At 41.1% G+C, this 268,410-nt stretch overlaps 4 protein-coding genes across 5 annotated transcripts; 2 read left to right on the forward strand and 2 right to left on the reverse strand.

Moving 5' to 3' along the window:
• Nucleotides 1-52,012: 52,012 nt before the first annotated feature.
• On the reverse strand, nucleotides 52,013-126,738 carry HERC3 (HECT and RLD domain containing E3 ubiquitin protein ligase 3). Its single transcript, XM_075201832.1, has 25 exons — nucleotides 126,641-126,738; nucleotides 108,336-108,592; nucleotides 107,436-107,595; nucleotides 103,548-103,624; nucleotides 100,808-101,029; nucleotides 99,776-99,867; nucleotides 99,541-99,671; nucleotides 97,208-97,368; nucleotides 95,041-95,117; nucleotides 92,768-92,892; nucleotides 91,072-91,131; nucleotides 90,470-90,581; nucleotides 89,868-90,057; nucleotides 88,069-88,232; nucleotides 87,555-87,668; nucleotides 78,616-78,639; nucleotides 77,636-77,725; nucleotides 74,962-75,132; nucleotides 74,490-74,633; nucleotides 72,547-72,713; nucleotides 70,262-70,328; nucleotides 68,580-68,662; nucleotides 66,136-66,319; nucleotides 58,514-58,616; nucleotides 52,013-55,962 (listed from the first exon to the last, which is right to left on the reverse strand). Exons 2-25 carry the CDS (start codon nucleotides 108,559-108,561, stop codon nucleotides 55,754-55,756), a joined length of 3,153 nt encoding a protein of 1,050 aa, XP_075057933.1. The 5' UTR covers nucleotides 108,562-108,592; nucleotides 126,641-126,738; the 3' UTR covers nucleotides 52,013-55,753.
• Nucleotides 126,739-126,909: 171 nt separating this feature from the next.
• Nucleotides 126,910-128,788, forward strand: PYURF (PIGY upstream open reading frame). Its single transcript, XM_075201845.1, has 2 exons — nucleotides 126,910-127,411; nucleotides 128,641-128,788. Exons 1-2 carry the CDS (start codon nucleotides 127,158-127,160, stop codon nucleotides 128,786-128,788), a joined length of 402 nt encoding a protein of 133 aa, XP_075057946.1. The 5' UTR covers nucleotides 126,910-127,157.
• A 34-nt stretch (nucleotides 128,789-128,822) lies between these two features.
• PIGY (phosphatidylinositol glycan anchor biosynthesis class Y) lies at nucleotides 128,823-130,607 on the forward strand. Its single transcript, XM_075201857.1, has one exon. The coding sequence runs from the start codon at nucleotides 128,823-128,825 to the stop codon at nucleotides 129,036-129,038; it is 216 nt and encodes a 71-aa protein (XP_075057958.1). The 3' UTR covers nucleotides 129,039-130,607.
• Nucleotides 130,608-130,650: 43 nt separating this feature from the next.
• On the reverse strand, nucleotides 130,651-195,000 carry LOC142143748 (putative E3 ubiquitin-protein ligase HERC6). 2 transcript variants are annotated; one of them, XM_075201880.1, is made up of 23 exons: nucleotides 194,692-195,000; nucleotides 185,360-185,519; nucleotides 181,860-181,936; nucleotides 179,290-179,517; nucleotides 179,114-179,205; nucleotides 178,584-178,711; nucleotides 177,879-178,030; nucleotides 168,290-168,366; nucleotides 167,931-168,049; nucleotides 166,716-166,775; nucleotides 165,960-166,053; nucleotides 163,756-163,945; nucleotides 154,291-154,427; nucleotides 153,498-153,614; nucleotides 151,645-151,749; nucleotides 149,944-150,114; nucleotides 148,094-148,228; nucleotides 145,758-145,924; nucleotides 142,947-143,007; nucleotides 140,857-140,927; nucleotides 138,100-138,283; nucleotides 135,066-135,168; nucleotides 130,651-131,424 (listed from the first exon to the last, which is right to left on the reverse strand). In XM_075201880.1, the coding sequence occupies exons 1-23, from the start codon at nucleotides 194,915-194,917 to the stop codon at nucleotides 131,213-131,215; spliced, it is 3,066 nt and encodes a 1,021-aa protein (XP_075057981.1). In that variant the 5' UTR covers nucleotides 194,918-195,000; the 3' UTR covers nucleotides 130,651-131,212. The 2 variants fall into 2 exon arrangements, with proteins under 2 accessions (XP_075057981.1, XP_075057972.1); XM_075201871.1 differs by having other exon boundaries at nucleotides 179,114-179,208.
• Between the last annotated feature and the right edge of the window lie 73,410 nt (nucleotides 195,001-268,410).

A 268,410-nucleotide genomic window follows, 5' to 3' on the forward strand; every position in this document is an offset into this window, starting at 1 on the left:
TGGGGATTTCCGCCCCGGCACAAGAATGCTCCAGTTCCCATGAACAGGAAACAGTGATTGACAAACACTGCTGGTGGAGCCCTGATCCAGATTGAACTACCAGGGCAAGGTAAACTCCAATTATTTATTGTATACATTTTTGAAAAAAAAAAAAAATATATATATATATACCGGTGTATATATATATATATATATATATATATATATATATATATATATATATATATATATTACACAGCATCTGGAGTTAACTATTCCAGTGCCGGCCATTTTCTACATGCCTGCAGTACATATTGGGGGACAAGCATTCAGGATGGCTACCTATTCATATCCTCCTCCAGAGGTCTATTAGCATATTGGGTCTTTCTTCAACTGGACACAATCTGTTCATATGGAATGGTGTATACAAATTGTTCATGACCTATAGTGTCGTTGACCAGAACTTACTAACATGATAACTCTGATTTTCCACAGCTATCCATGTTCTAGCTATGGTATCCCTAGCCATAGATTGATTACATATTGGGACCATGATTTGTTTAAGCTGTTGCCTTAAAATATCAAATTGGGAGACCAATATCCCTGTCTCATGGATGCATTCCATTAAATCCTTTCAAAATGTAAGCACCCTTAGGTTTGTCCAGAACCATGCGAATATGAATTACCCATTGAATTGTAGCGCTTAGGTAAGTCATATATGGACATGATTTGGTTCGCTTCTTTAGATACAGAGTATATGGTATATTTCAAATATATGTAACATTTTCTTACCTTAAGAAAGTTTAAAGGATAACTAAGATATAATAAAATACAGTTTTACCTACCTCCAGAGCTGCGATTCTCAGATTCAGCGGCTCCTCTCATAGCCCAGAATTAAGGGAATACAGCACAAAAGTTTTATTGAACTCTGTAATTTATCTTAGTAAACTGCACTGAGAACTACATTTTATGTGAAATCCTTGTTTAAGATATTTAACGTGGCTTTTACATAAACTTTGCCTGTAAGTGCAAACTATTGTTATCAGTTATCGCCATATCAGACTTTAAGAGCTGACCATAGTGGCAGTCAGTACATTTCAGGGTTCTTCTGTGGCATACACCTAGTAGAGGCAGCCATTTGAATGTACTTCTATTCACTAGGACTCAAAGCTTCCATTGGTTCCCAGTAAATTGATGACATGGATTCTCATGAATATTGGTTCAACCTGCAAAATGGAAGCGACGGGTTCATTTCAAATATGTGATGTTTTGAGCACACTGAAAAAAAATTGTTAGAGACGAGCGATATTTTTAAACCTATTCAACAAATTATGTCCCTCATTCTGCATTTGGCTGAGAAATGTTGCCTGTTTCGCCGACAGAATTTGGCCTTAAGTGTTCCACACTGCGCAAAAGAATCAACTGACTGTTAACATCCCAGCTCCATTCACGTACATACTATTTGGTATTCTACCCCTTATCTCTGCATGTCATCCCCCTCGATCACCCCAGCAATTCCTTGAACATTTCTTATTTCCTATCACCACCATCATCTTGTTTCAGTTTCTGATTTCTTAATATCCCTTTCTCCGACCATCACCTTATTACATGTCCGTTTTCCACCATTTTAACATCTTTGCACTGCAACCATGGCTGATATGCAGAAAACTGTTCTATTGGTCTGCAACAACTTTCTACCACTGTTCAAAGTCTCTTCCCTGTTTCTATGTACATATGGCTTGATCTGGCACCACATTTTATTAATGCTCTAGCAACTGTCCTTGATCAAACTTTGGCCACCAACCCATCCATGGCACATAGCACACAAAAAACTCTTCTGCAAAATAGGACATACTTGAAAGTCTCATAATTCTTAGGGATTCCTTAAAATATACTGCTGTTTACCACTACTACTGAAATGGTCTGGACACTATCAAGCAAATATGCTATCAATCTCTCATATACCCTCAGACCACTAAGCCTAAATAATTATAATACATTGAAATCTCTTTTCAATGCTCCCACACCAACCCCTCTGACCACCTTTACTGACCAAGATCTTGCTTAATACTTCAAAGACAAGATTAACAAGATCCGATATGAAATCTGCCATAAGTAACAACCTGCTCAATGCCTTTCTTGGTACCTTCTCTTTATTTGATCCCACAAATTAAGATGAAGTCTCTACCCTCTTCTCCTTCCAATTTACTACCTGTCCATTCAATCCTATCCCCTCACAAATCAGTAGTTTTGTTGTCTCTTGTGTTCATTTCAGCCTTAATTAAAATTTGTAATCTCTCCCTATCCATTGGTATCTACCTGTCATTATTCAGACACGCAATAATTACTCCTATTCTGAAAAAAAAAACAAAAAAAAAAACGGAACTAAATTCTCGGATTGCTGTTCTGTCTCTTAACTCCCATGCCCATCCAAGCTTTGAGAGTCTTGTCTACACTCGCCTAACATTCTTAATTTCCCCGCACAAGCGATTGAACCCTCTTTTGTCAGTTTGTAGCTCAAAACATTCCCACAAAGACTGCACAGACAAAGGTGGTCAGTTATTTGATCATTGCCAAATCTAAAGGACTCTACTTTCTTTAACTCTCATTGACCCTCTGTGCAATATTTGACACTGTTGACAATTCATCATCATCATCACCATTTATTTATATAGCGCCACTAATTCCGCAGCGCTGTACAGAGAACTCACATCAGTCCCTGCCCCTTTGGGGCTTACAGTTTAAATTCCCTAACACACACAAACACACAGAGACAGAGACACACACACAGACTAGGGTCAATTTGTTAGCAGCCAATTTACCTACCAGTATGTTTTTGGAGAGTGGGAGGAAACCGGAGCACCCGGAGGAAACCCACGCAAACACAGGGAGAACATACAAACTCCACACAGATAAGGCCATGGTCGGGATTCGAATTCATGACCCCAGTACTAAGAGGCAGAACTGCTAGATACTAAGCCACTGTGCTGTTACTTTAAAACCAGAAATATCAGAGTCGCGTTTTGAAGTGACGTAAATTTCAACTGTAGCACTTTTCTGTAGTCGCAGTTTATTTAAAGCCTGTTGTGGTGTGTGTGTAATGGTAAGTCTGCATTTCTGCTATGTTGCGTTGTTAGGCTTAGGAATTTTCATGTTGCACTAAACAGTGTCGGACATATTCGTATTGGAAAAGCCTACCCCACCCCCATGTATAACTGATTTTGAGGCTCAGTCTGCTGACGAATTGCCATCTGTCAATGTCTGTCACCAATCTCTATGGGCAAGAACTCTGATGCCTCTGGATCGTTTTGCTAGATTGGCTGCCGCATTCTATTCAGCAGGGACCCCAGTCTGCGGGGGAGACTGCTGATGTCCCTGCAATTAACTTGCAGGAGGTGTTACATGCTAGTAACTCCTCTGAAAAGATGGCGACAAGCAAGAGGTGCAGCAGGCGCTGGCTGACAGACTTTAGCCCGGGGGTCAAGCACACAGCACTGGCCCATAAATAGCAGCCCATCCTTAAAGGGTGGTTTTTGGCACAATATATATAAATCAAGAGGTTATTTTAGTGTTGCTTAACCCAGCGATACTTCATTATTATAAAGGATAAATCTTAAATAATAAAAATAATGCAACAAAAAACAAACCTCACTTTCTATTGCATTTTATTTGATATGTTCCTTCTCCCTACAGCACTTTTTTTTCTGCACATACCTTTCTGATTATATTGGGATGTATCAAAATGCAAAAAGCTCGTTTGCTTTAAAATTTTGATGTTTTTGCCAGCAAAGGGACTATTTTTGCTTCGCCCTATATACTAATAGAGTTATTATTTGTTTTTGGATTAACCTAAAACAAATAATAGGGTGGTACTGGGAAGAATACTAGGTATCAATCTGACACCCTGGCCCAGATCTGGATTAAGGCTCTGGGGGGCCTGGCCACTTTACACAGGGGCCCCAATGATGTAACATGGTTATCATTTTAGACCAATTACATACAATAGACAGGCAATACTGTGTGCAATACTGTGTGCGCTACTGTTAGGTACACACAGTTCTACCTTCAGGAACAGTACAGTGTGAAGCGGGACATACCTCCCAACTGCCCAAATCCTGACTAAGCGAGACAGTCTCCTAAATCCGGGACTGTCCCTCCAGATTCAGGACAGTTGTCAGACTGTCCTGCTCTCTCCTACCTGTTCTTGTCACTTTCACCACTTGTGACATCTGGTGTCTTAAGATCAGTTGCTGCTTGTCTGGATCCTGGAATGTTGAAAGAAAAAAAAATGGGTACATGAGATTTAGAAAACTCCAACCAGCCCCAGTGTTAAATCAGTAGCACACAAGTTTTATAATTAGGCCTCTCTCCACCCCCCAACATTAAAATAATAATATTCACATTTGCTAAATAGATCTATTTCCCTCCAACCAGCCCTGACATTAAATTAAAAGTATTCCCATTTATTAACTAAACATTTTACCCTCCCTCCAAACAGCCCCAGCAATAAATTTAATAGCATTTGCGCTTAATATAACTATTTCCCACAATATCACCAGCATTAAATAATTAATATTCACAATCACAATTAATAAATAGTCCTCCTCCCCAAAAGCAGTCCCATATTCAATTAATAGCCCGAAACCACTTAAGCATTAAATTAAAGGTCCCGTCACCTAACCTTAAATTAATAGACCCCAATATTAAATTAAAAAGCTCCACCAATAAATTAAATTGCCCCACCATCAGCCCACAAATAAAATAGCACCCATTAAATAATTAGCCCCCACCTGCCCTGCACTCCACCATATAGCCTACCTCCCACACTATGTATACTGCCCACCGCACACACACACACACACACACGCACACGCACACGCACACTATAGTTATATACTGTGCGCTCACACTATAGTTATATACTACACACACACACACACACTATAGTTATATACTAGGCGCATACACACTATAGTTATATACTACACACACACACACACACACTATAGTTATGTACTACACACACTAAAGTTATATACTGTGCACACACACACAATAGTTATATACCGCACACACATGCTATAGTTATATACTGTGCGCTCACACTATAGTTATATACTACACACACACACACACACACACTATAGCTATATACTAGGCACATACACATTATAGTTATATACTGCACACACACACACACACACTATAGTTATGTACTACACACACTAAAGTTATATACTGCGCACACACACAATAGTTATATACCACACACATACACACAAATCAACACCCCCACTTACCTTATTCCACCCGCGCATCTGCTTCACCTCACAATTTACAACTGGGATGGCACCTGTCACGTTGTGTTTCCCATGTGACAAGCCACATATAGAGCGGGGAGAACGGACCGTGGCCAATGATGAAAGGTGGCTGGTCCCGGAGAAGGGGCCAGCCACCAAGTAATAGAGACTTGGGCTGGTTCATGCACTGGCTCAAAAGAGTGATTTTTTTTGTCCGGCCCAGCCCGCCCCTGGGTGCAGGTGAACTTGTCCCGACTATACCAGGATATGCAAAACATAAGGAAAAGAGTTGGTGAGGCAAAGACCCCTCTACCCTGGTAGACAGTACAGTCGCTGTGAAGCAACAACTTGCCAACTTGGAGTTGAAAATAGTCTCCTGTAAACAAAAGCTGATGGGTTTTTACGTCGAAACAATGTTAGATTTGTGGGGCTTCCTGAGGGGGTGGCGGAGGATCACTCCTTCTTGGTGGACTGGCTAATACAATTGTTTGGAAGGGATGGTTTCACTACCCAGTTTGCCATTGAAAGAGTTCATCGCATTTCTAATCAGAGACCACTGCCTGGTGCTCCTCCACATACCTTTATTGCAAAAATTCTTAATTTCAAGGACAGGGATACCATTGTCTGGCTTGCTCAGACCAAGAGTCCTCTGCTGTACCAAAACCAGATGGTTTCTTTTTCCTGGATTTCTCTATTGATGTTCAGAAGACTAGGGGCTAGATTTACTAAGCTGCGGGTTTGAAAAAGTGGGGATGTTGCCTATAGCAACCAATCAGATTCTAGCTTTCTTTTATTTAGTACCTTCTACAAAATGACAGCTAGAATCTGATTGGTTGCCATAGCCAACATCCCCACTTTTTCAAACCCGCAGCTTAGTAAATCTAGCCCTAGGGCTCAATTCCTAGTTAAGAAACGATTACGGGATCTTCAATTGCCATAATCCCATGATCTTCCCGGCCTGGTTGTCGGTGGTGTGGGAGGGCCCGCACTGCTTTGCATATTTGACAGGGGGTGACCATGATGTTAGGGCCTACTACATTTCCTTCCTCTCCTTTCTTAGTTTTTAGTCTTTTTTGTTATGTTTTGTAGTTTAGTTGCTTTTTCATTGACTCTGGCACCTTAAGAGTCATTTGGGAAGGTGTTTTTTTTGGAATGTTTGGGATCCAGGTATGCTGTAGTTCTGTTAAAATGTACAAAGTGGGGAGTGGTGATATTTGGTTGTTTGTTTTAAATGTTTGTTTATTACATGTATCTGCATTATTTGTCTGCATCTGTATGGGTGTTCGTGGGTTCCTTTGTTTCTAGGTCACATGGGGGAGTTACTTGTTCTACTTACATCTCATTATATCACTCACAATGTTATCTGTGACCATTTCCCCCCTTATTTTTGCCCTTGTCATTGAACCCTTGGCAGCCATGATCCGAGCATCACCGGATGTGATGGGGGGGGTGCACACGGGGGACCTGGAGAGCAAGATTTCTCTTTTTGCCGACGATGTACTTCTGACCCTTCTGCAGCCAAGAATATCCCTGCCCAACGTATTTTCCATCATGTCCCACTACGGAGACCTCTCTGGCTATAAAATTAATATCACTAAATCTGAGGCACTCTTACTTAACCTCCCTCCCCGTGATTGCCAAGACATCACCTCCCAATTTCACTTTAGGTGGCAAAAGAAAAAATTAAAATACCTGGGGATCTACATCACCACCACCTATGAGTCCCTCTACCAGGAGAATTACCCGTCTCTCTTCCTCAAACTTAAAACTGATATCTTTTCTCTTGGAGGCCCCTAATTATCTCGTGGCTGCGCAGGATTATTGCCGTTAAAATGTCTATTCTCCCTCCACTCCTTTATCTATTCCAGACACTCCCCGTTAGGGTCCCCATCTGAATAAATTGCTATGCAACGACACTTAGTGAAATTTCTCTGGCGGGGTAGGACTCCCAGGGTTCGTCTAGCCCAGCTTAAGAAACCTACAAAATGCGGAGGTAGGGGCTTTCCGGATCTGAAGGTCTATTACTGGGCAGCCCATCTCAGTGCTGTTGTCACCTCCGCCCTCCCACGCATGGGCGGATATAGAAGCAGCTTACCTCTCCCTACCAAATCTATATAGTATTTGGGGCCTACCTAAACAATCTAGGCTTGCACGGATCAAACGATTCCCTACCTTACTATTTGCTGCCCAGAACTGGGAGACCTGCAAAAGCCATCTCTCTGTTCTCTCAACCTCTTTGAACATCATGCCCTTATAGCACAACCCTGCCTCCCCCCCCCCCCCCCCCCCCCCCGGCGGACTCCGGTCCTTCTCTCTAACATGGATCACCGCAGGTATCAGATTTGCTGGTGACCTTCTAGATCAAGGAGGGTTTATAACCTTTGATGCTCTCTGCTCCAAATTCCCCAATCTAAACCCGCCATTTTACCAATTTGTTCTCTCTCTTTTCTGTCGGGTAATTCACCTCCATTGATTTCCTCCTTTGAGTCCCTCTGTCTCTCCTCTCCGCTTCAGAGAGGTATGATCTCCTCAATCTATAATTTACTTCTAGATAAACTGCTGATCTCTGGGAGGAGCCACGAAAGAGAGTGGGAGAGGGATTTGGGTCCCGCCTCGGAGGAGGACTGCTGGGAGACTATCAGATCAAATGTAGTCTCTAGTTCCATCTCCACTTTAATTAAGGAGAATGCATATAAGATTCTCTACAGATGGTATCTTACGCCTGACAGACTAGCCAAAATGTACCCAACTGCCTCCCCGGCCTGCTGGCGGGAATGCGGTCATAGAGGTACCTTGTTTCATATCTGGTGGTCCTGCCCTGTCATTTCCTCCTTCTGGGATAAAGTAGCTGCTCTCCTTTCCTCCCTTCTTCAATTCCCTATCCAGAAGGATCCTTGGTCCTTCCTCCTCTGCTACCCTATACAAGACGCTGAATTGGCTTTGCACGTTTTGGCGGCCGCTAGGCATGGGAGGGCTGGCAGACTTTAGCCCGGGGGGCAAGCACACAGCACTGGCCCATAAGTAGCAGCCCATCCTTAAAGGGTGATTTTTGGTACAATATATATTTATCTATATACAAAGAGGCTATTTGTGTTGCTTAATCCATATATATATCTTTATGCCCAGGCCCAGAGCTGGATTAAGGCTCTAGAGGGCCTGGACACTTTAGACAGGGTAACCCCCCTATGTAGCATGGTTATCATTTTAGAGGAAAAATACACAGGCAATACTGTGTGCACTACTGTTAGGTGCACACAGTTCTGCCTTCACGAGCAGTACACGGTGAAGCGGGACATACCTCCCAACTGTCCTAAGCGAAACAAACAAAAGCAAATTCAGGACTGTCCCACCAGATTCAGGACAGTTGGCAGACTGTCCTGCTCTCTCCTACCTGTTCTTGTTACTGTCACCACTTGTGGCTGCTGGTTACTTTGGCTCTGGATCCTTGGAGGTCCTATTTGGTAAAAAATTTTTTTAAAAAAATGGGTACATGAAATTTAGAAAACGTCAACAATCCCTGGCATTAAATCAATATATCACCCAAGTTTTATAATTAGGCCCCTCCTTCTGCCCACATGCTTTAGCCACACATGTCCCCCTCTTTCCCAGCACCTTTAGTCACACATGTCCCCCTCTGCCCGGCACCTTTAGTGACACATGTCTTCCCCCGGCACCTTTAGTCACACATGTCCCCCTCTGTGCCCAGCACCTTTAGTCACACATGTCCCCCTCTGACCAAGCACCTTTAGTCACACATATCCCCTCTGCCCAGCACCTTTAGTCACACATGTCCCCTCTGTGCCCAGCACCTTTAGTCACACATGTCCCCCTCTGTCCCAGCACCTTTAGTCACACATGTTCCCCTCTGTCCCAGCACCTTTAGTCACACATGTCCCCCTCTGTCCCAGCCCCTTTAGTCACACATGCCCCCCTCTGCCCAGCATCTTTAGTCACACATGTCCCCCTCTGTCCCAGCACCTTTAGTCACACATGTCCCCCTCTGCCCGGCACCTTTAGTGACACATGTCTTCCCCCGGCACCTTTAGTCACACATGTCCCCCTCTGTCCCAGCACCTTTAGTCACACATGTCCCCCTCTGACCAAGCACCTTTAGTCACACATATCCCCTCTGCCCAGCACCTTTAGTCACACATGTCCCCTCTGTGCCCAGCACCTTTAGTCACACATGTCCCCCTCTGTCCCAGCACCTTTAGTCACACATGCCCCCCTCTGTCCCAGCACCTTTAGTCACACATGTCCCCTCTGTGCCCAGCACCTTTAGTCACACATGTCCCCTCTGTGCCCAGCACCTTTAGTCACACATGTCCCCCTCTGCCCAGCATCTTTAGTCACACATGTTCCCTCTGTGCCCAGCACCTTTAGTCACACATGCCCCCCTCTGTCCCAGCACCTTTAGTCACACATGTACCCTCTGCCCAGCTCCTTTAGTCACACATGCCCCCCTCTGTCCCAGCACCTTTAGTCACACATGTCCCCTCTGTGCCCAGCACCTTTAGTCACACATGTCCCCTCTGTGCCCAGCACCTTTAGTCACACATGTCCCCCTCTGTCCCAGCACCTTTAGTCACACATGTTCCCCTCTGTCCCAGCACCTTTAGTCACACATGTCCCCCTCTGTCCCAGCACCTTTAGTCACACATGTCCCCCTCTGTCCCAGCCCCTTTAGTCACACATGCCCCCCTCTGCCCAGCATCTTTAGTCACACATGTCCCCCTCTGTCCCAGCACCTTTAGTCACACATGTCCCCCTCTGCCCGGCACCTTTAGTGACACATGTCTTCCCCCGGCACCTTTAGTCACACATGTCCCCCTCTGTCCCAGCACCTTTAGTCACACATGTCCCCCTCTGACCAAGCACCTTTAGTCACACATGTCCCCTCTGTGCCCAGCACCTTTAGTCACACATGTCCCCCTCTGCCCAGCATCTTTAGTCACACATGTTCCCTCTGTGCCCAGCACCTTTAGTCACACATGCCCCCCTCTGTCCCAGCACCTTTAGTCACACATGTACCCTCTGCCCAGCTCCTTTAGTCACACATGCCCCCCTCTGTCCCAGCACCTTTAGTCACACATGTCCCCTCTGTGCCCAGCACCTTTAGTCACACATGTCCCCCTCTGTCCCAGCACCTTTAGTCACACATGCCCCCCTCTGCCCAGCATCTTTAGTCACACATGTCCCCTCTGTGCCCAGCACCTTTAGTCACACATGTCCCCTCTCTGCTCAGCACCTTTAGTCACACATGCCCCCCTCTGTCCCAGCACCTTTAGTCACACATGTCCCCTCTGTGCCCAGCACCTTTAGTCACACATGTCCCCCTCTGTCCCAGCACCTTTAGTCACACATGTCCCCCTCTGACCAAGCACCTTTAGTCACACATATCCCCTCTGCCCAGCACCTTTAGTCACACATGTCCCCTCTGTGCCCAGCACCTTTAGTCACACATGTCCCCCTCTGTCCCAGCACCTTTAGTCACACATGCCCCCCTCTGTCCCAGCACCTTTAGTCACACATGTCCCCTCTGTGCCCAGCACCTTTAGTCACACATGTCCCCCTCTGTCCCAGCACCTTTAGTCACACATGTACCCTCTGCCCAGCACCATTAGTCACACATGTCCCCCTCTGTCCCAGCACCTTTAGTCACACATGTCCCCCTCTGTCCCAGCACCTTTAGTCACACATGTCCCCTCTACCCAGCACCTTTAGTCACACATGTCCCCCTCTGTCCCAGCACCTTTAGTCACACATGTCCCCCTCTGTCCCAGCACCTTTAGTCACACATGTCCCCCTCTGTCCCAGCACCTTTAGTCACACATGTATCCCTATACCCTGCAGCTTCAATCGCCCCCTTCCTCTTACCTTTTTGTACACGAGTGGCTCCAGGGACAGAGAGAATTGCTGCAGCTCCTGCACACTGACCATAGAGTTCCATCAGCCCCGCCTACACTTCCTACCATGTGACCACTGCGGTCACATGACCCTGTGCTGTAAGCTGCCTGCTACTGAGATGCGATGGAGACAGCCTGTGCGGTCTGTGCAGGGGCTGTCACATCGCAGAGTACTCACTGCGGGAGCATCATCCATTCACAGAATATTGTACTACAAGCTGTAGTACAATATTCTGTGAATGAATGATCCGGCTGCAGTGAGTACTCTGCGATGTGACAGCCCCTGCACAGACCGCACAGGCTGTCTCCATCGCATTATCACTGGACCACCAGGCGGCCCAAAATACTGTTCTTCTGTCCGGCCCGGGTGCCATCTGCCCCCCTGCCTAGCCCGCCCTTTCCGCTAGGTGCCTGATAGCCAAATCTTGGGAAAGCGCAGCACCTCCCCGCGTCTCTTCTCTAAAATCCTATGTTTGGTTCATTGCTAACATGGAGAAAATCACTTTCCACCTACGGGATAAAGACGAAGTTTTACCAAATCTGGGCCCCCTGGTTACACCACTAATGCCCCAATACTGCCCCTCCTATGGGTTGACTCGGTCGCACTAGACACTTCTGTTCATAATAATCCTGCAGATAAAGCTACTCCTTCCGAGGTCTGAGACACCGACATGTTCTATTTCACTAGCACAGACGACCCCCCTCCCTCCCCCCCTTTCCACCCATTACCCTTTCTAATAATAAGGATATTGCCTGAGTCAATTCATTTCTCCAATTTTGTGCCACATGTTGCTATGAACAGCAATTACTAACATGTACTGTGACAGTGATTGCCTGTTTTTTTCTATTATGTTACTGCTATCTCTTTGTATGCTGGCTGTCACCCAAGTTGATTGAATAAAAATTTGAGTTTAAAAAAAAAAAAAAACAACATACACACAGAAGTAACACATGTGATAAGTACAGTCCGGAGGATGTCCCTTCACTTACATCACTAATAAGCTAGAAATTTGGCAGAACCAAACACTATTTTAGCAGAAAAATGGAAGTTTTATTTAAAAACTGCACACCTATTGACACCTTACTAAACTTTCCTTCCCCAAGCCGGAGCCCTGCGGTTGTCCCGTGGATCCGGTAGTCACAGTGACAGCTGAGATCTACTACTGACTGCATGATGGCAGCTCCACAAAGTCAGCTGAGGAATTCTATATTGTACTTTACCACCCTAAACATATTTCACTGCTATTTGATAACAGCTGTAGCCATGGCTGGAAGATTTCTCCTTTAGTCACTCACTTCAATGTGCAATAATACCATTGTCACATCATCAGCTGATTTCCTGTTGTCAGCGGTCAGTCAGCAGTGGTCAGTCAGTGGCAGTTTGGACTTTGACTGGACTGTGTGTTGATATAGATTGCGCGACTGTTGACACAAAGGTGGTGACTGGTGGCACAGCGGAACAATTCTTTTTGGGACAACATACAGCATCCTCAAAATGAACAACGATTTCGCTGGTCATCGCCATGACGGAGGAAGAGGTGATGGTGACACAGATATGAAGATTGCGACGGGGACGGGATTTATTAGCTTGATCCTCACAATCTCATCAATATATCTGTGTGATATAAAGAGGAAAATGCAAAAGATGAAATTGCAGAAACTGCTAAAGGCAGCATGTCTCTCTGGTCTTCTGTACATTGTTTGTACAAAATATTTTTCCTGTTCAGAAAACAGACAATCGATCAAATTCCTCATGGTCGAATTAGAGGAACAAATAAAAGAAAATAGAATCATGGAGAACTATATCGAGATACTGCAGAATCAACTAGTGGAAGCGGAGAAGGAAATTAAAACCAAGAAAAAGAAAATCCAGATCATACAGCATGAACTGAAACAACTGCTGATGAGTGTGACCAGAACACTGCAAGATCTGGATGAGATGGATTTTCAGATGGACTTCCCTGTTCCCGTCTCATGGGAGGAATGATGTATGGCAGGAGCTTGTCTGCATGGGGACAAGAAGAGCGTGGGGACATGAGTAATACTTGGGACATTAATTAAGACATAATACATTAATTTGAAAAGTTGATTGTTTATCCAATTAAAAAAAACATAGCATGTTAAGAAATGTGACCCTGATATTGTATGTTTTCTGAAGACTCATTTTAAGATTCTCCTGCTTAAAAAACCTTGAATCAGGTGGGCTTAGTATGCCATCCATTCTTCCATTTCCAGGGGTGTATCTGTTCTAGTACATAAACATCTCCTTTTCCTGCTGGATGATGCCCAAATTGATTCCCAAGGCAGATTTGTGTTTCTGAGAGCTACAATTAACTCTGCTCTGTTACTGATTTTACCACCCCCATATAGTAATGATGTCCCGAGTTCATGACGCTTTAGCCTGACTCCCCTATTATCTGCCTTGGTGACTTCAATAATTTAATGGGCAAAGACTCGGACACTAAAGGGACTGTCTAACCTCTGTCTCCACTGGTAATTTGGCCTTAAAAAAAACCTGTTCACTGAATTAGGCTTTGTAGATGTGTGGAGGTTAAGGCACCCTAGTTCCATCCAATTTTTCTGCATCTCGCCCCCTCACAATGCGTCCACTTGCATTGATCTAGCACTTATTTCTAGCCCACTGGTGGCTGCTGTGCGCGAGGTAGAATATATTTCTGTTCACTCCCCTCTTCTTTTGCATATATAAATTATAATGTCACAAAGGGTCAAGCCTTCTGGAAATTCAACCCATTTTGGTTGTCACACATGGGGGTGACTTCTGACTTGGTTGTCCAATGGGAGGGCTTCCTTGCTGTGAATACTCTTACTGCGAGAGCTTCTGTTTTCTGGGATTCCTTTAAAAGCCTATCCGAGGCACATGATAAATAGGGTGGCTGTCCTCAAAAGTTTTCTAGAGATAAGAAACAAAAGTTGAAACAAACGTATATGGACATTGAGGCTTTCTATCTTGAATCTCATTCCCCCGCCACTCATCTCAATTGGCTTTCTGCTCACATAATGTGGACTGATTACCTGTTGAATAAACCTAAGTGTAAGTCATTTTATAGCAAGTATGACCAGTATATGGAGGTGGATATGACTAGAAGCTTCCTAGACTACCTGGCTCTCATGGAAGCTGCTACTACTGTTGTGCCTGTAATAGTACATACGAATTAAACACTCCTGATCAGGGAAGGGCTGGCAAATTTTAGCCTGGTGGGCAAGACTTGAGTCAGCAGCCTATTAGGAACATTTTAAAGGGAAAATAATACAGGTGGCCCAGTGACTCAGTTCAAGGTAGCCCACTATAGGACTGGCCAGGGGAACAGATGCCCCCCTGCCCCCCAGCCCAGCCTGCCCCTGCCCCTGCTCCTGATGCCTAAAATAGGTTTCCGAAATTGCTATAGTGATGTATATACATCCAGGGCACACTATAGTGAGAGTCAGCAGCCTATTAGGAACATTTTAAAGGAAAAATAATGCAGGTGGCCCAGTGACTCAGTTCAAGGTAGCCCACTATGGGACTGGCCAGGGGAACAGATGCCCCCCTGCCCCCCAGCCCAGCCTGCCCCTGCTCCTGATGCCTAAAATAGGTTTCCGAAATTGCTATAGTGATGTATATACATCCAGGGCACACTATAGTGAGAGGGACCTATCTCAGTACTGTAAGAGCCGTAACTAGTCAGCTGCAGGCGGTGCCCGTCGCCCAGGGTGCAGCAGTCGCCCACAACATGCCACTGTGACAGCAAGCTGCAGATTGCTGGGGGGCCCTCTCTCTGTTCTACCCTCCCCTCTGCCCTCAAGCTCACCCCATCTGTGCGTGTGACAGACAGACCATACCTACCGATTCACAGACTTCAAAGGGGTGGGGCTTGCCTGAAAGGGGGCAGAGCTTTGCCAAAATGTACTTCCGTCTTTTTAAAAAAGCCCCCTGCTTGTGACAGCTTCGGTCTCCTCCCCTTTACTCTCTTTGTGAGAGCCTCTACCCCCTCCCTCTGTGTGTGTGTGTGTCAGCCTCTGCCTGCTCCCTCTGTGTGTGTGTGTGTGTGTGTGTGTACTTGGACTATTCCCTGACTGTCAGTTGATGGACTTTTGTTTTGGACTATCTGTTAACACTGGAAGAGGTGGATGATGCCATAATTGAACTCTACAAGCAACACAGAGCATTTTATGTTACTAGAAACCATTGCTATTCTTTTTGAATCTGGTATCTTGTCTGTCTCTATGGCTGAAGCGCTGATAGTGGTACTACCGAAACTGGGAAAGAACCCCCTATATCCATAGTCATACAGGACTATCTCTCCTTTCCATTGATGTCAAACTTTTAGCTAAACTTTTGGCCCTTAGACTTAATTAAGTGATCTTGGAGCTGATTCACCTAGATCAAATGGGGTTTATGCTTGGGAAGTCGACCTTTCTAAATTTAAGGAGCTTATTAACTATCATGCAGGTGACCAGTTTAATGTCCAGGAAGTGGTGGTAGTTTCCCATGATGAAGCTAAAGCATTTGATTCTGTGGAATGAACATACTTATCAGAGCTAATGAAAAGGTTTGGGATAGGTCCCGTATTTATTGAGTTCAGCTCTTTTCCAACCCGGTGGCACGGGTGCATGTTAATGGCTTTGTGTCCCATTCTTTAAAGTTAGGCAGAGGTACTTGACAAGAGTGTCCTCTCACACCTACCCTGTTTGCCTTGGCCATAGAGCCTCATGCCTGTATAGTCCATTACACTCCCACAATTAGCAGCCCTAGAACTACTCCTCGGGAGGATATGGTGACCTTTTATGCAGATGATATGTTTATTTTCTTCTCAGACACATGAGGCTGTGTGGACAATCTTCTCATGGTGGTGGAATAATTTGGCTCCTATTCCAGTTTAAAGATCAACTGGGACAAATTTGGTATCTTTACCTTGGGGTGTCAATGCTCCACCATAGTCAGTTACCCTTGAAGTGGACTTCCTGCTTTAAATATCTAGGTATGTGGATCTCTAATGATGTTACTAAAATGTGCCATTGAACATTCAACCCCAGAATTTTTGAAACATGTTGTGACCACAGCTAGTAGATGAGCCTTTAGAACCAAGCTATTAGAGGTCTTCACCTTTAGCAGACACTTTTCCCGCGAACTGATGTTGTTCGGAGGTAATCAGATGCTCCCAGGATTTAGACTCTAGTGTAGTAAAGGTTTATCAGAATAACTGCGCACAGGATGGAGGTAATCTAAATACTGGAGGTTGGTACCAAGGATATGCCAGGGTAGTGGGTCAGAAGCAAGCAAGGAGGGTCGTGAAGAAGGCCAGAGGTCGGTGCAGGCATCAAACAGAGGAATCCAGGAAACAGGCAAAGGTCAAAGGGGCACAAGTGTAGTTGCAGAGTCCTATAAACAATCCAAGGGTCACAACGGGATAACACTCTAAAGACATAGAACATATCCAACAGCAGGTCAGCAATATGTGCAGCACACTAACGCTATAACCTATCTGGCTACTTGGCTCTCCTCCATCGATCCAGCCTCAGTCTCCAGTGTTTCCTGTCCTTGCTGTGCCCACTCCTGAGAACTTCCATCCGGCGGTTCTCCTGGTCCTCCTGCTGCCTGGTCCAACCGTGCTTGAGGCCTACTTCCGGTTGAATCCCCAGCCACCAACTCCTATAATCCTTCCGCCCTACCATGGGTGAGGACGTCCACTCTCCCATTTCATCCCCCCCCCCATTCTACCTGTCCACTGGCTCCTATCCCTTCTCACCTCCTGCGGTCCAATTCCCTTACCACCTGCTCCCACCTCACCACCTCTTTAATCTGTTAGTCACCACTGGCATCTTCCCCTCTTCGTTTAAACATGCTCTTGTGTCACCCATTATAAAGAAACCTAATCTTGATCCCACTTAACTCTCTAACTACCGCCCAATTTCTCTTCTCCCATTTGCCTCCAAACTACTTGAGAGGCTCGTCTGCAACCCTCTTCCACCCTTCCAGTTGAGGTCCCACAGGGCTCTGTTCTTGGAGCCTTTTCACTATACACCTCCTCCCTGGGTGAGCGCATCAGCTCCTTCGGCCTCAAGTACCACCTTTATGCTGACAACACTTAACTCTACCTATCATTTCCTGATCTCTCAAGTCAAGTGATTGCCTTAATAATAGATTTTGAAAAGGTGCTACATAAAATTATAGTGTGCAATAAAACAAAGTAAATGTGCTAACTATATTTTAATTGTAGATGAAATACTTAATTTTCTTTGCAAGGATCCCAGACTTATCAACATCTTGTTGGGACGTCTTCTCCTTCAGTTTCTCTGGCAACTGCTTGTTGTAAAAGAAATTGCTTTCCCAAGACACCCAGTGGTGATGCAGATGAGTTCGCTAAACATTTTGATATTTGCTGTGTTGTAAAAGAATTGCCCAAAAATCGTGACAGCTCTGCCCTAAAATCAACTAGTCATTCCCTTTGGAAGGCCATTATCAGCAATTACATCATACTACACAGACTTCTATGATATTGGGATGAATTAGTATTGTTGGAGGAAGATTATCACTAAACCCTGCCACCTCTCCAGTTTCGCAGTGAGCTATGGTACAATAAAATGTAACTGCAGATTTAGACCAAGACTGTCAGCCCTATTATTTCTATTTCAGCAATTACAATTAGCAATGGAGCAATGGAGCTCTTCTCTTTGGGTGTTACCTATATAACGCAGCACAATTTGCCTGCAAATTCTACAGACAAGCCTGCTTGTCTTCCTCTCCATCAATGACTCTTAGCAATTGAGCACTCGTCTTTGGGTGTATATTACACCCAAACATTATTAGTGACAATTATGAAAAATACAGTTTAATCCCTGATAGGCCCTCCACCATCCTTTGCATGTTAATAGTAGGATTGGTTGGAATTATGGTCAAGGTCACACATTTTTTTTGACAAATCCTTCAAACCAGCCCAGATATCAAACTGTTGTGGTCTGCCACCTGGATCATCCCTGCTTGTGTTTGGAAAGTGCATATTGGTGCCAGAACCTCACATGCCAGAACTGCTCCCACTGGTGCCACACTGCTGCAGGACTTACACAATCAACCGCATCCTCATCGTCGGATACCCAAATCTCCCCCACATTCTCTTCTAAAGACAAAGTGTCATCCTCACTTGGTGTATCACCGGCTACACTCGGGCTGTTCAGGCACACATCAGCAGAACTGCTGAAAGGGCCCTTCTTTAGGGGTACACTAACAGAATGGTCACGATTAGACATCCCACTGTTGAATGGACTCTCCACAGGGATTGGTGTTATTTCTGATTCAGAGCAAACATTATCCTCTAATGCCTTACTGTTATCTTGCAGCTCGGCTTTGACGCGCAACAGTAGTTGTGCACAAATTGTAGGCTGGGTAACTTTTTGGGATCTGCCCCTAATAGCCAAAGGTGAAGGCATCATTCTCTCTTTGCCACTACGTGTGTAGAATGGCATGCTTGCAATTTTTTTTTTATCGTTACTTAACTTTTGCTCAGTTACACTTCTTTTTCGCTTCAATACAGTAAATTTTTTTGGGGTTTTTGTTTTATGCACTAATTTGGAAACACTCTGTTGTTTGACATCGCCTTGGCCAGATGACGTACTGGGAACACTAACATCAGGACTGGTGACAGAACCTGGTTGCTCATTCTGATCATATGTGGACTGCTTTGAATCCATTCTGAGCACAAAGCACTGGGGAGTGCTAAAAATTATTTGGTAGATACTGCTGACAGATATGACTTTTGACAGCCAGAAATATTTATGCACAATTATGGGGGACACCCCAAAAGCACCGAGGAGTGCTAAAAATTAGTTGGTAGATACTGCTGATAGATATGACTTTTGACAGCCAGAAATATTTATGCACAATTAGGGAGGACACCCTAAAAGCACTGAGGAGTGCTAAAAATTATTTAGTAGATACTGCTGACAGATATGACTTTTGACAGCCAGAAATATTAATGCACAATTAGGGAGGACACCCCAAAAGCACTGAGGAGTGCTAAAAATTATTTAGTAGATACTGCTGACAGATATGACTTTTGACAGCCAGAAATATTTATGCACAATTAGGGAGGACACCCCAAAAGCACTGAGGAGTGCTAAAAATTATTTAGTAGATACTGCTGACAGATATGACTTTTGACAGCCAGAAATATTAATGCACAATTAGAGAGGACACCCCAAAAGCACTGAGGAGTGCTAAAAATTATTTAGTAGATACTGCTGACAGATATGACTTTTGACAGCCAGAAATATTAATGCACAATTAGGGAGGACACCCCAAAAGCACTGAGGAGTGCTAAAAATTATTTAGTAGATACTGCTGACAGATATGACTTTTGACAGCCAGAAATATTTATGCACAATTAGGGAGGACACCCTAAAAGCACTGAGGAGTGCTAAAAATTATTTAGTAGATACTGCTGACAGATATGACTTTTGACAGCCAGAAATATTAATACACAATTAGGGAGGACACCCCAAAAGCACTGAGTAGTGCTAAAAATTATTTAGTAGATACTGCTGACAGATATGACTTTTGACAGCCAGAAATATTAATGCACAATTAAGGAGGACACCCCAAAAGCACTGAGGAGTGCTAAAAATTATTTAGTAGATACTGCTGACAGATATGACTTTTGACAGCCAGAAATATTAATGCACAATTAGGAAGGACACCCTAAAAGCACTGAGGAGTGCTAAAAATTATTTGGTAGATACTGCTGACAGATATGACTTTTGACAGCCAGAAATATTTATGCACAATTATGGGGGACACCCCAAAAGTGCTGGGGAGTGCCAAATATTAAGAAAAAATAATAAACCTCTATCCTCCTCTCTGCACTAGCGATTTTGGTTAGAGCAATTGCAAGAACAATATTGTATTCTCTGTCCCTGCTCTAATCAGCCTATGACTACACCCTGCTCTCTCCCTCTGTCAAATGGCGATGGATTGCTGTGAAGGCGTGTATTTATAAAGTTGAAGTATCGCGAGAACCGAGCCCCGAGATCCGACGACGTCACGATGACGTTCGGCCTCGATTTGGATTCGGAACGGGCGGGTGAGTACCGAGCTGCTCAGCTCGGTACTCGGATACCCAAAGTTCGGATGGGTTCGGTTCTCGGAGAACCGGACCCGCCCATCTCTACTATGAACAGCAATTACTAACATGTACTGTGACAGTGATTGCCTGTTTTTTTCTATTATGTTACTGCTATCTCTTTGTATGCTGGCTGTCAACCAAGTTGATTGAATAAAAATTTGAGATAAAAAAAAAAAAGAAACCAAACACACACAGAAGTGACACATGTGATAAGTACAGTCCGGAGGATGTCCCCTCACTTACATCACTAATAAGCTAGAAATTTGGCAGAACCAAACACTATTTTAGCAGAAAAATGGAAGTTTTATTTAAAAACTGCACACCTATTGACACCTTACTAAACTTTCCTTCCCCAAGCCGGAGCCCTGCGGTTGTCCCGTGGATCCGGTAGTCACAGTGACAGCTGAGATCTACTACTGACTGCATGATGGCAGCTCCACAAAGTCAGCTGAGGAATTCTATATTGTACTTTACCACCCTAAACATATTTCACTGCTATTTGATAACAGCTGTAGCCATGGCTGGAAGATTTCTCCTTTAGTCACTCACTTCAATGTGCAATAATACCATTGTCACATCATCAGCTGATTTCCTGTTGTCAGCGGTCAGTCAGCAGTGGTCAGTCAGTGGCAGTTTGGACTTTGACTGGACTGTGTGTTGATATAGATTGCGCGACTGTTGACACAAAGGTGGTGACTGGTGGCACAGCGGAACAATTCTTTTTGGGACAACATACAGCATCCTCAAAATGAACAACGATTTCGCTGGTCATCGCCATGACGGAGGAAGAGGTGATGGTGACACAGATATGAAGATTGCGACGGGGACGGGATTTATTAGCTTGATCCTCACAATCTCATCAATATATCTGTGTGATATAAAGAGGAAAATGCAAAAGATGAAATTGCAGAAACTGCTAAAGGCAGCATGTCTCTCTGGTCTTCTGTACATTGTTTGTACAAAATATTTTTCCTGTTCAGAAAACAGACAATCGATCAAATTCCTCATGGTCGAATTAGAGGAACAAATAAAAGAAAATAGAATCATGGAGAACTATATCGAGATACTGCAGAATCAACTAGTGGAAGCGGAGAAGGAAATTAAAACCAAGAAAAAGAAAATCCAGATCATACAGCATGAACTGAAACAACTGCTGATGAGTGTGACCAGAACACTGCAAGATCTGGATGAGATGGATTTTCAGATGGACTTCCCTGTTCCCGTCTCATGGGAGGAATGATGTATGGCAGGAGCTTGTCTGCATGGGGACAAGAAGAGCGTGGGGACATGAGTAATACTTGGGACATTAATTAAGACATAATACATTAATTTGAAAAGTTGATTGTTTATCCAATTAAAAAAAACATAGCATGTTAAGAAATGTGACCCTGATATTGTATGTTTTCTGAAGACTCATTTTAAGATTCTCCTGCTTAAAAAACCTTGAATCAGGTGGGCTTAGTATGCCATCCATTCTTCCATTTCCAGGGGTGTATCTGTTCTAGTACATAAACATCTCCTTTTCCTGCTGGATGATGCCCAAATTGATTCCCAAGGCAGATTTGTGTTTCTGAGAGCTACAATTAACTCTGCTCTGTTACTGATTTTACCACCCCCATATAGTAATGATGTCCCGAGTTCATGACGCTTTAGCCTGACTCCCCTATTATCTGCCTTGGTGACTTCAATAATTTAATGGGCAAAGACTCGGACACTAAAGGGACTGTCTAACCTCTGTCTCCACTGGTAATTTGGCCTTAAAAAAAACCTGTTCACTGAATTAGGCTTTGTAGATGTGTGGAGGTTAAGGCACCCTAGTTCCATCCAATTTTTCTGCATCTCGCCCCCTCACAATGCGTCCACTTGCATTGATCTAGCACTTATTTCTAGCCCACTGGTGCCTGCTGTGCGCGAGGTAGAATATATTTCTGTTCACTCCCCTCTTCTTTTGCATATATAGATTATAATGTCACAAAGGGTCAAGCCTTCTGGAAATTCAACCCATTTTGGTTGTCACGCATGGGGGTGACTTCTGACTTGGTTGTCCAATGGGAGGGCTTCCTTGCTGTGAATACTCTTACTGCGAGAGCTTCTGTTGTCTGGGATTCCTTTAGAAGCCTATCCAAGGCACATGATAAATAGGGTGGCTGTCCTCAAAAGTTTTCTAGAGATAAGAAACAAAAGTTGAAACAAACGTATATGGACATTGAGGCTTTCTATCTTGAATCTCATTCCTCCGCCACTTATCTCAATTGGCTTTCTGCTCACATAATGTGGACTGATTACCTGTTGAATAAACCTAAGTGTAAGTCATTTTATAGCAAGTATGACCAGTATATGGAGGTGGATATGACTAGAAGCTTCCTAGACTACCTGGCTCTCATGGAAGCTGCTACTACTGTTGTGCCTGTAATAGTACATACGAATTAAACACTCCTGATCAGGGAAGGGCTGGCAAATTTTAGCCTGGTGGGCAAAACTTGAGTCAGCAGCCTATTAGGAACATTTTAAAGGGAAAATAATACAGGTGGCCCAGTGACTCAGTTCAAGGTAGCCCACTATAGGACTGGCCAGGGGAACAGATGCCCCCCTGCCCCCCCGCCCAGCCTGCCCCTGCCCCTGCTCCTGATGCCTAAAATAGGTTTCCGAAATTGCTATAGTGATGTATATACATCCAGGGCACACTATAGTGAGAGGGACCTATCTCAGTACTGTTAGAGCCATAACTAGGCAGGTGCAGGCGGTGCTCGTCGCCCATGGTGCAGCAGTTGCCGCAACTTGCCTCTGTGACAGCAAGCTGCAGATTGCTGAGGGGCCCTTTCGCTCTTCTACCCTCCCCTCTGCCCTCAAGCTCACCCCATCTGTGCGTGTGACAGACAGACCATACCTCCCGATTCACGGACTTCAAAGGGGTGGGGCTTGTCTGAAAGGGGGCAGAGCTTTGCCAAAATGTACTTCCGTCTTTTTAACAAAGCCCCCTGCTTGTGACAGCTTCGGTCTCCTCCCCTTTACTCTCTTTGGGGTCTATTTATGACCCTTCGTTTTTTTGACTTGATACTTTTCAATCCTTATCTCCTTGATAAGGATTGAAAAGTAACGGCTATGTATTAAAAAAATTCTCAGGGACAGCAGTGCCGATAACCTGCTGTCCCTGAGAAGTGACTCGCCTGATCATCGCAGTCTTTTCTCATTTTTCAATGCTTCGATAATCTTCTCTTTTTTTTTTTTGTCTTTTTTTGTCTTTTTTTGTTAGTGCGCATGCACCGACTGAATAGTTGGTGCATGCGTAGTAACATCCTGGCCGGCAATCTGCAGGATGATTGACAGGGAGGGATCACATGATCTCTCCACACATGCGCTGTCTTCAGAGCAGAGCTGGACAGCGCGAAAGTTTTCAGATATGTTAATGTACACCAGCTTCCGATGGCGTACATTAACATGTAAAAAAAGAGAAAAGTTTCTCTAATTAAACTTTCATACATAGCGGTTCTGAGCACTTCCCATACACTGTTATGGGGAGTGCTCAGAAAAACGATAGGAAATGCAAAGCAGCAGATATCTGAGATATCTGCTGCGATGCTTCAATGGTACATAGTGATTTCACGGTAAACCCCCAAAAACTGTTGTTTTCGGGGGTTTACCACAGGAAAAATGCTTGTTAAATAGACCCCTTTGTGACAGCCTCTGCCCCCTCCCTGTGTGTGTGTGTCAGCGTCAGCATCTGCCCCCCCTCCCTCTGAGTGAGTGTGTCAGCCTCTGCCTGCTCCCTCTGTGTGTGTGTGTGTACTTGGACTATTCCCTGAATGTCAGTTGATGGACTTTTATTTGGACTATCTTTTAACACTGGAAGAGGTGGATGATGCCATAATTGAACTCTACAAGCAACACAGAGCATATTATGTCACTAGAAACCATTGCTATTCTTTTTGAATCTGGTATCTTGTCTGTCTCTATGGCTGAAGCGCTGATAGTGGTACTACCGAAACTGGGAAAGAACCCCCTATATCCATAATCATACAGGACTATCTCTCCTTTCCACTGATGTCAAACTTTTAGCTAAACTTTTGGCCCTTAGACTTAATTAAGTGATCTTGGAGCTGATTCACCCAGATCAAATGGGGTTTATGCCTGGGAAGTCGACCTTTCTAAATTTAAGGAGCTTATTAACTATCATGCAGGTGACCAGTTGAATGCCCAGGAAGTGGTGGTAGTTTCCCTTGATGAAGCTAAAGCATTTGATTCTGTGGAATGAACATACTTATCAGAGCTAATGAAAAGGTTTGGGATAGGTCCCGTATTTATTGAGTTCAGCTCTTTTCCAACCCGGTGGCACGGGTGCATGTTAATGGCTTTGTGTCCCATTCTTTCAAGTTAGGCAGAGGTACTTGACAAGAGTGTCCTCTCACACCTCTCCTGTTTGCCTTGGCCATAGAGCCTCATGCCTGTATAGTCCATTACACTCCCACAATTAGAAGCCCTAGAACTACTCCTCGGGAGGATAAGGTGACCTTATATGCAGACGATATGTTTATTTTCTTCTCAGACACATGAGGCTGTGTGGACAATCTTCTCATGGTGGTGGAATAATTTGGCTCCTATTCCAGTTTAAAGATCAACTGGGACAAATTTGGTATCTTTACCTTGGGGTGTCAATGCTCCCCCATAGTCAGTTACCCTTGAAGTGGACTTCCTGCTTTAAATATCTAGGTATGTGGATCTCTAATGATGTTACTAAATTTGCCATTGAACATTCAACCCCAGAATTTTTGAAACATGTTGTGACCACAGCTAGTAGATGAGCCTTTAGAACCAAGCTATTAGAGGTCTTCACCTTTAGCAGACACTTTTCCCGCAGAACTGATGTTGTTCGGAGGTAATCAGATGCTCCCAGGATTTAGACTCTAGTGTAGTAAAGGTTTATCAGAATAACTGCGGTATAGGATGGAGGTAATCGAAATACTGGAGGTTGGTACCAAGGATATGCCAGGGTAGTGGGTCAGAAGCAAGCAAGGAGGGTCGTGAAGAAGGCCAGAGGTCGGTGCAGGCATCAAACAGAGGAATCCAGGAAACAGGCAAAGGTCAAAGGGGCACAAGTGTAGTTGCAGAGTCCTATAAACAATCCAAGGGTCACAACGGGATAACACTCTAAAGACATAGAACATATCCAACAGCAGGTCAGCAATCTGTGCCGCACACTAACGCTATAACCTATCTGGCTACTTGGCTCTCCTCCATCGATCCAGCCTCGGTCTCCAGCGTTTCCTGTCCCTGCTGTGCCCACTCCTGAGAACTTCCATCCGGCAGTTCTCCTGGTCCTCCTGCTGCCTGGTCCAACCGTGTTTGAGGCCTACTTCCGGTTGAATCCCCAGCCACCAACTCCTATAATCCTTCCGCCCTACCATGGGTGAGGAAGTTCACTCTCCCATTTCATCCCCCCCCCATTCTACCTGTCCACTGGCTCCTATCCATTCTCACCTCCTGCAGTCCAATTCCCTTACCACCTGCTCCCACCTCACCACCTCTTTAATCTGTTAGTCACCACTGGCATCTTCCCCTCTTCGTTTAAACATGCTCTCGTGTCACCCATTATAAAGAAATCTAATCTTGATCCCACTTAACTCTCTAACTACCGCCCCATTTCTCTTCTCCCATTTGCCTCCAAACTACTTGAGAGGCTTGTCTGCAACCCTCTTCCACCCTTCCAGTTGTGGTCCCACAGGGCTCTGTTCTTGGACCCTTTTGGACTCTTTTCACTATACACCTCCTCCCTGGGTGAGCGCATCAGCTCCTTCGGCCTCAAGTACCACCTTTATGCTGACAACACTCAACTCTACCTATCATCTCCTGATCTCTCTCCCTCCCTCCTCTCTAGGGTGTCCGCATGCCTCTTTGCCATCTCCTCCTGGATGTCCTCTAGATTTCTTAAACTCAATCTTGCTAAAACCGAACTCATTGTCTTTCCTCCCTCTCGAACCTCCTCCCCCTCCGACCTCTTTATCACTGTCGACAAATCCTTGCTAAAATGGAGAAAATCCCTTTCCACCTACGAGATAAAGACGATAAGTTTTACCAAATCTGGGCCCCCTGGTTACACCACTAATGCCCCCAATACTGCTCCTCCTATGGGTTGACTCGGTCGTACTAGACACTTCTGTTCATAATAAGCCTGCAGATAAAGCTACTCCTTCCGAGGTCTGAGACACCGACATGTTCTATTTCACTAGCATAGATGACCCCCCTCCCTCCCCCCCTTTCCACCCATTACCCTTTCTAATAATAAGGATATTGCCTGAGTCAATTCATTTCTCCAATTTTGTGCCACATGTTGCTATGAACAGCAATTACTAACATGTACTGTGACAGTGATTGCCTGTTTTTTTCTATTATGTTACTGCTATCTCTTTGTATGCTGGCTGTCACCCAAGTTGATTGAATAAAAATTTGAGTTTAAAAAAAAAAAAAACAACATACACACAGAAGTCACACATGTGATAAGTACAGTCCGGAGGATGTCCCCTCACTTACATCACTAATAAGCTAGAAATTTGGCAGAACCAAACACTATTTTAGCAGAAAAATGGAAGTTTTATTTAAAAACTGCACACCTATTGACACCTTACTAAACTTTCCTTCCCCAAGCCGGAGCCCTGCGGTTGTCCCGTGGATCCGGTAGTCACAGTGACAGCTGAGATCTACTACTGACTGCATGATGGCAGCTCCACAAAGTCAGCTGAGGAATTCTATATTGTACTTTACCACCCTAAACATATTTCACTGCTATTTGATAACAGCTGTAGCCATGGCTGGAAGATTTCTCCTTTAGTCACTCACTTCAATGTGCAATAATACCATTGTCACATCATCAGCTGATTTCCTGTTGTCAGCGGTCAGTCAGCAGTGGTCAGTCAGTGGCAGTTTGGACTTTGACTGGACTGTGTGTTGATATAGATTGCGCAACTGTTGACACAAAGGTGGTGACTGGTGGCACAGCGGAACAATTCTTTTTGGGACAACATACAGCATCCTCAAAATGAACAACGATTTCGCTGGTCATCGCCATGACGGAGGAAGAGGTGATGGTGACACAGATATGAAGATTGCGACGGGGACGGGATTTATTAGCTTGATCCTCACAATCTCATCAATATATCTGTGTGATATAAAGAGGAAAATGCAAAAGATGAAATTGCAGAAACTGCTAAAGGCAGCATGTCTCTCTGGTCTTCTGTACATTGTTTGTACAAAATATTTTTCCTGTTCAGAAAACAGACAATCGATCAAATTCCTCATGGTCGAATTAGAGGAACAAATAAAAGAAAATAGAATCATGGAGAACTATATCGAGATACTGCAGAATCAACTAGTGGAAGCGGAGAAGGAAATTAAAACCAAGAAAAAGAAAATCCAGATCATACAGCATGAACTGAAACAACTGCTGATGAGTGTGACCAGAACACTGCAAGATCTGGATGAGATGGATTTTCAGATGGACTTCCCTGTTCCCGTCTCATGGGAGGAATGATGTATGGCAGGAGCTTGTCTGCATGGGGACAAGAAGAGCGTGGGGACATGAGTAATACTTGGGACATTAATTAAGACATAATACATTAATTTGAAAAGTTGATTGTTTATCCAATTAAAAAAAACATAGCATGTTAAGAAATGTGACCCTGATATTGTATGTTTTCTGAAGACTCATTTTAAGATTCTCCTGCTTAAAAAACCTTGAATCAGGTGGGCTTAGTATGCCATCCATTCTTCCATTTCCAGGGGTGTATCTGTTCTAGTACATAAACATCTCCTTTTCCTGCTGGATGATGCCCAAATTGATTCCCAAGGCAGATTTGTGTTTCTGAGAGCTACAATTAACTCTGCTCTGTTACTGATTTTACCACCCCCATATAGTAATGATGTCCCGAGTTCATGACGCTTTAGCCTGACTCCCCTATTATCTGCCTTGGTGACTTCAATAATTTAATGGGCAAAGACTCGGACACTAAAGGGACTGTCTAACCTCTGTCTCCACTGGTAATTTGGCCTTAAAAAAAACCTGTTCACTGAATTAGGCTTTGTAGATGTGTGGAGGTTAAGGCACCCTAGTTCCATCCAATTTTTCTGCATCTCGCCCCCTCACAATGCGTCCACTTGCATTGATCTAGCACTTATTTCTAGCCCACTGGTGGCTGCTGTGCGCGAGGTAGAATAAATTTCTGTTCACTCCCCTCTTCTTTTGCATATAAAGATTATAATGTCACAAAGGGTCAAGCCTTCTGGAAATTCAACCCATTTTTGTTGTCACGCATGGGAGTGACTTCTGACTTGGTTGTCCAATGGGAGGGCTTCTTTGCTGTGAATACTCTTACTGCGAGAGCTTCTGTTGTCTAGGATTCCTTTAAAAGCCTATTCAAGGCACATGATAAATAGGGTGGCTGTCCTCAAAAGTTTTCTAGAGATAAGAAACAAAAGTTGAAACAAACGTATATGGACATTGAGGCTTTCTATCTTGAATCTCATTCCCCCGCCACTCATCTCAATTGGCTTTCTGCTCACATAATGTGGACTGATTACCTGTTGAATAAACCTAAGTGTAAGTCATTTTATAGCAAGTATGACCAGTATATGGAGGTGGATATGACTAGAAGCTTCCTAGACTACCTGGCTCTCATGGAAACTGCTACTACTGTTGTGCCTGTAATAGTACATACGAATTAAACACTCCTGATCAGGGAAGGGCTGGCAAATTTTAGCCTGGTGGGCAAGACTTGAGTCAGCAGCCTATTAGGGACATTTTAAAGGAAAAATAATGCAGGTGGCCCAGTGACTCAGTTCAAGGTAGCCCACTATGGGACTGGCCAGGGGAACAGATGCCCCCCTGCCCCCCAGCCCAGCCTGCCCCTGATGCCTAAAATAGGTTTCTGAAATTGCTATAGTGATGTATATACATCCAGGGCACACTATAGTGAGAGGGACCTATCTCAGTACTGTTAGAGACATAACTAGGCAGGTGCAGGCGGTGCCCGTCGCCCAGGGTGCAGCAGTCGCCGCAACTTGCCTCTGTGACAGCAAGCGGCAGATTGCTGGGGGGCCCTCTCGCTCTTCTACCCTCCCCTCTACCCTCAAGCTCACCCCATCTGTGCGTGTGACAGACAGACCATACCTCCCGATTCACGGACTTCAAAGGGGTGGGGCTTGTCTGAAAGGGGGCACAGCTTTGCCAAAATGTACTTCCGTCTTTTTAACAAATCCCCCTGCTTGTGACAGCTTCGGTCTCCTCCCCTTTACTCTCTTTGGGGTCTATTTATGACCCTTCGTTTTTTTTGACTTGATACTTTTCAACCCTTATCTCCTTGATAAGGATTGAAAAGTAACGGCTATGTATTAAAAAACTTCTCAGGGACAGCAGTGCCGATAACCTGCTGTCCCTGAGAAGTGACTCACCTGATCAACGCAGTCTTTTCTCATTTTTCAAGGCTGCGATGATCTTCTCTTTTTTTTTTTGTCTTTTTTTGTCTTTTTTTGTTAGTGCACATGCACCGACTGAATAGTTAGTGCATGCGCAGTAACATCGTGGCCGGCAAACTGCAGGATGATTGACAGGGAGGGATCACATGATCCCTTCACACATGCGCTGTCTTCAGAGCAGAGCTGGACAGCGCGAAAGTTTTCAGATATGTTAATGTACGCCAGCTTCCGATGGCGTACATTAACATGTAAAAAAAGAGAAAAGTTTCTCTAATTAAACTTTCATACATAGCGGTTCTGAGCACTTCCCATACACTGTTATGGGGAGTGCTCAGAAAAACAATAGGAAATGGAAAGCATCTGAGATATCTGCTGCGATGCTTCAATGGTACATAGTGATTTCACGGTAAACCCCCAAAAACTGTTGTTTTCGGGGGTTTACCACAGGAAAAATGCTTGTTAAATAGACCCCTTTGTGAGAGACTCTGCCCCCTCCCTGTGTGTGTGTGTCAGCATCAGCATCTGCCCCCCCTCCCTCTGAGTGAGTGTGTCAGCCTCTGCCTGCTCCCTCTGTGTGTGTGTGTGTGTGTACTTGGACTATTCCCTGACTGTCAGTTGATGGACTTTTATTTGGACTATCTTTTAACACTGGAAGAGGTGGATGATGCCATAATTGAACTCTACAAGCAACACAGAGCATATTATGTCACTAGAAACCATTGCTATTCTTTTTGAATCTGGTATCTTGTCTGTCTCTATGGCTGAAGTGCTGATAGTGGTACTACCGAAACTGGGAAAGAACCCCCTATATCCATAATCATACAGGACTATCTCTCCTTTCCACTGATGTCAAACTTTTAGCTAAACTTTTGGCCCTTAGACTTAATTAAGTGATCTTGGAGCTGATTCACCCAGATCAAATGGGGTTTATGCCTGGGAAGTCGACCTTTCTAAATTTAAGGAGCTTATTAACTATCATGCAGGTGACCAGTTGAATGCCCAGGAAGTGGTGGTAGTTTCCCTTGATGAAGCTAAAGCATTTGATTCTGTGGAATGAACATACTTATCAGAGCTAATGAAAAGGTTTGGGATAGGTACCGTATTTATTGAGTTCAGCTCTTTTCCAACCCGGTGGCACGGGTCCATGTTAATGGCTTTGTGTCCCATTCTTTCAAGTTAGGCAGAGGTACTTGACAAGAGTGTCCTCTCACACCTCTCCTGTTTGCCTTGGCCATAGAGCCTCATGCCTGTATAGTCCATTACACTCCCACAATTAGCAGCCCTAGAACTACTCCTCGGGAGGATAAGGTAACCTTATATGCAGATGATATGTTTATTTTCTTCTCAGACACATGAGGCTGTGTGGACAATCTTCTCATGGTGGTGGATTAATTTGGCTCCTATTCCAGTTTAAAGATCAACTGGGACAAATTTGGTATCTTTACCTTGGGGTGTCAATGCTCCCCCATAGTCAGTTACCCTTGAAGTGGACTTCCTGCTTTAAATATCTAGGTATGTGGATCTCTAATGATGTTACTAAATGTGCCATTGAACATTCAACCCCAGAATTTTTGAAACATGTTGTGACCACAGCTAGTAGATGAGCCTTTAGAACCAAGCTATTAGAGGTCTTCACCTTTAGCAGACACTTTTCCCGCAGAACTGATGTTGTTCGGAGGTAATCAGATGCTCCCAGGATTTAGACTCTAGGGTAGTAAAGGTTTATCAGAATAACTGCGGTATAGGATGGAGGTAATTGAAATACTGGAGGTTGGTACCAAGGATAGGCCAGGGTAGTGGGTCAGAAGCAAGCAAGGAAGGTCGTGAAGAAGGCCAGAGGTCGGTGCAGGCATCAAACAGAGGAATCCAGGAAACAGGCAAAGGTCAAAGGGGCACAAGTGTAGTTGCAGAGTCCTAGAAACAATCCAAGGGTCACAACGGGATAACACTCTAAAGACATAGAACATATCCAACAGCAGGTCAGCAATCTGTGCCGCACACTAACGCTATAACCTATCTGGCTACTTGGCTCTCCTCCATCGATCCAGCCTCGGTCTCCAGCGTTTCCTGTCCCTGCTGTACCCACTCCTGAGAACTTCCATCCGGCGGTTCTCCTGGTCCTACTGCTGCCTGGTCCGACCGTGCTTGAGGCCTACTTCCGGTTGAATCCCCAGCCACCAACTCCTATAATCCTTCCGCCCTACCATGGGTGAGGAAGTTCACTCTCCCATTTCATCCCCCCCTTCTACCTGTCCACTGGCTCCTATCCATTCTCACCTCCTGCGGTCCAATTCCCTTACCACCTGCTCCCACCTCAACACCTCTTTAATCTGTTAGTCACCACTGGCATCTTCCCCTCTTCGTTTAAACATGCTCTCGTGTCACCCATTATAAAGAAACCTAATCTTGATCCCACTTAACTCTCTAACTACCGCCCCATTTTTCTTCTCCCATTTGCCTCCAAACTACTTGAGAGGCTTGTCTGCAACCCTCTTCCACCCTTCCAGTTGAGGTCCCACAGGGCTCTGTTCTTGGACCCTTTTGGACTCTTTTCACTATACACCTCCTCCCTGGGTGAGCTCATCAGCTCCTTCGGCCTCAAGTACCACCTTTATGCTGACAACACTCAACTCTACCTATCATCTCCTGATCTCTCTCCCTCCCTCTTCTCTAGGGTGTCTGCATGCCTCTTTGCCATCTCCTCCTGGATGTCCTCTAGATTTCTCAATCTTGCTAAAACCGAACTCATTTGTCTTTCCTCCCTTTGACCTCTCTATCACTGTCGACAATTCCTCTATCTCTCCTGTTCCCTAACTTCGCTGCCTGGGTCATCTTCGACTCCTGTCTCTTCTTTGCCCCTCACATTCACTCTCTTGCTAAATCCTGCCGCTTCCAGTTCCGTAACATCCCACGCATTCGGCTCTTACTCTCCCTGGATGCCACCAAATCTCTCATCCACTCTCTGATTATCTCCCTCTTGGACTACTGCAACCTTCTCCTTATTCTCCTCCCGCATTCTCATCTTTCTCCTCTTCGATCTGTACTCAACGCAGCTGTTAAGCTCGTCTTCCTATCTCACATCTTCACTTCTGTCTCCCCCCTTTACCAAGTCCTACACTGGCTCCACTTCCCCTACAGAATCCTTTTCAAGCTCCTCACACTCACATACAAGGTCCTCGCCAACTCCACTGTTTCCTACATCTCTAACCTCATCTCTATTCACACTCTATCCCGCCCACTGCAATCGGCTAATGATCATCACCTCTCTCTTTCAAACCCGCAGCTTGATAAATTTATCCCATAGTGCCTCTGTGTTAGGACAGATATATGCTAACGGGGTTCTCAAATCTTATGATAGAATTTACAGTCCCCAACACCATGTTTTATTGCTATGTTTAATTTAGGTATGCCTTGTTGACCTAATATGAACAGGGAGCCCCTTATCTTATAGAAGCTCCTATGAAGACCCTTCTTTAGCCTTTAGGGTACTTGAAACTATCCTCAATCATGTACTCATTAGGCGAGACCCTCGGATTAAACACAAGAAATTGATGCTGCCAAACTGCACATCAATGGAAAAAGTGAGAGGGGTATAGTCCATTGGAGCTCTCGCTGTTTGACTGTTTCTTTGATATTCTACTGTAGCAAATCCAGATATACCTCCTGCACAGAGTGTTACTTACTCCTTATAGATTAGCTAAATTTGGACAAGACTACCATTTGTCCAAAATGTGGTGATTCCTCTGGTTTATTCTGGCATCTCCTATGGCAATGCTCTAGAATCCAGTGCTTTTGGTCTCGAGTCATTAAGTGTATGAATAGAGGGGGTCTTACGGTTCCATTTAATTCATTGTACACATGCCCTTTTTGGTCTGCACTTGGAAAATATATTGAACAGACCAACGTGCCAATATACAGTGAATGTGTTCATGTTGGCCAAGGTCTGTATAGCTAGATTATAGATGGTTTCTACTAGTCCTAATGTTCATGACCAGATAAATTTGGTCAATGATATGGTGAGTCATGAACTTTTTGTATACAAAAGTAGGAAATGTCCATTGAAGTATGAGAATATTTGGGGGCGATGGATAGACTCCCCTTATTTGTTACCTTCATTGGCGAGACTCTCACTGTTGGATTAAATATGCGAGCACTCTTGTTGATGTTTTCTGTGTATTCTCTATTTATAAATCTTGCAGTATATTCTATAATGTGGCTGCATACTCTGTTATATCATGGCAATAACGCAAATAAAACATCCGTGCGTGTATGCGCAATAAGGTTTTTTTTTTATTTTTCTGTATTGTTTATACATACTATAAATATCAGCAAGGTTATTGATTTTTTGTCCCCTGGGGAAATCCAGTTTAAAGATGAAATACATAAAGTTTAATACAAGAACACCAACATTATCTTCTAGTATTCTACTCATTAGTCAGCAACCTATGAGAGCAAGCTTGTGACTGGCTTGTGGATTTCCGCACTTTTGGACTTTTTGAGGGAATATCAGATAAGCTGTTTATATATTTGAATAGTTTACATGCATTTTATAAGTGATATTAATGATTAAACCAGAGGGGGAAAAAAAGCCTGCGCTCGCTATATCCCATATTATATATGGTAACAGCTACATGGCAATAAGCCTGTGCTCAGTAAATCCCATATTATATATGGTACCAGCTACATGGCAATATAAATGCCCATATATGTATATGAAACAAAATGGCAGTTGTTTTCAGCGCTTATCCTTAACACTACATATCTGTGTGTGTCTAGCAAAATGAAAACATGAGGTATTAGTTCATATTTTGATCAAAATATTTAAGCCTGCATCCCAACGTCAAGGGTACCTCATTATACACTAACCTATATGATTTAAACACCATTAAAATGCAGGTAAAATCAGATGCACTCAACTCCCAGGTATACCTAATACCTCATGTTTTCATTTTGCTAGATACACACAGATATGCACTGTTAATGACAAGCGCTGACAACAACTGTCTTTTTATATTAATGATTAGTTTGAATATACTACACTATAGTTGTATCTTCTCTGTATCTTCAAAAGGATTGTGATTAATACACACGGAGTAGCACAGATGAGTTCAATATCTTATAAAAAAAGATAAGCTTGATTGTTTATTACTTTTGGAAGGAAGAATAATGGCTCTTGAGACCATTATTCCTCCTCTAGATAACTTTCCTTCTGACGCTACTTTCCCTGTAGCTCTCTTCTACAGGGTCTCTCCATCACCCACATTACTTGATACATGGACTTGACAAGTTGGTGGGGTGGACTGCCTACTTTTCCCTGACTACCCCTTCTGAGTCATTCTAAACCCAGCTCACTTACTTCCTCCTTCGGTCTGTACCACTCATTATGATGGAGACTGCCTTAGTCTAATCTTCTCATGCATCTGCTCCATATGTAGCTTTCCCAAGGTGGCTTTCCCAGTCTATGACCCTAACCACCTTTTCCCCCTGCCTCACCTTACCATCTCTCTCCAACTACTGCCTTATTTCTTTCCTCCACTATGCTTCCAAACTGCTTGAGTGACTTGTGTATAGCTGTCTAGCCCACTTCCTTTCCACACATTGTCTCATTGACCCTCTGACCCTTTCCTTGACCCGCTGCAATGGAGGTTCCACTCTCTGCACTCCACCATGGATTCCTACACTAAAGCGATCGATGATTAATTCTTCCCCTGTACACCATTAACTTAATTGGCCTTAGTGGCACTGTTTTCTCATTATTGAATTTTAACCCATTGTTCAATGTCTCTACTTCTGACCCATCCTCTCCTTCACTACTTTTATCTGTTGTTTACACTCAAGGCTGTGTACTTCTTCCATCTACATTTCTCTATGCCTCTTCTGTTTGTGAACTAGTATGCATTATGTGGCACCTAGCGATCCACTTTATCCCATTTCTTTTGTTCCATGTGTCCAACTGCCACTTTGTCATCTCTACTTAAATGTCCAAAAACTACCTAATTCTCAGCATGTCCTAAACTGATCTCATCTTCCCTCCTGCCAGTGTCACTACCCACCAAGTCTCTCGCATAACATCAAGTTCTCCCCAGTTCCCCATGCCCGCTGCATTGGTATCATCCCTGATCCTGCCTTCAGTTTTACTTAGCACAGCCAGTCGCTCATACTGTTATGTCGCCTCTTCCTTCAAACATTGCTAGAATACACACTCCTCTCACTCTGGATGTTACCAAAACCTTAAGAGGAGGACTGGCAAATTTTAGCCCGGGAGGGGCAAAACTCGACTCAGCAGTCTATTGGGAACATATTAAAGGAAATAAATGCTTGTGGCCCAGTGACCTAGCTCAAGATAGCCCTCTATGGGACCGGCCCGAGGGGCAGATGTCCCCCCAGCTCAGCCTTCCCATGAAAACCTTTATCCATTTTCTCACTATCTTCTGCAACCTTCTCCCATCTCATTCCTATTACAATTGACCTAAATGCCATCGTTAGAATAAACTTCTTATCTCGCTGCCCCATATTTGCTGCATATCTCTATACTGGTTCCCCATATCACATTCAAACTACTATCATTTTCAAAGCCCTTACCAAGACCTCATGCTTCATGCCCTCTTTGATCTGCCCTGGCTCCTCTCTGATTACCACCTCAAGGATTTTTTCTGTGCTGCTCCCCACTTATGGAACTCCCTACCTGCTGTGACTAGACTGTCACCAAACCTTCTATTCAATTTATTCAAGAGCTCTCTCAAATTTCCAATTATCTCCTATTGTCTGCCTTCTCTCTCATCCTCTAGATTGTAAGCTTTTGTGAGCAGGGCCTTCTCTACCCTCATATCTGCACCTTATATTTACTTGCTCTGTTTTTATATATGATTTGTTATTCCCACTCCTGTGCTGTAGAGTTTTGTGCTGCCTTACAAAAGATGATGTTCTAGTCTACTGGCCCCAAACCGGTATGTGACTGGATCGTATAGCACTTTTTCACGTTGCAATCTGGCTGGATTAATATGCAATCTGTGGCAATTAACCTCAAGTATCAATCTCCTATTTTCTTATGGATTGCTTGAGATCAAGGATCTCTTACCCTTAATACCCAGTCTTGTTTTATTACTGTGTTTGATAACCAAATGTCGGGATGTGCTAGGTAACTAAATGTTAATAATAATATTTGTAGGAAACAAATTTAATAAATTTAATAAAATGGGAATTTATAAATGCAGGGTAAAATGGCATTCTACAGTAGCAGTAAATGTGAAACTCAAAAATTGTATCGGTTGAATCTTTCAAAAGTGCCTGTTCTGTTGCAAAACTATATTTATGTGTAATTTCACCAATCTCTAGTCCCACCTTTATCTCCATTATGATCTGATAGAAAAGATACTGAAAATCACACACACCAACACACACACACAAACACTTTTCCTTCAATTATTATCCTTTTATTATATAGCGCGGACATATCTTGTAGCGATGTACATTAAGGGGATTGTAAAGCAAATTACATACAATGGCATGAAACAGAAGGAAAAGATCACTCTGCCCATATGAGTTTACAATCTAAGAGGTGGGGAAAACTGTTGATACATAAGGTAGCAGAATAATAACAATTGTAGCTGCTGGAGGGGAAAGCGTGTGGGGCTATGGTAAGGCAGCAGCATTAATCAGTCACCGATAATAAAGTGGCCAATGGTGACTGGCGTTTCTATGTAGATACAGAAGGTGTGGTGACATTGGAATGAGAAGAGATAATGGAAGGTGGATGCATAGAAGATGAACTAGTCAATGTACAAATTTTAAGGCCGTCAGTTTGCTGGTAACCATTACTGTCTTTATCTTATATGAACGCCTTCCTCTTTTGCTTCTAGAGAAGTCTGTTAACTCCATGCTGCACTGGCTTTCTTGTGGTTATCTGCCGGCTCAAAGTAGTTATATGTAGCTAGTTAAATACCTGGTAAGACTACAGGGGGTGTATTTACTAAACTGCAGATTTGAAAAAGTGGACATGTTGCATATAGCAACCAATTCTAGTTAGCATTTATTTAGTACATTCACAAAATGACAGCTAGAATCGGATAGGTTGCTATAGGCAACATCTCCACTTTTTCAAACCCGCAGTTTAGTAAATATACCCCCAGGAGTTTGTAGAGAAAACAGAATAATAACAGTTTCCTTTGGGTAAAGCTACAATCTGACAATGAAGATTTTATTGGTAAAATGTTTGCACTAGGAAGCATATTGTATGGAAGGAATACAGGGCCCCTGCTGTCATACAACTTCTGCAGATCACAAGGATTCCAAGTCATATGAAAGTTGTTTGGGACATTGAGATAAGATGATTACATGTTTAGTTCTAAAGAATGTTCCTGTTTCAGATCCTCTTATTAACCAGTGTAAATCCTTGTAGTTTACTGAGTTAATAAAGCGGAATAATAACATTTGTGAGCATTTGATACAGTGTATTGTTTATGTACTGTACGTTATACTGTGACAAGCCATTGAAGAATTTGTAAACAGTAAGGTTGTAAGACGCAGTCCGTTTCTGGGGATTTTAGCTTCAGTTGGCTTTCCCAGAATTGCTCCACAGCCTTCTGGGAATGAGAAGTGAGGAGGAGATGTTGCAATAGAAAAATACAATACTGTAAAAGGAACAAAATAATTAGGGTCTGTATCTTAATTACAAGATGACCTCATTATTTTATTCTAAGCAATGAACACTGTATTTTATTGGAGTGCTATGCACATGAAAATAACATGACTAATGTGACACAACTGGTGTAGGATTATTTATTTTACCTGAAGGTATATGGCAGTAAAAAATGAGTTACCTTGTACCAAATGTGTGAATGAAAAGGCTTATCTGTTACCAGGGCCCAGTGTCGGACTGGGGCATGAGAGGCCCACCGGGGGACTGCAACGGTAGGGGCCCACCAGAAGGGGTGTGGTCAGTCACCATAGAGGCGAGACCAGACACTAGAGAGGGAGTGGTCAGCCCGTGAAGAACATAGCTAACATAGTGAAGTATATCAAGAAATGTAGTGTTTATAAAGAGTGCATAGTCTAGGCCCCGCTCCTTAGATCAGGTCAAAGTCCCTTCTACTCTCATCCCATGTTGCTTATAATAAGCCCCCCCTACTCTCACCCCATTTTGCTTATAATATGCCCCCCTGCTCTCACCCCATTTCACTTATAATAAGCCCCCCCTTGTTCTCACCTCATTTCACTTATAATAAGCCCCCTTGTTCTCACCCCATTTCACTTATAATAAGCACCCTTGCTCTCACCCCCATTTCACTTATAATAAGCCCCCCTGCTCTCACCCCCATTTCACTGCTAATAAGCCCCCCAGCTCTCAACCCATTTTGTTTATAAGCGACCCCTGCTCACCGCCGTTTCACTCTAACAAGCCCCCCTGTCCTCACCCCCATTACATTGCGACAAGCCCCATTGCCCACACACACATTACCACAACACTAACACACACAGACACACACACGCACACTACTTACTTACCTTGTCGCGCTTCCTGCACTGCACACATGGGACGACACCTGTCACATGGTGCGCGTCCCATGTTACTCCTAAATGGAATAGGCTACGCATGGGGGGGGGGAGGAAGTTGGCCGCTGCTCGTCCACTGGCCCCTCCCTCTTCAAAAAGGCTGTGTGGTCTTAAAGCGTTTTTGTATATAATTCTGTTTGAGGTAATAGGATCATTATCATCATAGCGGAAAATATGAATGGAGGATGACTGCAATCCGCATGTGTTGTGCGATCATGTTCCGAATCCACTAACAGGCCACAAGGAAGCCAGCCATGTTTGTGTCAGATATAGGACTGGATTAACCCGATGTCTAACTGGGCTACAGCCCAGGGGCCTCGGGCATCCAGGGGGCCCTTGTAAGTGCTCAGCAGCACTATTGATCGGTGCGGGGGCACCCCCGGCCCGATCAGTGCTGCTGATCCTGTCACTGTAGTCCTTCCCCGGCGCTCTGTAATCTCAGTAATCTCAGTAATCTCTTTACTGAGGAGATCTCACGAGATCTCCTCAGTAAGGAGCATACAGCACGCTGCGGAAGGACTACAGTGACAGGAGGAGGTAAGTGATTGGGTGGGCCTCACGGGTGGGGGGCATCTCACAGGGGGGGCCTCAACAGGGAATGGGGACCCTGGTCAGATTGTGCAATAATCCTTTCTCTCAGCTATACGGTCAAGGAGCCAGAACAGCCCTGGTGTGGCGACAATGCAGCCCAAGACAATCAGGAATTTTGTCTTGATTCCAGAACAGTTGGGAGATGCAGGGGCAAATGCAGCTCCATTTTGGCGATACTGTACTGTACATCAGCCGCGTCGCTGTCAAAGAAGTGTCCGCGGCAGTGCTGTATTGTAGTACAATACAGCACTGCTGCGAACGCTTCTTTGACAGCGCTGCAGCTGCTGTACAGTACAGTGCTGCTGGTAGGGCCAGTGTTTAGCGCCCGTTCGTTCGCAGAGGGGAGGGGTTTCTCCTGCGTGCGCCCCTGCGATGTATGCTACATATAACAGTGGCAGGTGTGCAAGGCATTGAAGGGGTGCTTTTAGGGAAGGGGAGGGGAAGGGAGTGGCTCAGTGCAGCACATCCTCCCAATTATGAAAATCTAAAATTTGGGAGGTATGCAAACAGTAAATGTATTTGACAATTATGACAAGCAAAATAACAATTCCACCAATAATAATTGTGTACATTGCTGATTGTGTTTACCACATAAACCCTATTGAAAGTGGATGGTGAACACATTTAAATGCATTAAATAACTTTCTGTTTCAATGTATTACAGAAAATTTATTGAAACTCATAGGGTAGATATAGATTGTTAGTAAAGTATGACTTTTGTAAATCAGTTCTGGGATGTTTGACACCTACTGCAAACCGTTAAAAAGAGTAACATGTTTTAGTGTTCAATGTCAAGAATAAAACAAATATTTACTTCTAGACTATTGAAAATGAACAGACGATGTCTACTATATTCGCACGTGGACACTGCAAGGCCCGGGACTTCTTCTTCAGAATGTTCAAGCCTCTTGTGTTGAGAGACAACTTTATGTTTATCTCTCACAGGCATTAGATGGGAAACAAGTTATAAACCTGATGAAGAGTTCAAGAACACCAACCTATCCCAAGTGAAGAATGATTTAGGGTAATGAAGACAAGGCTAGCCATGGGAGAACAACAGAACATTCAGATATTTGTTAGAACATCTATTTTCCCTGTCGTAGGGATCTCCTCAGGGATACCTCTCACTCATAAATTATTCCAACATCCTCGGTTGTCCAAGTCAGAAGATGCAGTGCCTTCAGATCCCTGTGATTGATAAAGGAATGACAGCCTGAGATTACTGTTAAAATAATCCACAACCCTTTGATACTATAGGGAGGTGAACCTCTCTACTATACTAGAGATTTCAGATTGGATAGAGGAGTCTTCCATTCTAATGGCTTCTTGTAATTCCGATTTTAACATCTGAAAATCTTGTTTTGTGGGAAGGGTTTTGCGATCTGGTAGGATCTAACTTAATCCACCTCTCTGGTTGGGTAATTGAGTATCCTGGACATTGTGTATAGCTGTATTCACTGATGAGTATGAGTGGGCATGTTGGGTAGACCCATCGCAATAGAGGAGTTCAAGACTTTCAAATAGTGCTTTGAATACAAATGAAGGTAGGTCTTCTCATTACTTTCCTAAGAACGCAATTTGTCAAATATCTGTCACCAGCCAAGCCCCCCCAAATATGGTCAGGTAAACATATTAGCATTGACTACGCCATAACATTAAATGTGCAGTCTGTAAAGGGGTGTGGCTTGGTGTAACATTGAATAGGGTGCATTTTTCCCCACTCTTCCCGGGAACCTGTGTTGCCATCAGTTGCTCTCCCTTGCCGGCCCTGCTTGTCTGTGCCAGCAATATCACATATGACCTGTGCCTTTCAACTCTCTACCTGTCTCATCTGGAGTAGTTTTTCCATCAGATCTGCAGTCTGTGACCCATTTCCCTACATCTATGTATGGTGTCTGGATTGTAAATCTGAACTTCTGTGCCACATGTGTGAGTGCTTTCCTGTGTTCTAGTGACCCATCTTTATTTCCTGTGACTTTCCAACAGTACTGTATTGTTTGAGGGACACCTGAAATGTGGCAGCTGGGCTACGTTAATTGGCGTCTCCTTCTCCCAGGGACTATAATTATCTCTACTGGGACATATTGTTTCTCCTTTGTTGGCGGTATCTGAAACATAGCAGCTGGCCTTTCTGTCTTATATTTTGTCATTATGGGGCAGATCCAGATTTGAGAGATATGCTCGTCAACCCCCGACTACCACTAAGGAAGGCACTTCTCTTGCTCCCACCTTTAAACCCCTAACTTACCCTGTGCATTCAATTCAGGAGGACTCTCCATCTCTCCAGCAGGTGTTGCTTGCCAATACTAGCTCAGAGAAGTGGGTTACCGATAAGATCAGCAAAGTGCAGGTGGACCTCTCATTGATCTGCCAAGTACTGCAAAAAATGTGTGAAAGGGTAGGGGAAGCTGAGAATGTTATCTCCATCTTTGAGGACGTTACTGCTGCTCTCAAAGAGAGACTGAATAACCTGGCTGTGCAAATTGACCAGTGTAAATAAAAAATGCCAACCTGGAGAGTCGTTTAAGGCGCAATAATCTCCGATTTGTCAGCCTTTTGGAACATGCTGAGGGCACTAATCCTTGAAATGTTTCTGCATTTCTGGCTCCTTAATTTGTTTGGTAAAAAGGCCTTTTCTTCTCACTTTGTGGTGGTGAAGGCACACAGACTTCCACCCCAGGCGCCGCAACCTAGTGCACCACTTTGCTAAACTGTAACACTTTAAAGACCAGGGAGCTGTTCTCCAACTGGCACAACAACCTGGACCTCTAAAATTCGAAACCATAACATCTCTGTTTTCCCGAACTTTGCTGTAGATGTTCAGAAATCAAGATCCCAATTTATCCATGTGAAGCACTAGTTGCATAACCTGCATCTACCCTACTCTATGTTGTTCCCAGCTCAGCTCTGTGTGGCGGAGACCGGGGAATGGGTTCACTTCTTTTATTCACTTTAGAAGGCTAGGGATTGGATGGAGCTGCGCAGACCTGACGGAGGCTGAGATGCCTGATTTGATGGTAAACGGGATTTATTATATATATTCTACATTTTTACCACCAGCACAAGTGCAGTATTACCAAGATTGGGAGCAGAGGTTAGCTGAATCTAGATGAGGACTCCAGCTAGAGATCTACAGCCCCATTACCCTGTATTTACTACTTTTCTGTATTTACAACTGTTTTAGTCATGTAGGGGGAGAAGGGGGGGGGTTTGGCTACAGGTATATCTTGTTCCATCGTGGGGTACTTGGGGTGGGTGTGGTAGGTGGGTATTAAGTTTCATTAGTGCCTAGTTTTCACTAGGCTAGTTAGTGGGTATGGTGGGGATTTAACATTGGATTTCTTAAGTGTAATACTGTAGACTTTAGCACTTTTCCAGGATATTTTGATATTCTCTCTGCTCACCTTCTATTGAAAATGTACAGATATGTGTTTATTTAGGCTACTTTTCTATATTGTGCACAGAACTGGCTGCCGGGCTCCTTCCCTCTGCATTTGGCTCCTCCATTTATCAGATGACTGGTTTTCAAGTGACCGGGTATGGCTGTGAGTAGAGTATATGGGAGGGGAAGGGAGCTTTGCCTGCTCACCTGGAACACTAGGGGTTTTTAATAATAGGATGAAACGCTCTCTTGTATTATCCCAAGTTCGAAAATATAACCCGGTTATTGCCTGCCTCAGTGAAACCCATTTATATGGCAGTAAGGTTTTGCTCTGAAGTAGCCTTGGGTGGGATCGACATACAAGTCAGTTCATTTTCCAGATTCATCATCATCACCATCATCATCATTTATTTATATAGATTCCTGTGGTGTTTCTATTCTAGTCAGGAAATAGTTAAATTTTACACTGGAACACATTTTGATTGATTCATATTGTTGATTTGTGTTTATTAGGGCGCTTGTTAATTTTTCCCCTCTTGTGATTCTTGCAGGTTATATCCTGCCCCCGTACAATGGTGAAGTCCTTAGGACAGCTGCAACTGAATTGCACTCTCACCAGCACCTCCGGTGGTGTGCCTAGGGGACTTTAATAATGTTCTTAACGCGAGCCTTGATAGGTGACGTGAAACTGGACAGCACTTTCCCTCCCGTTTCACTTCTTCCTCCTGCATGATTGACGAGATGGGCCTTGTTGATATATGGAGACTTCGGTATCTGGAAACACAACACTTTACTCCCACTCCACTACTTATCACTCCCTATCACAAATAAATCTGCTATTACCCTCCCTTAGGCTAGCCACATTTGTCACCTCAGTTAAATATCTTCCCAGGGGGATTTCAGACCATTCCCCATGCTGATGTGCCTAAATTTGGCGGGTGTGCGGGGTATCCAATTTTGGAAGCTAAATCCTACCTGTCTCAGGTAGGAAATCCCTCCTACATGTATATCAGGTCTAGATCAGACCTGATATACATGTTGGAGGGATTTTTTTATGATAATGTTGACATGTCCACCCAGGTCACTCTGTGGGATGCCTTTAAGGTGTTTCTCGGCAGAACCCTAATTAATTGAGATTCTGGCATAAAAATCTGCCACAAGAAGACAGAGTCGAATCTGGAATAAGATGTCAGGATTTAAAATGTTCATATCTTAGATCACACAATAAAGAGGTCAGACCTTTGTGGCTGCGAGCACAACTTGAGTGGAAGGATCACCTGTTTGATAAATCTAGACGCTGCCTCCTTTTCTCCAAACACTTACACTAGTCTCAGGTGTATATGGTGGGGGGCTATTTGACTTGTCTGGCCAAGGATCTGTTAGCTGGTAGAACCATTTTGGCCATTTATAATGTCTGGTGAGAAAAACTTTCTAGAGGAAGTGAAATTAGCCACACATTTTTTCTTTACTATAAAGAGCTCTGCGGTACCTAGGTGTCGTATACGTCTGTTCAACTCGCTTCCTACCTTGATACGGTTAGGTTGCTCAGACTCTTCCAGGACTGGGCCCTTTTCAAGGTGCCTCTTACTGTTGAGGAGATTGATTTTGCCATAGCTTCCTTTCCCAATAACAAGGCTCATTTGTATAAAATAAATTCAGGATTTCTTTGTACTGTTGTTACTGGATAATTTTACCAAACTATTAGAATTCGGCCATTTACCCCCTTCCATGTCTGAGGCGCTGATAATTGTGTTGCCCAAGCCTGATAAAGACCCCCTGCATCCAGAATCATATCTCCCTTTTATACACAGATACTGGACAAGATCCGATTGAACTCAATGATTTCCCAACTGGTGCGCCCTGACAAGACGGAGTTTATGCCAGGTGAGTTGACTACATCCAGTCTGCGTCGTCTCTACACTCACATCCAGTTTCTGCACGACGCTGAGCCGGTGGCTGCAGTGGTGTCTCTTGATGCTGCCAAGGCCTTCGACTTGGTGGAGTGGGGCATCTTAACGTGAGGTACTGTACTGATTTGGAGATAGGAAACTGTTTTATTAAATGGGTCAAATTACTGTATTCCGCTCTTGTGGAGAGATTGAGTGCTAATGATCATACCGCTTTCCCTTTTGGTCTAGGTCGGGGCACCAGACAGGGTTGCCCTTTGTCCCTTGTCCTGTTTGCCTGGTCTTTAGAATCCCTGGCATGTTTAATTCAGGCTCATCCACATATTATTGGTCTCCACATTGGTGCAGTCAGGGACAAGATTGCCCTCCTTGCAAATTACATGTTGCTGTTTCTATCTGACACTGATTCCTCTCTAGATCACCTTCTCTATATGGATAGGGATTTTGGCAGGTTCTTGGGTCTATTGATTAATTTGAACAAATCTACTATTTTCCCTTTGCATGACATTTTTCTCCCTGTGATGTTGCCCCAAACTCTACCTGCAGTGGACATTGCATTTCAAATATCTGGGTGTGTGGTTTTTTCATTCTTCTGCCGAATTTGTCTCCCTAAATCTCGACGCTCACTTTAAACAAAAGATGCATACCTAGAAAAACTCCCTCTCACAGTGATTAATTTGTTCAAAATGATCGTCCAGCCCAAATTACTTTGTATTTTACAACACTCACCTGTATATCTCTCCAACACTGTTTTCCATTGTATTGAGAGGCTCATCTCATCATTTGTGGGGGGACAAGAGAGCTAGGATCAAGCTGCAGGCACTTTGTAGATTCAAGGCCTCAGGGGTTTGGCCCTTCTAAACCTTAGACTATATTACTACGTGGCACAGCTAGGCCATCTGATTGATGGGGTAGAGAGCACGCATTCAGAGACTTTGGTCAGATTCCTGGGGGAGCAGGTGCGGTTTTCTTTGTGTTTGACTCCTCTACAGGTCCTGTCGGTAGGAAAACTTACCAAAACTGTTACCTCAATTGTTAGGCAAGCTATCAAAATTTGGAGATTTGCACAGTTACTGTTTGGTGAAAATGGCTACAATCCCTCTACCCTGTTATGGAATAACTCAGTTCTCCGAGCTTGCTAACTTGCGAGAGTATAAAGTATGGCGGAGGTTGGTGGGTGACTGCTCTTGGCCAACTGTATCAAAGCCGGTGTTTCAAGTCCTCTGCTCAGCTGTTTATTGCTACCTTCAAGTCTAAGATGTTCTTACTGCACAAATTTACCCCTGTAGATTCAGTCCTCTCCGATCAAACTCCTGGTGTGCACAGTGAGCATTTGCAAAACTATTTCGGTATTGTAGGCTACCCTTAAATCTGAATTGGCCCCTGATAGCTAAAACACACTCCCATCAAAATGGGAAGTAGACCTGGGTCCTCTAACAGATGAGGACTGGGCCAAAATGCTTAAAAGCCTTAGAGACACCACTTTGTGCCCCCAATATCTTCAAATCCAGCTACTCATTTTACATAGGGTCTATTATTCCTCAGTGGGACTATTTTGCATGGGTAGAATAGCTGACTCCTCCTGCTCCAGCGCAAGAGGCTTTTGGCATATGCTGTGGGAGAGTTGTGTCGAAGTCAGCAAATTGGATAAAGTCATTTCAATTAAAATCGAGCAAACTTGGTTGTCTTTGTTTGAAAAGATGCGTATGGCACGCTACGACGGGAGAGGGCGTACGCGGCCGCAACACGTGGCACAAACAGTATTTACGCTTTTACATGCATTCGCACAAACACTCACATTTGTAAAATAGTACACATTAATGGTAGTTGCAGCACATAGTTATTTACGTCGAAATATAGTAGAGTTTATTTGTAATATTATAAGTTATATGCATATCAGTAAAACATATGGTACACGTTGAAGGAATCATGTCATGTGTGGTATCATACTAATCCCCTTCACATTTGCGACTGTCCGGTTCACTCTGCGAAGGGATCGCTGAGTGCATACGCAAGTTATTAATGTTAAGGAATTATGGACTATTATGATTAGAAATCTTGGCGGGAAGATCAGAACCCATCCCCTGGAGAGATGACCCCCTCCTTTGGATTCCTGAGCTTAAACTAGCCTATGATCTGCAACCCCCTGGACCCTCCTGAAACCTGGACCAATAGAAGCAAGCCACACCTTTGCATTGTTTTACTGTATTTCTGTTTGCATATAAGCAGCAGCTCCTCATCTAGTGTTCAGTCACCTAGACCACAGACTTCAGGACTGAATGACTATTCATTGGATCCAGAGCGCCTGCAATAAGTAACGGCTGTACTTATTATTATTTCACTTGAATTATTCTGCTACTTTTTGACAATAAATATTTGTGCGTTGGAAACACAAATCGAGATTCGACAATCGTTATTGGATAGCGACAAAACGCTCATAACAGTTGGGTAGTCCAATATTTCTGGTCTGCGATCTGGGACTTCATACTGTAGCAGCTGCCTTGCCTTTGGATGGTATTTGTATGGTATCTCTCTGGAAGATATCACTGATAAATTTGTGTATAAATATATATTTAATCTTACAACCTCAGCTAGGGTTATAATAGTCTGAGGCTAGTTTGCACCTGACCCACCTGATTGTAACATAAAAGATTTATGTGTACCTCACTGTCGTGAACATAGAGAACTTGCAGTTATTTATAAGGGATAAATCACAACTGCAGTGTAAATAGGTTATATCAAATGAATCCATGTATAGATTGAGCTGCTAAATTGTAAAATGTGAAGACAGAGTCTGATGGTAATTTATTTTATAGCTTTGCACATCCCAGTGTGAGAAGATAACCATTTCACCTGTAGCAGCTTCAAAGAGCACTTGCTTGTTAGTCTTGGACTCCCGAATAGACGCTGTGGGGCCGGTCACAGCTGGACATCCTTGCAGCCCAAGGCAGCATTGTGCAGGCTTATACAGGTAATGGAAATATGAGCTTCAAATTAAAATGTTTCATAGTTCATATTTTGGGGAATCTGGGTGCTACTGCATACTGAGGAACAGAAATTACACCAGGGTTGTGAATGACAGGTACAGGTGGGTATCAGGGAACAGCTAAAATCACATATCTTTGGAAAAGGTATGTCACATTGTCAAAATGTCATCATGTTTGGTATCGAAAAATGGACAGAATCATAGGGGATTTATTAATGATAAAATTGGATAGATGTGACGCTTTACAGGAAAGTTAGATCACATAGTAGAATTGGTTAGTAAATCAGGCAACATGCAAATGGTGATTGGAAAAAGTGTCGCAGGCCACAACCCCTGGGGGCAGGGGCAGGTCTTTAAAATGCTGAGACGAGACACAGAAAATGGTCAGACTTTTTGGGAAATCAATTCACATTGTTAAGTTGTCCATCTTCCGAGCCAAATTTCCCTTGGCCAGAATGCAATTTATGTAAGTGCGAATCTGAATGTAACCCCTTTTATTTTAAACTGCTTTGCTTGTTATGTCAATCTATTAATTGTTATTCATTATTTTTTTATCTGTATGCCCTGTATTTTTGTATATTAAATCTATAATTTAACATGTTGCATCCTTGATACTCTAACGAATCTATTAGCCTGTTAGAAGAGAAAGCTCGACAAAGTTAACCCTTGGAATGCCAGTATGTGAATTGTTGATACATTTGATTAACAAGCTGTGTGTGCTTGCATTTACATTTGTGTAACAGTCTGGAGGTGTGAAGAGGTAACCCTTTGCTTGCTGGTGTGGGTCTTGCTAGTCTGTGGATAATTAGAAGCCTGTGTGCCAGTGTGGGACAATATATTGGGGTCCTATTGCCCGTAATCAATAGGTGGAGGCAAACCTGAAGTGTCTGGGGGTGTGAGAGCACAGTGTTTGGGGGCGATTCAGTAGGTCTACTGCCTGTGTGATAGGTAGAGAGAGACAGTGGGCTGGAATCATGTGACTTCATACAGCAAACACCCCCAAAGTCATGACAGCTGGGAGTGTGTTCATGACACTCACAAAATGCCAAATCTCAATACCATAAAATTTGGTCCAGATGGTGTAGCTGCAGATATAGGGTGTTCTCAAGAGACTTTGTTGCCCAGGAGTAAAATTATATCTTGTTGGATTGGGGGCTCTCTGGTCTGTCTTGGTGCACAAGCATACAATCTTATTTTGCGCATGACGAGGTTACATTTCATGAGCTGGTGAGCCAACACCTGGCTGCCTCAGCCTACTGCACACTATTATATTTTTCCTTATTGGAGAGAACTCTTGATTTTGTTATGTCTACAATATACTATCTGGTTGTTTTGTGATTTATATCCGATGCCAAATTTGTATATGTCTCTGCTTAGTTTAAGGGGTTTTAGAATATATGATATGTACTAGGAATGTATGTTTTCTTTTAACTGTGTGTTCACTTTTGGAAAATTTAATAAAAATCTACCTGATTTAAAAAAAAAGAAAAAAAGAAAGAACATTCTGTGGAATGAGACCAGTGTCCTTCTCCATCACTAGCCTTTTAAAAAACGTATTGATTTCTCATAACCTCAGAGCTGCGGTCATGTTAAATCCCCATGTTATAAATAGCCCTAGCGCCATAATGAACTCATTATGCGCCAGCTCTTCAGCAAAATGCTAGTTTAACATCGTCCTAAAGGTTTACTTTTTATTGCCAAGCCAGTATCCCGTGGATGTATTGTGTTTTGTTTTACTACAGAAAGGGAAGGAAAGGGGCCACTGGTAAGTTGCAGGTATATTCACAAAAAATGAGGCAGATACAAGTACATTACAGAGGAGAATAGGTCCTAACAGAACTTTCAAAACTGAAAGTGCATAAATCAATGAAACAAACTGAATACATCCAGGGATACTAAAAGAGCTTAAAAGGGGTGAAGGCAACACCATTAAGAGAATTATTCAACCAGTCACTAGCTACAGGAGTAATTCCAGAGTACTGGAAAAGAGCAAATGTAGTTCCACTGCACAAAAGTGGAAGCAAGGAAGAGGCAAGTAACTACAGACCAGTGAGCCTTACATCAGTAGTAGGGAAATTGATGGAAATACTCTTAAAAGAATGAGTTGTATATCTCAAATCCAGCAATTTACAGAATCCCAAATGGCATGGATTTAATAGGGGGAGATCATGTCTAACAAGTCTTATTGACTTTTTTGACTGGGTGACTAAAGTAATAGATCAAGGAGGCTGTATATGTAGCCTATCTAGATTTTAGTAAGGCTTCTGACACTGTCTCACATCGCAGACTGTTAATTAAACTCGAAAGCTTGGGATTGGATTCTAAGAATGGTTGAATGAATAACATCTGGGTTGCAGGATCGAAAACAGATGGTTATAGTAAACTAGCTAAAGTATGCCGTATTGCCCGGGTTTAAATCTTCCAGTAATTAAGTTATCAATCAGTTGGATGCAACGGTCAACCTTTTAAAGGTAATTAGCAGCTCTTCTAATACATCCATGAGGTGGCTGCCCAGTGTAATTTTTGTTTTTATATTAAATGTCATCCAAATTCATCCAGTGGAAGGCCCAGGACAAGCTCCCTGGGTCAAAGTTCTGCCCAGTGAAGGACCTCAACTCTCTAGTACGTCTTCTGGGATCCAATGTTACCAGTCTGTGAAGTTTTCGTCAAAATCCATCCAGTGGAAGGCTCAGAACAGGATGTCTGGGTCAAAGTTCTGCCTAGCGTACACCAATGGGAGGTCTGACAGGACCCTAACCCCCCTAAAACCTCGCCAGGGTCCATCTGGACCACATTTTGTGATGGTTTCATCCCAATCCCAATCAGTGCAGGGGTATAACCGGACAGACAAATAGACCAATAATTTTTATATACAAGATGGAGTGCATTTACAGGAGGGAAAGGTTATCAGTGGACTAACTCAAGGATCTGTACTTGGACCAGTGCTTTTTAATATCTTTATTGGTGACGTTGCAAATGGTATTGATAGAAACTTTAATATATCAAGGGTATTAACAAGGTACAGGAGGGTAACATTCTTCAAAGGAAGAGAAGTATTAGAACATGAGGACATGCCCTGAAATTGGAGGGAAGTTGGTTCAGAGGAAATGTGAGAAAAAACTACTACTCAGAAAAGGTAGTGGATAAGTCGAATAGCCTCCCATCAGAGATGGTAGAGGCTAATACAGTAGAGCAATTTAAACATGCTTGGGATAGACATAAGGATATTCTTCCAAAGAGTAAAAGATCAAATAAGGTTGGAGGTTACCATAGGTTAAAAATTAGGAAGACTAGATGGGTCAGCAGTTCTTATCTGCCATCAAATTCTATGGTACAATGTTTTTTTGCCAAGCAGGAAGTCCCTGGATGTATATTGCTTTTTTGAACAAACGTGGATAATTGCATGCATTACAGATGAAGACCCTGGATGGAGGTGAGCACTAGGTGAGTACTACAGAGGGTGTTTTTATTTATTGCAAATAAAGTTTTGTTTTTTTAAAAGGTGTTAGTGTATTTGAATTATTTTTTCTTGGTGCATTACAGGCCCCAGGGCTTGCTGGCACTTGTTGTTCCCCAGCATTCTCACATGTGCTTTTTAAAGACCAAGGCATGATGGTATTTTTGTAGTTCTTTGACTAATGCTATAGTACACAGTCATGAATTCCGCTTCAAATATAATTTTCTGTAATATATATAAATATGTGCATATATATATATATATATATACACATACATACATACATACATACATACACACACACCACAATAGTGGACTCATCATAAACCCTCAGAAAACCAATTTTGAGAGGAAGAAACACCATTACAATAAGGTAGGGGGGTAAATCATGTTTATTCACATCATTTTCTTGACTGAAGTCATCCATTAAGACAATAGCAACCATGATACATTTTTCTATATATCTAAATGCAACACCAAGCGATACTGATTTCCATATCATGCATCCTTGGCATACAGTTATGTACCAGTTAAAACCTTAGTGCATATCGGTTTGTTGTTTTTGTATTTAATAGGGAGATTACAGGCCTTATAACTGGAAGATAAATACAAACAATAAACTTGTAACTAGAAAATTGTGCTAAATTACTATCTATGATAAGAAACTAATTGGGTGCATAACATAAAGCCTTCATTTTTTATATAGATGAGCTGTAAACCATTTCTAGCAAGCATATAATAAGGTTGGGACACATCTGAATTTCAAATCTTGCCATTTTTACTAAAATCAAGGATAATACTGCGCTAATTAAAACTCGATCAATAAGCTTCTCTCAAAAGGAAATTCACAGCATTTAAAACACTGTTGAAGCTTATTTTAGTTTTCAAAACATTGGTATTTAATATTAATATTGGTTTAATTTATACTATGGCACCAATAGCTCAATGTGCTATAACCAACAGCAACCAAACACAAATGTGCTATGATCAGTCTAAGGCAGTAGCAAATGTCTGATTGCTGTGGGTAAGAGTATATTTGTGCAATATGCACAATGTTATCAAACACGCCTTCAAGTGTGTTCAATCTCCTTTCTCAGAAACAAAATATATAACAGCTATGCCAATATAACACTTCAAAACATTAACTATGCACAAATCATGTACAGGAACAAGAAAATGTATTAAAAAATAATGTATTTGTTAAAAAGGAAAAAAATGCTGATTTAGTATTTTAAAATGATTTAAACAAAGTGCTCTCAGTCTCTCCTTTGTTATAATATTACTTGTACTTGCAGGGCCGGATTAAGGGAATGGAGGTCCCTGGGCTAAGGGGGCCTCCATTCCCCCGTGAGGTCCCCCCCCCCCCCCACCCCACAATCCAAGGAGACTACAGCTCGCCGGGGAAGGACTGCAGTGAAAGTGCTCAGCAGCATTGATCGCGACGGGGGCGCCCCCGCCCCCGACCGATCAATAATGTTGTTGAGCACTTTCAAGGGCCCCCTGGATGCCCGAGGCCACTGGGCTGTAGCCCAGTTAGCCCTAGGGTTAATCCGGCCCTGTGTACTTGCCTTACATATTTTCACCTTGCATATTTTATGTCTGTGGCAACTATTACAAATTAAGGAACTATTCTGTAATATTTAATTGTGCTAAGTTGTTTATATAAATGAATATATAACCCATACTTGCCTACTTTCTAGTTGCTTTTTCCGGGAGAGGGGCAGGTGTGGAGGGCGGGGGCGGCCAATCGCGTCATTTTGGCCCCGCCTCCACAACGGAAATGCCATTTTGTCTCGGGAGCGGGGCCAAAATGACGCGATTCACGTCATTTTGGGGTGCAGGTGCGGGATGCAGAGATTTGCCAGCTCTCCCGAGAGTCTGTGAGACTGACCCGAATTTCGGGAGTCTCCCGGACATTCCGGGAGAGTTGGCAAGTATGATATAACCTGAAGAGAGATTTAAAGTTTTAGTTCTTTAACAAAAAAGCAAAACAAAAAAAAAGAGCTATGAATGAAATCAGTGAGAGCAGTTCTAACATACCCTAAAAATTTCTATGTCTCTTGAAAGTAACACATATAAATGTATACACGTAATTGGGAAGGCAGCAGTGGTTATGCTGTAGAACTGTGCATTACAGCGGCTCTCTCTCCATCTACTGAGAGACTGTAGTATAAAACCTTCTCGAACTTACACAACTATCACTATCTACCACACTCTCTACAGGGCAAGCAGCACAGTATGAAAACATGATTCTCCTCTGTTCCATATGTAATTAAATTGTAAGATGATGGAAGAACACTGCAGCACTTTATAAAAATAGTAGCAACAAATAAAAAGTTTTTTTTTTGCTTCCCTGAAATTGCCAACATATTGACTCATTGGGCTAGATTTACTAAGCTGCGGGTTTGAAAAATTGGGGATGTTGCCTACAGCAACCAATCAGATTCTAGCTGTCATTTATTTAGTACTTTCTACAAAATGACATCTAGAATCTGATTGGTTGCTATAGGCAACATCCCCACTTTTTCAAACCAGCAGCTTAGTAAATCTAGCCCACTAACTCATATATCTGAGAAGACGGATGCAAATAAGGAAGACCTAGCATGCACTGTATTTTTCTGTGTTCTGCAAAGACCATTTGTGCCAAGGCAATAAGTCACTTGCACAACAGACACAGATTCTACATATGACATCGGCAAGGTCTACGGGGTGCAAGACTTTGTACCTTTTGATAGGAGGAGCTGGGTGAATCAGGTAATGATTTCCAGGCACGAGAATATGTATAACCATGGCCCCCACATGCGAAAACAAGTTTTGCAGGACATGATTATTTAAATAAGTTTGAATTGACGAAGAAAGTTAATTAACAGAGAGATTACTGTTTAGCGGTTGTCACAGAAAGTTTTTCTCCTACCAGAAGGAACCGGTTTTTCCCCCCATGTCCTTGGTGGAAACCAGGCCATGCCCTATACTTTAATTAGGTGGGTTTGGCACCTTCTAAGACATCCAAATCCATTACCACCAGTGCAAAAAAACAAACAAACAGGTATCCAAAAGTGATATTCACGCAATAAGATGTTCCCATACTGTACATTATTTTAAGACAGAAATGAAGCTAAACTAAGCAGCGTTTTTTAAGAAAGCCAAACTGGAAATGAATGAAGACATGGTCCTTAACGGTAGTAGGCTGAACTCTTTCTACTATGCACATTTCATGCTGGATCTACAGTTCTCCAAATATATTCAGAAATCAATATTTCAAGGGTCAGTTCCTAATACTGGGATGTCACCACCCACCTATATATACACACATAAAGCAGACAAACAGGCTCATTAGCGCAGAATGAACAACTACATGTTTTGCCCTTTCGAAAATGCAGTAATATCAGCTTTAAAGGAGACCTTTGGTTAGATGACACAATGTAATTAAGCTTTTTGTTTCCCTTAAATTTCTTCATGCATAGTCATTTATTTGTGGCAGGTTGTAATGTTTGGGTCACATGCAAGCCCTTACAGAATTTAATTTCAGATATATAAGGAAACAGACAAAAAGCAATGTTGGCTTTCTCTCTATAATCCGAACTCTAAAATCTCTAGGGAACTCATTCAATGGTGCTTAAAATCTCCCTTTACACAAGAAAGGTTGGACACGTTTTTCATGGGTAGATACTAGCGGACCAGATCACATTAAATTAAAAAACCAAACAAGACGTCACACAATCAAAGCCTTGAATGCTCCAAAGAGAAGTTGCTGGAGACAACTTTGTCCCATTCTCGATACATTTCTTAATAAAACTGTTTTCACCATACCAAAATAGAACGTTAACCACACTACAGTAAGATCAAAGTGAAACAAATGGGAAAGAAAAGAACAAAAAGATAAAAACTATAAAGATCTTAACAATTATCAAATACGTTGACGCCCATAGCCCGCACAGGATTTTTTTTTTTTGTCTTTTACATTTTGGTTACTTTACAAAAATAGAAACTGATGCATTTAATATTTTTCTGTATGTATACAACATTGAGTGTATTTTTACACTAATATTAAATAAGCCCATTAGAAATAAAGTGCATGTAGAGAGAGGGGGAGTACGGAAACACAAGATGATTTCTCATGCTAAGCTGAAGCCCTCATAATGGTCTATGGCTTGGGTGAGTCGTGTCCTGAGGATTTCTTTCTTGCTGTACTTGGGTAAGTCCAGGAGGTTGTAGCATGTGTGCGCTACAGGCAAGTGGTCCTCCCCGCTGGATATGGGCTGGATGATGATGTGTAAGCTGGACATTCCGTAGATAGGAATGCGGTCACTGCCGGTGAGAAACACTGCAAGGACAGCAGATTTGTTAGTGTTTTGTCAGAAACCCCTCCTCACAAATAATCAGATTTGCTTTAAGACATAGCCATTGCTTATATCATTAAAGGTGTTGCAGCACCGTTCCATATATTCTGTAATAAAGATGTTTCCACTGCTGACAGTTGATATGGCTGGCAGTAACACACTTTCCATAGAGAGCCGTTGCAAAGAGAATCATCTATTTGTTTATATAGCGCCACTAATTCCGCAGCGCTGTACAGAGAACTCATTCACATCAGTCCTTGTCCCATTGGAACTTACAGAGACTAAGGGCAATTTAATAGCAGCCAAATATCCTACTAGTAAAAAAACAGGAGGAGCCTGGAGAGTTAACATAAGGGCTCATGTTTTCAATACACTCCAGCACTAATAATAGCAGTATAAATTGGGTCACACACATATGTTGGCCTACTTGGCTTGATAGCTACCTATTACATTCAGTTTGTGCTGTTAGTCTGAGCAAGACTGGAAACCCAGTGGTTAAAAATAAAACTACATCAGACCGTGAGTTATTAGTTGGTATCCATTTACTCAAGAGCATTAGCCAATTAACTGTGGAATACATCTATAGATTGTAAGCTTGAGAGCAGTGCCCTCTTACCTCTCTGTTTATATATTCCTGTTTGTTCCCAATTGCAAAGTGCTACGTAATCTGCTGGCGCTATATAAATAAATAAATGTTGAGGATGATAGTATGGAGACATTGGACAAGCCTTTTCCAATGCATCCACTTTGTAAAACGTTGATTATTAAAGTCTTCATTACAGATGTGTTTCAATATCTTTGTTACAATTGTTATAGTTTAACCTCTTGCATCCTATTTCTGCCATCACTAGATCAGCTAACTGTTGGGAATACTTACACATGATTTAGTGATAGAAAATGAACCTTCAATTTTTTTTTGAATACTTCATTTTTATGTTTTATTCTACTTTTGATTAAGTCAGCAGAATGTCTGCAAGAAGAAAGTCATAAAAAGGGTTTAGGTACGTGTGTTTTGTGAGGGAATTAGAGAAGGAGATGTGTGAGATAGTTAAATAAAGGGAACAAATAACCAAAATTGAAACATAAACAGGGCTTTACACTGTAAATGTCACAAGGTTAACAAACATGCATGAATCTTACAGATAATTGATTAAAGCTAGTAGAATTTACGTTTTGGAGATATTGCTTAACCCACCATAGCATGATACAATGGCTCTGCAGAATTACACTTATTATTTTAGTATAAAAAGTTAGTAAAATGCTGTTACGATTTCAATTCATTGCATCAACCAACTTAAATGATAACTTCACTTCATGCTGATTAAATTGCTTGTTATACGCTGCTGTTTGCTGTGCTTTGTGCCACAGAAGAAAAAAAAGTTTCATGAAGGATCTTATTTGAGTTTCAAGTCAATTCCAATGTCAATACAGTTAGTTTCCAACACATACATAATAGAAGGATAAGCCAGGTATTAAAACCATACTTGCCAACATTTTATATTTTTGTCCCGGGACCTGCCAATAGGAGGTGGGCGTCATTTTAGCCAATTTAGCCGCGATTCCCGGTGAATTGCGGCGTTTGAACCGTATTCTGCCCACTTCACTAGGAAGTGGGCAGATCAGGGAGATTGCCACACTCTCTCGGGAGTCCGGGAGACTCCCGCGAAATGCGGGAGTCTCCCGGACGTTCCGGGAGAGTTGGCAAGTATGATTAAAACAGGGCATCCAAAATAAAATGTCAATGTATTAATCTGCATCTTACTAATTATGGAATCAGCATGATTCAGGGCTTGTTTACATCTATCCGATGTTTTGGGCTTTTAAAGGCATGAAAAAACAGCATTCAAAATAGGTAAAAAGGAGCCAATGGTGCCCTTCCCTCTTCCATTCTAAAATTTTAATACAGTCTCTAAAGAACATGGCAAGACCAATTTCTCATGTGGTAATACACGCTGCCAGTACAAAAAAATGTATTGGTAAAAGCACAAAGCCTGAGAAGGAAATGGAAAACGCATTAAAATGTATGACTAAGCCATCTAAAACACGTGTCCATTTTATACATTTTACTCATATTCCCAATGCACGGATGCGCAGAGGCCGTTACAGGCTTTTTCTGAAAATTGTTCCACAACTAACTGTGTAAAAAAATTGGTGTTGCCCATAGCAACCAATCCAATCTTTGTAGTTTAAAAACAGAAAATAAATGTCTAATTAGGGAAACATAACCTTCTCTTCTCTGTTGCCTGTGGAACTGCTTTTCCCCTTTCTTTACCAAAGTCACAAATTACTTACCTGAAGACACACACATTAGAAATTTGACTTAGGGCTTGTCCAGACAATGTCGTCTCTCACTTCGCTTTTAGATAAAACAGTTGGGAAAATAGTTCAATTGATTTTTGTGTTGACCACATTCCGAGAAGAATTAATTATGTCTGCAATCAAGTAGAATGGCAGCTCTCTGCAATCTACTTTCATTAAATAACAGAATATGTATTTTGCTTTTTGGACAGGTTATGCAAAAACACAGCTACTTACACAAAAACCTCTTCTTCTTCTCCTGAGGGAATTCATGGAACGTTTCCCAAAATATCTTTACAGTCGGGTGCACAGCTGAGTATTCACCTTTGTAGACAGCATTCTATAAAACATCCAATAAGGCCTTGTTGTTAGCTTTGTATGCTAGTTGTAATTTCCCTTTATAAAGGCCGTAAACAACAGATTCAATTTGGCAGACCCCCTTCATATGCTTTATAATCAAAGGACTACTGTGCATAATTTATGCATGTATATATATTTAGTAGAGCATAGCTGTTTGGCATATTAAATTATTGTACAACAATCTAGATTTTGTTCTCGGTTTTATTGTAGGAATAAATGGCCCTAATATTGTGGAACTGCAATTGTTATCAATCTACTGCAATATGAATAAAAGGTCACTTTGCTGCAAATAATATGTAGCTGTATTATTACTTATTAGCTAATAATGTGGTCAGTAACCTAGGAAACCTGAGTCAAGCTAATGTGCATAGCTAGATACAACCAGTAAGATAAGGTATGGCAGGGAAACAGTGAGCCTGCATACACAGTAATTCCAAATCAATAAAATAGAGAGAAACATGAAATGTTAATTTAAAGCACATACAAACACAACAAAACTCTATGAGCCTCAGTCATTAAGGAAAGCAAAGCATCAAAAATAAGTAGGGATGTGCACCGGCGACTTTTGAGGTCTCGTGTTTTGTGTTTTGGATCCGGATTTTCATTATTTTTGGGGTTCGGATTTGTCTCGCAAAACACTTGACGAAAGGTCTCGGTTCGGATTTAAGGTTTTGGATTCAGATTTTTTTTGGAAAAAACATAAAAAGTTTAAAAATCAAGTTTTTGGGCTTATTTTCACTCCTATGCTATTAGTAACCTCAATAACATTCAATAACAAGCATTTCCACTAATTTACAGTGTATTCTGAACACCTCACAATATAGTTATTAGTCCAAAACGTTGCAACGAGGTATCTTTCTGGACTGCGTAGAGGAGTGGGTCACCACAATATATATAATAAGAAAACCATCAACTTGTATGATTCGCACCAATAAATGTACCTGGACTGCGTAGAGGAGTGGGTCACCACAATATATATTAAAAACCCTGAACTTGTTTGATTCGCACCAATAAATGTACCTGGACTGCGTAGAGGAGTGGGTCACCACAATATATATTAAAAACCCTGAACTTTTATGATTCGCACCAATAAATGTACCTGGACTGCGTAGAGGAGTGGGTCACCACAATATATATTAAAAACCCTGAACTTGTTTGATTCGCACCAATAAATGTATCTGGACTGCGTAGAGGAGTGGGTCACCACAATATATATAATAAGAAAACCATCAACTTGTATGATTCGCACCAATAAATGTACCTGGACTGCGTAGAGGAGTGGGTCACCACAATATATATTAAAAACCCTGAACTTGTATGATTCGCACCAATAAATGTACCTGGACTGCGTAGAGGAGTGGGTCACCACAATATATATTAAAAACCCTGAACTTTTATGATTCGCACCAATAAATGTATCTGGACTGCATAGAGGAGTGGGTCACCACAATATATATAATAAGAAAACCATCAACTTGTATGATTCGCACCAATAAATGTACCTGGACTGCGTAGAGGAGTGGGTCACCACAATATATATTAAAAACCCTGAACTTTTATGATTCGCACCAATAAATGTACCTGGACTGCGTAGAGGAGTGGGTCACCACAATATATATTAAAAACCCTGAACTTGTATGATTCGCACCAATAAATGTACCTGGACTGCGTAGAGGAGTGGGTCACCACAATATATATTAAAAACCCTGAACTTTTATGATTCGCACCAATAAATGTATCTGGACTGCGTAGAGGAGTGGGTCACCACAATATATATAATAAGAAAACCATCAACTTGTATGATTCGCACCAATAAATGTACCTGGACTGCGTAGAGGAGTGGGTCACCACAATATATATTAAAAACCCTGAACTTGTATGATTCGCACCAATAAATGTACCTGGACTGCGTAGAGGAGTGGGTCACCACAATATATATTAAAAACCCTGAACTTTTATGATTCGCACCAATAAATGTATCTGGACTGCATAGAGGAGTGGGTCACCACAATATATATAATAAGAAAACCATCAACTTGTATGATTCGCACCAATAAATGTACCTGGACTGCGTAGAGGAGTGGGTCACCACAATATATATTAAAAACCCTGAACTTTTATGATTCGCACCAATAAATGTATCTGGACTGCGTAGAGGAGTGGGCACTGGGCACCACAATAAAATATATAAAAAACCTTCAACGGGTCTGCATTACACTGCACATACGGCTGCTCCTCCATCCTCTCCATCATATACATGTTGGAGTTTTAGCGTGTGACAACCTCTTGTTTTTGATAATGTCAGTGCATTTTGAATATTTTTCAATTTGCCCCACACCACTGAATGTACTTTATCTATGATACGCATCTATCTATCTATCTTGACTGCGTAGTGTGGTGGCCCCGGTACACAATTTGGTACCGAGGCCACAATATAATTAAAAAACCCTCCACGGGTCAGAATTCCACCAAAAAAGGGTATGGACTGCGTAGTGTGGTGGCCCGGTACACAATTTGGTACCGAGGCCACAATATAATTAAAAAATTGGGCATCAACTGTCACCGTTGTTTAATATCTGATACACCTAAATATGGACTGCACAGTGGAGTGGCCCCGGTAGTAAATTTGGTGCCGGGGCCACAATACCTCCTCCAACTTCAAAGTGTAGTGTTTATAAAGACAGACAGCGTCGAAGTGTTATTAGTTGACTTTCTTAACCCTAAAATTGTCCCTGTTGCAAATATTCGTGCAATGGACAGTTACTTTTCTATTGAAAGACTCAAGCTTTCAAGTGTAGTGTTTATAAAATATAAACAACAATACAGTAGTTTTAGAGCACGTCAATACCTCTTGTTTTAAATTATGACAGGGCATTTTACTTTTGGTTTAATTTCTTGAATTTGTTTAAATTTGGTTTTACTTTTTGAACATGGCAAACGACTGTTGATTGGTCATATAATGCAAAAAAAAAAGTTCCAAGATGGAATTGTCCTTGGGCCCTCACACCCACCCTTATGTTGTTGAAATAGGACATGCACACTTTAACAAACCAATCATTTCAGCGACAGGGCCTACCAAGCAACTTTGGCTGAAATGATTGGTTTGTTTGGGCCCCTACACCAAAAAAGCTATTCATCTCTCCCTGTACAGACTAAACGGGCTCTACTGAGGCAAGATGTCATCCTCAACCTCTGATTCCTCTCCCCCTACAGTGTGTACTTCCTCCTCATCACACATTATCAATTCGTCCCCGCTGGACTCCCCAACCACAGGTCCCTCTGTAGTATCTGGAGGGCAGTGCTGTACTTCATTGAGGAATTGATTATTCATTTTTATAAACATCATTTTTTCAACGTTGTGAGGAAGCAACCTCCTTCGCCGCTCACTGACCAGGTTCCCCGCTGCACTAAAAACTCTTTCCGAGTACAAACTGGAGGGGGGACAACTCAGGTAAAATAGAGCCAGTTTGTACAGGGGCTTCCAAACTGCCTTTTTTTCCTGCCAGTAACAATATGGACTGTCTAACATGTCTACTTGGATGGTGTCAGCAAAGTAATCATCCACAATTTTTTCTATTGTGACAGCATCCAATGCAGTGAGAGTAGACATGTCTGCAATGGTTGGCAGGTCCTTCAGTCCGGACCAGATGTTATCAGCATCCCCGCCAGTGCCTCTTTTGGGAAAACTGAGCTTTTTCCTCGCAGCCATAGATGTGGAAGAAAATGAGGGTGGAGCTGTTGGCATGTCACGGTCCTCTTCAGAGGACAATCTCCTGACCAGCAGGTCTTTGCACCGCTGTAGACTTGTGTCCACTGGAAACAGAGACACAACATACGCTTTAAACCGAGGATCGAGCACGGTGGCCAGAATGTATTCCTCTGACTTTAAAAGAGTGACCACCCTCGGATCCTGGCAAAGCGTACGAAGGGCTACATCCACAAGAGCTACATGCTTGGTGTAATCGCAATGGCTTACCAGCTCCTCCCTCACTTTCTCCAGCTGCTTCTGCAACAGCCTGATCAGGGGAATGACCTGACTCAAGCTGGCAGTGTCAGAACTGACTTCTCGTGTGGCAAGTTCAAATGGCTGCAGAACCTTGCACAACACGGAAATCAGTCTCCACTGCGCTTGACTGAGGCGCATCCCCACTCCTTTGCCTATGTCGTAAGTGGCTGTGTAGGCCTGAATGGCCTTTTGCTGCTCCTCCATCCTCTGCAGCATATAGAGGGTGGAGTTCCAGCGCGTCACAACCTCTTGTTTGAGGTGATGGCAGGGCAGGTTCATGCTTTTTTGATGTGCCTCTAGTCTGCGGTAGGCACTGGCTGAATGCCGAAAGTGTCCAGCAATTTTGCGCGCCACCGCTAGCATCTCCTGCACACCCCTGTCACTCTTGAGGTAATGCTGCACCACCAAATTAATGGTGTGGGCAAAACATGGGACGTGCTGGAAATTGCCCATATTTAATGCCCGCACAATGTTACTGGCATTGTCTGACACCACAAATCCCCATGAGAGTCTAAGTGGGGTAAGCCACTGGGAGATAATTTCCCTCATTTTCTCTAATATGTTGTCAGCGTTGTGCCTCTTATTAAAGCCTGTAATACACAATGTTGCCTGCCTTTGCACGAGCAGCCATTTTGTAGTTGCTGCTACTGATGCAGCTGTTGCTGTTGCTGCGGAAGGGGATGCATCTACCCAGTGGGCTGTCACAGTCATATAGTCCTTCGTTTGCCCAGAACCACTTGTCCACATGTCCGTGGTTAAGTGGACAGTGGGTACAACCGCATTTTTTAGAGCACTGAGGACACTTGATCGTACTTCTCTGTACATTTTTGGTATCGCCTGCCTAGTGAAGTGGAATCTCGACGGGATTTGGTACCGAGGACACAATACCTCCATTAACCCTCTAAATCCCACTCCACTGATGGCGGACACCGGGCGCACGTCTAACACCAACATTGCAGTTACAGCCGCAGTTATACGCTTTGCAATAGGGTGACTACTATCGTATTTTGTGGTCATGGCAAACGACTGTTGGACGGTCAATTGTTTTGTGAAAGACTTAGCGGTCTTACGACTTCCCCTCTGGGAAGATGACCGACTAACAGCAGCAACAGCAGCAGTGGCAGTAGTAGGCGTACCGCTGCAGGATTCCTCGGATGAATCCCGTATTGAGGAGGACTCAGTCTGGCTGCTGACTTGGGCTGCAGGACTGAATCTGATGGAGATTGTGGAGGAAGTTGACGAGGAGGGTGTTGCTGGTGTGTATCCAACTGGACCACGGGATTTAGGTGTCCCTGTACCGATGAGGGTCCTAGCCCCAGTTCCTGAACTAACCACTGAACTATGAAGGTTATTCAGGTGACGTATAAGGGAGGATGTTCCTAGGTGGGCAAGATCCTTACCCCTGCTTATTTGAGCTTTACATAAGCTACATATGGCCATACATTGGTTGTCTGGATTTGGATAAAAATAACTCCAGACCGAAGAGGTGCATTTTTTGGTCTTCTGACCAGGCATGACGATGGGCTTTTTCATCCCATGGACATCAGCTGTTTCCCCCCCTGGTGCCTCATTTACAATAACCACATCACCATCCTCATCATCAAGTTCCTCCACAGCGCCAGCTACATCATCAATAGCCTCCTCCCGAGCCACCTCTTCCCGTACAGTGATGGGAAGGTCAGGCTTGACAACCACCAACATCCTTGGACTCGCCTTGTGGATTTGTGATAATTTCTCTTTAGAAGGCAGAGTTGTTTGCTGTTTTGTTGCTGACAGCATAACTCTCTTCAATTTTTTGTAGGGGGGGGGGAGGAGGAGGAGGGCTAAGATCCGTGGGTGAAGCTGAACCACTAGTCATGAACACGGGCCAGGGCCTAAGCCGTTCCTTGCCACTCCGTGTCGTAAATGGCATATTGGCAACTTTACGTTTCTCCTCAGATGATTTTAAGTTTCTCTTTTTGCTACTTTTTCTTAACTTGGGCTTTTTGGATTTTACATGCCCGGTACTACGAGATTGGGCATCGGGCTTGGAAGACGACGTTGATGGCATTTCATCGTCTATGTCATGACTAGTGGCAGCAGCTTCAGCATTAGGAGGAAGTGGGTCTTGATCTTTCCCTACTTTATCCTCCAAATTTTTGGTCTCCATTATATGTAGCACAAGATACTGCAGAATGTGTGAACTTGGTAATATTGCAGTACCAATGGACTTATACTGCTGGATTGGTTTTGCAAATTTGGTTATAATTATATATATTTTTTTTAATTTTTAATTTTTTTTTACTTTTTTTTTATTTTTTAAAAACTTGGGAATAATGGGGAAATAACTATGCCCTTAGAAGCACAGAGCACAGGACACAGCACCACTGGACTGAACAGGACACGGCACAGGACCCAGCAGCACTACGGAACTCAGCAGGACAGAGCACAGGACACAGCACCACTGGACTGATACTGCAGAATGTGTGAACTTTGTAATATTGCAGTACCACTGGACTTTTACTGCTGAATGTGTGAACTTGGTAATATTGCAGTACCAATGGGCTTATACTGCAGGATTGGTTGTGCAAATTTTGTGGTAATTAAAAAAAATTAAATTAGTTTTTGGTATTTTTTTAAATAACTTTTTTTTATTTTTTTAAACACAGGGGAATATTGGGGAAATAACTATGCCCTTAGAAGCACAGAGCACAGGACACAGCACCACTGGACTGAACAGGACACAGCACAGGACCCAGCACCACTGACCTCAGAAGGACAGAGCACAGCACACAGCACTACTGGACTGATACTGCAGAACACAGCACAGCACAGCACAGCACAGAACTAAACAGCACAGCACAGAACTAAACAGCACAGCACGAGATCTACCAGGACAGAGGACCACCTAACACACCCTCCCTCTACCCTGATCAATGCCCGAGTGAAGATGGCGGCGACTAGCGGGGAATTTATAGGATCCGAGTATCGCGAGATCCGACAACGGGATTATGAGTCAGAGCCTCAGTTTCAGATTTGAATTTGGCGCCAATACCCGGATCTGTCTCGGATCCGACTCGGATCGGCAACGTTCGGGTGGGCTCGGATTTCAGAAATCCGAGTGCGCTCATCTCTAAAAATAAGTAACTTTGCACCTGGGCAAAACCATGTTGCATTGGAGGGGGAGGTAAATTTAAAATGATTTATAGTTGGGGTACGATATGTCATAGATCAACTTTAAATTTCACTGTAAAAATAGAGCTATCAATTATTTGTGTCCTACATGAAAAAACAGCCAATATTTAACTTATGTGCAAATTAATAAACTAATTTGCACCCCTTGCATTGTAACATGGTTTGTCCCGGAGAACATTTACTCCTTATTTTGCCTTACTTTCCTTAGTTACTCAGGCCCTATATAATCTTCCCAATTTTCAAAGAATGTTTTTTACAAACCAGGTTATAGTAGTCATTACATAGAACAATTATGCCCTTGGCTTTCTGTGGCACTCACCTCTTCCAGCTCCTGCCAGTTATAGTTGCTGCTGCCAACCACCATGGCTCTCAGCTCAGAGGGCTGAAAAAGTTCCAGGACTTTCCCGCCACAAACCTTAAGAAATCCTGTAGAGAATGCCTCATACCATTCTTGCACTGACTGGTTGAACACATAGTTCACATAAGCGTCGACAAATTCCTGCCTACAAAGAAACAGTAAATAAATAAATAGTAACTGTAATCTTGGGAACACATCTCTATTTAAATAAAAAACTGCAACAAATACAGTGTATAAATACCATTTCTATATTTTTAAAAGTTCCCATTAAAAGGTCCTAATGAGGTCCAGGCACCTGGTGAGATGTCCAAAGCCCATGTATATGCCTCTTATTCCTGCCCTGCAGTTGTTGGATATTCCCGAGTGTCTCAATCCCCTGCTGTACTGCCATGTAATGGTTACTTGCGAACACCCTAGTGTACACCTTGGCTATTTGGTGGAACAGTTCTCATCTAGCTTTATAAGTATCTGAAGAATTTATCAAGCGGGACCTGGTCTTCCTTTGGTAGGTTGCATTTCCTGGGCCTCCAGAGCAGTACTTTATACTCAGCCTACAGGGATTCACGCTTGAGCTCCTGTACGTGAAGAAATCTAGACTAGGTCAATGCAAACTGATTTTTTTGCTCTTCATATACCCAGGTGTAGCTTGCCCTAGTTCCTGTTAGACTATTCTACAATTGTGCTGTAATGTATTACAGGGTGTCCATTAGCTCTATGGCCTTAGATAAGCAAAACAATACAGTTGCTACTTCTTAGTTTGAGTCTGATTTATTGAAGAGTGTAAGAGGCTGTATTCCACCTAGTAATAGTAAGATATAGTGGAATGGTTCAGTAGACATCCCTTCAGTTAAAGCAGAACACTGCAGAGTAGACAATCATACCACTCCTTTAGAAGCTTTCTGCAGTGATCCTAATAGGGCCCTAAGATGACAGGTCTACCTAATGCCTTTCACTGGGAAATGTATTTTCAGCCCCAAAGTGTATAAAGTCCATCAAAAGCACAAGGATCCTCAAGATCATTTAACAAATGTGGTGCTAGATCTAAATGTGTCCATTATCATCACATCAACTGGGACTGTACTACTTGACCAAAGAGTTTGATTCAATGGTACATTTAACAAGCAATGATCTGTATCTTATTTCATCAATACTTTTTGGACAGTTACTAAAGAAGTGATGGGCAACCCAATACACTTCACGGGCTGCATGGTGCGGTTCTCTAACCTTGAAAAGTGCCACATATTACCATTTATCCCAGTAAAAAGTTAAAACAATACATTTAATCAAAGAAAGAGAAACCTATAGTAACAAAGCAGCAGGCATGTTAAACAAGTGTTACAAGCTATAACTAACAAATCTGACAATAAAGCAATAAGGAGCTTGGAGTTGCAGCTGGAATTTTATCATTGTACTATTGCTCATCACTGTACTAAAGAAATAAAGCGGATATAAAAGGATGGTTTTGCAATTTAAAGGAGAGCTTTAAGCAAAACGTTAAAATTTAGTTTTGGATAAAGTTCACCAAGTTATAACAAAACACAAAAGTTAGATTTACCACTGCCATGGTGACCCTGCATCTCAGCGAAGGTTCCATGGGTGCGCTATGTTTTCACAAGTTACCGTTATAAATACAGAGCAGTGTAGGAGATGCCCCGCCCTTCCACCATGAACTATGTGTGTGCAATGATATTTGGTGTGTGAAAAGACTCCTCTTATCTTAATCAGAAAGCCGAGGAGCACTGGAACCGTGGTGGGTAAAGGGGGGATGAGGGTGACAAGTTGGATCACTGGATGGATCACCACGGCACAGGAAATTTTAAAATTGCATTTAATTGTATTGCAGTATACATGGGGAGGTGATCACCATTTAGAGCTTTGGACCAGCAGTTTCCTTTCTCATTTTATGCAGAAGTATCTGTGCCTGACACAAGCGTCCCTGAAAGCATCTCTGATGCATTTGTCTGCTTGCCCTCCCCATTGCATTGCAAGCTAATTTTCCCTTTTCTGGCTAGAACATTTGGACAACCCAGGGTATTTTAGAATGCAAGGCAGCCACAACACAAATGCCCATTCTGCTGCCCAAACACTGAGTGACAGGATCAATGTCCAATCTATTTATGTAAGTGAGTGGCCAGATTTTACTAAATTTGACAGTCTGGCTACTGTGCAGACACTTCTGGCATGGACAGGGCCTATCATTTAGGTTGGAAGATAATTGAACATACAGGGGATAACGGTCATTTTTTGACTGGTTTTACCAACATAAGCTGATCAATTTCAATTGCCTTATTATTGGTCATGTGGCTCACTTGGGTGCCACGCACACTGCCATATCAGGCCTATTACCCAATATTGCTGCTGAGACTGCAGAGTGTGTGTCATCATAAATGTCACACAGAACATACCTGTTTTCTTTATTCACAGTAATCTTCTCTCCACCAGGCACCAAGGGTTTTATTTCAGTCAGCCCATAACTTTCCCTGCAGATCTAAAAACAAACACAGCACACAAAATTTCAGGTCAAATATTTTGAAATATTGCTTTATGTACACATTTACAAGAAGACGTTTTAAGAACAGATTTTAAAATCCAACTTGCTTAGCACAAGATTAGTAACTTGAAACTTCAGTGACTGTTTGGCAAACCTGGGGGGATGGTGGGTTCCTAGTGCCTGGAACCCGACCATCACCAGCCTGTGGCACTGTATGCTTGAGGTGGCTGCTGGACCCTGCCCCAGGGACCAGCCACTTTGAAGCTTGTGTGCAGATCGTTGTGGTGAGAAATATTAATTTCATAGTAGGTTGAGAGTGGAGCTTTTAATTTATTGGTGGGGTGCAGGTTAGGGATATTTAATTTAATAGTGGGGTTATGGTAGATCTATTAAGGGTGGGATTATGGGACTATTCATTGAATGCTGGGGTGGTTTGGGCGCTATTAATTGACTGTGTGGCTGAATTCGGGGAGAAGGAGATCTATTTCTTAAAAGTAACTGCTAATTATTTAATGTTTGGGAGGAAACAGGTTTATTTATTAAATGTAAATACCATTAATTTAATGTTGGGGGGAAATGGATCGTTTTATTAAAGGTGAATAACATTAATTTACTGGCCGGGTTGGTTGCAGGGAGGCCTAATTATTAAACGTGGGTCCATTTGATTTAATAAGGGCTGCTTTGGGGGAGGCCTACTGTGTTCACTCATTGCTGGGATTTCTAGATCATGAACCTGTCCTTTTTCCATTCAGGGACCCAACATTCCAAGATCCAGACAAGCAGCAACGGAGCTTAGAACACGAGCAGCAGCAAGAAGTATTGAAAGCAGCAAGAACAGGTAGGAGAGAGCAGGACAGTCTGCCAACTGTTCTGACACACTCAGTCAGGAATGTCTCCTGACTGTAGGGACAGTTGGGAGGTATAACCTGCTTCACTTGGCTCTGCTCGAAAAGGGAGAGCTGCGTGCACCTAACAGTAGTGCACGCAGCATTACCTGTGTATATGATGGGGCAAGAAAGAGTTGGAGAGCAGCCAAGCACTGTCTAAAAATATATCCACGACCCCATGCATGCTGGTCACACCCCAGTGATGGGGTGGCGTGGAAACCCCTCTCCACAAATCCTGCGCTTGCCCCTGCTGGGAGATTGAATTTACCACTCAAAGTATCTTCCAGTATACCTACTATGGAGGGACTGGCTGGGGGGCATGGGAGTCGGTCCCATAGTGGGCTACCTTGGGCTGGGTCACTGGACTTCCTGTATTTTTATTCTTTTAAAACGTTCCTTTAGGCTGCTGAGCAGAGACTTGCACCTCTCCCTCCCCGGGCCTCCCACTGCTGCTACAGGGTCTAGCGCAACGTCCTAAATGAAGTCAGCTCCGGACGGCTGGTAGCCACACCCCAATAAAGCAGTGTCCCAGTTGCTGCTTCTGAAGTTGTTAGGACAACAGTGTGTTGATTTGCATTCTGGGACTCCCAGGAGGCAATGCGTCTCCTGGGAGTCCTGAGTCACATGAAGACATTTGAGCTTGAAATAAGAACCCATTGGGTGACATCAATACAGAGGTCTTGTACTGTACAATACAGTAACTCCTTACTGTGAAGTTAAGGCAAAAGGTATCCTCAATATCTTCTCCGGGATAATCTAATAGCTGCTGTAGGCTCCTACAGGAACAATAGAAAAGCAAAAAGCAAAACAAAGAACATGGGTAAATGGTTGACAAATATTAAAATATATTTGCTTTCTCAGTTTCATTTAAATATAAAGCGGCAATCTCAGTTATATGCAGCTTTTATAAGTGCAGATTGTTCCAAAGGTCCTGAGCTACCTAATACATCCTCGCTCTGCTTACACCAGTCTACAGCCCATAGGGTGGTGCTTCACATCTTCCAGTACCACTCACACAAACTGTATAGTGATTTTAAATGAGGAACTAAAATAACAGTTATTGAAAATGAAAAGAAAAAAACAATTCCCAGGAACTTAAATAAGAACTAGTGTTATTAACATTTTTGTTTTCATTTTGCAAATACTGGGGAAGTGTTTGTCTCAAATGTTTGTGTAAAGATTTGCATATTACTAACATTTTCTAGAAGTCACTAAAGAGGTAAGCACAAGCCAGTGTAACATTCACTATGTATACTTTGTTTTCTATAGAGAAATTCAGAATCTTAGAAAGTGAGACAAGAGGCCAAGGGCTAGATTTACTAAGCTGCGGGTTTGAAAAAGTGGGGATGTTGCCTATAGCAACCAATCAGATTCTAGCTTTCATTTATTTAGTGGTTTCTACAAAATGACAGCTAGAATCTGATTGGTTGCTATAGGCAACATCCCCACTTTTTCAAACCCGCAGCTTAGTAAATCTAGCCCCAATAGGGAAGCTTGTCGGTTACAATGAAGGGCGTTTATGTGTTTTATACAATAAATATTTCAGGGAGAAGTGATTGATTACAATTAGAACATGTTTCAAACATAAGAGCAGGATTTGACATAGTTTTAAAAGAGGGTGCATTTAAGCACTGCCATATTAGAAAATAAACATTTACCATCGTGCAGGGGCATGTTAAACTAAGAGAAATGGCAACCCTGTCACACAAGTAAATGTTATTAGTGTCACTGTCATTATTCTATGTACCAACAGGGTAGAACTTACAAATCTTAAACTAGTTCTGTAAATCTGCTGCCCTCAAAACCTGTGGTCCTAGACAGCTGCACAAAAAATTCCCCCAGCGCACTGCTATAGCCAGCAACAGATCTGCCATTTCTACTGTAGATAAAAATGCAAAAATCTTAGTTGCACACATTTGCAAATGTTTGTTAAAGCCACCCACCACTCCATGACGCTTTTGCTAATAGGGTGGTCCTAACTCTAAAAAGTGAGAGTCCCATATATTTGGGCCATACATATATTTGTTTTTAAATTGAGAGCTAACTTGCCAAAGAGGTACCCCAGAAGCCTCCAAACAGCAATACAGCACCAGTACTTCCCCTCAGCTACTGACACCAACATGCCTCTCAGACAAATACAGAAGTGGAAGTTGCTCAAATAATTTATAGGCTCATAGGAGTGGTGGGTGGCTTTAACATACATTTGTAAATGTGTGCAACTAAAATTTTTGCATTTTTACCTACAGTTGAAATGGGCAGGTTTTTTGCTAGCTATAGTGTGCTGGGTGAATTTTCTGTGTGTTTGTTCCTTTTAGGATAACCCCACCCTTTCAAGCACCTGCTATGAGCCTATAAATTGATTGAGCAACTTCCACTTCTGTATTTGTCCTAGACAGCTGCCTCAGATTAGGCCTATTCCTACATTAGAATGCTATTGTGAATGGAGACAGATGAAACGTATACAACCTGGGGATGTATACTAATTACATTTTTTCCTGCTCCATGATAAACAAACAATAAGAATATTATTAGGTTCAGTTACAGCTGGCTGTTTACAATGACTTTAAGAATCAGCAGGGGCCTGATTCATTAAGGATCTTAACTTGAGAAACTTCTTATTTCAGTCTCCTGGACAAAACCATGTTACAATGCAAGGGGTGCAAATTAGTATTCTGTTTTGCACATAAGTTAAATACTGACTGTTTTTTCATGTAACACACAAATATCAACTATCAGTGTACAAATAAGCTATCAAGTATTTGTGTGCTACATGGAAAAACAGTCAGTATTTAACTTATGTGCAAAACAGAATACTAATTTGCACCCCTTGCATTGTAACATGGTTTTGTCCAGGAGACTGAAATAAGAAGTTTCTCAAGTTAAGATCCTTAATGAATCAGGCCCCAGAAGAGCACAGCCTGTAATGTTTAATGTGGATTATATGAAACAGAAAAAATACATGTTTTGCATGGTTGATTAGTTTAATGCATATACCTTCCTTCTGTGGGTGACAGCTCCTTGAGATCTTCTAGAGTGGCTGCAACATTCAGTAGCTTCTTATACAGCACCAATGGAAACTGGAGATCAACCACCGTGAAGTTATAGATGGCTAAACCACACATGATGCCAATTAGATGGAACCAATTGTGCTCTACAAAACACTAGAGGTAAAACAACTAAGTAAATATCCACTGATAAACAAATACATGCTCACAAATGTATAATGTAGGAGTTATAACTGTGTGCATTCAAACAGGAATTATAAACCATCATTAGACGTCACTGATTGACCCGTCTCTCTGCAGGAATAACAAGACGTGGCCTGTAAAGGATTTTCTGAGGATGAAGCTGAGGTCCAGACCACATGTCATTTTGTGGGTTGCAATGCTCTTTGCAACAACACTACTAGTTTTTTTTTGTGCAGTATCTTTTCTACAACACTTTGTATTATCCAATTATACTATTGGTTTCTTTATAACTCAAGAATGAAATGCACAGTCATTTCCAGGAAGTTGTAAAATAGCGGACATTTTATTCCCTACATCTAACAAATAAAAGCTTGGAAAATGTTTATATAACATGGATTACTATACATTGCATGCAAGGTTTTCTGAAAAAAAAAATGGTACCATAATTTTCTTTTTTGTGTGTGTATTTCTATGTATACTGCCTCTTTTATGCAAGTCAATATCTACTAAGACTCTCATCTTTTAAAATGAGGGTACCACTGTCTGTGGTGGGCAGGATAAGGGAGATAGAGGCCTTCCCCATCCCAGAGATTCATAAATAGGGGAAGAAACTCACATAGTAAGTGACATGTAACCATTTTTTTCATGATGCATCCTTTCCAATGCTGTGTAGATGGCAGAGTTTGTCCACCAAGTATTTTGCAGATGGAAGCTGAGGAAAGGCAATGCACAGACACCTAGGGCCTGATTCATTTATTTTCAAACGCAATGTGAGCGCAACTTGAGTTTTAAGAAGTCGGACGTAACTTGCGTACACGTACGCATGTATTCAAATATAAGCGGATCTCAAGAAACATTTGTATATGGGTATAAGTATAGTCTGGTAATAAGTTATTTGCCGTATGCAGACAGATACAACATACTGCAGGATAGGCACATGCATAAATGCAATATATGCATCAGAACGCATGCCCAAAAAAATAAAACAATAATTTACAAATGTTAATATTCTAATCATTAATATTTTTTTTTTTTACACAAAATACATAAATCAGGATGTTCTTAATGCATACTGTACATGAAAATGCATTTTTATAGTTTCTCTTACTTGCAAACACATGTTCTAGCAAGCATACGTTTCAGTCATCTCTATCAGTTGGCACTTACACCTGCCCTGTATATGGTACAAGTGATGCAGCTAAAAAACACGTACCTGAGAGATGCCCAGAGCTTGAATCGGACGAATGTGTGTGCATTCAACCTCGGCACTCCCTTTTTGTACATTGCCTATGCGCTTCCGCCAATTCTACCATTCAAGTAGTAGGCAGACGGCAGTGTCATTTGCATTTGGACATGAATTAGATGCAATTGCCTTCACTGGCGTAAAGTGCGTTTCTGAGCATGCGCAGAGCAATTTCATGCAAGATACAGCACGCAACAAGTTTTACAGCCTAAGATGAATCAGCCTCCTAATGCTTAATACACCTTATTGATTGATTTGCAATAATTAAAATCTATGGAAATGCTCCGCACACATAAAATGACTCAAATACAAGGGCTTGACCAGTGATGTCACTGCAAGTTTCAGTTTTTGACTGCAGTTTGTGGATTCCATTTCTTTGTGATTTGTAAAGAGAAGACACTAAATTACAAAGTTGCTAAATTGAAAACTTTTTGGGATTAGATTTCCTTAGAGTAAGACATCGCATAACATTTAAGAACAACAAATTGTACTGCTCAGTCACTTACTATGTCTGAAAACCAGAGCAGGTTGGAGTCTGGATAGACAGTGAACATTCCGTAGATGGGGTTCAGAAGTTCTTTCAGAAGCAACAGAAAGAATTCTTTAGTAACTCCTCCATCATCCACGGCCTCTTCACCATCAAATATCACCTGTAAGGCAAGATATAGGTAATAATGCAATGATTTCAGTGAGTTTGTAGGGTTTATATCTCATTAAGAGAGAAGTTAACTTATATGTATATTTTATTGTCCAAATAGGACCCATGCCCACTGTATACTAGTATGTATGCATATATTTTCATGGGAGGGAACATGTGAAATACATTTGTGCCCAAAAAGCTGAAAGCTTTTCATAAGCAGCAATAGCAACAGCACCATTAAAATCCCAAATCCACAAAAATATTTTTTTAAAACAGAAATTTAGACTTTTTCACTTCTAAAAGGACATTGTGACGATGGCGTTTACAGTGTTTAATACCTTCAAAGGTTTTTTCAAATCTATGTCCGAGTAAATACTGAGCTCTCTTAGAGCGTCAGACACCAGGCTTGTCCTCCTCACATGAAGCACCAGGAAGGGGTTCTTGGCCAGCATGGGCTCCATAGAGAGCAGCATGAAGACATTTTGCAGATTGGCTCCATTTATTGCCACCTACATGTACAAAAACAAAGACACATGCACACAAGGTCATTTTATACTGACTTTCACATATATGTAGCAGTTGATTTTACAGAGCCATACAAAGAAGTGTAGGCATAACCAAATGAGTGACTCCTTACTCCGCACCTCTTAACCAGTTGCTGTTTTATTTTGTCACAACAACACTACACAATTATTAAATGTTCCATGGCTTCCTGACACTAACTGACCCCACCAGTCCTAACTATTGTCCGGCTGCTATTCAGCGTCAGAAGCCCCGCCCACCAGGTGCCACAATCCTTTTATTCTCAACAAACCAACCTCAGTAATCCCACCCACTTGTGAGTAAAATACTTTCTTAAATATACCTTCCCCTGACCAAGAATAGAGAGAATAACATAGAATACAAACATTAGAATAAACTAAAAATGCTTTTTTTTGCCCAAACTACAATACAATATAAAACAGATTGTGGGAGATCTACACAGACAGAAGGATAAGTCAGTTGTTAGTAGCCATAAATAAACAGCTGACCTAGGAGATAGGAATTTAGATATGAAGAGTAACAAAGGTCAATTAAGATAAAATTTCAGAGCTAAGGTAAAAGGTTTAAGTAGTAAGTACTTAGCAGAACTGAATGGAAGGAAGCAATTTTCAGGGAAGCAAAAGAAAATGCAAAGTATATGGGAGACTAAGAACTGAGACATATGGTTTGCAGCTAGCTGGATTGCTTTAAAGAAAGGAGAATGATGTTGTAGAACACTGGTCAGAAAAATAACACAATAGTACTTCCTTAATGAAGGACTGATTATAACATAAGTGAATACCGTGAACTTATGTAGGAGCTTAAAGAATACAATGAGCACAAAATATTTCCAGATTATCCTATCATGAATTGGAGACTGTATTATATTAAAAAAAAGGCTTTCGGAGTGTAAAATGGCTGATAATAGAGATGCATAGCTTGCAGTTAGTTCACTAGTCTGAGTAGATATAATGTGAAGCTCGGTCCTTTGTATGGAAACCTTTACCTATATGGTTATGAATGTTAACATTAGTTTTTATTTTGTACTTTAGACATAGTGGATCTTATTTGTAACATCAGGCAAGTAGAAATATTGTGTAAAAAGAGGTTTAATACTTGACAAAGTCTCTACTGATACGTGGAGAGTAGTGACTACAATTCTGGCCTCACATGTGCAATGTGGTTAATCTGGGTGCTGTCACTTCAGGATCTGTGGCACTTTACTAAGTAAGAATGACAGAATCGAGGTCAGCCAATGAGCCTCATTATCGTGTGTACGGTCATCGGCCAAGCTAGAAGTGGAGGTGAGGGGGGTGTACCGACAGCTTTCCATTGCAATTGGGATCCTGAACCATCTCTATAATTTGGACCTTAACATAAGTGGGTACTTCTTTTGTAGTACTTCCACAGATTTGTATAATTAATAATTACCTATCATGTCTTTTAGGGTCCGATTTACTGTGAAACGTAAAAATGTGACTGTTGCGTACACACAATAAAATTTCAGTACACATGCGTTTCTGCGGTTTGAGCTGCACATATGTTAGATACATGTAACATTAAACCTAGTGGATAAATATATCTGATGCAAAGGTGTGGCAGTCACCATCATCATCCGTAAGCTTGCACCAGGCCTATGAGATGTGCAATAAAATCCCTCCTAAAGCTGTATCTTACAGATATGAGTAAGTCAAAATGGGACGCATGTCTCAGGGGCATGGCTAACTTGCATATCCATGCCAATACTGTACTGAATGTACATGTGAACATCCCTGATCCTCCTCTCCAATACCAAGAACAACATATCCTCAAATCAAAATGCAGGTTTAAGTTGTGCGCTTTTACAGTGCAACAAAATCAACAGATGTGCGAATGAATTCATGACCAACTCTCAATCGGGTTCTTAATGCGTAGTATGTAGGTAACAGGTACTCATCATAACACTTTTATTTGTTCTCCAGAATGACAACCCTCCTTTTAAATTGTATACATTTTGTAATATATGTTGGATGCTAACCAATAAAAAAATTAAAGTTAAAATATATAAATATATATATGTGAAAATATCCAAAATGTTTCCATGAAACAAACATATATTATGATTTATGAAGCATTTATAGATTTAAATTAAGTGGGTTGAACCTTGGCGTTTATAAAGGCGCCCATACACAGAGTCGTAACCTGTGTGTGCAGCTCTAAAACAACACTTGTTGACAATGATCATCTGAATAAGACTGATCAGATGTTGATCTGGACTGACAGTAAATTTGATTGGATAATGACGGCAATCTGAGTGTCTAACTGCCGTGATTGGGGCAGGATACAATCTGGCTGTTCAGCTTTCCATACAAAGTACACAGATTACTATTAAAGAATAGCTGTCTTCATATAATTGTAAGGTGATACAATGATTATGGCAGGTTCCAACCACACATATCTTGTGACAAAAGACATCCAGATTTAACATTATTCATTCCCCCTGTGTCATACCTGCATCTGTAGCTCAGCATCTGTCTGTAACATTTTGGTCTTGGCTTGAGCATTAAATACAAACGGATAAGAGCAGAGCGTCACGGAGTCCTAAAGGGAGGAGGAGACAGACAAACAAAACAACAATTATATTATTGGATTTAAGTGAAAATACCAAACAAGAATTTGCAATAAAAATATAATGTATATTTAATAGACCACTAATTGTTCACTAAAACAAAGACAGTCCAATATCTGCCATTTATATTCTTGAAATGTGAAGGAATGCACTAATGTTATACATTTTCCACTTGGATACCTTAACATATAAAGTAGGTGTTCAGCACAAAGTAACAGTGTATAGCATTCAATTCCAACTCTTCATGTTCTAAAGTGAGGTAGGAAAATAGAAGCTAGAATCCACCTTTATTACACAGCTACTAATGGAACAGATTTAAAAAATATCCCCCTATGAGTATAATTTATCCTGTCCAGAGACGCATATTATACCCATCACCCTTTAACTCAACATTACACCGGCTATTTGGAAACTAAAACATATAGAAAAGTATAGAATCTTTCTAGCCTTTTGTTATGTAGCTGTGTATAAACACAATGTGGCAGTAGCTTCACTTGTCTTAATGTACATACACAAGGCAGATGTGGCTGTGTTGTTTCAGACATAGCAAGCTTTCAAAAGGTCCTCCCCTACAGCTAAGGGCCTTAGGCAGTTGCCTCATTAGCCTTACCCTTGAGCGGGCCAGGTGATCAAATCTGTTTAGCATTAGTTTAGACATTTCCATTGATGTCTTTTGTTTTGGCTCAGTTAAGCAATATAATATAATAGGCTGAAAGACTGTTTTTTGTGACTTATTATAAGATGTTTTACTGAACAATTAGAAAATATAGAAAACAAAGTCAAAATACAGGTTAATGGTATGTTTTTGCTACGGAAAAAAAACAAAAACAAAAAAACGCACAAAGAGAATTAAATAAATTACCTGCATAATTGAAGGGCGAACTTTCTAAAAAAGAGAAATGAAAAAAGAAAACCTAGTGTTATTTTATTCCCTGTAAAACATTGGATTCTTTGTGTATTCAAAACATGTAAAAAAAAATAAAAATATTTAGGTACATAGTGTGCTCTAGAGCCAGAAGCTCTTGATTAAAGGACAAATAATGGGAGTTCTTCTGGTATGTTTAACTATTTAGTAAATACCTACTGAGGTTAATTATATCCTTTTAAGTAACTTTCTCAGATGTAATTTTGATACCATACTGTTTTGCGGAGGTTGGGCTGTTAGAGATGTTGTTAGTTTGTGTGTATGTCTTTACTATTTTTTTTAGCACTATGTACTAAAAAAACAAAAACATGTCCTATTCTGGTAACTTCATCAATAAATTTCATGAAATGGGAATATTGGGGAAGTGGGTATATCCAAGCATTCTAAGTAGAAACATGAAACTTCTGTGCTCCAGTACAGCTCTGTGTATTACACTCCACACCATTATTGAACAAAAAGGTGATCAAATTAAGCACTCGCCATCTAACATAATAATGTTATGTAAACCTTATAATTAGGGATGAGCGCACTCGGATTTATGAAATCCGAGCCCACCCGAACGTTGCCGATCCGAGTCGGATCCGAGACAGATCCGGGTATTGGCGCCAAATTCAAATCTGAAACTGAGGCTCTGACTCATAATCCCGTTGTCGGATCTCGCGATACTCGGATCCTATAAATTCCCCGCTAGTCGCCGCCATCTTCACTCGGGCATTGATCAGGGTAGAGGGAGGGTGTGTTAGGTGGTCCTCTGTCCTGGTAGATCTCGTGCTGTGCTGTTTAGTTCTGTGCTGTGCTGTTTAGTTCTGTGCTGTGCTGTGCTGTGCTGTGTTCTGCAGTATCAGTCCAGTGGTGCTGTGTGCTGTGCTCTGTCCTTCTGAGGTCAGTGGTGCTGCTGGGTCCTGTGCTGTGTCCTGTTCAGTCCAGTGGTGCTGTGTCCTGTGCTCTGTGCTTCTAAGGGCATAGTTATTTCCCCAATATTCCCCTGTGTTTAAAAAAATAAAAAAAAGTTATTTAAAAAAATACCAAAAACTAATTTAATTTTTTTTAATTACCACAAAATTTGCACAACCAATCCTGCAGTATAAGCCCATTGGTACTGCAATATTACCAAGTTCACACATTCTGCAGTATCAGTCCAGTGGTGCTGTGTCCTGTGCTCTGTCCTGCTGAGTTCCGTAGTGCTGCTGGGTCCTGTGCCGTGTCCTGTTCAGTCCAGTGGTGCTGTGTCCTGTGCTCTGTGCTTCTAAGGGCATAGTTATTTCCCCATTATTCCCAAGTTTTTAAAAAATAAAAAAAAAAGTAAAAAAAAATAAAAACTAAAAAATTAAAAAAAATATATATAATTATAACCAAATTTGCAAAACCAATCCAGCAGTATAAGTCCATTGGTACTGCAATATTACAAAGTTCACACATTCTGCAGTATCAGTCCAGTGGTGTTGTGTCCTGTGCTCTGTCCTGCTGAGTTCCGTAGTGCTGCTGGGTCCTGTGCCGTGTCCTGTTCAGTCCAGTGGTGCTGTGTCCTGTGCTCTGTGCTTCTAAGGGCATAGTTATTTCCCCATTATTCCCAAGTTTTTAAAAAATAAAAAAAAAGTAAAAAAAAATAAAAAATTAAAAATTAAAAAAAAAAATATAATTATAACCAAATTTGCAAAACCAATCCAGCAGTATAAGTCCATTGGTACTGCAATATTACCAAGTTCACACATTCTGCAGTATCTTGTGCTACATATAATGGAGACCAAAAATTTGGAGGATAAAGTAGGGAAAGATCAAGACCCACTTCCTCCTAATGCTGAAGCTGCTGCCACTAGTCATGACATAGACGATGAAATGCCATCAACGTCGTCTTCCAAGCCCGATGCCCAATCTCGTAGTACCGGGCATGTAAAATCACAAAAGCCCAAGTTAAGAAAAAGTAGCAAAAAGAGAAACTTAAAATCATCTGAGGAGAAACGTAAAGTTGCCAATATGCCATTTACGACACGGAGTGGCAAGGAACGGCTTAGGCCCTGGCCCGTGTTCATGACTAGTGGTTCAGCTTCACCCACGGATCTTAGCCCTCCTCCTCCTCCCCCCCCCTACAAAAAATTGAAGAGAGTTATGCTGTCAGCAACAAAACAGCAAACAACTCTGCCTTCTAAAGAGAAATTATCACAAATCCCCAAGGCGAGTCCAAGGGTGTTGGTGGTTGTCAAGCCTGACCTTCCCATCACTGTACGGGAAGAGGTGGCTCGGGAGGAGGCTATTGATGATGTAGCTGGCGCTGTGGAGGAACTTGATGATGAGGATGGTGATGTGGTTATTGTAAATGAGGCACCAGGGGGGGAAACAGCTGATGTCCATGAGATGAAAAAGCCCATCGTCATGCCTGGTCAGAAGACCAAAAAATGCACCTCTTCGGTCTGGAGTTATTTTTATCCAAATCCAGACAACCAATGTATGGCCATATGTAGCTTATGTAAAGCTCAAATAAGCAGGGGTAAGGATCTTGCCCACCTAGGAACATCCTCCCTTATACGTCACCTGAATAACCTTCATAGTTCAGTGGTTAGTTCAGGAACTGGGGCTAGGACCCTCATCGGTACAGGGACACCTAAATCCCGTGGTCCAGTTGGATACACACCAGCAACACCCTCCTCGTCAACTTCCTCCACAATCTCCATCAGATTCAGTCCTGCAGCCCAAGTCAGCAGCCAGACTGAGTCCTCCTCAATACGGGATTCATCCGAGGAATCCTGCAGCGGTACGCCTTCTACTGCCACTGCTGCTGTTGCTGCTGTTAGTCGGTCATTTTCCCAGAGGGGAAGTCGTAAGACCGCTAAGTCTTTCACAAAACAATTGACCGTCCAACAGTCGTTTGCCATGACCACAAAATACGATAGTAGTCACCCTATTGCAAAGCGTATAACTGCGGCTGTAACTGCAATGTTGGTGTTAGACGTGCGCCCGGTGTCCGCCATCAGTGGAGTGGGATTTAGAGGGTTGATGGAGGTATTGTGTCCCCGGTACCAAATCCCGTCGAGATTCCACTTCACTAGGCAGGCGATACCAAAAATGTACAGAGAAGTACGATCAAGTGTCCTCAGTGCTCTAAAAAATGCGGTTGTACCCACTGTCCACTTAACCACGGACATGTGGACAAGTGGTTCTGGGCAAACGAAGGACTATATGACTGTGACAGCCCACTGGGTAGATGCATCCCCTTCCGCAGCAACAGCAACAGCTGCATCAGTAGCAGCAACTACAAAATGGCGGCTCGTGCAAAGGCAGGCAACATTGTGTATTACAGGCTTTAATAAGAGGCACAACGCTGACAACATATTAGAGAAAATGAGGGAAATTATCTCCCAGTGGCTTACCCCACTTAGACTCTCATGGGGATTTGTGGTGTCAGACAATGCCAGTAACATTGTGCGGGCATTAAATATGGGCAATTTCCAGCACGTCCCATGTTTTGCCCACACCATTAATTTGGTGGTGCAGCATTACCTCAAGAGTGACAGGGGTGTGCAGGAGATGCTTGCGGTGGCGCGCAAAATTGCTGGACACTTTCGGCATTCAGCCAGTGCCTACCGCAGACTAGAGGCACATCAAAAAAGCATGAACCTGCCCTGCCATCATCTCAAACAAGAGGTTGTGACGCGCTGGAACTCCACCCTCTATATGCTGCAGAGGATGGAGGAGCAGCAAAAGGCCATTCAGGCCTACACAGCCACCTACGACATAGGCAAAGGAGTGGGGATGCGCCTCAGTCAAGCGCAGTGGAGACTGATTTCCGTGTTGTGCAAGGTTCTGCAGCCATTTGAACTTGCCACACGAGAAGTCAGTTCCGACACTGCCAGCTTGAGTCAGGTCATTCCCCTGATCAGGCTGTTGCAGAAGCAGCTGGAGAAAGTGAGGGAGGAGCTGGTAAGCCATTGCGATTACACCAAGCATGTAGCTCTTGTGGATGTAGCCCTTCGTACGCTTTGCCAGGATCCGAGGGTGGTCACTCTTTTAAAGTCAGAGGAATACATTCTGGCCACCGTGCTCGATCCTCGGTTTAAAGCGTATGTTGTGTCTCTGTTTCCGGCGGACACAAGTCTACAGCGGTGCAAAGACCTGCTGGTCAGGAGATTGTCCTCTGAAGAGGGCCGTGACATGCCAACAGCTCCACCCTCATTTTCTTCCACATCTATGGCTGCGAGGAAAAAGCTCAGTTTTCCCAAAAGAGGCACTGGCGGGGATGCTGATAACATCTGGTCCGGACTGAAGGACCTGCCAACCATTGCAGACATGTCTACTCTCGCTGCATTGGATGCTGTCACAATAGAAAAAATTGTGGATGATTACTTTGCTGACACCATCCAAGTAGACATGTCAGACAGTCCATATTGTTACTGGCAGGAAAAAAAGGCAGTTTGGAAGCCCCTGTACAAACTGGCTCTATTTTACCTGAGTTGTCCCCCCTCCAGTGTGTACTCGGAAAGAGTTTTTAGTGCAGCGGGGAACCTGGTCAGTGAGTGGCGAAGGAGGTTGCTTCCTCAGAACGTTGAAAAAATGATGTTTATAAAAATGAATAATCAATTCCTCAATGAAGTACAGCACTGCCCTCCAGATACTACAGAGGGACCTGTGGTTGTGGAGTCCAGCGGGGACGAATTGATAATGTGTGATGAGGAGGAAGTACACACTGTAGGGGGAGAGGAATCAGAGGTTGAGGATGAGGACGACATCTTGCCTCAGTAGAGCCTGTTTAGTCTGTACAGGGAGAGATGAATAGCTTTTTTGGTGTGGGGGCCCAAACAAACCAATCATTTCAGCCAAAGTTGTTTGGTAGGCCCTGTCGCTGAAATGATTGGTTTGTTAAAGTGTGCATGTCCTATTTCAACAACATAAGGGTGGGTGTGAGGGCCCAAGGACAATTCCATCTTGGACCTTTTTTTTTTGCATTATATGACCAATCAACAGTCGTTTGCCATGTTCAAAAAGTAAAACCAAATTTAAAAAAATTCAAGAAATTAAACCAAAAGTAAAATGCCCTGTCATAATTTAAAACAAGAGGTATTGACGTGCTCTAAAACTACTGTATTGTTGTTTATATTTTATAAACACTACACTTGAAAGCTTGAGTCTTTCAATAAAAAAGTAACTGTCCATTGCACGAATATTTGCAACAGGGACAATTTTAGGGTTAAGAAAGTCAACTAATAACACTTCGACGCTGTCTGTCTTTATAAACACTACACTTGGAAGTTGGAGGAGGTATTGTGGCCCCGGCACCAAATTTACTACTGGGGCCACTCCACTGTGCAGTCCATATTTAGGTGTATCAGATATTAAACAACGGTGACAGTTGATGCCCAATTTTTTAATTATATTGTGGCCTCGGTACCAAATTGTGTACCGGGGCCACCACACTACGCAGTCAAGATAGATAGATGCGTATCATAGATAAAGTACATTCAGTGGTGTGGGGCAAATTGAAAAATATTCAAAATGCACTGACATTATCAAAAACAAGAGGTTGTCACACGCTAAAACTCCAACATGTATATGATGGAGAGGATGGAGGAGCAGCCGTATGTGTAGTGTAATGCAGACCTGTTGAAGGTTTTTTATATATTTTATTGTGGTGCCCAGTGCCCACTCCTCTACGCAGTCCAGATACATTTATTGGTGCGATTCATAAAAGTTCAGGGTTTTTAATATATTGTGGTGACCCACTCCTCTACGCAGTCCAGGTACATTTATTGGTGCGATTCATAAAAGTTCAGGGTTTTTAATATATTGTGGTGACCCACTCCTCTACGCAGTCCAGGTACATTTATTGGTGCGATTCATAAAAGTTCAGGGTTTTTAATATATATTGTGGTGACCCACTCCTCTACGCAGTCCAGGTACATTTATTGGTGCGAATCATACAAGTTGATGGTTTTCTTATTATATATATTGTGGGGACCCACTCCTCTACGCAGTCCAGGTACATTTATTGGTGCGATTCATAAAAGTTCAGGGTTTTTAATATATTGTGGTGACCCACTCCTCTACGCAGTCCAGGTACATTTATTGGTGCGATTCATAAAAGTTCAGGGTTTTTAATATATTGTGGTGACCCACTCCTCTACGCAGTCCAGGTACATTTATTGGTGCGATTCATAAAAGTTCAGGGTTTTTAATATATTGTGGTGACCCACTCCTCTACGCAGTCCAGGTACATTTATTGGTGCGATTCATAAAAGTTCAGGGTTTTTAATATATATTGTGGTGACCCACTCCTCTACGCAGTCCAGGTACATTATTGGTGCGAATCATACAAGTTGATGGTTTTCTTATTATATATATTGTGGTGACCCACTCCTCTACGCAGTCCAGGTACATTTATTGGTGCGATTCATAAAAGTTCAGGGTTTTTAATATATATTGTGGTGACCCACTCCTCTACGCAGTCCAGGTACATTTATTGGTGCGATTCATAAAAGTTCAGGGTTTTTAATATATATTGTGGTGACCCACTCCTCTACGCAGTCCAGGTACATTTATTGGTGCGAATCATACAAGTTGATGGTTTTCTTATTATATATATTGTGGTGACCCACTCCTCTACGCAGTCCAGGTACATTTATTGGTGCGATTCATAAAAGTTCAGGGTTTTTAATATATTGTGGTGACCCACTCCTCTACGCAGTCCAGGTACATTTATTGGTGCGATTCATAAAAGTTCAGGGTTTTTAATATATTGTGGTGACCCACTCCTCTACGCAGTCCAGGTACATTTATTGGTGCGATTCATAAAAGTTCAGGGTTTTTAATATATTGTGGTGACCCACTCCTCTACGCAGTCCAGGTACATTTATTGGTGCGAATCATACAAGTTGATGGTTTTCTTATTATATATTTGTGGTGACCCACTCCTCTAGGCAGTCCAGGTACATTTATTGGTGCGAATCATAAAAGTTCAGGGTTTTTAATATATATTGTGGTGACCCACTCCTCTACGCAGTCCAGGTACATTTATTGGTGCGAATCATAAAAGTTCAGGGTTTTTAATATATATTGTGGTGACCCACTCCTCTACGCAGTCCAGAAAGATACCTTGTTGCAACGTTTTGGACTAATAACTATATTGTGAGGTGTTCAGAATACACTGTAAATTAGTGGAAATGCTTGTTATTGAATGTTATTGAGGTTAATAATAGCGTAGGAGTGAAAATAAGCCCAAAAACTTGATTTTTAAACTTTTTATGTTTTTTTCAAAAAAAATCCGAATCCAAAACCTTAAATCCGAACCGAGACCTTTCGTCAAGTGTTTTGCGAGACAAATCCGAACCCCAAAAATAACGAAAATCCGGATCCAAAACACAAAACACGAGACCTCAAAAGTCACCGGTGCACATCCCTACTTATAATATCAAATGACTAATGCATCAGTACTGCTGTATAACCTAATCCTTACACTAGTGCAAGTGGAAAAGGGGAAAAAAGTTAATATAATATATGTTCATTTGCATTTTTTTTAATTGCTTTTATGTCGTCTACTACAACCTTAACAAGCACAAATATATTGCAACGCAAAAGGTCCGAGTTCATGTCTCCCAGGGAGAGATTCAATTAGCTGTGAGGTTCTGTAGGAACTTCGCACAATGTGTCTCCACTGGATGTTTCAAGTAAGAAATTGCACTCAAAACGAACAACCTTGTGGCTCATTGAATCACCCCCATAGTCTACAGTTTTGCCAGATAACTGTAGTTTAAATGACATGAATACAGATCAGCCATATTGAATCGCCCATCTGCCTAAACATCACAAATGTGCTTAAAGAATCATCACTATGAGCTGCCCCTGGAATTCCCATTGTACAATCTGGGCCTGATTCTGTAAGGAACGTAAATGCTAATATGTGCTGTATTTTGCGCAAAATCGGTCTGTACAAGCCCAGAACCGGTGCATACACCAGTGAACGCAGCAACATCCAATTCATCTTCGAGAGCAAAGGACCCTTACTACAGCCTATGATTTCATGGGTGTAACAGGAAGGGGAATGGACTTATGCACATAGTCAATGTACAGTAAGAGTGTGCCAATTGGGCATCTAAAAGGTAGGTGTTTTTCTGTCGTATCACTTGCACCAACTACAGGGAAGGTGTACGCCCTGAGTGATAGTGATGGCAGCAGTGTATGTATTCTAGAACATGTGTTAGCAATCAGTAGCAACTGTAAAAATGCATTTTACGTACAGCCGACATTAAGCACAGTATGATATATGTATTACATGGGGTAAAAAAATCTATAATTTGTTTCAATGTTTTGTCATTAATTATTATTATTAACAGGTGACAATCATTGAATACATTGTTTTTTCTGCACGTTCTGGTGGGACTTATATTCCACATATGTATTAGATGTAACCTGTAATGTTGTGTCTGTCAAAGCAGTGTACCTAGACCCTTATTTAAGAAGAGACGTATCTTCAGATCTATTACTATGTGTGTGCACTTACACCAGTAGGTACCTCTATTACTATGTGTGTGCAATGACACCAGTAGGTACCTCTATTATTATGTGTGTGCAATGACACCAGTAGGTACCTCTATTACTATGTGTGTGCAATTACACCAGTAGGTACCATCATATATGCAAACAGAAGTCAATCACCAACAATTACAGCAGCTAGACGTGTTTGTGTTATGATCAATAAACAGCCCTAAATAAATTATTAATGTGTATTAAGGAAATATAAATGTGGCATTCAATTATAATACTCTTACAACTATGCTGAGAGCTAGCAGTGCTGTGGAATTCCATTAGATACAGCACAGGATATGCATGATGATGAGAGCCTAGGTGAATGCAGACAGGGCACCTCAGCTCTTACTAAAGGCCACACGTACCAATCCTGCCTGGTTCAGGAACCACGTGAGGTAATCTTCTTGAATGTCCACCAAGCTGGATATCTCAGGGATATAGAATTTATCGTGCTCCACGTGTCGTACCTTCACATTTACCTGAGGTTAGAAATCATTACAATGTTAACATGGGGGACAAGAGACAAAAAAAAAAGGAAAGTGAGTACAAATGACTGCCTTGGGCTATTACATACAAAGAATGAGCAATCTAAGTATTAGAATATTATTTGCTTGCAGGGGAAATAAATGTACCAATAGAATGTAACTTAAAAAAACCTCTTGGGGTAGCCCTGCTGAAGAACAGGAAGCTTAATGTGCAAAGAAAAATTGCTTCCCTAGTTTAGACAAATGACTCACACTTCTATATGTAGTTGATGAAAATACTACTAGCTCTCGTGTGCCCTGTACTGCATATTATACAGTCACAGAATTATTTGGCTATCTGATCCCTAATACCTGTAAATAAAGCCCCTTTCTTCCATGATCGTTTTATAATCACCTTGTGCAACTTTTCGAGGAGTCTGAGAGCAGCAGTGATGTAGCTGGTAAACAGTACGGGGATCAGCAAGGTTTTGTGTCCATTCAGCAGATAGACCACCGCTCCTTTATACAGGTCTATTAATTTGAAGAAGTAGTTTGGGCAAACCTGAGACCACCAGTTATCTGCAGACAGAAATACTTTATGAACATGGGAGATGTATCTGCTACAGCCCAGTTAGCATTAGCTGTTGCTACACAGTGGAAAAGTGCTGATGAGGAAAAAAAAAACGAATGTCCAGTTGATTTTTACCAAGTAGCGGTATATGAATTATATGAGAACTATAAACAAGTTATGAGGTCGGCTCTTTGACTACAGTGGAGAAAAAGCTCACGGAAGACTATTATATCTGCGTCAGCTTCCTAGGGATATATCTTCCTCAAAAGTGGCATTTATAGGTCTGATTCATCTTTGGACATATGTATCTTTGTGCGCCGTATCTTGTGTGATCTAGCTCTGTGCATGAAACGGACCTTACGCCAATGAACACAACTGAATGCAATTCACATCTGCGTGCAAATAACACTTCCGACTGACGATGATTTGATTGGCAGAATGAGGGAGGAAGGGGCGGATGAACGTAGGCAATGTACAGTAAGGACATACCAAGGACTTGCCAATGTGGTTATGGTCGATTCAAGTCCTAGGTTTCTTTAAAGTACATGTTTTTTAACTGTATCGTTTACAAAAGCTACAGGGCAGGTGTATGTGCCAACTGAAGACTAACATGGCATAGTTTTGCTTTAAAAACTACAAGTATGTGTGCCCCTAGCTAGCACAGAACATGTGTATGCAAAGAAAATACATGATAAAATTCATTGTGTTTAAAGTAGACGCATTAAAAGCATGCATATTTATGCATTTAATGTAAAAAAATATATATATATAAAAAAAATGTTTTGCAAATATCGGTATTAACGATTATAGTAAATAGAATTGTTCATTTATTTTTTAAAAATTTGTTAAACGTGTATTCGGATAGAACTTTATATTGCACATATACATGTGTGTATCCTGCTCTGTCTGTCCACATACGGCAAGTAACGTTTAGCCAGATTCAAATGGAAACGTATATATTGAGATCTGGTTGTATTTGAAAACGGTCAGAACTACGTTCAAGTTCCATGCTCGTTTTTTGTTTAAACAACAAGTTGCATGCAGGTGGCATCCGAAGATGAATCAGGCTCTCTGTGCGTAAATGTCTATCAGAGACAGGTAAAATTACATTCACTTCAAAATATATTGGAAAGGAAAAAGTGTCAATTTCTATTCTTGATGTCACTGTTAAAGTGTTTTGCACACTTTACTATAAAAGGTATCAAACTTGAAATTCCAAATTTACCCCACATTTGCACCAGTAACGTAATTACACATCCTTAAAACTGTTTTTTTTTCTTAAAGTTATAGATGGCCTTAAATAATGTAAAATGTATATGCAATCCAAACGTGAAAACAAAACAGATTTGGTAAAACTATTCATTATAAATAAACATGGACATTGCCACCTGAAAGTATATTTTTCTTTTAGTGTGCTTTACCGTCAGTTCATATTATCAGAGAATGCTGAATGTGAACATACCACATTATGAGCTATATTAAAAACAGATAACTATTATAGAGCGCTGTGGCACTACATTTTAGGACAGTTACACTTTGTATCAACTTAAATAATATTCACTTGAATAAACAGGTAAAACCAGACATCATATAATACATTAACAGATTTCTTATGTCAGGAACGTTTGGAAAAATAACTTTACCCAGCACTTTGCTTGGATTGGTGTCCAGCCTTAAGATAGCCATGGCTAATGGGATGGTCAACGTAATATAGTACTTGGAGTCCTGGAGCAGAGGGAATTCTGGGAGGATGAGGTAAATCCGCATTGCTTCTACATCTGGCGGAGAGCTGGACAGCTGTGGTATCAAAAAACTTTCAAAGCTCTTAAGGATCTAACAAAAACAAAGTATACTTGAGTTAAGTTACATTTTGTACAGTATAGCCAAGTGCTTTTACAAACAATAAGGGAGGGAAATTCAGTTGGCCGTGATTTAACTAAAATCTCTGCTCATTTTCCTTTACGTCACATAGACATGTGAGGGAAACAAGCGGAGATTTTAGTACCATATTAACCGACAATGTGCGCAGCCGGATATCGAGGTGAAGTCTGGTGGCACCTCGCAAATAAATTAATCTATCCCTAAGGATGAACAACATTTATGCATAAAATACTACAGAATAAATCCAATTCATTTTCAAGGGCTAACATTTCATTCTCGGAAAACAATACCAAAAAAAGACGCAGATATTTAAAATGATCACTTTCATGCTTTGCAAATGTCAACACTAGGAATGGAATGTTACCTGCTCTAGTAGTCTGGAATGATGGGCGTTCATTAGCGTCTCAAACAGCACTTTGATGGATAACATGTCAATCCCTGGGACTTTGGGGCTTGTCTTAAAATGCTGGTCATTTCTGTAAGTATTGAACAGCACACGTTGCTTCACAAAGCAGAGATGAAGACATTTCTTAAGTAAGTATACACATTGTTTATAACTTGTACACAGAGTACAGTACTATAGGCATACTAAACAAAACTGGGTACTAAATGGTAGACAATAAGTTATTAGAACAATTGAGTAGCTGCATGCAGATGACAAACACCGAGGATGTAAGGTGCTCCATACATTATATGCATGAATATAAAATGTAAGGGAAAATGCTTCAACATTATTAATAATGTTAATACATATATACAGATGGAGCAAAGCCTAATGGGAGTTAAAGTACCTCATCCCTGACTGTACCGCTCAAACATATAAAGTTTGTTTACAACAGTAATAGGAATAGTATTTTGCATGTAATAACGAAGAAGCATTATTACCGTAACAAGTGTCTCTGGCACAGAAATTATTACATGTCAAATCAATGTCATATAATGGTGACAGGTGACTGTAATACTTACTTCTTCTCCAGGAAACTCCCATTCCAGCAAGCTGATGAGGACAGTGTTTGTACGATGCCACTATTCCGGAAATGACAGGAGAGAGGACGATAAGAACCTAATGTCTGCACTAAGTACTTTGCCCCTATATAAGTGACATTACAGACTATTATACCTGTTTTTACTTTGCACCAAGACCCTATGCATTGTGTACATTGCAGTATCATGTTGTGGAGTAAATGAACATAATTATAGACATTATATTTGATTTCAGATAAAGTTTTCACTAGGTTTAGGGTTTTGCATATTTCAGTATGGAGTTGCAATTTCAGTTTCATGCCATGAAGACTACCTACAGCCTGTTAGGACGTATCGTAAAGCAATAACTTGTATCTTACATTGTATTATTTGCATTCAATCTATATGGGTTTCATGAGAACTACGTGACTATTAAATGTTGCTTGCTGGGTGTGGCACAGAAGGATGTGCAGCTTAGTAGTGTCAACAAATTATCTACCTATAAAAGCACTAATGTTCTTTAGCAGAGAAGTTCAAGAAATGATATTCATGCCTGAATTCAGAATTTTGCAAATCACTGTTTAGAACACCGAAACTGATCAATTTGCAGGTTTCGTTCCAAGCACATTAGGCTAATCCTAAAACAAGAGGGTCATTTTGTGATGTACATAAAGTCACCTGTGTGTTGTACATGTGAAACGGACTGGACTGGCAGAGCATGCTTGAAGTGCGGACAGGAAGATCTCAGAATCACAGAATGTGCACTGTACAACAGTGTAAACATCACACTGAAGTCCGACCTCCTACAACTTTACATCTCACCTTTCATTAGATAAAAAATGGTCAACTTTTCTCTAAAATACTGCTCGGTATAGGCTCATTCATGACTTAAAGGACGACGTCAGCATAGTCTTGAGGCACGTTTAAGCAAAATGTGTAAATAAATAAAAGATAAAGATAAATCAGGCAAGCAGTGCTGCAGTACTGGTTACACAGCAATGTAGTAAACACAGTACACACACAAATATACAGTAGTCTGAGCTACTAATAGTCACGTGAAACGTGCCACAGACATATCCCTCTGGTAGAATCCAGGAGGAGTGAGTGTCCAATGGGCTGTAAGCTCCTCCTACAAGGCCACAGACATGTGACATTTATTGATGCTTGCTGATTGGCCCTTTTAACATTCCATGCAGTGTCACCGACCCTTCATTATTTGCCAAATTGGGGCAAATCAGGAACAATTCACAAATTAATTTACGGACAGCAAATCTCTGAAGTTCGTCCTAATTTCCCAATCATTCACCATTCTCTAATAGCAATGCAAAATAGCCAACTTTAGGAGTCACTTACAATGCAGAACAATATGACGACACAGCATTTCTTAATGCTCAAATGCACATATATTTCCACACCACGCATGAACAAACGTATGCCATTTCCACATTTCCATGATTCCAGAGCAGACACACTGAGGGATACTTAAAGATTTTCGGGCTGTGACTGAAATGTGTTCACAATAAAAATGTAATCTCAAAGTATTGCCTAGTATGACTTTTACACCACTACTTAGTGGACGTAAACTTTCTTTTTTCGCCACCCACTGATATGCATGACTAAAACAACTCTGCATAATCCAGATACATACATTATGTGTGTGTGTGTATTATATATATATTTTTTTTGTACAGATACATACTTGATGGTATTAGAATTACTGGTGTCCAACACTTTCTGCCTCCACACATCAATGGTTTCATTGTTTATTAGACTGGTGTAACTTTTGTGTTTGCAAGACCGGAAGTCATCAGCTGGTTTGGGGTTCTGAAACAGGACAAAGACATAATGAGGGCGGATAGAGGAACACCTACAGCAACACCCAGATCTTGTAAGGGGATCACAAATGCTAACATGGACGTAAAGGTACAGAAGAGTTATGCCTAACCGGCACAAATAAATGCACCAGACTTTCAATGAGTTGGTCTAATAACCTTGCAGGGAGGAATTCAATCTAAAATGACAAGTATATTGTTCTATGTGTACTTGTATAACTTACAAGCTTACATATAATATACAATATATTACCCTGCCTTACTATTATTTGCCATGCCAGAAGAGCTTTTCACATAGTCATATACATAATACAGTGGGTGCTTTCCTTTGTTGTTATTTATGTTTAGTGCTCTTTAAAAAAAAAAAAAAAAGGTCAATACAATATTTGCAAATTGCTGCTATACTTACACATATTGCATACCAATGTCAATAAAACATGACACCTGGAAATTTGGGGAATTTACTAACGGTGTAATCATGCGATGATCACACAATGTGCAAACACACTGACACAGAACTCCAGGGATGACTCACACACGGTAAGCTGAGCACAAGGAGATTAGTGTCTTATTTAATCACTTCATCGTTCCACAGTTCATGCCACCAGGGTCTTACTTAGAATTTCCTCTGTCCTTGTCCAATATAAGGAAATACAACCTAAATTACTAATCCTAGTAAGTGCTTATTCTGCAGTGTGTCCAGTTCTATGTCCAGTTCTACATACTCTACAGTGTATACAAAATATACAGGGACAAGTAAAGTTTTTCCAGCCTAAAAAGTTAATAATAATAATACTGATCACTTTAATAATCATCCTAGGCACAAAAAATAAAAGTGTGTTTTGGTGTGCAGAGACCACTGGGAAGAGGCACATTGTTAGTCCAACCACCTACCTCTGTAGAATCATTTTTTTTTATTAAAACACTTCAGTTTTTCTCCTAAAATATTCACATTTTTATTGATATTTTAACTTTCATAGCAGAAAATTAAAATTTCAATATTTGCATGACATTCTGCAGAATGAGATTTATAACTGTTACAGTGAAGGTGTCGGATACAGAGACGAGTTTATGTCTCTACTGACAGATCCCCAACATGTGGCTACCGGTCCTCCGTTCACTGCATAATCTGTTCAAATCTTAATGCCTGAGTGGTGCACGTGTAGGAGCCAGGCTCATCCACATATGTACATCACTAACAGGTAAGTTATGTCACCACTGGATTCCCTATTGGAAAGCAGGTCCATGAAGAGGTATGGGAGATCTCACTTAGGTCTATTATAGACAGCAGCAATAACACATACATGCTGAACTAGAATTAATAGTTGCTGCCATATTGCTTACTATTACATCCAATTTACATTGGATCTATTAGTGCTAAAATAGGGGTGACCCACTTGGGTCTCCAGTGAGTGTTCAGGGTTTTCCACAATGGTACAATAATACTTACAACAAAATAAAACGATGAGTTACCGAGTAACAAATGCCATAGAGCAAAAATTCCCAGGTGTATATTTACTAAACTGCGGGTTTGAAAAATTGGAGATGTTACCAGCAACCAGATTCTAGTTATTTTTTAGTGCATTCTACAAAATTATCATCATCACCATTTAATTATATAATTCCTCCATTGGGGCAAGGGAGAGGGCAAGAGAGGGCGAGAGAGAGAGAGAGGGCGAGAGAGGGAGAGGGCGAGAGAGAGAGGGAGAGGGCGAGAGAGAGAGGGGGCGAGAGACACACACTAGGGTCAATTTGTTAGCAGCCAATTAACCTACCAGTAGATTTTCAGAGTGTGGGAGGAAACGACACAAACACGGGGAGAACATACAAACTCCTCACAGATAAGGCCATGGTCGGGAATTGAATTCATGACCCCAGTGCTGTGAGGCAGAAGTGCTAACCACTTAGTCACCATGTTGCCAGCTAGAATCTGATTGGTTGTTATAGGCAACATCTCCACTTTTTCAAACCCGCAGTTTAGTAAATATACCCCCCAGACTTACTGGTAACAAATTCTAGTACATTGTTTCAGCTTCCGGCTACATATAAAAGTAAAGTCTCCCTAAGTACGTGATCACTGCAGCCCCCAGGGGAAGGACTCAGGTTGAGTATAAAACTGGAAATAATTCTTGGCTCTCACCTCTGGCCTTGAACACAGCACAAATGTTTTATTCCATCCAGAGAAGATGCGTTTGATGATGTTGTATGAAGATGCATCTGTTATAGGAGGGTGAACAATGTTAGGATCATAGCAATTGCAGAAACAAATCTGATCAAATGATTACTGCATTAGAGTATAGAGTGTGTAAAGTGTAAGGTTATTATGTGACATATACTGTATATGTGTTTATCTCTGCACTGGAAGCCAAGCTATATTACAAAATGTAACCTCCAAACCTCATTATTTAACACAGCTAATACTTCTTAAAAAAATAAAGTAAAAGTGTCTCCCTTATTTGCTAAATAACCATTCTATATGATAAAATAAAGAAAAAGAAAATGTGTACAGTCATGGCCAAAAGTTTTGAAAATTACACAAATATTATTTTTCACAAAGTCTGCTGCCGCAGTTTTTATGATGGCAATTTGCATGTACTCCAGAATGTCATGAAACCTGAACAGATGAATTATCTTCACCAACATTGCAAAAGCTACTATCATCCTGCGAGCTGAGCTCTTCCCAGATAATGTACAAAACTGGAAGCTGAACAAGCAAAAAAAGCGGAATTCCTCCGTGAGGCGGAGAAACTCAAACTCCATTACTTATGCATGAAGTGGAGGACCAGATTTGAGAAGCCTTTAACTATGGTTACTGGACATTAAAGGAAAAATATGTTCATATGTTCAATGTAAGTACATACCCAAGAGAGAACAAGGAGTGTATCACATGGTGATTATGTGTATTACCATTCCAAGCACCAGTCCCAGTGGGTTTTGAACGGCAGTAAATCCATTTACCATACGGGTTTACCTATGATATATTTCCTTTTTTTGTTTGCATGCTATATTGTGATGACCGGACTCAGTTAACAGCAAGAGACGAGTTGAATAAACCTATGAATTTTGGATTGAACATCTAAGTACTTGTAGAATGTTTGATCACTCCACAGTGATTTTTGTAAGAGACTTCTGCTCTAGACTGTGCATAACCCAAGCACCGTCTCATTACTTTCATTTTTTGATTGCTATAAAACACATAGCAATTTGTGTGTGAAGCATTTGAGGACAGCAGTGGGTTTGACTGCGCAGGTGTATCAAGTTTATTTAATATACGTATACTTTCCAGTCAATTAATTATTCGGCTACAATAAAACATGTTTATCATGTGGATATATATGAAAGTCAATGAGTTTACCAGCTTCTCAAACATGTGCATGATACGTTAACCTGTCATATTGTCATAGATTATTTTATTGAATAGAGCCCTCTATAGATATAATGCGCTCATTGCTGATCCCTGCTGATTGTGGTAATTAGGTCTACTGTATCACTAAAAGAAAATGTCAAAGACAATTTTTATCCAGAGCCCTCTATAGGTAGCTTATAATCAATACAGGTCCTTGTTCGTTATTGAAGCTAAAATGGTCTGCCAATATAGAGAGCATAGCATTTTCCATCCAGGCCCTGGATATCATACAGACATTACAGGTCCCTGTTAATTGTTGTAGCTGGATTATCTGTACCAATATAGAGGAAATCAAATAGCTCCTTAAATGTATTGATAGGACACGGAGCAGAAAGATACAACAGGCAATGTAGTAGTACTATAGTTTTGTGGAAGGACGGCCTTCATTTGTGCTTATTTAACACAGGGCAAACAAAAAATATTTTTAATAAATTATAATAAAAACTGTGAAATTGTGATACATGTGAGGCTAAACTCTGCTGAGTTTACCTTCCAATCTCCCCGTTTTTATAATCCTAATAAAATCATTGACATATAATAACCTTGGCTATTGTCTTACTTTATAACTGATGTTGAGGCTTTAAGTTTATATCTTAGTTCCCACTGTTGTGGATATTAGATTTCACCTTTCAATTATTTGTAAGATTTAGTATCCAAGATAAAATTTGAATGACATCTTAGACTAAAGAACTACTAATGCCGTTGTTGTACAGTGTTTGTCAAAATGTTTATTCACAGAAGTTGAGGTGTTTCAGATATTGTCTGAACTTTTGCCAAGCAGCAGAGTGTAAATCTATTAAAAAATGTTAATATTATTCTGCCCATCTACTTGAAATGTTATGACATACAGCAGTGCTACAGAACATACACAAGTCATTCATCAATACAGAAAGATACTAACCAACTGTAGGTGGGATCGGTAGGTCGTGTGTAGCCCACCTCCCTTTCACTACTGTGGGACAGATCACATTGTCTGTGCATCCAGTACCAAGCTGGCCTTGTGTACCACATCCAAATGCATAGAGGACACTTGAAGCAGGCACATAGGCGGTGGTGTGCTGTCTGGAGGTGTGAGAGAGGATATGTTAATGGGTTGAAAGCAGAAGGCATGTTAGGAACAACTTGTATAACTCAGCCAATAAACAATGCTATCTGAATGGAAGATAAAGAGAGACACAGAGGAAGTAGAAGCTCCTCTTCTATGCACATATTTATGGTCCAAGGAGTAACATTAAATCATAGAGTCATTATAGGCGTTAAGATGAAAAATTAATAATTGTATATGTTGACTCACACTTTATTGGTATAATCTTTAAATCCTGCATTCTCTATTCCTGTTTGGAAATTCTGACTCTGTGAAAGCTCAGTGGTATGTAACCAGATACATTAAGGGGTACAATATATTTATTCCAGGTTGATGTATGTAAGTTTGCCTGCAATGCATTATTTGTACGTAAGGTAAACTTCAAATGGAAGGCTAAAAATAGCGCAGTCATAGGGTATATGACAAACTAAAGGGAAATTAAAGTCAAACATAATTTGGCTATATCACTCTTAATGTGAGGAAAACAATTGGTATTGGTATTAATGAATTTTATTTTAAATATATATTTTTAGTATTTTAAGAGTATGAGGTAATAAGCCCAGAGGTCTCCTGGGGTAGAGGGGATGCACGGCAGCAGGAATATAGGCAGAGGCCAGCAGGTAAGTTTAACAACCATAGTTGTTTTAGCTGCTAGTTTTATTAATAGGTGATGGCAAAAAATATGCAGATTCTCCGACAAAAAGGGATAAGCAGACAAAATAAAGTTCTTGCCTGTACAGATGTTACTAAGCAGTTGTCTAACTAACAGTGAGTGGACCCTGAGCCCAGCTCACAAAAGCAGACACTTCCGCAATACGTCTTTTGTACACAATATATTGGTAAGAATATTAACTTAGAGTTGGTTTGGTAGACCAAACACCTGGAATGGCCTCTGTGTGGCTGTCCCACCTACCACACAGCAACTCGCTCCAGGGGGTATATTTACTAAACTGCCTAGCAGTGTTGGCTAACCTGTGACACTCCAGATGTTGCGAAACTACAAGTCCCAGCATGCTTTGCCAATATATAGCAGCTTATTGCTGGAGGGGTATGCTGGGACTTGTAGTTTCACAACACCTGGAGTGTCACATGTTAGCCAACACTGGCCTATAGAAACCAATAAGATTCTAGCTGTCATTTTGTAGAATGCACTTAATAAATGACAGCTAGAATCTGATTGGTTGCTATAGGCAACATCTTCACTTTTTCAAACCCGTAGTTTAGTAAATGTAAATCAATTCTAGGCATTTTCTCCCAAAGGCAAAAGTACCGATTTTGCACAAATTATTGTGTTACTAATAAGAGAGAAACCAGACCAGAAAACACATATTGATTGGTTGTACAGAAGGGCACATAGTACTCTCTCTCCACACATTAAATCTCAAGTGACAGCAGTAGTTAAACAGAAAAATACCCAGAATTTGCACACTACATGCTGCCATTGTTCTGTGAAAGTCTGTCCCAAATCAAAAATCACTTACATTAGGCAATAAATAAATAAGCAGCAATATATAAAACTAGTAGGTTATCGCCACACCAGGTTAACCCTGCATGTTAGAACATTCTGTGTGTGCTAAATAATTCTGAGGTTTCACAAGACAAGCACAACCCTTTGATGCAAAGAGAATTTAAACTCTCCATTAAGTTATATACAGACATACTGTATACCAAAGGCAGCATGGTATAAAAAACGTTAGATAGATATTTCCAGTGTGCCTAGTGTATCATTTCATTGACAATTTCAATTTGTCCTTCCCCTTGAGTACGATAAAAAAAGACTTAATAGAAATGTCATGTAGATGGCATGTCTTGTAGCATGTAGATTGTAATAATGACTGACCAAATCAGTTTGCCTACAAGTTGCTGCACAAGTTCGGAAAACTTGTCCACTACTATATGGCAAATCCAATTTTAACATTTTGGCAAAATAAATGGTATTTTGCACAATGTAGAAATGTACTAGTCGCTAGAACAACAGGCGCTACAATATCCAAATAAATAATCCTATCATATGCTTTATTGCATAACATATTATTTTATTTACCTGTACAAGAGAACAAGAAATTAGTATTTTCAGAGACCTAATTATATCAGTGAGAGTCAGTGACTTTCCTATTATGACAGATTGTGATTGTGTTTTGTACGCTCACCTTCCACAGGCAATTTGAGAAACTTCACTGCCCATCAGTTCCAGTACACGCCTGGGATTTATCTCATTATGAAGTGAATCATGTCCCAGCTGTCCACAGCCCCCGGCTCCAAATGTAAAAAGTCCTCCATTCTGTAGGAGACAATGAGGACATTAACATCTCCTCAGAACAATCTGTAGGATAGGACTAGTCAGACTTTGCAGATTGGAGCTGATGATTGGCTCTCATGAATTACCTTTGTCAGGACGGCGGTATGCTCCTCCCCACAGCTGATGTACACAACTTTCTGGCTGCGCAATGGTTTCACATGACATGGAGAGTCCCGGACTAAGTAACAGAGTAAGAAGACATTTATTGTGTGTGCTGTACATGTATTACTCCATACTCAAATGGGGACAGGAGGGGCATTGTCCCTTGGGTCACTTTAGATTTCACAACAAAGGACCACCGATAAAAAAGATGGACAATTAGTGAAATTAGCAGTGCACATTCACCCCACATAGTGCAATATTGTTGTACAGTGGCTTACTGTGTCACACTGACCTATATCAGCAAATGTTCCCACAAGGTTATATAGACAGAAGTGTTACTTTTGTGCCCTGTAGAATGCAGTTATCACACAGAATAAGGGGCCTGATTCATTAAGGATCTTAACTTAAGAAACTTCTTATTTCAGTCTCCTGGACAAAATCATGTTACAATGCAAGGGGTGCAAATTAGTATTCTGTTTTGCACATAAGTTAAATACTGTCAGTTTTTTCATGTAGCACACAAATACTTGATAGCTTATTTGCACACTGATAGTTGATATTTGTGTGTTACATGAAAAAACAGTCAGTATTTAACTTATGTGCAAAACAGAATACTAATTTGCACCCCTTGCATTGTAACATGGTTTTGTCCAGGAGACTGAAATAAGAAGTTTCTTAAGTTAAGATCCTTAATGAATCAGGCCCTTAGTTATTCTTCTTTGCATTCATGTATAATAATAATATGATAACCAAACATCACAACGACCCTTCACTCCCCAGTAACAATCATTACATTACAACAACAAACAAATAAATATGAGGAACTGACAAGCGCTCCTATATACCTAGAGATCTGGGTGTGTCAATCGAATAAATTATACACAAACGTCTAAGGTAAAATGCAGTGTGTACTACTTGTAACCCATAGCTACAGAGGTAGCTACAGGCAGCTCTAAAGTGGAGCGCCATATATTGATTCTTTTTACCTTTTTTATAATCATTACATTATACTCTACCTTGTTCGTCATTTAAGCCAAGCTGCCCCGAGCTGTTCTTTCCCCAGCCAAATACAGCCCCTGAGAGGGACAAGGCAAAACTGTGATAACCTCCTGCTGTGACCTGAGACAGTGGGATCCCCTCCAAGGTTTTCACTCGCTGGGGGCTAGACTGAGAGGATAGTCCTTGTCCAAGACCCAACTGTCCATGATTATTCTGTCCCCATGTAAATAACTGTCCATCTGAAATTATAGCACAGAGAGTACAAGGTGGTCATATTCTAAACACTATCAAATCCAATACAATTAAAATTGGTAAAGAGCACATTTCTCCAGCTGGACCATAAAAGCAAAGAGTTCATCCTTCCTTCAATAACAATTATAAAAGTAAAGCAAAAAGGAGCACTCCAATCACACAAAGACCCATTTCAGGCCCAACCAGACTCTATGGCAGTGATATGTCAAACTACCAAAGATTTAATCACATTATATATAATTGTATTTCAAATACTTATCATACCAGCAAATAACTAAGTAAGGATAACCATTGGTTGATGAACTATCATCTTCCGTTATGCTAAGACCTTCTTTTTGTTGGCCTAAGATTTCAAAGGCTAGATACACAAGTCAAGATTTGGTCAGACTTACTTTATATTTTTACTTTAAATGAGCAATCCCAAGAAAAAACAAACAAACCAAAATCTATTTTTTGGACAGAAATCAGGCTAGAAGAATAATCTTAGTAATTACCATTTTCTTTGTTTTTATTCCTTAGACTGCTATTAATGATTTAGAATGCTGTAGAGTGTCCACAGTGTAATGTGGCTACCACTTCAACTGCAGACTCTTAATTACTGTATAGGTGTATGAAAGGCAAGAACCTAATTGACATGAGCATGTTATAGTGGCCACAAAAGCAGATAAAAAATTGCTGTCATTCACTCTTCTGTGTATGGGGTTACACAAGAGTGAATGACAGCACATTCTTCTAGGATTCTGGTATTAAAAGATTCATTGAGTTCAACAGAATGCTGTACGAGAGTGTTGAAGTATAATATCAGATAATAACGTTACTGGCAACCGCTCTGATCAAGTGATCCTACGTGTGTTAAGACTAGGGATGTTCACTGACCCCCGTGTTTTGGTTTTGGTATTGAATCTGTATTAACTTCGTGTTTTGGTTTTGGATCTGTATTAAAAAAAATAAAAAAAAATTGCTAAAAAATTCAAAAATAACATAATTTGGCTCTTTTTTGCTCCTGCGTTATTATTAACCTCATTAACATTAATTTCCAGTCATTTTCAGTCAACTTTTGTGAAGTGACAAGAACACTGCTACCCCTGTTTCTGTGTGAGCAGTGGCACTGAGCAATATCACTGGAGACTGGAGAGTGACAAGAACACTGCTACCCCTGTTTCTGTGTGAGCAATGGCGCTGGATCTGCTGGGGAGGGAGGTACTTATGGAATCCAAAACCCGCGAGATCTGATGATGCAACAATGACGTTTTGACTCAATTCAGATCTGAGGAAGCCGGAAAGTACCGAGCTGGCTCGGCCCGGCCCTTGGATTGGCGGTGTTCAGTTTTCAAAAAACTGAGCCTGACCATCTCTAGTTAAGATACATCTTACCTTAATTTTAAAAAAACATAAACATCTTTTATTCAAGTTATGGAATTGCAATTTAAAAGTTTGTGTTAATAATCAATAAAATTATTTTGCTTCAACTATTGGCATATGTTTTCTGTAAACTTTAGTAAAAATGAAAGAAATAGTCAAACATTTTAGATTATATTTCTGTCTATGTACTAAATTGTAACTATAATTAAATACAGTCAGATTGTCTTGTGAATTGTAATTATAATTGAATACAATTGCTACAGTACAATATATACTGTTCTCATGTTACCAAAATAAAAACTTTCTAGGAACGTAAAGCTCACATGCCACAACTAAGACATTCTAAAAATATTGGGACTGGTCTGATGACTAACATCTAAAGGTCTCATGGTTTGTAGCGGGTTAAGCAATGCATTTTTAGAATATTCACCTTTTTTTAGTTTTTTAGTTTAGTTTAGTTTACTTTGACACATGTTTAGTCTGTATGAGAAAAAATGACTTCTCCCATCTACAAAACGGCTCATCAATCAATGGCTATCCATCTCTGTACTTCAATTGGTAATTGCTCCTGACAATAATATGTTAATAATAACTCCTCTCCCCAGCAATTACCCCTTGGTTCACAAGATAGGTATCCTCTGCCGACGCAAACAATTTTCAGAGGCTGAAAGCCAGAAAATGTGTAAAAGTAAACTATGGGCATTGTACAATTGTCAACATACTCGGTTACACAAGCCTTAATGCCCATCCAATCAGCTCCTTTGACAACTATTCAATGCATAATAGTATACTTGTTATTTCTGCTGTTAGTCTGGAATAAGTGTCTATGCACTGCCTGAAGGACTAAGCAGTTTTTGTTCTGTGGTTAAGGCAGAAGAAAATGCTTGAAGGAGTGACAACACAAGGGGCAAACCAAATATAGGAGACAACTATTACTTGAAAACTACATATTTCCAATTAAAACTACACAATTTAAAACAAAAAAAAAAAATGCATTTTTATTTGCATAGTTCATCTCTAATGCTGATATGACAACTAAGCATATTGCATATCTTATTTAAATATACAGCTTTTATTTCTGCTTTAGCGTTGGCTACAAATTGCTGTGGATGTAGAAGTTTTATAAAATAGTTATTTTCCTACCATCTGAAAGAGCCAAACAATGTTGGTTACCACAGGAAACCTGCAATATCTTCTGTTGATTTAATTTCTTGATTAACCTGTGGAAAACGGAAGTTAAATTATAGTGTAGCACAACATTTTAGAGCAGCTGAATTAAACAAAGCATTCAACGCAAAAGGCAACATAGTGGTAAAAGATATTCCCCCTTTCTATGCAAGAAGTACAAAAAAAAAAAAACAGTGACATTTTATTATTATTATTATTATTATTATCATTGAATTTAACAGACCAATATCATTGGTATTTACAGAAAGCAGAGCTGAATTTTATCTGCCAGTGGTGAAAAAACTGATCTGCTTTGTGCCAATTTCAGTATACACACTAAAAATTAAATAGAGTCATTGTTTTGTTTTTTCATTTTTTTATTTAAACGGTCAACAAAAACAAACAATTGTACAGATAAAAGGACATAATAAATAACTGTTTATTTTGGGATTCAAAGAGCCATGGCATCCACACTTTTTCCTACACATTTTCTCTGTTATGGAAATAATGTGCAATGTTTTCCTTTTATGTGTAATTAAAGTTTTTAATGTTGAGGGGTAGGGGGGGGGGAGGTGAGGTTTGTATTCGCTAAAATGTTGGGAATTAGTTTTTTAGAGCGTTTCCTAAATTCTGGGGAGAGTAAAACAGAAGAAAGGTCCAGGGATATTTTTGTACAAGAGCTTCAAGCATAGGGGTTGTATATTATCACAGAAAGGTCAGGGGGGTCATTGATTTTTTAAATATCATCCACTCAACAAGCACCTGAAACAAAAATTTATGTTAACAATAGAAATTGTAGGCCAATACCATAGTTTTCCTTATAACGAGGATTTAAAATATTTTTGGTTCTTGTAGGATGGTCAAGCAGTTAGTACACTGTTTGCTCCATCTCATCTTATTAACAAAGATTGTGGTAATCAATGTGTTAAATTCACCAATACAATATGCAACTTTAAGCCATCTTCCTTTATTTGAACTTATTTTATGCAGAAATATCTTTTGCTTTCTTTAATTTCAGATATTAATACATTTAGCACAGTAAATACGAAAACCCTAGACATGTTCGATACCTTACTAAATGCAGTAGTGCTTTAATGATAAAACAAGCCGTACTATTAAATATTGCTAAAATACTTGCAACTTGTGGTATAAGTGGGCAAGGGTTATTTTTACTCTGTGACGTTACATATTTACTTAAAAAAGTTCCCCTTTCTTACCTGAACTTTCATTTTCGCTACTGGCATGACGTGTTACGTACTGTTTGTACACAGCTCAGAACGATGACTCATTCTGCATATATAACACTGTGTACTAAGTGTCATATTCCAGTTCCTCTATGTTTAACATAGTTTAGGGGATTTTACCAAGGGAAAGCTTTGATTACACTAAGTATTTTCTACTTTATAAGTAGATTAAGTAAGATTAAAGATTAAACTACTAGAATATATGTTTCATATTGTTCTCATCAACAGCATAACTACATATTTGTTGGCCCCTTCAAAGTTTTGCTATAGGGTAGTTTCTAGGTAATAGGAAACAGGACACCCTCCCTTTCCTCAGTTACTCCGATGCTCAATTACATTTGGGAGACCTAGAATGCCCGTCTGCAGGGCCTGGAGCAGTATGGGTAATAGCCATCCTAACTTTACATACCCTTATCCCTGCAGATCTATCTGCTTTACGTCGCCAACCCATCAGTACAAAGCTCTAGCACTGGATTGGAAGACTTTCACCTAGATCAGCTGATGTAAAATTATCAAAATGAATATCTTACGGAGATTGCTTTACCTTCTGCAATCTCTTCTGAAGACTCCCTCCACTATACAATGTCCAAGACCAACAAACCTCCACAGGTCGGTAGGTGCACCCGGAGAAGGGGGATTGCAGAAGTTCAGGACTTAAAACCATACTATGCTGACTCATTCCCAACCAAGCTCTTCCTTTGTTGTCAAACACATTGTGACCGCTGGATTTATTGGCCTTTGCACCTTTCAGTCAGGGAGAACACAACTATAGGCCCTGTGATCACGTTTCCAAAATTCCTGCGGTCTCCCCTTCCCCATACCATATATAGAGCAGTACTGCACATTCTTTCCTGGTGTGACTGGTAAGTCTTTCAATCTTGGTTTGAGAAGAGGAGCTTCCAGGTCAGACATTTCCTTGAAAAGGAAATGGGTGGACTAACCCCTATGATGAAATGTTCATGCATCTAAATTATGTCAAATTCTGGAAATTATTTCATATCAGGAATTTTCTCTCAACACTTTTAATGTCTCGCCTGTTGAACACCTTTGTTTAGGCTCAGGTCTCTTGATGATTATGTTGGGAGTACAACCTGGGATGTACACTGACCAACAAACAATGGGATAAAATCCTCCAATTTTATTATAAGTTATCTATTACCAGAAAGTACCAGGATGCTAGGTATAATATACTTACCTGTTGGTGACACACACCCACTGTCCTTAGCAAGCGATTCCCGACTACCTACCCCATTTGTTGCCCATGTAGAGAGGCGCAAGACTCCCTGATTCATATGTTCTGGGAATGTCCCCCAGTGAGCAGCTATTGGCACGGGATGAGAACGCTCATTGGAAAAAAAAAAATCATAACTACAGTTAAGAAAATGTCTCTGGTTATCCATTTGGTTCATGCAGTTTGACTTCCCTCCCAACTCTCAAGCAGTAGTTCCAAGGAATAAAGACTATAATAACTGCTGTGAGTGAGTTCTCTGTACAGTGCTGCGGAATCAGTGGCGCTATATAAATAAATGGTGATGATGATAATGAATATAATGACTATGGAGGACAATACAGCCTCCCTCCGTGGGACCTCAGCAAAATTTGTTGTGAAGTGATTTATGTATGTGGAGTAGAGACTGGCACCTACAAGGACAAGATGTCCCCCTCTACAGAATAGTCTAGGCTTGATGCTAAGTCAGGCTGAGGGGAGTTAGCTTCTCAAGCATGCCCACCCCCCTTCTATAAATGTGTCCAACTTAACTATGGTGCCTTCTCCTTAGTCTAAGATGTAGATGTCAAGGGTCCAGGGGATGTTTCCTACCTCATCTCCATCTCCCTTCACTATTTCTGTCTATTCCTTCTTTGCAAGATACTTCTAAAATAAAAAATAGAACATGAATGACTAAAGCAGGCTAGAGCCAAATTACCCATAATCTTTTGCCTGGAGGCAGATAAGTTCTAGCTGCTGGTGATAATCGTGTCATGTGTCCCTTTCACCTTGTTTAGATAAGTGCATGTTAAAACGGAGAATATTATGTTCTCATAGCCTTGTGCTGAACCCGACTTTAGATAAAGAATATAAAATAAAATGGTAAACAACTAAATAAATACTAACAAATTCTACATAGTGTGCTCCAATTTTCTCAGAATAGCAATTTAACACTAAAAATCCTTAGCTTAGAATGATTACTTTCTCAGAATTCTTGCTCTTAATAGATAGAGAATATATAAATTTGGATGCTATAGATTTATTTGAAAATTTTACTGCATAAGACACCCAAAAAGAAGTAGCAAAATTTCTGTTAAATGTATATTCCCCGTGTTTTCACATAAAAAAAATTGGAACCCTAGTTATGGTCTATAAACACCTAGGGGTAAATGTATCAAGCTGAGAGTTTTCCGGTGGGTTTGAAAAGTGGAGATGTTGCCTATAGCAACCAATCAGATTCTAGCTATCATTTTTCAGAACGTACTAAATAAATGATAGCTAGAATCCGATTGGTTTTTCAAACCCGCCGAAAAACTCTCAGCTTGATATATTTACCCCCTAATGTTTTCCAGCCCTCTTTTGCGGTGTTCACCATTAGACATTACACTGGGCCGTGTGTCTGCATGTTCATACCTTGGTACTGGAATGGTCTGTTCGGTGGTGGACAGACCCAGCTGTCCATCACTCCCAGCACCCCATGAGAAGAGCTGGCCTTGGATATTGAGGGCCACACTATGCGACTGGCCACATGCCACATGAATGATATGTTGATCAGCCAAAGCATTTACATAACCTGAACAATACACAAAGACAATGACTGCATTAGTCTGGGTAGAATAGAGTTTCATCTTTTGCTAGCTTCTGCATGTAACATCTTGAATACTGACATTAAAATCAAAATAAGTGATGTAAAAAAAAATATTATGAGGTTTAACCAGCAACACCTGATAATAGAAACACAGGGAGTTTGTATTTCCTCATATGTTACAATTAACAATACTAATTTACAAGGCAAACAGCTTGACAGTAAACTGGGGCACAATCTCATCTGAGGATTATCATGTTTAATTCATGACTATAACATAAATTTGCTTTATTTAGAGAGAAATGATTATAAAATCCTCAGCTTCTTCCACATTGTGCATGATAAGGGTTAATAATATTTTTTTATTGAATGTTGTAAAACTGTAGCAAGTTAGATTGTAAATAATATAAAGATTTGTAGGAGGATAGCTAATAAAAAAAAGACTACCAGGTCCATGCTTAAAGGGTATCTGACTTGCTATTTAAAGATATGTAGGATTGCTGGTTTAATAGTAGTATATACTAATGTGCTAATTACCACTTGCAAACAACCTATAATATGTAGCCAAAAATTAAACCATTTTCTTAAATCAATCAAGAAATCATTTAATCCCCTGTATACAAGTCCTACATACTGCCACAATGTCCTTGGAAACGATGATTATAAATAAATGTGGTCTAAGAAAAATAGCAACATCTTATGAAAGAATAGGAACAACAACTGAATACCTGGCGTTCCGTCCTTATGATCATGACCAAGTTGTCCTGCACTGTTACAGCCACAGCTATAAACACGACCGTCTTCAAGCAGGAACACTGAATGATTCTCCCCGCAGGCCACCTGCTTGATGCACTTAGACAGGGAGAATGTAGATATGGTGGGTTTGGGGATAACAGTTATGGATCCATGATTTAACCCGAGCTGTCCAAAAGCAGAGTATCCCCAACATAACATGGTTTAGCCCCTCAACAAGTCATAAAGATACCTGAAATGTACACCAAGCAGAAAGGAGATATTTAAGTCATTTCATGTTGATCAAGGACTACGCACATTTACACCACCTGGAAAGCAAAACAGAATACTCTGCTAGTTGATACTTAGCATAAAGAGTTTAATTATTGGTAAAGATAAAATAACAAATTGTTATGAACAGTAAGATGCATAATGGAATGCATTTTTAAAGATAATAAAACAATTAATTGAAAAAACTGACTTGCAGAGGACCCAAAATTTTAAACCTGCAGAAATATAAAATGATTCCATTTGTACCTTGAAGCGGTTGTTTCTTTCATTTCATTTAGAGACTTGTGAACCATATAATTTTACTAGATGTGCCAAACTTTTGCATACAACTGTACTACCATGGTCGAAAGAGCTAATGTGCCATAGCTTATAGCAACCAATCAGCAATAAGCTTTGATCAGTTCAGTACAAGTTCGACTAATAAAAGCACAAGTCTCACTAGTTACTATGGGTTATGCCCATACTTGCCCAATTTTTATCGCTTCTGGGAGGAGGCAAGTTATGAAAACAAGAAGTAGTCATGACTTCATATCATCTGCGTTATCAAGAAGGCGAGGGAAGCGTATGATAGATGATAAATGAGTCATCAAGGCTCTGTCCACTCGGTGTTCTGAGGTGGACAGGTTTGATTAGGTGACTCACATCGTTGTAGCACGTACCAGCCGACCTTGCATGGTGTTTGTTCTTCTGAAAGACTTGCCTGCTCTCCCAGGAGGTCTAGGCTGGGTACACACTACAGAACTTTTCTCCCGATGTGGTATCTATAACAATTCTACCGACTAAAGAAAAAATAAAATAAAAATGTCCTGATCTGCATGCCGATTCATGTGTACTCACTAAAACATTTTACAAGATTTACCTTCAGATCTGTGCTCTTCATCGGTCATAACCATTGGCTAAAAAGATTATAACTCTGTAAAATCTATATAGATCCTGCTCGTGAGTGCATACACACTGCAGAATTGGTACAACATAGTTCATTCAATGAACAAGATATTTAGACTGGCTTAAAAAGCAAATAAAACGATACAATGTGCTTTGGAACGATAATCGTTCATCGTTGGAGCGTACACACTAATGCGATAACAGGCCGACAACTCGTTTATTGGCCGATTGACTTCGTAATCGGCTGAAAACACTGTAGTGTGTACCCAGCCTTAAATCGTGAATCAAGCGGACATTCCGGGGGTATATTTACTATAGCCTATAGCAACCAATCAGATTCTAGCTGTCATTTGTTAGAATGCACTAAATAAATGACAGCTAGAATCTGATTGGTTGCTATAGGCAACATCTCCACTTTTTAAAACCCACAGTTTAGTAAATATACCCCCAGGAGTGTAAGCAACTAATGCTACAATACACTTGCAATTGTTCAGGTATGGATGTAAATCACTCCCAATGTGTATGTAAGCTGTCAGTATTTAACATAAGACAATGTCTAATAACACTCCCTTATTGATTTTATACCTTGTACACAAAGTAGTCAGGCAACTGACAGCGATTTAATAACTGAATTAATAAAAGTTGGCTCACTGATTTCTTAGAGTTATTATTATAGTATTTATATTACTTTTACTTGTTAAAATGGCACCTAGTATCTCTAATCCTCAGGGATACCACACAACAGTCATCATACAACCATCGGCCCATCCATAATCAAGAGAGCAAGAGTCTGTTCTGTTCTCCTAATCCTGATGTCCAAAAACAAAAAAAAAAGACAGGATTGGCTAATACTTGAACAGTGATCTATACAAAAATGTGCAATAAATGGTGCATGCACACAGCAGCTATTATAGAATAGCAGTAACAGCCCCTGTAAACACATTTATTGTATGGGATGATGTGTCTTGTGTCTTCACTGGCTTTATGTATTCCATTATTGCGCCACTTAAAAAGTATTCTTGTTGACCACCCACAGTCATACTTACCAATATTCCTGAATGGAAAAATTGGGATAAATTGGGCAACTTCCCTGAGCCTCCCAAAACATACACAGATCCATTCAAACCGTGCTAATTTTAGGCAATGCCACACATTCCCTAATGGACACTGAAAAACAGGACTTTTGGCAGGTACGCCACAGCAGAGAATGCAATTTTGTGGGTGGAAGGAATATTCATGACAATGCAGCCTAGGAACATAACTACTTATTTGTGAATTGATAGGCTGAATATCGGATTCCACAAAATTGTTGAATTGTTTGACAAATTATGTACAATCTGGTGAAATGTGCAAAAAAAATCTCATTTCTTTTGGCACTGGTTAAGAGCATATTATGGCTCAAAAATGCCATCCTGTTGTCCACTTTATATTTTAAATATATGTATTCCTTACAGTGGCTCCCTGTGTTGATTAATTTCTTAAATCACCTTTGGCAAAAGACATCTAAACTTCACCACAGGTAAAACACACAGGGCTATATCAATGGATCAGAAACAAAAACTGTTATATATTGTAACCTACAACCAACTAAAGAGTATTGCACAATTCCTATTTTCATTGAACATTAGAAAGAATGTAGGTTTAATAACCTTTAGATCATGCAACTAGGAAAACAGTAGAACCAGACTGCAAGACAGATTCATTTAGTTTGACTGCATACTCCAACTGCAAAAGTTTCTATGATTTCGTCCACAATATATATGTTGTCTTATTCATGGCAACAAGTATCATATTTTTTTATCACGCTTGCTGTGATTATTGCTGCCATGTATAACAATATCTCTGAGGCAGCTGAGCAATACTGGACTGGAGCGGTAGAAGTTAACCAATGCTTCACCGGGCCAGACTGTGCCCATGTGGGAGCCAGCTTCCCTTGTGGGGTTGGGAGCAAGGGGAGGACGGGGGGAGTGGGGGGGGGGGGGTCAGTGTGTGTTTTATTTATTGAAAAAATTTAAAAAATACATTCAACTTTTAAAGGATTAAAAAAAAAAAAAAAATGCTTTAGTCTGAGAATAAAGCATGTTTAATGCTTTTGTTCTTTTATCCTGAGAAGAGGACAGAAACTGGTACTGTGGCGATACTGGTTTGTCATCCTTTCCCATGCAAAAACTTACGTCCGTCAGGATTGTCTTAAAATCTCCCCCATAACAACATGCAATATTTTTTTTCTAGCATCGATGTTAACTCTATTGTGTTTACTCATTTAAACAGAACAGCTATGTCTATTAACGGTGCCTTAGAATGTGAGGTGATCTATCAAGGAATAACCAACAAGGAAGTTCCTATCTGGCATTTACATGTGGATATTTCTAATACATACATCTCCCCATATTTGGTGACAAAAGCTGCAACTATATTGTTGTTGCAGGCAGTGGTGGAAGTGGTTGGTACACGGTGACACGCCATACCGCCACTTTATCTTCTGCTTTCAAGACTAACAAATTCCATTCACCTACATTTTCCATACTACCACTTCTAAATTTCCACTTTGTCCACTGGTTGCAGGTGACGAAACCTCTTGTGTACACTAGGTAGCTAGCAATGTGCATTTCTACCGAAACAGGGAAAGATGCAGACAACTCAAGTAAGTCAAAGAGTAAAACGCTAGCGATAGGGATTTTTTTCCATTTTGCTCTATACAACAAAGGGTTAACAGAGCTTTGTCAACGATAACACACTCTGACGGTACGATTGCCTTGCAAGGGGAATTCTATTTATGTATCACTATACGTGTTGCAAAATAGGCAATGACAAATGCAAAACATTTTTTTCTTTATTATTATTTGAATAAAGCATTTTTATGTGAAAAAGTTTTTTTAATATTAATAACATTTAAAACAAATATTTATGTTTACATTTTTGTTATTATTATCATCATCATCATCATGTTTTTCTTTTTTTTTTAAGTGCATTTAAAAGTTCAGCTTTGAAACCAAAACAATCGAAAATAAAATTCTTACTGGATCTAATTTTGTTGTGACGACCTTACTGATATCTTTACATAATGTTTCACAAAAAAAACGTACTGAAAGCCACAAAAGACCCTCACAAATTATTTCCTGCACCCAGCCAATGAATAGACAAGATTGGGGATTTGTTCTATGTAATAGTATTTTTTTTAACACACTGTATGCAGGGCTATTTGTTTATGGGTAGAAGATAAACTAATAACAATAGTTAGTTAAAGCACTTGTACTATAATTTAACGGAAAGTATTGTGTGTATCTCCGGTTATTTTATAAATGGGTTTCTACGCAGTTATGCACTTGACTATTCGAATCAACTGGCGCAAATTTACAAACCTTGATTTAACAAAGGAAAATAAAATCCAATATGTAATTATGCATTATTGAATTGATAACGGTCTTTCTATTTTTTGTTCATTACGATGTGACTGTCAATAGATTCTTAAAACCGCAATGAAAAGAAAAAGAAAAATAATAAAAAAGTAGTGCAAAATTGGTTATTTGCTTCTGGATTACCCCTGCTATTTATCCTGTCCCCTTTCCCAATACATTTATTGTAATCCAGGTGCACTGAGAGTGTGTTCAGCATGGCTGAGCAGGAGAATGAGAAGTCCATGGACATGACCATAGCCCAATCCACATTGTACACACATACATACACACCTCTATTATGGCCATTTAAATCACCGAGATGACCTCAGTTCTCCATGTCTCACATCACCGCTGATGAAGTGAATACAAGTAAGGGTGAGTTTTCAGGTGCAGGGGTCCCTCACAATGAAGGAAAGTATTGGGCGGGTGGCTAAATAACAGCTGTACTGCTAAAGGCAATATGTTGTTTTCTATCTCTAAGGGAGAACTACTTCACACTACTTTACTGTTTTAAATCAAAACTTCAGTGAAGTTACAGTAAAACTGAATGGTTACATTGACCTTTATGTTTTAAATATGAAAATTACAATTTGGGCCACTTGCCACAGATTAAGCCATATCTGGCTGTCTTTTTTATTCTATTTTCTGGATTTTATTATGGGAAGTGTCAGTCAGATTTACTTTCTAAAACAAGATATCTACTGGTAATTGTCAAAACAAAGGAAACTTACTTAATGTGTAAATCACAGTATGTCGAAAGCAAGCAACTCACACAAACAAGGCTCATCAGGTAATGATGCAATTAACTTTCTATCATCATTGTATGATAAAAATACATTTAGCTGGCCAGCATAAGTATGACATCACCAGAGGAAGAGTCCTCATTTTAGCCTCATGTCTCAGTTGTGCTACAGGAATATGGAATAACTATATGAATGAGGCGCACACTGCAACACCCGATTAGTAACACATTTTAAACACTGGTACAGACAACCTAAACGTAATTATGTGAATTATATTGTTGACAAGCTTCCCTGTAATGAGCATCCCAGCAAAGCCACCCAAACATCAGAGAATATGATGATGATCATTTACTTATATAGCGCCAGCATATTCAGTAGCGCTACAATTGGGAACTAACACAGCAATAAAGCAATACTGGGTAATACAGACAGAGAAAGAGGTAAGAGGGCCCTGATGCCAACTTACAATATAAGAATATGATGCTCTTAGAAAAGAGCCCAGAAGCTACTTCCAAAGATCTACAGACCTCTGTCATCACAGTCCACTGTTCACACTTTTATTACCCTAACTCGTTAATAATAAATCCAACTGTTGCTAAGGCACAGAGGATTGTAGGGTCCTACGGCCTGCTACTATTAACATACTGTGTCATTGTACATACTATACATCAAAAGGATTGTTTAAGGAGATAAATTAAAAGTAATGAACCGGCCTAGATAGTTCCCATTTTCATTATTTTAACAAACAGACCAAAGTGAAAGCTCTTGTAGCAAATGATCCCGTTATGATCCCAAAATAAAACTTTGGGGATTTTATTAATTTAAAAATATGACTTTTTGAGAATTTTGCCATTTTTAGTTTTTATGGAAACACACTGCTGTGTTATATGTCATATGAAAGCACATAAAAAGAGGGTTAAAAATAAGACCTTACCCAACTTTCTAACTTAATTTGGTGAGCCACAAATGCAATTTACAAAAACATTAAATGCAAAATTTTCATTAAAAAAGTGCAGCTTTAAAGGCATATAACTTCAAAACCAGTGTACATAGCCTAAGATTTTGGGGTTTTCTTTACACCCATGGCAGCATTTATTATACCAAATTTCATTACAATCTGAAATGGTCAGGTTGAAACCCTATGTTGATTTGATGTGAAATGACCCAAGTATAACTTGCGACTGAAGAAGATGCTTACAAGTGCATGTGTATGTACGTTGTATTCAGAGTTGAACATGCGTCCATGTCTGAACGAGTAGCAGAAGCTTGACAACAGTCACACCTCTCAGACACGTCAAACTTGCCAACATGTACAAAAACCTTTTATTTTATATGTTATGAACGCAATTTCTATGAAGCTGCATTTAAACTTCGCTAACAGTTAATACAGCTGGAATAACTTCCCTACATGCATAGAAAAAATAATAATTATTTTATCATTGGTACAACGTGCTCAACAAATACTAATCTATGGCCAAGCAACTACTAAAGTCTCAATAAGCGCTGGCAAATTATTTGCAAACCTCTAATTACAAGCAATTTGCGTGTTCACCAGCCGCAAATAAAACCGGTTTTTCAGTCGTATCTGCAACTACGTCCCAGTCTGAATCCACAATTGCTCAAACTTGTCCTTACTGCACATTGCCTATGTTAAAACACCCCTTCCCTCCCCCGTCACACACCTCTTCAAGCATAAGGAGACATAAGTGCCAAAAAGTCGCAGGTCCGAATAGCCGCAGTTGTGTAAATTCCCTTTCTGAGCATGAAAAGTGCGAAAAAAACGAAAAGATATGATTCGCAAACGGGCGTACGGCTACTCTGACCCATAGTGAGCAAGACCATGTGATGGAAATACAAACAATGGTAACAAAATGCCAAAAGCAAAAATCAACAGATTAAATCAAAATAGCAAATTATTGCATTTAATTCTTTGTTTCAGTCTATCAGCACACTGTGAAGATCCAGCAGAACATTAAAAACCAGCATTAAGAACTTTAATGTGAACCCAGCAGAAAAGGTATCTTAATGAACAAACTGTAGGGATAGCTTCGAAATCCAGATAATGGGAGATAAAAGTTACAGGCACCACACAGAAGTAGAGAAATGAGGTAGTGGCAAAATGAGATTACCAACAACCCAAAGATGTTTCAGACTGTGCAGCAGAAATGTGAAATATAACCTTCAATCAATGGATAATTTGTTTCAGTCTGTGATTATTTGTGTTACTGTACATCACATGATCATGCTCACTATTACCCAATGTCCTAGCTTGGGTGTGGGTTTAAAGGGGGGGTTATAATAGGCGTGTACACTTTGGTTGGTTGATTATATATTGAGGAAGTGGGAGTAGGAATAGTTTTCAAACAATTACTCCCAGTTAGTTTCTTTTCCAAATGAAATTACAACCTCGTGTATCTTGGTGAAGAGATTAAAACTAAAACAAGTTTGCTATAGGAAAATCACTCGCATTATTATCTTCAATTTATGAGGCACCACAAAGGGTCTGCAGCGTCGTATATAGAGCATGGGATAACAAGACAGGGTAACAATATATGGCGTACAGGGTAGTACAGAAGCAAAGTGCAGTAAAAACAAGAGTGCAAAAATAATAAACAAGTTGCATTAAGTATAAGTAATTACCAAACTAGGCAGAGAAAGGTACATAGGGCAAAGAGGTAGAAGTGACTTCCAGCCTACAGGTGGAAATGGAAGTGAAGGAGGGAGGTGGGGAGTGCCCAGTAGAGTGAGCACTACTTACAGGATCAGGCAGAGGTACAGAAGATGAGGCACTAGAGAAGAGTAAATGGATGGGGGCAGGAATCAAGTGAAGAAATGGAGAGAAGAGGCGGAAGGCTAAAGATAAACAGGATGAGGAGGAGGACACAAGGAAAGAGGGCCCTGCTCAAGGGAGCTTACAATTACAATACAAGTATATATACACTATACTCTTTATATTGGAGATGTAACATACAACCTAAGCTTTGCTTTCACAAAATGAATAAGAATGGGAAGCAAAGAGAGTAGTATTGGTAGTCCCCAATCATACACCTTTTACACCTTTCACAAAAGTGAACGAAAAACAGTAAACATAGTCCAAATAAAGCACAGGCCTAGTACATGACATTTCCAGAGATTTTTTATGTTGATGTTCATCAAAGTGTTCTTTATTTCTACATTACTCTATTCCATTCATTATCATCATCACCATTTATTTATATAGCGCCACTGATTCCGCAGCGCTGTACAGAGAACTCACTCACATCAGTCCCTGCCCCATTGGAGCTTACAGTCTAAATTCCCTAACACACACACAGACAGAGACAGGCAGACAGACTAGGGTCAAATTGATAGCAGCCAATTAACCTACCAGTATGTTTTTGGAGTGTGGGAGGAAACCGGAGCACCCGGAGGAAACCTACGCAAACAAGGGGGGAACATACAAACTCTTCACAGATAAGGCCATGGACAGGAATTGAACTCATGACCCCAGTGCTGTAAGGTAGAAGTGCTAACCACTACGCCACCGTGCTGCTCCATCCATTTATCCAGTTATAACAAAGCAATGGTTGCTGGAAAGCAGATAATGAACACTTGGGGTTCAAAATAATTAATTTGTTGTTGCAACCCCTTGGGAATAAAGGGCTGAAGTCAAGCGATAGTCAGCATTGGACCCATGGAGCCTTCAGGAGAGAGAGAGAGAGAGAGAGAGAGAGAGAGGGGGGGGGGGGGGGTCACAGTATGTCAACATGAAAGGTAAGTCGACTTTACATTTTATTCTATTTACTGAGCTTCTCTCAAAATGTTTCGTTTTGGATGGAGTTCTCCTTTGAACAATCCAGCACAGTAATATCAGATAAGATTGGGATCTGGTGAATTGGCCAAATCCCCATAGTGCACACTGGACATAAACATACAGTACACCTCCCTTTCACGATAGGTGTTTTTCAAACCAATAATTATTATTAACTGGAATGTAACCATGTAGCTTCTGTATGTCATTTGTGTCTAGCCTTAAATGGCTCACTTGACATTTCATGTATTTCACAATTAGGAATTCCCCCATGCACTGCGTTCAGTACAACGCTGTACTGATGCAGCCACACGTTACAGTACCACAGCTCCAGAAATCTCCAGGACACGGAAGAAAACTGCAAGATCTGAGAAGACCCAGATCTCCCACTAGTACTGTGATGTGTAATCTATAAATAAGTATAAAATAAAAAATCTAAATAAAATGAATATGTTTTATTTTTCTCACCCCCCCCCCTTTCACTTACCTCAATATAAATGTATTTGGATTTGCCAAGACTCCAATACTTTGACCTAATATTTAAGCACATAGTTATGCATTTGGAGTATTAGCATTTCAGTCCTTATACTAGTATGTGTTCACATTTTATTTATAACTCTATACATCACTTCTATACTTGCCAACATTTGAAACACTATCCAGAGTTTCTCTGCTTTTGGGCAGGTAAATCTATACATTTTACACAGTATACTCTATGTCCCTGATGTGCAACTTGCGGTCCTGAACACGATATCTTTCATACAGTTCCAAGGCAGCAGCAGAAGAAAAGGATTATATCTGGCAATGAGAGTAATCAATTTATTTACCACACTTATTTTCCTCATTCTGCTAAATGACGTAACTAAGGGTGATTACCAGGATTGGGTAGGGAAGGGGATTGGAGAGGGTGTGTCCACATTGTTTGCCATGTTGATTATTAATAAGCACTTCAGTCTTCTAATTGGCTACGAATGGCAACCACTTTGAAACCAGCAGCACATCCCTCAGAGATGACTGGCCAGGAGGAGGAGCTAGTGGGCAGCAGCAATGGTTTGTCACCACTGCACACTGCTGGCACTTGTGGCCATTGCTGCTACTTTGGCAATTTTTGCTACTAGTGACATCATTGGCTATTACTGTTACTGTGGACCCTGTTGACCATCACTGCTATTAATGACATTAGTGGGCATTACTGATACTCCCAGCATAATACTTGGGATTACGGTTACTGTTGGTCCCTTATCCAGGATACATTACTGGCAGATGCCCAGTCACTTGGAATACACACTTACTGGCTAGCTGGGCCCTAGTTTCTTGTGAACCTAACAAAACCATTGGCTATATGAACTGCAAGGCTGTGTGTACAGGCACTGGTATGTTAGAGCATCAGTATACTCAGTCTGACAAGTTTATATAGCAGCCAAAAAGTGTCATGTGTGGCCCAATGGAGGAGTCTGGGGCCACATTGAAGCCCCCAAATATGTTGCAGTTTTCCCATCACTGTTCTTTGCAAACACAGGATACTACATCTACCAACATGACATAAACACTGGCCATGAACATAACACAAAAACATTTGGATATTTAAATATTAACCTATAATAAATAAGAGAATTATTACCCTTAAATTTAATTTCCTTGAGATATTCCATTGCAGCTGAAATCAACGGTATAACTCACTAGTCAGCCGAGTAGAGACAGAAACACCCCCAGAAGATATGTAGAATGATTTTTTTCCCCTGTTGTATTTTAGAAACTTCCCAAGCTGTTCCTGAAAATATAAGGAGACAATACGGGCGGGAATATTGGGCTGCCATGGAGTATCTCAAGGAAATTAAATTAACGGTAATAATTCTCTAATTTCCTTATCACCTCCATGGCAGCCATAACGAATAGTACATACCAACCAATAAAGTGGGTGGGCTCAAGCAAAATCGACAGTGCAGAGTGAAAAAAAAAAATATTAAATAGCTTCAAGAAGGATATACCTTCCAAACTAAGTATCAGCAGATGTCACATCTAGAAGATAATGTCTGGTAAAGGTGTGAATCAATGACAACCCTGCTGCTTTGTAGAGATCATCAGCTGAGGCCTGAGCCCTGAAGACCAGGGAGTGCTCCCACCCTTGTAGAATAGGCTCTTGAAATCTACTGCACCTCACGACTGTTACTCTTATAAGCCAATGCAATGACCTCTCTGATCCATCTTGCAAGTGTATGTTTGGATGGAGCAAGTCCTTTGTTCTGGTTCTACAGGAAGGAAAAATAATTGATCTGTTGTTTCAGAATTCTTTTGCTCTGGAGAGGCAATTGCTCTGACAAAATACATTGTATTTAATCTTTTCTCCTTTTTGTTAGTTATGAACAGAGAGATAGAAGTATGATCTCCTGATTTAAATGAAAACCAAATGGATAGGAAACCAAGATTAGTTCGTAACACCACTTTGTCCATATATATTTAGAAATGGCTCTTTACACCATAGGGCTTGCAACCCTTCCTCTCCTTGATTGGTCCCAGAAAAAACACCTGAAGCATGAGACACTTGAGTGAGACCTCCGGCAAAGGCTCAAAGGGATTAGACATACAAATCACCCAGGACAAATTTGAAATTCCAAAATGGTAGAAAATGACAAATTCTCTTTACTGCTTGACATTTTTTTGAAAAATAAGGTCCTCAGATGCTAATCTAGTGTCCAGAAATAAACTAAGCTAAGATACAAGAACCTTTAGAGTGGTGAGGGCAATGTCCTTGGTGAAGCAAATCAAGAATGCTAGCAGAAGTAGGATCCTTCAAGTTTAATTTGCACCATAGAATTAATCTCCCCCAAATCCTTTAATAAATAGAGGTACAGTTTTACTTTCTAGCTTGAAATATATCATAAATCACCTGGGGCTAGATTTACTAAACTGCGGGTTTGGAAAAGTGGAGATGTTGCCTATAACAACCAATCAGATCCTAGCTTTCATTTATTTTGTGCATTCTACAAAATGACAGCTAGAATCTGATTGGTTGCTATAGGCAACATCTCCACTTTTTCAAACCCGCAGTTTAGTAAATATACCCCCTAGTCTTGTTGGAGACTCCCTCGAGCCTCAAATGCAGGCGCTCAATATCTACACCATTAAAGAGGATGTTTGCACTGGTCCCTAGTGCAGTAGAAATGATCTCAGTACTTGAATCCAAAGCTATTCTTGGAGCACTCGCTAAGTTATTGTAAAACACACAGACAACCAGCTTTGGTGTTTCAAGTTGTCGTATATGAGGAAGTCCAAACTTCCAGATGGGAATTTGAACCATTATTATTATCATAGATTTGTAAGGCACCACAGTGTTCCGCAGCGCTGTACAGTAGGGAAGACAAGAACATACATAAAACAGGACATAAGTAAAACAAGAACAGACAAGGCAGACAAAATGAATGGAGACACAAAAACAAAGGGTATGGAGGATCCTGCTCATTAGAGAGCTTACATTCTAAAGGGAAGAGGGCACAGCTGAAACAAGAGGAGCGAGTGTGGCTCAGAGTGGAGATTGGGATAGTTGTGAGGGTGCATCAGTGTGAATAGTGTTCTTGGGTATAAGGTCAACTCTAAAAAAAAAAAGGGGCTTTCAAAGAGCATTGAAAGATTTGAAGGCTGTGGGAAAGTCTGATTGAGCATGGTAGGGAATTCCATAACTGGGGATCAGCACGGGAGAAGTCTTGTAGGTTGGAGTGAGAGGTGGTTACCAGAGCCGAGACAACGCGCAGGTCAGAGGTAAATCTGAGGGCAGGAGGAAGTGTATTTTGATATGAGATTTATGAAGCGGTGTTGTTGTTTAGGACTTTGTAGGTAAGGGTGAGTAATTTGAATTTGATTCTGGAAGATACAGGGAACCAGTGTAGGGATTTGCAAAGTGGTGCAGCAGATGTAGAGCGATGAGAGAGGAAGATCAGTCTTGCAGCAGCATATAGGATGGATTGAAGTGTGGCTATTTGGGTGTCAGGAATGCCAGATAGCAAGAGGTTACAATAGTCAAGACGGGAGATGATGAGAGAATGGATAAGTGTTTTGGTAGCATGTTGAGTAAGAAAAGGGCGTATTCTGGCAATGTTTTTAAGGTGGAGTTGACAGCACTGAGAGAGTCTGGATGTGAGGAATAAAGCAGATGGCGGAGTCAAGTGTGACACCAAGGCAGTGGGCTTAGGAGACTGAGGAAATTGTGGTGTTATTGACAGTGAGGGAGATTTGAGGGCAGGTGGGAAGATAAGCTCTGTTTTGAACATGTTGAGCTTTAGGTAGTGCTGGGACATCAACGTGGAGATAGCAGAAAGACAGATGGTTACACAAGATAGTATAGAAGGAGAGAGGTCAGGGGAAGAGATATAGATTTGGGTGTCATCAGCGTAGAGGTGGTATTGGAGGCCTGAATGAGCGAATTAGTGCCCCAAGAAAAGAGATGTACAATGAAAAAAGTAAAGGGCCAAGAAAAGAGCCTTGTGGAACCCCAGCAGATAGTGGAAGTGGAGGGGAGGATGTGCCAGAGGTAGAAACACTAAAGGAGACCTTGGATGGGTCTGCTGAGATAATTGTTACACTGTTGTCTTTGCCAATGTTGTCTTCTCCCATCATCATCATCAATTTATATAGCGCCACTACTTCCACAGCGCTGTACAGGGCCCTGAGAACTGTACACAGTGCTGAGAACTCCCTCACATCAATCCCTGCCCAATGGAGATTACAGTCTAAATTCCCTAACAGACACACACACACGCTAGGGTCAAATCTGATAGCAGCCAATTAATCTACCAGTATGTTTTTGGGGTGTGGGAGGAAACTGGAGTGCCCAGAGGAAACCCACGCAAACACGGGGAGAACATACAAACTTCACAGTTATAATGATATGGTCGGGAATTGAACTCATGACCCCAGTGCTGTGAGGCAGAAGTGCGAACCACTAAGCCACGTGCTGCCCCACAGAATGTTTGCGTGCACTGCTTCTTGCTCTGTAGTGATGCGAGAGGACCCAGCTGAAGGATCTTCATATGCCATCTTGCCCATGGGAGTCAGAGATCGACTCTTTTCTTCAGAGCACCCATGTGAACTACTAGCACTTTTATGGTCAAGGACCTTGGAGATGTAGGCGGGCTCAACTTAAGATTTTCGTCTGGTAGATTTATGGAAGGAAGTTTTGCATTTGTCCTCTTGTCTTGAGGTAAATAATAAGATTTGTCCCCAGTAATCTTTTGAATCAAATTTATCCCTGAAAAGTGTTTTTAGAAGCAATTGTGACCAAACGACTCTTTGACTGTTGGTCCCCCATCCAAGGACACAGCCAGAAAGCTCGCCTTGTGACCATAGAAGAAACCATACTTCTGGCAGAAAGAGTAATCGTGTCTAGTGAAGCTTCACATAGTAAGTCAATCCATTTTCTCATTACATCAAGGAAATATGAAGTTTTTTGAAATAGCTTTCCAATTTCCATTCTATAGGATCTTTCAATGGCCTTCCATCCTCTAATGGAATAGTGGTCCTGGTTGAAAGCCTGAATACAGCAGCATAAACTTTTTGACAGCATTTTAGACACCAAACACCACCTTGGTTTCTATTTATCTTTAAACGATACATGCAAACAAGTGAATAGGCTGCCATCTGTCTAGTGGTTCCCATTCCATATTAATGAGATCCTTAATAACCTTGTGCACTTGGAACACTCTCCTTTTGCGCCGATAATCCCCAAAAAAAGAATCTTGGAGAGAGGAAGAACTGGTGTATCATCAATCCCATAGTTCTATTAATATGTTAAAAGAGGACATTCACAACTTCAGGGTTAACTGACCTGGGATCTTCTCTGATTTTCCCCGATTTACTGTCAGACAACCTTTCCAGATCACTGAGAGAACCTAATCAACCCAGGAAGACATATAATTCGTACTTTGTGAAACAAGTGTCCTTCACTGCTCTCAATATTTCAGAAATTAATTCCACAAACTATTCAGGATGCTGAGCAATGGGACCTTTGGGCTGATAAATACAAACTGTACAGAAAGTCCCTTCACAATTCTCAGATAAAAGTTTGCCACCTGCTTCACAAACGTGGCGTTCAGACTTCCTGGTTATCTTTACTTCAACAGGTTCTGAAATAGTACTGGGAATGAAAATTAACTAGCTGACTAATAAAAAATGCAGAAAGAACTTATCTCTGAGCCGGAACATGACGAAGAGAAGGCTCACAAGTCAGGCCACATTTGCTACACTATTGTAGCAACTCGCTGGGACCCTTCCGGGAACCACTGGGAAAAAGGTAAATGCCCAATAGAGAAAAGGAGAAAGAAAACTACTACACTATGCTTACACACAGCTTATTCGGACGAGAGACTAGAAAAAGACACCAGGAGAAGAAGGAATCACACAATATAGTTATACAATATATACCATCCGGGAGTGTTTTTTTCCTGTTTCTACTCAGCTGACTAGGGAATTAATCCATTTGTTATGGCTGCCATGGCGTTAATAAAGAAATGTCACCTTATATAACATGTAATGTATGTTAAAAAGAGATTGTGATAACTACATCTGCACTTCCCCAGTACTACTGCAAATACTACTGGGGATCTCGTCAATAAAAAAGAGGGGTACATTAAGGGGTATTTACCAACACTTCTCAGAGGCGTAAATGTGCACTGAAACCACATCCCAGCAACGAGACATTTTTGTTTTCATTGTCTACACTGCAGCAAGGAGAAGAGCTAATCACTAATTATAGGTTGCAGTTTTGAGCTATGCAAAATGAAGCTAAATACACCACATCACACACATACACACACACTCACAATATACATATTGTAAATACGTGAGTAAACTGCATGAAATCGAATGCAGCACTGGGAAGAATATATTTTCCGGCTTTTACCAATGTTTATAGGCATGAACAGAATTAACAGTCAATGTCACTGCTCATAAATGATTTTGCTTCTCTGCATTAGATAATTACTTTAATTGTGGTAAAATATAAAAATACCTCCAGCGTTAGACCGGCCCACTGGAACGCCGGGGAAATCCCAATAGGCCCCTGATGCTCGTGGGCCCCCAGCCACTTACAGTGAAGTAGAGGAGTCATAATTGGGGTGGGGCGGCATGTGCCCCCGCGCAAGACAGATCCGCTCCACCCGCATGGACTTTCCTCCAAATAAGAATAATGTGCTGGCTCTGGGTGCCTCGGACTGGCTGCACACAGGGTAGAGCGCAGAGCTTTAAACTTGTGAGATCAAGGGTCGCGGATACTCAAAGCAGCAAGTAATGCACAAGGGACCTAAAATCAAAGATAAGATAAGAGCAGCAGAGAAGCAAGATAAGATGACAGAATAATAAGTAAGAGGGCATAAAAGAAAGCTGAGACCAGGGATACATTATAAGTCATGGGGATGGACAAGAGATACAGATAGTGGGTGCAGTTAAGGGAAGACGCACAGATAAGGCTTTTTTTTATTTAAAGATATATCCCTTATGTATATTTTATTCCAGTATTTTACTATGACTTTTGTCAGCTGGTACATATAAAGCATGCAGGTGAGGGAAGTAAGGGGATAGAGGGCAGAAAAATCATCAAGAGGCAATGCTGAAAGACATTAAGGCAAAGAACCATGGGCAACAAAGGGACATATATGATGTATGAGGTTCAAGGGTGTTAAGGACTGAAAACTGAGGAAGGTACTGAATCAACAGGGAAAGCCGGCAATGGGAGAGAGGGGAGAGTAAGAGGAAATGGCAGGAACTGAGTTGCATCAGAGTTGCATCAGGGACCCTGGACCAGACCAGCCTGAATTCAGCAGCAGCACAGACTGGATTTCACTTATAGGTAGGATTAAGAATACATTTCTCCATATTTATTTACACATATTTGCATATTTCACTTTAAATATGTAATGAAAATATAGATTTTTCATTTGTCAAATTCCCCCACAGCTTTGCAGGTCTCCTCGTCATTAGGTGGGCCCTATCCACTGGTTTCCCTGTGGGCCAAGTCTGACACTGAATACCTCTTATAAAATGATGCAAGAGAGACAGGGAAATTAATGTGCATGTATTGCATAATATAGCGTGACTGTTTCGAAATTGCATACAAACATATAAGGCAGACGGAGTTACATTTAATCACAGGAAGTCAGTGGAGGTATGCTCCAAAATATCTTTATTAATAATAATAGTGTGGCTGTCTTACTATCTGTTCTGACGCCAGTGACAGCAGAGGAGCTATAGCGATGAGCAAGAATCGAAGAATGAGCTAGCGTGTTTATACCCTATACCCATACATATGACAAGTATACATACATATCTGTATTGGGTATCTCTTATCTATTATAAGATACTGTCAAATGTGTCAAAATGAATAAGGTTGCGGGTTAACAACTGTCTGAAAATGTACAGACAGTAAAAAAAAAATGCTTAAGTCATATCAATGACTTAAGCATTATTTAGGGGTGTGAACATGTTATTTGCAATATCTGTTTTGTTGTATTTTGATATGGCATAATAATGTGTCAGTACAAGTGCTATCTGTATTTTTTTTTATAAAATGTTCAGCAAAAAGAGTTTACATTGACAACCCTTGTCAGGTTGACACACATGAATTTAGGATATATACTATACCATAGTGTCCATAAAGACGACAAATGAGCAGCTGTTTACCAGATTTATAGGAACTCAGAGTCCTGATCACAGCTTAAAACAAATAAATCCTTGTTAACGCCATCCTGCCAAATCTTATTGACTTGGATAAAGCTCTACTCATTGGAAACTTCACTGATGTTTGCGATATTGCTTGCACATTTACACCCTAGTACAAAAATCTAACCATACAGAATTTTAGTAAACATGTCAATTTTTCTAACCATTCTGAAGTTCTGCAAGATAGAAGATGTAGCTCAGAAGAAAAACATGCATCTGAAGGCCAGACAAGTTTATTTCCCCTAAGTAAACTAGATGACGAGAGATATGGAAAAGCGCAGCATTTGTGGTCTCCAATGAGTCACAATTTAGGTTATGGAATATTGTTAATTCCCAGATAATCAGCCATTACAATCTTGAGTGAGAGAGATACTATACGAGCATCTACTGTAATAACAATCAGCCCCCAATTGCTAAGCTGTGGCTCAACGTTCCATTAGAATGTTGGAGACAATGAGGCTTTGTTGTGATGGAACGCTGCGGCTTACCTGTTCCCTGATCACACAAATCTTCCCCAACCTGACTCCTTCTTCTCTGGTCACATAATAACAGGGAAGTTTAGGAAACGACTCCCACACAAGCACCTCCCTCTATTGCCATTGACTGACAGCATACACAAACCAATGACAAGAGCCTGACACAAACACACTCCCTTACTATGGCAATAGGAGGGGCGGCTCTAGTCTTGACAGCTTAGCTGTAATGCAGTTGATTGGTGTAGGAGGTGTATCACTGACGTCTAGGTTTAGCAAACGCTCATGTACTTAAAGCCCCAAAAGTCTATATGTACATAAACATACACACGGGTATAGGTGTGTGTATATTTGTGAAGATACACAGTGACGATCAGATAGTTTAGAACTAATGGAACTCCAGCACTTTTCAAAAATGTATATTTCCTCTATAACACATAGTTACTAGGAACTAATGTGCTCTGCTGCTGTTATAGTGTGTGTGATCGTATAGTCATGCACAGGAAGGATGTGGCTCAGGCAGTAAAGATTTATGGGTAAGGAGCTGGTGTTGTCCTTGTCTAGCTGGTGGATCATGTTGCGGATGAGTGTGTATAGAGGAATATATAAATCTCTATCAAGACGTCCGGAGTCTACAGCCTTCAACTCATTTCCAGCTGTCAGTCGGGAGTCTCTGCACACATCTGCAACCTTCAGGTCTGCAGAGCAGGAGATCAGTGGAGGCAGAGAGTTTGATCCCGCAGTGCTACAGTTCCTAGTCTGTCCTCTCTCTAGGAAAACGTTGAGGTAATATATTTGAGCATTGAGTCACATATTACCTATTTTTAAAATATATAATTGATAAATATATATAATAGTCTATTACCTAAAAAGGCAAGCATAACATGAGATGGTTGGATTATCTCTTAGGACAGGGCTTCTGAGCCTATGATTTTATTCCTCATTATTATTATTATTACCATTAATTTACATAGCGCCACTAATTTTGCAGCGCTGTACAGAGAACTCACTTACATCAGTCCCTGCCTCATTGGGGCTTACAGTCTAAATTCCCTAACACACACACACACACACTCTCTTGTGTTCTGCTAACTAGTAAACTCTTTTTTGTTTTTATTCATAGTATAAATATTCATAGACAAGGCCCATAAGATTGTAATCTCCCACAAGCAAGGCCTGTCTCCTGCCTTCTTTTCTGCCCCCACCTTGTCCACCTGTGTGTCCTTGTATTATGCCTCCTGTGTATTCTGTACTACATGTTGTATACCTTGCTTATTACATCTTGTGTATATTGCATTTATGCTTTTTAATCTTCTGTATTTTGCATTTGCTTGTTCTGTTTGATCACTTCTTTAGGCTTTTACATTTTATTTTTATTGTTTTTATATTTTTTTAAAAGTTTCTTGTAAAGTCTGTGACAGTGAAAGTGCATGGTGCGAAAAGATGACACCATGTCAAATTCAAATCTGCTGATATGTGGCAGATGATATAATAGTTGGGCATTTATGCAGAGTGGCAGTCCTTAGAAGGCAGATCATTATTACTTTGCATGTAATATTTTATATGGTCAGATATGGCTCATATCTAACAAATAAATACATTAGGCGAGTGGTGTTATTTACAAAAATGACTATTTTGAGCTTTTGCATACAATAGCATTAAAAGAAAAAAAGCCTTACAGCACAGACGCCTAATAGTGCAGTGCCACATTCACTACATCAATTTCCAATTAGCAACTGACTTTAATTAGTATATGAACTGCCCTGGTTGTAGTACTTTCAATACACCTTTTATAACCTTGGGATATATTTACTGCTTGGATCTTTGGTTTTGTTATATATTTTCCCTCCTATAGCTTGTTAAAATTTGTTTTAAAGTTCATCTTAGATTTGAGGCAGATTCAGATTACAGGATATGAAAGCTGAAAGGAAAAATGCTGTATATTCTACATTAAACAATTTCCCTAATACAGAATCTCTTACATATGTTTTTTTTTTGTTTGCCTTTTGTTGTAGGTATGATGAATCCACTAGTGCGCTAATTAATGATGAGCTGGGCATTGCTTATCCTATAGTAGATGGCATACCCAATATGATTCCTCAGGATGCAAGGATGATTCACAAAGCCCAGAAGCCCAAAGAAACTGAAAACACATCAGAATAACCTTGTTGAGTATCATTGTGTCAGTCCTGAAGCCATGTATCTGTCTCTCCCCACGCTGACTGTGCTGGTGCCGCTCTTGTCATTGACTGGTATTTTCTATTCTGCTTCTGTGGACAGTGATTTCCCCCAAGGGTGTACCAGCACAGCAAGTGTGTGTTTCTACAGCCTGCTGCTCCCAATCACATTGCCGGTGTATGTGTTTTTTCATCTCTGGACATGGATGGGACTCAAGCTTTTCAGGCACAATTAATTCATAATGTGTGGTTTTACTTTTGTTTCTTGAAAATATAGTGCACTTTTTTACAGTGATACTATATTGCCCCATAGCAGTCATGAGCCCACTTTATTCTACTGTATAATAAAGACTCTTGTCATTTAAATAGAAGGTATCGTTATCTCTAATATACTAATGCAACATGATATTATTCAGGGATCACTTGGATCTACAAGAGGGGCAAACTTTGCATTGCCAGGAGAGTGAGGGGTTAAGATTGTTCCATTGCAATTGCCCCACATGTCACCAATAACATGGTGTGTAATGTGTTCACACACTTAAACAGTGATTTATACTGGCTTGTTGTCATCACTGGTATTGGTCATAACCGCATTGCTGTTAGAGAGATTTAAATAAGGTCTTCAATGTGTGTAAAAAAGGTAAGGTATAGAAAACATTATTATTATTTTTTCAATTAAGTGAATAGTAGGGAGTGGTGCAGAATTAAGTTTGAAGCACCTCTTAACAGGAGAAAAAGTGGCACAATTTCTAATAAACAGTACACTCCTTTATAGGTCGAAGATACTCAAGCTTTTTATATGTCTGTTTTCTGCCAACATCACACCTTATAAGTTTTTACATAAATTGTGTGGAAAATTCAGGTTTGTGACTCCAAATATATCCACTTATATAAGACATCAAAAGATGCTGTCAGTGCTTTGCCATTCCAACATCCACACTAGACTGTGGGTGAATATTGAGGCAGGCTAGTTAATTAGTACGTAATCCTGTAAAAATGACAGCACTATGGAATAATTCAGTCTTGTCTCTGGCAAGACCATAAGCATTTCGAATTGTGGACTCACTATAACATAGAATTCATGTTGGGCATAATCAACCATTGACTCAAAGAGAATGTTTGCCTTTTCCAAGATTGTGTTTTCCAGTATCTCCTGATCCGACACTTATATAGCTCAAGTCCAACAATGAGAGTGACACTCAGCCGTCAATATTAGAATAGCTACTTAGACTTAGGTCAATTGTGCTGACAGGTTGACAATGTCAATAGTGTGATTAGTAACATTTACAATGTCGCCAGTCACAATGCCGACATAAAAAGAGCAATACCCTCTGGTCTGGGGTATAGCCGCAGGACCCAACGGCATTGCTTTAAGATTTAGTTTTGTGTGTGGGTCATTTATGTAAAGATTAAAAATGCAACATCTTACATTTCTGTTGTGTGGAGTTCTTCAGATCCACCAGAAGGCTCCAAGATTCCCCTCCGTTAAGAAGACAGACCTCTCTATCAGACACACAATGGTGCTGTCACTGCTGCTGCTTCCCCATATTGTTCCCAATCACATGAATTGTAGGCTCATGGAATAGGGGTGTCAACAACACCACTGCCTGTTGGAACAGGCAAGCGGCACTAGCAGAGAGGGTGACAGTGCTAGATCGTTGGAGTTTAGTGTGCATCCAGGTGGTTAGCTGAATCAAAAGTTTTGATTGTAGTTAAGTATTTTTGATAAATCCCCTTTCTGTAATTGACAATGGTATACTTAAGAGCTTATGTACAAAAAAATAAAAATCTTCACCAAACACTAATTTAAAGCATTACTGTTTATTCCACACAAAAAAACTGCATTGGTGTTTTTTTATAATTATTTTATTTTCATAGTTTACTGTAGTATTATTTATTTTTAAGAATGCAAATATCAGTGTAATTATATAGTTGATGAGATTTTCTGTTCTCACTATTATCATAATACATTAATGTCAACATTTTATTTCTAATTACCCTATTATTTCTAAACAAAATTTACTAAACACCTATTAATAATGGTGGTATTGCTGGCCAAAGGGCTCAGACTTTGTACATATTACCAAGTAATCACAGGTGTGGCAGCCAGTAACTGTTTTTCCATCATATCCTTATGTGATTAACCAGGATGTAAATCTGGCCCTGAGGCCTAAAATCAATAATTTGTATCTCCTTATTCTGAACACATTTACAAATTTATCCTAAAGTACCAGTAACAGGCCAAATACTTGTAGGTCTCAGAAAAATCGCAGTGTTGGCAGTCAAGTCCCATTGATTTACTGACACATCTGTCATTAAATAGGGCTATTCAGAACACATGACCTGTTACCCTGACCCTAGAGTTTACTATGCATTATGTTGTTAGGATAAATGCTGATGACTAGGTTTTCTAGATATTGTTGAAGCCCTTGTTGTTCTCTATAGCCAGAATCAGCTTGTTGCGGAGCACTTCAATTTTGGAGTATTCAGGGAGAAGCAATAGCTGAGTGCAGGTCTGTGCTTCTGGAAGGTAGGTCTCATGTGGGACACCAAAAGATGATATCTTCATAATTGTTTTTTCAATCCCAAATACTGGAATTTTGTCATTTCCAGTCAGGAAATCTGAAAACAAACATAATTTTAATCAGAGAACTCAATAATCCATGTAAATGTGATCTGCAAAAGAAGCAATCATTGGAAGTAACATCCTAAGCTAGGTGGCAGTAGAGTCTAGATAACAATAAACTACACTGAGATATGCTCAAGTACAGTATAAATACAACCTGTACACTGTTGTATGCAACATTTTCAGTATCCCTGGTCAAATTGCAGACTTCACCGAGTCTCTAAGCATAAAGACGTTGGGGCTGATTCATTAAGGATCTTAACTTGAGAAACTTCTTATTTCAGTCTCCTGGACAAAACCATGTTACAATGCAAGGGGTGCAAATTAGTATTCTGTTTTGCACATAAGTTAAATACTGACTGTTTTTTTCATGCAGCACATGGTTTTGTCCAGGAGACTGAAATAAGAAGTTTCTTAAGTTAAGATCCTTAATGAAACAGGCCCGTTATCACCACCTCTGCAATATGTCAGCCTAAACATGCCATTTCTTCAGATTTTTAACATATAAATACTAAAACTATTTGCTATATTTCAACAAATTGCAAAAATTAAACAGTGACTGTGACAGGTACTAAAAATTAGATACCTTGTCAATAAATACTTAGTAACACCTCATTTGGCAGAAATCACATCTACCAAAACATTTCCTGTAACCTGCTAACCGTTTTTCTATTCTTGATCTTGTTTAGTTTATTTTTGGTTTTTGCAATCCCTGTAGTACAAGCTCTGCATATTTGTTCCACAGACTTATATTAGCATTCAAGTCTATGGTCATTTAAAAACCTTAATCTTCATTCTTGTACTGTAAGTACTTAATGGCTCATCCTGAGGTCTTAGATTATTGACTTGCTGAAATATCTAATCTCTTTTCAGCTTCAATTGCTTGACTGAATTTGGGACATTGACTTCTAGGATAGGTTTATGGCTTAGAGATGTAGAAATATTTTCACATCTAGGAAAATATCTGAATAAATAAGTATTAAAAGTTATTTAAACCAAATGCCCCAACAGCACTAAAGCACTTTTAAAAAACAGTAACACTGTAACATAACGGGTTAGAAAACATTACAGTGGCCAGACTCTTTAGCCAATCCCTGGAATATCCATATCAAGCACAGTCTTGTGGTAACAAGGTTTGTTCCTCTCTTAATGCCAGCAAGGCAGCAGTCCTGCTTTAATGTCACCCTGCTGTTGGCAGGCAGACTCATTCACAAGACCCGCAGGGAATTAGGGTGCAAGAAGAAATCTTGTCTTTGCAGTCCTTTGATGCAGCAACTGCTTCTGGATCAGTCCACCTGGAGCTGTAACCCCAAGCCACAATCTCACCAATGGCTCAGTGAGTCTTTCTTCTGGCTCCGGGCATGGTATTTTACCGTTGCTCTGGTTCCATTGCTCGAACAGGGAGGGAGGGAGGGGGCTAACTCTGCTGGCTAACTGATTGCCAGCCCTTATCTCCCAGGGGCTGGATAGGGACTGACAGCTGCTCATGCCTGGACCGCCTGCTGGACAGTCTCAACAATCACAGTGGTTCTCAGTAAAGGAGCCTAATCACTGATGTTTAAGTTGTCTGAATTGGGTATCTGTAGGAGAGCGAGTCCCAGCGGGCTTAAACTTTATTGAACATGCCCTGTCTTGAACATAAACCTCTCCTTGAACCCAGGGGTGGATCTAGAAAACTACTGTACCCGGGGCGATTTAGGGGGAGCGATTTAGGCCCTGCCCCTTTCTAACATCTTAGGCTGCCGACGGCTGCACAGTATGTGCAGGTCCGTCCAGCCGTGACAGGCAGGGACAGTGTGCTGCCCGGCTGCTCTGATTGTGTTTTAAACACACTGTCCCTGCCTGTCACGGCTGGACGGACCTGCACATACTGTGCAGCCGTCGGCAGCAAGTGTCTGCCCCCCCCTGGATCCGCCACTGCTTGAACCTGAGTATTTAAGAGGAGTACAAAGTATCCAGGCCATTGTCCATTTTCTGTATAAAACAAGGCTCATTAATGGTGGGGCAAAGATAACCCCTCGTTTTGTCACAGTGTTTACTTCTTTTAACTTCGAGATTCACATGCAATTTGATTGGCAATACCTAAACTTTTGCATACAACTGTAAATGTAAATCACATTAATTCACACCTAGCTAACACTTAAGACATACATCCATTTATCTGCTTAATTAACAAGCCATATTTAAATAGAGATGAGCGGGCTCGGATATCTGAAATCCGAGCCCACCCGAACGTTGTCGATCCAAGCCGGATCCGAGACAGATCCGGGTATTCCCGCCAATTGCAAAACTGAAACCGAGGCTCTGAGTCATAATCCCGCTGTCGGATCTCGCGATAATCGTATTCTATAAATTCTCCGCTAGCCGCCACCATCTTCACTCGGGCATTGATCAGGGTAGAGGGAGGTTGTGTTAGGTGGTTCTCTGTCCTGCTATATCTCGTGCTGTGCTGTGCTGTGCTGTGCTGTATAAGTCCATTGGTACTGCAATATTACAAAGTTCACTGATTTTGCAGAATAGACTGGGAATTAGTGGAAATGATTGTTATTGAATGTTATTGAGGTTAATAATAGCGTAGGAGTGAAAATAAACCCAAAAACTTGATTTTAACACTTTTTATGTTTTTTTAAAAATAAATCCGAATCCAAAACCTTAAATCCGAACCAAAACTTTTCGTCAGGTGTTTTGCGAAACAAATCCGAACCCAAAACCTCAAGCAAATCCGAATACAAAACACAAAACACGAGACACCAAAAGTGGCCGGTGCACATCCCTATATTTAAACCTGTTCAAATGACCATGCAGAGAGAGGTATATGCAAAGAGAGAAAGATACAAAAAAATGAGAGGCAGACATTGCAATGACCATGTCTATACAAGAAACATAGAAAGAGAAATTTGAAATTACTAATAGCAGATGCACAAATGGTATAAAAGATGAATACATTTAGATAGATTGTTATTCAAATACCATATATGTACATATAATATACATGTACCAGCACATATACCATATGCACATAATGTATATATGGGGCATATTAAAGTAGGCTTAGCGATCAAGATGACGCGCAGCTGCACTTGTAAAGTGACAACACGTTACCACAACATCGCGGATTTTCCTTCACAATCCTATGGGGTACGCACGGAAATCCGCAATGTTGCGGTAACGTGTTGTCAGTGGGATCGCGGATACAACAGTCTCCTCAACATGTGTCACATGTTCTTCATGAAAATGTTTGGCCACACTAGGATTTCACATCAGGGGAAAACACCAACTATTACTTTGATTCTGCTTTTATTAATGTCCTTTGTGTCTGTGTGTGTGTGTGTGTGTGTGAGAGGGAATTTGGACTGTAAGCCCCAATGGGGCAGGGACTGATGTGAGCGAGTTCTCTGTTCAGCGCTGCGGAATTAGTGGCGCTATATAAATAAATGATGATGATGATCACTAAAAGGTTTCATGGGTAAGCTTATGTGCCTTAGACTAAAAATGTAATTCAATTACTTACATTTATATAGAGATAAAACTTATTAATAAAGCAGTTTTATTTGACAAATTATGTTGTAACAACTCGGATACACATAGTGAGGAATCTTTTACAGTGCACTGGACCTTGTGTAATTTATATACATACAGAGAAAACCTTTCTTTTTGTCCAGTGGTAGTTTATGGAAAACTTTCCAGAACATGGTGATGGTTGGGTGGTTTCGAGAGTACTTTCCGATGTAGTTGGTATTCTGCGAAGAGAAATGTTGTTTTTGTTTTGAAAACACAAAGTAAAATATTTTAATATGTAATAAAATAGATTTATCAGTTTTACATTTCTAAGCGTGAGGTACACCAGTCATTCACAAACCACTCCCCTAGTATCACACAGGTCAACTTATTTGATGCAGAGAATTTTCGTCAAATAAGTAAACAATCTGTTGCTTCCACACACAGACATATGTCCACTTTCTGTGGCCAGACCAAACTAGCTTTGAACAATAAAACCATTCTATGGGGGGTATTCAATTGTTTCTTTTAACGCGCTAAAACAAAAAAAAACGAGCGCTCTAAAAATATTACCGTTAATACGGTAATTACTCGCTAAATTTCATCTCGCAGCTCCCTGAGCAGCGAGCTGAAATTCAGCCCGCTGGCAGCGAGTAAGTACCGTATTAACTGTTTACGTGCGCAAAATTACCGTATAATATGAAGTTTTTTTAGAGCGCTCGTTTTTTTTTGTTTTAGCGCGTTAAAAGAAACAATTGAATACCCCCCTATGTGTTGGATGCTATAGCTGTTATGGTGAGTGGTCTAGTCCTTTATTCAGAAATACAAATAAATACAAACATATAAATGTCCTCTAACGGGATGGAATCCTTGTTTAACACGTGCTTGTCTACAACATTTTCCAATTCAAATTGTACTTTTATTTCAATACTTTTACAGCCTTGACATTTGAACTGGGTCAAGAAATGTATTATTGTTTTAAAATCACTGTCTGTCTCATTTGCAGTGACTACAATGGATGCTAGCTAAAAGGACTGTCCATATCATAGAGAGATAGGGTTATTTTTTTACTTAATGCTCTATTTTCTTGTGTTTTCTTATGCAAAGCCTGTGGTGATGAAACATATCTAATGGAGATAAGCTCCACCTCCAGAAAGTGGGACACTATGGGGCATATTGAATTGTCGGCGGAAACAACGGAAATCTCGCGCTCCCCGCACTATTACCGTTATTACGGTAGTTTTCTCGCTGGATTTCTCCCTGAGCCACGAGCTGAAATCCAGCTATTACCGTAATAACGGTAGTAGTTTTAACGCGGCGGGTAATCCGGACAATTGAATATGCCCCTTAGAAGAAAACTCCTCCTTCTTTGCTAGCGTAAAAAGTGACTCTGCTCAAAAATGATATATATATTTTACTTGTTTAAAATCATTACGCTGAGCACTACAACTTTGTGGAATAACTCCTGATACTTGAACTAAGACAAATGCCTGAAATCACATGTTGAGGCCAGAGGGGTTCTAGAGGAGGAATCGAGTGGAGCTCCCGCACATACACATGCGAATGAGTTTTATCATTTTAATGCTTTTCTCCATTTACTCCTCTGCGCACCAAATTCATCCATCACATCAGGTACTGATGTCTGTTCTGCTTCACTTTTGGAGCAGCTACGTTGTATTTAATAATCAATTAGACCTTACCACTCTGGCAGCTCTTAGTACATAGAGCCTGTGCAATCACTTGTCACAAAACATGGTTCAATTTACTTAATGTATATTATACACATATGTAAATATAACAATGTAAACACTACAAAGTAACAATCACCGCTTATAACAGAGGTGGGCAGCAGATGGGGGTCAGTGACCCGCTAAGCCTTTAACTGCGGCCCACTGCCCTGCTACCTTTGATATCACTTATTCTCTGCTGTCAGGAACCCCTCCAACCAGTACAACACCACCCAGGAAGTCTGGTTTAGAGGAGGCTACAGTCTACTCTGAAAGTCAGGTTTTCACTGGAGCCAATAGTGGTGGGGACAGACTTGGCTGCAGACTACAGAGGGTCGTGTGGCGTGTACCAGCTGCAGGGAACCCAGGAGCAGAGAGTAATGGCAGACAGCAATTCCAAAGAACAGGCCAAGGTCAGAGGTCACTTGCTAGGAAGAATCGTCAGGAAACACGCCAAGGGTCGAGGTCACGGGCAAATCAGCAGTAACGGAGGTACAGGCAAAAAGGTCAAGGGCACAGGCAAAAGACAAATCCAGGAGACAGGCAGGGGTCATACACGGCAGGCAACAATCCAAAGGCTAAACACCAAAAGTACAGGAGTACAGCAGCAGGCAGCAACACAGGAACCAGGAATCTATAACCGGCAGGGAGGCTAAGCCCTCCCTGCCTTAAATACAGGCATAGACCAATGAGAGCCTGGCTCTCTAATTGCACAAGCTGTCCCATAGTAAATTAGCCCGCAGGCTTGCACTATACTTGCGCACGCGCCCGGCTGCCCATAGTGCCGGGACGCGGCGCTAGATCAGAAAAAGCGTCCAGCCATTGCTACAGCAACGGTCGGCTGGCCCCCGGAAGTGACGTCACGGTCGTCATAGCGACGGCCGGGACGCAGGTAGGAGAGTCGCAGCGGCTGGGCACCCCCGTGGCTCGTAACATCTGCAAGCAGAGATTTGGGAACATATTAAATTGGCTGCAATGTTCCTTTGAACATCGCAGCTATGCACATTTTCTGGTAATACGGTACCTCAACATTGCGGATTTCTCTTGGGGGGGGCGAAGAGAAATTTGCAATGTTACATCGCCACAGAGTGCCTTTGCGACCTTTCCAGAGGCCTGAGTGGAGCGGTGCAGAGGTGTGGGGACTTCTGAGAGGCAAGTTTCAGAATGCATGGAGGGCATTTTGTGACAAGTGGGGGTCTGAGAGGCATGTGGTGATAATTTGAAGAAAGTGGTAGATCTGAGTGGAAAATAGGTGTATTTTGGAGCACGTGGGTACATTTTGGGATTAGTGATGTGGGGTGCCAAAGTTGTTTTGAAATTAAGAATAATGTGCGTTCTTTGTAGAGAATGGGGGACTGAATATGCGACCCTTGAACTATATTAGGTTTCCAAAGGTATTCCATAGCACTTGCAAAGTCCTGATCAATATATCATTCCAGAATTCACCTGTTCAAATACGGTCCAGTTATAATTTGGATGACCAGCTACAAGGTACATCAGTTCATTTGGCTGAAAAAATGACAGAACGTCTTTGTCACAGACTTTGTGGAGTCCTTTCCTGAACTCTTCAAATGTCTCTGCCACGGATGTGTTGAAAATGTAGTCGATGCACTTATTAACATAGTCGTGCCTTCAAAATATAAAAACATGGTTGTAATTGAATATTTCTTGTTATGTTGTAACTCACTTTATCATTCTTTTATTAAACACTTAATATATTTATCTTTTCATGTTCATAACATATTTACCATTATTTTAATATTTTTTAAAAAAAAGACCATTTTGTCTTACCATGCCAATTTGTCATTTTCTCTCTATTGTCTATATATATATATATATATATATATATATATATATATATATATAACTATATCTTATACAAATGTTAATATTTTGCAGTTATTATATTTATTTAACCTGCCAATAATAAGTACATTTCATTTTTTGTTTGTTTCACATATTTATTTTGCTCATAGATCGTAGCCAATGTACATGCATTAAATGGGTTAATACCATGTGATCAAAATCCTTTCTTCTATAGTTGAAAAAAACAAATGGGTATCATACAGTGGAACTAATATTGCTATTGCAGATCATGTGGGTGCTGCAGAACTCTACTGTATAAGTACACCCTAATGTAACTTGGGGTGATGAGACGCAGAAATGAGGAAGGTGGCCTGCAGGGAAGCACTGCTGATGGAACTTACAAAGCACACAGCCGTCACATCATTTACCAGACAACCATGGCTACCTCTACCCGTCTGGACCCACTGTCTTGGAAGGGTAGAGATAATTATTTGGAAAGGTGAATATAGGTGGGTTTTTTGGAGGTTGGGGTTTTCATTCAAAATGTTGCTATAGGGCCTAGTAATCCTTAATTACAACCCTGGTAGCTAAAAGTATTATTTTATAATTTATTCATTTTTATGACATATACCTATATTCATTGGATTTCTGGTACCTGCACACTTGGCTTTTATGATTTTATATTAAAGTATTGAAAGGTTTTACACTATGGAAGCGCCTCCTTGTCTGATTGACTTTTAGACTGAAATAGCCAGACTTCACTCATAGCACTGCACATTTAGGGGTATTATAGATAGTAATATACATGTAGAAACTAGTGTAAAGTGGAGAAAGTGTCGCGTTAGTGAAAAAATTACAGAAGATTAGATCTTTTTGGGGCAGAGTCCATGATATGTTAGGAGGAGCAGTGTGGTTAAGGGCTTAATGGTTAAAGAACATGACTTTGGGGAAGCCGATATGATGAAGTGAGCTATAGATTATAACAGTGGCAGGAAGTCTGGTTTAGAGGAGGCTACAGACAGATGTGTAACTATGGTGGGAGCTGCAGTTATGGGGCCTGGAGGTGAGCAATGCTGTGACTCCTTCAATTCCTTCCAACAACCTCCCTCACCACTGATGCCCCTGCTCTGGTCTTAAAAGAGCAGAACGGAGAGTCCCCTGCTCTATTGAGAGCAGAGAGAAGGGTCAGAGAGGCGAGAACAGCATCTCCAGGCCCCTACCCAAATTTTCCAATGGCACCTGGCGATGCACTGTTCCGCCTCTGGCTACAGCAGTCAATATGCAACGTTAAGAGAAAATGTATGGCGATACTGGATACCAAAATGAGTTTGACAACACCCTAACCAGCCGGTCCCTCGTTTTTCACAAAATGTGGATTATACAATGTACTTTATATAGCCTTTGCTTTTGTTCCCCAGCTGAACAGAGTACAGCTGCAGTGTCTAATTACATATGGATAAGGAGACATTGAAACTCATTGTAAATATGTATATTGGTTATTGTATATTGTTGATGTAACAGTGAGGTTGTTATTCATTGTCCTTAAAGTGAAGCCAGGGGGGTTATGGGAGGGATTAGGTCGCAGGATACTGGTGAGGGGGAAGGCTAATTAGTATCCATTGTTCTCACAAGACTACTCCAGATGTTTTATCTACAATCTGGCAAGGGATGGTCTGTGAAAGTACAGCTCATCTCCACTCCCCTCTCCAACCCCCCCTAGTCCAGGACTCACCAATGTTTAACAATGAGAGGCCGAGAGGTTTGCCCAGGAAGGGGAAAACACTGTGGAAATTTTACCCTAGATATGAAGAGCCACTCCAGGAAGGGTGGTGATGTATTCATTCTGGGATTTGATTCATGGAAGGTGCAATGTAGCTAGTTTTGAGGTTTCGTTCTCTACCAATGGACTGCTGCTAAGAGAAGAACTTGATGGGCCTTTAAGTCAGGACATCCAGATGACTATAACTCCTTAAACTAGTGGGGTAAGGGACAGATAATGTGGTAAACCTGCTTGGCCTTTATTTACTGTGTGTACATAATAATCTAGTGATTGTTTTAGTTACAATAAATGTACTGCTGTACTTTTCTAACTGCATTTGCCTGAGTGACTAATAAGAACCTTAGAAGGTACTGGGTAGACTTCCCTGACATAGGAAGGCACCCATGGGTGGCCAGCCAGAGTGAAGTGGGTAGAAATGAGCCAGAAAACCCAGTCGCTTCACAAATACCATTGACAAAACAAGAAAAGAAAACAACCATGAAGCCCCTACTCCCCTGTTCTAGTCTGTGTCTCCTAAGGCCTGTGTACAATTGTAAATAAGCAATGTGCAAGATGTACTGTAAATGCCTGCTATGCCATAATAGGAATTTAGTATCACAAGAACTTTGTATACATACTTGTTTAAATTAGTCACACGCTCTGCCGCTCCATTTGGGATCAACTCTATAGTTTTGTTTTCCCAGGTCAGCTGCAAAGTAAATTCAAATATTGCAAGTTAGAAACTTAAATTGAAGCTTGTGATTGGTCATCCACTCACGCACACCCCTCCACCACCATTTAAAGTTGGTTAGCTAAGCTGATTACAGATCCGTCAGAGCCACAGGTAAACAGTGACATGTAGCAGCCTCCAAAGCTCAGACTAGGGCCAGGGCACCCTTAGTAATATCTTTTACCTAGGTGGTAATGCAGCTTTAAGCAATGTGTAGCTGTGGAATTACGATCACCAGCATACCCTTCCAAATTTTAGTAACAAGGGCAAATGAGTATTTACTATAATGAATTTATTGACTGTCTTTCAGCTTAGGAGAAGAAAAAGTTGAGTATTGAACAAATTCATCCAGATATGTATGTACAACATACACGTGAGTATCTGTGTTACACCTGTGAATGGACTACAAGTATGTTGGGTGTGTTTTGTTTCGAAGGAAACAAAATTGCCCTTCCCGCAACTACTAGCTTTGTTAAAACAACAAAAAGCACTTTTTTTTTTATATATTTTATATGTCAACACTCGAACAACAAGAAAAACTAAAGAAACAATGAGACCAAGAGTAAAACAATATATATTATACAATGTGTAACTTTATGATATTTTAGAATATAACAGTGTATATATCAATAAAACAAGGACAACTTGGTATAAACTTTAAGAGGGTAGGTGCAGGGGAGGAGGGAATCAAGAAGGAAGCGGGTGGTTGATATTAGGTAAAGCATAGAGGAAAGGTGGAATCGCTGCTTATGTTAGATGACCTTAAAGCTCAGACGGGACAACCTTCCTACAGTGTGGAGAAAATAAAAACTAGGCTGATAGAGGAGTCAGAGATCATGGGTCTAGGTGGGAGCCCAGACCTGAGTGAAGGAGATGTGGGATGGGTTTTGCTCTTTCCAAAATTTTGCAATCATGCATTTGGCTGCAGCCAGGATGTGTAAGACTAAGAGAAGTGTGGCCATCAGACTAAACATAGTTAAAAATCATGCGGGTGAGTGACTTGCCAAAGAACCTATTATCTGTGGATTCCTGGAGTTTCAGCCAATAGGAGCAGGAAGGGGTTGGGACTTATACACAGTTATAAGTCAGTGCAGACAGGATAATGTTCTTCCTGCTTCCGGATTCCTCACTCCCTCCCTTCAAGTTTTACGGGCAAGTCTTTGTTATTAGTTGGTTGCAGAGTAGGAGAGCAGTGCAGTCGGTAACTGTGCATATGGTGCTCAGTTGATCTTGTCATAGGTCACTACCCCTCTGTGGTTATGGTGTCATACTATGGTTGGTCCGCCTGTGAGGAGGACCATTGGGCCGGTATTGTATGGTTTATACTGGCGGTTATAATAGGGGGCGTAGTCTTGCCGTTGGACTTGATTTTAGCACCGGCCAATAGATAAGGTATGATCCTGGGTTGGTGGTACTATGGTCTGACCTTTCCACCTTTATTGGTTTTGCGTTCCTGGCTGCCCTGCTCTCGTCCGCCTTAAAGTCCTCTTAGTTTAAAGTTCTCATTCCTATTAATAAATACTGTCATTCATTCCAACTTTAATTTGGTGTCCGTGTCGTTATTGGGTTTCATAAAAGGTTATGTCACAGTGTGTGTGATTTGGGGGAAAACTTCCCCGCTATGCATGTTAGTCCTGTAATGTATAGCCAAGAAGAAAGGTCCAAGGTCCTTAGTCACAGGGAAGCAGCGTGGCCAAGAGATCCCAAACCCTGTCCCAGAAAGGCGAGATTTGGCATGTCCACCAAATATGGATGAAGGAGCCGTGCTCCACACAGCCTCTTTAGCAGTCCGCAGTGGCAGAAAGGTCAAAAAGCTGCACTCCCTTCCGTAATGGCTTTACATTATCCCCTATGCCTACAGAATGTAAGTGCTCAAAGGTGTGATGCTCTGACACTGGTGAGTTCATCTGCATACTGAATATATATATAAGGTAATCTGGCAATATTAATATTCATTATTTTGATGAATAATAATAAAAAATATATTTTTACACTTACCGTAAAATACAGTTCAAGGCTTTCCACATCATTTTCAGTAGTCAGAAGAATCTGCATACTTCTAAAAAATAAATACAGTTTCTGCATATTTTATATGGAAAAATGTCTAGACAGCTTTTGGTGTATATATTAAGGAGGTTAGACTGTCCCAGATTCAAATGACTGAAGATCAAAACCACCAAAGTTAATGACTATGTCATTGAATGTAATGTTTTTACCTTGAATGTTTATGTAGTTGTGTGACAGTACATGTATTTTCTAGCATTCTGTATCACGCAATATTGCTGTAATAAAGTCCATGGATATACACAAAAGCTTGCTACAGTAAACACTGTCCCAGACTTACAACTGCCCTTTTCTGCATATGTGTAGTAGAAACTAGACAGGGAGGGTCTGATTAACCTTAGAACACAATGTGAACGTTGTTAAAGAATCACAAGATTCGCTTGTGAGCATGTGCAGAGCAATTTCATACAAGATATGGCACGCAACGGGACTTACATCCGAAGATGAATCAGACCTGGAATGTTCAGATCACATCCAGTGTAGCTATCATAGACAGTGTTACCTGTTCTACCTTAATATTACAAGCAGGGTCGGACTGGCCCACCGGGGTATTCCCCGGTGGGCCCGGATGCCTGATGGCTCCACCTTCTTTGTTGTTGGGGCGGAGCAAGGTACTACAGAAAAATACAAAACAAAAAAAACGTATCTGATTCCAGCGCCGGCGCCCCTTCTTTCTCCTCCCTGCTCCGTTCTCACTGAATGTCAGGCGTGACGTCATCGCGTCACGCCCCGACATTCAGTCATCCAGCAAGCAAGAAGACAATAAGAGAATAAAAGATAAGCGAAAAAAGAAGCCAATAAGAAGGTAAGTAAAGGAACGGAGACATGGGGGGACAGCAGGATGGCACAGAGTGATGAAGGCAGGGGGGGAATCAGGATGGCACATAGTGATGAAGGGAGGGAGGAAAGCATGATAGCACAGAGTGATGAAGGGAGAGGGGGGAAGTAGGATGGCACAGAGTGATGAAGGGAGGGGGGGGGAATCAGGATGGCACATAGTGATGAAGGGAGGGAGGAAAGCAGGATGGCACAGAGTGATGAAGGGAGGGGGGACAGGATGGCACAGTGTGATGAAGGGGAGAAGCAGCATGGCACAGAGTGATAAAAGGGGGGGAACAGAATGGCACAGAGTGATAAATGGGGGGGCAGGATGGCACAGAGTGGTGAATGGGGGGGGAGCAGAATGGCACAGAGTGATGAAAGGGGTGAAGCAGGATGGCACAGAGTGATGAAGGGAGGGGGGGGGAGCAAATGCTGGATGGCACAGTGTGAAGTGGGGAGCAAAAGCAGCATGGAGGGCGCAGTGTGATCATAAGGGGGCACAGCATGGTGATGTAATGTGTTGGCAATGTAGTGTGTGTGTGTGTATCTGATGATACAGGGGGCTTGTGGCCAGGGCTGCCACCAGAAATTGTGGGGCCCAGTACAAATGTAATAGAGAGGGCCCCCCTCCTTCCTTCTCTCACCCTACCTTCATATTTAAATTATTCTCTAGCAAACATTTGAATTTCACCCCCATTCTCTACAGTCACCCTCCATCCCCGGTTCCATCTAACCCATGCAGTAGTTTTTTTACCTTTCTGTGCGTTCTTGCTGACTCCTTTTGGCTCCTCTCTATTGACAGCGCTGTGATGTCTTTAAAGGCTTGGACTGGAGCAAATAGCGGCAACTGTGGGCCCCCAACATCTTGGGAGCGGAGGCAGACATGCTGCCTACAAGGGGGCCCGCTGCCGCATTCTGAATTATGTGCAGAGTTCTCTCCCACCGACTCTCAGACGCTGCTGCTACCTAGAAATGGCGCCCGCTACCTCCTTAATTCATTGCAGAGGCCCCTACCCCTAATAAATTTGTTTGGGCTCAGGCCTGGTGGGGCCCCACTCTGCTGTTGGGCCCCATACAACTGTACTCCCTGTACCCCCCTAATGGCACCCTGCTTGTGGAAATGTAGTGTGTGTAATGGCACAGGGGGCTTGAGGCAATGTAGTGTGTGTGTGTGTGTGTGTTTTATTTACATACTGCATTCTTTATATACTACACTACGGTGCTAGCTGTCCTTGGTGGGCTTACCTTTCTGGGTTACACCTCTCTAGTGGCTGGCCACACCCGCTCTGGTGGGCCTCTACCATTGTATTCCCACTTGACTAAATTAGATCTACAAACTATATTGAAAGCAAGTGATTCCACATAAGTAAGACAACTGAGCTAATTAAGCAATTAACAGATATTTGATGATTTGTCTGGCCTGTTTTTTTGAAGGGACCTCAGTGACTTTGAGAGATAGGTGATTGTTGGAGCACATTTTTCAAACGTTATAGTGACAAAGACTCCTCAACTTTCCTCACAAGGAAGAGAGCCTAAGGTGATGTTGGCCTGGAAGCCTGGGGACAAAATATTCCTCTCAAATGTATCCATGCATTGGTTCAACAGACAAGGAAGAGCACATTGGTAACTCAATTATGTGACTACAAGCATTAGTCTGGGATATGTGCAGGCAGTGTGATCAATGACAGTCCGAGAACTTCACAGGGAAACATTCTGTGGTATCCAAAGCCCTTATTAATTCTATCTATCTATCTATCTATCTATCTATCTATCTATCTATCTATCAGAAACTGTAGCATCCCTAAAATCCCTAAGCCTGGAAATTGCTACATGAATCTGTGCTACAAGCTAACTTGTCCCTATACTCAAAATATAAACTCATTACATGCTTACATATACATATGGTTAATGACCGTGTCTTACCTTCCCATGGTAGGTTGTAGATCTTTCAAATCATCTAAAGTAGTTTTTTTACCCAGAAGTTTCTTAAACAAAGCCAATGGAAATGGTAGATACATAACCATCTGATTGAACATTGCCAGCCCACACATTATGCCATAGTAATAATACTTTTTCTTCTCTGTCAATGCCTAAAACAGACAATAATGCCATGCATCATAATCAATGTAAAATGTGATTACATGTTTTAACAGCAGCAAAGTCTGATCCATTGTGAGATTGCCTACTCCATAAAACCTCCACAAATCAGATCCACTAGCTATGACTGTCATGTATCCCAGTTTTCTCAGCTGGTTTTTTACCACTGAACATGTCTAAATCAGAATCTTCAATTTCATATAATCCAGACACTGCAGGTACCTGAGTTTACAGAGATATATAATGGGAGTGTATTCTTATACCAGTTTTACTACATTTGTTACAGAAGAAATAAGCATGGCTTATATGGAATAAACAAATTCATATGACATGTGTGTGTCTGTTTTCTCTTTAAAAAATATGGGGGTCTGCAAATCTCAATGATATAATATCTTTGATAATCATAGTTATAGGCCTGTGGTTACATAATTGTAGATACATGACCAGTATTCTTACCATCTCTAAATCATTCAATAAAGAGTGGGAACCGTGGGCCTAATACTTTCACATACATCTTCCATTTTCAGTATAATCTCCTACATTTGATCCACCTGGTCCCCCCCCCCCCCTCCCCCATTTCCCTTGCTCCTTGACCCCACTCCAAGGCACCAAGCCACACTGCCACCCCAATTTAATTTATTTATTCTCTATTTCTCCTTTTACTTCTGTCTCAAAAATAGGTCAGCTAACTTTATATTCAGCTTTTAGGCTGGTTCATATTATGTATAAAAGGTATGTAACCCCTAGGCGCAAAATAAATGACAGACTGAGAGAGGTAGGTGAATAAAGGTGTATTGTAGACAAATGATATTGGTAACGATGCAAGTATATCCGAGCTGGAGTACAATACTCAGAATGCAATGGGTAGCAAGTATAAACAGAGTATATGTATATACAGGCAAATCCAATATGGTGGTATGAATGATACTGCCACCGGTGAAGGAGGGCCTTTGGTGTCTCACAGGTGTGTACAATACCACTAATATATAGCATGCAGGAATGAAGATACCAAAACCGGTATCATAAGAATGCAGTCATATGCAACAAATGTATACAAATATTGAGGATAAATAGCAAAGTCAATATTGATGATAACTGTTGCAAACAGGGTGTGGATGACTGCTGGAGAATGAATGGTTCATATTATGTGAACTTTTGCTCTTACTCGTTTTATATACTGCCGGCATTTCTATCTTTGACCATGTCTACCCTTGTCAAATGATGTACTTCCTGATCTGTCAATAAACAAAGTCTAAAAAATGTATATAATATGTATATATATATGTATATATATATATATATATATATATATATATATATATATATATATATATATATATATATTTATTTAAATATATATATAAATTGGTAGAGACTCTTGCAGTATGCATGTGGCTGTTTTAGTTGAATGCATATTTTATTTAATCTTTTTATTTAGTTTTCAAATATTTTCTAAACAGAAAGAAATGAGGGGAAATAAAGAAAAGCTGAAAATAGACATGTAGATACATACTTCTACACTTTTGCAAGGCATAAAACTTGAAGTATGGCAATAATCAAGAAGTAATAGAAAGTGAAAAGGATACAGAGAATAAGGAGGGGGAGAAAAGGATGGCAGTCACTGCCAGTATGAAAAGCAAAAATAGAGAGGATAGGTTAATCGTGTAATGGAGGGGAGGCCTTGCAGTATTCAGTCCAAGGGCCCACAATGCAAGAAAATGTATTTTATGAATGATGCTAGAAAAAAATTGCATGCGGTAGACCTGCCAGATCTTATTGATAATGGAAAGAGTGGAAGGTGGTTCTGTATTTTTCCAGTAAGGGGCAATTTGGCACTTTGTGGCATTAAGTATGTAAGTGATTAGAATTTGCGTGTGTTTAGGAATATCTGGGGTGGGATGGGGTAAAAAGGAATAGAATAAAGAGTCTGGGATAAATATTGCAGTGATACTTGCAATTAAGTGGTGCATTTCCTGCCACAAAAGGAACAATTTTTGGGCTGAATGCATATTCTATCCATTGTTTTAAAGGCACACACCACTTGCATCTGATTAGAAGCATCTACCACATCTTTCCAAGATTTTTCAAGGAATAATACACAAACAATTTCAGTTTCCGTCGACATCATAATTACAATTTGCAAAAATAAAACAGGAACGTACCTGGCTTGGAAACCACACTGGTAACAATGGATCAGAACACGTGAATAGTCCATAGTCGGGATGGACCATCTTATCGGCCACAAAGAGGAAGAACTCTGTAATGGCATTAGTTCCAGTCTCACCATGAAATTCCACCTGGGAGACAAAGGGTAAAATGAATGTGCTCCTATCTGTATATATTTCACAAAGAGCCTAATTTAATGTCTCCTGACATACTGTCTATGGGGTATATTTACTAAATGGTGGATTTGAAAAAGTGGAGATGTTGCCTATAGCAACCAATCAGATACTAGCTGTCATTTTGTAGAATGCACTAAATAAATGATAACTAGAATCTATTTGGTTGTTAAAGGCAACATCTCCACTTTTTCAAACCCGCAGTTTAGTAAATCTACCCCTATGTCTCCGGCACTGTCCATTAAGGTTTCCCTCACTCCATCTATGCTTATCTTATTTTTAATATATTCTTTATCCAGGAATTTAAATTTACTGCAAAGAAGTAAGAGAAATATTAACAAACCACAAAGAAAAAAGACACAGGAGAATTCAGGCAAGGCTTGGGACGACATAGTGAAGAAGGGGGTACAGGGGGACGTTCGATATGCTGCTCTCAAAATTCACATGTTGGAAGACTTATGAATTCACTAAACATGCATTCATACAGTTTTGCATTATATCTCCTATTTTTTACCACATTTAATTCAAAAATATATGTTATACAGCTCATACAAATGTGTACATAGGTCATTTGGTATTGGACCCCGAAAATACAAAAATTTCAATGACAAACTATTAATACATTTCACCGGGGGAAAAAGATTGACTATGAAATCTTCTTCTGAATCCAATAATAGGCACTTGTCCTAACAGGTTTTGGCAAACCCATTCACTTTATTCTATATCTCTCAATAATCCTCTAACAAATTGATAATAGTTTATATGGTTTCCCATTGGTGTGTAATCAAAGTTCTTGTCCATTGTAAAAGGTGTCCTCAAGAAGTACTTTTTAAGAGAAGATATTTTACAGGGGATCACTGCCAATACAAGTATAACAGGATCATTGGTAACAATCACATAAATGACCGTTTTATTACTGGAATTAACTTTTCCCAGTAAGGGGAGATAAGTGTGCAGTAGTACAAGATATGGGTCATGATGTCCTGTCCACCAATATGTATACCTGGTATAGCAAGGCGGGCACCCAATACAACTTTGTGAATCCTTTATAGCTGGCTTCCTAAGTCTTACTAGCAATTGAAGCTCTATGTGTGTATTGGAAAATTGTGGACCATTGGCACTCAGGAAATGTTGGGAGGGAATTGTGAGTTCATATAGATAAGATATACCATACAATTGAAAGGGCCATGGAGGTAAGGTAAGATGGTGTGTTGACTTCTCTTATCTTTTAAAAAATAAATGTGTGGCACCATCCTGACAGATAGATTTAATGTGATCCAGCTGGGTAAGACATGATCTGTAAGATTGGTTGATCGGTCTGGATGGTGTAAGGACATGGGGTGACCCACAAAGGGTGAGAGCACAGAACAGACCTATGAAATTTATAGTGCAGATTAAATACCCACAAAGGGGATAACACATAAAATCTGTCTTATTCGTGTGGTCTAGTATTAAACAGACATGTCATAAGTGGAATCACATTTTGATAGGCACTATGAGATGCTAAATGTATTAGAAATCAGAGACCTTTATACATGCTTCTCTTTGTATAATCATTGTGTTATTTAGCAAGAAAACATCTACAAAACCAACAACTATTATAGGAAAGCTCTTTTAAATTATTAAACAAATGCAATATTATATCAAAGTAGTTCGAGGCAATAACAATTTACCAATAATTCCTTTTTGAGATCACAATCTTCTACAATGCTGAGTTTATGCAGGGTATCTTCCAGGAGATGTTCACGTCTGATTTTGAGATGCAGGAGGGGTATTCTGGGATTATCACTGCTGCCATTCATTCTATTCATCATAACCACTTGGTTGGCTTGTAGCTTTACTTCCTAGTTATAAGATAAGCCTTAAATGAGACTATATTTGTTATGGAGACCTAGAAAAGATGGTGCACTTTAAAATATTCTTTAGACCATGAAATAGAAGCATGATGGAAGTATAACATTCATTTAGTATTACTTAATACTTTTATATAGTACATTTTATTTTATACAGTACTGAATTTCTAAGTACAGTATCCCTACCCAACAGAGATTACAATCTAGCATTGACACGGGTATTTGTAGTTATTTAGAAGTATTTCAGTTATTGTTATTCAGTCAGCGCCCTCTACCCAGAGATGGGTAGAGGTGGCTAATGTAGACATAAAGCATAAAATAGTCTGAACCCACAGGACAGCTATCACAACGTATTACAAAAGTACTAAATGAATTGAAATGAAAACTCTTCAGACATCTTATTGCTGTATTACTGTTTTGTCTTTTGAACTAATAGTGCAGCAATGTGTTGAAAGACAAATTATATCAACACATCAAACAAATCAAATGTTGGACGTGGACAACCCCTTTTTAATCAATATCCCACATGTATAGGGGACCTTGTCTGTTATAAGAATCAGAGAGATGGCTTGTTAGAATTTTGTGCACATTTTCACTACAAAGAAATCATACTGTAAGCTGACCATATTGCTTCAATATAGCTCTATGATGGACTCCTAGAGCCCTCCTGTGATCTCTCTGAATCAGGTAATGGGGTGGTTCCCAGACTGGGGACACCTTCATATTTGTTATATGTACAGAGCAGAATTTAATATAAGGGGGTTATTCACTTAGTTAGTCCTCTAAGGTGAACTAATATTACTAAAAGTACCACTTCCTGATGCAGAGAAGGGAAAACCTTAAGGTTCCGTTGTATTTAGGTCTGATTTATTTAAAAGGCTACATAGGCCTGTGCCAGGCAAACAGCACTACAGAGTAACCCTATTTTCATCCTATTACTATATTTTTATTTATTTTCTATGTGTTTATACTACTGCTGTGGTTGGCAGAGTGGGTGTCACCATATGTCTCCATGATCTTTAGTATGTAAGCTCTTATGAGCAGGACCCTCTTCTCTCCTGTCTCTATACCTTTTCTCCTTCTCCAATGTCACTGTACTAGCTATGTCTAGCGCTTGGAGTCTTGGGGGTAAATGTATCAATCTGCGGGTTCTTCAACACCCGCGTGTTCAGCCTCTTCCGCGATTAAATTTCAAGCGGCGCTGCATTGTAAAGGGAAGTTAACCCTTTACAATGCAGCACCGCTTGAAATTTAATCGAGGAAGAGGCTGAACACGCGGGTGTTGAAGAACCCGCAGATTGATACATTTACCCCTTGGTGTTACTAGTTCTGTTTTACACTGTATGGTCCACTGTTTGTATTATGTATGGCGCTGCGGAAATCTTGTGGCGCCTTATAAATAAAGGATAATAATAATAATGATAATTTTTCCATAGGGTCAAGAAAGGCAGTGAAACTAAAGCAGCATACATATAAATCTGTACCAAATGGTGATCTCTCACCTATGAAAAAACAACTTACATTCTTCTTTATAAGAGCATCAAAGTGCAAATATTGAACCTTGGTGGCAAATGTGAAGATAAATGGAAAACGACAGTATATTGGAGGAAGGGCACTATCCTCAACCTCATGTACATGAGAAAGAAGAGAAGAGAGAGAATGATTACTACAACATCCAGTACAATCAATCAATATTTAACATATATACAATTACATTTCTTGGAATGAGGTAACCACCCAAGATAAGGACATGAACTTGTACCTGGACATATGTATACATGTGAAGGGTCGACCTGCTGGCTATAGCTGCAACTAGCGTCAGTACTTTCTGCCCAACTAGCTGTTGGGTACGGGCAACCAATACCAGAGGATCCCCCCCGAATACACGAGTGTATAACACAATCACATGTGGGCAGACTCTAGTGCAGTAGCATGGCGCAGTGCAAATGAAATATTGGGCACCAGGCCATCTCAGTTCAAACAGAAGAAACTTTATTTATCTCCTCCTTTCCTCCAGCACAAAAGAGCATAATGGATGCAGGTTAAAGTTAAGGAGGGATATGAAGAGCCAACCCAAGGGCATGGTCGGGTTAATAATATACCCCCTACACTGCACCAGGAGTGGTCGTGGGTTATTTAGTATTCACTAGCATAACAACACATCTGGTGTAGTACCCCCAATTTTTACATTTACATACATTAAAATCGATAAACGGTATATACTTCATTAAACAAAATGTTATGGTTTCACAAATAACTTCCCTGTTAGTCTTAAGATTTAGGTGACTTAAGTTCCAGTTGGAAAAAATTCATAAAAAAATCCCCCATTGTTTTAAACTGCTGAAAATTGCCTCAATGTTGTAGACATTGGCGCTGTTGCTCCTCTTGCTTCTGCATGATCCCACGTGTCACATCAGTATAACCTTAACGAACCCCCTAAGTGTGGGGGAAACCTATAGTGTAGTGACCTATGCTGTATCTTTACCTGACCTGAACAATGCAGAAAATGTAGTATCTGCTTGTAGTGTTTTGTTTGTACCTGAGTGAGTGGTAAATATGGACCAGTGGTACTTTTCTGCAAGCACCTTCTTCTACAAGTTATTCAGCTCTAGACACCCAGCAGATCAATGAGTCTCAACGTCCCAGCAGCAGGTGTGAGACCAGGTAACTGCCCCTCTAGCAGAAGGGTATTACACACAGATTCCCAGCCACATTCACCTTTTCATGGAAAGAATCCTGGCCTCAGGTGGAGTATCCGTAGGTGCTATTCTCCGCTACACTTTCTGATGGTTCATCACTGTGAGTGGGGACTGGTCTATTGACTCGCATGATATAAATTTTAATATGTCCATGAATTACTGAATCGTCCCAGTGGCATTGCAGAAATGCATTTTGTTTATTACATGCTTTCTATTTTCTATATTTGTGTTTACATACTTTATGCCTGATGATTCATTCATTATATACTCTGTTTTTAACATGCTTCTGCTTTTCACAAATACAAGTTTATATTTTTTGTAAACCAATTACTTTGAGTGTTTGTGTTTTCCTACAGTGTTTTTGGATATTTGTTCTAGGTTTTCTTTAATTAGTCTTCTAAAGTAAGTAAACTCCAATGGAAGAAACATAAAAGTTTAAAAGAGCCTTTTTTATTTCACAGAATGCAGTTATCATTTATATTTTTTACTATTAAATATAATCTGATCTGTTTTACCATGGAACATATCTATAATGCCAGTTTTGCTTGTAATTATTACTCCTGTACTACACTGAGTGCCCAGAGTTCGATCCTTGCAGAAAACATATACTACGAATTTCCAAATTGTCAATATTAATGCACAAACAGTACGTTTACCCTGAGTTGATTTACTCACGGATTTCTGTTGCCATATACGCCAGTTGTTAAGGTCCAAAGGGATGATGATTACATGGGAAACTTCAGGAACGCAGAAGAAAGCTATTGGTATTTTATAATTGGCCTTCATATTTGCCTGCATCACAGAAGAACAGAGAAAACCTTGGGATGAATTCCAACTTAGAAGTTGCTCAAATATTATAAATAATATACACAGAATAATGTAAATTAAAGTGTTAAATGACGAGTATTTTGTATAAACTGCTGTACTACATGACAAATCCATTTTACTGTAACTTAGACTTGTGGAGTGTACAATTTATAAGGTAGACCTCAATCTGTAAAAAAATGAGCTTTTGTAAATCATAGTTGCCTACTCTCCTGGAATGTTTGGGAGACTCCTGAATTTTTGTGAGTCCTCCCGGACTCCCGAGAAAGCAGGAAAACATCCCGGATGCAGCCATCTCCGTTGTTGAAGAGGGTGGAGGCGGGGCTAAATGTGGCCTTGTGGCCTAATGGCGCACCACGCGTGGTCACACCCCCTCGTCTGACCCCCTCCCGGACAGCTGCCTTCAAAAGTAGGCAAGTATGGTGTAAATATCTGTGTAATTCTGAACAGGAACTGTCCCTACCCAACAGAACAGTTACACTTCCATATCTAGGTGCAACCCTGGTAATGATTTGAAGGGTATCCTTCATATCAGCACTACCAGTACATAGTAATGTTAATGCATGTACCTACACAATCTAAGATTATATCACACATGATCTAACAACCACACTGGCACACTGAGATACTGATGTATGCTCACCTTGAAAAGCTTCTTTAATACTTCTAACATGTCTTTAGTAGAGTCCTTTTCACCGATCACAGACAATACCAAAGACATTTTAAACATCTGGACTTGCTTTGTCAGAGAGGGTGCTGGCAAGGATGACCACAATGTCTCTGGTAAATGACAGCAAAGCATTTGACATTTATGTAAATATCATTTGTGACTGTTGGCCATAAAAGAAAATGGTTAGGCAAGGACAATCCGAACAGATATCTTATGGAGAAACAATCATTTAAATTGTGAATAAGTAATATTTAGTTAACATAAAGGGCTCACTGTGTATGTGCCCATAAACCTCACATAACCCTTAATATTCTAAACATTTGCATGCAAATAATGACACGGAGACTTGAATAAGTTATTAAAAAATTGCCAGAACTTTATTAGAATTTTCTAAATTAACTAAACTTATGGTGGCGGAGAAAGAGCACTGCGAAACAGCTCTCAAGCTGGTAACACTATATCACAAGTGGACTGGCGCAAACCGCCGTACGTCCACACACAGGGGAACAAATCCCATCAAAAACTGGCGCTGAGTTGGCGTCAGAGTGACTGCCCCTTTAAAACTCACTCTGCCCTCCCTCACCGAGCCGGACAGGGACCCTCCTCACCGAAGGACCAAAAAGGAGTTACTGGTGCCTCCTAGGGAACAGTGACCTATGCCCAACTACCTGTGCGCCCACAAATCAGCCGCTGAACGCAGTGCCTTCCTACCGCAACATTAGTTCAAAATGTACCTTAAGGAGTGGGTGGGTGGGATCTCGTGTTGTGGAATGGACATTCCAGGAAGTGCAGTCAACTATATACATCAAGGTTCCTCCCCCTGGATCAACCATTGGTCGGACCCCACCCAAATTTAAATCCTTCAGGTTAGTGCTTGGCTTATTACAAACCCTGTCGCCCTTTAAGTGCGTTCGTCCCATGAGGCCTCACTTGTCCTTAACTGGCCCATTTTAAATGTTCTGTTACTTATAACTGTACCACAAACAATACGCTTTAGTATTTGTAATTAACCGATAGTGGGCCTCATTTACAAAGCGCAAAATGGCAGAGGTGCACCGTGCAGCATATAAATGCCTTTGGTGGTGCTGGGTGCATCGGCTTGCACAGGTAGGCCTATATTTGCGCTAAAAAGCAGAGCAGGGTGATGCCTTTGCAGAGGAGAAGACATTTCCATCAGCCAATACAAAGAATGAGGGTGCTCCTTGCTTAGTACGAGTAGGCAGATTGGTGTACCTGTTACAAATCGGGATCTTAGCCACACTTACCTCATCCGCCGCTGTCATATCACAGCTACCTGGGTCCCTTCTGGTCGTCTGCAGCATTCCCGTTCCCCACACCTTCGTTTGTAAACTAACACATACTGTTTGTTCTGCTGCATGGGCGCGGCCATCTTGGATGCAGTCAGGTGATCATTCCAGACCAACCAGATTCAGAAGCTGTGATCACATGAACTGATCAGCCAATAGTTGTTTGGGACATCCTATTTAAACCTGCTGCTGTGATCGGTTCATTGCCAGAACAACACACTTCTCTCCAGAGGATAGTTATTGGCTCCTGGTTCCAGTGTTCCTGTCTGCATAACTAAAGTGCAGAGTTCCTGTCTGCATAACTAAAGTGTAGTATTCCTGTCTGCATAACTAAAGTGCAGTGTTCCTGTCTGCATAACTAAAGTGCAGTGTTCCTGTCTGCATAACTAAAGTGCAGTGTTCCTGTCAGCATTTCCAGACTGCTCATTCCCCTGCTATATTCTATATTCAGCAAGAACATGAGCAGGAAGATCATCCAGGCTGCTAGTTTCTGTTTCAGTCCTGCTCCAGCTAGGCCCAAGGGTCCCGAATCGGATCAAGAAATTCAGACGACCGTGACAGTTTGTTCTGGCCAAATGGATCCGCTAGGGGAACATACCCCAAGGGAGGACTCTGTCCAAATATTAGCTGAACGCATTGAGAGACAAGAAACTAACCAGGGGCAAATTTTGAGATTGCTGCAGGATGTTTCTACGCGTATGGATACCTTGCAGTTCTTCCGCAGTCAACCATCCCATACTCCGCCTGAGCCAGTAAGACCTGCGTCACTACCTACTTCATCCGGACTCCATCTTCCCACGCCAGCTAAATACAATGGCGATCCGAAGAATTTCCGCGGGTTTCTCAACCAGTGTAGTATACACTTTGAATTACAACTCGAGAATTTCCCTACTGCACGTACCAAAACTGCTTATATTGTTTCGCTACTATCAGGGCAAGCTCTGGCATGGGCATCACCCCTCTGGGAAAAATCTGACCCAATTTTATTTGATATGGATAGCTTCCTGTCTACCTTCCGCAGAATATTCGATGAGCCTGGAAGAACAACGTCAGCCGCTTTAGATATTCTGCGGCTTCGGTAAGGGCAGCAGTCTGTGGGCCAATATGCCGTTCAATTTCAAACACTTTCCTCTGAGCTGTCTTGGAATAATGATGCTCTTTTTGCGGTCTTCTGGCAGAGCCTGTCTGACCACATTAAGGATGTATTAGCGTCTCGGGACTTACCTACAACGCTAGACCAATTGATTACCATCTGCAATTGGGTTGATCTTCGGTTCAGAGAGAGAGCTCTAGAAAAGAGGAAGCTGAAACACCCCAAGTTCCGCCCTATTCAACGGGTCCGTGCACCGTCTCCTTTCCCTGAAGGACCCATGCAACTAGGCAAAGCATGTCTTTCACCCACCGAGCGAGAACAGCGAGTTAGAGAGAAACTTTGCTTATACTGTGCCAGTTCCGGACATCTGCTACGTTATCGTCCTCGCAAGCCGGGTAAACACACCCTCCTAGCTGACGATGAGGAGGTGAGCCTAGGAGTGGCCCTTCGCTCTCCACAAGGCAAGGACTGTATTATCCCAGTCACCCTGAAACACGCTCAAGGTTCCCAATACATTTCAGCCCTGCTGGATTCTGGAGCAGCTGGGAATTTCATGTCTGCCAAATTAGCTGCTGAACTAGCCATTCCACTAGTGAAAATTCCAGTGACCATCTTTCTCTCTGCGGTTGACGGTAGCCGTATTCCAGGGGGTACCATTACGCATCAGACTTCTCCAGTGACGCTCCAAATACGAGTTCTGCATTCTGAGTCTCTTACCTTTTTGGTCATCCCAGAAACAACTAGCCCTGTGGTTCTCGGGTTTCCATGGCTTCAAACGCATAACCCCCATATTAACTGGTCGACTCCACAAATCTTGGCGTGGGCTCCAACTTGTTTCGGGTCCTGTTTACAACGTGTTCTTCCACATTGCTCCACCTCTGATAAGGAAGTTTTGCCAGTTCCTTCTGCCTACTAAGAATTCACAGACGTTTTCAGTAAGAAGGTCGCTGAAAATCTACCACCTCATCGGGATTGGGACTGTCCCATTGATCTTGTTCTGGGTAAAACCCCACCGCGTGGCAGAGTCTACCCTCTTTCTATCCCTGAGACAAAATCTATGTCTGAATATATAAAAGAGAACTTGGAAAGTGGCTTCATTCGCCCATCCTCTTCACCGGAAAGAGCTAGGTTCTTTCTTGGAAAGAAAAAGGATGGTGGATTACGTCCCTGCATCGATTACCGAGGTCTCAACGACATTACCATAAAGAACCGGTATCCTCTGCCCCTCATCACAGAGTTATTTGACAGAGTCAAAGGTGCCCAAATATTTACGAAGTTGGATCTCCGTGGGGCCTACAATTTGATTCGCATCAGGCGTGGCGACGAATGGAAAACCGCCTTTAACACCAGGGATGGGCACTACGAATATCTTGTCATGCCATTTGTTCTGAGCAATGCCCCAGCAGTTTTTCAGAATTTCATAAACCAAATCTTTCAGGACTTACTGTACCATACTATTGTGGTATATTTGGACGATATCCTCGTTTTCTCCTCTGATATCCAGTCCCATCGCAGACATGTTAAAGAGGTCCTCAGCTGTCTTAGAAAGAATAAACTGTATTGCAAGCTTGAAAAATGCATCTTCGAAGTTGAATCCATTCCATTCTTGGGGTATATCATCTCGGGGACTGGTCTCCGTATGGACCCAGAGAAGGTGCAAGCTATTCTTAACTGGCCTCAACCATCTACACTAAAGGCAGAACAGGGATTTCTGGGATTCGCTAACTATTATCGAAAATTTAGTCGTGGCTACTCTACTGTGGTAGCACCACTCACCGCCCTCACCAGGAAAGGAGCTAATCCTGCCAAGTGGTCTGAAGAAGCCCAAACTGCTTTTCAACTTCTGAAACAAACATTTATTTCTGCTCCCGTACTCAGGCAACCAGATTTAACCTGTCCATTCTACTTGGAAGTTAATGCCTCATCTGTCGGAGTAGGGGCAGTTCTCTCCCAAAAACCAGCTGATGAGCAATGGCATCCCTGCGGGTTCCTCTCCCGAAAATTTTTACCAGCTGAACGAAATTATGCCATCGGGGACAAAGAACTGCTTGCCATCAAATTGGCACTTGAAGAGCGGAGGCATTTACTTGAGGGAGCTCATTTTCCTGTCACAATATACACGGATCACAAGAATCTGCTCTTCCTTAAAACTGCACAGTGCATGAATCCACGTCAGGCCCGATGGGCACTATTGTTTTCTCGATTTGATATCCATGTCACCTTCCGTCCTGGTTCCAAAAATCGGAAGGCCGATGCTCTGTCACGTTCTATGGTGAAAGAGGAAGATCCCATCACTGTGGATTTGCGGCCTATTATCAGCCCACTCAGTATCGCAGTCAGTAGACCCGACAATACACCTCCCCAGGGGAAAACTTTTGTTCCTGAGAATCTGTGTAAAAAATTGCTCCAATGGGCACATTGTTCCAGATTTGCCGGTCATGCTGGCATCCGGAAAACTCAATCTTTCATATCGAGAAGCTACTGGTGGCCTACGCTTCATCAGGATGTTCAGCAATTTGTTTCCGCATGTGGCAGCTGTGCCCAACATAAAAGTTCAAGACAATCTTCAGCTGGTCAACTTTTGCCTCTGCCTATTCCCACCAAACCCTGGACCCATATTTCTATGGACTTTGTTTCCAATTTGCCCAATTCTAATAATTTCAATACCATCTGGGTCATCGTTGACCGATTCTCTAAAATGGCGCATTTTGTTCCTCTCCGTGGCCTCCCATCAGCACCTATCCTGGCTCAGCAATTTATAAAGGAGATCTTCCGTTTACATGGGTGTCCTGAAGAAATTGTCTCAGATAGAGGAGTTCAGTTTGTGGCGAAATTCTGGAGATCCTTGTGCCACTACAGATCAAACTAAACTTCTCTTCGGCCTATCATCCCCAAACCAACGGGCAAACGGAAAGAGTAAATCAGGACCTAGAAACATTTCTCCGTTTGTACATATCCTCTTCTCAAGACGACTGGGTAGATCTGCTTCCGTGGGCAGAATTTGCTCATAATAATCATTATCATGAATCCTCTGCTTCCACTCCATTTCATACGGTCTATAGCCTACACCCCAGGGTACCCTTGTTTACTCCACTTCCTACAGCCTCAGTACCTGCCTCTGAAGTTTTCCTAAAGAATTTTGCAGGCCACTGGCTCCAGGTACGGGAATCTCTACTTAAAGCGTCCCAACGCTACAAAATTCAGGCCGACAAAAAGCGACGAGCCATTCCAAGCTTGAAACCTGGAGACAGAGTCTGGCTGTCTACTCGCAATCTACGCCTCAGAGTTCCATCTATGAAATTCGCTCCTCGCTTTATTGGACCGTTTAACATCTCCCGGGTCATCAATCCAGTGTCCTACAAATTACATCTACCATCTTACCTCAAGGTACCCAACACCTTCCATATCTCTCTCTTAAAACCACTGGCGCTAAATCGGTTTTATACACCCAAACTGGTTTCTCCTGAAATGCAGACTGAACATGGTGACGAATATGAAATTAAAGAGATCTTGGACTCTCGGTTTCAACATAAGACCTTACAATATCTAGTCGACTGGAAAGGCTATGGTCCAGAAGAGAGGGCCTGGATCAAAGCTTCTGATGTTCACGCTCTCATCAAAAAATTTCACCGCAAGTTTCCAACTAAGCCCCGATCTAAGTGTCCAGTGGCCACTCGTAAGGTAGAGGGTACTGTCACAAATCGGGATCTTAGCCGCACTTACCTCATCCGCTGCTGTCATATCACGGCTACCTGGGTTCCTTCTGGTCGTCTGCAGCATTCCCGTTCCCCACACCTTCGTTTGTAAACAAACACATACTGTTTGTTCTGCTGCATGGGCGCTGCCATCTTGGATGCAGTCAGGTGATCATTTCAGACCAACCAGATTCAGAAGCTGTGATCACATGAACTGATCAGCCAATAGTTGTTTGGGACATCCTATTTAAACCTGCTGCTGTGATCTGTTCATTGCCAGGACAACACACTTCTCTCCAGAGGATAGTTCTTGGCTCCTGGTTCCAGTGTTCCTGTCTGCATAACTAAAGTGCAGTGTTCCTGTCTGCATAACTAAAGTGCAGTGTTCCTGTCTGCATAACTATAGTGCAGTGTTCCTGTCAGCATTTCCAGACTGCTCATTCCCCTGCTATATTCTATATTCAGCAAGAACATGAGCAGGAAGATCATCCAGGCTGCTAGTTTCTGTTTCAGTCCTGCTCCAGCTAGGCCCAAGGGTCCCGAATCGGATCAAGAAATGCAGACGACCGTGACAGTACCTATTTTTATGGATCAATGCAAAAGTGAAATTTAATTTTGTGGAGCTAAATTATTGAAATAAGATAAAGGAGTAGAGAGAAAGTCTTTGTGGAAGGGAGCACAGCTGTCTTCACTCTGTAGAAACACTTGAATTTTGCACCAGCTTTGAGCAGGTGGAGATCAGGCCCTGTCCTATATTTGTAGTGGAATGCAGTATAAGTTGCACTTATTCGGAAGAAGCACTGGCTAGGCACACTTTGTCCACTGCACACATCCACAAAAGTTTCAGCTGTAATAAGGCCAGTTCCATTGTCTCTCATTCTTATGATTAATTTAAGCCATGAATGAAGCAAAAGTAAGCAGAATTTAATGTAAAACTGAAAGGTTTATTTTCATGAAAAGGTTAGTTCTAAAGTGGAAGGAGATTGGACATCGATATGATATTTACACTTTTGCCTCCTCTGAAGTTTATGTCTCTCCACACACTTAAGCACACTTAGGGATAGATTTACTAAGCTGCGGGTTTGAAAAAGTGGGGATGTTGCCTATAGCAACCAATCAGATTCTAGTTGTCATTTTGTAGAAAGTACTAAAAAAATGAAAGCTAGAATCTGATTGGTTGCTATAGGCAACATCCCCACTTTTTCAAACCCGCAGCTTAGTAAATCTAGTCCTTAGAGTTTGAGGAGATGTCTCCTGGGAGTGGAGAGAAGATGTCTATCTGGAAATGGGCCAGGTGGGCAATCTAGGTGCACTGGTGCACATCTAGTACACTTCACAAATATATAGATGTGTTGTGTATAGCTTGGTACCTTGAGCCAAGTTAATTGAGTGAATGAAGCAAGAGGTTATCAACAAGAAATACCTTGTCATTATGCTAGGCTCTTGATATTTAAAAACAAAAACAAACAAATATTACTTGACTTTATAAATAAAAACCATAAAACAAACACTTTTTGTCATGGTGACATGACTTAAAAACAAACATTTTTCTATATTGCATCCCACAGCGCACAATGGTTAGCATGGTCTCACCACGCTGGGGTCATGGGTTTGATTCTTACCACAGCCCTATGTGTGTGTAATTTGTAGATCCTCCCCGTGTTTTGTGTGGGTTTCCTCTGTGTGCTCCGGTTTCTTTCCACACTCCTAAGACATGCTGATACGTTATTTGACATCTGACGAAATTAACCTTAGTGTGTATGTATGGTAGGAAATATAGATTGTAAGCTCCACTGGGGCAGGGACTGATGTGAATGATTAAATATTCACTGTAAAGTGCTTTATAATATGTAGGGACTATATAAATAACTGTTAAATGTATCTGTAGTGAGAGGGTCTGTTTATTGCCTAGTGCCTGTATAATATGCTTGTTATTGTTAATGCCCTTTTTCCCATTATGTTAAACTTATATATGTATATTCAGTTTATGCTCCTCCTTTAGAGTTGAATGTACGTTGATTTTTGTGTTGTAAATATATGCATTTCCATACTATGCATGTGTACCAAAATGCATCCGTATCTGAATTTGAGCATATCTCAGACTTGCAGCATCTTATGTCTGTAGCCAGAATGGGGGTGGGCAAGCATACTTTGGGTACAGTACGGGTGTGTACAAGTAAGTCTAATACGCCCACTGGAGACCAGAATGCAACCACAATTATACTTCATAGGAGGCGCCTCTTTTGCGGGTACTGGAAGCCTGGTATAAATATATGTGATGATCACACCAGAAGCACTCTCTAACCCAGAGGTGGAACTAGCAAGCTGTGCACCCCAGTGCAGGGAGGCGGGGAGGATGGAACCGGGGCCCCTAACCCTCTGCCATGTGGGCCGCATTATCTCCATTGGCCCAGGTGCCCTGCACCTGCAGCACCAATGGTAGTTCCACCACCCACTGCTCCTACCCCTTGTTATTAGATAGAAAGTAGTGACCATCTATTCAGATTAAATATTTGTCCTTTCCATTTAAATTATTGCAGTAAAGAAAATGTCAATACTAACACTATTAAGACACTATTCTCTCTTGTGTATATGACACTTCATTATACTGTATTATACTGTGGACAAATAGGGTAATGCGAGTTTGGCTTTACTACTAACTCTGTCAGGACGCATCTGAATGCTATTGTTGGGCATATACGCCTCATATGTGCCTGATGTAGAAATACTGCTATGTTTTGAGTTGGACAGGAGTTTAATTTTCCAGTGTATATGCATGGGGGCTTCTGGTGGTCATATAGGGAGTAGGATCATTTACACAATGGGGTTAAACCTTTGGCTTCTCAGATACTATCTGGCTATTGTCCCTCGTGTTTACCCATGTATTGTTTCTTCTGACCAAGTACTCAGCTCGGCTGAGCTATTCCAATGGGAAGCTAAGAGGGAGATATGATGGTCACATACTCCAAGACCAGTCTCCCCTAGTTAATCAACCAGTGGTACCTCTACCCCAGGGAACCAAATCTCAGTACCCAGGAAGCCAAACTGCGAGAAAATCCAGTGGATTAAGTGGTGTTCTTTTGATTTGGAACTGGCTGGGGTCTACAGGTACGGGAGCATGGACTGCTTTCTCGGGAGTCCGGGAAGCCTACCTGGAATTAGGGAGTCTCCAGATCAGTACATTATGGGAGAAGTGGAGATAAGTGAACTGCCAGCAATTGAGAAGCAGGAGACACATTGTAAAAACATAAATAACTAATGGGAAATATTTCTATAACAATGGCTAGCATGGTATTTTATAGGATTAGTCTCCTTTAAATTCCCCTCATGTAAAAGAACATACCTAACATTTTTAGAGCATTTGAGCTGAGGTTGTTGATAGCAGAGGCAAAGGGAGCTACTACTGGCAAGCAGATGCTTGTGTCATGCGTAATGGGGCATTCTGGGAGTAAAAGAAATACAGACAGAGCCTCATAGAGATTAGGAAGACACTCAGTGGCTGGAATCAGGTCATTTTTCAAACTGGAGCATATCTGTGAGGAAGACATAAAAAAAAAAAAAAAAAATGAGATTTGTGTAGGCTTATCCTTTTACATTAACTCTACAGCTGGATTACCACATTTTACTTTTGGGTGAGAAATGTACAGAGCCGTAAGTCAGAATTCTAGCGCCTGGGGCGAGAAAGACAAATGCCGCCCCCCAAGCCCTCAATATTAACCAAATTAACCTAAAATATTCCTAAATTGCGCCCCCCTTCAGCGTTGCGCCCTGGGCGGTCGCCCCTGTCGCACAGCCCTAGTTACGGCCCTGGAAATGTAAGTAATAGAATAAACCCTCACAAAGAACAACTGTCCTAGAAAATACAGTTATGGGTGCAAAGGACACTTACTACAGCCTACGATTTCTGGGAGTGAACAGGGCAGGGACGGGGTGTTCACCTGTAGTCAGTGTACAGTAAGGTTGTGCCAAATTTGAGCACATGCAGTCATGTCTGATTCAAGCTTTGGGCATCTCAAAGTTACTTGTTGTTCTGCTGTATCTATTGCTCCAGCTTAGTGGCTAGTCTAAGTCCTGAGTACTAGTGATGACAGTCTCGTATGTATGCTATAACATGTGTTTGCAACAGAGGAGCAACTGTAAAAATGTATTTTATGTTCAGTAGACATTAAGATCATCCTAATAAAGATATTTAATGGGGAAAAAATTAAAAAATAGTTTTTTTGTTTTGAACTGTTTTATCATGAATGCTTATATAATTAGCAGGTAACATATATTCAATATTTTGTTTTTCTCTGTGTGTTCATTTGGGAATGTTTATTCCACATAGGCATTTGACGTATCCTGCAGTATCTTATGTAGTAGGACAGAGGAGACCTTCACCCGAATTCATCAGCGCATGTGTCTTCAGATCCGTTCCTTGTTGAATTCGGGAGTACGCAGAGCTGATTTACGGGCGTTTTTAAATAAACACACTTTGTGCTCAGTAAGCCTGCCTTGATGAATCAGGCCCTACACGTCTAGCTCTTCAAATGTTTCCTGATAATTAAATGTTTCCTGTTTTGTTTTGTTAGGTCGGTTACCCAGTAGCATTAAGAAAGCCCCAGTGGCACTATGGACCTTATGTTGGCATACATTATGTCCATTAAAAGTACAAGTTGAATGCAGAGGCATGAATCTTAAGTGTGAGTCTGCATAGTATGCAAACTGCGTACAGTTCAGTAAGAAACGCTTAAATAGTATCATATGTAAAATATCTATTATATGCTTTAAGTAGATCTTGTGCTACGGCCCGGTAAAAAATAAAGAATTTTTAAAAAATGGAGCGTCACCTCCCCCCTCAAAAGTAAAACCAGCTCTAGCGCTGCCGTCCTAGGCTGGTACCAACAAAATCAAAGGGGCAAAAAGCAATAAACACAGGATTTGAAATAGTCAAAACTGCGTTAACACCCCCTTACTGTGCATGCCCTATGTTAGTCTGCCTCTTCCCTGTGCCACCTCTAAAGTGGTAAGGGGTCCTAAGAGTCAGATGAGCAAAGGTATGGATTTCGCGAAAATACTTTCAGATACGTAAGTTTGGTTGCTGCGCACGTGCAGTATGAAATCAAGCAAGATACGCTAAACAAATGACTGTACATCCGGACTAGAATCAGGCCCTTAATGTGCAATCTAATTGAAGCTCATTTAACATTCTGTCCCACAGCATGACATATTATCTTTGTATTTAAGGGCAATAGGAGGCGCAGTACTGCGCTTAGACCAAGGAACACCCTGCCCAGCCAACCTCCTAAAATAAGATACAAAATGTTGGACCCCTACAGTCATCACCATCCTGATGCACATATGTCATGTGCTTACCTATATAAAATTATCACAAGTGAATATGAATAGGGCCATGATGTCACAGAACAGATCTGCAACGTTGCAGCTTCATCAATGACCATTACTGCATATCCAACAGGTGTCCTTTTACCAGTCACTGTGAAGAAAAACAAGTGACGTGCTAGAGTGACAACTCAATAGAGACACTTAAGAGACAAGATCACTTACAATGTCAGAAATCCATTTGTTTTTGCACAGTTTTGTAAATAATTCATTCGCAGCCTCAAGATCTACACTTGGACATGCGTCGGATGGAGAAGACCTAAAAGGTTAAAAAAACATTTCTCTTTAGCAAAAAAGAAAAACTGATACAATACTATTATATGAGCTGTACAAGTAATAATGGTGCAGTCTGGCCTCTAATAAATGGGCATACAGCCTTGGGGACCCACAAGTGAGGGGAGAATTAAAGACGGCATTCAGCACTACAATGGACCTTCACACATGTGCATGAGCAAGTTTTGCTAAGCTTCCATTGCAGTGCAAAATTCTAGGTAGCATCTGATAGCAGATGCGGAGCCAGGAGATTCTGGGTTTATTATTTCAATAATCTTGTATAGTTATTTGGTGTCAGACTATTAGAACTATGATCTATGTAGCTTAGAAGGAGAATGGGACTAATGAAGAACACAAAGGCACTTCTTTAAACCATGCAAATGTCTATGTTTAATTCACTAGACTTAAAAGGCAAATTCATACTATTTATTTCTTATTTATTTATTTATTTTGCAAAAGCATGGCCCCAACCCGATTATTAAACTATTGTTATTAAATAATGAAACAGGCCTAGTTCTCATTCAGTGTTGTAGGAGCTCTGCCTTAAACCGCCTAAATGTAGTGCTGGCCCTGACTATAACTAAAGACATACTACTTTATAATTGTTACATAGACGTTATCACTAAACAAAATATATTTTTCACTTACCGATGCTTTAAAAAACTTGCAGTCAGACAAGCAGGTGAAGAAAAGATCCTGCTTATTTCCCTGCAAAAAAGATTTGTAATTATTACCTGAATACCTGAGAACCCATCATATTTCCTTTATTCCTACTTCTGAATGGTACATCAACACCTATTCAAGGTAAGATGTGTAACAGAGGGAGTTCTGGGGGTGCAGCTACTACAATAATGTGTAAAATACATGTCCTTAAAATGTTATTATTCCTACCTCTTCTAAACGAACACAGGTTACTGATGTGTTACTGATGTTCAGGCAAAAAATAATATAAACTAATCTATTTCATTTGTATGACCACAAATGAATTACGGAAATGGGAAAATGGAAGATATCGAAGAAATAAAAATACAAATATCACGAACAAGCTCCAAGGTCGATGTAGCGCTGGAATAAAGAAGCGGTGCGGATTTGCATTTTTTGTGCTTCAGAAATTAGCCGTTGAATCTTGCTGAACACTAATTTGTCAGCCAGTGAGTATATAGGCTTTATATCACTCAATCACCTATATTAGGTTGTAAGAAATTGTTGTATCACAATGTTCGGTGTTCTTCAGACTAGGAGCACCTCTTGATGGGTGGGTGGTTTTAGCCATGGAGATTGAAGTGACAGGGAGCCCTATACATATCTGCTAAGAGACCCTGTCAGTCCTAGCTATGCTGCTGTCTGGACACTATCTAGATCCCTTCTGTCCAATAGTTGGCCCAACAAGACTTTTGCCTTATATTATTTTAGAGCCTTCATAGAATACTTTAATCACTATGTTTTTTTATAGTAATTCATCTTATGTACAGTAAGTAAATGTGTCTGTAATACACATAACAAATAAAATATATTGGTTAATGTACAAACTGTACATAATATCTAACAGTACTTAGTGGTGTAATTCTGTATTGTAAGGAATAACATACATCCCGCAGTATTTATTGCTGACAGAGGTCACATCAGGTTTAAATATACTGTCAATGCCCCATGACTACATTCTCATATGTTTGTGCACAACTCTGAGTATAGACAAAGGGGGATCATTACCCCATACATAGTGATGTGGAGGGAGTGATGAGAAATTGGTCATATGTGATCTAGAGTTAAAAGCCATATATGGTACTATTTCAAACAATCAAATAAATAAAATTATTTATACACCAAATGATATCTAACAAAATAATGTTACTTAATAGAGACCTTTTTGCATCCTGATGCTTGTCTTTCCCAGGTTTTATGTCTGTCCATTTCTTTACCACAGTGTTGTTCAGTCGACAAATCTTTTGCAAATTGTCAGTCAGCAATGTTATTTTATGGATCTACAAAGTAAGATAATATTGTTAAATTAAGACCACATTTATCATGGTAAAGGAGTGCAATAATTTTAGAACAAAGGAGCTCGTTAGTCCTACATTGTATATCTTGCCATAAACGTCTTATAAGTATGTATAAGTACTGCACGGAGAAGTTTATTTCTGCTTATATGCAAATTAATTTGCCTTATCATGCATGGACTCAACACAGAAGGGACAGTAAAACAGAATTTCTAAAAATAGAACCTGAGGTCGTAGTGAGGAGGTCACAAAGCTGACATTGTTTCCAGCAAAGATATTTTTTATATGAATATCCTTGAAATCTGAAAAATAAGGATTACATTAGTAATGAATAAGTCACATAAGTCATTTTGCATTTTATATTTTGTGATTTGTAGAAAGTCATCCACCTAACTGACTATGGAGTTCCTTCAAAATCAGGACACATACCAGACCTACGTCATAGCTATGCCCTCATGAATAGCCTTTGCACTCTTTGTCAACCATGTCCCTGATCCTCTCAGGAACACCACTTTCACCCTTTTGCCAGTGCTGCTAAGAGAGTGGCTAATTTGGGGGCAGGTCAAAACTGATGAACAGACACCCAAATCTGGGATTGTCCCATCAAATCCATGAGTGTTGGGTGCAGACTTACACTCTCAGTGGTTTGGGTTTGTCACAGGAAAGATGCACCTTAGTTGCATTTTAATATAAATGTAGTCTGGGCAACTTGTCTATCTGAATTACTAGACAGTTGGCAAATCATGCAATTGTAAGTGCATTATTCAGCTGCTACAATAAACCACTACTAGTAGTAACCCAACTACATTCAAATGTCACAAATATTGTTGCATGTAAAATTAACAATATTAAATTACAATTAAATAGTAAAAATAAAATTGTGAAAATTGTGTTATTCTTATAATCTGTGGTGTGAAATGCTTTCAACGGTTTTATAATAATATGATAATATGACATGTTTAGTTTAAAAAAAGAATATACATATAAATGTTGCATGTGTAATTAAAATTCTGTCTCTGTCTCCGGGTCCCGTGGTGCTATTTAGTCCTGGAATGTATAGGTAATTTGAATGCATTTATGCAAAATACAAGCTCTATGGATTTGTGTTCTGTAATCCTAAACAGTGCCCTTTTAAGATACATCATCAAACTATATTGTCACTCACCGTACCGTGAGTGCCTCTTCCCGGACATTTAGGAACCGTGGCCGTCCTCCATCCTGAGGGTCTGCGCATGCGCAGCCCTTTCCTATACTTCTGTGTATGTCCCTTTAACTCAATTGGCAGATCAGGCAACACTCCCTATATTAAGCACCTGTGGTCAACACCACGTTGCCTGATCTTGGAGTCTCATTCCCTATGAGTCTCTGAAGGTGTTCCTGTATTCCTCGTGTTTTCAGCGCTGCTGATTCCTGTGGTTTCCAAACCACTTCTACCTCTGTGGTTTCCAAACCACTTCTACTACTGTGGTCCCCATACCACTTCTACCATCAACTATATCATCGTGACTGTTAGCTGATTCCTATCCGCTGCCTCCGTGCACTACAGTCTTCCAAACCACTTCAACGCTACTACTTATTATTGTGACTGTTTGCTGATTCCTATCCGCTGCCTCCGTGCACTTCAGTCCTCTTATTCACTTCATCGCTATTATATTTCACTGTGACTGTTTGCTGGTTCCTACCCGCTGCCTCTGTGCACTCCAACCGTTACTTTACATCCACTCACCTGTTCCTCATCAAGTCAGTGAGCTGATTCCTATCCGCTGCCTCCGTGCACTACAAGCCTTCAGCCTGCAACTCGCCTGTGTTCATTATCGTGACTGTTAGCTGTTGTCTATCCGCTGCTTCCGTGCACTACAGCCTCCAGCCTACAACTCGCCTGTGTTCATCATCGGGATTGTTAGCTGATGTCTACCCGCTGCTTCCGTGCACTACAGCCTCCAGCCTACAACTCGCCTGTGTTCATCATCGTGACAAGTTAGCTGATTCCTATCCGCTGCTCCTGTGCACTGCAGTCTCTTCTCAGCTCTTCTGTGTTTCCTCGAGACTGCTGCTCTCATTGCCATTTGCTACTCTCCGTGATCAACAGCTCCTGGTCTGCTCTGCTATCCCGTGTGCCATCGCTACTGACAACTATTGGTTGCTACTGGTTACCTCCGTGTACCGCAGAGTCCTGCTGCTGCTGACCGCGCTATCATCCATCTACTGCTGATCCGCTCTCCACGCCTTCACGTGTCCCGCAGGTCTACCCTCCTGTCTGCATTGGATTTATATTTCATCTACTACTCCTCTGCTGGATCATCTCCACTCTCCTGGGTTCTGCGTGAGTCCAGTTCCACGTGTTATTGATTCCTGTGGATTCGTGTCCCTGTTGGTCTACTTATCTGTGCGCTGCACCTACTGACCGCTGCCTCAGGTATCCTGGGACTTCTCATCCAGCCGGCCTCCTGCCGCTCAGGTATCCCTGCACTCCTATTTGACTACCTGCTTCTGAACCACGGTATGCATACTTCTCATTGACTGTGCTGGTGTATTGCATATTTTGCTGGACTGTGTTGGTTCTCCTCTGGAGTCTGCTATACGCTGAGTCTATTGCCATCATTGACTGTGTTAACTTGTGCTGGACTGTTTCAAGAGACTTCCTATATTTGCAGACCTGTTCAGTCATTTATATATATATTGTGCATGTTACTGTGGATCGTATATAAGGTGCCTGTGTATATCCTGTGTTGCAGTCTCTCCCCGTGTACCTCCTTACATATATATTCAGTGGTACAACTTGCTAGTAACAGACCACTGATCCCTGTTTCCGGTATCACCTGTTCCAGTATCCTCTCACATAGCAGTGGTACAACTTGCTATCGCAGACCACTGACTCCCCGGATACCTCCACTTGGATTCCATTCCTTCACTCAGACAGCGGTACAACTTGCTATCCGCAGACCGCTGACTCTCATCACCTCCTCGTTTCTGTTGGACATTCCTCCTCACTATAGCAGTGGTACAACTTGCTATCGCAGACCACTGACTACCTACACGTGTCCTTGTCCTACAGTTCCTCGTGTACTATTACCTCCATATTACCAGTGCTGCTAGTCATAGACTTTCCTGAGCATCTCATCATCTGCTGTTTCCTGTTCCGTGATCACCCCGCTACCAGAGTACCCTGTTACCATCTACATTGCTCTGGTAAGCCTACCACCTGGTGATCCCTGGGTAAAGACTCCTAGTGCCCGTGACAGTAAGATCAGGCCATGACAGACCCAGATACGGAACCTACAGCCAAAGAGATGCTGCAGCATCTGGTCAGCCGTGTAGAGCAACAGGATGCCCGCCAACAGCTGTTACTTCAGTGTTATCAATCGTTAACCTCCCAAGGAACATCTGGACAGACAGTGACAGCTACTACTGAGGCTCCTGTGCTTTCCTCCGTTTCCCCAGTGCCATCCCAGGTGTCTACAGCTTCTACGCTTCACCTGCCTACTCCGTCAAAGTACGATGGGGACCCCAAAACTTGTAGGGGTTTCCTTAACCAATGTTCAGTCCATTTTGAGCTCCAACCTCAAAATTTTTCTACCCATCGTTCCAGAGTGGCATATCTTATCTCTTTGTTTTCTGGACAAGCCCTGGCTTGGGCCTCCCCTCTGTGGGAAAGAAACGACCCAATATTGCAAGATAGTGCCAAATTCATTGCTACATTTCGAAGTGTGTTCGATGAACCAGGTCGTGTGACCTCCGCTGCTTCCAGCATCCTCCGTCTGCGACAAGGATCTCTTACAGTAGGACAGTACGTCATTCAATTTAGGATCTTAGCCTCTGAACTTCAGTGGAACACTGAAGCTCTAGTTGCCGCCTTCTGGCAGGGGCTCTCCGATAAAATTAAAGATGCACTGACTACCCAGGAGCTTCCTTCGTCACTTGAAGATCTGATCTCTCTTTGCCATCGTGTTGATATGAGATTTCGTGAAAGAGAGGCTGAGAAAACAACTTCGGCTAAAACACCTCTTCGTTCTAACCCTCAATTTCGTCCAGTTTCACCCTCTGTGATTCCCATGGAGATAGGACGTTCCAAATTATCTTCAGAGGAGAGGAAACGAAGAGTAAAGAATAGACTCTGTATCTATTGTGCCGATTCCACTCATATGCTCAGCTCTTGCCCTAAGAGATCGGGAAATGCCAGGCCCTAACTAGTTCTGGAGAGGTGAAGTTAGGGTCCCTGGAGTCCTCTCCATCGTCCATGAAATCTAAAGTCTGTGCCTTTGACGTTACGATTTCCTGTGCTACCAAAACCTTTGAGTCACAGGCATTGATTGATTCCGGAGCAGCAGGAAATTTCATTTCCAAATCATTAGTAAATCAATGGTCTCTACCTGTGATTACCTTAAAAACACCCATTACTGTGACGGCTATAGATGGATCACGTCTCATCAACGGTCTCATCACTCAGAGTACGTCTCCAGTAACCCTTCAGATTGGTGCCCTGCATCATGAAGAAATATCGTTTTTAATCCTTCCTGTTACGACAAGTCCAATTGTCTTAGGCCTTCCATGGCTTCAGTGTCACTCTCCCCAGATTGACTGGCGCACCCCTCAAGTCACGTCTTGGGGGTCTGAATGTCACCATCGTTGCCTTTCCCAAGTCATTCCTCTCAAAGTACAGCAATCTTCCATCTCATCTACCTCACCGGGACTCCCTCCTCAATATGCTTCATTTACCGATGTTTTTGATAAAGCTCAGTCTGAACGTCTTCCTCCTCATCGTTCTTGGGATTGTCCGATCGATCTTCTACCTGGCAAGACTCCACCCAGGGGCCGGGTCTATCCACTCTCGTTACCTGAAACTCAAGCTACATCTGAGTATATACAGGAGAACCTCCAGCGTGGGTTTATTCGACCTTCCACCTCTCCCGCTGGAGCTGGGTTCTTCTTCGTTAAAAAGAAGGATGGATCTTTACGCCCTTGCATAGATTTTCGTGGACTCAATGCCATTACTATCAAGAATCGGTACCCCATTCCGCTGATCACTGAGCTATTCGATTGCATCAAGGGAGCCCGTATCTTTACTAAGTTGGATCTTCGTGGTGCCTACAATCTAATCAGAATTCGTTCCGGTGACGAATGGAAGACAGCGTTTAACACCAGAGACGGGCATTACGAATATCTGGTAATGCCTTTCGGGCTGTGTAATGCCCCCGCTGTTTTTCAAGGGTTCATTAATGAGATCTTCCGGGACTTATTATATGTATGTGTCGTCGTCTACCTGGACGACATATTGATCTTTTCACAGGACCTGCCTTCTCACCACCAACATGTGGCAGAAGTCCTTTCCAGGCTACGGAAAAATTCATTGTTCTGTAAATTAGAAAAATGTTCATTCGAATTACCCCAGATTCCATTCTTGGGGTATATAGTTTCCGGAGTTGGCCTGAAAATGGATCCCGACAAGGTGAATGCTGTACTACATTGGCCCCAGCCAACTACTCTTCGTGCCATCCAGCGTTTTTTAGGTTTTGCCAATTACTATAGACGCTTCATTCAAGACTTTTCTTCCATTGCATCTCCTATTGTGGCCTTGACTAGGAAGGGGGCTAATCCTAAGCAATGGTCACCTGAGGCTCTTCAAGCCTTCCAAATACTAAAAGAGTCCTTCTCTTCGGCTCCAATCCTTCGACAGCCTGATGTGACACTCCCCTTCTTCCTGGAAGTAGATGCCTCTAATGTGGGCTTAGGAGCTATTCTCTCCCAACGCTCGGAACAGCAAAAATTTCATCCTTGTGCCTTTTATTCTCGGGGTCTCCTGCCCGCAGAGAAGAATTATACTATCGGAGACAAGGAGTTACTGACTATCAAAGCTGCATTAGAGGAATGGAGATACTTACTGGAAGGAGCTCGCCATCCGGTGACGATCTTCACAGATCATAAGAACTTGTCATATCTCCAGTCTGCCCAGTGCTTGAAACCTCGTCAAGCAAGATGGTCTCTTTTCTTTTCCCGTTTTGAATTAATAATAACCTTCAAACCAGCTGCCAAGAACAAAAAAGCTGACGCTTTATCTAGAGCTTTTATGACGTCCTCTGATATAGAAGAGGTTTCCAACCATACCATTCTAGACCCCAAATGTATCTCACTGGCTGCTTCATCCACCAAAACGCTACCATTTGGGAAGACCCTCGTGCCTCCTACTCTAAGGAGGAAAATCCTTTTGTGGTTCCATGCCTCTCGTTTTTCTGGGCACGCCGGTGAACACAAGACCTTTGAGATTCTCTCTCGAAGTTACTGGTGGCCTTCAATGAGGAGAGACGTCAAAGAGTTCATTGCTTCCTGTGAGCTATGTTCCCAGTTTAAATCCTCCCGCAGAACTCCAGCAGGGTTGCTGCGACCACTACCCATTCCGTCCAAACCGTGGACCCATATTAGTATGGATTTCGTTACTGACTTACCACCTAGTAAGAATCATAACACTATTTGGGTGGTGGTGGACAGATTTTCGAAGATGGCTCATTTCATTCCTCTGGCTGGTTTGCCTTCCTCATCCATTCTGGCTGAACATTTCATTAAAGAGATCTTCCGTATTCATGGATGTCCGTCTGAGATTGTGTCGGATAGAGGAGTACAATTCGTTTCCAGATTCTGGCGAGCCCTTTGTAAAACCTTGGGCATACGATTAGCACTCTCATCTTCTTACCATCCGCAATCTAACGGACAGACTGAACGTGTCAATCAAGATCTTGAGACTTTTATAAGGATGTTCTCATCAGCCAATCAAGACAACTGGGTAGAGTTGCTCCCTTGGGCTGAATTCGCCCATAACAACATGTATCATGAGTCATCATCCAAAACTCCATTTTTTGTGGTCTACGGTCACCATCCGTCTTTTCCGGAATTTCCTGCCCTCCCGCCCACCCAAGTTCCTGCGGTGGAGATTGCTTGTCAGACCTTTAAAAATATCTGGTCTCAGGTCAAAACCTGTTTAAAGAAGACATCTATCAAATATAAATCTTTCGCAGATAAGAAGAGGCGGGCTATTCCACCACTAAAAATTGGAGATCGTGTCTGGTTATCTACTAAAAACATTCGTTTGAAGGTTCCATCTATGAAATTCGCCCCTCGTTTTATTGGTCCATATAGGATCATTCAAGTAATCAATCCAGTATGTGTGAAACTTCTTCTTCCTAAGAATCTTCGGATTTCCAATGCCTTCCATGTATCTTTACTCAAACCTCTTATCATCAACCGTTTCTCAACTCCTCCCTCAGCTCCGCAGCCAGTTCAAGTTCATCAGGAGGAGGATTTCGAGATTACTGAGGTATTGGATGCAAAAATTGCGCGAGGAGTCCTCCGTTTCCTCGTTCATTGGAAGGGCTTTGGTCCTGAGGAGCGCTCTTGGATCAAAGCTGAAGATCTTAATGCTCCTGCCCTTTTGAAGAAGTTCTACTCCAAAAATCCGGACAAGCCCGGTTCCAGGCGTTCTGTGCCCACCTTTAAAAGGGGGGGTACTGTCACTCACCGTACCGTGAGTGCCTCTTCCCGGACATTTAGGAACCGTGGCCGTCCTCCATCCTGAGGGTCTGCGCATGCGCAGCCCTTTCCTATACTTCTGTGTATGTCCCTTTAACTCAATTGGCAGATCAGGCAACACTCCCTATATTAAGCACCTGTGGTCAACACCACGTTGCCTGATCTTGGAGTCTCATTCCCTATGAGTCTCTGAAGGTGTTCCTGTATTCCTCGTGTTTTCAGCGCTGCTGATTCCTGTGGTTTCCAAACCACTTCTACCTCTGTGGTTTCCAAACCACTTCTACTACTGTGGTCCCCATACCACTTCTACCATCAACTATATCATCGTGACTGTTAGCTGATTCCTATCCGCTGCCTCCGTGCACTACAGTCTTCCAAACCACTTCAACGCTACTACTTATTATTGTGACTGTTTGCTGATTCCTATCCGCTGCCTCCGTGCACTTCAGTCCTCTTATTCACTTCATCGCTATTATATTTCACTGTGACTGTTTGCTGGTTCCTACCCGCTGCCTCTGTGCACTCCAACCGTTACTTTACATCCACTCACCTGTTCCTCATCAAGTCAGTGAGCTGATTCCTATCCGCTGCCTCCGTGCACTACAAGCCTTCAGCCTGCAACTCGCCTGTGTTCATTATCGTGACTGTTAGCTGTTGTCTATCCGCTGCTTCCGTGCACTACAGCCTCCAGCCTACAACTCGCCTGTGTTCATCATCGGGATTGTTAGCTGATGTCTACCCGCTGCTTCCGTGCACTACAGCCTCCAGCCTACAACTCGCCTGTGTTCATCATCGTGACAAGTTAGCTGATTCCTATCCGCTGCTCCTGTGCACTGCAGTCTCTTCTCAGCTCTTCTGTGTTTCCTCGAGACTGCTGCTCTCATTGCCATTTGCTACTCTTCGTGATCAACAGCTCCTGGTCTGCTCTGCTATCCCGTGTGCCATCGCTACTGACAACTATTGGTTGCTACTGGTTACCTCCGTGTACCGCAGAGTCCTGCTGCTGCTGACCGCGCTATCATCCATCTACTGCTGATCCGCTCTCCACGCCTTCACGTGTCCCGCAGGTCTACCCTCCTGTCTGCATTGGATTTATATTTCATCTACTACTCCTCTGATGGATCATCTCCACTCTCCTGGGTTCTGCGTGAGTCCAGTTCCACGTGTTATTGATTCCTGTGGATTCGTGTCCCTGTTGGTCTACTTATCTGTGCACTGCACCTACTGACCGCTGCCTCAGGTATCCTGGGACTTCTCATCCAGCCGGCCTCCTGCCGCTCAGGTATCCCTGCACTCCTATTTGACTACCTGCTTCTGAACCACGGTATGCATACTTCTCATTGACTGTGCTGGTGTATTGCATATTTTGCTGGACTGTGTTGGTTCTCCTCTGGAGTCTGCTATACGCTGAGTCTATTGCCATCATTGACTGTGTTAACTTGTGCTGGACTGTTTCAAGAGACTTCCTATATTTGCAGACCTGTTCAGTCATTTATATATATATTGTGCATGTTACTGTGGATCGTATATAAGGTGCCTGTGTATATCCTGTGTTGCAGTCTCTCCCCGTGTACCTCCTTACATATATATTCAGTGGTACAACTTGCTAGTAGCAGACCACTGATCCCTGTTTCCGGTATCACCTGTTCCAGTATCCTCTCACATAGCAGTGGTACAACTTGCTATCGCAGACCACTGACTCCCCGGATACCTCCACTTGGATTCCATTCCTTCACTCAGACAGCGGTACAACTTGCTATCCGCAGACCGCTGACTCTCATCACCTCCTCGTTTCTGTTGGACATTCCTCCTCACTATAGCAGTGGTACAACTTGCTATCGCAGACCACTGACTACCTACACGTGTCCTTGTCCTACAGTTCCTCGTGTACTATTACCTCCATATTACCAGTGCTGCTAGTCATAGACTTTCCTGAGCATCTCATCATCTGCTGTTTCCTGTTCCGTGATCACCCCGCTACCAGAGTACCCTGTTACCATCTACATTGCTCTGGTAAGCCTACCACCTGGTGATCCCTGGGTAAAGACTCCTAGTGCCCGTGACATATATATAATTTGCATCAAGCACCACCGATTTATCTGATATCACATGTGGATGACAAGTGGTCTATTGGAGAGGAGACTGACAAACATGAAGGCACATAGACAAGAGGGATAACTTGACGAGCGGGTTAGTTAATTTAATATACAACATTCTGTTCGTAGCCTTTTGGAGTGATTAAAAAAATGATCAGATGTAAATTGTTTTGTTGAGATTTAAGGTAAATATATTGTACCATTTGCAGTGAACATGCTGCTAGTGTCCAATGTTAATCCGAGCAGTGTCAGTTCATCTTCACCACAGTCGGAAGTGTGTAGCTGCTTTGGTAGCCCACGACCAAACGATACAACGCGGTTAGATGTGAAGACATACAATAGTGTGTGATAGCTGGAATCACAAAACACAATTCAATTCAACAGAAGTGTGCATTTATACTTAACTTATACTATATATAAGTGTAAAACCAATCAGGAAAAAAATAGAACAGCATTAAAATGACACGTTGAATGTGTCAATTGTTATTATATTCTCTGCGGGTTCATATGCTCTGTGATTATTCTGGCTATTTGAGTAGTTTTAGATCTAAATAACTTTTATTTCAATAAAGAAATAATCAGCCAGTCAGTGCTTGAGTTAAAGAACAGCATCTGCCCAGGTATGGCCGCACTGAGCCTAATGCCACATGGGTCCTTTGAGGACCTGTTTATTTTAACATATATATGATCCATTTAAATACACAGAGACCAATGTACTAAGTCTACACACCCTTATTGAAAGTACAGATGTTTGTGATGTAAAGCCTGAAATCAAGATAAATCATGTCAGACTTTTTCCCATCTTTAACGTGACCTTGTAGCCAATAAAATTCAAGTGAAAAACAAATGTATTTAGAAAAAGAAAACTACAATACATTTGCACATAGTCATAGTATACAGCTTACCTTCCACAGGCTACCTGTGAAACTTGCCCTTCATATTCTTCTATCTTCTGAGGCACTGACGTGTGAGCCGTAGAACTTTCCCCTAGTTGTCCATGTGTGGCATCCCCAAATGTGTACACGGTGCCATCCTGGTAAGAATGAAATATTACAAGAAAGTAGACAATGTATGAGGATTTGTATTATTTGTGACCTGTTGTAGATGTTACATATGTGAACAGTTTTGTAGATAGTGTTGTAAGCAATCACTACACACCAATGACATCTTTGACATTCCTGGTTAGTTGCATATAATGTCCATTCAGCATGATATGTAGTGGCCCAAGGACAGAGCTATCGATGACATAGGGAGAGTTACAGACCAAGGAGCTCTTGCTGAGCTTTAATGCATTTGTGTCAATAAAAGCAGACAAAAAATGCTATTAGCACTCAAAGTTTGTTAAGGCTCTCAATCACCTTGAGAATGTGTTCCTGTGTGGGCAGGTAGCAACCATTCATAAGCTGAACAGAATTGGTACAAATTTTCTTTTTACCTTGCTTAGTACAGCAGTGTGTTCATCTCCACAGCTTATGTAGGTTACACCCAGATCTCTCAAAGAACTCACTGCATATGGTCTAAATACACCTACTTAATGAGAAAGGAAGCATCCATGTAAATCCCTCTCAAATATCTATGCACCAAAGTTGTATGTCCTTAAATAAAACTTACCTTTTTGGGGGTCACTATTAAATCCCAGTTGTCCTGCATTATTCTTTCCCCATCCAAACACAATTCCTAAAATAGACAGAGCAAAACTCTGGGAACCACCTGCAGTGACCTGAACCAGAGGGACTCCATTCAAAGACTTTACAAGTTGAGGACTGGCATGATTTGTTATCTGTTTGCCCAGACCGAGCTGGCCGACATCATTTTTTCCCCATGAAAATACGCTGCTGTCTGAAAGACAAAACCAAGTACACCTTTCAGGAATAGCTTATCTGCCACCTGGAAATAGTACATTTCTTCTTGATATCTTGTCCTCTCTTCATGTACCCACACACACCATGTCTAAGGATCCATTACTTCATCATGATGATCTTGTGTCTAACTCAGAGCCACCATCAGAAATCTTGAATCCCCCTGCAAGCTGACAAAAAGGTCCCCATCTTCCACCCCTCAATCCAGTGACTACAGGACAAAGCTTATTCTGGTGGATATTATGGAAAAGCAGACTCTATTCTAGTGACGACTATACAAAGGTAACCACCACTCTGGTTGCTAGTGCATAAAGCAGACCCTCATTCAGAGGGCTGAAGTATAAAGGTAACCCCCAATCTGGTTGTTAATGTATAAATCTATGGGCAACATGGTGGCTTAGAGGTTAGCACTTCTGTCTCACAGCACTGGGGTGAGGCAGTGGGGTGAGTTTGATTCCCGACCATGGCCTTATCTGTATGGAGTTTGTATGTTCTCCCCATGTTTGCATGGGTTTCCTTCGGGTCCTCCGGTTTCCTCCCACACTCCAAAAACATACTAGTAGGTTAATTGGCTGCTAATAAATTGACTCTTGTGTCTCTCTCTCTCTCTGTGTATGTTAAGGTCTTTAGATTGTAAGCTCCAATGGGGGCAGGGACCGATGTGAGTTCTCTATACAGCACTGCGGAATTAGTGGCGCTATATAAAAGATGATGATGATGATGATGATGATGATGATGAAAGCAAAACCCAATCTAATGCATAGTATATAAAACAGACTTCAAATCCAGTGTCTAGGTAATGCAGACCTCTAATATGAGAGGTAGTACACATATTAGACCTCCAATCTATTAGCTAGTATAGAAAACAGACTAATAGTATATAATAGCTAGTGTATAAAATAGACCTCTAATATGGTGGCTTGTGTATTATGTAGACTTTCAATATAGTGGCAGTATATAAAACAGATCTCCAATTTAGTGGCTGGTGCTTAGAGCAGACTTCTAATCTGGTGGCTAATGCTTATAGCAGACCTCTAAGCTGTTGGCTAGTAGACTTCCTATCTGTGTGGGTTCCTATCTACAAGTCAGTGTGCATTGTAGGCTTTCCAGTGCAGGACATATGGTATATATAATGTTGCCTATATATAAATTATGCACACCTGCCAACTGCCAGCTGGCCAAATGGGCACAGTTTAGCAATATTGGAGCATGTAATCACCATAACTGATTGGGGTTCATGTGAATCTGGGTGTGTTTTGCCTAAATTATGGAGTGGCCTGATTTGTATTGATTTTCCAATTCAGAAATGTTGGCAAGTATGTTGTACAGAGTACTTTAAGATTAATTATATACATAATATATGTTTGTTTGTTTTTTTTTATTATAAATTTTTATTGTAGAGATATTTGAAATTCCTCCAGTCAAAGTCCATTCTCTCGCTTGGTTTTAGGCAGGATCCTGTTTGTACACTGGATTCTGATTAGTGAATAAGCATCTCACACAACTTGATGTTATTAACAGAAAAAGTCTGACAGATGTTAATGGCAGCCCCTAGTGCTCTTTCCCCTAGCAAATAGACAAGCAGCAGTGTGGGAACCTGGCACTATAAACCTTAAGTGAACTGGGCACTTCACCCACTGTCAAAGGCCATTTATTCGTGTCCCCCTGACGTGCCAGAACCCTGGGAGAAAAGAGTGCATGTAGCCTTGTGATAGGGGTCGGGACTATGTCAGATATATACTAAAAGCTATTTCCTAGATGGTAATACAGCTTTAGGTTACAAGAAAACACAACAGTGAAATAAGTTTTTATAGAATGCAAATCAATGTCAATATATAGAGCTATTTGGGTATTTTTAGAAGACGGAATACCTTTTGAAATTCATATTATCCATCCGACCAATGAGAATTTGACTCCCAAAGGTGAATAAACTCTCTGGGCCTGAGTCATTAAGGAGAGCAAAGCATAAAAAAGGAGTAACTTTGAATCTGGACAAAACCATGTTGCATTTGAGGGGGAGGTAAATTTAAAATGTAGGCACAGATTTATAGTTGGGGTAGGGCATGTCCTAGATCAACTTTAAATTTTAGTGTAAAAATAAATCAAGTATTTGTGTGCTAGATGAAAAATCAGCCAGTATTTAACTTTTGTGCTAAATAATAAATTAATTTGCACCCCTTGTAACATGGTTTGACCTGGAGAACATTAACTCCTTTTTCTTGCCTTACTTTCCTTAATGACTCAGGCCCTCTGTGTCAGAAAAAATAGACAGTATTATATTATTATTATTATTATTATTATTATTATTATTATTATATTTACCGTCAGAAAGTGCGACTGTGTGGTAATGTCCACAAGATATCTGTATTATTTTTATGTCGGAGAGGCCGGTGATCTTTCTGCAATATGATATGAGGAAAACAATTATTAAGTAAAAGTGTTCCCACAGTATAACATTTCTTCTACCCCATAATTAGATGGAACCGGCCTACAATAAAGAAGACCAGAATATTAAGGTTTTGCACTTTACAATAATACATCTCTTTCAATAGGAAAAGCAAGCTGACCCCCTGTTTTGGAGCTAATATCCTTAATGGAATTATGCATAGAGCTAAAATTTGTGTAAACATGTATTTGATTTCCTGGAGAAATTTACCGAGTTTGCACACATCTTAAGTCTAATAATTGGTTAAATACATTTGAACTGAATAGTGCAAAATGCTGAATCATGACATTCAGTTTCAACCAGATAATGTTAGATTTGTAATGCAGTAATAACGGGCTGGGCGTAGACAGAGGTTCACAGACAGGTACTAGTTGAATACACTCTGATTTATTTTGCACATTTACCCCCCCACACATAGACAAAAAAGCGCACAAATGTGGACTTAGTGGTCATGTGTGTCTAGAGGTGTAAGGGGTCATTTATATCTATAATTTATCAATAAAATATCACTGGGGCAGCTGAGCGATACCATACCTGCCAATCAGGGTTGGTCTAGCACGCTGCAGTGCCAGGGTTTCCCTAGTGGGCACCGACGCCTGATTGCTCCCCTCTTCATTGGTGAGGGGAGCTGGTACTTAAAAAAAATAATAATAATAATAATACTCACGTGATCGTGGCGCCCCTCCTCACTCCTCTCTGCTCCGTTCGCACTGAATGGCGTGATGTGATGATGTCACGCCCGATATTCAGTGAGGAGTTGCGCAGAGAGAAGCACGCAAGCAAGAAAGAAGACAGAAGACAAGGAGAGAAGAGAAGAAAAAAGACAATAGGAAGGTAAGAAAAGGAACGGAGGCATGGGGAGGAAAACAGGATGGTGCAGAGTGATGAAAAGAGTGGGGAAAAGCAGGATAGCACATAGTGATAAAGGGGGGGGGAAGCAGCATGACACAGAGTGATGAAGCGGGGGCAGCATGGCACAGAGTGATGAAAGGGGGGAAAGCAGCAAGACACAGAGTGATGAAGGAGGGGGAAGCTGCATGACACAGACTGATGAAAGAGGGGAGCAGCATGACACAGAGTGATTAAAGGGGGAGAAAGCAGCATGGCACAGAGTGATGAAAGAGGGGAGCAGCATGGCACAGGGTGATGAAGGGAGGCAGGTGAAGGGGGGAGCAAAAGCAGCATGGATTTTATAGTGGGGACTATTAATTTAAGATAGGGTGGTTTGGGGGCTATTAATTGAATGTGGGGCTGAGTTTGAGGAGCATGAGGTCTACTTATTAAATGTGAATATGAATTATTTAATGGTAGTGACGGTTGCGAGAAATAGGTATATTTATTATACGTAAATGTTATTAAGTTCATGTTGGGGCTGTTTGGTGGAAGGGAAATAGATTTATTTATTAAATGGGAATACTATTACTTTAATGTTGGGGCTGGATGAAGGCTTAAGTATTAATCGTGGGTTCTATTGATTTAACGCCGGGGCTGGTTGAAATTTTCAAAATGTACCCATTTTTTTTCCCAAATAGGGCCCCCAACATTCCAGGATCCAGACAAGCCGCAACTAAAGAAACCAGCAGCCACAGGTGGTGAAAGTGACAAGAACAGGTAGCAGAGAGCAGGATAGTTTGTCATATGTTCTAATTCTAGTGGGACAATCCCGATTTTTGGTGACTGTTCTGCCCAATCTATGGGGCAGGTCAAGACTGTGTGTTCTTTATATACTACACCATGGTGCTTGCTGTCCTTCGTGGGCTTACCACACCCAAGTTTGGTTACGCATCTCTAGTGGCTGGCCACACCCACTCTGGTGGGCCCCTACCATTGTATTCCCCCTGTGGGTCCTTCATGCCCCAGTCTGACACTGCTCGCAATATTTGGGTAGGCAGTATAGTGACGGGGGTAGTTTTTAAGTGCTAGGCTAACACCTTCTATTCCCCCTTCCAAACACCATCATTGCACTTCCATGCAGAGCAGCAGTGAAACTTGCCAACTATCACACCGATCGTGACAAAACTGTTCCAATCGGGATGGCGGGAAAGAGCCCTCAAATCGGAACTGTCTTGCCTAAATAGGGACTTTTGGGAGGTATGCGATACTCAGTTGACTTGGTGATAATGGACCGGAGTGGTAAGGATAAAAAGTTATAATAATTGTTAAAAAAAGTTTCAAACGATACTAAAATATAAAAATATTAAACAAATATTAACCATTGACTAAATGCTTAACACCTTGATGTATAGGCCCATACGGCTATTCTCCCTTTGATAAATATACCCTTAAATCAATCACGTTGTTCAGTTTAACACCATCCTTTTTAAATTTGTAATCACCTTCATTTTGCCAGCATTGGTTGGACCCTGTGCTAGATCCTTGCCCCATAAAAACATTGGTTCTGCTAGGCTTAACTAGTATTAGCTTAACCCTGAGTCACTTCTGAATTATCCCCCACTAAATAGCCAGCACATATTTGATGATTCTACTTCCCCACAGTGTTAACTTTTGTTGAAGGAAACTAGTGACACAAGAAAACTGGCTGGAGGGTACTATGCAAGACAGGCCCGGCCAACCTGTGCCTCTGCAAGTGTTGTGAGACTACAAGTCCCAGCCTAACCTGCCAGCTATCAGCAGGCAGAGCATGCTGGGGCTTGTAGTTTCACAAAACCTCAAGAGCCACAGATTGGCCAAGCCTAATTCAAAAGAATATCAGATATCTTGCTTACAATAGTGAACGGTATAAATGAGGGCAGAGTCATGTCCAGCTCTACCACCAGAGTAAAGGGTATAAACGGAATGTTTCAGATTGTTCTGCTTGTTCAACTCTCAGTATTAAAAAGATCATAATAACAATGGACATCCAATCTGCCTTTACTTTCAGGGTAATATATATGTATTCCAAAATATAAAGAATATCAGTTCATACTCACTTTGCTCTAGGCTAGATGCAATCTTATGCACCTAGTTTGAGCAAATGTTATACAATTGAAAGTAGGTGATATTGTAATTTCTGAGGGGGTGTTAAAATGAAAGCCCCTGTCCCGTAATAAAACTGCTGCAATGCCCGTTAATATCAAGAACCCTTTCACCACCTCATGCAGCCATTGTAATACTTTTTAAATATAATATGATCTTGCTGTGATTTAGGCACACAGTGATAGGCAGCACCACTAGTCTCCGTGATCGAACCGTCACCAACAGCAAAAAGCTTCTCCTTTACAGAGACCAACGTTACTGTACAGACCTGTGCACAGTGGCACATAACCATGCACAATGGGCACCAAATGTTTTTCTGCTTTGTATATGACTCCCACTGACATAACTTTGTAAGCAAACAAGTATCTATGAGTTGCATTTAATAAAATTTGCAATTTACCTTGGAATAGGAGTTTGCTGAAGAATTTGTCCTGACCCAAGTTGTCCTTGTATTCCTTCACCCCAGGTAAATATGTTGCCTTCATTACATATTGCCACAGAGTGGTTTGACCCACAGCCGACATCAACAATAGTCTGGGCCTCCAGTGCATGGATTTGTTCTGTCAGGAAGCGAAGCATACTGTATTTATCTGAACATGCAAAAGATAAGCTGATATTCTAGCATATAAATATGTCTACAATCATGGCCAAAAGTTTTGAGAATGACACAAATATTATTTTACACAAAGTCTTATGCCTCAGTTTTTATGATGGCAATTTGCATGTACTCCAGAATGTCATGAAGAGTGATCAGATGAATTGCAACTAATTTCAAAGTCCCTCTTTGCCATGACAATAAACTTTATCCCAAAAACAAAATTTCCATTGCATTTCAGCCCTGTCACAAAAGGACCAGCTGACATCAGGTCAGTGATTCTCTCATTAACACTGGTGAGAGTGTTGATGAGGACAAGGCATCACTTCCGGTTCCTGTTTCCCGGTTGCCTAGACAACAATCGGAATGCATCAGGCTCCCTGCCGCCGTGCCCGGCCAGCTATCAAACAGCCGGGCGCACACGCACAGGGCTGTTCAAGGTCAGCTTATTAAGGCTGATTAGGTCGCAGCTGGGCACTCTGCCTTGTCACTGGCAGCAGTGCCAGTAATTTATTATACTAAACCTGGGAGCACTTGCAGGGCTCTGCCCTGATTGGTCCTTAGCACTATTTAGGGCAGTGAGGACTGAGCCTCACTGCCAGTTATAGCGTTCTGTCCCAGTACTACTGCCTGCTCCTGTGCTTTATTGTTGTTGTTAACCTTGGATTGCTTTCTCCGTGTATGACCTCTGCCTGTTCCTAGATTCTGAACCATTGCCTGTGACCTTGACCTTCTGCCTGTACCCGGACTCTGAACCATTGCCTGTGACCCTGACCTTCTGCCTGTAGCCGGACTCCGAACCATTGCTTGTGACCCTGACCCTGCTGCTACCTGACATCTCCACCGGTGCTCTGTCCAGTCTGCAGATCTCTGGCCTGTCTCCACTCCGTGTATTACCTCTTGTACCTGTGCGCTGCCTTGTGAGCATAAACTTGTACTACACTGAGCATAAGTCCTGGGGGCATCCGAGTACGCGTGAGCATAACCAGTCTCTACGGGAAAGGCGGCTGCTAAAGGTGAAGACCTTTTCTACTAAAGTTCTATAAGTTTATGCTTCACTGGTTGCCATAACACATGCTGATTGCGTTAGAATAACAGACTGGAAGCTTTAAAAGAAGGGTGGTGCTTGAAATCATTGTTCTTCTGCTGTTAAACATGGTTATATGCAAGGAAACACGTGCAGTCATCACTGACTGCACGTGTGTCCTTGCAGAAAAAGGGCTTCACAGGCAAGGATATTGCTGCTAGTAAGATTGCACCTAAATCAACCATTTATTGGATCATCAAGAACTTCAAGGAGAGAGGTCCAATAGTTGTGAAGAAGGCTTCACGGCGCCCAAGAACGTCCAGAAAGTGCCAGGACCGTCTCCTAAAGTTGAATCAGCTGTGGGATCGGGGCACCACCAGCGCAGAGCTTGCTCAGGAATGGCAGCAGGCAGGTATGAGTGCACCTGTACGCATATTGAGGCAAAGACTTTTGGAGGATCGGCTGGTGTCAAGAAGGCCAGCAAAGAAACCACTTCCCTCCAGAAAAAAAAATCGGGGACTGACTGATATTCAGCAAAAGGTACAGTAATTGGAATGCTGAGGACTGGTGTAAAGTCATTTTCTCTGATGAATCCCTTTTCAGATTGTTTGGGGCACCTGGAAAAACGCTTGTCCGGAGAAGGAAAGGTGAGTGCTACCATCAGTCCCGTGTCATGCCAACAGTATAGTGTAGACAGTGTCGGACTGGGACATGAATGGCACAGCCAGGGGACTGCAATGCTAGGGGCCCACCAGAGGGGGTGTGGCCAGCCATCATAGAGGCGAGACCAGACACTAGAGGAGGAGTGGTCAGCCCACGGAGGACAGCTAGCACCATAGTGTAGTATATAAATAATGCAGTGTGTGTGGTACACAGTCTTAGAGCAGAACAGTCACCAAAAATCAAGATTGTCCCACTAGGCCAGGCTTGGCTAACCTGTGACACTCCAGGTGTTGTGAAACTACAAGCCCCAGCATGCTTTGCCAATATATAGCAGCTTATTGCTAGAAGGGTATGCTGGGACTTGTAGTTTCACAACACCTGGAGTGCCACAGGTTAGCCACGCCTGCACTAGACTCAGAACATTTGACAGACTGTCCTACCTGTTCTTGTCACTTTTACCACCTGTGGCTGCTGGTTTATTTAGTTGAGGCTTGTCTGGATCCTGGAATGTTGGGGGCCCTATTTGGAAAAAATAATGGGTACATTTAGAAAATTCCTACCAGCCCCGATGTTAAATCAATAGGACCCATAATTAATACTGAACCACCCCCTACCACACACATTACATTGCCACAAGCCTGCTCTGCCATCACATACACTACTGTGCCCCTTAATCATCATGCTGTGCCTCCTTATGATCCCACTGCGCCCACCATGCTGCTTTTGCTCCCCCCTTGTTCTTCCCCCTTTCATCACCCTGTGCCATGCTGCTTTGGCCCCCGTTCACACACTGCCATGCTGACCTGGCCCCCCTTCACACTCTGCCATGCTGACTTGGCCCCCCTTCACACACTGCCATGCTGACCTGACCCCCCTTCACACTCTGCCATGCTGCCTCAGCCCCTTCTCACGCTGCTATGCTGCCTTGGCCCCTTATCCCTCTTTCATCCCTCTCACCATTTCCCTCATTCTTCTCTGCTGTGCTCATTGATCTGTAAAACAAATGCTGCTGTATTATTTGGATGGACATTAACAAGTTATATTATAAGGTGCCATTTAGATGGGGTCTGCAGTATGTTTGTATGGATTCCCATTTCCCTCAGGGCTTCTCTGCTCTTTTCTGTTTAAAAAAAAAAAAAGTCAGGCTGGCTGGCTTGTTATTGCGCCTGTGTGGTGAAATACAGTATTGTGCATTGGGAGCGCACTCACTTACCTGTCTCCTCTGTCTGTAAAAAAGCTCCGGCATCCTGCTCCTCTGGGCTGCCGCGACTAGTGATGATAACAGGAAGGCAGCAGGAACTCCTCCTCCCCTGCTGAAAGTGAAAAACACACTACCGTGCAGGTGCAGAGAGCCGTGTCTGGGCACGGTAGAAGAGGCTGCTGGGTCTGGTGGACCCGGAAAAGAAGGCGTCGGGAAGAAGTTGAGTATCCTGCGCGGAGCAGGTAAGTATACCATGTGCAGTTAGGTCGGGCACAAGGCCTGGGGACACTGTCGGGCACTAGGCCCATGGCCACTGATAGAGGGTACAAGGCCCTAGTCAATGGGCAGCAAGTCCATAGGTAGGGAAGTATAAGGGCACAAGGCTCTAGTTAGACAGGCTCAGAGCCCATAGTCAGAAGAGCACAAGTCCTGTAGTTAGTTGGGCAGAGATAATCTTTGATAATCAAGTCTGCTGATAAGGGGGGTGGTATTGTTTTGATGGATATGGAGAAATATACGGCTGAAGTTTTAAGACAATTAGGGGATGAGAAGAGCTATAAGATTTTGAAAAAAGATCCTACGGACAGAATGAAATTAGAACTCAACAATATGTTTGAGAAATATAGAAAGAAGGGAGTTGTGGATACTGAGACGATTGAGTTTTTGACTATTACTTATCCAGTGACTCCGGTGTTATATATCTAACCGAAAGTCCATAAGGATGCTCAGAACCCTCCAGGACGCCCCATTGTGGGGCTGACATCAAATCTATCTTTATGGGTAAATCATTATCTACAACCTTAGTAATCAAAAACCTCTATTATCTTAAAGATACAGGGGATGTCCTGAGGAGATTAGGAACCGTCGAGTGGCAGGAGGGATGGTTTCTGGTTACTGCAGATATCAAGTCCCTATACACGGTTATTAAACATGAGGATGGTCTTAAGGCAATTAATCATTTTTTAGAAAAAGAAGAAGAATAATCTTCCATTAAAGATCTTATGGTGGAGAGCATTTTTTTTATTTTGACCAATAATTATTTTTATTTTGAAGGGCAGTATTATATCCAGCAGAATGGGACTGCTATGGGCACCAGGTTCGCTCCAAGTTACGCCAATTTATTTTTGGCATTTTGGGAAGAACTTGCCATCTGGCGGGATGGCGTGCTTGGAGCGAGCCTGGTGACATGGATGAGATATATAGACAACGTCTTTTTATCTGGAGTGGAGACTCTATTAGTCTTCATCATTTTTGCGAGGAACTTAATAAGAATGAGATTAATGTTGAATTTACATTTAATATTAGCTCAAATGAGGTTAATTTTTTAGATCTCAGTATCTACATTGTGGATGATCATTTATGTACTAAGACATACAGGAAACCAACAGATTCCAATTCTTATATTATGTCTACTAGTGGCCACCATTATAAGTGGCTGGAAAATGTCCCAAAGGGACAATTTTTGCGGCTAAAAAGAAACTGTTCAGATCCCCATGTACTGGAAGAACAGGTCATGGAGTTGAAGAAACAATAAAGGCTATAGAGAAGAACTATTGAATAAAGCTATAGAATCTGTTGGTGAGAAAGATAGAGATCAATTATTGTCTTTACGCCCTGAAGTCTCTAAATCAAAAGATAAGAAATTAGCATTTGTGAAACAATACAACTCTCAATATAGAAAGATGGAGAGAGTGGTATGTAAATACTGGAATATTTTGAAGTAAGATCCTTCATTGGTAGATGTGATCCCAGACTGTCCTAGGTTTGTTTATAGGCGTGCCCCTAACCTTAAGGATAATCTGGTCAGAAGTGCCCTTATGGATGTGAAAAGATCGGGCGTGGTTTCTAAAGGGTTTTTAGATGCGGCCTTTGTGCGGCATGTAAAACCACTTTTTCAGATCAGAAGAATAAAACTTCTGTCTTTGAAGTGAAGGGTCACAAATATTCCATTAAATCTTTTTTTGAGCTGTAACACTCATGTTATCTATTTGTTGGAGTGCAAGTCTCTTTTATGTCGGACGGACTTCTCGGCCACTCAAGGTTAGACTGTCTGAACATTTACGTAATATTAAGAAAGGTTATGAAAACCATTCTGTGTCCTCCCACTTTAAGATCCACCATAAAGTGCTGGGAATGGCTTAAAGAACTTTTTAGCTATAGATAAAATGGAAGGTAATTGGAGACAGAAGAATACCTCTGTTTCTCTTGCCAAATGTGAGATGAGATGGATCTATAAACTGGGGACTTTAGCCCCAGAAAGGCTAAACCAAGATTTTGAACTTAAGTGGCTTCTTACAGATAAATAGTCCTTTACATCTATCCTTGTTGTTACAATGTTGGTTTGGTTAAACATGATGTATATGTATGACATCTTGGAATCTAAGCAGTAGTATTCTTGGCTGTGTTGCGGATGGGAGACCCTTTCCAGAAAAATATTTTATATTTATTTATTTTTAATTTTTTATTTATTTTCTTACTTTTATTCATGTATGCATGTCTGGTTATTTATGGATTATAACTGATCCTCCTGTTTGTTTAGGGGAGGTTGTTTATGTTTATTTCTTGCTGATATGATGTATACTGCCTCATAATTGCGGTTGGATTGTTTAATTCACATTATTGATACTTTTATGTATGTTTATTATTAGATGTTATTCATTGTTGTTGTCCGCTTCTGAATATTCTTGTATTAATATTCATTCATCCTGACTATATAAAGAGTACTGTTTCAACCCTTGTGTACATGCCTTGAAAAAGGCTCTTGATGAGCCGAAATGCGTTGGCTGACGGGGGACTTGTTTGACGTCAGACGCTGGAGACCTCTAGCGGGTAGTTCCCATATCGGACCTGTGAGTTTTGCTGTTAGAGCGGGGATCGTTAGCAAGAGGTACTCGGGACACCTCTCGCTTTATTTCATCTGTTACATGCCTTCAGCAAGCCTCAGGACGGTAAGGGTCCATCTATTCCTTGTCTTCAGGATGGATCTGTCGCTATGTTGTTTGCTTCTATGAATATTATCTGTTTTATTGTTTTTGTGAATTAAATTGTGTTGACATTTTACACTATGGAGTATATTTTTTTCTCTGCCCTGTGATTCCATGACGGTGAAGTGTGATTTTGGTGCCTGTCAGCAAATTTATATTTTGATTGTCTACATTTTAGGTACTGGTGTGACCTCCTTTTTTTGCTACAAGCTACCTTTCAGTTTGATCATTTGTTGCGCCTTTGGACTTAGGTACCCCTTTGTTATTTAGTTGGGCAGAGAGCCCATAGTCAGGGCACAAGGCCCTAGGTAGCTGGGCAGAGAGCCCATAGACAGGGCGCTAGGCCCTTGGAGTTAGAGTGGGCGTGAGAGCCCTTGGCTAGAATAAGGCGTGAGTCCCAAAGAGTAGTGTGGCACGAGCGAGTGAGTCTCAGGTGATAGTCCTGAGGTAACAGTTGAGCAGAAGGCTCCTGTTGTTCCACATAACTGACTGGTTAGGTAGAGGTGAGTGCCCTTTGAAGTCAGCCTTCCATAATCAGTAACGACTTGTTATTGCGCCTGTGTGGTGAAATACAGTATCGTGTATTGTATTTGGTTGTGCTGTGTATTTGGTTACAGGTGCAAGTCATCAGGCCCCCATTAAAGGTAGGCTCTTGTTTGCTTACTGTTATCCTGTGATACTCTGTGTCTGTGGGGACAAGGGGCTAGCTAAAGCACACACGTAGTGAGGGTTAGGACACACAGTAGTCTTCCCATCCCGTAGGTCCCTTGGGTTACGTGAGATTCCTGAGGCAGTGATTGGGTACCTCACTGGCAGTGCACAGCCCTTTTGAATTCCAGCAGTGAGTCCCGTGGTTCCAATTAGGTGTCCCAGCCTGAGTTCAGACAGGTTCCCTGGTGGTTCCAGATTGGGGCAGTGTTCCACTTGGGTGAACATGGCCGTCTCGAGTTCAGGTAGTGGCCACTGGAGGTTCAGAGCAGATGCCGCCACCCTGGTGACGCGTTGCTACAGTGAGCCCCAGTCGTGCAGGGGGCAACTGGTCCTTGGGATTCTGTGAGTGACCCCATAGTGAAAAGATAGTCTTCTCGGTACAACCTGGGTGAGGGACATGGTCGAAGGTGAACACCGGCTGGTGTTCCCCACAGGTAGAGAGAGGAGGTCTAGGGAGTGCACTACACCCAGTACTTAGCGAAGTCCCGTATCCGACCATTAGTTGTTTGTTTTAGGGTCAGGGCGCCTGTTGTTAGCTAGTACCAGTTGTGTGGGTGGTACATTTAGCCTCACCTGTAGAGTAGAAGAAGGTGTTGTGTTCTGTCTTCCATAGGTGACGGAGAGGAGCAGGAGAGCAGGGACCGGAAGTTGGAGTGCCCCGGGTGAGTATCGCCCTCAATTCTTTCTTACGGTTAGGCCCGAGAGGTGAGTGGAGTATTTGGGCGGGACTGTTCCTGGTCCCAAATACTCGTAGTCCCGCGCCCTTGGCAAAAGCAAAGCGAGGTGTTGGCAAACGGGGTTGAGTGAAGGTCTCTTCTCCTTGCCGTAGCCTTGGACAGTCCCTTTCTGGTAATCACAGTTTCTAATTTCTGTTTCTCCCCCGTAGAGAAGGGGGAGTGATCTGACGGAAAGGAAGAGAGCAGGACGCCGAGGCGGAGAGCGGCTGGGGTGAATCCGAAGCGGACGGAAGGTGGTCATCGTTCGGAAGGCAAGGTATCTGTGTGCGTCTGTCCTGTTCCCCCGCAGGCGTTACAAAGCATCCTGAGACCATTCATGTGTGGGGTTCCATCAGATCTGGACATTTCTCAAGCAGAGAGAAGTGTCCCCTTTTGCATACAAGTACAAGCTTTTGTACATTTTAACAGCATCTGATACACAGTGTGATAATCTATACTCTTATTTACAGGTTCCTAATATGGTAAAGAAGTTTCTAATAAACATTGGCTAGCTTGGGATAAAGAAACAACATACAGCAACATTGTTATAAGTGGTGGCATCGTAAATCTCACTTTACTTTATTTAGCTCATACATGCCAACTTTCAAAACTTCTCACCTGGGAGATAAGGGAGAGAAGTTATGTGACGGGGTAGGAGGGGGTGTGGTGACGTAATCGCGCCACCATAGCTCCGCCCCACTATAAAATACAGAAATTCACGGCATTCAATAGCGGGGACGGGGCGGGGCTTAATTACTCGATTAATTACCCGTCCATACCATTCAATGCCATGAATTTCTGCAAATCCGGGAGATTTGCCTACTCTTCTGGGAGTCCGGGAGGACTCCCCGAAATTCGGGAGAGTAGGCAAGTATGATTTAGCTTGACCTTTCTCGCTGTCCTTTAAACCTAAAGGAAAATAAGTTTGTCCTTCTATCACTATGTGGCAGATTGTGGGGCGCCCGTCATTACCGTTAGTACAGTAAACTTGTTCAATAAAATAAAAACACGTTTTTGTGGGTTTCCTATAACTTGATGCACATCTTATTACATAAGAGCACGAACCCCCACCCAGGTCCACTTATCAGATTTACTCATTCTGTAACAGCCTCCATATTGCTGGACAAATCCCCATATATCTGTTGTTGTTTGTGACATCTCCTTTTTATTATTTGGGGCTTATGTCCTATGAGTTTGTTTCATAAATTATACTCTCAGACTGTAGTAAGAACTATTTCAGCTGTATTCAGAACTGGTCACTAACAATGCAACTAAATTATGATTTGGCTCTGAAAAGCAAAAATAAGTGTACTGTATAAAGTGTGGCTGGGAATATTTGCACAAAACAACCATTTAATGAAAGCATTCTGTATGAGCTACCACTATCTGCAGCCAGACTGCAGGAGAAAATGAAACTGAATCTAGAATCACTGATATGAGGAAACGAAACTTTCATCCATAGTCACTGTATCTGGAATATCATATATATCATTACCTCTGCCTAGTCACTACTATCAGTTCTTCATAAAAACAATATTGGAAAACCATTCTTGCTCATGTTTTTCTTACTGCTCAATAAACCTATTCTTTTACTATTTTAGTTTACAGGGGTGAGCACATATTAATTGTCATGCTTGGTACAGAAACACACATATGTAGACATATACAAAAAAATATTATATACATTTTATTGGTATAACTGTAAAGCTTGTACATATGAAATATCATCTGGCTAATAGATTAACATTCTTATTTGTTGCTGGAAAAGTAGAGAATAATGAATTAATATTTTATGAAAGGATGTTTTAGAAAACAACAGTAATATCTCTCCTTACCCAAGCTGCTGATATCCGACTTTCTGCCCAGTTGCCCGCAAAGGTTTTGGCCACAAGACAAAACATTGCCATCATCAAGGAGAAAAAGTGAGTGTTCTCCTCCACAAGTCACCTTCTGAACACCTGGCTTTCCATGAAAGTAGTCATTCTCCTTAAAGTGAACATCTTCCTGTTCTTTGTCAGCAAGACCCAGGTGCCCAAATCTGTTGTTTCCCCAGCAGTACATAGTGCTAGAATCACAGCTGTGATGTCTGAGAAATGGTATGTGGTGCCCTGGCTGTCTAACTACACACTGATAAAATGCAGCTCTGACTCACATACTGAAACTACAGCAGCTGATTTACAGTCTCCACCTTACAGGGCAAAATAGCATCTTCTCTCATCTAATGTGTTTCTGTTGTTCTGCTGCATAAAATGTAGGATAGGTGTATTTGCGCAATTGTGCCAACTTTTATGTATGAAATGTGTAAATGTTGCATTATCAAATACATTCTCTATTACTTACACTATGATGCCCAGTGGGATTAAAAACATACACTTCACCTTTAATAATGGCGCTCTCTCAAAAGCAATCTAACACAGAGGGCTAGATTTACTAAACTGCGGGTTTGAAAAAGTGGGGATGTTGCCTATAGCAACCAATCAGATTATAGCTGTCATTTTGTAGAAGGTACTAAATAAATGAAAGCTAGAATCTGATTGGTTGCTATAGGCAACATCCCCACTTTTTCAAACCCGCAGCTTAGTAAATATAGCCCAGAGACTCTAATATAGCAGCTGCAACAAGAGTTTGCCACCGTTTTAAACAAATATATACAGAAAAAACACCGAACTTTTGCAGCAGTGCCCACTAATGTACAAAACAAAATATGAAATCAGCTCCTGGTCACTATATAATCAAATATATTGTTTAATCAATAATACATATAAAAACATAATATAATATAATAAATACATAAATATACTAAAAAATTAATATATAAAAAAAATTCCAAATAATAAAATCAATGGATACAGAACAAGCTGTAAGATGATAGAATAACTCCGGGTACAAAACAATTCCAGTATTTCCAATAATTAACTAGCAATCTTCTTCCTCCAATACCACTGATTTGATATTCATATGTGGGCCCATAATATATATTTTATATACACTGACAGGTATGGAGTTTTAGGTAAGGTTAGTTATATTATATTGATCCTCCGAACTTAGATATACTTCAAAGGTGCTGCTCAGTAAATAAATGGATAAATATCAGTCTAATAAAACCATATATGTTGCGCACAAATAAAAATGTGCATAGATCCGGACACTATGTCACTCTCCATTTAGATCTTGATATGACAGGCAGTAAATAGAATCACACTGTCGATATTATAACAGACTTTCAACAGCGCTCACCTGTCGGGTTAATATATTAGCCAAAATTGGCAGAAGTAATAAATGATTGATCAAAAAAGTCTGTATCAGGTATATAATTCCTTCCTGGCCGGCTGTTACATCCAATATACGGATGCCTGTGACTTGTACGTGCGCTCCGGCACTAAGGGGCCGCCTCCTGCATGGTCTCAATCCAAAGCAGCCTATCCTGAGATTAAGCCACTCGAATGTCTACTAATAGACGGTTTGAATAATAATCATCAAGTATGATGAGCTCTTCTGGAGCAAACTGGTGATGCGCTGTCACTGCAAATCCATAGCGGTTTAACTGATGTTAAAATAATGATGCGCACTGGGACTTTGGGTAATGAGCAATCTCCACTCTTTCATCTCCTATCTTGTCCTGTAAAACAAATATCTTGTTATTGTGGATCTGACATAGCTTGATGTCCCATCTTCACCAGCCAGGTCCACCGATCCCATTTACATATTTGGTAATGGGCAGGGCCTGACCATCCAATAGGCTGACTACGCTGCAGCCTAGGGCAAGGCTTTTGGTGAGGAGCAACATTTGGGGGAGTGCAAAATTGTGACAGGGAGAGGTATAAACTGAAATTGTTTTTAAAATATAAGAGAATAGGTTTTCTCCAAAGTAAAAAGAAAACATTAAATAAAAATGTAGTAAGGTTTTAATCTTGTCGTACTCCCATGGTAAAGGCTGAAGACAATGAGTCATCTTTGGAAGGGGTCTTGAGGATAAGCGATTAGGAGAAACAAGGATACATGTGCACATGTGACAGCCCCCTCCACCTTCACATCTTCACCTCAATAGCGCTCATTTGTGTGTCTCTGTTCTGCTATACAGTTCTGAAGTGAACGAAATGCGTGAGAAAGATTGGTGTGACCCTTTTAAAAACCCAAATGAAGCTGAGATTCGAAAACACAGAAACATATATACTGGTGTTGGGGGGGGGGGGATAGGTTGAAGGAAGCCAGATTTTAAATTGAGGACGAGTTTGTTTTTACCTAATGCCTATTAGCCAGGCGAGGAAGGCGAGGAGCCGGTACGAGCGTATTAGCCTGGAGGCCTGAACCCTTAGTCAGGTCCTGGTAATGGGCTCCATAGCAATGGACAGATCCATATGTTGTCTTGTATAAGTAAAAGCATGGCTCTTAAATCCCCTTTTGTGACACTTCAATGACATGAGTGGGGGTAACAGTATTGGACCAGGCTTCATAAATTTCTCTCTCAGACTGTAGTTTATTTATTTGAGCTGTATTACATATTTATCTGGTAGCCAACAATACAATTATATTCTGCTTTGGTTCTACAAAGCAAAACTAAGTAGAGAGCCCCCGGAGTCATGAATATTTAGCAAACGACAGTCAGTTCAAGTCTGGGTTTGCATGTTTGGAGAAACAGGTGCAGAATTGCAAAACACTTCAGAGATCAGAGTTGAGAATAGACAATATGCCTGTGCTCTGAGAGGCAAAGTTGAAAAAAACATTTTTTTATTAAAATAAGAATACCACCCAAATCTCTAGTTAACCTTCTATTACTCTCCAAAATCCACAGTGTATTTTCTTCATAAAGTAGTCCATCTGGAAAGAAAACACATATTGCACGCAATCTGCTCCCTGTGGATGGGAATAAATGAGTGGCTAGTGTCTAATTGGCTAGAGCATGAAAAAAATCCCTCTGATTGGCTGAGTATGTAAAGTATTGACCCTCTTTGGAGTGTGGCAGGAATCCCAATCGAAACACAGGGAAAACATACAAATTTCACACAGATAGAGCCCTTGTCAGGATCAAACCCATGATCCCAATGCTGTGATGCAACGATAACCACTGTGCCACCCAATAAGTTCATTCAATCTAATCATAGTTCCATTAGGATCAAGTTGCACATTATATATATATATATATATATATATATATATATATATATATATATATATCATGTGTGTGTGATACGTGTATCAACCTGCTCATTTTGGATCTGCAACTGCAACTAGAATATGTCTTAAAATATGTGCAGCTCAAGATCCACAAGTAATGTACCTGTTCACAGGCATTTTTATGTCAAAGTCGCATTTTCACATGGAACTAAGTCACACCTATTATGTCAACTAACAATGTGTCTATTTCTATCTGCACACAGACTTCAGGAGAAAATGAAAGTGAATCTAGAATAACTCATAAGATGAAATGAAACTTATTTTAACTACACTTTGCCATCATTATGTTTGCTGTGTCACTGTTATTGATCCTCCAGAAAAATAATAATGGAAGATAATTTTTGCACATTTTCTTCTTACTGCCTAATAAACCTGCTCTTATACTATTTTACATTACAGGGGCAGAGCAGATATAAGGAGGTAAAACCCTGCCACTACACTGGTGGAGAGGGCCCTGTTCAAAACAGAGAACATTTTTTCTTTCTTTATTTCTTTTTTTACACTGTATTAGAGCCAGAGGGTCAGGCGGAACCAATGTTGCCAGATCCGCCGGCTCTGCGGGCACTCATAGTTACTTAAGTCCCTGCAGCATCTTGTGTAGTAAAGCACAGCAGACCTACACCCAAATTCAACAGTGCAGGTATCTTAAGATTCGTGCCTTGATAAATTTGTGAGTGTGCAAAACCTGTTCACGTGCATATAATACTGTATGGGGTTGCGCTCAGAATACGTGCCTTGATGAATCAGGCCCATGGAGTTTAGACTATTTAAATTTACTTATTGCTTCATTCTGGAACATGTCATTAAGTGAATTACAGTAAGTCGGATGTATGCTTCAGCTCCTCACTGTGTTCTTGTATCCTATAGTCCTGTAATTCTGTACTCCTAGTATCATATACTCCTGGTGATTATTGTGGTTTGATCCTGTGGTCTCACCTGTTTGTCCATATTTCAGTGCTCCAGATGTTTTTCTTGGTTGGCATTATGGCAAGAGTGCGAAACACAGTGCATCTCTGGTTGGATAAGGAGGAAAGGAGGCTGAAGAGAATTGAATTCATTGTAAAGAATGTTTTTGCAGAGTTGCCCGGAGTAAGAAGAGAGGAGGTGTTTTCAATCCAAGAACTCCCTTTGATATCACGTTTTGGCAGCAAGAATTATGCCTGGACCTTTAAAAACATCTTACATAGTTGCTGACCCAGTTCTAGAAGGCATAGTTGTGATCCCGGTCTTCTGCAGCCGGGATCGACCCTGATGGTGCATTTTTATAATTCTTACATTGACGTGGACTTTGTGGTCACCTTCCTTCAGAGCTACTGCAGCAGTGCTTGGGGTGACATGCAACAAAAGAGTGTTTCTGAAATATTCAAGGGAAAGCTCAAGCTCATACTGAAATATGAAGCAACAAATACAGCCAGCACCTACATTGAAGTTAGTGAATCTACATGTAGAATTTACCGCAATCACCAAAATGGAACCAGATATAGAGCATTATGCATTTCACCATGCGTTTCATAGGGAGCATGAATCGATCAAACAAGTTTGGGACAGCAAGTTTTTTTCCAATGCCATACAAATGAACTAAATCAATTTCCTTATATAGTCCATCACAGCATATGATTTGATGATAGGCCTGAGAATGCTCTTTTCAAGAGAATTTATAAACTTTATTAAATATTTAATAATAATGATATGCAGCTGAAGTGACTGAGGTGTGGCAAAAAATGGGAATGAAGGGGAGAAATGTGTAGTTTGGATATGGTGTATTGCCTGTTAGAGTGGTGCAGTATAAGAGAGATCTTGTAAGGATGAATAAGTGTCCTAGAATATGGTGTGTTAGGAGTATGTTACATATGTTTTTGAATTGCATGTAAGTGTATTGAAGTAAGTGGTTGGGTGCTATTTGGAGAAAGGAGTTGGCTGCTGTGAGGTATATGTAGTGGAAAATTGCATTGTTTGGGATGAGTCCATGTAGGAAAATAAAGTGACATTGCTAGTTATTTATGGTATGTGCAGGGCCGCCGAGAGGGGGGGGGGGGAGCGGGTACAGTTTACCCGGGCCCGGCCATGCCAGGGGGCCTGGGCCGGGCCCTCGCTGCTAATTAAAAAAAAAATTTATTATTTTTTATTTTTATCTCTTGCACTATTCTTTTTTAACTTTTTTTATTTGGGGGTCTTGGGTTTCTTGGGAGCTGGAAGAAAGAATAAATAAAAAAATAAAAAAAAATACTCACGTGATCGCGCGGCGCCGTGTCCCTCCTCTCCTCCAATCACACTGACTGCCGGGCGTGACGTCATCAAGTCACGCCCGTCAGTCAGTGAGGAGCGCCGCAGCCGGCGTAAGGAAAGAAGACAGAAGAGGAGACAGAAGAGCAGAAAAGAAAAGAAAGAAGTTGACAAAAGGTAAGTAAAGAAACGGAGAGGCAAGGGGAGGAAAACAGGGAGGGACAGTACTATAAAGAAAGGGGACAAAGAAACAGAGGAGGAAAAAAAAGTGGGAGAGAGGAACAGAGGAGGAAAAAAAGGAGAGAGCCACAGGGGAATAAAAAAAAATTGGGGAGAGAGGAACAGAGGAGGGAAAAAAAATTGGGGAGAGAGGAACAGAGGAGGAAAAAAAAGGAGAGAGCCACAGGGGAATAAAAAAAAATTGGGGAGAGAGGAACAGAGGAGGGAAAAAAAATTGGGGAGAGAGGAACAGAGGAGGGAAAAAAGGAGAGAGCCACAGGGGAATAAAAAAAAGTGGGAGAGAGGAACAGAGGAGGAAAAAAAGTGGGAGAGAGGCACAAAGTAAAAAAGAAGGGGGAAAAGCAGCATGGAGGTCGCAGTGTGAGCATAAGGGGGTACAGTGTAGTTGTGATGAAGGGGCACAGTATTGTGTGTGTGATGGCACAGGGGGCTTGTTGCAATGTAGTGTGTGTGAGGTAGGTGGCGGCTAATTAATGGGCGCTATTTTGTTTGTAGGGTGATGGTGAGGCAATTTAATAGTAGGGACTATTAATTTAAGATGGGGTGGTTTGGGGGCTATTGAATCTTGGGGTGAGTTTAGGGAGAGTGAGGTCTATTTATTAAATGTGACTATGAATTATTTAATGGCAGTGATGGTTGCGGGAAATAGGTATTGCTGGGGCTGTTTGCAGGAAGGGAAATAGGTTTATTTATTAAATGTGAATAGTATTATTTTAATGTTGGGGCTGGAGGAAGGCCTAATTATTAATCGTGGGTGCTATTGATTTAACGCCGGGGCTGGCTGTAATTTTCTAAATGTAGCCATTTTTTTTTCAAAATAGGTCCTTTCACTATTTCTGGATCCGGACAAGCCACAACTAAAGAAACCAGCAGCCACAGGTGGAGAAAGTGAGAAGAACAGTGTGTGAAATGTTGTGATTCTAGTAGGGACAATACCAATTTTTGGTGAATGTTGTGCCCAATGTAAGGTGCAGGCCAAGACTGAACTGTTTGTGTACACACTGCATTGTTTGTATACTACACTGTGGTGGTAGATGTCCTGAAAGTCAGGAGTGCTTGAACATATGTGACGCTCCGGCGAATTGAGAGCCTAGTGGTTTTTATGTTAGCCACGCCCCAATGGCACGTTTGCCACGCCCCCAAATGCATGACCACACCTCCCAAAATTTTTGCACTGCCGTTTGGCTAGCCACGCCGTAAGGCGACGCAAAAAATTTTTGGGGCTTACTTGACTATGAGGGGGGCCCCATGAATTTGTTGTACCCGGGCCCTGAATTCTTCTTGGCAGCCCTGGGTATGTGTGATGGAAGTGCTGTGGGATGTGATGAATGCATGTGTTTTAAGAAAGAGGGGATAGAAGTGAAAGACTGCATAAGAAAGATTCTGCTGAAGTTGTCTGTGTTATGAAAGGAGAAGGAGAGGAGGGACAGTGTTGGATAATCAAGAAGCCGTATAGAAAACAAAGTATCAGTAACACTTGGTCAGCTGTAGTCAGATGGTGTGGGGGAGCTTTTTCGGGTGGTGGTTGCTTTTTGCTGTGTTTTTCTTGCGTGAATGCATGTTGTAGATAGAGGCAGAGAGCTTGTTGGAGCTCCCAGAGGCATTAGAGGGATACATTCCCACAAGGCACAAGCAGCAGTGGTAATCCAGTTTTCAGAATGTACTGTAGAGCCGACTCTCTTTAACCAATATTGGTTGTTTGGATGACTAAACAGCAGCGATTATTCTAGTTTCAAAACAATGAGTTGTGGATACTTTATTCTGAAGATAGAGTAATTGATGTCCTTTTTCAGGATATGCAACTAAGTTATTTTAGCAGATTGACACCAGGCTGGCCTGGCAAGCCTGTGTCGCCAGGGAGCTGAGTATCACTCACCTGCCCCAGTGACTTTTTTTGATACAGTGCCAGATAGAACATTTTGTATCGCTGTGCTAAGCAGCAAAAGAAAATCTTCTTTACAGAGGAGTTTTGAGACGTAGACAGTATTTATGGCAATGGGACAGCCATTAGCAAGACAGATTTTCTTCTCTAACTGGCTACAAAAAGATCATGGAGTGTCACCGGCTTTCAGTCAACTGAAATACTGCCCAACTCATGCACTAGTTTTGGTGTATGCACATACCATCAATGGTGTGGAAGCGTGTGTCTGTGTTGGGAAAGTTACCAACTAGATCTGTAGTCTAAGAGAAAGGTGAGTGTGAGGTTTAGGCTGGAATCCTGTGTGTTCCCTTACAGTAAGTTTCCAAGTCACAAATACGCAGAGTGTGGTTTGTGTCTGGTAAACGTAATTAAGAGAGATTTCCCAAAATAGAGGTGATATATAGTGTGACTGTGTGAAGATAGGATAAGATCTTAAATCAGGGAGTGGCAAAAGGTTATTCCTGACACAGAGTCTCAGATGCAGGATACCAGATACAGATTTGTCAGGTTCTGAATCATATGCAGATTATCAGGTTCACAATTATATGCAGATTATCAAGTTTACAATCATATGCAGATGATCAAGTTCACAATCATATGCAGATATATCAGGTTCAGAATCATATGCAGATATATCAGGTTCCGCATTATATACAGATGGCTCTGCTAACAACAGGCAGAGATGCAGGATACAGAAAGTCCCAATATCAGAGCAGGAGATTTACCCAAATCAGCCGATGTGGTACAGTGGCATATCACAGTGTAATTATCGGCATTTTATAACAAAGTCCAGAGAAGCCAAAATATTCTGACACAGTCCCTCAGAAGAGCCGGCCACAGCAGTACTTGCATCAGTACAAAACTCAATGCAAATACTTATCACTCAATTGGATTGAGTGGAGCTGCACAACTGATGGTAAGGATGCAGGTCTGAATGGATGTGGAGTAACACCAGAGAGATGTACCAACAGATGTATTTGGCAGCCAGGCAAGTAACAGAAATACAAAAGGTCAGTCAGAGCCAGGAATCAGAACCAGAATCCTAGTCAGGAAGCAGACACAAAATAATACAGCAAAGGAACTAGGACGCAACGCTACTGCTAGAAGCAAACCTCTATCACTGGCAAAAATGTAGTGTCAGGACAAGCCTTAGTGCAGGTATCCAGTCAGGAAAATACAGGTAACACAACTGCAATGCAACACAGCCCAATTGAGATCAGAGAGCTCCCATACACAATGAAATACAGCAGAACCTGACATTTAACAATAGAATCCTAACACATGCAGATGGCACAACTGCATTACAGCTCAAACTGATTGAAAGCAGAGATGCTCAGTCTCAGTTCCCAGAGAACCGAAAACACTCGAATCTAGCCGATCCGAGTACAGAGCCGAGCCAGCTTGATAGTTTCTCGTACCCTCGGAATTGAAAACGAGACAAAACGTCATTGTTACGTCAAAGGATCTTGCGAGTTTTGGTTTCTATAAGGCCCTCCACAGTAATCCAGCGCCATTTCACAGAGGGACAAAGAAGGGGTAGCACAGTTCTTGGCAGTCTCTAGAGCAGTTGGGCAGCGTCATAGGTAGAAAAGAAAGAAGAGGGGTAGCAGTGTTCTTCAAAGTCTCCAGTGACATTCAGGAGAACTCCATTGCTCCATTGCTAATTGTCATTGATGAAATAGAAATAATAGGGCTGGAAGGCTTGGTCTTCTAAATCTGCAGTCACATTGTATTGTGTTATATAGGTAACACACAAAGAGGAGAGCTCCATTGATAATTGTTATTGCTGAAATAGAAATAATAGGGCTGGCAGGCTTGGTCTAAATCTGCAGTTACATTTTACTGTACTATAGCTCACTCAGAAACAGGAGAGGTGGCAGGGTTCAGTGAAATAGAAATTGTAATAATAGGGCTATCAGTTTTGTTAAAAGTCTCCAGTGACATTCTACTGTGCCATAGCTCATACAGAAACAGGAGAAGTGGCATCGTTCTTGTCACTCTCTAGTCTCAGTCATGATGATACTAATCCCTCTACCTCATGTGCTAAAGCCTATGTTCAAGTGCATAGTGGTTTTAAGTCAGGGAAACAAAAATGTAAATAAAAAGCTTGTATCTTTTTAAAGAAAAAAACACCACTCTAATAAAGGTGAAAGTTTATTGTAGAAAAACATAAAATTGCCAACATGCCATTCTACTCAAAATATTACCAAGCATACCAGCATCAGCTAGCTCCCTTCTCTCAGCTAGATCTCAGCGCCTGCAATCTACACTGTCATCATATTCACCCTCATCAGTGTATACATCATCCTCAAACAATACTAATTCATCCCCGCTGGAATCCACCATCACAGAAGTCTGTGTACTTTGTAATTGCCGGTAATGGCCTTCCTCATGGAATTTGTAGTTCATTTTATGGCACAGCTGTCACGATTTTTGGGCAATTCTTTTAGACCAGACCAGACCAAATGTCAAAATGTCAAAATGTTGTGCAGACTCATCTGCATCACCACTAGGTGTCTTGGGAACGCTAAGTTTTTTTCAAGAGAAACTGAAGGAGGAGACGTCATTGTGTCATGTACCACTTGAGCTGTCAGCTTGCTGACCAAGAGCTCATTGCATCTCTTTAGATCTGGGTCAGTTGGAGAGAAAGCGAAGACATAGCTCTTAAACCTAGGATCAAACACAGTTGCCAAAATGTACTGATCTGATTTCAAGATGTTGATAACTCTTGGATCATGGTGAAGCGAATAAAGTACTTAATCTACAAGTCCAACATAATTAGCGGAATTGCTTTGTTTCATTTCCTCCTTCAATTTCTCATGCTGCTTTTCAAAAAGTCTAATTAGGGGAATCACTTGACTCAAGCTAACAGTGTCTGCACTCTCTTCACAGTTGACTACTTTGAGTGGTTTCAGCACCTTGCACAACATGGAAAGTATTCTCCACTGCACTGAACTAAAGTACATTCCCCCTAAATTAGATTATTCTTGCAGCTGCTGCATTCTCCTACATGCTGTTGCAGAACCCGAAAATGACCCTAAATATTTCAGGACACAGACAGCATCTCCTGCACGTTATTGTCATTTTTTTAAAAGTTCCGTACCACCAAGTTGATTGTGTGAGCAAAACAGGGAATGTGATGGAATTTCCCCTGCTGTAATGCTCTAACAATATTGGTGGCATTATCAGAAATCACATATCCTCAGGACAGTCTAAGCAGGATAAGTCATGTTGCAATGACATCCCTAACTTTTTCAAACAGGTTGTCAGCGATATTACCTCTGACCTGCGTCTTGTCTCGTCTCTGATAACCACCTCTCACTTCCGTCTTCAAAACTTCTCCCGTGCTGCTCCACACTTATTGAATTCCCTACCACGCTCAATCAGACTTTCCCACAGCCTTCAAATCCTTAGATGCTCTTTGAAAACCCATCTCTTTTTTAGAGGTGACCTTATTCTTGATATCACTATTCACACTACTGCACCCTCACAACTATTCTAATCTCCACTCTGAGCCACACTTACTCCTCAGCGTCATAGGTAGAAAAGAAAGAGGAGGGGTAGCAGTGTTCTTCAAAGTCTACAGTGACATTAAGGAGAGCTCCATTGCTCCATTGCTAATTGTCATTGCTGAAATAGAAATAATAGGGCTGGCAGGCTTGGTCTTCTAAATCTGCAGTCACATTGAACTGTGTTATATAGGTAAAACACAAAGAGGAGAGCTCCATTGCTTCATTGCTAATTGTCATTGCTGAAATAGAAATAATAAGGCTGGTAGGCTTGGTCTTTTAAATCTGCAGTCACATTGTACTGTGTTATATAGATAACGCACAAAGAGTAGAGCTCCATTGCTACATTGCTAACTGCCATTGCTGAAATAGAAATAATAGGACTGTCAGTGTTTTTCTTAATCTGCAGTCACATTGTACTGTGTTATCAAAATGGATTCACGGCAGTTCACAGAAGACCGGGAGCACCAAGCACCAGTCATGATGATTGTAATCCCTCTACGTCATCTGCTAAAGTCAAGAAAAAAAGACCTGTAATCCAGGCAAAGTTATCTGGAGTAAAAAAATAAAATTGCCAACATGCCATTCTACACATGCAGTGGCAAGGAAAGAATGAGGCCTTCGTGCTAGTCTGCAACCGTCACTGAGGCATCTTGTTGAAAGGTCAGTCATGACCAAAGCAAGATCTTGTCTTTCGGACTCCAAACGTGGTGTCCAAATACTTTTACATATACACATCTATTTAGACATCCATGCTTACATTACTGTAGCTTTACAAATGCTACAAATGGCTAGACAACTGTTGTCAGGATTTGGGTAAAAGTAATTCCACACATAAAAGGTGTATTTTTTGGTCTTATGCCCAGGCATGACAATTGCCTTCTTCTTATCACGTGCAAGAACTGCTTCCACTGGGGTAGGACTTACACAAACAACATCATCCTCATCAACATCCTCATTAGCGTCCTCGTCAGCTACACAAATACCCCCCTCATCCTGTTGCAATTCCAAAGTGGCATCCTCAATTTGTGCATAGATAGAATAAGAATAATTTGCACATCTGGCCTGTGAAGAGGAAGGAAGCTAGAAATTTCAAGAATACGCAAGATAGTTAATCCGCAGCACAAGCCATAGACTATTGTATGCTTATGACGTAGGATTCACATATATTCAGAATGCTATAAAAACTTGTAACTTTGAGATATTAAAGAGAGAATATTTCTTGCATACACAACTTGGTCTGTCTCTATTCTCTCCAGTTGATTGAAGCGCCTCCAGATATATTTGACACCACTAGGCAAACTCTAAACAGATTTTAGGTCTAACAACTGTCGAAGTCGTATAATTGGATGAATGAAAGTATATTGGTTAATATTGTTTCATTGGTCGATTGCACTCAGTATGCCATGCTACATGTGGCATACGGCGATAGCACGGTAAAATACGCACGTACACACTTCGCATTACAACATTTACTTATTTATATAATTCATATTCATATTGGTTCCGTTATACAGTAATTTATAAGCAGATAGTATTTAGTTTATTATTAGTTTATATATTATGATTATATGTACAATTCAGTGTTATTTAAGGTTCAGGTTATAGGAAATGTGTCATGTCTGATATCATTTTATTCCCCTATTCATCAGCAGCTGTCTGGTTCCATCGGCGAAGATATCGCATATTGCATACTCTAGTTATTGATGTTAGGTAATATCTTGTCAGATTGATATCAGACTGTAAAATGCTAATGGACTAGTTGTAACTGGTTTCTGGGTGGGAGAATCATCTGGAATGGTGACCTCAGCCTTTGAGGGGGTTGTTTGAACTAGCCTATGTTCTGTTTACCCTGGACCCACCCGAAGTCTGGACCTATAGAAGCAAGCCACGTCATCTGCATTGCTCTCTCTGTAACACTGAATGTATATATGATCATAGCTGCGCTCCCAGTCTTCAGTCTACTCTGACCACAGTGTTCAAGGATAAACTACTGTTCACTGGTACCGTGGGAGTGCAGTGCGAGCGCATGCGAACGCAGCGGTATGTATGTATCTTTTGGTATTGGCTGTACTGTACTGTATCATAATATAATAATGTATTGAACTGTTAACTATTTACATCTGCTAAAATAAATCACTTTGTGCATTGGAAACACAATACAATCGCCTATGCAATGCTTATTTGAAAATGATAGAATTACTTTAATACAACTTGGAGGTCGACACTGAGATTCACTGTCTAGCAGGCTACAAGACAGACAATCGAGGTTTTGGGTCACCTCATGTCTGTTTTAGGCACCTGACACGCGAATTTGTGAGTCTCAAGTATCATCTGATTAATATAATACATTACTAACCCAATTTGTTTACTGTAATTGTATTGTTAATTAGATTTTTGAAAGATGAGTGCATTTTGAGTGCATGTGTTTGTGCCTATTGTATGATGAAGTGTTGAGAAAGTCGCCCATTGTGTCTGGTCAGGGTCCTTCACTTTTTCTCGTTGGTACTCGTGAATCGGGCGCCACAGGCTGGATGGTTGTCTGTGTCTGAACAATAACTTGTTGACAGTTAGTTCCCCGATACTTAAATACTAGCAAAGCAGATGAACACAGAATCCCTATTTTTGTAATAGTGATTGCTTTGGTTATTTTGGGTGTAATATACATCTTTTGTAAAAACACGTAATGGAATAGAGGGAATAAGAGAGTTACTGTTTTGAACATTGGGTGAACACTTTAGACACCATCCCCAGAAATATATCAAAAGACGGGAGATTCTGTAATCTGGCCAAAGTTTAGAAGAATTCAAAAGACCTTCATCACAGATACTGTCAAAGAAGCTATTTTGCACGGACACCCACTATAAGGAGTCCACAGAACGGGACGTCGACCACAGAAACTAGATAAGAGTCTCTATTTGGACTCAACAGAATACTGTCAATATGGGAAATATAGACAGTAAACAGATAAATGACAGCAGCTCCCCCATAGACATGATGCGCAAAGATTTTAGGAAATGGGGGAGAAGAAGGTCTGCTGAAATTTTTCAAAAAAGCCAGGATAGCCAAAGAAGGAATTGAAATGTGTGGATGGAGAAACAAGGGTGTTGCAAATGGTATTGTGACAAGAACAAAAGGGGTATTGAGACCAATTCCCAAGAGATTGAGGTGGTACAGGAAAGTTAGGAGATCTGGAAAGTCGCAATATATGTGGATATACTAAATGCATCAGAAGCTGAATTATGAATGATGAATCAACTGTTCAAAAACTGATCCAAATGATACGCGTGAGATGTAGAGAATTTGTGTAAAAGACTTTAGTGTGAAAGAAATCTTGGAGAAGGACTCTGTTTTTATTATGCTGATTAGTATTTCGTTTAATGCTGGGACTTGTAGTTCCACAGCAGTAGGCTGGAAGATATCAAATAATTTTTCTTCCTCTATAAGTGAGTTTTTGTCTCTGTCGTACTGCATGTGAGGGAGATCCGTGATAAGTTGGAAAAAAAATCACGCTGTTTATTCTCTGTCTCAGTGCTCTGTAAGGGAGAGGTGTGATTTGGTTTAAATCACACTGTTTGTCTGTCTTGTCCGTTTTACAAGGGGCATGTTTCAAGGTAGAAAAAGTTGTACATTTGTAAATGTAATGCCTGCATTGCTTAATTGTAAGCTTTTGAAGAGATGCAAAACAAGTTTTAAAATCTTTGGTCTGTCACTGTATGAATCAGTGAACGGACAAGACTGTAAATAATGTACAGATAGTGGCAGGAGAAAACACTGACCTCCAGCTGGCTGGGGTCCAACAAGCCTTTTCTATATTTGAACAAAATAATTTTGTCTGTGAATTTGAGAAAAATAGTTCTCTCTTTAAGCTAAAAAATTGAAAGGTGAGAGTGAGCTTTCACATGCAGATATTACAAGCGGTTTTAATCTGTGTGAAAATGGCGCTGATGAATGTTCTCAGAAATTAGGGGGTTGTTTGTTATGCCCATAAAGAAATGTTACAAGATTAAATGTTGTCTGTGAGTGAGACTTGTTTAAGTGAATATATTTGTACTTTCGACACGGAAATGTGAAAATATGTGTGAATATTTGGTGATGGGAGATTCTGTTGAGAAAATGCTGAGTGATTTGAAGACACAATGCAAGGTGTCTAATGAGAGTGCTCTCATTTATGAGAGGAGCAGTGTTGCTTTTAAAATGGCTGAATGCCTGGAACCTTCTGAGAGCTGTATGATGAAATGATTGAAAACCAGGAAGACACATCAGAGTCATTCAAAGGGACTGTACTAGGTGATGATGAGGAAGGAGTGGCTTTGAACACTCGCTCAGCTCACGTTACTTTGGCATTCCCTGTTTGTCAGAATAAGGACTGCCCCTTTGAGGAAATCATATTTTGATAACATGGAATGCATTGTGTCACAATTAAGCTACATAGAGAAACGCGTAAACAAGTGTCTTATTAGCAGCTGTTGACTGCACAAAAATGTTCACTGGTTACCTGTTAATGGTGTACTGATACTGACAAGCATGTTACATGCAGCAACAAACCAAACACCGATTGGGAAATGTGAATTAATGACAGTTACTGTTATCCCTAATGAATAAATGTTAATCACTATGCAAAAGTTGTTTTTTTCTTCACAGAAGGTCTCCAGCTACAGAGAAAGACCCTTTAGGTAATCCAGATTGAATTTATCCAACTCCCAATAAATAGAAGTTTGCAAAATGTTTTGGTCCACAGCCACAACAAACATATTCAGACACTGATGAAGGATTTAAATACCGTAAGATCTGCTGAGCAATGACTAATGTGTTTTGGAAAGAGATATTAGATTTTATGGGCTATTCGCATAGCAAATGCATGAACTAGGTGGTTTTTCTGTATGTCATAAAAAGGATGTTTTTGAAAAGAGAAGCAGAAATGGACTAACATAGTTGAATATGAAATGGTGTTTTGGTTTGGGTTTTTTTAACCAAATTTTATATTAGATGGTTTGAAAGTAAGTAATGTCAAATTATGGTAGATAATAAAAAGTTTTTATTTTTATCCTCATAATTGTTTTGAGTCAATCAGTGTTGGAAACACATTCACTGCCCTTATTTATTGTATTGTAATTGTCATATACTGTAAATACTTCTTTGTATCTTGGGTATGGTAATGCATTGTTGGGAATTCAATGTTTGTACATAAATGGAAAAGACTTAAGACTTTATGAGCTATTATCTGTGCTCCTGCATTATCACTCCTGGATGTTAGTAAGCCATTTGCACTCTCCTGTGAGCAGAACCAAATGTTTAACCAATTTTAAGCTGATGTAACTTCAGTGCCAGCACTGGCTTTGCCAGATTATGACAAGCCTTTAACATTATTTTGTCATGAAGTCAGTGACACAGATACACTCACACAGATACTTGGTTGCAAACAGAGGCCACTTGCATACTACTCTGCACAGTTAGACCTTGTTATACGAGCAGCACCCACCTGCGTAAAAGCAGTAGCTGTAGCTGCTCTAGCGCTCGAAAAGAGTATAGATATTGTGCTAGGACACTCAGTTACCTTAATGGTACCACATGCAGTAACAGAAATTCTCAACCACGCACAGACAAAACATTTGTCACCAGCCAGACTTACTAAATATGAAGTAGCACTACTAACTCCCAGTAATGTTACACTTAAGCAGTGCACAATGTTGAATCTGGCTACATTTTTTTTGCATGTTTCAAAAGATTGGAGGACACATCAGAGTTCCCCTAGGGATCTGGGGGAATCCCAGTTTGAACAAGAAGAAAAAAATATACACACAAAATGTAGAAATAATGAGACAAGAATCTCTGGTTTTATCTGACATTAAAGATACACCATTACCAGATGCAGATTACCCATTTTGTAGATGGTTCTCCTATTACATAGATGGTGTTCCTCATATAGGATGTGCTGTAGCCACATATACAGAAATAGTAACTCAACAGACTCTACCGAGTCACATATCAGCACAAGAAACTGAACATATCAGGGAACTTTTCACCACATTCCAGCTGCCCTCAAAACTGTCAGTGATGAAGGTGAAGGCACACACAAGAGACACTACCCCCGAAGCTGAGGGAAATAGACTGGTAGACCAGGCCGCACGAAAAGCCGCCATAGCCCCACTACCCCAAGGGGAGTCTATTTACATGGTGACCCATGACCCCAAGTTTTACCAAACCACACTCCAAATTATGCGAAACAAGCAACAGAGAATGAGAAAAAGGCTTGGGCGAAACATGGAGCACTAGAAGTGCAGGGAGTGGTGTAAAGGTCAGCGTTTGTGCCTACCAAAAGCACTTTTCCCATTATGGCCAATATAGCACACGGAAACGTGCATCTGGTGAAAGATGCTATGGTTGCATTCACTAACAGGTTATGAATAGCACAAAGGTTCGCCCAAGCAGCACAGGCGTTAGTGGTAGGACGCGTAATCTGTGCACAGAATAACCCGGGTAAGTCTGTCCCAACTCCATGGAAAAGCACACCCCAGACACAGTATCCTTTTCAGAGGATTCAGATAGATTTTATACAACTTCCCACATGCTTGGGTTTTGAGAATGTGCTCGTCTGTGTCAACCTCTTTAGTCACTGGCCAAAGGCGTGGGCATGTAGGAAATCAAATGTTAAAACAGTAGCCAACAAAATTATGAGTGAGGTAATCTGCAGATAGGTGGTACCAGAGGTCATTGAAAATGTCAGAGGGAAACACTCTAAACTACCATAAAGTCATTGGGCTACATTTACTAAGCTGCGGGTTTGAAAAAGGGGTGATGTTGCCTATAGCAACCAATCAGATTCTAGCTGTCATTTTGTAGAATGTACTAAATAAATGAAAGCTAGAATCTGATTGGTTGCTATAGGCAACATCCCCACTTTTTCAAACCCGCAGCTTAGTAAATCTAGCCCATTGACTACTTATTAAGAGACTTTTTCCTAGATAAATGTTGACTGCAACGGCAGCTCCTCGCAAATTAAGTTAGGACAAGGAGGATCACAGGCTTATTACTAGTGGTGGATGGGTTGACAACTTCCTAAGGGGAACAACCCTACACATGTATCCTGCTGCAGGCCACATGTGTATAAGCACCTGCAGGATCGACAATAAGAATGTGGTTCTGGAGATAGGCAGGATAGATAGGAGGAGATAGGGCAGAAAAGTGAAAAAAAGATGGGAAATCTTAAATATGATTTTTTGTTAAGGACTCCTGAAGCCTTTGTACGGCCATTTTTGTAACTTGCATAGATATTTTAGTTGCTTAAATGAGATTAATCATTTTCTTCTGAAATGCAGTTTTGCAAGATGTAAGCCCACGGCTTGAGGTGTAGCTAACAAGACATAGATAAGAATAATTGGCACATCTGGCCTGAGAAGAGGGAGGAAGCTAGAAACGTCAAGAATACGCAAGATAGTTAATCCGCAGCGCATCCCATAGACTATTGTATACTTATGACGTAGGATTCACATATATTCAGAATGCTATAAAAACTTGTAACTTTGAGATATTAAACAGAGAATATTTCTTGCATACAGAACTTGGTCTGTGTCTATTCTCTCCAGCTGATTGCAGCGCTTCCAGATATACTTGACACCACTAGGCAAACTCTGAACAGATTTTAGGTCTAACATTGTAAACATGATCCTTTAACCCAAGACACGTTCATCTACTTCTCTTTTCCTGCTTATTTTCACATTGAATTAACTTGGGATGTATTAGGTAATTAATTTAAAACAGAACAATATTTCCTGGGTGAAATCATGACACATAGACCATTTCCGCATAACCTTAAAATGGCAAAAAACTATTCAGTTTTGCACAATAATGGAAAATGTTTGCATGCATGAAAATACAACCTTTTATGAGCCTTAAGTTTCGCCCAAGTCAATTGAATTGCATGGTTGCTTTACCTTAGGGATGTGCACCGGCGACTTTCAAGGTCTCGTGTTTTGTGTTTTGGATCCGGATTTTCATTATTTTTGGGGTTCGGATTTGTCTCGCAAAACACTTGACGAAAGGTCTCGGTTCGGATTTAAGGTTTTGGATTCGGATTTTTTTTGGAAAAAACATAAAAAATTTAAAAATCAAGTTTTTGGGCTTATTTTCACTCCTATGCTATTAGTAACCTCAATAACATTCAATAACAAGCATTTCCACTAATTTAAAGTGTATTCTGAACACCTCACAATATAGTTATTAGTCCAAAACGTTGCAACGAGGTATCTTTCTGGACTGCGTAGAGGAGTGGGTCACCACAATATATATAATAAGAAAACCATCAACTTGTATGATTCGCACCAATAAATGTACCTGGACTGCGTAGAGGAGTGGGTCACCACAATATATATTAAAAACCCTGAACTTGTATGATTCGCACCAATAAATGTACCTGGACTGCGTAGAGGAGTGGGTCACCACAATATATATTAAAAACCCTGAACTTTTATGATTCGCACCAATAAATGTATCTGGACTGCGTAGAGGAGTGGGTCACCACAATATATATAATAAGAAAACCATCAACTTGTATGATTCGCACCAATAAATGTACCTGGACTGCGTAGAGGAGTGGGTCACCACAATATATATTAAAAACCCTGAACTTTTATGATTCACACCAATAAATGTATCTGGACTGCGTAGAGGAGTGGGCACTGGGCACCACAATAAAATATATAAAAAACCTTCAACAGGTCTGCATTACACTGCACATACGGCTGCTCCTCCATCCTCTCCATCATATACATGTTGGAGTTTTAGCGTGTGACAACCTCTTGTTTTTGATAATGTCAGTGCATTTTGAATATTTTTCAATTTGCCCCACACCACTGAATGTACTTTATCTATGATACGCATCTATCTATCTTGACTGCGTAGTGTGGTGGCCCCAGTACACAATTTGGTACTGAGGCCACAATATAATTAAAAAACCCTCCACGGGTCAGAATTCCACCAAAAAAGGGTATGGACTGCGTAGTGTGGTGGCCCCGGTACACAATTTGGTACCGAGGCCACAATATAATTAAAAAATTGGGCATCAACTGTCACCGTTGTTTAATATCTGATACACCTAAATATGGACTGCACAGTGGAGTGGCCCCGGTAGTAAATTTGGTGCCGGGGCCACAATACCTCCTCCAACTTCCAAGTGTAGTGTTTATAAAGACAGACAGCGTCGAAGTGTTATTAGTTGACTTTCTTAACCCTAAAATTGTCCCTGTTGCAAATATTCGTGCAATGGACAGTTACTTTTTTATTGAAAGACTCAAGCTTTCAAGTGTAGTGTTTATAAAATATAAACAACAATACAGTAGTTTTAGAGCACGTCAATACCTCTTGTTTTAAATTATGACAGGGCATTTTACTTTTGGTTTAATTTCTTGAATTTGTTTAAATTTGGTTTTACTTTTTGAACATGGCAAACGACTGTTGATTGGTCATATAATGCAAAAAAAAAAGTTCCAAGATGGAATTGTCCTTGGGCCCTCACACCCACCCTTATGTTGTTGAAATAGGACATGCACACTTTAACAAACCAATCATTTCAGCGACAGGGCCTACCAAACAACTTTGGCTGAAATGATTGGTTTGTTTGGGCCCCCACACCAAAAAAGCTATTCATCTCTCCCTGTACAGACTAAACAGGCTCTACTGAGGCAAGATGTCGTCCTCATCCTCAACCTCTGATTCCTCTCCCCCTACAGTGTGTACTTCCTCCTCATCACACATTATCAATTCGTCCCCGCTGGACTCCACAACCACAGGTCCCTCTGTAGTATCTGGAGGGCAGTGCTGTACTTCATTGAGGAATTGATTATTCAATTTTATAAACATCATTTTTTCAACGTTATGAGGAAGCAACCTCCTTCGCCGCTCACTGACCAGGTTCCCCGCTGCACTAAAAACTCTTTCCGAGTACACACTGGAGGGGGGACAACTCAGGTAAAATAGAGCCAGTTTGTACAGGGGCTTCCAAACTGCCTTTTTTTCCTGCCAGTAACAATATGGACTGTCTGACATGTCTACTTGGATGGTGTCAGCAAAGTAATCATCCACAATTTTTGCTATTGTGACAGCATCCAATGCAGCGAGAGTAGACATGTCTGCAATGGTTGGCAGGTCCTTCAGTCCGGACCAGATGTTATCAGCATCCCCGCCAGTGCCTCTTTTGGGAAAACTGAGCTTTTTCCTCGCAGCCATAGATGTGGAAGAAAATGAGGGTGGAGCTGTTGGCATGTCACGGTCCTCTTCAGAGGACAATCTCCTGACCAGCAGGTCTTTGCACCGCTGTAGACTTGTGTCCGCCGGAAACAGAGACACAACATACGCTTTAAACCGAGGATCGAGCACGGTGGCCAGAATGTATTCCTCTGACTTTAAAAGAGTGACCACCCTCGGATCCCGGCAAAGCGTACGAAGGGCTACATCCACAAGAGCTACATGCTTGGTGTAATCGCAATGGCTTACCAGCTCCTCCCTCACTTTCTCCAGCTGCTTCTGCAACAGCCTGATCAGGGGAATGACCTGACTCAAGCTGGCAGTGTCGGAACTGACTTCTCGTGTGGCAAGTTCAAATGGCTGCAGAACCTTGCACAACACGGAAATCAGTCTCCACTGCGCTTGACTGAGGCGCATCCCCACTCCTTTGCCTATGTCGTAGGTGGCTGTGTAGGCCTGAATGGCCTTTTGCTGCTCCTCCATCCTCTGCAGCATATAGAGGGTGGAGTTCCAGCGTGTCACAACCTCTTGTTTGAGGTGATGGCAGGGCAGGTTCATGCTTTTTTGATGTGCCTCTAGTCTGCGGTAGGCACTGGCTGAATGCCGAAAGTGTCCAGCAATTTTGCGCGCCACCGCAAGCATCTCCTGCACACCCCTGTCACTCTTGAGGTAATGCTGCACCACCAAATTAATGGTGTGGGCAAAACATGGGACGTGCTGGAAATTGCCCATATTTAATGCCCGCACAATGTTACTGGCATTGTCTGACACCACAAATCCCCATGAGAGTCTAAGTGGGGTAAGCCACTGGGAGATAATTTCCCTCATTTTCTCTAATATGTTGTCAGCGTTGTGCCTCTTATTAAAGCCTGTAATACACAATGTTGCCTGCCTTTGCACGAGCAGCCATTTTGTAGTTGCTGCTACTGAAGCAGCTGTTGCTGTTGCTGCGGAAGGGGATGCATCTACCCAGTGGGCTGTCACAGTCATATAGTCCTTCGTTTGCCCAGAACCACTTGTCCACATGTCCGTGGTTAAGTGGACAGTGGGTACAACCGCATTTTTTAGAGCACTGAGGACACTTGATCGTACTTCTCTGTACATTTTTGGTATCGCCTGCCTAGTGAAGTGGAATCTCGACGGGATTTGGTACCGGGGACACAATACCTCCATCAACCCTCTAAATCCCACTCCACCGATGGCGGACACCGGTCGCACGTCTAACACAAACATTGCAGTTACAGCCGCAGTTATACGCTTTGCAATAGGGTGACTACTATCGTATTTTGTGGTCATGGCAAACGACTGTTGGACGGTCAATTGTTTTGTGAAAGACTTAGCAGTCTTACGACTTCCCCTCTGGGAAGATGACCGACTAACAGCAGCAACAGCAGCAGTGGCAGTAGTAGGCGTACCGCTGCAGGATTCCTCGGATGAATCCCGTATTGAGGAGGACTCAGTCTGGCTGCTGACTTGGGCTGCAGGACTGAATCTGATGGAGATTGTGGAGGAAGTTGACGAGGAGGGTGTTGCTGGTGTGTATCCAACTGGACCACGGGATTTAGGTGTCCCTGTACCGATGAGGGTCCTAGCCCCAGTTCCTGAACTAACCACTGAACTATGAAGGTTATTCAGGTGACGTATAAGGGAGGATGTTCCTAGGTGGGCAAGATCCTTACCCCTGCTTATTTGAGCTTTACATAAGCTACATATGGCCATACATTGGTTGTCTGGATTTGGATAAAAATAACTCCAGACCGAAGAGGTGCATTTTTTGGTCTTCTGACCAGGCATGACGATGGGCTTTTTCATCCCATGGACATCAGCTGTTTCCCCCCCTGGTGCCTCATTTACAATAACCACATCACCATCCTCATCATCAAGTTCCTCCACAGCGCCAGCTACATCATCAATAGCCTCCTCCCGAGCCACCTCTTCCTGTACAGTGATGGGAAGGTCAGGCTTGACAACCACCAACATCCTTGGACTCGCCTTGTGGATTTGTGATAATTTCTCTTTAGAAGGCAGAGTTGTTTGCTGTTTTGTTGCTGACAGCATAACTCTCTTCAATTTTTTGTAGGGGGGGGGAGGAGGAGGAGGGCTAAGATCCGTGGGTGAAGCTGAACCACTAGTCATGAACACGGGCCAGGGCCTAAGCCGTTCCTTGCCACTCCGTGTCGTAAATGGCATATTGGCAACTTTACGTTTCTCCTCAGATGATTTTAAGTTTCTCTTTTTGCTACTTTTTCTTAACTTGGGCTTTTTGGATTTTACATGCCCGGTACTACGAGATTGGGCATCGTGCTTGGAAGACGACGTTGATGGCATTTCATCGTCTATGTCATGACTAGTGGCAGCAGCTTCAGCATTAGGAGGAAGTGGGTCTTGATCTTTCCCTACTTTATCCTCCAAATTTTTGGTCTCCATTATATGTAGCACAAGATACTGCAGAATGTGTGAACTTGGTAATATTGCAGTACCAATGGACTTATACTGCTGGATTGGTTTTGCAAATTTGGTTATAATTATATATTTTTTTTTTAATTTTTAATTTTTAATTTTTTTTTACTTTTTTTTTATTTTTTAAAAACTTGGGAATAATGGGGAAATAACTATGCCCTTAGAAGCACAGAGCACAGGACACAGCACCACTGGACTGAACAGGACACGGCACAGGACCCAGCAGCACTACGGAACTCAGCAGGATAGAGCACAGGACACAGCACCACTGGACTGATACTGCAGAATGTGTGAACTTTGTAATATTGCAGTACCAATGGACTTATACTGCTGGATTGGTTTTGCAAATTTGGTTATAATTATATATATTTTTTTTAATTTTTAATTTTTAATTTTTTTTAACTTTTTTTTATTTTTTAAAAACTTGGGAATAATGGGGAAATAACTATGCCCTTAGAAGCACAGAGCACAGGACACAGCACCACTGGACTGAACAGGACACGGCACAGGACCCAGCAGCACTACGGAACTCAGCAGGACAGAGCACAGGACACAGCACCACTGGACTGATACTGCAGAATGTGTGAACTTTGTAATATTGCAGTACCAATGGACTTATACTGCTGGATTGGTTTTGCAAATTTGGTTATAATTATATATTTTTTTTTTAATTTTTAATTTTTTATTTTTTTTTACTTTTTTTTATTTTTTAAAAACTTGGGAATAATGGGGAAATAACTATGCCCTTAGAAGCACAGAGCACAGGACACAGCACCACTGGACTGAACAGGACACGGCACAGGACCCAGCAGCACTACGGAACTCAGCAGGACAGAGCACAGGACACAGCACCACTGGACTGATACTGCAGAATGTGTGAACTTTGTAATATTGCAGTACCACTGGACTTTTACTGCTGAATGTGTGAACTTGGTAATATTGCAGTACCAATGGGCTTATACTGCAGGATTGGTTGTGCAAATGTTGTGGTAATTAAAAAAAAATTAAATTAGTTTTTGGTATTTTTTTAAATAACTTTTTTTTATTTTTTTAAACACAGGGGAATATTGGGGAAATAACTATGCCCTTAGAAGCACAGAGCACAGGACACAGCACCACTGGACTGAACAGGACACAGCACAGGACCCAGCAGCACCACTGACCTCAGAAGGACAGAGCACAGCACACAGCACCACTGGACTGATACTGCAGAACACAGCACAGCACAGCACAGCACAGAACTAAACAGCACAGCACAGAACTAAACAGCACAGCACGAGATCTACCAGGACAGAGGACCACCTAACACACCCTCCCTCTACCCTGATCAATGCCCGAGTGAAGATGGCGGCGACTAGCGGGGAATTTATAGGATCCGAGTATCGCGAGATCCGACAACGGGATTATGAGTCAGAGCCTCAGTTTCAGATTTGAATTTGGCGCCAATACCCGGATCTGTCTCGGATCCGACTCGGATCGGCAACGTTCGGGTGGGCTCGGATTTCAGAAATCCGAGTGCGCTCATCTCTACTTTACCCTGTGTGAAAAGACTGGGGTTTGGCGAGCCACTGCAGGGGAGGAATTCAATTAGCTGTGAAGAGTCTTGGTTCCCCCATAGAGGTGCAAGGAAAAATAAGTGAATATTATTACCGTAATTGCTGGCAATGTTGGATGTCCGTGTGCTACATCACCAGCAATTGATTTACCCCTCAGGGGTCTGAGTTTTTTCAACATTACCACCCCAGCAATACCTAACCTCCATGTCAATAACGGCGGTGGGCATTTTCAGCAAGCATTTGAGTCTACTGTTATGGCTTTTTTTTAGAATTACAATTATTTTTATTATGTTTTACATATAATATACACTATTTTTGGATTACAGTGGATAACATGCACAATTGTCCCGCTGTCCCTGAATCTTTTCACCACTTAAAGTATGGCGGACAGATTCAGACGATAAGAAGCCATTGCACATGAGCAGAAGCATTGAGTGAAAAGAAGTGAATAGGACTATTCACACTTGTCCTATACTACTTATGTGGAAATAACATATTATTATTATTCTTTATTTATATAGCGCCACAAGGTGTCCGCAGCGCCGTACAAAATACAAAAATACAGTACAGACAGTATACAAGGGTACGACAGTGCAGAGAAAATGAGTATAGCCAAGACTTCAATATCTCCAAGCTTAGCATGTACAGTGATGAAGGAGTAGAAGAAATGGTAGTGAGACAGAAGGGAAGAGGGCCCTGCTCATACCAGCTTACATACTAAGTGGAGGGGAAACAGGCAGCAGGCACAAGGGGAGTCAGTAGAGGGGTTCATGTACTAGAGGAGACAGGAAAGTGGGAGGTGATAAGAACGATAAGGTTATAACATAGGCGTTAAGTCCTTTTATTGGTCGCAATAGTGATAAAGAATAGAAAAAGAGTGGTACTTTCCCAATAACATAATTGTATAACATATAAATGATTTGTGAATAAATGACAGTAATTAAAAAAAGTTAGAGTGATAATTTCTTTTAAAAACTGTAAAGTGTAGTTGCATATGTCACCACAGGATGGCAGCAACAACCATTTTGAAAAACTAAGTTATGTCACATTTGCAAAAATTGCATCATGTCAACAGTCATATAATAATATATGAATATAAATACATATGCTGCAGGCAATCTTCTACTCCAATGGTCCACACCCCTTGTCGTTCTAAGTCACACCTGTCAACAAAAATTCTAAACACTACCCTTTTCTGTGACACACCAATGTTAAAACTTTGGTATGAATGAAACAAGGAAATCAGTTCTATGAGCCTCTTCGGACGTAAGTCCCTGTGTGTGCCGTATCTTGCGTCAAATAGCTCTGCACATGCTCAGAAACCGACTTCATGGCAAGAAGTGCAATTGCATGCCATTCATATCTGAACGCTAATGACACTTACTACAGCATAAAACTTGAAGGGAGAGGGGAGGATGAGCGTATGCAATGCACAGTAAGGGCGCGCTGATGGCATGCGAACACAGGTGCAGCCAATACAAGGTCTGGGTTTTTCTAAATTACATTTTTTTAGCTGTATCATTTGCACTAGCTCCAGGGCAACTGTAATGCATAGTTGCCAACATTGGCAGCTTGTGTTCCAGGAGGTCCGGGGGCAGGTGGGTGTGTGGGGGCTGGGCTCTAAGAATTGCATTGTTAGCCCCACAATGACGCGTACATGATGCCAATAAGCCCCGCCCCCTCCATTTACTTTGCTGAGCCGGCCCGGGAATCAGGAGAATTGCCTGCTCTTCCAGGAGTCTGGGAGACAGACCTAGAGTCTCCCAGTTATTCCGAGAGAGTTGGCAAGTGCTTATTTTTTTAAACATAAGTAATGTGCAGATTGTGTCCAAAGATTAATCAGGCCCTATATGTGTATGTTTGAAAACCAGTATAGCCATTATAACAAAGGAAACCAGAGCAACCAGAGGAAACCCAGGCAAACACAGGGTGAACAAACAAAAAGTTAATATATTGTGGCTTTTGATTGTCCGCCCCACTCACACATATATATTTGACATGACCATACTACAGAAAACTAGATTATAACATTTTGGGGTAATTTTATGTGTTTGTGCTAATTTCTGAAAACTCACTGTGGGAACTGTGGGAACAATACAGGAAAAGTGTCTGTTTTGTAATTATACCTGCTTTTTCCTATCTAATGCCCATAAAATAAATATATTTAATTCAAAACGACCATATCCTGAAATTTGCTTAGACTAAAAAAATAAAAAAAAAGTTATTCCCAGTGAATTTAGGCACAAAACACAAATGTTTTTGTCATGTCCTTCGGTTATGAAGGGAATAAACTCTTGATCAGACAACATTTTTTTGGAAAGTTACTCCTGCTGCACTCTGGCAAACTGCTCTGAAAATCTGCTGTGTGGAATTCTTGTCTGTCCAATTTTTTTTAAATGAAAAATAGAATGTGTAATTGTAACACAGGAAAAAAACAGAAAAGGGGGTATATAAAAACCAAACAGAAATTGTACAATATAGTATATGTGAAGATCATAAATCAAAACAAACTCTCTAATTAAAGATAATAAAAAATACACTATAAACTGTTTCTCAGTCACTTCCTGCCTGGAAGTGGGAGGCAAGCAGAAGGTGTGTGAGAAGGGTTGAGCCTATAAGCTATTGGGTGGGGGGTGGGGGTCATCCGCTACAAACCTAAGTCCATACCATGTGGTATGTTGCAGACATTTATGTACTTGTGTTCTAGTGGAGACTGTTAGGGTGTCTGCCCATTTTTTAAGAAACTGGCTGGTATCGCAGTCAATCGATCTGCGGTTGATAGCCAGTTTTGTCTTGCACTTGAATTAATCCACAATATAACAATCCTGGAGAATGAGCTACTGCCCGCTGCTGCCATTTGCTATTGATGAGTTCCATAATGACATAACCTTAAACACTGTTACTTGTGATGTCTTTGCAAATTTATGGGGAGAAATGTGATTTTGCTAAACTGACGCCATCTTGTTGCTTTACAGCCATTTTGTCCTTGTACAGCTTAAAGACAGCTTAAATGCAGCTAGTTTGTAGAAGTTATTCATTATTATTTTGTTGTTTGCAAGAAGCTGTGCCCAAGACCTTGGATATGGCAAACAGGAGATAAACCACCAGCCCCCTTGGGAGAATTCCTGTGAGAAAGTAACAAGGTCTGTGTAACGAAATCATGCACAATGAGTGGTTAAGACGAAGATAAGACAGCTAGGGGCGTAGTTTTCTGAAGTACGTGATTTTGTGTAACCAGAGTGCTATAAGTATGTGAATTTGTAAACAATAAAGTAGAGCTAATTTCACAAACAGAACTTGTAGTGTATTTTATTCTCTCCGCTTGATGAGCTCATAAACTGGTAAAATGAAGCTTACAGGTGAACAGACTGTATAGATCCAACAGCAACCTAGAAATTAGGCGTGGTAGAGAGCCTAAGATGCCTTATCCATTAACCCACAAGTGCTTTAAAACGGCCATGTAAAACGTGGCCTCCTCCAATTGTAGCTAGCCCCAAAAATCAATCCATAATATGCTTAGTATATACACTGTAATATATATATATATATATATATATATATATATATATATATATAGTGTAAAGTTGGTAGCTTTCGGCAGTGGTGACACAGAATAGCTGTTCATGGAATTCAGGATATTTGGATATTTCATGTGAAAGCAAGGTCGCAGGAAAATAATAGTTTCCCTTTAAGTGTGAATACGTTATGTAATAGTGCCGGCTGATTGCAAGTCATCTGTGGAGAACTGTAACGAACCAACATTTAGATCAATAATATAATCAGTCCACTCAGTTAAAGTTTCAACTATCTAGACAGCAGCTGCTAATAGTTTTCCCAGACATGTAGTTACAGATCTACTAGTCCAGGGCTGATGTCATGTCTTGTTATGTTGCATCAGCTACAAAGAGATAACAAATTTGACCAATGACCTGTATGTGTAACTGTATCTTTTTCCCCAGTTTCATTCAAAATACTTCCTAAAGAGTTGTACTTTAAAGGAGCTTAATTGCTACATATATTGATTAATTAATTGTATTAAATTAGGTATTACGGTTTTCAGTTTTAACCAGTGAAGCCTGAGAATAAAACAAGGATTCCTGGAATTTTTGCTTAAAACTGAAAAATTATGAAATCCAGTTCCTCAGTTATGCTTCAAGGAGCTTGTGTGAGTGGAAAATCAGCGCATAAATGTGATCAAGTTAATTCTCTGCCTGCACTGACTTATAAGGCACTGGAAACAGGCTAGGGAAGTTCCTGAGCTGATCTGCTGCATGCACAGACTCCTTCAAACTCACAGAGCAATGCCGTAACTTGCCTGGCTCGACTCTGTAAATCTCTCCCCTGGGATCTTCTACCATCCCATGACACTCTCCTCTGACACCCTCCCCTCTCCCCTGCCACCCTATACTCTATCTTAGGACACTCATGTCTCTACTAACATTGTCATGGGACCTGGAGGTGAGGGAGGCCTGGAAATGCCTTTCCACCTGTTACTGAGACTACTGCTCTGCTCTTTTCTGAGACTGAATACCTAAATGGGGATTCATGAAACATGAGCTGGCCCCTGCGCTAAAGAGCAGAGATGGGTCCTCAGGTGGATTGATCAGCATTGCTGCCCCTCGACATTTTGTTATGGGGCTCGACAATGGAGCGTTATGTCCCTGAATGGAACCCTCTTCCTTGAATGCTGACTTAATTTGCAGAAGAATATTAGAGAATGTTAGTGAGCTACTCTATTGTACAGGCTTAACCCAGACATCTCAGATAGATTGTGGAGAGGCTGTCCAGTGGAAGGTTCATTTCTCCACAAGGTGGCATATGTTCTGGGAGGATATTACAAATCTAATACATGTAATATTACAGCTAGATGTTCTCCTCTCTGCCAGGTTCTTCCTACTACCAATTGGGTTTCCATCCACAACTCATTATCAGAACAAACTGATAAGATATATCATTGCAGCCGCTACCTGCCAACTAGCAGCAGATTGGAAGCAGCTCAACACTCCTGGGAGACAAACGTCTGTCATATGGATTCAGAACCAGGGCCGCCATCAGGGGGGTACATGGGGTACTATTGTACCAGGCCCGGGCTCACCAGGGGGCCCGGCGGCGATGCAACACAAACTTACCAGGGGGCCCGCTGTCTTCCAGTCCACGGCATCTCCGTTGGTCTCCACTGCGTCTCCACTGGTCTCCGCTGCTGTCTTCAGCCTGGCTGTCACCGTGACAGCCAAACAGCAGAATGCGATCGCAGGGGTGGAAGAATCATTCCCCTGCGATCATGTGATCTGCCTGTGACAGCCAGGCAGCTGCCAATCATGATCGCTTGGGAATCACTGCTCCGCCCCTGGGATCATGTGATCCTCCCTTCTCACTGATGGTGAGGTGTGACCTGACGTCACACCACTGTTCCCTTGTCCTGTCGCCGCAGAAGAAGAAGGAGCAGCGAGCAGCAGCTGCAACATCTCTAACTGTAAGTATATTATTATTTTTGCATCAATATTTTTAATGAATTTTTCCAAAGTTATATAGGGTACAGAAAAAAAAAGGGAATGGGGGAAAGAAAGTACAGACATAGGGAAAAACACATGGGAATCCCCACGCAGGGGTAAGGAGGATCACTGAATTAAGATAAGGCACACAATATTAACAGTATACAATTTAACATAGAGAAGTGTTGCAGGGCATGTCAAACTACATTTTGGCATTCTGGAGGCTTCTCCACCATAAATAGACTAACAGGGAATGCAGGCTGATCGGCTGGCCGGGGGGGTTCTATAAGAGCCGCTGGAGAGTGGTCTGATGGGAAACCAGAAATATCCTGAGGAGACCCAGGGCCGTCCGTAATGTACACGTGCCACCTAAACCACTTCATGATGGGAGCTGCTGCAGATGAGGCGTAGGGCGTGTCTGTTGTTTCCATCTCAAAGCTGTATTGTATCTATGAAATGATGCGAGCAGTGGTAGGGGGGGTCTGAGACTTCCAATTTTGTGCTATTGCTGCTCTAGCAGCACTCAAAATGTTTCCCAATACATTGTGATTGTGCTTTGGAATAGAAGTCGGGTAGATGTGAAGGAGAGCTAAAGCTGGGTCTGGGGCAACAGGAGTCTTCAAAACTGAAGAAATCAAAGCAAATACTTTGCTCCACAACGGCTGGATCACTGGACATAACCAGAATACATGTAAGATATCTGCTATTTGGGCACATTGACACCAGCACAATTTTGATTGGCTTGGCCAGAACCTGTGTAGCCGTTCCGGGGTAAGGTATAGCCTCTTGAGAAGTTTAACCTGCATCTCGGTATGGTTAATGCATTTAGACATACGGTGGGAAGTTACATAGATTCTCTCCCATTGTCGCTCAGTGAGCACTAACTGCACATCCGTCTCCCACTGGGTTTGTGCAGGTGCTTTAGTTGGGGGGATCAGGGAGTAAATGTAGTGGTACCAGAATGTTATTCCGCCTCTTCCACTACCCTTCGTCAATCTATCAATGACATGTGTTGGGAGTGAAATAAGGGAGTGGGGGGTCCTAGAGACAGTTCTGACCCAGTGTCTGATTTGCAAGTACCTATATGTCTCTGAGGATGGCAAACTATAACGAGCTTGGAGCTGAGGAAAGGGGAGAAAGAGGTCTTGGGCAAATAAATCTGACATGGAGGTAATCCCTCTAGCTTTCCAAACAGCAAGATTTAGGTCTGGGATAAGCTGAGCCACTGCCTGTAGGGAGAGATTACGGGACGGGAGAACAACATTTGGATACAGCCCTATAGTTCTATCCCACACCTGCATGGCATCCGAAATGGACCGTTGCCTGCATACAACAGATGGACGGACCGGCCTAGGTGTCCAAAGGAGGTCCAGCAGCGGGTAGCACTGTAAGTATATTTTAAAGATTTGTTCTTCAGGTTTTTCTGTTAGTTTTCAAGGGTCTGCATTAATAAAAATGAAAAGCAAATTAAATTGTAATTAATGTGAACCGACAGGGGCAGGTATTTTTTTGGGGGGTGGGTTGGAGGGTTTCATCGGGGGGGGCGGGGGGCCCTGCCTGCGTCATTTGTACTGGGCCACATGATTTCTGATGGCGGCCCTGTTCAGAACACTTATTCAGTTCATGATTAGCATCCTACATAACTCCTCAAATACCTTTACCAAGATTAGGAAGCAATGGGCATCGTGCTTCAACACTCGTCTTACATTCCATTAATGATATCCTAGACTTAGGCATGTAACCTTTTAAGCACTAACTCTAAACAGGTAAAACCTGTGACCTGATAGATAAAGCTGATGTCTGTCCTCCCCATAGCAGTAAGCATTGCTGGGCTTCACCCCTCTTTTTACCCTCCCTTCCTCTGTAAACCAAAAACTGATCAGGAATTTGTTGTTATATTTGCCTAATGAAGATTATCTTGTGATTTATAATACTCCAATTCTACAGGCCTGTAACCATTCATAATCATATAACGTCATATCTTTTGGATGTTATGTTCTAACGCTTGCTGATCATACACTAAACAAAGTCTTAAAAAATGAAAGTAAATAAAAAGAACTAATACAACAGAATTCACCCAAAAACACTACAAACTGGAAACCCTAATTATATTTTAATTAAATAAATGAACCTATTTTGTTTAAGTATTTTCTATATTCTCAGTTCATAACTAGTTTTGTGAAGTAGCAGAAATAGTAGCAATAGGTTCATAAAACTATTTATAGCTCCTTACAGATAATGCTTCAGCTGCTGATCGATCCTCTTGCACCATGCCGCTGTCATTTATTTCCCATACAGAAAACAGCCAGTTCTATCACAAGCCTTCACCTGTTTAACTTCTTGTCATACACTGATAGCTGTTGCAAGGTATATCCAGGATGAGAAAACCCTTATGTGTGGTTTAGTTTCTATAGTGACTGTTCATAAGGACTTATGGCACCAGATTTGCCTCTGTATATTAAACTCTGTGCCAGATACAACTCTGTACAATACACTTACCACCAGGTATGGAAATATGGCAGTAGCTGCTGATCACGTTTTATATGCAGTGGAGAAGGGGTTGTAGCTAATTCATTTAGTTATATATATGGCCGCGCGATATTGCTGTCAGTGAGATATGTGAAATAGCTCTTTTCACTGGCCCTGCATTCAACGAATAGAGGACTCGATATGCGGTCAAAGGCTAGACATTCATTTGGTCACATTCAGAAAGTCAGCATTAGGTTGATAATTTAAATGTGGAAAGTATTATTAGGTAACCTAATAATGCTGTCTACAATTGAACTGTTGACCTAATAATACTGTCTACATTTGAATTGCCACCCTAATATTACTGTCTACATTCACCCTAATAATACTGTAGTGGGAAAGATATTAGTTATTTTTCTTTTACCTTGCCCTAAAAATACAGTCTATATTTCAATTCTCGACCTAACAATACTGTTGATGTCATTAATGCCGACTTTCCAACCCTGTCTGTATTAACGTGTTAGCCATAGAAATGTCTATCATGTAACTGTCAAACATGTGTGTCACACCTGTTGTCCTTTCATGTTTTCTCCTCAGGGGCCCATTTTGCCCTAAACCAATTTATGACTGATGTGAATAACAAATATCTCCTGTACAGTGCTGCGGAATTGGTGGCACCATATAAACAAATGATGATGATATTGATGATGGTTCTCTTTATTGCTTAAAATATTTAGTGATCCCCTGATGCAGTAATTCCTGATTGTACTGGCATTTTCACAATGCTAAACCTGTGTGTTTTGAAATTCTCCAGTTTTATGACATTGACATTAAAGGAGCAGCCTCAAACCAGTGTGGGCAAAATAATTAAAGAAACTGGTTATGAGTGTATTCAAATATTCTAAAACTAAGATATCCGCACCAGATATGTCTTCTTGTCATTATGTCAAAAGATATTTGTATATAAACTTAATATGTTATGAAGGTGCACTCCCAGAACAATATCCAGATTCATACAAAGAAACTTTGTATGAATAAGAACAAATTCAACAGATACTTTTATATATATATATATATATATATATATATATATATATATATATATATATTGTAACAAAAGGAGGCATTTAGCTGGCAATATGCAGAGAAAGCAGGGAAGTAGAGTAAAGCATTGGCACAGTTATGTAACTAGGTGGAGATTAAACCAGGTAAAAACATATGTGTAGTTTAAAATTGGTTTACTTACATGATTTAAAAGCTGCTTCCTCTCAGCAAACAGACAGGGTGGGTCTGATAGTCTAAACAGAGCCAGGGATGGGCGTTTCCTTTTAAAGAGAAGGTGGGCGTGTCACCTGTCCATCAAGCTAGGCCTGTGGGAGGAGTGTCAGGTATAAAACCCTGCTTGTTTCATTGTTCAGGGAGATCAACGCTGGGCTAGCTAGCTGATCTGGACAGAGAGCTGGACTATGTATAGTAAGCATTGAGGGTCTCCATAATTGCTGTGCAAGTATACGGTGTCAAAACATTATTACCATCCTGACAATAAAGAACCATAAAAAGGAAGAAGTTGGACGCGTGTGCTTCTGCAGTAGCGGGCTCTTGCCACAATATATATATAAAATCAACCTCAGACTACCAATAAGGAGTAACTTTATTTCCCTTACATTCAAATAATTAGCTACATTTCTATTGTACTATAGATTATGGTGAATTTAGACTATAAATGTGTGAGTATAAAATATATATATTTTACTATACTGTAGGTATAGGTTGGGCTGCATTATCCAATCCAACAATGTATGAAATTAGTACACCTTTAGTTTAATAACTCTAGCCAAGTTTATAATTGCTAGAGTCTGGCTGGCCCCTGACCCCCCTGATTTTCACAAATGGAAAGCACTCATTAACGAGACCTTGCAACACAAGAAATACATATATACATACCGCAAGTTTCGCAAGATCTGGTCCCGGTGGTTCTGCTCAAGAGTCCACATGGAGGATCTTGATTCCCCAGATTAGATCATTCTTGGTCAGGGAAGAGGGGGAGAGGGAGAGAGTGGAGAGCTCGTCAGGTGACCCCCCTACGTGCACTCCAACTTTATAACTTTACATTTTAAAAGTTAAATTTAACCTTCCAATTATTGGTGGCTGTATCTCTGGCCATATTGTGGCTATACTGATGTGATATAATGTACTGTTACTTCTTTGATTCTGAAGTGATGATCTGATCTTTGTTTTTTTGTTTTTATGCCAATATGTGAACGGGATTCGTCTCACTTATAACTGCCTATACTGATTGCTGAGATGTTATAATCTGGACCTTTGTTGTGGAAGCGAATTAATGCCAGTGTGGTTTTTAATAGAGATGTTTACTGACCCCTGTGTTTTGGTTTTGGATCTGGATTAACTTCGTGTTTTGGTTTTGGTCAAACTGCTCTTGCATGTTTTGGTTTTGTTTGGTATCTGTATTTTCTTTAGAAAAAATAGCTAAAATATGCTAAAATCACATAATTTTGCTCTTTTTTTCCTACATTATTATTAACTTCAATAACACTAATTTCCAGTCTTTTCCAGTCAATTTTGACCACCTCACAGATCACAATATCCTTTTCATCCACTCTCGGACAAAGACTGCAGCAAGCTGATTGGATGCTAAGCGACAGAGCAACGACACAAACACACGGCTGTTCATAGCACATCTAGGAAACATTGCCATACAGCAGTGGCAGAAAAGAAAAGTTGTGAAAGATGGAATTGTCCTTGGGCCCCCCCACCCACCCTTATGTAAGATATCGAAAAGGATATGTACAGTTTAGCAAAGCAAGTGCTCCAGCGACAAGGAGTGCAACTTTTATGGCTGAAGTGCTTGTTTTGTTTGGACCCCCACAAAACAAGCTAACAATGGGCTTAAGGCACCTAAGAAAACAGTGCTGTTAATGAACTCTACTGTGGCAAGTCATGCATCAGTGGAAGCAGTTCTTGATAAGAAGAAGGCCATTGTCATGCCTTGCATAAGACCAAATAATCCACCTTTATGTGTGGAATTATTTTTACACAAATACTGACAACAGTTGTCTAGCCATTTGTAGCATTGTAAAGCCACAGTCAGTAGAGGTAGGGACCTTAACCATCTAGGATCCTCATCCATGTTACGTCATTTGAAGCGAGTTCATGGTAATCTTTTGTGAATATCAGAAATTTATGCTAAAAAATAACAACAAGCAGTCCAGCAGCAGCTACCTTCCTTCTCTCAGTTAGATCCCAGCACCTGCAATCTACACACCCAACACCTTCATCATCAATATCCTCACAAGTGATCGGAGTTAGTCCTGCATCCAAGTTGCTAAGGCGAGATGACTCCTCCCATATCCAGGACTCCTCAGAAGAATCCTTGAGCGTTAGGCCCACTGCTGCTGCTCCTGCTGTTGGGGGTAGATCTTCAACCCAGAAGCACACCAAGAAGAAGACTACTAATAGTTTACAACAATTTACTGTAAAACAAACCTTTGCAAGAGGAAGCAAATATGGCAACTGTCAACCAGTCGCACACCAGATCACAGGCTCCATGGCCCGTTACCAAATTCCATCTCAACACCATTTTACTAGACAATCAATTCCTCACCTGTACCAGGAGGTTACAAAAAAGAAAATAATTGGGCTACAAAATGCCCTTCTACCCACTGTGCACTTAACCACAGATATGGGGACAAGTGGAACTGGGAAAACTAAAGATTATATGACTGTGACAGCCCACTGGGTTGGTAAATCGCCCTTAGCAGTAGGAACAGCAGCAGCATCTAATAAACAAAGTCAGATCTTTCAGAGGCAGGCTACTCTGTGTATCATCTGCTTCACTAAGAGGTATACCGCTGACAACCTGTTTGAAAAACTAAGGGATGTCATTGCAACATGGTTTATCCTGCTTGGACTCTCCTGAGGATATGTGATTTCTGATAATGCCACCAATATTGTTAGAGCATTACAGCGGGGAGAATTCCATCACATTCCCTGTTTTGCTCACACAATCAACTTGGTGGTACAGAACTTTTTAAAAAATGACAGTGACATGCAGGAGATGCTGTCTGTGTCCTGAAATATTTAGGGTTATTTTCGGCATTCTGCAACAGCATGTAGGAGAATGCAGCAGCTGCAAGAAGAATAGAATTTAAGGGAATGTACTTTAGTCCAGCGCAGTGGAGAATACTTCCCGTGTTGTGCAAGGTCCTGAAACCACTCGAAGTAGTCACCTGTGAAGAGAGTGCAGACACAGTTAGCTTAAGTCAAGTGATTGCCCTAATTAGACTTTTTGAAAAGCAGCAAGAGAAATTGAAGGAGGAAATAAAACAAACCAATTACGCTAACTATGTTGGACTTGTAGATTAAGTACTTTATTTGCTTTGCCATGATCCAAGAGTTATCAACATCTTGAAATCGGATCATTACATTTTGGCAACTGTGCTTGATCTTAGGTTTAAGAGCTATGTCTTCTCTTTCTTTCCAACGGACCCAGATCTCAAGAGATGCAATGAGCTCCTGGTCAGCAAGCTGACAGCTCAAGTGGTATATAATACAACAACGTCTCCTCCTTCAGTTTCTCTGGAAACTGCTGCTAGGAAAAAACTTACTTTCCCAAGACACCTGGACACTGGCACCCCTCCTGTTTTTGTATGAGCTATGGCACAGTGAAATGTGACTGCAGATTTAGAACAAGGCTGCCAGCCCTATTATTTCTATTTCAGCAATGACAATTAGCAATGGAGCTGTCCTGTTTGTGTGTTATCTATATAACACAGTACAATATGACTGCAGATTTAGAACAAGACTACCAGCCCTATTATTTCTATTTCAGCAAAGAAAATTAGCAATGGAGCTCTCCTGTTTCTGTGTGAGCTACAACTGAGTAGAATGTCAATGGAGACTTTGATGAACACTGTTACACCTCCTCTTTCTTTTCTAGCTATGATGCTGCCCAACTGTACTAGAGACTGCCAAGAACCGTGCTACTTCTTCTGTGTCTCTCTGTGAAATGGCGCTGGATCGCTGTGGAGGACGGTACTTATAGAATCCAAAACTGGCAAGATCTGAAGACGTAACAATGACGTTTCGCCTCATTTTCAATTCCAAGGGCGTGCGAAAGTACAGAGCCGGCTTGGCTCGGTACTCGGATCTGCTAAGTTCGGGTGGATTCGTTTTTCGGTGAACCGAGCCTGAGCATCTCTAGTTCTTAAGTTATTCATACACTGTATAGTGTTGTTTTTCTTTTTGTTTTTGTTATTCTGTTTGTCTACAAACACCAAATAAAAATTGATTAAAAAAAACACTGTATGAAATTAAAATACAGTAGAGACATTAGTATGTGTATTGATTTCTGTAAATAATACCGACATAAACAGTGAGCACTGATGTCACCAGTAATATCTGGGGAACATCATGTAATCACTTCAGACACCCCCCTACTGAGATTCTAAGGATATTGGTCTTTAGATATTAATAGTGTCATACAACTGTTTTGCAATGTCCAATAACGTTAGAATATGCTATAGGGTACTTTATTCTATCTATATCATATACGCTCTATTTATATTCTAAAGTTTCTGATTTGAGGGCGACATGTAAAAATCAAACATTGATGTGAAAATGTATTGGTTTTTCAAAGCTAGGGACTAAACTGAAGTATTTTGTAGAGAATGTGACATGTAATTCTGCATTTTTGTGAAAGTGACTACATCTGATAAAAACAAACACACACCAGGGGGTAAATGTATCATACTACGGTTTCTTCAACTCGCGGGAGTTCAGCGAGATGACAGCTAAAATTTAAAGCGCCGCTGCCTTGTAAAGGGATACATTTACCCCCAGGATTCATGTTGCAATAGTCCTTCTCTAGATCTAAGTGACTTCATATGTTAAAGACTGTAAAAGTTCACTGGCATGGGCGCGGTTTAAGCCACATAATGCTGCAGTGCATATCAAACGCTGTGAAAAAGAGCTTTAATGGAGGTACCATTTGGTCATTTCACATAGGCATCTGTGATAATGCATAGAGTACAGTAGTGGGAAGCTCTCACTTTAAGATTACATCAGGGCTGGTTTTTCAGGGGTGTCACTTGTGCCACCGCATAGAGCACCATAGAGTACTGCCAATATAATAGTAATAGTAGCAGTGGGGAAAAATGCAGAGCAGTGTTTTTTTGTTTTCTTTTCCTTTTAATTTAATAGTAATTAGGCAGTGCTCTAGTACTACAGGAAAAAAATACTTAAATAGAGCTCTGCATTTTTGGATCCACCTGATGTGCAGTATAAATATACATGGAACTGTGATTGACACTTAAGATGGGACTTGACTCTATTGCTGGCATACAAATGAATGAATGCTCCTATTGCTCCAGGTTGAAATAACCAATGTAGGAAACAATATTGGGCCAGTTTAGGCATATGAAGTAAAATACATATAACATAAATTGGTGGTCGAAGCACAGTTGTGGAGGAGGAGGGGGGCGTGCTGTAAAGCGTAATTTTGACATGCATCTGCAAAGCAATGTCGCAATTGCATCATTTTGCCATGGGGGGAGGCCAAAATGACTCAATTCGCAATGAAATGCATCAAGGAGGGCCCCCCCATCTCGCTCACTCCACTAGGAAGTGGGTAGGATGCGGGGACTTGCCTACTCTCCCGGGAGTTTGGGAGACTTAGCCAGAATTTGTGAGTCTCCTTGACATTCAGTGAGAGTTGGAAAGTATGTGCAAACTGGACAGTAATCAAGCATAGCTCCTCTTTCTTTAAAATTCACAAGACTGGTATACTCTGTATGAGATGGCTTGGAAAAATGTGCAATTATTATTTAGCAACATGGTGCAAAAAGCTGAGTGGTGCTAGAATCCAAGGCAATCAATACAAATTTTGCTTTAAACAGGCTAAAGGAATATGGATTAATGAAATCAAATATATCATTGGTTACTGTAAGGCCCAGCACAACTTTTCTATTGTGTGTGCTATTAAATATTAAATATTTCATGTTAACTCAATATGAGAAACAAAGAAATACTAATTGTCAGTAACAAACTGCAACATCTGTAAACCTGTTGAAATGCATCTTTATAACGCTGCTTTACAGTGAGAAGGAGCCACTACCTGGCCTGTCTGTCTGAGGCAGAGGCTAAGGTAAGAGAATTGTAGGGGAGGGAGGACAGAACCATCCAGCGAAATGGGGATTGGGATGGCTAATCCTGTGTAAAATAACAGATTTTACTTTGCCAAAATAAAGAAATTACATTAAGTAAACTCTTATTGCTTCTATGTTACTAACGAAGGTAATTTGAGACAGGTTTTGCTAATTAAGTGCATTTCATTATTTGATTATTAGGATATGACCTCTATATAAAAGCAGATCCTTTGGAATTTTGGTTTATTTTAACTAGAGATGGGCGGGTCCGGTTCTCCGAGAACCGAACCCACCCGAACTTTGGGTATCCGAGTACCGAGCTGAGCAGCTCGGTACTCTCCCGCCCATTCCGAATCCAAATCGAGGCCGAACGTCATTGTGACGTCGTCGGATCTCGGGACTCGGTTCTCGCGATACTTCAACTTTATAAATACACGCCTCCACAGCAATCCATCGCCATTTGACAGAGGGAGAGAGCAGGGTGTAGTCATAGGCTAATTAGAGCAGGGACAGAGAATACCATATTGTTCTTGCAATTGCTCTAACCAAAATCGCTAGTGCAGAGAGGAGGATAGAGGTTTATTATTTTTTCTTCATATTTGGCACTCCCCAGCGCTTTTGGGGTGTCCCCCATAATTGTGCATTAATATTTCTGGCTGTCAAAAGTCATATCTGTCAGCAGTATCTACTCAATAATTTTTAGCACTCCTCAGTGTTTTTGGGGTGTCCTCCCTAATTGTGCATTAATATTTCTGGCTGTCAAAAGTCATATCTGTCAGCAGTATCTACTCAATAATTTTTAGCACTCCTCAGTGTTTTTGGGGTGTCCTCCCTAATTGTGCATTAATATTTCTGGCTGTCAAAAGTCATATCTGTCAGCAGTATCTACTCAATAATTTTTAGCACTCCTCAGTGTTTTTGGGGTGTCCTCCCTAATTGTGCATTAATATTTCTGGCTGTCAAAAGTCATATCTGTCAGCAGTATCTACTCAATAATTTTTAGCACTCCTCAGTGTTTTTGGGGTGTCCTCCCTAATTGTGCATTAATATTTCTGGCTGTCAAAAGTCATATCTGTCAGCAGTATCTACTCAATAATTTTTAGCACTCCTCAGTGTTTTTGGGGTGTCCTCCCTAATTGTGCATTAATATTTCTGGCTGTCAAAAGTCATATCTGTCAGCAGTATCTACTCAATAATTTTTAGCACTCCTCAGTGTTTTTGGGGTGTCCTCCCTAATTGTGCATTAATATTTCTGGCTGTCAAAAGTCATATCTGTCAGCAGTATCTACTCAATAATTTTTAGCACTCCTCAGTGTTTTTGGGGTGTCCTCCCTAATTGTGCATTAATATTTCTGGCTGTCAAAAGTCATATCTGTCAGCAGTATCTACTCAATAATTTTTAGCACTCCTCAGTGTTTTTGGGGTGTCCTCCCTAATTGTGCATTAATATTTCTGGCTGTCAAAAGTCATATCTGTCAGCAGTATCTACTCAATAATTTTTAGCACTCCTCAGTGTTTTTGGGGTGTCCTCCCTAATTGTGCATTAATATTTCTGGCTGTCAAAAGTCATATCTGTCAGCAGTATCTACTCAATAATTTTTAGCACTCCTCAGTGTTTTTGGGGTGTCCTCCCTAATTGTGCATTAATATTTCTGGCTGTCAAAAGTCATATCTGTCAGCAGTATCTACTCAATAATTTTTAGCACTCCTCAGTGTTTTTGGGGTGTCCTCCCTAATTGTGCATTAATATTTCTGGCTGTCAAAAGTCATATCTGTCAGCAGTATCTACTCAATAATTTTTAGCACTCCTCAGTGTTTTTGGGGTGTCCTCCCTAATTGTGCATTAATATTTCTGGCTGTCAAAAGTCATATCTGTCAGCAGTATCTACTCAATAATTTTTAGCACTCCTCAGTGTTTTTGGGGTGTCCTCCCTAATTGTGCATTAATATTTCTGGCTGTCAAAAGTCATATCTGTCAGCAGTATCTACTCAATAATTTTTAGCACTCCTCAGTGTTTTTGGGGTGTCCTCCCTAATTGTGCATTAATATTTCTGGCTGTCAAAAGTCATATCTGTCAGCAGTATCTACTCAATAATTTTTAGCACTCCTCAGTGTTTTTGGGGTGTCCTCCCTAATTGTGCATTAATATTTCTGGCTGTCAAAAGTCATATCTGTCAGCAGTATCTACTCAATAATTTTTAGCACTCCTCAGTGTTTTTGGGGTGTCCTCCCTAATTGTGCATTAATATTTCTGGCTGTCAAAAGTCATATCTGTCAGCAGTATCTACTCAATAATTTTTAGCACTCCTCAGTGGTTTGCGCTCAGAATGGATTCAAAGCAGTCCACATATGATCTAAATGAGCAACCAGGTTCTGTCACCAGTCCTGATGTTAGTGTTCCCAGTACGTCATCTGGCCAAGGCGATGTCAAACAACAGAGTGTTTTCAAATTAGTGCAAAAAACAAAAACCAAAAAAAAATTTACTGTATTGAAGCGAAAAAGAAGTGTAACTGAGCAAAAGTTAAGTGACGATAAAAAAAAAATTGCAAGCATGCCATTCTACACACGCAGTGGCAAAGAGAGAATGAGGCCTTCACCTTTGGCTATTAGTGGCAGATCCCAAAAAGTTACCCAGGCTACAATTGGTGCACAACTACTGTTACGCGTCAAAGCTGAGCTGCAAGATACCAGTGAGGCATTACAGGAGAATATTTGCTCTGATTCACAAATGACAACAATCCCTGTGGAGAGTCCATCCAACAGTGGGATGTCTAATCGTGAGCATTCTGCTGATGTGTGCCTTAATAGCCCGAGTGTAGCCGGTGATACCCAAATTGAGGATGCCACTTTGGAATTAGAAGAGGATGAGGGGGAGATTTGTGTAGGCGACGAGGGCGCTAATGAGGATGTTGATGAGGATGAGGTTGTTTGTGTAAGTCCTGCACCAGTGGCAGCAGTTCTGGCACGTGACAAGAAAAAGGCCATTGTCATGCCTGGGCATAAAACAAAAAAATCCACTTCTTATGTGTGGAATTATTTCTACCCAAATCCAGACAACAATTGTATAGCCATTTGTAGTGTATGTGAAGCCACAGTCAGTCGAGGGAGGGACCTTAACCATCTTGGAACCTCGTCTATGTTACGCCATTTAACGAGAGTTCATGGCAAAGTGTTGGGAAAAGCTGAAAGTTCTTCCCAAAAGAATACAAGCACTCCCTCATCAGCTAAGACCCTCCGCTCACCGACATACCGACGGCTACAAAATACACCCACCACACCATCCTCATCAATATCCTCAGTAGCGCTCGGAGTTAGCCCGGCATCCCACTTAAGGCTGGATGACTCCGGCACTATTATTGATTCCTCTGAAGAAAGCGTTAGTCCTGCTGCTGCTGTTGCTGCTGCTGGGGGTGAATCGTCATCCCAGAGGCAGGTGAATAAAATGAGCAGTCCTACATTTCAGCAATTAACTGTGAAACAATCATTTGCGAGGGGAAGCAAATATGACAGCAGTCACCCAGTCGCCAAGCGAATCACAGACGCCATGGCTGCAATGTTAGTGTTAGATCTGCGTCCAATCTCCACAATAAACGCAGCTGGTTTTTCACAGTTAATTGAGGTTTTGTGTCCGCGTTACAGAATTCCATCGCGACACCATTTCTCCCGTAAAGCTATTCCACAACTATACCAAAAAGTGTGTAAAAATGTAGAGATTGCGCTGAAAAATGCCATTCTGCCCACTGTTCACTTAACCACAGATATGTGGACAAGTGGAAGTGGCCAAACCAAAGACTATATGACTGTGACAGCCCACTGGGTTGGTCATTCACCTTCACCAGCAGGAACAGCAGCAGCATGTACACCACTACGTAACATTTGTCACAGGCAGGCCACTCTTTGTATCACCGGCTTCACTAACAGGCATACGGCTGACAATTTGTTACGCAAACTGAGAGATGTGATTGATGCATGGCTTATACCACTCGGACTCTCCCCAGGGTATGTCATTTCAGATAACGCCAACAATATAGTGCGAGCATTACAGCTGGGTGATTTCCAACATATTCCCTGTTTTGCTCACACCATCAACTTGGTGGTGCAGAGCTTCCTACGAAATAACCGTGAGGTGCAGGAGATGCTTTCGGTGGCCCGTAAAATTTCAGGCCATTTCAGGCATTCAGCCACAGCATGTAGGAGATTACAGCAGCTCCAAGAGCAGTTTAACTTGCCCTGCCACCAACTTAAGCAAGAGGTGGTAACTCGGTGGAATTCCACCCTGTACATGCTTCAGAGGATGGAGGAACAGCGCAAAGCCATCCAAGCATATTGCACAAGTCATGACATTGGGAAAGGAGGGGGGATGTATTTCACTCTTGCACAGTGGGGAATCCTTTCAGTGCTGTGCAAGGTGCTGAAACCATTTGAAGTTGTGACATGTGAGGTCAGTGCAGACTCTGCTAGTTTGAGCCAAGTCATTCCTTTAATTAGACTATTGGAAAAGCAGCTTGAGAAAATGAAGGAGGAGCTGAAAGCAAGCAATTCAGCAAAGTATGTTGGCCTTGTCGATCAAGTACTTAATTCGCTTCACAATGATCCTCGAGTTATTAAGATCTTGAACTCGGATCAGTACGTTTTGGCCACTGTGCTTGATCCAAGGTTTAAAACCTACATTGAGTCTTTACTTGTAAATGAGCGAGATGTGAACTTTTGCAAGGAGCTATTGCTCAGCAAGTTGGCCGCTGAACTGGGCCTCGGCTTGACGACGTGTCCTCCTTCACTTTCTCAAGCTGTTGCTCGTAAAAAATTAAATTTCCAAAAAAGAAGCAGGGAAGACACAGGGGGCAGACGAGAACAATTTAACATCTGGGCTGGTTTGAAGGATTTTTCAAAAAAAAGTGTCACTTTGCCCATAAGTCCATCCAATATGAGTATAAACATGCAAAGGATGGTGGAGGATTACTTTCAAGAGGTAGTTGATATGGAAATGTCAGACAGTCCCTTTCCTTACTGGGAAGAAAAGCAGGCCATTTGGAAACCCATGTACAAACTTGCTTTGCAATACCTAAGCTGCCCACCCTCCAGTGTGTACTCTGAACGAGTGTTCAGCACAGCAGGGAACTTAGTCAGTGATCGCCGTAGAAGGTTACTTCCCAAAAATGTGGAGAAAATGATGTTTATAAAAATGAACTACATCTTCCACGAGGAAGGCCTTCACCATCCAAGACATCCAAGCACTGACTGTTCTCTAATGGCGGATTCAAGCGGCGATGAATTGATAGTCTGTGATGATGACGTACACACTGATGAGGGTGAGGATGAAGCTGAAGATGATGCCGATAACATCTTTTTAAAACTTTCTATGTAAGTGTAGGGTGCAATCTACCCCCAAAGAGGAAAGGGACTTGTGGCATTTCCATATCACATACCATCTTGAAAGGCTGCTGTTAGGGCAATTTATCCTTAAGGGTAGGGTGTCATAGACAGAGTGACCCTAAACTGGCTTTGTCCATTTTTCATAATATTGTACAGTCTATAATGGCTGAATTTTTTAGTATTTTATACAAGTGGAGGGGGGCCTTGAGAGACAGAAACCAAACTGGCTTTCTCCATGTCAATTAATATTGTACAGTCTATAATGGCTGAATTTTTTAGTATTTTATACAAGTGGAGGGGGGCCTAGAGAGACAGAAACCAAACTGGCTTTCTCCATGTCAATTAATATTGTACAGTCTATAATGGCTGAATTTTTTGGTATTTTATACAAGTGGAGGGGGGCCTAGAGAGACAGAGTGACCCCAAACTGTCTTTCTCCATGTCAATTAATATTGTACAGTCTATAATGGCTGAATTTTTTAGTATTTTATACAAGTGGAGGGGGGCCTTGAGAGACAGAAACCAAACTGGCTTTCTCCATGTCAATTAATATTGTACAGTCTATAATGGCTGAATTGTTTGGTATTTTATACAAGTGGAGGGGGGCCTAGAGAGACAGAAACCAAACTGGCTTTCTCCATGTCAATTAATATTGTACAGTCTATAATGGCTGAATTTTTTGGTATTTTATACAAGTGGAGGGGGGCCTTGAGAGACAGAAACCAAACTGGCTTTTTCCATTTCTTTACATATTTAACTATAAGTGTAGGGTGTAATATACATTCAAGACGATGGCTGCATTGCCAATATGCATAGATGGAGAGGAAGACAATCTGTTTTGTGTGTAGAATAGGCCTACCAACGAAGAATTAAACTGTTTTTTTGGATGATTTATTACCTCAACAATTAGATTACTTGTCTCTAAAACAGTTGGAGCACTAAATTGGGTTAATTTAGGCCCAAAAACATGGATTTTCCCAAAAAATAGCAAAACAAAACCAAACAAAACCAAAACCAAAACCAAAACACGCAATGGCGGTTTTGCAAAACCAAAACCAAAACCAAAACACGACGGTAATCCAGATCCAAAACCGAATCCAAAACCAAAACACGGGGGTCAGTGACCATCTCTAATTTTAACAGCATGCCAAAGAGAAAGGACTGTTGAAATTATCTCAGAGAAGTAATTTGCTGCTGCTCATCTTTTCGAGAATGCTTATAAGACCATTTCCAAAAATAGTTAAATATATCATTCTACAGTGAGGAAGATTATTTGCAAATGGAGAACATTAAGGGCAGTTGTCAACCATCTCAAGAGCGAATAATCCATCAAATCTAACTAAAGATCAGACTGTGTAATATTCTGAGAAATAGCAAAGAGCTTAAGCTACACCGAGGAATCTATAGGCCTTTGTCAACATGGTAAATATTAAAGTGCATAACTATATTAAAAATAAATACAAATATTGAACAAGTATATATTTCATGGAAGGGTAGTCAAGATAAAGGCCTCTTCTCTTCAAAATGAAAAGATTGTGGTACAGGTTAAGTTTGCAAAGTTGTATCAGAGTGAAACACTGGGAGACTTCTGGATTAATGTCATCTGGACAGGCTGGATATAAGTGGAGTTTTTCGGTCTTAATGCACAACATTATATTTAACGAAAACAAGACAGTGCATTAACCAGTGAAAGAACCTCATCTCAACTGTATAGCACAGTGGTGTAGGGGGGGGGGGGGTGATTATTTGGGGTTGTTTTGCAGTCACAGCACTTGGACCCCTCACAATGTTTGAGTTCACAATAACCTCATCCTTAGACAAGGATCTTCTAGAGGAAAATGTGAAGTCATCTGTCTGACAACTGACAGGACGACAATCCTAAACACATCAGCACATCGACAACTAAATAGTTTAAAATGAAAATAATGAAGGTTTTGAAATGGCAAAGTCAAGGTCCAGACCTCAGCCCAATTGATATACTGGGGTGGAACCTTAAGAGACCAGTGAATAAATTAATGTCCTCAAACATCAATTAACTCAAATCTGTATGGTGGAGAAAAATCCCCTAGCACACGGCTACAACCAGCAAAGGATCTGCAACTTCTATGTCCATACAAATGCAGAAATATCAGTTGCACACAATTGCAAATGTATGGTAAGCCACCCGCCCCATCAAGGCGCTTCTGCTACTAGGGTGGTCCCAACTCTAAACAGCGAGAGTTCCTATTTTTGGGCCATACATATATGTGTTTTTAAATTGAGAGCTAACTTACCAAGAGGTACCTGAAACGACTCCAAATGGCAGTATATAAGGCAGTAATCTCACCAGCACTCCCCATCAGCTACTGATGCCAAACAGGCCTCTCAAACAAACAAAACAGAAGTGGAAGTTGCTCAATCAATTTATAGGTTCATAGAAGGTGCTTGAAAGGGCAGGGTTATCCACTAAGGAACTAATACAGAGAAATATCTCCCAGCACATTGCTATAGCCAGGAAAGGAGCTGCAATTTCTATTTCTACATAAAAATACAGACATCTCAGTTGTACTCATTTGCAAATGTATGGTAATGACAACATTACCTGCCTGATTGTTTTCAGTCAAATAAGTCAGTGCTTTGAATACAAACATTTTCTGAATTATATTCAGTAATTCTGGTTGTGTGACTCTAGTCATTCTTGTCAAAAACAAAACACATAATTATCTATCAAGATATTTTATATGTCCCATTCCTTATTTTTGTAAAAACAGTGTTCAGTAAATGCATCTATTGTTCTTTGCTCTATCCTGAAAAATACAGTAAATATTTTTTATGTGGGAAGGTGTACAGAAGAGTAATTTAAATTACTGCATGGTAATCCAGCTACTAGCTAATACAAAGGTATTCCCTTTCTAGAGCAGGTAAGTATCCCACAAACGGCAACTTGCTGTCAAAATGACGCAATTCGCGTCATTTTGGCCCCGTCCCCACGACAAAAATGGCATTTTGTCAAGGGGTGGGGCCAAATTGCCGCAATTCACTGTACCCCGCCCCTCCCGCCCTTCAACCACACCCCCTGGCCCTGGATCTACCGGAATTAAGTTTTAAAAGGTTGGCAAGTATGCTCTAGAGTGAGGGGCCTAGTGTCCCTCACTTAAGCCAAACAAATAGCACTCACAGGACAAAGTACAGCTTCTCTCTGGAGACATCTGATCTCCTCCCAGACAGTGAGAGAGTAGGGCTGCAGCCGTTTACAGGCCTCACACAAGTGTACCTTCCTGATTACTTTGCTGGGAGTCTGCAAAGCAGAAGACCCGGACTGGGCCTTTTCTATGGAGCCCAACCTACTCTCTCCATACAAAACACCAGGGACCCTTTCCAGCTTTTCCCGAAGCTGAGAAACCAAATGAGAATATTTTCCTCAGACACAAAACAATTCCTTGATGTTTTACAATGCAAATGGCAGGAATCTGAGACTTATATATCTGCCATTCGCTACTTTCCCAGAGCTTCTGTCACTATATATATATATATTATGAACATTCTTCATGTGGGTAGGACCAAGTCAACTGTGGGTGGGGCCAACACAAATGTAGGCGAGATTTAGAATTATAGAAACTTGGTTGTAGAAACATTTAAGAAAACCTGAATGTGATGACTTAAGACACAGTGGATCATCTCTAAAGCAATTCAGGGAAAGACTCCCAGTCCTGTGCATTAAAAATACATGAATCCTTTTGGATGATCTGCGACTGGTTTATACCTCTGTGCTCAAACTTGTTTAGTTGCCTACTAAAACATCCTTCCAATATCCCCTTCATAGAAACATATCTGACTTTGTTTAATAAGTTTAACTAATATGAAACATGTTGGCATAACTGTATATGATCAGTCTGCCAGAGCAACATATGAGCACCTTACCACACTATTGCATTTCCCTGATATCCTGAGATGCAAGCTACAAGTCAAATCTCTCTATATATAATATATGAATATGTGTACTCTGTGTTTAAAAAAAAAGGCATTAAAAATAATCCTTATAACCCATACTTATAATCCATAATCCTTATACTCCAGCATTAAATTAAAGGTCCTTTAGCCCATCTTACCTTAATAGGCCCCACCAATAAATTAAATTGCCCCACCATCACCCCACAAATAAAATAGCACCCATTAAATAATTAGCCTCCACCTAAACTCCACCATTATGTTCATAGCATACCTCCCACCAAAGTGCTAATAAGACAGCCCCCCTCCCTTCCCACAAATCACATAATAGATTAAGACCCTCCCACTCCCTCACACATTATAGCAACATACACTCCTCTTCCCTCCTATAGTTTAGTATAGCCCCCCTATAGTTTAGTATAGGCAGCCCTCCTATAGTTTAGTGTAGGCAGCCCCCCCTATAGTTTAGTGTAGGCAGCCCCCCCTATAGTTTAGTATAGGCAGCCCCCCCATAGTTTAGTGTAGGCAGCCCCCCTATAGTTTAGTATAGGCAGCCCCCACCCCGCTCAATTACCTTTAGCTGCTCTGACCAGCGTTGCTCCTCAGATCAGGCAGGCAGGAGGTGAAGTGAGACTTCCTGTCTGCTGCACAGCACTGTGGGACCCCGTACAGCAACTAGCGATTGGCTACCTGTTGGTGACCACTGACCAGCAATGTTTTTTATCGCTTACCCACCCCCCCATAATACCAACCCCCCACCCGTGCTCTTGCACTACCCGCCATGGCCTTGATATCACCAACATGTTTCAGCCTGAGGAATTGTCACATACCATTACTGTAGTAGCTCAAGGGCCGCCTTAACATCATTATAATCCCCCTTTCAAATTAGTGCACTGGGACCCTACACAACCACTCACAGAAATAAAAATGTGAATTAATGATAAAAATTATGCTTATATTTATTGGTACATCCAACAAAATCAGTGTGTAGAAATTAAAAATAACATGCAGTACTACCCCCAAATCATATTATGCTATACTGTAGTGCCCGTGGTTCAAATAATGTCTTGGGCTGATCCACACGGCACATGCTTTAAGGTGGCTGGTTCCTAGGAAGCCACCAGAAATCGAGTCAATGTTGGGGCTGACAACTAATAAGCTTGGGCCACACACACTGCCTTGCCGGTTCCCTTCTGTAAATAAATATATAGAACAGGAAAATAATTTTAAAAAACGTATTCAGCAGCCCCAAGACCCTCCGGCCTCTGGTGAGGCCTGTGGCCAATACACCCTTGATTACGTGTACGTTTTTTTTCGTCAAGGTTAAGATATGTATTCGCAAGAGCAAGATCGCATGTACAGATAACAGCTGATACTGAGGTGATCAGTCCATCTAAACATTTAATAAAGAGGTTTTTGAAGGTTCTGACTAAATCTCCTGGTACAATATACTAAGGAGTTGAGACGGCTCTGAGTATCTCCTAAGTGTGCACAAGAGCACAGGTCTACTAAGTTATTAAAACGTAGGGCTAGATTTACTATCAGGCGTGTTTGTAAACCCGCCGACTTTTAGCGGGTTTGGCGGCGGTTTAGCCATCGCCGCATTTACCAACGCTAAACCCGCCGTCCAAACGACCAGAAATTATGTTTTCAAACCCGCCTCTGTATAAAGCGCCAAGACGGTTTCAACATACAAACAGCCGGATTTACTATTAGGGGGTTTATAAAGCCGCCGGAAAACCGCCCTGCAAAAGACCAAAATGAGATTGCTCAAACAGTGTGCTGTTAGAGGTATTTGGTCAATCAGAACAGAAGGGAAAGGGCCATTTCATGTACAAAGTTTGTTCCTTTGGGATTGTATATGTTAAAAGGCCAGTGTCTTGTAATTGCAGTGTTTTTTTGGTTTCTTTTTTTCTTGTGTTTTCCCACCATGCAATTTATTTACTGATTTCCACATTTGTTGTTTTATATTTTAATATTGCAACAAATCCCTTAACAGAGTGTAAAAGCAAATCTAAATTTACTAAATAAAGAATGGGTTTCTGGCTGATGACTCCTCTGCTGCATCCTCAGACATCTGCATAGCACAAATTCAATGAGGCACATACCCACTAGTAGAGGTGTGTTAGAGCGAACCTTTGTACTCTAGCAAACCAGGTTCAGGTTACTAGAATAATCTGGTGGGGTGGCTATGTATGCACCTGAAAAGGGGTCTGATATTATCCTGGCTGGCTGTTTGATACATAATCTAGCATTACATCAACTTACCCCACCGATTATTGCAGTAGACAGTGAAGAAGTAGGGGTCCGTGTCACATCTGGTGATGTGCAGAGCACACAGGGGTGGAGGCACAATACAGACCGTCTCATTACAATCAGCTTTACTTTACATGTAAGTGCATACTATGAGAAACATGTATTGATCTAAAATGTGTTGGATGTGAGTTTTATTTTATTTTTTAGCCCAAATGTTAACTTTTAAACAGAGGATAGTGTGTATTCATCATGTAGTAAATGTGAACGTCCCTAGAAAGTTACAGGCACATGTCAATGTGTAAGTGAAATTAGTGCATTTTTCCCCAAGGCAGTATACTCTTGTTTAATTTGATGAAAAGAAAGACTGAGAGCATTGAAATTAAACAGCATTTATTACAGTTTATCACAATAAAGGTTATTTGCCAATGCATACACATGCAAGAAAAAACATTTGAACAAATTACAAAAAACAAACACTAGCGGCGCCTTTTTGCAGGCACATCACCACCTCGGAAGCCACTCTCTCCTCTCCCTCGGCCACCCCTGGTGCGAGCACCTCTCCTTGGAGGAGTACTCTGGGCTGATCTGCTTGGCGTACTAGCGGTACTGGTGGTGGCTGAAGAAAATGGTTCCGGCAAGCGGGCAATAAGTTCCTGCTGTAGTTGCCCTGCCAGCCGGGTCACGTTCGCACTCCCCTCGCGAACGGACGAATGTAATGCCTCCACAGCCCCAGTCATTTGGGCCATCTGCACATTGGTTTGTTCCCGGGCATTAGCCAGACGGTTGATTGCAGCAGGTATCTGGCTATTTGTGCGGTGTATCCTGTTATGTGCGTATTGTCGCTAACCAATAACGATTGTCGAACCTCGATTTGTGTTTCCAACGCAAAAAGATTTATTCGCAACAAAGTAGAATAATATGCTCAAGCGAAGTAATAATAAATACAGCCGTTACTTATCGCAGGCGCTCTGGATCCAGTGTGCAGTCATTCAATCCTGAAGTCTGGGGACAAGATGTCTGAACACTAGATGTGAAGCTGCTGCTTATATACACAATGAAATACAGTAATACAATGAAGATGGTATAGCTTGCATCTATTGGTCCAGGTCTCAGGAAGGTCCAAGGGGTTGTCAATCATTGGCTAGTTCATCCTAAGGAACCCAAAGGAGGGGGTCACCTCTCCAGGGGGTATGCTCGGCTCTTCCCGCCAAGATTCCTTAGTCTTAAGTAGTTCATAATTCCTTATCATTAATAACTTGTGTATGCACTCTGCGATTCCCTCGCAGAGTGAACCAAACAGTAGGATATGTAAAGAGGTTCATTATGATACCACTCATGATATGATTCCTTCAACCTGTTCCGTGTATTTCACTAATATGCATGTAACTTTAATATAACACATAAATACTACTATATTTCGACATAATTGACTATGTGTTGCAACTACCATTAATGTGTACTATTTTATTAGTATGCGTGTTTGTGCAAATGTATGGTAAAAGACCAATAATTGTTGCTGCCACGTGTAGTGGATGCGTACGCCCTTTCATGCCGTAGCGTGCCCTTGTACGTCGTAGCGTACCGTACACATCTTTTCAGACAAAGACAACCAAGTTTGCTCGACTTTAATTGAAATGACTTTATCCAATTTGCTGACTTCGACAATCCGCCTCAAATGGCCCGCAATCTTGGACATGTGGCGAGTTTGGCTTTGCATAAATATTGTTTGCTGCTGCTGGAAAGCGCCAATAGACAGCGCCATTTCTCTGGCTGGGTCCATACTTGGAGGTGCAGGTTGCTGGTGTTCTGGTTGTTCAGCAGGGCCAGGTGAAACATCCTGAAGGCCAGACACAGGGGCATCCACTGTTTCCAGTGTGATGATGGTTTGATCATCTGGCTCAGGGGACATTTGCAGGGACTCCGGGTGAGGTGCCTGGTATGAAGACGGCTCTGTGTATGGAAAATGACGGTAAGTATATAGGATATAATATGTGTGTATATTGCATTCTGAACACTGGCTAGGAAAGAATAATCTTTAGCAACTACAGATTGTTTCACAATGTTTGCATTCCTGATTGCTTGTCCTATGCTACCTGCTTAAGGATGCACTTATTATCCTTTTAATACCCATTATCATTTGGACTATGTATGGTTGAGGGGGCTAAATAAGCAAAGTGTTTTTAACCTACAAATATGAAAATTTAGTCATCCAAATGCTGCTAGACCGTGCTTTGGGGTAAACAAATACTATTTTAGTACTCCCTCTGTGTAGTACATGCTGGGGTATTGTGACTAAACTGCGTGCTTTAAAAAGTGGAGATGTTGCCTATATATAGCAAACAATCAGATTTTAGCTCTCATTTTGTGGGATGCAATAAATAAAGTAAAGGTATATTCAGAATGGGTGCTATAGGCAACATGTCAGTTTAGTAAATGTAGCCCTAAGTTCACATTGCAAACCAAAAAAAAACAAAAAACATTGACAGCAACATTTGCACAGAAAATCAAGTAACTCCATTATTTCTCTCCTAAACAGAAATCACGCACCTGCTTGCTTGTCTGTGCCCGAATCTCTCACTGAAGGTGGAGGTGTAGGTCTGGGACTGGGACTGTACTGCGGTCTTGGCGAATCTGGATGTATTTGATAAAGCATACAATGTATTTGCAGCAAAAAACAATTTCAAAATATACAGTTTAGTTCAAAAATGTGTTTGCAAATAAAAAAACAGGTTGTTTTTTTTTAAAAAAAAAAAAACCTTTACAAACTACTAGAGTAAAAAATACACTTGAAAAAGAAAAAAGTCACTTTTAAAAAGCACAAGCATTTCAAAAAAGAAAAAAGCATTTTTAAAAAGAAAAAAACCTTTTAAATACTGTTAGAGTAAAATATGCAAATAACTCACCAACTACTTGGCCAAAAGAGGGCGTATCCGTGTTACCAGTTACTCTGCATTTATGTACCAGACCTTGTCTGTGAATTCGCCAATTGCTTATTCATCTCCTGAATATCAGACCTGGCTTTGAACTCTGATCGCTGTGAATATTACTGCTGATTATTCCTTGTTTCAATATTGGACTGTGAACATGACTATTAATTATTACTTATTTTATTTTCTGAATATCAGACTTTGGCTTTTAACTCTTAACTCTTGCCCAGGTGCAGCTGGGAACTAGATATGGCTGTGAATCTGATTCTTGACTTCTCTGTATCAAGGCATGCGATTAAAAAAACAATCTCTCAGCCTGACTCTGTTATCATTTCAAAATAAAAAGTTACCAAAAACAAACTGTGCTACTCAGCATCAGGTCTGGTCCTCTAGGGGGGTGGGATAAACAAACATTAATAGCTGAGCTGCCATTCCTCTCACAACTACCTCTTTTTCTCTGGCAGGTATACAAAGCCCACCTTCATACATTTAGCGCTTTGTATTTCGTGTATTGAATACTTCTGGATGATGATTTGTAAAACAGTGCTTTTCTAGTGGTTTTGCAGCATTCTGCATTTAATAAATCTGGCAGTTTGGCAACCTCCAAAAAAAACGCAGGAAAAGCAGCGGTTTTACTATACCGCAAGTTAGTAAATTTACCCCGGGACTTACTAAGATGATGAAAGTGTATTAGGGTCCCTAATTCATACCTACTCAAATATGTCCCTTGCTGGTGGCAGGTATCTACTCCAAACATTATGTTCCATCTGATGCTCCATTCGATTGAAACATGATGATCAAAGAGGCCATAGAAGAAATGTACACTGTGCAGTACTGTTCAGCTATCCTGCAGCATTGACACAGGACAGGAGAGGACATAGAAGATAATTACACTCTGCAGTTATGTTCAGCTACTCTGCAGCATTGAGACAAAATAGAAGAAGCCATAGAAGACAGGAGCACTCTGCAGTTATGTTCAGCTACCCTGCAGCATTCACACAGGACAGGAGAGGCCATAGAAGATAATTATACTCTGCAGTTATATTCAGCTACCCTGCAGCATTGAGACAGGACAGGAGAGGCCATAGAAGATAATTATACTCTGCAGTTATATTCAGCTACCCTGCAACATTGACACAGGACAGGAGAGGACATAGAAGATAATTATACTCTGCAGTTATGTTCAGCTACCCTGCAGCATTGAGACAACACATGAGTGGCTATAGAAGATATGTACACTCTGTAGTTATGTTCAGCTATCCTACAGCATTGACAGAGCACAGGAGAGTTATACCCCATTTATACTGCACCAAAATCCCGGGTTTTTGCCGGGGCGAGCTCAAACGACCCGGGTCTTGGTGCAGTATGAATGGTACAAGTCAAAAATCCCGGGTCTAAAAACCCGGGTTGAAGACCCGGGATTTATCGAGGGGTAATTCCCGGGTCGGACCCGGGTTGCCTGCACTATGAATGGTGCAACCCGGGTTTTTCAACCCGGGTTTCACAGAAAACAAGCTGATTGGCTGTTTGCCTGTCTCTGGAGGATGATGTCATCGGTGGGAGCCCGTGGAAGATTCAAAAAGGAGTTTAGGAGAAATGGTGGATGGTGGAGTGCAGATCAAGCTGAAGCAGAATCGGAGTTTGTTGGAGAAAATTGCTTTTATTTCACTGAAAAAGTGTGTCACCTTTCAGTCACCAGAAAAAAACAGTCACCTTTCAATGACATCACCATTTTTCAGCCAATGAAAACTGCTCTGGTGATGACTCCCACAAATTGCCAGGGCACAGACTTGTGCAGTATGAATGGGGTCAACCTGGGAAATTCCCGGGTCCGAGGTGCAGTATGAATGGTGTTTCTGAGTTGGGACGCTCCGAGCCCCGGCAAAAACCCGGCTTGAAAAACCCGGGATATTGCTGAGGCGGCAGTATGAAAGCGGTATAACTCCATTCATCTGTTGTTATCATATTTAAATAAACAGCAATCTGTTTAAGAAACAAAAGCGTTGTAGCTTAATATCCACATTAACACCGCTGAAGACATTTATTAACATCAAAAGTTATAACCAACACTTTCCTCTTTTTGCTAACTGTAGTGGAATATAGGTAATTGATGGCCATATCTCAACAATCAACATCGACATACAGATTCTGTAGCACTTTACAACTATATCATGTCTCTCACTCTGCACATGTGACATCATCCTAAATTATCCCCTTTCAACAATTATCTGTTTCTGACACAGAAGTGCCCATTGGCTACATGTTATTTTTTCATGGTGTCAAATTCACAATACACTTTTGACACAGTAATTTGTGAAAAGTCCAGGGGGAATATTTACTAAACTGTGAGTTTGAAAAGGTGGAGATGTTGCCTCTAGCAACCAATCAGATTGTAGTTATCATTTATTTAGGGACAGCTAGAATCTAATTGGTTAGTATAGGCAACATCTCCACTTTTTCAAACCCACAGTTTAGTAAAAATACCCCAGGGGGTAAATGTAACAAGATGCGAGTTTCCGGCAGGTTTGAAAAGTGGAGATGTTGCCTATAGCAAGCAATCAGATTATAGCTTTCATTTTGTAGAATGTACTAAATAAATGATAAGTACAATCTGATTAATTGCTATAGGCAACATCTCCACTTTTCAAACCCGCCACAAACTCACAGCTTGATACATTTACCCCCTGGAGTGTTTAGTTTCTGATACACTTCCCCAAAAAAGTCAAAAGTCACTTAAATCTTTTGTTTTGAGCATTCTCTCACTGAACCTCACAAACAGGATTAATTGTACCTATCTACCTATCTACCTATTGTGTGCAGATGTGATGCTACCTCTGAGCAGTCAGTTATTTAGGGAGACCAAGTGAACCTAATAAACTGGCCACTCACTGTATGTGCTGACAACTATACTTTAGTTTTGAAAATGCCAGTTAATATGGTAATTGAAAACTATTAATTCCATAAACAGACAAAGAAATAACAAAAACTAACAGATCACAGGCTAAACTATGTAGTCAGATACAGGTCAATGACGGACAAGCACCATCTGGTAATCCAACCCATACTTGCCTAATCTCCCGGAATTCCCGGGAGGCTCCCGAATTTTGTGGAGTCCTCACGGATTACCGGAAGAGTAGGCAAAGCTCCCGCATTTGCCAAAATTCACGACAGTGAATGAAGGGGCGGGGCTTAATCGCATCATTAAGCTCCGACCCCTTCATTCAATGCCGTGAATTTTGGCTTTTTATAGTGGGGGCGGGGCTATGGTGACGCAACAATATCACCATGACTTCTCCCTCTTAAAAGTTGGCATGCATGATCCAACCATGGCGGAAAGTGGAGCTAGTGGAAGCTAGGCCATCCAAAAAGATGATACCAGGGACTGAAGACATACATGTCTCTTGTCCTACGGCGCTAGTTCCTATAGGTGATAGAAATAATTAAAAAGAAAGAATTAGTGTGAGCTGTTGGAAAACAGTTTTCTTGCCTTATCATTTATGAGAAATATAGTCTCTCTAAATATACGGTCTTTATACTTCAATAAGTTTCACTAATAGAGAATGTTTGCAGTCATTGTGTAGAGTCAGCTATTCCTTTGGTTGAAGTTGAATTTTATCACATACTGTAGCAGTAAAAGTTTTTTCAATCAAACTTTTGTCCTAGTTAAAAGATAAAACTATATTTTGGATAAAACAGCCAGGTTTGTGAGAGAAAATAGTACACATGTTAAATTAACAGTACTATGTGCAGCAAGAGACTTTTGAATTAAGTTTCAGCAAACCCAAAAAAAAAAAAAATGTCATGCTTCTTTTACAACTCTCCAAGATTTGTCTTACAATATATATATATATATACACCTTATCAGAACGAGGCGGATGTGATTTAGAAGTTTATTGTGATAGTAAATTTGCTGGCTAAAATATTTTCCTTGCTGCAGTTGTGCCCACAAGAACACACGCACAGGGGCTTTTGTATAGTTGGACACAAGCTGCGCTTTCAGCGTATAATTCTGGTTGGAACAGGAAAGATGAGACAGGGACTCCAGATTATTAAAGAAATCGTAACCTTTAAAAATATGATCTTCCTTACATTGCTCAAAAACAATGTTTGCAGGATACATATTCACTTGCCATTTCCTTTTGAGTCTCTAAGTAATTGGTTGTTTGGGATGTTTAGTCACGTTGAAAACCAAGCTGATTATAATAGCTGTCCAGTGAATATGATTTCTCTGTTGTTTACAGTATCAGCAAGGTCTCTGTCTGTACAGTGTTCGACTTTTCAGTACAGCACACTTGTATCAAGGGCTCATTGATAATAGTGCTTTCAAGGTTTTGAGATAAACCAGAAGCAATTATGGCTTTAATATATGAGCTCTTACACTGTACAGATCTTAATTCTCTAAGATTAAAGCAAAATATTTAATTACACTATATATCATTTACTATTCCCTAGAGGACATTTAAACATAATATTTTATATATACAGTGTATAGATGTAGTGGCATTACTTACATGGTGGGATTTACACAGCATTCAGAGACAGTAATCTAGTGCTCATGGACTAAGATGAGCAATCCAGAATGGGAAAAGTGAAAGAGTCAGTCTAATGAGGGCTCCACCACCCTGGTGGACTGTAATCATAATCTGCAGGGTTTCTCCCAATTGGGATTTCGGGTCAACTAGAGAAACAAGACAAAATCTTGCCATTATTCACAAAGAAACCTGAGTTTAAAGTATGCTCATACAGAAAATTACGGATTATCCAGTTTTTTTTCCTAGAATCCTGTAAAAGGGTATGCAGTATGTAATTCCATTTGTCTTGGTGCATAGTCAGAAAGAAAGTGAGTTAGTGATTTTAAACTGACCACTATATGGAGAAGTTGTTGTCTCAAGAGATCATGAGATCAAGGAAACAAGTAAAGTCTTATTCCAATGCTTTCCTAATATGCCATAGCTTACATACATTATATATATATATATATATATATATATATATATATATATATATATATATATATAGTACATTATTAGTTTTATGCCTATTGGTCCCTGTAGGGCAGTGATAGGCAACCTGAAGCACTGCATGATGTAGCCCTCTAAGCTTCAATTAAGCATTTTAAGTGTTACAAGCTATAACAAGTATATTTAACAATAAACCAGGAAGGAGCTGGGGGCCACAGGGGAAGACTCAGAGGGCAGCATGTGGCCCATTGCCCTTCACTGCTCTAGTAGATCTCTGGAAAATAAAACATAAAGTTTGATTTTGAACAAGATTAAAATCACCTGCTCAATTTACAATAGATAAGGATGTGGTATAATTTAACTATAATTCACACTGTGAAGGGTTCAGTGAATGTTGTGGGTTTCATTATGTGCTTACAAATATATATTGTGTTATAGACTGCTTGGCTAAAGGGTTAAGCACACAAATGACATCAGAGGATGAAGGGTGCTGTCATTTAGCTGACTCTATACTTTGTGTGGTTGTTTGGAGTCTTGAGAGAGTGGTGCTGTGTGACCTGAAGCATCAACGGTTTCTATGTTTGAATAATTATTTCTTTGCATAGGTATTGGTGTGCAAAATAACAGTCTACATTTCTACTTCTGCTGGAAACCCTTAATATTAAAAGAGATTATGCTTTCACAAACCGTAGTAGGTTCCCCTGAAATGATGACACCTAGCCCCAGACTGGTTAGTACGGGGCTGGCCATCCTAGGGAATTGGGGTCCACAACAAAATACAGGTCCCCTCCCTAGGGGTACCCAGCCCTGTGCTGACAGCACAAGGGCTCTTCCCATACACCTGGGCGGTAGGTGTGGGGTAATAAATGTGTAAAAAAAAAGGGGGGGGTGTGAAGAGCACTAGTGCAGTCAGCACGGGGCTGGGTACCCCTAGGGAGCACACATTTTGTTTGTCCTTAGGAAATCCAGCCCTGTGCTGACCAGCCTGGGGTTGGTTGGCATCATGGATGGGGGACTCGCTGCTGCAGGCTCACCTGCTATGGTGCCACCAGCCCCAGATGGCTAAGCCTAGGGCTGGTTGGAGGAAAATAGGGGGACCCCATGCTGTTTGTCCTCCAATTTTCCTCCAACCAGCCCTAGACTGGCAGCATTACAGTTTCTATTTAACTCTTTCATTACCCACAACCACCACCCAGAGGTGTGGAAAGAGCCCTGTGCTGTCAGCACATGGCTGGGTACCCCAAGGGAGATGGCCTACATTTTATTTTAGTGGACCCCAACTCTCTAGGGTATCCAGCCACATGCTGGCCAGTCTGAGGCTGGTTGTTATCCTGGCAGGGGAACGCAACCCATTTGATTTGCTCTAGTCTAGGTTAATTGCTCCTGGTTATAGGCAAAACTTTGAATCAAAGGGCAAGATCACAGCTTGCTTTGAACTGAATAAAGGTCAGTAAGCATCATTTGCAAAAATGCACTTCTGCTGTACATGTGTTCACATGTGCCCAGTTATATGCCTCATGCACACATTCTAGGTTTTGGTATTGCCCCATAATATCAGTCTGCTCATTTTTTTTTTTTCACAAATTTTCAAAATTTGAGAGCAGAGAATATTTAGTTCTGAAAATCCATAATATGCAAAGTTTTCCTTAAAACTTTGTGCACAAATGGGTGTATAATTTCCCAAAACAGCAAATACACTATGCAGATTTTAAGCATGTTCAGATATGTTCCTTAATACTTAATTTTCCATGGAATCTCAAGAATTCCCCTGATCTTTACACTGTGTCCAATCAGAATGGAACTTATTACATTTTTGTGATTTGCAAACTGCAGTATCTAGAAGTAAAAAAAATCTTGGTCAGGACCTTGGTTCATTCCACGGGTGGAACTACTACTGCAAGGGGTGCAGAGACTATGGGACACAACAGTGAGGTCAGCCCTGCATGAAGTGACTCGCCCCGGGCCCCCACTCTGCTGTCAGTGGAGCAGTGAGAGGGCCCTCTCTGAGCATGCACAGGTAAAATGTACACTGTAGTACCAATTGTGGCTTCAATGCGCATGTGTTGGAGTAACGCATGCTCAAAATAGCATAGTGCGGGCCTCTCCTGTGCATTTACCAGACCCCTGCCTACTGAAAGCAGAACAGGAGTCTATTGCCAGGCCCTCCCTTAACTTTTGCAATGGTGCCCAGACAGAGATGCCATGTCCTACCTATGATTCCAAGGCTATATTTACTATTAAGACCAACAAAGCACATTACTAGTAGTGGCGCTAGTTTTGGTGCGGCTGTTATGGGGCTTAGAGGGGAGGGAGACCCAGAAATGCCAGACCACCCTTCTAAGGTTCCTGTAAGGTTCTGCATTTCTAAGCATTAACAGGGGGTGGTGCATGCATAGTTGAGCACGATTTTGGGCTTCAATGTCCATACAATCACACTAATGCCTACAAGGACGGAGCAGAGAATTCACCGCACAAGCATTGGCCCAAAGCATGGTTAGAAGAGCATAGTATGGGCCTCTAGTATCAAGCTTGGACAGTCATTGCCAGGCCCTCCCCCAAACTCTGCTATGGGGTCTGACAATACCATGTTCCACCTTGAGTATTACCACAGCACCATTTTTTTAGGGGGCAGCCTTGAAAAGTATTATGTTATTTGTTAATCAGTTCTATTTTATTTTGGTAATTGGTCTTTACCAACCACTTATTTTGTTCCCAGTACAAATATTGGAGGAGAGGTAGACTGGCATAAGAATGTGTGGTACACAACTAATAATTAAGGGCCTTCCTTATTTCTCCACATTTACTCTTAGTTTGAAAACGTGTTTAGGCCTGGTCACAGTTGGTTTCTATGTCATTATGTGACTGAATATTGTTTGTCTATAACATGAGCCCACTATTGAAATTTGTTAGCTCTTGATACAAGTTAAAGATAATATGGTATATTAACTAATTCCTAGGTAAGTGAATAAATATGGTTATAACTTATCTAGAAACTCAAATTTCTTTGCTTTCATGGTATAACAATTTAGATATGATTTTGTGTATTTTCCCAAAGATGTTATCATACTTGATCAATTTATATTTAGTGACCCATTACCTACACAGGCTCCCGGAAAATGAAACAGACTGCTGGCTTATTTCCCGTCTGTAAACATCATTGCTCCTGACATTAAAAACTCCTTTCTATGCCTGGCAACTGTAACTCTTTTCAGTAAACTTCTCACTGCTGATTGGTTACTTTATAGCACACGCCTGGTAAGCTAAGTGGTATTTTTCTATGCACAAGCAGGAGCCTGTTGACTTTTTGCAATTTATCATGTTTTAAAAAAAACATAAATGTTACTAATAGCAATATCTGCTGTTAAGAAGAAATAAATTTATAAGTATTATTTTGTTTGCCATTCACCTGTCTAATCATTTATTAAGCAATGAAGCTAAGTGGTGAAAAGATTAATACATTTGGACCTGATTGTGGATGATTAGAACAGTAAGTGGCTTAACCCTGTGGGCCTGATTCATTAACAAACACAAAACGAATGTAATCTGCATTTTTTAAAAACCCATGTACACCATGTGTACGCGCGTCCGTATTCAAGAAGAAGCGGATGTAAAGATACGGCTGGTGATGAATACAGGTCTAGATACACTCTGCTCTAACAGATAAGACACTGCAGGATACATCCAATATATACCTGGAATATAAAGTCACAAAAGAAGACACAGAATATAAAAAACTATTCAAGTAATGTCACCTGTTATTAATGTAGTCATTAATGACAAAAAATAAAAAAAAGTTTTTTCATTCCGCCCCCCCCCCCATAAAATACATTCATTAGAATGTTCTTAATGTCCATTGTAGCTAAAATGAATTTTTACAGTTGCTCCTGATTGCAACCAAAAGTTTTAGCCTGCATATGTGACCGTCATCACTACTCACAATTTTGTCTAAGAACACAGCCATGAATAAAGAATGGTACCAAAACATCCTCCAAGAGCAACTTCTCCCAACCATCCAAGAACAGTTTGGTGGTGAACAATGCATGATGGAGCACCTTGCCATAAGGCAAAAGAGATAACTAAATAACTTGGGGATCAAAACATCGAAATTTTGGGTCCATGGGCAGGAAACTCCCCAGACCTTAATCCCACTGAGAACTTGTGGTCAATCCTCAAGAGGCGGGTGGACAAACAAAATCCCACAAATTCTGACAAACTCCAAGCATTGATTAGGCAAGAATGGGCGGCCATCAGTCAGTATGTGGCCCAGAAGTTGATTGACAGCATGCCAGGGCGAACTGCAGAGGTCTTCAAAAAGAAGGGTCAATGCTGCAAATATTGACTCTTTGCATAAACTTAACGTAATTATCAATAAAAGCCTTTGACACTTATGAAATGCTTGTAATATTACTTCAGTATACCATAGCAACATCTAAAGGTCTAAAAACACTGAAGCAGCAAACTTTGTGAAAAGCAATATTTGTGTAATTCTCAAACCTTTTGGCCATGACTGTATTTTCATGTACTAGGCACAACTCAATAAAAAAATGGGGTGTGTTGTCAGATTTATATTATTAAATATGTAGCTATATGATGTCTACATCAAATATATATAGTAATTTATAGCTATATATGCTTCACATATTTATTGTCATGCATGCAAATGTTGTTTTATGAAACTATTTGGGGGATTGCATTATTAATAATTGTTCAACAAAGGTTGATACATAAAACTGTGGGGCAGACAAATATTGCACAAGCATGATATAGATATATATAGAGATATATATATATATATATATATATATATATATATATTTATATATGTATATATATATATATATATATATATATATATATATATATATATATATATATATATATATATGTATATAAGACATAAAGAAGCAGTCATTGCTCTAGGGAGCTTAAAATCTAATTAGGTGAATGGAAAACAGGCAGAGACTACACAGAAAGTAGATCAAAGTCAATCAAAAGTGTATATATCAATGTGCACCAAAAAGGTCTACAGTGTTTGGTTTACTGGAAACTTAAAAAACTTATGAATTTATACAATCTGTATAGTCCTTCGAGGTTATTCAATAACAGTCTTTAATGGCTTTGGCTCTTATACTTCATGTCTATTTCTCCTATGACTGTTACCACTACACCTGCATAGGGGGTTATAATTGACTATATTATGTTTGTATCAATCTATTTTTCATATGTTTTTATCACCATTTCTTTGCAATTTGTTTACATTATTAATTATATATTTAAATATATTTTAACATACTTTATCTTAACTCATTCTAAAATGAGTGAAGTTCCCTAATGAGGTGTAGTTTATCATACTTAATGCCATAGCAACTAAGTAACTCTATATTTGTGTATTTATGTCACCGACACCTGCCAAGGAATAATCCAGGGTTTATGACATCACTGTTACCATGGGGAATGAATTATAACATGCTGCACGATAGATGTGTTATAAATGTCAGTCAAGATTAATTATTACGTTATTTTTAGTTAAGCAAATCCTTGAAGACAACAACATTACTTAAACATGACCTTGAAGTATTTAAGGTTAATTAAATATAATGAAGAAATCAATTACATTGTATCTTTTTTGCTTCACCTAACCCTGTTTATTTACAAAATGTATGTGAACATGAGGCATTTGGTTTGTTGATATTTATTTTCCGACAGTGTCCTAGGATGCCATTGTTGTAACAGTAATAATTAAAGCCAAAATGCAAGTGAAAGCAAAACTGACAATGCATGTATTGGGCATGTTCTTTAGGTTTTAGCTGTTTACAGTACATAGAAGTATATATTTTAAAGAGAACATGACACATTCTTTTTTTTTATACTACTGGATTACATAAATAACTGTCACTTCCTCCAGCTTTGCTTTAGAGATACATGCTGTAACTGATCTCCTGCCCTGTATTCCCATGAGACAGCCTGGCAACATTGACAGCTGCATAGTGGTTTGTGGGTGGACTTCACAATCTCACAGTATAATGGGGACTGTATAAGAGTTTACTGATGCTTAGTGAATATTCATACACCTTTAGATTCCACCATCAAGCTTGCATTGCGCAAAGCTTGGTCCCATGGTACCCAGAAAAAAAGTAAATTATAAAGTAATAGTCCCCTATACAAGGTAAATAAATGAAACGGTAAGCATTTCTTGAGCAAACATATCTATATATTTATATGGGCAGTAAGGTAGCTAAGTGGTTAGCACTTCTGCCTCACAGGGCTGGGGTCATGAGTTCAATTCCGGACCATGGCCTTATCTGTGTGGAGTTTATCTCCCCGTATTTGCGTGGACTTCCTCCGGGTGCTCCAGTTTCCTCCCACACTCCAAAAACATACTAGTAGGTTAATTGGCTGCTATTAAATTGACCCTAGTCTCTCTGTCTGTGTATGTTAAGGAATTTAGATTGTAAGCTCCAATGGGGCAGGGACTGATGTGAATGAGTTCTTTGTACAGTGCTGCGGAATCAGTGGCGCTTCATAAATAAATGGTGATGATGATGATGATATACACCCAAACATTTATTCGCAATGCACACATTTTCAAATGTGTTAAAGGGTACATCACTGCTGTGTTTGCATTACATTAACAAAATTTGTGTATTAGACTATGCAATATCAATATACAATATAATATCTCAATGAAACATGAGATTGTTAGTGCACATTTTGTTAAATATGTAAATACCTGTCAACCATAACAAGATGATCTCATTCAAATTAACCTAGAACTGATAAAAATGCATTCAAGTCAGTGGGGCCATATACAATATATGAAATGTGTGGCTACATTTATATACAAGCATATGGGAACAGATGGGCGGGGGAATGGTGTTCACAGCAAAGCATGGAGTAGGAGCACATGTGCAACAAGTTTTGTGAGGGTTTCATCTTGCGAAACAGGATTATTGTGAAGAGATAAAGGGGCCCCTAGAGCTAAAAAGTTGGAATGGTTTCCACTATAACAGGTAAAAAACACTGCGACTCCTCATAGGCTACCTAATGCTATGGGGACAAAGGTGATAAACAAGATTTGATGGACTGCCCAGGATTGCCCATATTGGCCAATCAATCACAAGTGGCCAGTGTGGGAAAATGCTTGTAATTGCCTGGGCAATGAAGGGGAGTCTCAGGGACTCTTGATTATAATTATTTTTTTGAGTTTTTTTTATAATATTTTAAAAAGTGGTGAACTAAGGTTTTAGGGAATCTTATTGGGGAGATCAGTCTAAGGGTTCCAGTCTAGTCGGTTACCCCATCCTCAGAGTTTGGGAGGAGCCCCACCGCATTTCACTCTGTTATATGCACCATAGAGATGCCAGCCTTGCACTGAGCCAAGCCAAGTTTTCCCTGTGTGGTCTTCCTGTTAGAGTGGAAGCCAGCACAGGCTTTCTACCAGTGGTTAAATATTTTGGAGGGTGGGTAATGTGCCCCTTTTTTCTAAATTATTTATTTTTATTTTAATTTGAAATTACAGTTTTCATATGTGAAGTGAAATTGGCTTCTCTGATAAATGGGTCTTGTTAAAAGTATAGAACAAGATCTGGGGGTAAATGTATCAAGCTTCGAGTTTTCGGCGTGTTTGAAAAGTGGAGATGTTGCTTATAGCAAACAATCAGATTCTAGCTATCATTTTGTAGAATGTACTAAATAAATGATAACTAGAATCTGATTGGTTGCTATGGGCAACATCTTCACTTTTCAAACCAGCTGGAAACAAGCAGCTTGATACATTTATCCCCTGATCTTCAGAAGCTATTGTCAGTGAAGCACATGTTATGTCCACTAGATAAGATAATACAGTAAGATAATAAAAAACTTCACACCTATAATCTCATGCAATTTTTTAAGGTTTTGACTAGTACCAGAGCACCGTTTTGTTATTAATTTTTATCTCCTGCAAATTATATGGTGAGGATTGAACAACCTGTAGCCATCACAGCATAGTATTATCTTATGGAAGACCATGTTGTCCACTTATGTAATTGTGTTAGTGAGGACAGGGCTTCATATGAAAGTGCGTTGTCATGAAGTAAGAAGTGGAATGGAGGCAAGCATATCCGCTTTTAGTTCAGAGCAACAACATAATGTTTCAGTCAAAAGGACTTTGGTGTCAAACGCACATCTATATGGAAATAAGTGCCAGGCACGCACTTAGAGGGGGTTTCCAGTTGCCCAAAACCCCCCCTCACTTCTACAAAATATGTCATGTTGTCCTCTTTCCTGGGACAGGCAGCATGACATATACAGTTAATAAGAGAGACAGACAGCCTCTGAAATCTATACAGCCTGATGGTAGAAGGTAAGTGTAGGGGGTAAGGGCTCTTATAGAAATAAAGGTGGAGTATGGGCATTAATTTAATGGTGAGGGTGGGTGATAATAATTTAATAGTGGGTGGGAAATATAAATGAATTTGTGTTGGCAATTTATTTGACGGTGGGCTCTATTTCATTTAATAGTGGGTCACAGTAATGACTATTAATTGGTGTGATGGCATTATTTAATTAATGCTAAGGAGGTTTGGGGGCTATTAATTTAATGTGGGGCTGAGTTTAGGGAGAAGTAGGGTTATTAATTAAGTGTGAATACTAAATATTTTTTTTTTTTTGTAAATCTCTTTTTTATTGAAAGATTGAACAGCTTTTACAAACATATCTATTTTGCATAGAACAATGCATTAAGGATATTCAAAAATATTACATAAAGACACATATACATAAACACGATTCGACAGTAGTTCAGTATAAATATAAAGTACCATTTAGTATTCAATAATACATCATGTAGGGATGGGGGAAAGACAAAGAGGGATAGAGAGAGGGAGAGAAAGGTAGAGCGGGAGGGGGGGGGGGAGTAGGGGGGGTTCATTTATTCCACTGAGAATATAGTGGTGAATCCTTGAATTCGAGCCACTTAAACCATATGTAATGATATTCCCTGTATTTATCCTTTGAGGAATAGAGTATGTCGTCCATTATTCTATAGGATTCTATTCGGGCAAACCACTCTCTAATGGTAGGGATATTCGGGGATCTCCAATGTACTGGAATCACGGCCTTTGCCGCGTTGCTAAGGTTTTTAATTGTTGATTTTTTGTATTTAGAGATAGTCATTTTATTATAATTCAGTAACCAGTATTTGGGGCAATTAGGTGGCTCAACGCCCATTATTTCTTTAGTAATTAGAAGGACTGCATCCCAAAAAGTTCTAAGAGCTATGCACTCCCACCATACATGTAACGGAGTGCCCGGCGCCGACATACATCGCCAGCACACGTTCGACATCCCAGGAACCATCTTAGCCAGCAGGCTGGGACATCTATACCATCTAGTCATCACCTTATACTGTGTTTCCACCACCCGTATACTGACCGAGCTCGACTGGGTGCGTAAGAAGATATCTTTCCAATCTTGTTCAGATATCGAGCAGGTCAGCTCCCTCTCCCAGTCTCGTATGAAGGTGGGTTGTTTATTAAAGGTGTATTCAATGAGGTTACTATAAATGAGAGATAGAGTATGTCTAGGATATAGCGGAGAAGTACATAAAGATTCAAACTGTGTAAGCGGCCGCCCCACAGACTCCCGTACCTCCAAAGATCCGAGAAAATGGCGGAACTGTATGTATCTCCAAATCTCCGCATTCGGAAATTTCCATTTAGATTGGAGATCGGCGAAAGGTAAGACCCCAGACGCGTCCACCAGCTGGCCAACCCTGCGGAGCCCCGCGCCAATCCAATGTCTGAATGTCTGTCTAGCAAGTCCTGGGGGAAACCCCGGGTTGTCAAATATCGGGGTCAAAGGCGAGTGTCGAGAGGAAATGTGGGGAACCAAGGAATACTAAATATTTAATATTATTGGTAAATGGGAATACTAAGTGCTAAATACTAATGCGAATATTGGGTCTCTTAAAGGAAAAATAGGTGTATTTATTAAGTGTGAGTGCCATTCATTTAATGTCAGGGCATATCCGGTGAAGGAGGGGGGTAGATCTATCTATTAATTCTGAATATAAATTTAATGTTGAAGCTAATTAGGGGGAAACAAGTCTATTTATTTATTTGATGTGATTGTTATTAATTTAATGTCGGAGCTGGTATGGAGGAAATAGGTCTATTTATTAAATGTGAATGCTATTCGTTTAATGTCAGCACTGGTTACTGGTAGGGAGGCCTAAATGGAAGCTGGTTAGGAGAGTGAGGCCTAAATGGTTCACACAAAAATAATATCCAACAAATCAGCTCACTAAATACAGAACTATATACAGTACACATTATTTTATCTATCATAGCTCGTGAATATGATTGTTGCCTTAATACATCAATTAGCAATCATACTGAACAGGGCCTATAGGATCAGTCTAGGCTCCTCGTATACATGGTCTGGTATAGCTATAGTTACACACTTTTTGGTGGGTTCAGTTGCGGCAATCAAATGGCAGGTGCATTTCATGAATGGGGCAAATAAATTATGCATCTATCTAAATGCACTATTCTATGTTATCAGCTAATTTAGATTCAAACAGGTTGTCAGTGATGTGCTTCAGTCAGTTTACAGTCAGGAAGCCTAGTGTGCTTAGAAGAAAAAACCTGTCTCATTATGAAACTATTTGCTTAAAGAAAATCTAATTCTACTATTCATTCCCCTTATTTCCTGGTTGTTAATAAGACGATAATTTGCAAACTGTTACTGATGTTTCTGCTGTCTTGTTTAATAAAAATGTGTTTATACAAAATGTTGCATGTGCTATTTAATGTTGGAAACCAGTTAAAATAAATTATATATTTGTATTATTTTTTTTTACAGCCTAACTGGCTTGTAACAGTGGTTAAGGATCAATTGGTTACTTAGAGTAGACTCCTCACCTACAAACATTAGAAGCAACAGTTTTGTGAAAAAAAAAACTATATTCATGGTATCAATTTACTTGGAAGGCTCAGCCTCAGGCTACAATTATGTCACTAGTTTCTGGGGAATTGATGAGCTGCAACTTCATTAATATTATTTCAGCATACAGATAACACATCCACTTTACATCTGTTGTAAGTTGTAATGAAAACAAGTAGGATGACTATGAGGACCGCACATCCTAGTGGTTTTTTTGAAATCACATAGGCAGATTGTTGCAACCAGAATGCAGTTTATTGCATAGATGACAATACACACAGGTGGGTATACAATCATCAGACAGATTCGATTTGAAGCACAGTTCCTAGTCACTAATCCACCAACACACCAATACAGTAAAAAAAAAACAGGTTCTGTTTCCTTTTTTATTCCCACAGTGGTGGAGCTAATGGTCGACGAATTGGGGGCAGTAGCCAGCTTGTGATAGGTGGGAAAATAATAAGACTTAACCCTGAGTGTCCTCCCCTCTTGTGGTTGGGGACCATTATCCCTCTGTGGAGAAGATGTCTAGGAATCATATCCAGGGGACTAGTTTACAATGACCTTGAAAAGGTTGTTAGTATCTGCATGTGCCAGCTGTTGAACCTAGACCTATTGTCCTCCTTTATCCTTGATTAAACACTCCACCTGGCCACATTAAATAATAACTTGTCTAAAGCTAGGTACACACTACAGAAATTTCGACCAACTTTTTATGCCGAGCGATTTTACATGCGATCGATGTTCCGATCGCTCGGTCCATGGACTGCATACACACTAGCCTTGTTTAGGACGATAAAGGGAAGAGCGAACGTCCCGTTAGCGACTTTTTACAGCCATGTTGTCGTGAGCAATGACTGTAATTTCGTACTCACTGTTGTGGATCGGTCGGAAGTTTATACACACTACACAGCGGAAACGAGATTGGAACGAAAATATTAAACGGTACGACCAACCAAATGAGGCGATAATCGTCCATTTAGGCAGACTTTCGACCATCGTGTAACTGTACACACTGACCCGACTTTTGAACGAGCGGTCGTATGTCGGCTGTTTGAGCAGATTATTGGACGAAAACAGTGTAGTGTGTACCCAGCTTTACTTATAGAACAAGTAATCTAGATACGCACGGGGTACAGTAACATGTTAACCAATGCACAGGAACAATAAATGATAATAAACTGTAAGGCAGCGAGACAATGACAGTTCAGAGTACACCGAAAAGGGCAATGTGGAAATGGATCATAAGTGTCTTTATGCTTCAGTCGCATGAGTCCAAAAGTCACACAGCTTAGTTTCACAATGACAATGAAATAGTTGGATACTGGTGATATGTAAACGCAATAGAGCAAAACTCCACTTTATAATATGAAATAAATAAAGCTTTAAAGATTTACTCTTATGATCATTGTATCAATAAATGTGCATTAGAACCAGTAAAGCAAATTGTTCAGCATAAAATCTAGTAGTGACACATAAAACTGTATATGTAAACAAGTCGGGAGTTTGTAAACACAGAAGATATTTGAGATAATTGTGATCATGGTGGAGGCAGCATTTTCCATGTGCATCAGACTGTCTGCTAGATAACCCTACTTAAAGGCTAGAGCTAGGTACACACTACAGAATTTTCCACCAACTTTTTATGCCAAGCGATTTTACATGCGATCGATGTTCCGATCGCTCGGTCCATGGACTGCATACACACTAGCCTTGTTTAGGACGATAAAGGGAAGAGCGAACGTCCCTTTAGCGACTTTTTACAGCCATGATGTCGTGAGCAATGACTGTAATTTCGTACTCACTGTTGTGGATCGGTCGGAAGTTTATACACACTACACAATGGAAACGAGATTGGAACGAAAATATTGAATGGTACGACCAACCAAATGAGGCGACAATCGTCCATTTGGGCAGACTTTCGACCATCGTGTCACTGCGCACACTGACCCGACTTTTGAACGAGCGGTCATATGTCGGCTGATTTAGCTGATTATTGGACGAAAACCATGTAGCTTTAGGCTGGGTACAAACTACAGGCTTTTCAGCCGATTATCGTGCCAACCACACCATATATGGCTGTCTGTCTCTATATCGCATTAGGGTACACTGAAACAATAAATGATGGACTTTTCAAATCTCATCTTATCGTTTCATTTGATTTTTAAACCAGACTTAAATTATCGTTCAAAGATGGAATGATGTCCTTCCAATCATGCACTGTGCATGTACCCACAATCAAGATCTTTTCGGCAGATGATTATGACAGATGAAGAGCACAGATCTGAGGGTAAATCTTTTAAATCATATATAGTGTGTACACATGAACTGGCTTGCTGATCGGGACTTTTTTTTTCTTCAGTTGTTGGTAAAATTGTTACTCATATGGCATCAGGAGAAATTTTCTGTAGTGTGTGCCCAACCTAAGTTCACTCAAAACTGAAAAATCAGTTTATGTGGGATCCCATAAATTAAAAATAAATGCACCATATTACTTACCTGGGTTCCCTGATGCCTGCTGCAGTCCAAAGACACTGTTCTTGCCCTGGCCAAGGACAAAAGTCTGCCTATGTGGAAGTTAGGAGGAAATACTGTACCACTACCTGGAACTGTCCTTGCTCCTGGCAAAGTGGCCCTATCAGGGCCATCTTAACAACATTATGGGCCCCCGGGCAAAGCAGTGCACCGGGGCCCCTACATATATATATATATATATATATATATATATATAG

Source organism: Mixophyes fleayi, chromosome 1 (genome assembly GCF_038048845.1).
Source record: "Mixophyes fleayi isolate aMixFle1 chromosome 1, aMixFle1.hap1, whole genome shotgun sequence".
NCBI classification, from domain to species: Eukaryota; Metazoa; Chordata; class Amphibia; order Anura; family Limnodynastidae; genus Mixophyes; species Mixophyes fleayi.

Bases quoted from the DNA above. Each gene is read 5' to 3' on its own strand.
- LOC142143748 (XM_075201871.1), bottom strand. From the start codon at position 194,917: ATGTACTGCTGGGGAAACAACAGATTTGGGCACCTGGGTCTTGCTGAC. The intron at 179,209-179,289 runs GTAAGTTTTATT...TTTCTCATTAAG, and splicing joins TAATAGTGACCCCCAAAAAG to TAGGTGTATTTAGACCATAT. The intron at 178,712-179,113 runs GTAAAAAGAAAA...CATTCTTACCAG, and splicing joins ACACTGCTGTACTAAGCAAG to GATGGCACCGTGTACACATT.
- PIGY (XM_075201857.1), top strand. From the start codon at position 128,823: ATGTATCTGTCTCTCCCCACGCTGACTGTGCTGGTGCCGCTCTTGTCA.
- PYURF (XM_075201845.1), top strand. From the start codon at position 127,158: ATGGGTAAGGAGCTGGTGTTGTCCTTGTCTAGCTGGTGGATCATGTTG. The intron at 127,412-128,640 runs GTAATATATTTG...CTTTTGTTGTAG, and splicing joins CTCTCTAGGAAAACGTTGAG to GTATGATGAATCCACTAGTG.
- HERC3 (XM_075201832.1), bottom strand. From the start codon at position 108,561: ATGTTATGTTGGGGATACTCTGCTTTTGGACAGCTCGGGTTAAATCAT. The intron at 99,672-99,775 runs GTAATTCATGAG...TGTCTCCTACAG, and splicing joins ATACCGCCGTCCTGACAAAG to AATGGAGGACTTTTTACATT. The intron at 74,634-74,961 runs GTATTAAACACT...CTTGCCTTACAG, and splicing joins ATTTGAAAAAACCTTTGAAG to GTGATATTTGATGGTGAAGA.